Below are 224,591 nucleotides of genomic sequence, written 5' to 3'. Positions count from 1 at the left end.
GTTTCCGTGCCTTCCTTCTGCCTTGGTGGAAACCTACCTGGGAGGCCTTGTTTTGGCATCTGCTAACCGAGCTCCTCCCACCCCCTTCCTCCCAGTTAAGGGTCTTCGCTAATAACCCAGAGGTAGAGGAAGGGGGAGGGATTTCGTCCCTCGGGAAGCTGCGCAGGCCCAGCACAGTCTGAGGACGCGGTGGGGTGGCGGCCATGCTCTGTTGCCAGGGCATCTGCCTTCACTTTGGCTTATTTCACATCTCCCCAGGGCAGGGCTGGGAGAGCTGGGCCTGCTTCACATTTTGTAAATGTGGCTTCTCTGGCTCCCAGGTGACCTCTGTGGGCATCCAGGAGTTAATTCCATGGCTATTTGTTAAGGGCCTTCAGCCTTTGACAGAACCTGACAGTGAAGCCAGCCTGCCAGGCTCATGTGCTATTGGTGCCACAGGCCATTTGCACTGGCCATGTGCGAGGTACTGCCCTCTAAGCCAGGGCGCCCCTTCTGTGTCAGATGGACCCATGGTGATGTCCTCAGAGCTGCCCGTGGAGGGAAGAGACAGGGACCTGGGTCCTCTCCCTGTCCACACGAGGCAGGTCATCCTTTGGCGGGGACTCTGTTTTCCTAACTGGCAGGGACTGGAACTCCCCCTTTCCCCTCCTGTGCTGTAGATCAGTTCACAAGATAAGTCAGAGGCCTGTTACAAGTGATTACACAACTTGTCATTAAAGATACAGAACGACACCTCAGATTCATCAAGACCCTCCAAGCATTTGGTAATTTTTGTGTGAATTTATTTGTCAAGTCAAAATACACTTTATAATAGTAAACACCCTGGTGGAGGGAGGCCGGTTCCCAGTCTGGGCGGGAGCTGGAGTGTCACTGAGAGCAGGCCTGGGCTCTGCTGCTCTGACACCAAGCGGGGGAGCAGAGGGCTCCTTCGCCCTGTCTCTCTTCCTGGCAGCGCTCCAGCTTCCTGGAGCTTCCTGGTGGGGAGGAGGGTGAGGCCTCGCCGCCCCCTCAGAGGGCCCCCTGCCCCTGCCCCGGGGCTGGAGGCAAGTCTGGCCCCATTTCCCCACTGGGAACTCGGCCAGCCCAGATGTTTCCTGAATCTTCTCCCTCCACTCACCCTCCCCTCCCTTCTCGGCCCACCTCCAGCAAATTTTTCTCACCCTCCAAGCCCCTTCCTGGCCAGATTGCTTTGCCCTGGGATTCTGCCTCAGGCTGGGAGGGGCCAAGAACCTGATTCTTCCTTCCCTGCGGTTTGACATTCCTGTGTCTTCCCCACCCACCTTGGTCTGCAGACTCTGGCTCTTGGGACCGACCGGGAAGCCAACAGAGAAAACTGTCTCCATCACCCTGATGCCCCCGGACCCAGATGCGGGGAGCCAATGATGGCAGGCACAGACTGTGGGGCCGAGACAGCCGTGGGGGGGGGGGGCGGCGCCACCCGTTAGCACCGTCCACGCCTGGGACCTGCGTGGTGAGTCAGTGAGGTGCCGCAGTGGGTGGGCGAAGGGTCGCAGCAGGGGCTTTCCATGCGGGACGATGTGTGTGGGAATATGTTTTGAGTAAGAACAAACATTAACCAGCTTTTGCCCTTGTTTACAGGGCTGTGCTGGAGAGTGCAGGCCTTAGCCCTTAAGAGACCAGGTGTTTACAAATGGTGGTCAGGACTGAATCCAAACAAGATTCTTCTCCCAGGGCACGTTTGTGATGACAGCTCGAGAAATGTATGGGTTTGTCCTGGTCCATGTCTCCACCTTGCTGAATGTAGGAATAGAGGATAGTGTGGGGTTTTCTTTTTTTTTTTTCTTCTTGAGACAGGATCTCACTCTGTTACCCTGGCTGGAGTGCAGTGGCGCGATCATAGCTCACTGCAGCCTCCAACTCCTGGGCTCAAGCAATCCTCCTGCCTCAGCCTCCAGAGCAGCTGACACTGTGAGCTCGCACCACCACACCGGCTAATTTCTTTTTCTTTCTTTCTTTCTTTCTTTCTTTCTTTCTTTTTTTTTTTTTTTTGTAGTGATGGAGTTTCATTATATTGCCCAGGCTGGTCTTGAACTCCTGACCTCAAGTTATCCTCCCACCTTGGCCTCCCAAAATGTTGGGATTACAGGCGTGAGCTACTGTGCCTGGCCAATAGTATAGTTCTTAATACTTACCCTTCACTTAACCAAGAAAGGCCCCAGAGGAAGGTACTTGCCCCATAATGCCGATGTTTGTTGAGCATGTACTATCGGTAAGTCCCAGACACTGCACTGAGCCCGTCACAAGCATTGTCTCCTGTCATCCCACCCTGTGAGCAGGGGACTGGCATCCCCATTTTACAGATGAGGAAGATGAGTAACACTTGCAGAGTTACACTCAGTAAGTAAGTGGCAGCAGCTGCCCCTGCCCGGACTGTCAAAACAAACAGCACAACAGCAAACACACACTCATATTGGACACCGGCCCCCTTTCCTGGGGAACTGGATCACCTGCCTGGGTGGGCCTCAGTCTGACAACATTTCTCAACTTACTAATGCTGTTCAAATGACAGAGGACAGGGAGAGACCCTGAGGGTCTAGGACACAATCCAAAGTGGCAGCTTCAAGCAGAAAGTTCTTTGGAATGAAAGAAAAAGTTTTATTTTCTTTTTTAATTTTCTTTTGTAGTTTTGTTTGGTAAAATACAATATAAAATGTACCATCCTAACCATTTTGAGTGTACGGTTTAGTAGCATTAAGTAACTTCACATTGTCTTGCGACTGTCACCACCATGCATCTCCAGAACTCCTTCCCTCATCTCAGACGGAGCCTCAATATCCTCGCACAACATCCTACGCGGAGTATGGTGACGCCTGTAGTCCCGGCTACTCGGAGACAGAGGCAAGAGGATCACTTGAGCCCAGGACCAGGAGTTCAAGTCCAGCCTGAACAACGTAACAAGACCCCATCTCTAAAAAAATAAAGAGCAACTCCCGATTTCCCCCGGCCCCCAGCCCCTGCAACCACTATTCCACTCTGTCTCTATGAACTTGACTACTCACTCTAGGAACCTCACATGAGTGGAATGGAGCAGTATTTGTCCTTTCGTGACTGGCTTATTTCACTTAGCGTAATGTCCTCGAGGTTCATCTGTGTTGTTGTATATTTGTTTTAATATAAAAATAACCATGATACCATCATAAACCATCACCAAAAATATTCAACACCCCCCATGCACACTTCCAATCTTAAAGTTCATCAAGTTCCCAGAAGCTGAGCCGTATCTCTCCAGTGTCTCTCTGTGTCCCCAAGGTCACATGCCCTAGCGTGAGAAGCAGGGACTGCGGAGGCCTGAGCCCCCAGTTCTGGCCAATGAGTGCAGCGCTGTGGTGGCCTGACATTCAGGCCTGCACCCCAGCGTCTCCATAGCCCCAGCTTTCCACTGCCCTCTTTGTTCTCAGCCCTTGGGGCTGCCCATTCTTAGGAATTTTCAATTGTTATGTTTATTTTTGTTTAAATTAATGTAAATGTTAATTTGTTGCCTTCCTTTCAAAAATGAGACAACAGCCATGCAGGTTAGCTGGCCCAAGATCCCCCAGCCAGTGGGTGGTAGACACAAGTGCCTCCCTGGGCAGGCTGAACATGCCGCTTCCTGGGGCCCCAAACCGCAGGCCCAGGGCCCCCCTGCGATGGGATTCCAGCATGCCACCGCGGGCACCGCGGCACCGGCACGCTGATGCTGCTCATCTGAACCCCATTTGCTTGGTAGTTATGTTGCATTTAATTTCTACGGGTCTGCCATCCCTTATTTGCAATTATGAAATTCAAAAACTCTGAAAACTGAAAGTTTTCTCATAAGTTTGTCAGTAAGACCTGACATGAGCTGCTGTGAGGCCATTTAGAGTCTTGATTTATCCCCTTTAGGTGAACATTTGTATGTTCTGTTGCAGAGCTCTGTGTGTGTGTGTGTGTGTGTGTTTGCTGTTGTTTTGTTTGTTTATTTTGGTTAAACAGGGCTCCCAACCCTGCCGGGTGTATTGTATAACATGCAGTTTAGGCCAGGCGTGGTGGCTTATGCCTATAATCCCAGCACTTTGGGAGACTGAGCCGGGAAGATCCCAGGAGTCGGCAACATCGACGTCATCTCTACAAAAATAAGGAAAAATTAGCTGGGCTTGGTGCTGTGTGCCTGGAGTTCCAGCTACAGGAGGCTGAGACAAGAGGATCACTTGAGCCCAGGAGTTGGAGGCTGCAGTGAGCTATGATTGTGCCACTGCACTCCAGCCTGAGCAAGAGAGCAAGACCCTGTCTCTTAAAAAAAATGCAGTTTAGTAAATTCTAAAATCTGAAAATGCTCAATTCTGAGTTGGCTCCAAAAGATTCTGATAAGAGATTGGGACCTGGAGATATATATATATATATATATATATATATATATATATATAAAATGAGATCATAGTGGTGTAACAGCTGTAAAAGTAAAGAACTTAGACCTAGTTTTATGACTCTACGTCATTAAGCGGCATTGCACTCTAAAACATGGGGCCAAGATGACAGTCCCAGTGTTACTGAAGCTGGGGAAGCACCAGAAAAACCTGAGTTTCTTTCCCTGTCATCGAAGTCAAGCTTTGGGAGGTCTGTTCTAGAGCTGTGAGGTGCTGGCCCTCTGACTTTCTAGGTTATGTTTCCAGGTCTTTGGTGCAAGGCACGAGCTGCCTCAGTGTCTGGGCTAAGAACCATCCAGAGACCAAAGCAGCAGAGGAGAGGAGTGCCCCCGGGGTGTGGTGAGGGCGAGACCCGGGGGACAGGATTTCAAGAGCCTCAGCTGCTGGCCTCCGGGGCTACCAATGCAGGCCCCCTCCCTGACAGCCCCCCAGGGACAGCAGCAACGGAGCCTGACGTGCAGGGTCCACAAGAGAACAGGGACTTGCCCGCGCTCTGCAACCATCTGAGGCACCAACCCAGCTGCAGGACGCGGGGCCTGCTCCAGCGGCCACAGTGCCCACCCTGAGCTGTGAGGTCCAGAGATGCCCCCAGGCCTGTGCTCCCAGGCTGGCTCCACACCCACACTGACCTTAGGGGTGTCTGGGCCTCAAACCCCTCTCCCACTTGGGAAACCAGCTCCCTTAACATCTCAACCAGTGTCTCCAGAGGAGCCGGGCGCCCAGGTCCTTGGAGATGCAGTGAGCGTGTTCCCAGGTGCAGAGAGGGGCGAGATCTCTGCTGCTGGAGCTGCTGGTCAGGAGAGGTGGTCTGGACGGCCCCTTCCTTCCCTGCGTCCCGCTGCTCGCCCTCCCCAGGGCTCTGTCCTGCCTCACCCTCCTCCTGCTGCCCTTTCCCAGGGTCTGAATGGAGGCTGGGCCAGATGGGGCCCGATGTCACTGAGGGACATCCCAGGATTCCTGTCCTTTCTCTCTGGATGGCCCTCTTGTCTGCAGGAAAGGGCAGGGGTGCTATATGTCTGTCCAGGCTTTGAGGAGAAAACTCCCCTGCAAAGGGCCAAGTGGCTTATCTTATGACAGCCACTTGTTAGACACACTGAGCACTGAATTCTCGCTCTGCGGTCTTGCTTGGTGTTTCAAAGAGCTGAGTTGGACGTGGCAATGAGAGGGAAGAAGAGGACTGGGCGGCATCTGAAAGCGCAGCGTCGGGTGGAGGGCAGACTGGCACCCGGTGTTTCAACACTCAACCTCCCCTCCGTCCCCAACACGTGAATGACAGTGTGTTGGAGGGTGGGGAGAAGTGAGAGAAATAAATGTACAAATCCTCAAATATGGAGTGTTCTGTCTTCCTTTTGGATTCCAGGTGGGCTGTAGCATAGGTTCTTTTATAGTAGGAACATTTGAATATTCTGATTGTAAGACTCATTTTAGTCTAAATTAACATATACAGCATTAGAATGCAGGGACGAGCTGGTGTGCTGGTGCCCAGGCCTGGAAAAGCTGACTGTGTGTCCCTTCCCAGCCCTGCGTCCAGTGACGGACGTCACCTTGGTAGCTTGTAAACTGCCCCACTCCGCAGGGCTGCTTCTCCTCCACCAGCTCTAGACAGGTCTGTCCTCAGCTCCTGGCACAGAGTAGGCACTTAAACATTCAAGGAATGAATAAATGAATGAACAGCAACCTCCAACAAAAGAAGGAAGAAGGGAACAGCATCCTCTAAGTTCAGTTCAAGGAGAGTTCAACAAACACCGTGTGCGGGGCGTGCAGGGCGTGTGTGTTCTGGGGTAGCCCAGCTTCTGGACTTCCCATCTGGGGACACCGCCAGTCCCTGTGTCTCAGGCCCTGGCCGCCAGGCTGCAGGCGTGCTCCTCTGGGGGCTGAGTCTACAAGGACCACTCAGGGTTTCTGCTAGGGGTGGCATGGGTCAGTGTGGCCTGAAAGCGGTGGTGGCGGTAGCCCAGCATCCAGCAGGGTAGGGCCCAACCAGAACTGTTCCTGGGCCGCCACCATTGGCATTGGCAGGGCTTCCAGCCCCCTTCCGTGCCTGATTCTCCAGCTTTTCTCTCAATTCCCTGAGGTCCCGATGTCCTTCCTCTAAGCAGCGTCTATGTTTACGTCGGCTGAGTCGTCTGCTGTGGCGCACAACCAAGAACCCCACGGGTCAGTTCGGGTCCTCTGAGAAGCAGACGCCAAGGCGGGACTAGATGTGCCAGAGATCTGCGGGGGAAGAGCCGTGAAGATAACGGAGGGAGGGGATGGGGAGCCTCCCACATGTGGCCTCCCTCGTCCTGCTGCCGGAGGCTTCTCACAGGCCTGTCCTGAGGCGACCCTTCAGGCCACCACAACCTCTGGTACAGGGCACAGCCACGACAAAGATCTCTGCCCTTGCAAAGTTCACTGTTTAGAGGGAGAAAGAGACAAAATGCCAATCACTGCAGTCGTTGGAAAGTGCCAGGGCCAACGCTGGCACCGTGACAGACGGAGGCAGGCTCTGTCATGACCGACGTCAGGGAAGGGGAGCCCTGGGGTCTGCGTGTCCTCCCCGTCCCCCTGTCCCGCCTTCCGTCCCAACCCAACCACACCGACAGATCTGGCCACTCGTTTCTCAGCCTCTTCCCCACCTGCCCTCTGCGGAAACAAGATCACGGTGTAGCGAACTGAGGATACAAGTCTGAGGGAGCCTGGGTGAGGCAGAAGAAATAAACTTTTATTCAGCACCTAGTAGGAGCTTTATGGAAGCCAGTTACTCGCTACCCCCCCACCCTCCATGTGAGGCTCCAGTGAGCAAGTCGAGGCTTAAGAAGGTGACAAGCCTTGCCCAGGCTCACACGGAAGCAGAGCGGGGTTTCGGCCCAGGCCTGTCCGCCTCCCAGGGCTGCCTCCTTGTGCCACCCCAGGCACCCTGGCCCCTGAGTGGAAGGGCGTCTCCGGTGCAGCCGGTGCGTGGTATAGGACAGCGCAGAGGGGCTTTACAGTGGGAAGGAAGGTCCTGCTCTTTCCCCTCCGCCCAAGTCTTCTTCCTAAACGCTCACATGTTTGTGCATCAATTATGTGCTGGGCACCGTGCTCCCCACATCTCTGTGAAGTAGGCGGAGGAGAACGTGAGGCCCGGAGAGGAGAAGTTCTTGCCCAAGCCAGTCATTGGTGGAGCCAGGCTGCAGGGTCCACGGCTGCCCCTTAGCACTGTGTGGGGGTCTGGCCTCCCCAGCCTCTGGGTCCTCTCTGCAGCTGGGCTAAGACTTAGGAAATCATGGGTCTGGGTGTCTGCGACGAAGCAATCACAGGAAAAACAGGAACAGCTCAGGAAGGTGAACTTCCTTGGGCCACCGCTGTCCCCGCCCTGCAGCACAAGAAGCATTTTCCTCCCACTTAACAGGGGACCTTTGACCAAGCTCAGAAAAGTCCCAGCTGGTGGGGACAGGGAGTGGAGCTTTTGAATGGAAGAAATGGTGTTCCTTTTCTACAGAGGCTCTGGGTAATTCTCCTCCCCTGGCTCTGCCAAGCTTTATCTGTGCCTAAGAATTCACACAGCTCCCCGGGGGCCCCTGCCCCAGCTGCTGCTCCTCCCTCTTCATAGATAGGTAAGAAATGGGCCTGATTTAAAGTGGCTGTGGGATTTTTTTGGGTTTTGTTTTGTTTTGGCTAGTCGAGGGAAGCAGTGGGAGTGGAGAAAGAGCAAAGGAATCTGTAACTGGTTGTGATCAATTGGTTGTAAACACCACTGCCCGGACCAGCTGGTTGTGTTTTGTTTTGTTTGGTTTTTGATGTTTAAAACATTATATTTACTAAGCTTCTGGCAACAGCTATATATAACAAGACACAGCACACCAGGCCTGCCACTCAACTTGTTTATGGTAAGTTTCAGCCTCAATATGAAGCTGTTTAAAAAAAAAAAAAAAATCAAAACCCTGCTTTTTACATGCTAAATATCTTAGCAAGTCCATCGTTAAACATAGCAAGGAACTTAAAACAGTAAAGTAACGAGTTAACAAAAGCTAAACATTGCAGCCTAAACAAAATTCATACAAAAAAAGTAAAGTAATTATCACTGGTTACATAAAAATTTCCTGACTGGTTAAAACTTAACAGTATAAAACATGCATTTTAGAATCTTTAGCGATCAAGTTTAAAAAGTACCAGTGTCTATTTGAAATGATTCGTCTCCAAAGCCAAGTATAATCAAAATGTATTCAAATGACATAACACATTCTATTGCTAAAAAATATTCAGCATTATTGAAGTGGAGGTAAATCCCAGAGCTTCTGGGGCTTTCTCCGATTGACTTAAAGCAGCATATGACAGACTCCCAGGATGTCACGTAGCCCAGTAAAGGGCAAGACTGCTGGTACCCAACTCTGACCTCCCCTCAAAACACGGCTCCTGTGCCCACAAACATAGGATGTGTGAGGATCAAAGGCATCCTATTCTGCCAGCTAAGGAGATAGTGCAAACCACTCCCCCACCCTCAAATCTCCTTCCCTAGGTAAGTAAAAAATACACAAAGGGGAAAAATTAAAATACACTTATCTATAGAGTAAAAATTTTGAAATATCAATGTAATCTCTACTTCAAAAATTTTAACTAGAGTTATCTGGTCATTTCTGATTACATCTTACAGATGTACCCAGATTCAATTTCTGTTGATTTATCATTAGACATTTCTAGTCAAAAGTATTAACTTTATTCCCAAATATCTTAAGCACTAGTACAACTGTAGTGTATCATCTCCCAGAGTTACCAAGCACTGGAAGAGAAAAAATAGATGTTCAAGCAGCAGGCGGTAATTATGGAATTATTCCACACAGCGGAATCTGAGAGGCTACTGAATAGTCCAGGAATAATTCTAAAAACAAGAAAATTCATGCATTTTAGTAAATACGTTATAAGTTTCACAGTGGAAGTTTCCCTAGACATTGCACTTTCTTTTATAAGGGAATCCTGATTTTGTCTTAATGTTACAAGTCAGGACTTGAACTAGCGCCTTCTTTGTCTTCTTCCTACTGTGTTTCTTACGTTTCTTTTTCTTGTTTTTTTCTGTTGCTTTTTCTCGTTCTTCACTGCTTTTCTTCTTTCTTGCTCCTTTCTGGCTTTCATCATCTGTAAAAGGGAGACACAATATCCACACTTCAAAGGGAAGTGCCCCCTCCATATAATCTCATTCCGATAAGGACTCAGATGATAAAGGTTTAGCTTCAGGATACATCTTTCTGTTTTTTCCCCCTGAGTCCTTTAATGTCCTTTTCTTTCTCAGTTGCGTCCTTTGACTTCTTTTTCGTTTTTCAACTATCCTTACTGTCTGATTCAGTTTCCAACCTGGAGCTTTCAGATTTATGGGAACAGTTCTTCTTTCTCTGTTTTCCTTGTTTCTTGCCCTCATCTTCGGAACCTGAGGAACTGCTGGAAGAACCAGAGCTTGAAGACAGTGAGCACCTTCCAGGTTTCTGCTCTTTTTCCTTTCTGTTTTTTGGATGAGCTCGCACTTCCGCTTAACGATTTCTCCCTGTGTTTTTCTAGTTCTTTTTTCCAGTGCTCATTCATTTTTTTCTTCAAATTCAGCCAAAGCCTGGGAAACTTTTTCTTTTCTAGTGGCTCTTTCACTTCCTCCCAGGGAGGCCTTGGTCAACTCTGATAATCATGGATCGTTGGCTCTAAAGACTGGACTGGACCCCTTGATCTGGCCATTGCTATTGGTTCATATCAGTCACCGGATTGTCCCGCTTCCCCATGGTGCCCGACTGAGCAAACAGACGCTGAGGGAGACCAGGCTGGAGAGACAGCAGTAGCAGGCCCCCCACAGGTCCCTCAGCCACCTCTCCACTCCACCCCTGGCTGTGTCTTAACCAACATTTTGTCTGAGCATCACTTGCGGATCCAGAAGATGAGCTGGAGGTGGTGGTCTTTAGAGGGGCTGAGCTCCCCACTTGGCTTTTCTCTGCCGAAATGGGACCAGGCACAGGGCTGAAGACAGAAGAGCGTGGGGGAAGGGGACCAGCCTTTGTGACTTCTCCACCTCCCAAGTGTACAGGGCCAGTGCCATTTTCCTAAAGATGGGTGAATTCCAGTTTCACAAAAGGGATGGCAGACAAGGAGTGCCTTGGTTGAAAAAAATGAAGAAAACCTAGGAGAGGAAATTGAATGTATCACATTTACTGAGCCCCTACCTTGATGCCAACTAGTGCCCTGGGCTCAGGCGATTGGGATGCAGGCCTCACTCACCCTCCCACCCCCTGAAACTCACAGCTGAGTCAGGGAGATTCGCGCTGTGTGATGCACCACAGACAGGGCTAAAGACTGAGGGAGCCCATCACCTCTGCCTGGGATGATGTGGGGAAGACTTCAAAAGAAGGTGACTTTTGACCAGGGTCTTGAGGGATGAGTAGTTCAAGAGGTGGAGGAGATTGGGCCAGGGCAATCTAGGCAGTGGAAAATCTGCCTGGGAGGTGGGAAACAGCAGCATGTGTGTGGAGAAACTCAGTTGTGGCTGAAGCGTAGAATCCAGGGGCAAAAGAGGAGTGAGTGGTTGGACGTGGAGGTGTATTGTATGCAGGGTTGGCGTGCAGTGGAGGGGACACGGCACAGAACTGGAAGGGTGGGCAAGAGGAAATGGCATTGGAGAGGTGACTGGCACAGACCCAAGATAGGAAAGACAGGTGACCACAGGGTGGAGGATAAGCCAAGCCTTGGCACAGACCCAAGGGGTGGGAGGCCCCGGGCATCTCTGGTCACCACGGGGCCTCTCCGCGGGCGCACTGTCCTCCCACAGGGGATTGGGGATGGGTGGGGGGAGATGGGGCGGGGAGGAAACCAGCCAGCGGCAAGGAGAGAAAGTCCAACCTCCGCGGGCGGTCCTACCTACCTCCCGGGCCGGGGCCGGGGCCGGGGCCGGGGCGGGCACCGACGGAGCGGCCCTGCCCTCGCCGCGCGGAGCTCACGGAGACAGGTAGGCAGGCAGAGGCACCGGGAACCGGCCGGCCGGGCAGCAGGGACAGCACACCCAGGGCTTCTGCAGGAATTTGCTCCGCTTGGCCGGCGGCAGCTGCGGTGTCCCGTGTCAGAGAAAGTGGGGGGCCGGGAACAGACCCCGCCTCCAACTTCCTCCGCCTAGGTGGCGCAGGGCCCCGTCACCGCTCCGGACCGGGCCGGGGTGGGAGGTCGCGGGCGGGAAGGAAACGCCGGGAGCCGCGGGGGCTGGTGCGGAGCGGCCCGGACCCTCCCTCCGTCGGACGCCGTTCCCCGCGCGTCGCCGAGGTGCCGCGGTCTGGCTCTCCCGAGTCCAGAGCCCCCGCCGCGGCCAGCACCTGCCCCGCCACCCCGGGCCCCCAGTGCGGGACAGCACCTCTGCGCCCTCGAGGGGCGCGCCGGGCGCGTTCCGGGCTGGGGTCGCGGGGCGGACAAGGGCAGAGCCTTGCTTCAGGGGCGCACAGGGAAGGGCGTGGTGCCGGCCTCGGCGGCCCCGGAGTCTGTTGGGGACAGTGAGGGTGAGGCGCAGATCGGCTCGGTCGGCGTCCTCCCCTTCCCCGCCCCGGGTCCTGGCTGCGGGCCCCAGACGTCGCGTCCCCACCCGCCGCCTTCTGCCCGCAGACTCGGTCCCTGGGAACACGGCGTCGTGGGGGCCCACCCTGCGTGCCGCAGCCACCTGGTCCCTGCTCTTGGCCACCCGGTCCCGTAAGGCCTGCGGAGTGGCCCAGTGGTCACACCCAGGGCTGGCCTGTAGTCAGGCGCGTCGTTTGCCACCAAATGAATTGAAAAAAACTGAACTTTTCAGGCTCTCGGGACTTTGAAATTGCACATATGGGCTCCAGATTGTAGCGGTGGTGTACCAGGGGCAAGTCTAAGTAAAATTCTTCTTTCCTCCTGTCCTCCTTCGGCCTCCCTACCCCTCATTAACCCGAGGGTGTCCCCTGCTAACCCCCTTCCCCTCGCACCGTGCAGTTCCCAGAGCTGCCCCCGACAGAGCAGAGGCAGGGCCTGACAGCAGCCCCCCTCCCTCGCCCCCGCCACCCCAGGAATCATGAAAATAATGAATCACTGTGCCAAATTAACCAGTATGTACGTCATTCAATGAGCCAGGTTACATTGTGCTGAACTTGGCTTCTGCATGCTGTCTTATCCTTGTAAACTGAAGTCATTTTATACCTTAAAAAAATTAGAGAGAACGTTGGTAGAATTACAGATTTTAAAATTGAAACATACAAGACAGTACTTGTTTAATGTTTTGTGCTGAACGGCGCACACTGCCTATGTCATCACTCTGACACAGTGACATGTGCACACATGCACACATACTGCACAGGGTGTGCAGATGAGACATGCGTACACCACCCTGCACGCACACACACACACACACACACACACCCCAGACTGCACTCAGGCCTGCTGTGCACATTGTGTAGCACACATTGTGTGCATGCACATGCCAAACTCCACCCACACACTGCACACACCCTGCTTATGGAGCTGCCCTGTGCAGAAAAATGCTGGTTTGGGCTTAAAATAGGCTAACAGGTCGGCGCGGTGGTTCATGCCTGCACTTCCAGCACTTTGGGAGGCCGAGGTGGGAGGATCACTTGAGGCCAGAAGATCCAGACCAGCCTGAGCAACACCGCCAGACCCTGTCTCTTAAAAAAAAAAATTAGCAGACGTGGTGGTGCACGCCTGTAGTCCCAGCTAGTTGGGAGGCTGAGGCAGGAGGATCGCTTGAACCCAGGAGTTGGAGGTTGCTGTGAGCTGTGATGCTAGATCCACTACACTCTAGCCCGGATGACAGAAAGAGAATCCGTCTCAAAATATATATATATGTGTGTATATATATATATATATATAATTAACATTTTAAAAATATTTGAGTTTTGAAAGTGTCTTCAGAAACTTTCATCTTTTTAAGGAAAAATCTGTATTACGAGTTTTTAAACAACTGATGTAATGGCTTTTTATAAAGAAATCTCTTGCTCAATTAAAACAGTGAGTCTAATTTAGATTCTGAACTCCCAGTTTTTCAAGGACATAGAAGTATTTTTAATTGCTCTGTTTTCCTCTGGAACCCTGAAACAAGTTGTTCCTGAACTTCTGCCAGGTGCCGCCGGGCCCTGTCTGGCTCTCGCGTGTGAGCTGCACCGCCGGTGTGGGCGCCTGGTTCTCCACTACGCACCGCGCTCGCTACGGTCCCAGCGCGGGTCTCCTGGTCACCTGTGGGTCACCTTGCCCACACACCCGCGCCCGCACTCGGGACAGCTGTCGGAGCCCCGGGCTGCAGCAGCGCCGGGTGGCGCCCTGCCCCTGCCCCCGCCCCCGCCCTGGCGCCTCCCCGCGGCTCTAACCCGCTGCCTGTCCCGCAGGCGGAGATGCGGCTGCTCCTGCTCCTGCCGCTGCTGCTGGTCCCGGCGCCCGCGTCCGCGGTGAGTGCGGCCCGGCCCCGCCCCCGGGAGGACCCTTGGGGAGGCAGGGGCGAGGACGTGTGGGTCCCTGGCTGGTTGGAGCCCACCGCCTGCGGCCACATCTCAGGAGAGGGGCAATGTCGGGGAAGATGGGAAGCGAGCAGGCGAGCAGGCCTGCCTGAGCTCCTTCGGAAAGGGCTGGGACCATGAAGCCAGCGGGCCAGGTGCAGGTTTCAGGGATGGCACCGTCTCACCACCCTCCCCCTTCAGAAGGTGGTTGGTGCACTTCATGGAGGTGCAGTTAATGCTGGTCCCCCAGGTGGTCTTCCAAGGTGGAAGGACAGGTGGGGGGGCAATGCTGGGACCAACCAAGGTGCAGGGCTAAGTGGCCCATCCCACCGGACACCTGTCACCTGGAACCAATTGCAGCTTCAGAGGTGTGGGGTCCCTGTCATTTCGTGTCCCCTTGGAGTTAGCACTAGAGCAGAACTGTCCAGTAGAACCTTCTGAGATGATGGACAAGTTCTGTGTCTCTGCTGTCCAATAGGTAGCCACTAGGTCCATGTGGCTATTGAGCACTTGAAATGTGCTTCGTGCAACTGAGAAACTGAGTTTTAATTTTATTTGCCTTTAATTTAAATTTAAATAGCCACACGTGGCTAGTGGCCATCATATCAGACTGCACATTTTGGGAGGGGATAAAGGAAGCCAGCTGGTGATCAGAGTAGCTGTTTCATTAACGGGGGCCAAAGGACAGGGCTCCCTGGAGAAGGTAGCTGGGTTCTGAGGATACACAGGAAATCTTGATCGCAGGACCCGCTTTTTTTGGGGGGGAGGAAGGGTCTGAGAGCTGGGTGCTGCCCTGCTAGGTGTCTGGCAGAATAAAGGACACAGAGGTAGCCAGGCCATGTCCTGTCCCTGGAGAGCTGTCCCCAAGGAGAAACCCACAGCCCTGTCCACCCCTCTAAGAGGCAGGCAGGAAGTGAGAGAGGAAGGGTCCCTGAGAAAGGACCCAAACTGCTGCCTCTGTGGGCTCGCGGGTGGGGGTTGAGCAGGGGCCAGTGTGGGTCAGGCAGGGGTGGAGGTGGGTGCTGGGCCTGCCTCCAAGAGCCCCTCGGGTCCAACACGGGCCGCAGAGCGTTGGGTGGGCCAGAGCCAGGCTTCCTCAAGTCCTCTCCACCACCTGCCAGCTCCCCACAGTCACCTCTGTGACCCTGTGGACCTTGCTCTTAAGTGCCACACTCTGAGGTTCTCCAGTGTGTGCTGGTGCCCCAGCTGCAGGAAGGCCGAAGCCCAGGGGCAGGGGCCACTGGGACAGTGTCAAGGCCCTAGGATGAAATCCCAGAGCCACCCTGTAACAGCTGCATGACCCTGGGCAAATCACCAAGCTGTAGATTCCTCTAATTTGGGGGTAATAATGCCCACCCCAGGCTGTTGTGCAGATGAAACCAATCAAGGTTCATGAAGCACCCTGGATCCTATTAGGCCCTTTCTCCCTTAGAAACACCTGAGCAGCCTTCGCCTGCCACCTCCTACTCGCAGTGTGGGCGTCTCAGGAGGGTCTGGGCCGGGCACTCTTCTCCCCTACCCTTGACCTGTCTGGTGGAGGGGCTGTGGCCCTGCTCACAGCTCAGCTGCCTCTGTTTCTGGTTCTAGCTGGGGCAGGGTCCACAGCTGGGTCCTGAGCACCTTTTCGGGATCCCGCTAGTGCTGCCAGGGGTCGGTGTGAACAGAACGAGTGGATGACCAAAGGTGGTGGACTGCGGGTCCCCGTGCCCCAGCCTCTGCTCCTGCTCGAGGGCTCGCTGTCTCTCACACCCCCACGCACACTGGGCAGCTGATGCCCCTGGAAACTGCGGCAGGCAAGGGGGCCCCTGGGTGGCTCAGGTAGGAGTGGGAGCAGGAGTGGGTGGGGCGCTGACGGCAGCAGGGACAGGTGGGGGCAGGCCCAGGGTGGGGCTGGGCTGCACCAGCTCATTCTGCTTCACACCGTCGGGCACTTCATGGTTTGGGTAATTATAGAGAAGCAGAACGTGCCTTCTGGAGAGACAGCATGCGGTGAGTGGACAGACCCGGGCTCCTTAGGCACACGTGCTGGTGCTCTGGGCTGCTGGGCGCCTGCCTCACAGGTGTTGGGTGCAGGAAGCAAGAGGATGTTTGAGAGGGACGTGTCTTGGGCTCGGCCCTTAGGGGCCCTGTGTTCAGGCCACAAGGTGGCTCTGTGGCAGAGGCACTCCTTGTTGCCTTGGCCACGCTTTGGTCCAGCCCAGCTCTGGGAAGGGTGGATTTGGGGAGGGAGGCTCAGGCTGCAATTCAGAGGAGCCAAGACAGACATCTGAGCAGGGCTTGGGCAGAGAGGGATTAATAACCAGGCCAAGCCACAGGTGAGAGGGCAGCAGCCCTCGAGGGCCGCTTCGTGAATTCCTATAGTGTGGGGATGAGGCTTTGTGCGTATGGGGGTGGGGGGGTTGCCAGAATCCCAGCCCGGACTGCAGGGTCTCCCTGGAAATCCTCCCCACCCCCAACACTCAATATCTTCTCTTTGAAAATAAAAACTTGATCCACGTCCATTTCAGTTTAAAATTTTAGTGAGAGAACACTCTGATAATTTGGCTCACTGGTTTCAAAAGCTTGGAGATTTTGTCCCAGTTAGAACTGAAGGAAGAGATGATTTTAAAAAGTGAAAGCTAAGACCTTTGGTCTGCCTGGCCCTTTCTTCTTGATTTTGTGTGCAGTTCAGCAAGTTTAGTGCGGTTTGTTCTGCTTCAGGGTTCTGGCTTCTGTTATAAAACAAGGATAACTAGATGTTTGGTGTCAGGGGTGTTAATGAGCCTCCTTCCTCACTGAGATCCAGCGAAGTTGCTCGAGGCTCACAGTGGGAGGAAGAGCTTGCTTTTCCACGTTACCACTGAGCTCTTTCTCTAAAAAATAGGAGTGATTTTTTTCTTAGAGATTCTTATGTCCTGACACCCTAAAACAGAGTTCCCCTCCAGCAAATGGGCCATGTTTGCAGTACACTGGCTGCCTCCTGGCAAAATTGTGAAATCAAGTCTAATACCTGTCCAGTTCCTTAGGACTCATCTTAGTTCCTCAGTGTGTCATTTGATTCCCCCAAAGAGGTAGGTGGGAGCAGAGGCTCAGAGTGAGGCTGGCTTGCCATTGTGTCCACTTGTTCCTCTGTGGCTTCCTCTCTCTCTGCCTCACTTTTCTATCTTTTTTTTGAGACAGAGTCTCACCGTGTTGTCTGGGATAGAGTGCCATGGCATCAGCTCAGCCTAGCTCACAGCAACCTCAAATTCCTGGGCTCAAGCAATCCTTCTACCTCAGCCTCCCGAGTCCAGGCATGCACCACCATGCCCGGCTAATGTTTTTTCCCATATATTTTTAGTTGTCCAGCTAATTTATTTCTATTTTTAGTAGAGACGGGGTCTCGCTCTTGCTCAGGCTGGTCTCAAACTCCTGAGCTCAAACGATCCACCTGCCTCGGGCTCCCAGAGTGCTAGGATTACAGGCGTGAGCCACCGCACCCGGCCTGCCTCACTTTTCTAATTCATGCAGTGGGATCTATTGGGTTGTTCTGAGGATTAAATGAGAGAATGTGCATGCAGCGTGTGGACTTACGATGCCAGCCACAAGGTGTCGTATCTTTCTAGTGGGAAACTGTATGAGTGACGATTAAATTCCTTTTGCAGAGTCCCAAATAACAGTCCTTCAAACAAGACAGACTTGGGCCGGGCACGGTGGCTCACGCCTGTAATCCTAGCACTCTTGGGAGGCCGAGACAGGAGGATCGCTCAAGGTCAGGAGTTCGAGACCAGCCTGAGCAAGAGCAAGACCCCATCTCTGCTAAAAATAGAAACAAATGATTTGGAGAGCTAAAAATATATATATATAGAAGAAATTAGCCGGGCACGGTGGCACATGCCTATAGTCCCAGCTACTTGGGAGGCTGAGGCAGGAGGATTGCTTGAGCCCAGGAGTTTGAGGTTGCTGTGAGCTAGGCAGACGCCACAGCACTTTAGCCTGGGCAACAGAGTGAGACTCTGTCTCAAAAAAAAAAAAAAAAACAAACAAAAAAACAAACTTGATCCCTCTCCCGGGATCTTTTGTTCTGTTGTGTTTCACAAAGTCCTCCGAGCTCTAGGAGCTCTCTTTGCTTCACTATTTAAAGTGTCTATTTCCAAATTACCTCACAGTCTATAAGGCTGCTCCAACTCCAGCCATCACATCTGCTTTCCAGCCAGCTGGAGGGAATACAGGAGGAAGACGAAAACCACACATGTACATGCAAGTTATCTCTTAAGGAGACTATGAGAGGCTGTTATCCAACACTTTCAATTTACATCCCACTGATGGGAACTTAGTGATGTAGCCACAGTTGGCTGCAGAAAGTCTGGGAAATATATTTTTTATTTTGGGCAGCGAGGTACCGAACTAAGAGTCAAGTTTTCAAGGATCCTCTCACAACAGGAGAAGGGGGATGAATATTGGGGTACTCCTGGGAGTCTCTGCTGCAGATGGGCAGGAAAAGACCACACCCCATGTTGCTTCCCTCTCCTATTTTCCTTTAGCGCCCTCCCATCACTGTTAACCCCCAAATGCTCGGGCCCTCCCTCAGGTGGCCCCTGGAACTCCAGACTTTTCCCAGCTGTCTCACCCCTCTCACCCCCCAGGCCTGGCTCTCAGCTCCTTATTATAAAGCTGGCTACATTTGTAAATGAAGACGTTTTGGGGTGCCTGGCAGTGTTCCTGAATCCTAAAGGGCTGGCTCTGGAGGGAGAATCTCAGGCTCCTCGAACGGGAGGAGAGTTTTTAGGCAGAGTGCCCTCGGGGGGCACCCGGGCCCATGCTCCGAGCATGTCTTCTTCTGCAGGCTCCCCAGGCGAGGCAGCAGAGTGACACCTGGGGCCCCTGGGGCCAGTGGAGCCCCTGCAGCCGGACTTGCGGAGGGGGCATCAGCTTCCGGGAGCGCCCCTGCTACTCCCAGCGGTAGGGAGGCGTGAGGGCAGGTGCAAGGGAGGCTGGCTGCTGGGTCGCGGGGTAGGTCACACGGGCAGAACCACCGCGCAACAGATTCGCTCTGGAAGCGGCATCAGTGGAGTGCAGGAAATCAAATCATTCCCCACGTGCTTACACTGTGGACGGGAGCACGTCCCCTTCGTGTGTCCCTGAGTCTCCAGCTCCCGGTGCAGCGCCTGGCATAGGGCAGGTGCAGTAAATTGTCATGGAATTAATGACTGATCTTCAGCTGGCAATTCCTAACTCCTGTGGCTTCTCTGCCCTCAGCCTGTTTGTCAAGCGCAGATGTTCCCCATTTCAAGTGATTTACTGAGCACTTACTGGGCTGCAGAGGGGTGGGGTATGAAAGCAGGGGCAGAGCGGCTTGTTCCCGAGGACCCCGTGTGTGAGGAGAGGCCGGGTGTTATTCTAAATGCTTTATACTTATTTACTCCCTAAATCGTAGAATTTGGGTATTTGGAATATTTGCTCTTAGAGGCCACGGGCCGAGTTAGACAAACCGCAGGACAGTGAGGCTTCTCAGTCTTGCTCCTCCCAAGCACAATCATGGGGCCAGTTACACCTGCCGAAGGGGGGCTACGTGGGAGGGCACCCCCTCCTCGCCTTGCTGCCCCTCTGGCCCAGCGCCGCCCGCCAGGGAGCCCCACGGGAGCCGGGGGCTGCAGGAGAGCTCCAGGAGGGGGTGGAGGTGTTGGGTCACCGGCGGGTGCTCTGGTCCCGCAGGAGAGATGGGGGCTCCAGCTGCGTGGGCCCCGCCCGGAGCCACCGCACTTGCGGCACGGAGGTAAGGCCCCTGGGGGGACCCGCTCCCGCAGCCCCCTTCCCGTTGGCGTCCCGACCCGGAGTGGGAGCCCTCCCGGCGGGGTTGCGGGGGAGCCCCGGGCCCGGGTGGAGGCGCACCCCGCCCCCGCCTCCCGGGCTCGGACGCGGGGCGGGCACGGGGACCGGGCCTGGCTGGGGCGCGGCGCCTGGCGACGCCTCCCTCCGGCCCGCAGAGCTGCCCCGACGGCGCGCGGGACTTCCGGGGCCGAGCAGTGCGCGGAGTTCGACGGCGCGGACTTCCAGGGCCGGCGGTACCGGTGGCTGCCCTACTACGGCGGTAAGCCGTGGGGACGCGCCGTGTGGCGGACCTGCGCCCAGCCTCACAAACCGCCCCGGCGCGCGCCCACCGCAGCCCGACGCTGGTTTGTGAGGTCTTGCCGCCCTGTCTTCCTGTGCGGGTGTTTTCGCACAGAGCCATGGCGTGTCTATGCCATCGCAAGCCCGCTGTGGCTCAGCCGCCGGCCGAAGCATCCCCCGTGTGGGGCCGCGGTGGTTTGGTGCCCGCTTGGGCAAACTGGGGCCTTGATAGAGCAAGACCTCATTTCCCCAGGGTTGGTGGCCTGAGGAGACGGTCTGAGAAACTCTGAGGTGGGTGCAGGTCGTTAACTTTTAGAGAAACACAGTCCAGGAGAACACCACCAACACGCAGGGCACTAAAACATCTTAGATGAGTCAGAAGGCACCTTAGGTCAGGATAATCCTTCATATTAGTTTTCACTGCTCGCTGCAAATGCCCCCTGGAAACTCCAGGGCACTCTGGATCCTGAGATAGACCTGTGTTAAAAATCATTTAAGGGCCGGGTGAGGTGGCTCACGCCTGTAATACTAGCACTTTGGGAAGATAACTTGAGCTCAGAATTTGGAGACCAGCCTGAGCAAGAGTGAGACCCCCGTCTCTACCAAAAATAGAAAAAAATTAGCCAGGCATGGTGGTGCATGCCTGTAGTCCCAGCTGCTTGGGAGGCTGAGACAGGAGGATCACTTGAGCCCAGGAGTTGGAGGTTGCAGTGAGTTATGAAGATGCCACTGCATTCTACCCAGGGCAACAGAATAAGATCCTGTCTCAAAAAAAAAAAAAAAAAATTTAAGTATCATCCACATTCTAGAAAAATTGGAACACAGAGGAAGGTCTAAAAAGAGTGGTAGAAGTTGCCTTCCTTGTTATGGAGGTGATTACGATGCTATTTGCACTTTTGGGCTGTTTAAACAAGGAGTAGATAGATAGATAGATAGATAGATAAAAATTTAAAAAGTTACACTCGCCCTACCCTTTTCACAGGATCCCCATTAGCATTTCATTCTAGCACTTTTCACATTATTTTCTCTGTATATGTGTACATATTTCTGATTATTGCATATCACCATTTTGCATTCTGGGTTATAAGCATCTTCCCACATCATCATGATCATCATTTTTAACTGTGTAGTCCACATGTGGAGTATTCTGTTGATAATTTAAAGAGCAGCCCGTTGTTAACACTGAGCTGTTATAAGTAATGCTAAGGTAGACCTCTGTTAAGTGTATCACTTTTTCTTTTTCGTTTCTTTCTTTCTTTCTTTTTTTTTTTTTTGGAGACAGAGCCTCGCTTTTTCACCCTGGCTGGAGTGCCATGGCATCAGCCTAGCTCACAGCAACCTCAAGCTCCTGGGCTTAAGCAATCCTCCTGCCTCAGCCTCCCGAGTAGCTGGGACTACAGGCATGCGCCACCATGCCCGGCTATTTTTTTCTATGTATTTTTAGTTGTCCAGCTAATTTCTTTTTTTTTTTTTTGGTAGAGACGGGGTCTTGCTCTTGCTCAGGCTGGTCTCGAACTCCTGACCTCGAGCAATCCTCCCACCTTGGCCTCCCAGAGTGCTAGGATTATAGGCATGAGCCACTGTGCCCGGCCCACTTTTTCTTATTCTAGGATTTTCTTTTACTTGGCCCTAGAGATGCAGCAGGTTCAGGGGAACATCCTTTCTCCCCAGGATGCGGGTAGGGATCTGTGCCCCTCAGGCTGCTTCCCTGCTGCCAGGACAGGCTTTGGGCCCTGGGGAGGGGCATCGTGGACCCTTGAGATAGCAGCCTTCCCCTCTTGTCCATCCCAGCCCCAAACAAGTGTGAGCTGAACTGCATTCCCAAGGGGGAGAACTTCTACTACAAGCACAGGGAGGCCGTGGTGGACGGGACGCCCTGTGAGCCCGGCAGGCGGAACGTCTGTGTGGATGGCAGGTGCCGGGTGAGTTGTGTCCAGCACCGCCCCCCTCCTGCTGGCTGGGGACTTAGTGCAGGTGTCTCCCTGCCCAGCACCGGCGGGGCCGGGTGGCTGTCATGAACTTGATGTCTTCCCAAGTTACTGGGACACCAAGCGTAGCTCCTCGGGTGCCTTGTAGCCATCACAGGTACCCGGTGATGCCCTTACCTTTGTCCTGTGAGAACGTTAGCCCCACAGCAAGACAAGCCCTCTGGGTGGCATGTTACAGAAACCCAGCTAAAACTGACTCCGGAAAAAGCAAATGTCGAGGGATGGCTGTAGGTACTGAATGACGATGCTGGAAAATCTCTCCTTTGTGTCGGCGGCAGGGTCAGGTGTAGGCTCTTCCTGTGAGGTGCGAGGGTGGGTCCGGGCTTCTGTGCCAGCCTGACGCCTCCCAGCACCCCGTTCCTGGGAATTCCAGCAACCTGGGGTTGCCTCTGACTGGACTTGGCTTGGGGCTCACCCTGAGCTTGCCTGAACCCACATTTGGGGAGCTCCATCCACGTTCTGTGGGAGAGAGGTGGCCCCCAGAGGAAAACAGGCCATAGTTACCAGAGAAGGGGAGACAGGAGCCCAGCAGATTGTCAGCCACAGGCCCAGATCCAAGGTTTACACAGCCACCCCCAGCTTGCAACTGTGTGACGCCCGATCACCCCTGTCCTGCCTGGACCGAGCGGGCGCTGGGGTTTGGACAGACTGACTGGGGCCTGGATCCTGGTGTGTCTATGACGTCTTCTCCCGTGACTCCCGGTAGGTTGTCGGCTGTGACCACCAGCTGGACTCGTCCAAGCAGGAGGACAAGTGTCTGCAGTGTGGGGGTGACGGCATGACCTGCTTCCCCGTCACAGGCACCTTTGATGCCAATGACCTCAGCAGAGGTGGGGGTCCCCTTAGGACAGCTCCCATGAGGGTCTGTTTCCTGCCCCTTCCTTGCCTGTCTCCCCCTCTGGCCGAGGCTCTAGGCCAAGTGGCCTCGTGGCTGGCTCAGGTCCTGTCTAAAAGCCCCCTGTGGCCTCAGGGTGGAGGCCACGCTCTTCAGTTAGGACCCTTGCCCACTCGACGGTCTGACCTCTGCCACCACCTGATGCCCCTCCTGTCCCTTCCCCGCCTCATCTGCTCTGCGTGCCTGAGGCTTCCTGCCCCTCTGGCCTTCATAAAGCTGCTCCCTCTGCCAGGAACACTGTTCCCCAAGCCCGGGCCCTGCCTGTCTCCTGCTTGCCCTCCCTGGCCCCAAGACGTGCTGCCTGCACTAGCGCCCGCGGGGACAGCTCAGTACCCCCCCCCACCCGTGTCTGCCCCGTCAGGCTACAACCAGATCCTCATTGTTCCCATGGGGGCCACCAGCATCCGCATCGAGGAGGCTGCCGCCAGCAGGAATTTCCTGGGTGAGAGCCAGGGGTGGGTCCCAGTGGGTTTGGGCTGTGGGGGAGGCACACTCCCAGCCCGCCAGGTGACTGGGACCGTCTCACCCGTGCACAGCGGTAAAGAATGTTCGGGGGGAATACTACCTCAATGGGCACTGGACCATCGAGGCAGCTGGGGCCCTGCCAGTGGCCAGCACCATCCTGCAGTACGAGCGGGGCACAGAGGGGGACCTGGCCCCCGAGCGGCTGCATGCCCGGGGCCCCACCTCGGAGCCCCTGGTCATCGAGGTGAGCTGGGCTGTGGGGGAGAGCGAGCCAGTGGGTGGCCCACGGTCCCAGGAGCCACCAGGCCCTGCACACAGGCTGAGGCTGGGCAGGGGGTGTTGTGGGAGGAGGTGCCCCCAGCAGCAGCCCTCCACGAGGACCCTCCGTGGCAGCTCCTCAGCCAGGAGCCCAACCCTGGCGTGCACTACGAGTACTACCTGCCCCTGCGCACCCCTGGTCCCGGCCCCAGCTGGAGCCACGGCTCCTGGAGCGACTGCAGTGCCCAGTGTGGTGGAGGTGAGGGTGCAGACAGCTCCGGTCGGGGGGAGCGGGCCCCATGTGCCAGGTGCCACGGTCAGAGCGGGGCAGGTCACAGCCCTTATTCAGGCAGTCCTCGGGGGAGACAGACAAGTAGGTGAGAAATCTCCATGTTGTGGGGGTCACCCGGGGGAAGACCCAGGGGTCTGGGAGCTCCACGAAGGACCCCAGCCTAAGCTAGGCGAGCCGGAGTGGCTTCCCAGGGGCAGTGGCATCCCCTAGGAGACAGTACCCGCCTGGGAGTGCAGGCCAGGCCTGGAGCCAGGGCCCAGATGTCAGCAGGGCTCTGTCACTCACAGCTAAAACTCTCTGAGCCTCAGTTTTCTCATCTGCAAATTGGGGATGATTATAGCACCTGCGTCAGGGGGTCATTTGAGACTTAATTGAGATGACCTGTGGGATGTGTCCAGAATGGCACCTGGCGCAGAGAATGCGTTTGGCATTCGGTGAAAGTGGCCTCCGCGCAGGTCACCAGTCCCGCCTGGTGTTCTGCGCCATCGACAACGAGGCCTACCCCGACCACATGTGCCAGCGCCAGCCGCGGCCGGCTGACCGCCGTTCCTGCAACCTTCACCCGTGCCCGCAGACCAAGCGGTGAGGCCTCACCAGCCCGTCCACCCCGGGAGGCCCAGGAACTTGGGTGGGAAGGGAAGAACAAAGAGGGCAGGTGGCCCAGGGCTCCCCCTAGCTGTGGCCGGGGTTGGGGGTGGCAGCTGTCACTGGGGGTGGCAGTGAAGGGCCTGAGCATGAGGTCTAGGGTGCTGTTCTCTCCGTGTGCCCACAAAGTACTCAGAACGTCCAGGCTGGCGGCAGGGGTGTCAGGGAAGGTAGCAGAGGTCCCTGTCTGTCCCAGCCTGTGGGAGGCTTGGCTGGGCAGGTGCCGAGGGTGGGCCAGTCTCAGGCCAAGGGCCTGTTGGCATTGGCAATGCCTTTGTTCGTGCACAAAGGACCTCTTACCTGCACCGGCCCGGAGCGTGGCGCCTTGCCGGGGCCCGGCGTGTGTGTGGGACCAGGTAATCTGCGGGCCACGGGCTCCCCTCAGGGCTGGTGCAGTTCTGTCCCCCGCTGGGCCTCGGTGGCAGCTGGCCTCACGGGATGGTGGCGGGCTTGGCTTTGCACGGCATGGCGGGGCCTGCCACCTCCTCCGGGGCCTTACACCTGGCGCGGGGCAGGGCTGCTCCACACACGGGTGAGCACAGCCCCTCAGGGGATCCCCTGGCTAAGGCCAGACCCAGAGGGAATGGGGTCTGCCGGGGGACACAGGATGTGGTGAGAAGAAGGGGTACTCGGGCGAGGACAGCACCGTGGGGGAGCAGCTGGGCACGGTGGAGAGGATGCCAGGGAGGGCCTTGGCCTTGGCCTTGGCACAAACCTGATGTTCAGGGAACAGGCCGTGTGGGGTCCTCAGGCCACTCCTGTGTGAGGGTTGCTGCCCCTTCGGGGCTGGGCCTCACCTGATCCCCACTCCTGCCAGCTGGAGGACAGGGCCGTGGACACCCTGCTCGGCCTCCTGCGGGGGCGGCTCCCAGTCCCGCTCTGTCTACTGCATCTTGTCCAGTGGGGACAGCATCCAGGAGGCCGCTGAGGAGGCCGAGTGTGCTGGCCTGCCCGGGAAGCCCCCTGCCACGCGGGCTTGCAACCTGCAGCGCTGCGCGGCCTGGAGCCCAGGGCCGTGGGGAGAGGTGAGGCTGCTGGCATGGACGGGCCGGGGCTTTGTCCTCTGCTATGGAAACTGAGATCCTGGGGGGCCAAGTGACCGACCAGGTTGTCTTGGAAGCTATGGCCAAGGCTGGGACCAGAAGCAGGTACCTGCACCCTGGCCTTGGGTACTTTCTCCTCCAGGATCCCAGGGCAGGGCGGGAAGGAGCTGGGTGTGTTGTTTGGGGCCAGCGAGGGGCCGGCAGTGTCTGGGGCTGCTAGTTGGTGTAACTATGTATGTGCAAGCTACAAACGAGGGGACGTCGAGAACGCACCTCTGCCTGTTGTTGGCAGCTGTGGTTCAGGCTGTGTGACCTCAGGGGAGTGACTCAGCCTCTCTGGGCCTGGGAGGAGGTCTTGGGCTGTAGCGTGGTGTTCACCTCCATGCAGGGGCTCCTCTGGGTGGAGGCGAGCTCTTGCTGACAGCCTGGTCCTTGCAGTGTTCTGTCAGCTGCGGTGCTGGCGTCCGAAGGCGGAGTGTCACTTGCAGAGGTGATGAGGGGTCTCTGCTCCATGCCACGGCATGCCCCTTGGAGGAGCAGCCTCCCCTCACTGAGCCCTGCATGCATGAGGACTGTCCCCTCCTCGCTGGCCAGGCCTGGCTTGTCGGCGCTTGGGGTCTGGTGAGTGCCCCCCGGGCCTGCTGCCCAGCGCTGGGTCCTTGGGTCTCACATGCACCCGTCCTTGGATCTGACACGCGTCACTGGGCACATTCCCCTTCCTCTCTCCACGTGGGCACCCCCAAGCCCAGGCTCAGGGTCTCTCTCTCTCTCTCTCTCCCACCTGCGGGCCTCAGTGCTCCAAGAGCTGCAGCTCGGGCACTCGGAGGAGACAGGTCGTCTGTGCCATCGGGCCGCCCGGGCACTGTGGGAGCCTGCAGCACTTGAAGCCCGCGGAGATGGAGCCCTGCAACACGCAGCCCTGCCACCTGCCCCAGGGTAAGGACAGAAGGGGCAGGGAGGAGCCTGGCCCCACCTCTCTCCCACTCACTGCCAACCTCTAGCGAGTGTTCCCTGCTGCGGCCATGCCTGTGCCTGGCCAGCTGCTGGGACCAGCGCTCCCCTCATCTCCACCCACGGACACCTCTGCCAGCCAGAAAGTCCAGCTTGTGTGCAACCTTGCGAGCCAGCCCCGTTTCTTCCACTCAGAAGTGGCATCTTCCCCATGGCCCCACCTCTCACAGCGTGTTGTCATTTCTGTGTCACTTGGATTGTATACGGCTTGTTAGACCTACTAGCTAGGCACTTGAGGGCTGGGTCCCTGATGTCCTTATTTCTCTTTGTGCTCCCTGCAGAACTTGCCTGGCACGGGTAGGTACTCAGGAAATGTTTGTTGAGTGGCTGCATGCGGAGGGAGAAAGGTGGTCCAGGAAGGATTGTGCTCGCACGCTGCTTCTGCCTCGGTCTCCCCCACCCCTTATCCCCATCCTAGTGGGAAAGGAGGCCTCCCAGGCATGAGGACCTGCAGGAGAATGGGGAGGGAGGCTGCCTCTTTGCTTGGTGTGAGCATGGGACGTTGAGGAAGGGCACAGGGTGTGCCCGGGCTGGGGCTGCCGCAGGGCTGGCCTTCTGAGACTGCAGAGAGGCGTGTCTGGCCTTGATGTGTTAGTGAGGGGGGGATCCTGTGAGCTATAGGGACCCTGAGAGTGAGGGGAGGGCAGGATTCGAGGGGAGGCACGTGGCAGGGTGGCAAAGAGCCAGTGGCCTTGGAGTCAGCAGCAGACTGGGTTCAGATGCACTCCACTGCTGACCGGTTGTGTGGCCATAGAGGTGCCTCTCCTGTCTGATCCTCAGCTTGCCTATCCATACGATGAGTTATTAATAAAAAGAGTAACTGTCAGCTGGGCATGTTGTCTCACACCTGTAATCCTAGCACTCTGGGAGGCCGAGGTGGGAGGATTGCTTGAGGTCAGGAGTTTGAGACCAACCTAGGCAAGAGTGAGACCCTGTTTCTACTAAATATAGAAAAATTAGCCGGGTGTGGTGGCGCATGCCTGTAGGCCCAGCTACTCAGGGGGCTGAGGCAGGAGGATCGCTTGAGCCCAAGAGTTTGAGGTTGCTGTGAGCTGTGTTAATGCCACTGAAGTCCAGCTGGGGTGAGAGAGCAAGACCCTGTCTCAAAAAAAAAAAAGAAAGTGACTTTCTAGGTGTGTGGAGTAGAGTGACTTTCTGAGCACATGGAGCACACAGGGAGAACGCAAGGTGTGGACAGTAGTGGTGGTGAGGCTGTGCAGGGAAGCTCCGCGCAGGGACTCCCTGGCGGCTGCCTCGGCCAGGCCTCACACTCACCAGCAGGACGATCCCTGGACTCCGGGGTCCCACTCTGGGCAGGGCTGCTCTGCTCCCCAGGGCCCTGGATGCCTGCCTGGAAGGTGGTCCTGAGCCTGCCCCAGGGACGGGTAGATTCACGTAGAAAAGAGGGAAAAGAAAAGAGCTTCAGGCCAGGCTGAGTTGTAAAAGCAAAAAGTTTTATCACTATTCTTTTTTTTTTTTCTGATCAGCAAAACGTATTCTTTCTAACATATCTATTTTCCCCTTTTTAATTGATATGTAATAATTACACATGTTTATGGGGGTATATGTGATATTTGATACATGCATAGAATGTGTAATGATCACATCAGGGTAAAATTTAGGATAACCATCACTTTAGACATTTATCATTTCTGTGTTGGGATTATTTCAACTCCTCAAGCTATTTTGAAATACACAATATATTGTTAACTATAGCGGCCCTACTATGCTATCGAACATGAGAACTCATTCCTGTCTAACTACATGTTTGTACCCATTAACCAACCTCTCTCCATCTTCCCCCGACCCCCTGCCAGGCTCTGATAACCACTATTCCACTCTCTACCCATGAGTTCCACTTTTCTACCTCCCACATGTGGGTGATGAGTGAGAACATGCAGTATGTGTCTTTCTGTTCCTGGCTTATTAACATAATGACCTCCAGTTCCATGCATGCTGCTGCACATGACAGGATTTCATTCTTTTTAATGGCTGAATAGTATTCCGTTGTGAACAGACACCACGTTTTCCTTATGCATTCATCCACTGACGGATACTTACGTTGGTTCCATGTCTTGGCTATCGTGCATAGGGCTGCAGTAAACGTGCAGCTGCAGGCATCCCTTTGATTTCCTTTCCTTTGGAGGAATATCCAATAGTAGGATTGCTGGATATATGGTAGGGCTGCTTGTAGTTTCTTTGAGAAACCGCCATACTGTTTTCCATAATGACACTCCTAATTGACATTCCCATGAACCGTGTATGGAAGTTCTCTTTTCCTCTGTATCCTCGCCAGCATTTGTTTGTCTTTTTGATAATAGCCATTCTAACTGGGGCAAGAGGGTATCTCACTGTGGTTTTGATTTGCATTTCCCTGATGATTAGTGAGGTTGAACATTTTTTCACATACCTGTTGGCCATTTGTATGTCTTCTTTTGAGAAACGACTATTCATGTCCTTTGCCCACTTTTTTTTTTTTTAAGCGACAGTTTAGAGATAGGCTCTGGCTCTGTTGCCCAGGCTGGAGTGCAGTGGTGTGATCGTAGCTCCCCAAAACCTTGAACTTGGCTCGATGGATCGTCCCTCTTTAGCCTCCTGAGTAGCTGGGAATACAGACATGTGCCATCATGCCTGGATAATTTTTTAATTTTTTTTATCGAGACAGGGCCTCGCTCTGTTGCTCAGTCTGGTTGCAAACTCCTGGTCTCGGGCAATCCTCTCACCTTGGCTTCCAAACATGCTAGGATTATGAGCATGAACCACTGTGCCTGGCCCTTTGCCTACTTTTTAATGGGATTATTTGTGTTTCTGCTGTTGTTTGAGTTCTTTGCATATCCTAGATACTAGTTTTTGTTTCTAATTTTATTTGGGTCTTTTCTCTTTTTTTTTTTTTCTTGGTCTGTTTATCAATTTTTAAAAAATCTTTTCCATAAACCAACCAGGGCAGGCCTGTCCTCAGGCCCCTTAATGGTATATGGGTGACAGTGGTCCCTGGATGGTATATGTGGGTGCTCCTGGCAGTGGCTGCTGTTCTTGTAGTTATAAAAGTAATGTATGCTCATTGTGGAAAATTTGGAGAAATTATAAGAGTAGTATATAGAGAAATATTAAAATTGGCCTTAATCCTATCCATGTGTGAGAGTAATCTTTAGTGTATTTCCCTGTAACATGCATGTATCTGTATTTGTTTCCTCCCCTTAATGCTATTCCATGTGTGAGCATCTTCTGGCCTCATTTCTAGGAGTTCCATCAAAGTCCAAGACTGGGTGATAATTTAGAATATAGGTGGTTTTCAGTGTTTTGGGTGCTGTCACTAATGCCGTAGTGTGTGCTGGTGTGTGCCCGGGGGAAGGCAGGGGTCGGTGGGGGAAGGGTCTGATGAGGAGGCCAGCTTGAGGGATCGGTGGCTGAGTGACACCCCACTCTGTCATCTTCTCCCTCCGTCTTCTAGACTCTGGAGCAGTGCTTTCCCATATAAGTAGAATTCAAGTCATGCCTGTCACTTCAAATTTTTTAGAGCCACATTTAAAAAGTAAAAAGAAACAGGTGAATTTATATTTAAGAATATAGGCTGGTGCAGCAGCTCATGCCAGTAATCCTAGCACTTTGGGAGGTCAAGGCAGGAGGATCACTTGAGCCCAGGAGTTTGAGAGAGCCTGGGAAACGTAGTGAGACCCCCATCTCTACAAAAAAATAAAAATAAAAAAATTAGCCGGGCATGGTGGCATGTACCTGTAGTCCCAGCTACTCGGGAGGCTGAGGTGGGAGGATCACTTGAGCCCAGTAGTTTGAGGTTGCTGAGAGCTATGGTCACACCACTGCACTCCAGCGGGACTACAGAGTGAGACCCTGTCTCTCCCTCCACACAAAAAGAATATATTTAACCCAATATGAATATCTTCACGTAATCAGTATAAAAATTATTGGTGAGATATTTTATATTCTCTTACAAGATTTTTAGAAACGAAATCTTTGAAATCCCACGCATAGTTTACACCTACAGCACATCTCATTTCAGGTTCTAACTTTTCACTGGAATATTGATCTGTATTTAGATTTCATAAAACTTACAATAGAAAAAGTAGAATTACATACCCAAGTTATTCCAAACATACTTGAATGTTTTCCAGTAAACAAATCAAGTATCAGTTTCAAAATTTAAAATTATTAACAATTAATTAAAATGTGAAACTCAGTTGCTCAGTGCTCCAGCCACACTCAGTGGCTCTGAGACCAGCAGGGGCCCCCAGGACTGCCCTCAGCCCCGGGTGTACGCAGCAGAACCAGGAGGGAAGCCCATTGAGGGTGATGCTCTTAGGCTTGGGGCAGAGGCTGGAGGGATTCAGACTAAATTTATCCAATAGGCCCAGGGGAGCCATTGACAGTTTTGGAGCTAGAGAGTGACACTATGAAAGCTATTTAGGAGGACAAACGTGGCCCACGCCCGAGGGTCAGACTGAAGAGGCAGGGGCCTGTGGGAGCAGATTGTAGGACCTCAAGCCTAGCGAGGGGTGGAAATGGAGGGGCCCGCTATGAGGGTGTGCGGGGAGGGGTCCTGGACTCCCCCTGAAACCTGAAGAAATGGAAGAGAGGGGTCATACGAGGTGGTGGAGCCAGATGGCGGGACAGGCTCGGCAGAGGTGCTTTGCGCTAGACGTGACAGGGACGGCAGGCAGAAATGGCGAAGCTGGGGACTGAACGCAGGGCCAGGGGAATGCGGGCTCGTCTGTGGGAGATGACAGATCTGGGAAGAGTCCGAATCGCCCCTGTTCCACGTGTTGGCCCCTGTTAAGAAATAAAATGAAGATTTCACCACATATCTTTTGAAGTCTTGAGCCCTTGATTATTATTTTTAATATTTCTGAGGACTGGCAAGATGTAGGCCATCTGGGAATAGAATAGTCACTTATTGTATTCTTCATAACTTGTATGAATCAAGTATCATCATAGTAATATGCTTATTGTGGAAAATTTGGAAGACATTAACAGATAGAAGGAAAGGATGCCCCCTTCCCCTGAAGCACTCAGAAACTTTTGCTATGAGCATTTTAGGGCGTGTCCTGAAAGTTTTCTCTACGTATCATTTGAAAAAAAAATCCTATTCTAATTTTCTCTACTCGGTTTTCTACATTTTTTTTTTTTTAAATTGGCAATGAAACAGGGTGTTGCTCTGTCACCCAGGCTGGAGTGCAGTGGCACAATCATAGCTCACTGCAGCCTCCAACTCCTGGGCTCAAGGGATCCTCCTGCCTTAGCCTCCTGAGTAGCTGGGACTACAGGTGCGTGCCACCATGCCTGGCTAATTTATTTTTATATTTTGTAGAGATAGGGTCTCACTATGTTGCCCAGGCTGGTCTCAAACTCCTGGGCTCAAGCAATTCTCCCAAAGTGCTGGGATTACAGGTGTGAGCCACTGCACCCAGGCTTATTTCATTTTTTTTTTTTTTATTACAGACATCCTAGTGGGTGTGAAGTGGTATCTCATTATGGTTTTGATTTGTATTTCCCTAATGACTAATGATGTTGAATATCTTTTCATACACTTTTTGGCCATTTGTATATCTTTGGAGAAATACTTCTTTGCCTTTTTTTTTTTTTTTTTTTTTTTGAGATAGAGTCTCACTCCATTGCCCGGGCTAGAGTGCCATGGCATCTGCCTAGCTCACAGCAACCTCAAACTCCTGAACTCTAGCGATCCTACTGCCTCAGCCTCCTGAGTAGTTGGGACTACAGGCATGTGCCACCATGCCTGGCTAATTTTTTATATGTGTATTTTTAGTTGTCCAGCTAATTTCTTTCTATTTTTTAGTAGAGACGGGGTCTCGCTCTTGCTCAGGCTGGTCTCGAACTCCTGAGCTCAAATGATCCGCCCGCATTGGCCTCCCAGAGTGCTAGGATTACAGGTTCTTTGCCCATTTTTTAATTGAATTGTTTCTTTTCATCAATCCAATAAGAAATGTATATACCATTTTTTGTTTTGTGTGGCTGGGATCATAACATAGTTGCTAATTCTATACATGGTACTTCTTACTGAATGTGTAACCTTAGCATTTCCTACATGACTGTAAGACTCTTTTGAAATGTGGCCAGGCATTTTCCCTGGTGCTGTTCCGGGTTTGGGGTCCTGCGTGAGCAGTGGGGTGGGAGCACCTGGGCAGGGCTGGCCACCACTCGGGCCCATGCTCTCTCTTTCCCTCCGCGTCCCCACGGGCTGCCCGGCTCCCTGCAGAGGTCCCCAGCACACAGGACGTGCACACCCCGCCTGGCCATCCCTGGACACCTGTGAGCCTTCAGGAGCCCCCTGCCTCAGGTGAGAAGCTTGGTCACAGCCCCTACCCAGGGCCCCAGTGTCGTTGTGTCTGAGTGGATGGTGCCTGGAGGTGGAGGTCAAGGGCGGGAACAACGATGGCCAAGGGGAGAGTGGTCTGGGGAGATGAATGTGCTGCGATGTGGACGCGGATGGAGGGTGAGGAGCAGGCTGGACGCAACTTGTGTCTTCTGCTTCCTCTTCTTTCTAGACTCCAGAGGCCAGCGGTGGGCAGACCAGGAACACCCCTCAGCCCAAGGTGACTCCTGGGGAGACCGGGGTTCCCCTCTGTCATCCTCGGGCCTGGCCCCAGCTCTGCAGCAGTCCCTGCTCCAACAGCCCTCACGGTCTGGCTCGGGGCCCCATGACTGCAGACGCAGCCCCCACGGGTGCTGCCCCGATGGCCACACGGCATCTCTCGGGCCACAGTGGCAAGGCTGCCCTGTGGCCTCGTGTCAGCAGAGCAGGTGGGTGCCGGAGGCAGCTCTTCCTCCTCCCCAGGGTAGACAGGGTGGGTGGGGCTGGGCGACGGGCTCAGGAAGGGGAAGGGCGGGTCGCAGAGCTCAGGACAAGGACTGCTGGCTGGGTGTGTCCCTGGGCTGCCCTGACAGTGAGCTCTTGGGACTTGGCTTCCTCGCGCTGAGCTCCGTGATGTGCCAAGTGGAGACAAGCCCCTGCCTTCTCTGCAGAAGTCGGCCTGTCGAATCTAGCTCTGCGATCTAAACAGGCTCGGGGGACCCAGCATAGACACTGGACAAAGGCTGACCAGTCCCTAACAATCTTCCTAACAGTCCCACCCAGTCCAGCCTTGCAGAGAGGGCCTGAGCATCCCACCCCCACCACATGCCCTCCCTGTGGCTCTCCTCCTTCCCTGGCCTGCCCTGGACGCCTCTCTGGCATGTGCCCTCGGGGACTGGGGTGCTGAGGGCCTAGGCCTGTGGCCAGCAGCCTGGCAGGGATTCTCAGCTCAGCCACTTACCAACCGTGTGCTGGGTGACTTGGGGCAAGTTACTTAACCTCTCTGATTTTCTTTTTCTGAAAATGTATGATGACAACCACTGGATGGTGTTATTGTGAGGATGAGATCACAGAGTGCCTGGCACGTAGGAGGTGCTTTGATACAATCTTTTCACCTGGCTCCCAGCATGAGGTGGATGTGAAATAAATGGGCTCTTTGAACCCTCTTTTCTCCCGTCTCCCATCTGCTGCTATTCTGTAAAAACTCCCTGGGAAGCTGATGTCTGGGCAGACTCAGATGAGCTTCCCTCTTCTTGGCGTGTGGTGGGATGTGTGAGTCGAGGACCTGTCCTTTGGAGCACAGCCTCTCCTCACCGTGCCACTGTTGCTCTCCTTGGTGGCTGCTACGTATTGGTGGACGTGGGCAGAGACTCGGGCACACAAAGTGATGTGCCCTGAATGCAGGGACATGTCCTCGCCCACCCAGGTCTCCGGCTGATCAGCCCCCAGTGCAGGGAGCCCCAGAGCTCACGTCCTGGGTTCTGGAAACTCGGGCACAAGGGTCCCTGGAGGGGTGGGGGCCGGGGCCGGGTGGTGAGGGAGGCCGTGTGGTGTCTGCCTAGGTACGGGTGCTGCCCGGATGGGGTGTCTGTCGCTGAGGGGCCGCACCATGCTGGCTGCACAAGGTCTTACAGCGGAGGTGGTGACAATGTGGGGAGCAGGCCAGGGTCAAGGGCAGTGGCTTCCACAGTAAGTACCTGGCTTGTGTGTGGCGAGGGTGAGGGAGGAGGGGCAGGATTCCAGGCCTGGCCTGCTCAGTGTCACCGTGACCGCGGATCTCTGCAGCTTTAGCCTCAAAGGAAGCAGGTCCCTGCCGGCCTGGGTCATCCTCTCGAGGGCTCTGGGCTTCAAAGATGGGCCTGGGCTGGAGCTGGGGGTTGGTCCAGCATTCTCCTGGCCTCTGCTCTCCCCCGGGCTAGGGGTGTGCACCTTGGCCTTGCAGTTCTGCCCCTTCCCTCTTCCTGCCATGCTTCCCCAGGCAGCCAAGTCCCCCACCAAGAGCCAGACCCGGACTCACCTTCTCAATCCTGGGATTCCCCTCAGGTCCCCAGCCCACACCGGCCCCAGGCCCAGCAGAGCGAGCCCAGTGAGTGCCGGGGCTCCCGGTTCGGCTGTTGCTATGACCATGCGGCCTCTGCGGCAGGGCCCCTGGGGGAAGGCTGCGTGGGCCGGCCCGGCTCCGGTGAGTGCCCTGGTCAGGCCCAGAGTGGTGCCTGGTGGTTCTCACACCCAGCAGTTTGCACTTGAGGCGTCTGGCTGCTGCGGGAGTTGGGGACAGTTGCATGGGGGGGAAGCCGAGGAGGAGGAAGGCTAGTCGTCTCTGTTCCTGAGGCAGAGCCCAGGCAGGGTGGTCACTGCTGGGATGGACAGGGGCGGGGGGCCTGGCCCTAGGATGTGGGTGGGGCAGCAGGGACCATCACGGGGACCTCACAAGGCAGGCTGGGGCTGGCGGTCAGGGCTCTGCAGGAGGCTGGGCACCAGGACGGGCAGCTGCGGTCCCATCCGAGGTCAGAGAGACGAGCAGGAAACGCTGGCGGGGAGGGCGGGAGGTGGGTTCAGAGGCGTCTCCACGGGCCCAGGCAGCGCAGGGCTGGGCCCTCTCTCGGGTTGTGCAGGCAGGTCGGGCTCTGGGCTCGCCAGTGAGCTCCAGGGGTCCCGCGGCAGGGAGGGGTGGGGCCGAGGGAGCCCTGACCCTGACGGTTGTAGTTCTGTGGGTGGAGGCTGCTGTGGTCCCCACCTGGCCCCTCTGGGCAGTGGCCAGACTCCAGTGGAAGGGTCGGGGCCCCAGGGGCAGATGAGGGGTCCGGGCAGTGGCAGCCCGGGTTCTGCAAACGGGGAAGGGCCCAGCTCCTGAGGCTGAGGCGGGTTGGGTGCAGCTTTGTTGCGGGCACCTCGGTGACGTGTCTCCCGCCCCTGCCCGCAGCCTCCCCGGCGCGGTGCCTGCTGCCCAGCGCCCACGGCCCCTGCGCAGACTGGGCGGCCCGCTGGTACTTCATTGCCTCCGTGGGCCGGTGTAACCGCTTCTGGTACGGCGGCTGCCACGGCAACGCCAACAACTTCGCCTCGGAGCAGGAGTGCATGAGCAGCTGCAGTCCCGAGCCTGGCGCCTCTGGCCAGAGCACCAATGCAGGTGGTGGCGGGGGCAGTCCTGGCAGCCAGCAGGAGCCCAGCCGGCACAGGACAGGCCCCACAGACCAGAGAAAGCCCCTGCCTTCTGGTAGCCCCCGGTGGCGAGACCAGGAGCCCGGGCCAGGGACAGCCCCCCATCCCCCTGCCTTTGGAGAACAGCTGTGGGGCCGGGAGCTTGGGCCCAGGGACCCGGGACAGGGCGGGGATGCCGGACGGCCAGCGCCTCCCTCTCACGGCTCCTCCTACAGGTGAGGACCGCCACCCCCAGGTAGAGGGGATAGGGTGCCAGGCCAGGGGTGAGCCTATTGGAGCCAAAATCCTGAAGTCGCCAGACCCACCTCTACCGGCTTAACTTCTGCTTCCAGACAGCCCTGCCTGGGCCTTGCGACCTGCGTTGTCCAGACACGGGGGTGCGGGGTGGGGGGAAGCTGAGGCTCCAGGCTTGTCTGGGGTCTAATGGACATCTGTGGGTGGGGGCTCCCGGGTTCTCCGTCAGATCTTGCCAGTATACCCCAGGGCCCATCTAGCTGGAAAAGCTTACCAGCTTCGTAACCTTTGGCGAGTCACCCAGCTTCTCCAAGCCTCAGTTTCTTGACCTGTCAATGGTGACATCATCTGCCGCCCTGTATATCTCGCAGATTTGGGGCAGGTTCCCCTCGTTACTACTCTCAGGGCTGGGTCCCATTAATGAGGGACTTGGGAAGATTAAAGACAAAAGGTTTAAGTTCCCCAGGGGTCTAGTGTGTAGTTTAGTCCCTGCGTCCCCACACGAATCTGGTATGTGCTGTCCCTCCCCAGCTCCTCCTCCTGTCCCCTGGGCTAGGTGTCAACCTCGCTGCTGTTGCAAGAGCAGCTCGAGGTGGCGATGCCTGGGGTGTGAGGAGGGCGGATTCCCGAGTCCGAGGCTGCTGGAGCTTGGCCTCCCTTGTGACCCTCTGGTTCTGAGAGTACCTGTGACAGGATGGGCACCAAGCCCTCTGTCGTGGGACGTGCTACTCAGGGGCGGTCCTGGTCCTGGCACTTGTGCCAATAGGTAGCTCTTTACCTCCCACCTCTCCAGGGTTAGCTTGGCAAGCTCGGAGCCCACCCTGGTGCAGGTGGCCCGGGGGCAGTTAGTGCGGCTCCTGTGTCCAGAGGACACCTCCCCAGAACCCCAGGCTGGGTGGCAGAAAGATGGCCGGCCTATCTCCTCTGACAGGTGTGTGTGACAGCCCTGCCCCTGCCCCCCTTCCCCCCTTCCCTCCCCTCCCCCAGGGGTGTGTGTGTGTGTGTGTGTGTGTGTGTGTGTGTGTGTGAGAGACAGTCCTCCCTCCATCTGACAGGTGTGTGTGACAGCCCTTCTTTGCAGCAGCCCCCACTAGCCTCCCCTGGGATGGGAGGTGGGTGGGCACAGGAGTGCTCTGGGGGCACTACAGTCCCCTCTGGCAGGAGCACTGGGGCCCGAGGGAAGACCATTGTTACCCTCAGGAGCCCAGAGCCCACGTCTCCCCCTGACCCCACATCTCCCCCTGACCCCACGTCTCCCCGGACCTCGTTCAGGCACAAGCTGCAGTACGACGGCTCCCTGGTCATCAACCCGCTGCGGGCAGAGGATGCGGGCACCTACAGCTGTGGCAGCACCAGGCCAGGCCGTGACTCCCAGAAGATCCAGCTTCGAGTCCTGGGTCTCTGTCCCCACCCCGTCCCCTGCTGGGTTCTCACAGGCCCCAGAGCGAGAGGGACAGGATGGGGGGCCAGGGGTCGGGCTCCCCCACACTAGAGGCCTAGGGTGCTTCTTTGGGTCAACTTCCCCTGTGGCCCTCATTTCTCTGCATGTCTCTGGCTGGCCTTGCCCCATGGCCCAGCCTTCCCTCCACTCCCTTCTCCCCAGAGCTCACACCTTGCTTCTCCTGGCCTCACGGCAGGGGGTGACGTGGCCGTGCTGTCTGAGGCTGAGCTGAGGCACTTCCCTGACACCAGGGACCCAGCCCAGGGCCACAGTCCCCGGGACTCGGGCGTAGGGAGGGATGCTGGGCGCCTGGACGCTGTCCCCTCCTCACACCTGCGGCCCACAGCCAGGTAACAGTCAGCAATGCCAGCCTGCTCTCGGCCACCCGCACTGAGGGCCAGGTCGACGGGATCGGTGGGTGAGAGGAGGGGAAGGTGTGTGCTGTGACCAGGCCTTGCTGGCCCCTGCTCGGGGTCTCCTGGGGGAGCAGCTGGGAACGGTGCAGCTCCACACGGCTGGGACTTGGGACTTAGGACTTGGGACTTGGGACTCAGAACCGAGGGAGGGAGAGCACCAGGGCTGGAGGGCAGGAGAGGCTTCTTGGAGGAGGGTGTGGAGCTGGCCTTGAGGGATGGTTCCATTTACAGGGCGCGGTGCCCAGGTCAAGGAGCTAGAGGCAAATGTGCGGGATGGGGAAGTGACACATGGAGATGCTGGGTGGCGGGTGTGTCTGGCCAGCCACACGTGTGGGGAGGGAGCGTTAGGCTTTACCCCAGGTAGTTACTGATGGGGTGGGTCCTAACCGGAGCAAGGGAGTGACTTTTAGGAAGCTGAATCTTGCTGGAGGGGGGGAGGGCCCTGAGGCTGTACAGGGGTCCCCGTGAGCATGGGGGGCAGCACAAGGGTCCCTCATGCTGGGGGCTGCTTGTTCAGCAGGCTGCGTTTGGACCGGAACCAGCCAGGGGTGGTGGACGCCAGTCCAGGCCAGCGGATCCAGCTGACCTGCCGTGCTGAAGGCTTCCCGCCCCCAGCCATCGAGTGGCACAGAGATGGGCAGCCCGTCTCTTCTCCCAGGTTTATTCTGCACCCCCCCAACCGTCCCGTCCCGTCCCGTCCCATCCCGTCCCGTGGAGGCCACCAGGGAAGGGTGCTGCTAGGCCATCAGCCCTGAGCAGGGCGCCAGGGGCTCTCAAGAGATGGAGCTGCCGGGCAAGGGCTCCTCGGGCAGGTCCTGTCCAGAGCTGGTTAGTGGACAGAAGCGAGAGGCCGGCTAGAAGAGGTGACGGCTGGAGGAGGAAGTGGGGTCAGGAACACTTTGGGCTGTGATCACGACCGCTAACGTGTGCTGAGTGCACACTGAGCGTGAGGCTTGTTCTCTGTCACGTGATCTGCAAAAGAGCCCTACTGGGGTAGGTGCTATTATTTGCCCATTTTACACACGGAAGCTTAATATCACACCTGCTTATGGGCAATAGAACCAGGATTTGAGCCTACCAAATGAATGCAGCAAAAACCAGAAACCAGAGAACCTGAAATGATTTTACTGTTAGGCTTAAAAGCCAGACGTTTGCAAAGAAATTAAAGTGGCAGCAGCTGGACAGCGTAAGGGGCGTAAGACCCGCTGTACAGTGGGGACTGGAGGCCTCTCCTCCCCTCCCCCGCCCCATGCCAGGGGGGGTCTTAGGGGGAGGGAAAGCTCCCCTTGGGCTGGAGCCAACTGACTGTGCTTGGTCCCCAGACACCAGCTGCAGCCTGATGGCTCTCTGGTTATCAGCCAAGTGGCTGTGGACGATGGTGGCTTCTACACCTGTGTCGCTTTCAACGGGCAGGACCGAGACCAGCGATGGGTCCAGCTCAGAGTTCTGGGTAAGGTGGCAGTCCTGAGTGGCCTTTGAGGTCAGGTAGCGTGGGTGGGGCAGGGTCTGTGTAGCAGCTGACAGTGTCTTCTCCTTGTGCCCAGGGGAGCTGATGATCACAGGGATGCCCCCTACGCTGACAGTGCCGGAGGGCGACACGGCCAGGCTGCCGTGTGTGGTGGCAGGGGAAAGTGTGAACATCAGGTGGTCCAGGTAAAGGCTCTATTGCAGGCAACGGCTGCCCCCAGGCCCTCACACCTCAGGTGTGGGTGTCCGCCTTTCTGCCAAGGGTGTCACTGCCACCGCTGGCCCTACCGCCCTCCTTCCACTCCTGCCTCCAGGCCTGGTGCGGGGGGGTGGTGGGGGGGGAGGGCTGGGCTGTAGCACCCTCATCCCTACAGGAAGAAGCCCTGCGGGGCCACTTGCTTTCTGTTGGTTGGGCTACAACAGGGTTTCCTAACCTCACTCAGCACCATGGACATTTTGGACCAGATACGTTTTGGTTGTCGGGGCTGTGCTGTGAGTTGCAGGATGTTTAGCAGCATCCAGGGCATCGACCCACTACATGCCAGTAGTGCTCCCCCCACGTCATGGCTGTTAAAAACGTCTCCAGACATTGCTGAATCTCCCCTGGGGTTGACAACCACTGGGCTACACTCGGCTATGGGGACTTCACTGGTCTTTTACACGAGATCAGTTGCTTTTTTATTTGTCCTTTCATTCAGCAGGCAGTTCTTGCCCCCTCCCTTCCTAGAATGCGTGAGACCAGGCTAGGCGCTGGGTATCCTGGGGCCATCTGAGCCCCAGGGCACTCCCAGGTAGGAGATGGCCCAGTGTCCTAGGAGCTCCAGGTGCTGTCTGCGCAGAGTGTGAGGCTGCTTCAGGTCCTGAGAGTCAAGGAAAGGTGGACAAGGAGGTGACCTTGAATGGGTCTTACTGGCTGAGGAGGGGAAGGTGGAGGAAGCAGCAATGCTGTGCCAGAGGCGGGCCCTCAGGAGAAGATGCCAGGATGGGAACAGGCCTGAGTGCCTGAGGGGAGGTGATGCGGCCATGAGCCTGGGGAAGGAGGGTGAGTTGCTGGAGGCTTCCCAGCTGCTGTGCTCATTCCAGCCCTCTCCTGGTCGGATCCCATCCGCCCATTCACCTTGGCCTCCTCTGGATCTTCCCAGTAGCAAACATGCTCAGGACTCCCTTGTTCAAAACAAAACACAAAATAAAAAATACCTGTCTTCAGGTCTGCATGTCCCTGTAGCCCTCGCGCATATATTGTCTCCCCGTCACAGTGCGGCTGTCCTTGTTGGCTGCCTCCAACCAGTTCACCTCCCCAGTCACTTCTCTGCCCTGCAGTGGGGCCTCACGTCAGCCCCTGCTCTAAGACACTGCCCTGGCCAAGGCCACCCATTGCCTCCCTGCTCCTAACTCCACTGGACACATCTCAGTCCTTACGCGACCTGTAGTGTTCTGCTGACCCCTTGCTCCTTCCTGAAAGACCCCCCTCCCTTGGCTCCAGGAAGCCACTGTCCTCTGGTGTGCCTCAAGGTCTGTCCTCCGTTTTTGGTTTGTCCCACTCTGTGACTTCACCGTGGACAACCCTGTAGATACACCCCTTCCAGGACCATCCATGCTGATACAGCATCTGAGTCTGGACTCTCTCGAGCCCTAGACCTCAAATCTGGCACCTCCTGGTATCTCACGGGTACCCCAAGTTTGAAATGGTGGGAAATCACTATTCATCCTGACTGCTACCCTGGATCTCCCAAAGTTGGAGGGGCACCACCATCACCCAGTGACCCAAGCTAGAAACCTCGGTCATTCTTGATTTCTTCCTTTCTTCCACCTCCCCTGTCTGACCTTCACCCAAGTCCTTTTATTTTACTGCCTGTATCATCTTCCCTTTGTTTACCGTGGCAGCAGCCACTTACCTGGTGGCTCTGCTTTCAGGCTCTGCCTCTCCCACCCAACGCTGCAGTCTGCGAGCCTTTCCAAGTGCCACGTCAGTCCCTGCTTAGCTCAGACGCCCCCACTGCCCTCAGGAGCCCAGACTCCTGACCAGAGCCCCAGACCGTGCTGACTGGCTCTCCAGCCTCCCGTGTCCACTTCTTCCCTCACTTCCTTCTCCTTGCTCTGGCCTTTCTCCACGGGCCAGCTGCTGCCTGGGCGCCTCCAGTCAGGTCCCAGCCGGCTGTCCTCAGGGAAGGCTCCCCTGAATGCACCACCCCGCGCCCTGGAGGCAGGGAGTGCTTAGCGTTTCTGTCTGTTCATCCTGAAGGGCTGCTTAAATAGACCTTTGTCAATGAAAAGCCAGAGTGGAATTCCTTTGTGGCTAAGAGGCAAACTTACAAAAACTTAGATCAGTGTGCTTAGTTTGTGTGAGTTCACCTCACTTGTATTATTTTGCTTTGATAACGTTCTCCTATCTTCTTGGGGCACCTGTCCCATCTCCTTCTTGAGATGAGGGTCATCTGTTTGCCCTCAAGGGGGGGCGGCTGACTCTGGAATGGCCTTTATTTCCTCGCTGTCTCCCAGGCCTCCTGGAGCCTGAAGACCGGGGCTCTGGATGGCTCTCCCGGTGTCCTCTCCCCTCCAGGAACGGGCTGCCTGTGCAGGCTGACGGCCACCGTGTCCACCAGTCCCCAGATGGCACGCTGCTGATCCACAACTTGCGGGCCAGGGACGAGGGCTCCTACACGTGCAGCGCCTACCGGGGGAGCCAGGCAGTGAGCCAGAGCACCGAGGTGAAGGTGGTCACGCCTGGTAAGAAAGGCCTGTCTCCAGGGTGGCAAGGGCATCCCCCAGGGCATTTGCCTGTTCTCGAGGGCTGGTCACATGTTGTGGGAGTGCAGGCCTGCAGTGCCAGGGACTCTAGTTCGAATCCTGGCTCACCCTGCCAGTTCCTGGTAGTGTGACTTGGGCAAGGGCTCAACTTTCCGGAGCTTCGCTTTCTTCATGTGTGCAGTGGGCCTACTACTCCACCTGAGAGAGTTGCAGTGAGGAGGAAGGACCTCCTGGTAAGAGCTTAATAGATGTTAAGTACGGTACTGTCTTTAGACTTAACAATTTTAAGAAATATGATTGACTGGAATTTCATTATAAAACTTAAGGCAGATAGACCACAGACACCTGTCCATTCTAATCAGGGTAGCAAAAAGTGCCTTTATGGCCACTTGACCATATAACCCAGAAAGGAAAGGGCAGAGGTTGTCGTCACCATTTTACAAAGAGACAGGTATCCAGAGAGCTTAAGTGGCATTTCTACCCGTCACACAGCAAAGCAGTAGCCCAGCTGGGACTAGAACTCAGACCTTTTGACTCTCTGTATTTAATACATGTATATATGTATTTTTGCTAAACTATTATACCTGTAACTGAGTGGAATTTTACCTGCTTTATTCAGTAATTTTATGTTGTAGCCTTATATTCTTCAGCTCCTGCTTTCTGAGTTATATTTCAGCTAATCAAAATGCTATACTGTAAGAGGGATTTTTTGTACCACCAAGAAAAAAAATGTTGCCAACTAAATGACACAGTACTAAGACACCATCAGTTAAGATGCAGACCAATTTGAGAGATGTGAAAATAAGTGCATCTCAGAATTGATGAAACAGACATGGTTTAATGTTCAGACTCTCAAGAGCTCTATGTTCAAATAAGCCAGAGGGAAAGGGGAGGGGCTCTGCCTGCACCCAGCCTGCTCCGCCATGTGTCCTCCGTCCTGCCGGTTCTCACCGGCCCTGCTCCAGGGCCCTTCCCGTCGGGTCTGCCTGGACTTGCACGACGGTCAGGGCTGCAGCACAGCACCAGGAGCACCGTTAGCACTCCGAGGGCGGGGCCTGGCTGCCTCCTGTCTGCTAGACTGAGGGCAGGGACTGGGCGGTGCTGGCGGCTGAAGGTCTGGGGTTGAATATTGCTTTGTGAGTCGGACTGACACGTAGGCCTCCTTTTGTGAGTCTCCAGGGCCCAGCCCAGTGCTTGGCATCATTGGGTCTCAGATGCCTGGTGACTAAGTCAATGTCTGCATGAATGATGGTGTTACCTTGGCAAAAGTAACATACTGCAGGGACTATTTTTTACCTCGAATGTGTCCAGAAAAGTGACCTTTCCTACATAATAACCAAACTAAGACTTGAGACAAACCAGAATGCAGACTTCCTGTGAGAAAGCAAGCTGTTAAGAGGATCTGGATATTTGTTTGTGATTAGCTACAGAAGTACTATATGGGAAACCAAATTATAATCAGAAACTTGCTTGATGCCAAAGGCTGGTGGGACTCTTGCTCATCAGGCTGGAGTGGTCTCATGAGACTTGCATCCCAGCTGGGACACTCATCAGGCCATCCTCCTGCCCTCTGCTGTATGAGTGTTGCCAATTTTAGATATTTGGGGGGCACCTTTTCTGACTAGCAGTTCCCCTCCTCTCTTTATCTGTATTCATCCTACTGACTAGGCTGCAGATTTCTGCTCTCACCTTTTCATAGGGTCACACAGCATGAGGCTGCCTCTGCTTTGCCCTGCCCGTGGCTTGGTGGCATATTAGGATTAAAGTGTTAGTATCAGGGTGGGGGACATGTTCTCCTGCGAGGAGTTCTCAATCCTTTTGTCTAAAAGACTGGCAGGCCCGGCGCGGTGGCTCACGCCTGTAATCCTAGCACTCTGGGAGGCCGAGGCGGGTGGATCACTCGAGGTCAGGAGTTTGAGACCAGCCTGAGCAAGAGCGAGACCCCGTCTCTACTAAAAATAGAAAGAAATTATCTGGCCAACTAAAAAAATATATATAGAAAAAATTAGCCGGGCATGGTGGCACATGCCTGTAGTCCCAGCTACTCGGGAGGCTGAGGCAGTAGGATCGTTTAAGCCCAGGAGTTTGAGGTTGCTGTGAGCTAGGCTGACGCCGCGGCACTCACTCTAGCCCGGGCAACAAAGCGAGACTCTGTCTCAAAAAAAAAAAAAAAAAAAAGACTGGGGTGAGGAACAGAAAATACCATAGGGATCAAACACAGGCTGCCATGCACTGTGGCCCAGCCTTATTTCTCAAAGAGGGAACTATGCTACGGAGGCAACACAGCACAGCTACGTACTCAAATTTTAGCTATGGTTACTATGTGCCCTGGGTGCTGTTTTATAAGGGTTTAACGTATCTGAACTCATTTAGTTCTTAGAACATCCCTATGAAGTAGGTATTATTAATCTCCATTTTCACACACAAGGAAACAGAGGCATAGAGAGTTTAAGTAACTTTCCCAGAGTTATTCAGCTGGTAAGTGGTAGAATAAGATTGAGCCCAGGCAGTCTGGCTCCAGAGCTGGTGTGCTTATCCACTACGCTGAGCACCACTATGATTGGTCCAGGGACTGCACCAGCTCAGCTAAAGTTGATACCGAAATAAATTATAGATTTTTAAAAACAATGTATATAAATGGCTTTGCTATCTATGTTAAAATGTAGGTAGTAAGTACTCTTGTTATAGTGATAAACCATCATAGGGTCACTCACTGGTTAAGAATGGTCTTTTAGTGGTATTCTGTGAGGGAACAAGGGGAGAAGAGGAGAAAGATAAACTCCCTGGCCCCATGGGGTCTGACTTTAGGGAAAGTGCTGCTCAGGCCCAAGCCAAGCTTAGTCATCAGAGACTCTCCCAGAAAGAAGAGAGAAGTTAATAGATAAGGGCACTCCAGTCCTAAGATGAAGCAGTTGAATGAAACTCTTAAACAGGAGTTAGTTATAAGATACAGAAGCTCCTAGTAAATTCAGAGGGAGAGGTAACAAGGCTTTGTTCTCAGTATAGTATTGGAGCCACTGTTAACAAGACTTTCTCCTATTACCCTAATATGCATTGCTTTCTTTGGGGGAAGTGGGAAAATAGAAAAGATGAGGAAGGAACTAGGTGACTAAGATAAGCTGGGGATATTGAAGGCACCAAACTTTTGGGGTGGGAGGAACCCAGCAGTGAAAGGGAAAACATAACAGCTTTTGCTAACTCAAAATTTGACTTGGGGCTGATCCTACTTGCTCTTCCTTCCAATTCAGAGGCCATGGCAGTTGTTAGCAATTCAGGACTCAATAGTCGGGGTAGGGAGTTAACTTCAAGAGATGTGTAATTGTCTAGTCAATCAATATTTGGGAGTCTGGGAAGAGCTGCACTGGGCTGAGGCCACAAATAATGGGAAGATGCTGAAGTGAGGCCAAGAAACGTGTGGAAATCATAGTTTGTACATTCAGGTGTTAAAGGGTTACAGGGCAACTGGACTTTATTTTGAATCTGGCAGTTACAGTGCTGCTTTCCTTTGAAAGAAATGAAATGGCAGGTGAGAATCTTCAGTATAGAAAGGGCTTCCTCACCACTTTTTCTCTCCTCTGTTCCTCTGCAGCACCTGCCACCCAGCCCAGGGACCCCGGCAGGGAGTGCATCGACCAGCCGGAGCTGGCCAACTGTGACTTGATCCTGCAGGCCCAGCTCTGTGGCAATGAGTATTACTCCAGTTTCTGTTGTGCCAGCTGTTCCCGCTTCCAACCTCATGCTCAGCCCATCTGGCAGCAAGGATGAAGGCTAGCTCCAACCCCAGTTCCAAGAGAGTTCTTTGGGCTGGGGAGAAGAGAAGATGGACTCTTGGCCTTTCTTTGGCTGGTAAAGGGAGTTATATTCTGGAGACCCTTGCCCTTTTGAAAATCCACCCCGTGTTAGCCCCAGTAGTAGCCAGGACTGGCCTCCCTGTGTAGTAGTCAGCAGTGTTTGTGTCTCTGACATAACCACAGCCTCCCGATGAGTTGTCAAAAAAAAAAGGACTACTTTATAGCTTGCCTTTATAATTTGTTACACAGAATCAGTTCACTGCATTTTAGTTTTTAAATTCTTTTTTAGAGACTCTTGTTCTGTCACCTTGGCTGGAGTGCAGTGGCATAATCATAGCTCACTGCAGCCTCAAATTCCTGGACTCAAGCAATCCTCTTGACTCAGCCTCCTGAGTAGCTGGGACTACAGGCACGAACTACCATACCTGGCTAATTTCTTTCTATTTTTTTAGAAGAGATGGGTCTTGCTCTTGCTAAGACTGGTCTCGAACTCCTGACCTCAAGTGATCCTCCCACATCGGCCTCCCAAAACGCTGGGATTACAGGCATGAGCCACTGTGACTGGCCAGTCTACCACATTTTAAAGCAAGCTGTCGGGGCTCTCACTTGATTTAAAGCTGGGCAGGAAGGTGTGTAATGATGTCAAAGTTAACACCCGTCTTATAAGGGGAATGCCAACTCCTGTTGTGTCAGAGAAGTACTCTTTGCTAAACTAAGTCTTACCTGGGGTCAAACCGTTCATTGCTCTAGTTTCTCTCACCTTTCTACATAGTGCAACAGTCAGCTACAAATCCCGTCTGTACAAAGGATTAATAGCATAACCCTTGTTAGCAAAGTAGAATATATGTAAGGCCTTGAGTAGGGATTTGGGATGAAAGCCGCAGTTAGCACTTTTTTCTGAGGATGAAAGAGATGGAAAAGCTTACTCCAGCAGAAAGCTGGACCCTGAAGCCCTCCTGAGACCGACTTGCAAAGCTGGCTGTGAAAGTTTATCTGACACCTGTATGAAACTGACTAACCTGCATAGTGACAACGAGGAGCCCCTCTCTTAAGTAGGAATCTGAAGCAAAACATTTGCCAGCAGAGAAAAACCAAAACTATACTAACAGCATTACCAGGATGGGGATACTAATGGGAGGGGGGTGAGGGCAATGCAATAACAGGGAAGTGGTTTCAGAAATGGTATGAGTTAGAGGAAATCATTCTTCATCTCTCAGAACTTCTGATTCCTCCATGCTAAAATAAGAGGTGTGAATTAAGTCAACTTCCAACTTTCTACAAATCCTCCAGAGGACTGCCTGTATCAAAGGTTATCTTGGACACAGGAAAAGACGGGCCTTACAAGGACAAAGCACTATAAGGTGACTTTTATTACTTAACGCGCTGGCTGGAAAAGAGACGAACTGCATCATGGGTGAGTGATACTTCTTAGTCTACCTCTCATTCAAAAAAGGAACATGGGCCAGGGGTAGAGGTCTTTTTATCTTTCCATTAAGAAAATACAGAGGAGTATCACCTTTCATTTACCATGGCTGGTTTTGCTATAGAAATTGGAAAATAAGGGCCACTTTCTTGGATCCCTCCAGTTTAATTAAACCAAAATTTGGCCTACTGGCATATATATTTCAGAAGGTGAGTTTGAGGTTAGCTTGTCCTTTGCAGTTTAGTTCTAATAGAACTAGCCACAGAATATAAGATTAGCAGTGAGAGTAAAATTACTCTAGACCAGTGTTTCTCAACCCTCTTCCATACTGGGAGCTTAAAAAACTGAACCTGGGGTTCTCTGCTCCTGAAATTTGATTTTAACTGGACTGGAGTATAGGCCAAGCCATTAGGATTTTAAAAGCTTCCCAGGCAATTCTATGTAGCCCAGGTTGAGAAGCACTTGCTCCAGCCCTGGGGTGGCGCTGAGATTCTGCATTTCTAACCAGCTTCTAGGTGAAGTCCATGCTGCTGTTCCAGAGCACACCTTGAGCAGCAAGAATGTGACTTTAGAGATGCACTCAGGATCAAGCCAAACTTAAAAGTATGGGTGAAAATATGAATTTTAAGGATATTCCAGTCCTAATAAACGATTTTCTGGCCACTAAACTAGGGATCTGTAGCAGCCATAGAATGAAGAGAGAATAAGTCCAAAAAACCCCAAAGTAAATTCATTTGCTTAAAAAAAAAAAAAAAAGATGGAAAGAACAGCCCTTCATGGGCAAAAGCTTCTACCACGAACATTTATTTTTGTTAAAGCAGATTATAAATTCTCATCAGTACAAATATATATAACTTACATTTGATTGTAAGGCCAGCGTTCAAAAGTAAAAATAAGATGGGATCTCATGTTGTTACCCAAAATCAAGTGGCTGCAACTGGCAATGGGAGGTTCTGCTCACCGAAAAAGGTGGGGGTGGCATACACACAAAGCTAATAAACAAGAATCCTCATACCCACAAAACTTGTGGAAACAAAATTTAAAGGCCAAAACAAAACCCCCCAAGACCCACATTATAAACCAACACAGTAATCTGTGTTCCCTTCTGTGGTATGATTATGTCATTGTTACCTTAGTGTTAAGTAAAGGATTAACATAAAGAAATTGCAGCAATATATAAAAGATAATACATAATCTCTATAGAGCATATTTAGATTGATTCCATTAAAATAATGACATTAGAATTTCACCATAGGTTTAAAACCAGGACAATACTGCTTTCATTATTTAAAACTACAACCTAGTGACTGTATTGGGCATAAGCATGATTGCTGTTGCAATGTGTTACTTACAATGAATGATAGTAAACAAGCTAGGGATCCCGTCTGCAACTTCCAATCTTTCTTCTTTTTATTTCAATAGGCATCAATGATAAATCAATCTTATGTACAATTTCTTACAACTAACCCTTTTACCTTTGGCAAGATTACTTACAACTCATACAACTTTCTTATATTGAGAACTATTTAAAATAGTCTAAATGCATAAAAATAAAGATTTTGGCTTTTTCGATATATATATTTATAATATTTATTCTGTTACTTAAAGTGGAAGCTCAACTTCACTCCCAAAATATAGCTCTGCTGGGCAGTTGCTGATATGCCCTCCCAGGAATCCCGGGAGCACTGCCCAACCCCTCCCTTCCTTAGCCTGACATAAACCAGTCTGTTCTTGATCCCTAAGGCCAGTACTGAGAGGAGGCAGGTGAATGGCCTGAAAAACAAAAGGAGATTGTTATGCTTCCCGTTGTGTTTTATATTCTAGTAAATGTGCTTTGAATACAGATTCCTGTTCAGATATTTCTGCCTCTCTGTTGCCAGAGATTTGTAAGGGGGTGAGGGAAGATGGGGCACAGACGGCAACATTTTCTCAACTACTTTAGCCTAACTGCAAGGCAGCCTCTCTCTAGGAATGGTTTTCCCCATGTCTTTCGAAATCACCCCTTACTGTACTCTGTGCCTGGACTTGTTCCTTGGGACCTTTGGGATTAGTGAAAAAGGTACTGATCAGGAAGACAAAGTCCCCTTTGCTCCTTTGATCTCTGCCCCCTAAGTATGGACAACATCCATAAGCCATAGGGATTGCTTAAAGTTCAATTTCAAACGTCTTCTGTAAGTCACTGGAGAACGGGTTGGTAGGGGAAGGATTAGTACGCTGCTTGGACTTGCTTTCTAATGCAGCCCATTGGGCTTCAAAAGGATCCACGGGGCAGGTACCTGCAGGAACCTCTGTGTGCTTGTCTCCTGAGGCCAACCTGCCATCGTCTACACCATTGAAAGCTGCAGAACCGTTGAGGTGCTGAGCAGGAGGCTTATAGAAGGGACTGGTGGTAGTACTGCTTGTCTCATACTGAGGGAATGTCTGCTGCTTGGCCAGGCTTGGTGACTGATGGGGGTGGGCAGCCTGAGGATGGCTTGCAGTGCCAAACACATTGGCTACCATCTGAGACGGAGTGATGCCCACCACAGGCACGTTAGGGGCTGGATAGGGCATCCCGTTGGCCACAGGATAGGACTGGGCAGGGACAAAGGCTGGCTGCAGGGGTGGGACCACACCCACTGGCATAGGCTGAGAGGTGAGGAATGCATTCCCTTGGAAAGGTGGTGCTGGATGGGAGATGGCAGTAGGTGGAGGCGGCTGGAGAACTGGCTGCAAAGGAGCAGCTGAGGCCTGGGGCTGCTGAGCCCGGACGCTCTTAGACACCTCTTCTAACCATCGGTCGGCTTCAGAGGGAGTACGTCTATGACCAGCCTGGAGGAGACCTGGAGAGGCAGCACTGGAAGATTGACCCCACTCGGTCCCTGGAAACAAGATGAAGAGAGACAAAGAATCAGAGGGCCTCTTTCCTTAACCTTGATTATTTGATCCTAACATATGGAACAAGTACCCCTAATGGGACATTTTGTGGTTTTGGGAGGAAAGTCCTCTACTAGCAAACGAGAAGATTTTGTGGTAGGATGAAGAGAACCTGTCAGGCAATGATGCTGTCTCAGCCACGTTGAGATACTTTCTAGATATGGCTCAAATGCATTGAACCAAGGCAGCTGGCTGGTGTCAGAAACCCTTCCCTGTTGCAATGGCTCATCCACAGTACAGCAACTAGCTTGCACATGGCTCTCACAGGCCTGAGGTGATTCATCTTCTGCTCTAACATGGCAAAAAGAAAATAACCAGTGACCTGGCCTATCTTACTGGCAGCTCCTACCTGGCTTCCAGACATATGGGGTCTTTCTGGTGACTTTTAAAACTTTTTGGTTTTATAGTTAACAGATGTTCATTATAAAAAATACAGAAAAGCAAAAATAAAGTGCTTTTTGTAGCACTTTTTGTAGTCCTGCCATGGCAGGAGGCAGGGTCCCCTCTTCCTATAGGTATATCCACACATCACCAAATCCAGTGATGGATTCTCTGAGATGGGGCCCAGGAATCTGTGTTTTATAAAAGCTCTTTTATAAAAGTTCAGTTCCATAGTCCTAAGGACTATAAATCTAATCTTTTTTTTCCATTTCTTTAGCCATCCTGTCCTAATAGCAGCTTATTTCCAGGAGGGAACATCCTTGTCCTAAAAGGATTGCTTCCTAGTTCCCATTCAGGTAGCTGGCTGATTTTAGAACCAAGGTCACTTATCTGATCCCAGAATCCTCACCACCATCTGTGGCCACCTTACCCGAACGTGTGGCTGCAATTTCCTTGTTAGCAGCATCAGGGGCATGGGCCCAAGGGTTGGTTTCACGCACAGGCATTGCTACGGGTGAAAGAGCAGTATGGGCTGGCTTAGCAGCAAGCACATGGAAGGCTGAGTCAGTGCCATTAGCTACAATGGGAGCAGACAACATCAATGCAGTTAATTCATGCAGGGTGTACAAGTGATCCCTTGGAGTTGGGTCAGTCAGGCCAATGTATGATACTGGTGGAACAGATAAGACAGAAGAGTTGATGCTGGGATAACCATGCTCTCTTGCAGTGGATACATATACGTTTGGTCAAAGAGGGAATTAGAGGTTGTAATTAAAATGGCTGTACCAATAAAGTCAAATTATTATACTAGGACAATATGTGCACGGGGAGAAGGGAAAACGAAACCTACAAAAACAATTTCAGGCCGGGTGCAGTGGCTCATGCCTATAATTCTAGCACTCTGGGAGGCCAAGGCAGGAAGATGGCTTGAGCTCAGAAGTTCAAGACCAGCCTGAGTAAGAATGAGACCCCATCTCTACTAAAAATAGAAAAAATTAGCTAGGTGTGGTGGCATGTGCCTATAGTCCCAGCTCCTCAGGAGGCTGAGGCAGTTGGATTGCTTGAGCCCAGGAGTTTGAGGTTGCTGTGAGCTAGGCTGACGCCACGGCACTCTAGCCTGGGCAACAGAGTGAGACTCTGTCTCAAAAAAACCCCAAAAAACAAACAAAATTTCAAATTAAGTTGAACAGAGCCGTGCTTATTAGCCTTTGGCATAATTAATAAAGCATTTCCTTCTTCTATACTTCTCCAAAAGACCAAATTATGCCAGCAATAAGAATGGGTTAAATATAATGATTACTCCTTGTTTTCTTCTCAAAACTTAAAAAAATATATACATATATATATAATGATTCCTTATGTGCTAGGCACTAGGCTAATAGTATTTTATATGCATCATCTCATTTAGTTCTCTTAAAACTTCCATAAGGCTGGTATTATCCCCATATTAAAGATGAGAAATCAAACTTGATACGTGTTTTCATTTGCTTAATAAATCTGTGATTTGCTATAGAATTTCATTGCTCTGTCGAAGATTTTTTCCCTCAGTAATATTCATAACATCTCAAAGTACCTCCTATTCTTTCCTCATCTTCCTTTATTAAAATCTCTTAACCCTATTCCAGATATCTATACCAGTTTCTACTCTTTAGCTCAGCTCTCTATCATATTTAGTATGGAGCAGACAAGCACCTTCCCCTGCCCTACAATACAATTATTCCCTCTTAAGACTGGCAACCATGCCTATGGTGTTGGTACTATGTTACTCTGGCTTGTCTAAAAGACTGTCTCACCTAGAGACCAGGATCTTCTTAAAGGCAGGGAAAGGAAATTGAAATGTTCTATTCAATTTTGTACACTCAGTGCCTCGTAAACAGATAGAGTCAGTAGAATGTAATGGGTACTATATTCAAAAATACCTGAGTTTAAATGCTGGCTCTGTATGATTTGGGCAATTTACTTCTCTGAGCCTCATTTTTCTCATCTATAATACCTGCCTCATGGGGTAGTTGTGGGGATTAAATGAGACAATGCATAAGTACTTGCCACAATGTGGCAGGTACTGTGCTAAGTGCTTAATAAATTGTGCCTATTGTTATTACTGGTCTTATGTTTGTTAGATGACATGAAAAGCTATTTAGTGCATATGACTGTAAAGGTTTACTTAACAAAGTGAGAGAGCGAGAGAAAGACCCCTGGAGGAAAAGCATGTAGCAGCTTCCTCCAAAAGGAGGGGGGCACTGTCTCCAGAGCAGAACTTTCTCTGAGCCCTCTCTCAAAAGAAGTGGAGAAAGAGTAATTATAGGAGCTCTAATTCTAGAAGTTTGTAATTTAAGTTACATAAAATTTTTTTGTTGACCTCTGAGTCAATATTCACTGTTAAGTCAGTATCTCTGAAAATAACTTGTAAGTTCTTCAGTGCCACAAAGGCAAATTTGAGGACGCCGTTATAGAAGATGAAATGAACTAAACAGCCAAAAGAAGTGCTTCATTATTTATGAGCCTTCTTGTTACATGGTAGAGACTAGGCTGAGTCCAGGGCTTCTCAGCCATGGGACTACTGACATTTCAGGTGGGATAATTCTTTGTTGTAGGTGCTGTCCTATGCACTAATGGATGTTTAGCAGCATTCTTGGCCTCTAACCAGACGCCAGTAACAACATCCCTCTCCTCAACTTGTGAAACTCCAAAATGTCTCCAGGCAATGACTAACAAATTTTGCCCCCAGTTAAGAACCACTACGCTAAAGAGAGAATAAAATATGAACCAATTCTGATGACTATTGCTTTTGGAAAACTGTCTGGACACTCTGACCCTTCACAGTCAAATGGCAAGTAAAGCAGTAGGTTGGGACTATAGAAAAATCCTAATAGACTAGGATGAAAGATGGGCACATACATGCAAAATGACAAAAGCAAACATCTTAGGAAACAGGAAGGGGAACAAAGCACAAAGACATTGTTGAACAGGGAAATCAATGAATCTAAGACATTACCAGACAGGGAAATTAATGGGTCTGACCAGCTCTTGGGAAGCTCAGGATGCCAACTTACAGTTAGTGAGCTGCATACTAAATGTACTAGCTTTAAAGAGAACAGCTGAGCAAGTCAGAGGGCACCAACCTTGGAAGGTAGGAGATTGTGGTGCCACCACTGTTACTGGTTTGGTCATCGGGGCAGATGAGAAGGGGTCCTCAGAAGGGGTGCTGAAGGCATTGGTGATCTGTGAGCACAGGGAGCTGATGCTTTCTGCCTCCCCTTCTACCTCTGGCACTGCAAAGCAAACAGAAAATGGCTCCAGACAGAAAAATGGAATAATCCTAAAATATAACAGATGACACAAGCTACCATTTGATACTGTATGTGGAAGAAAAAGACTCAATTAACTGTCTGATAGGGCTACAAACGCAGCTTCAAACATTTTGCTGAGCATGATTTCACTGGCTTTTCAGATGAGAAAGTATAACTAAGGTACATCTTCTTCCTTTGCAAATCCCCAAATTTCTTTATTTCCTTTTCTTGTAACACTCTTGGGAATTTGGTGTTCTCTCTTTGTGCTAAGATGTTCAGCTAACTAGAACTTTCTAGAAGACATCTGTAACCTGTATGCCTTCCAACCTATTCCCAAGGCTGTGGTCTGAATTGAGTTCTAGAGCCAGTTAGTAATTCTGTCAGAAAAATGGGTTAAAGTCTGAGGCACCAGTGGATGCTCAGTGCTTTTCTCTGTAACAAATTGTGACAATGTCATTACTCTTTTTCTCCCAAGTCTCTAGTACCAAGTACATGGACAGTGATAACATGAAAAAGTGAACATAGGTATAGTACTCTAGAGACTTTGTTCTTAATACTGATTCTAGGATACTTTTGTATCACTGAGGAAGCTAATTATGTGTGCTGAACATTTGTTTGCTCTTCTATAAAAAGAATAGTTTTGTTCCCCATCTGCGACAGAGGGAGACTAAAACAAGGTACTTGAAGCATCTGGAGTTTCAGTTTTTATAGGAGTTGAGAGCTAAAAAGACCCTCAGTAATCATCTAGTCCAACTATTCTTTAGGCCTAGTTTCATCTGTCAAAAGAACTTAACTCTACTTTTATACCATCAGTGGGAATGCCCTATTGAGAAGAGCTGCCGCATATTCTGTTATAGCAATGGCTTGACATGTTTCAGAGGGAAGCAAAATAAGGCCCAATAAAAGCACTGACCAGATTTAACACTTTAGCTTCAGATTGTATGATGAGGATAGAGCTACAGGGGCTAGCTCAGCTGTACAGAGGCACACAAAGGCCTGTGTGGCAGCTCTGAAAGGTAATGAATATTTGTGAGCAAGCCCACTGTCTATGATGAACAACAGATTCTATACTTATACGAGAGACCTGTTTAGAGTTTGCCAACCAGCCAGAAGGACAATGAGCACTTGTCCATTTCTTCTGGTATATCTGCTAATAATTCTATTTAAAGGTATATATTTCTAAAGCCTCTTTAATTAATTCCCTGCTGGGTCCCAAATGGAAGAATAAGAATGGAAACTTGAGACCCTTGATGTCTGCAAGCAGTTTGGCTGAGAGGTAGTGGGTGCACTTACATTAGGACAAACCACAAACCTCGTGGCTCAGGCTAGAAATTCCATCAGGGCTCTGTCACCTATTTGTTGAAGAGAAATTAATAATTCACATCTCCCTCCATTGGCCTTAGTTTTCCCTCAGTGGGAAATGACACAAGATACAACTATCAACTAACCTCAGGGAAAGAGGAATGGCTAGTTTGATGGGATTACTGTCTCCACCGCAAGGTGATAATAGTGCTTTAGTGCCAGGGTACCCCAGTGAGTCAGGTAGTTGCTGCATTACCTGCATTTTTTATGGGGAAATCAGTCTTCCTCTGCATAGTGGAAGGCAACTCATTGATGCGTAGGGATAGTTGGCGTTTAAAGGGTGACATCTTCTGGCTAAGAGCAGGAAATCCTCGGAAAGAGCCTTGGCGAGCAAGCTGTTCAATCGGCGCATGCCGGCGTGGGATAGCATGAGGATTGTTCATCTCCAGAGAGGCAGTAGCATCCAAAGTGGGAGAGGTGGGAGAGGACGGGGATGGCGCAGTGTTGCCAGAGGCCACTGATGAACCAACCACTGTCTTATCTGTTTCAGCTCAAAAAAATCAAGAGAGAGGACCTTAGCAATGTCTTCAAATAATTTGAGATTACAGAGCTGACAAACTCAAAAGCTCTTTAGATCCTTTTTACCCAACTCCTTCCCAGTATTTTTTAAAAGATAGGTTAGAAGTAGGGTTCAGATCTATTTTTTGGACAGGAAAAAGGTTTAATAATCTACTATATATCACACAGTATGTCTACTAAGACAAAAATGTTAAGATTTTTTATTCTTATGCAGTGACTTATAAATTAAGACTTTAAACAAGATTTAAAAATCCCTGTTCCTATGAACTCCTAATGTGAGGTCCTTTTTGGCATCAGGGAGCAGTTTCACGGAAGACAATTTTTCCACGAACCGGGGGTAGGGGTTGGGATAGGAATGGTTTCAGGATGATTCAAGGGCATTACATTTATTGTGCAGTCAAACTTCTCTGCTAATGATCATCTATATTTGCAGCCACTCCCCAGCACTAGCATCACCAATTCAACTCCACCTCAGATCATCAGGCATTAGATTCTCAGTAAGGAGTGAGCAACCTAGATCCCTCACATGTGCAGTTTACAGTAGGGTTCATGCTCCTATGAGAATCTAATGCCACTGCTGATCTGATAGGAGGCAGAGCTTATGCAGTGATGCCAGTGATGGGGAGCAGGTGGAAATACAGATGAAGCTTCACTGGATCACCCTCCGCTCACTTCCTGCTGTGTGGCCTGGTTTCTAACAGGCCACTGACCATTACCATTCCACGGCCCTGGGGTTGGGGACTGCAGCTTTAAAGAATGGTGATTCAGGTTAGGTGTGGTAGCTCATGCCTATAACCCCAGTGCTTTGGAAGGCTGAGGTAAGAGGATTGCTTGAGTCCAGGAGTTTGAGACCAGCCTAGCCAATATAGCAAGACCCTGTCTCTATGAAAAAAAAAAAAGCCAGGTGTTGTGGTGTGTGCTTGTAGTCCCAGCTACTTGGGAAGCTGAGCAGGAAGATCACTTGAGCCCAAGAGATTGAGGCTGCTGTGAGCTATAATCATGCCCACTGCACTCCAGCAGCCTGAGCATCAAAGCAAGACCTTGTCTCTCAAAAAAAAAATGATGGTTCATGGTTTTCAGTGTTTGTTTGGTGGTGGTGGGATGAGGGGGGACTTTGGGAGCAACAGAATCTAAATAAGCTTAAGTATAAACATACACTTTTTTTTTTTTTTGAGACAGAGTCTCACTCTGTTGCCCAGGCTAGAGTGCCATGGCGTGAGCCTAGCTCACAACAACCTCAAACTCCTGGGCTCAAGCCATCCTTCTGCCTCAGCCTCCCGAGTAGCTGGGACTACAAGCATGTGCCACCACGTCCGGCTAATTTTTTCTATATATTTTTAGTTGTCCAGCTAATTTCTTTCTATTTTTAGTAGAGATGGGGTCTCACTCTTGCTCAGGCTGGTCTTGAACTCCTGAGCTCAAATGATCCGCCCACCTAGGCCTCCCAGAGTGCTAGGATTACATAAACATACACTTTTGATTAGGTGTCAAAGAATGTCATATAAAGCTGTCTTTAAATCATGGGAAATATGTATTTGTGGTTCATTTGAATAAAAGCATACAGAAGTAAAATTGTAAATTGGATTGAACCTAAATATAAAACTGTTCCCATGGGGGTACCAGTTGAGTCCCATTTTGATTATGGCAAATCTACCCCAACCCTTATGATCCTTTGTAGATCTTAGGACTCAATCTCTTTGGAGCTGCTGTGCATAGCAATGAGTATTATTTGGTGGTATTAAAGATTATGCTTTCAGCTTGAAAAACCACTAAAGCACACTGAATAATAGCTATACAGATTAAATTTTCTAGGCAAGAGCATGAATTTTCTTATTCTTTGGTTTTCTGGTGCAAATGCTTACAAGAAATGAAAAAAAGTCACTCTTAATAACTTCATTTTAAATAAAAATAGGTACACTTTTTTGGGGGCTTAAGAATTAGAGATGTTTAGGTCATTATTAGAGCAATGATATTATCTAAAATGGCTGGTTTAGAACTAAAAGGACATAGTAAAAAATTTATCAAAATTATATTAATGTCTATTAAACTGAACTGTTTTTGTGTTTCTTCTTGACTTCAACCCTAGCTATATACAAGAATGCAAAGCGTTTTCAAGCCCTATCGCTTAGTTCTAAAATATACCCAACCCAAATTTACAGACTCCTGAGTAACTTGAATGGTTGTATAGGCATTTCTGCTGTGATTCCATGTGTAGTTAAAGAAACACCTCACATTCTACAAAAATCACACACTAAAATTAACAGAGGGCTATGAGAAAAAGAGTTAGGGGCTGACCTCTCAACATCTATAGACTTTTGTGACTATAAATCACTAAACAAGGCCAGGCACAGTGGCTCACGCCTGTAATCCCAGCACTCTGGGAGGCCGAGGCGGGTGGATCGTTTGGGGTTAGAAGTTCGAGCCCAGCCTGAGCAAGAGCGAGACCCCGTCTCTACTAAAAATAGAAAGAAATTAGCTGGACAACTAAAAATATATATAGAAAAAATTAGCTGGGCATGGTGGTGCATGCCTGTAGTCCCAGCTACTCGGGAAGCTGAGGCAGTAGGATGGCTTGAGCTCACGAGTTTCAGGTTGCTGCGAGCTAGGCTGATGCCAGGGCACTCTAGCCCGGGCAACAGAGTGAGACTCTGTCTCAAAAAAAAAAAAAAAAAAAAAAAAATCACTAAACAACAGCAATAATCTAATCAAAACAGTATCACTGTTACATCTCTGCCAGCATCACAGTCAGTAGATCCTTTGCAGCCCTAAACCTTGGGACTTACGCTTCCTCCTTCAAGATGTAGGTACTTAATGGCATTTGCTTCTTATAGAGATCAGATACATCAGAATTAAAAATCTGTTTCAGGATGGAAGGGAGGGGGTAAGAGATATCTTTGCAGCTTCTTCAAATGTACTTTCAATTTTCCCAAAAAGAGTAAATTTGAAGCCATTAAACTAGCCACTCTAAAGGAAGGCACTTTTGTAAGATTTTCAGCTTTGCAGCTTTGCAGCTTCTTCAAATGTACTTTCAATTTTCCCAAAAAGAGTAAATTTGAAGCCATTAAACTAGCCACTCTAAAGGAAGGCACTTTTGTAAGATTTTCAGCTTTGTTATTAAGGTCTTTTTATATGGCTAAGGGTTCTCCTTGATTAAGAGAAAACTTGTCCCTAAAAGCTTGAAATTTTACCCTGTTGGGAAAAACTGAATTAAATAAATATACATTGTATTGGAATAGATTGTACCTTTCTTGGTATCTTGCATTTGTTTCATGATCTCCTCTCTTTCTGCTTGTTCGGTGGCTGTTGTGACACGGAATGATCCTTCTCTTGTAAAAGTGGTCCGACTAGCATCAAAAGTAGCAGTCACTCCACATTCCTTCTCCCGCTTCTGCTTACGCTCTAAACAGGCTGCAAAAGCACAGCCTACAGCATGGCTCAATCTTTCACCCTGTAGAGAGCAGAAGGTATTAAAGCTTTTTGAGAGTTATAGTACTAATAATTACATACATGCAAATAAGTCTGTTTTTACATAAGGCAAAATGTTGCGAACTCCAGCTTAAAATTAGGTTTTAATATACTTGTATGCCAAGTTAATTTAAATGAATAAATCATCTTAGGTGGTGCTTCTGATACTCCAATTATATTAACTGTTATAGGCCTTGGGTAGAGGGATCATCAGTAACCTGTGCTTTTGCGAGCAGCCATGGTGAGCTCCTTATCACTCAGGCTCCCTTTGTCACGTCATCTCTAGTCAGTAGGTTAGAAGACCCTGCTCAATCAGGGTCTTCTAAGCCTTGATGTGCAAACTTCTAGTTGCCCTTTAGGGGAAAACTGTGGAAATATTTACCAGGCATTTCTAAGAAATCACTGGAAAGGTAAGGCAAAATTCAGGAGCTTAATATATTGTTAACATGTTTAGGAAAAAAAGGTACAAACTTAAAACTTCTGATAAATAAATACAACTCCAGTGATTAAAAGAGAATCAGACAAAGGAAAACTTAGCTTTCTGTCTCCTGTTTTGAATGTTCCCCCTCTAAGCAACCCTTTCCATTTATGGCCCTCAGTGCTTTTAGGCTTTCCACTGTACCTTTCCTATCTTCTTCTAGCTCTATCCAATCCCCAGCTCTACCTCCCAACCAAATACAGGCAAAAGTGAAAGCAAGTTTTCATTCACACACTCTACTTATAAAGGAATTAAACAGATAAAACAGATTTGTGCATGGGAAAAGTGGGGGACCTACATAAACTAAACATTGCTTTATAGATACATACCCTGGATTACCCAAAATCAATTTAATAAATTCAATGGATTATTTTTAGCAGGGTTATCTGTATTTTAAACCATATCCCTAATTGTGGAATAAAAGTTAGAGATAGCATAGCAACTGTTGGCATCATTCATAGTGAGAAGAGATATTTGGGCACAGGGAGTCTTTTGTGGTGTTCTCAAAAATCACACCATGTAGGCAGCTGCTCCTATGTAGGCTCTGAACAAATAATTTCACTGGATTTTACATGCTAATATCAGATATCATAAGGACAGGTAATATTTAAAATGCTTCTTGTCCCTAAGATTTTACATGACTGTAAACTTTTTGACTGCTTATTTAAAGACAGATAGACTTAGGACTGGGCACGGTAGCCCATACCTATAATCCTGGCACCCTGGGAGGCTGAGGCAGGAGGATCGCTTGAGCTCAGGAGTTTGAGACCAGCCTGAGCAGGAGTGAGACCCCATCTCTACAAAAAAAATAGAAAAACTAGCTGGGTGTGGTGGCTCACACCTGTAGTCCCAGCTACTCAGGAGGCTGAGGCAGGAGGATCGCTTGAGTCCAGGAATTTGAGGTTGCAGTGAGCTATGATGATGCCAGTGTAGCTCTGTTATAAGGACAGAGTTATATGCCAAGGAAGCTTATTATTAATTCTCCCCCTAGGCCTAGGGCAGAAGTTTTTGAAGAGTCACCTCACCCACAACCAATAGCATCACCTGGGAACATGATGTAAGTGCAAATTCTCAAGCCCCAATCCCAGACCCACTACATGAAAATCACTGGGGGTGGGGCCCAGCAATCTATGATTTTAAAACAAGTCCTCCAGGTGATTCTGATACAGCAGAACTAATGGCCTAAGAGATTCAAACAACCTGTAGGGCCATGATTTGACAATAAAAATGGTTTTAAAATTGATATCAGGAAACTCTGGATATATTGTCTTTGTGGTTTTCTTAGGGTCTGAGAGAGAGAGAGAGAGAGAGAGAGAGAGAGAGAGAGAGAGAGAGGAAAAAAGCATAGTTTAGTTACTTCAATTCATTCAAAGTGCCTGTGTCAGACCAAGGAAGAACAGCTTAAATAATGTTAGCTACAATTTTTGGAGCAGTTAATGTGGGCCAGACCCTATGCTAAGTGTGCTTATAATCATCTGATGTAGTCTTCACAACAATTCTCTCCATCTATGTAAGTGGATACTAAGACTTAGAGAATGTTAAGCAACTTGCCCCAAATCCCACAGTAAGAACTAGAATCAGGACTGAAGCCCTGAGATCTGACTCAAAACCTGAGCTCTTAACATTTGTTTGTAGAGCTTTAAAAAATTTTGGTCAATTTTAGAGCATGGCCACCACCTCTCTTCCAGATTAAACCTTGGCAAGAGCTTAATTGAGTTGTAGCCTTCACAAATGGCTATACTGCCTATTCTGTCTGGACTTTTAAAAACTCAGACATTACATACTGTATGCTATATGTATAGGTTGAGTATCCTTTATCTGAAACGCTTGGTACCAGAAGCATTTTAGATTTTTTTTTTTTCAGATTTTAGAATATTTGTGTTATACTTACAGGTTGAGAACCCTAAATCCAAAAATCTGAAAATCTGCAATCCAAAATGTTCCAATAAGTATTTCCATTGAGTGTCATATAGGGCTCAAAAAGTTTCAGACTTTGGAGCATTTCAGATTTTTAGATTTGGGATGTTCAACCTGTAGTAAGATTATCATCATTTGAAAGACTTACCCCATGTCAGAATTTTAGGTAATTTACAAGAAGGATGAACTTATTCTCTATTTTAAAACAATAACAAGGATTCTATTATGCAACAATTTCTAGCATACTTAATTCTAACAAATTTAGTATTTCTATTTTTATAATTAGTTGAAAATATACTCCAACTCAATTCTTTCATTTATAGTAGTGTTTTTGTATCTTTTTTTTTTTTTTTTTTTTTTTTTTTTTTTTTTTTTTTTGAGACAGAGTCTCACTTTGTTGCCCGGGCTAGAGTGAGTGCCGTGGCATCAGCCTAGCTCACAGCAACCTCAGACTCCTGGGCTTAAGCGATCCTACTGCCTCAGCCTCCCGAGTAGCTGGGACTACAGGCATGAGCCACCATGCCCGGCTAATTTTTTTGTATATATATTTTTAGTTGGCCAGATAATTTCTTTCTATTTTTAGTAGAGACGGGGTCTCACTCTTGCTCAGGCTGGTCTCGAACTCCTGACCTCGAGCAATCCACCCGCCTCGGCCTCCCAGAGCTAGGATTACAGGCGTGAGCCACCGCGCCCGGCTTATAGTAGTGTTTTTGCAAATAAATTTACATCATACCTAAATGAGTTAGCAAACAAATAACATTTAAGAATCCTGAAAATATTTCCAATTATAAAAAGTTTCAGAGTTTAGCAACCACCATCACCTGAACACTTTTACTCCCTTTAATGACCTTGGATCTCAGACACTCATTTTGCTCTGTGAGTTGCAACTCACTGGGTTACACCAAGAGTGTGAACTGTTTCGACAAAAAGAATGGAAGTAGGCTAGTTTAGGCACTTCCAAGAGCAGTTGTAGCAGCATGTACTTGTTAAAAATGTATTGGAAACTGCTTTGTTAAGCAAACCCAAAAGGAGTTCAGCTAACTGAAAATACTCATGATGAAATACACGTTGTTGGACTCACCGTGTCCTTGACAGCCATGAAGCAGTGACAGATCCAGCGCCGAGTAGTGCCATCACGACATATGTAAGAGAAGGCTCTATCAAAGTTCCTATCTGGGGCACAGAAAGAAACTTTCTCTATTGTCTGGTCAACTATGAGGTCCTAGAAAATGGGAAGCACAAAGAGTGGGCTTATGAAGTTATTCAAGTTTCTCAGAATAAACACAGGATGTTCATTTCATAATACAGAATCCCTATGTCTGATGCAACTAGGCTATGGAATAGCTAGATCTGTGTCTGGTACTGAGAATTTTACTTAGGGGACATCCCAGGAGGCATTTTGCCCAGATGCTTCCCTTAACTCATCTATGAGTTTTAAAGTATATGCTTGTTGATTCTAGTTTTAGATCTCCTTCATGGCAGATTCTGTGTTCAATTTGGCAATATATGTAAATCAATACATTTAGTCCTCTTGGTTTATTTGCAAAAGTAGGCAAATGCATGATAGTCATGTTTTGACCCATTATGCAAATTAGCACTATATATACATACATATATATTACTTTTCTGTACCTTGCTTTCTTTTTTTTTTTTGAGACAGAGTCTCACTTTGTTGCCCGGGCTAGAGTGAGTGCCGTGGCATCAGCCTAGCTCACAGCAACCTCAGACTCCTGGGCTTAAGCGATCCTACTGCCTCAGCCTCCCGAGTAGCTGGGACTACAGGCATGAGCCACCATGCCCGGCTAATTTTTTTGTATATATATTTTTAGTTGGCCAGATAATTTCTTTCTATTTTTAGTAGAGACGGGGTCTCACTCTTGCTCAGGCTGGTCTCGAACTCCTGACCTCGAGTGATCCACCCGCCTCGGCCTCCCAGAGCTAGGATTACAGGCATGAGCCACCGTGCCCGGCCTCTGTACCTTGCTTTCTTTCAACTAACAATATACCCTATCCAGTGAATTTTTTATTGTAGATACTGCATTTTTTTAGGTGTGGAATTTCCATTTGGTACTTTTTCTTAGTTTCTATTCTCAGCTGAGATTTCCTATCTCTTCATTCAATGAGCATATTTTCCTTTACATCACTGAGCATAGTTATAATACCTGTTTTAAAATCCTTGTGTGCTAATTCCAACATCTGGGTCATCTAGAGTTTGGGTCCCTCTTGATTGTCATTTCTGATGACAATGAGTCAGACTTTTCTGTTTCTTTGTATGCTAAGTAATTGCACTGCACTGTAGACATTGTGAATGTTATATGTAGAGAGTCTGGATTCTATTACATTCCTTGGAAGCGTTATGTTTTTGGTTTTAGCAGAAGTTAATTCAATTATACTTAAATGGAAAATTCTATCTTCTGGACAGCAGCTCAAATATCAGTTTTTATATTATTAGTTGGGTCATTTGGAGTCTGCCTTGTACCTGCATAGTTAAGGGGTCAGAGATTTGGGCAGAATTTATATAGAGAATTTAGGGCTCCCCCTCTTTGGCATTCTCATTTCCAGGATTCTCCTTTCATTTTTGAATGGCTACTGTTACCTCGAATTCTGTCTTCTGGCTTTTCAGAGCAAAAAGACTAAGATTTTCCCACTGAAGTTTTAGCTACCCTAAATGGTACAGACTAGGGGTTGCTCTTAGACTAGAAGCTGTGAAATGATAAATCACTCAGTGCAATTTCCTTCTTCCAAGTGTCAGCTTCCCTCCAGAATCTGCCTTCTTTGGGTTATTTTCTTGTACCTTCTTAAATACGTGGGTTGTTTTGTTCAGAGTATATAGTTGTTTGCAGGAGGGTCAGTATAATAGGAGCTTAATTCAGCCATTGCTAGAAGTGAAACATACTGAAGGCACTTTTTAAAAATTGTTTTTAATTTTTTTCTTCTTTGCAATATAAATACCATTTCCTTTCACATTTGCATCTACAATTCAATCACATTTTCCATCTACAATTCCATTAATTTATTCCCTTTTCTAAGAAACCATCTTAAGTGGGAACACTATTAGAACCAAGGTAGACATGGGTGGGGACAGCAAGGCAATTTGACATAGCTTCTTGCTCAAAGGTTAAGGACTTCAAATTTTGGCTTTTGTTCCATAAAAAATTTTTGCAGAAGATCACTGCATGGTCTTATCACAAACACTGATCCCAACACTGTATTAGTCCCTGCTTATAGCTAAATATAAAGGTGGGAAGAGGGGTCCAATGGTGACAAGCCACCAATTACTATTATTCGGTGTGTAAATAACTAAATTAATGAATGCCAGTTCTGTAAGTAGCCACCAGGGGACAACATCACTTTCTAACTTTTGTAAACAACAATTACATACATAGCCTCCGAGTATAACAAATTTCATCCAAACACTAAAGAAAACTACAGAAGTTCCTAAAAATAAGCTAATTAAAATTATCACTGTTTTGAACAGTAATTAACTAATATTTAAGACTATGGCTTCTCTTGAACTTAAAAAAAGCCTTTAATGGAAGGTCAAAGGACTAAAATGCAGCTATATTTAATCACTTAAAATTTATCAGGGCTGGGCACGGTGGCTCACGCCTGTAATCCTAGCACTCTGGGAGGCCGAGGCGGGTGGATTGTTTGAGTTCAGGAGTTCAAGACCAGCCTGAGAAAGAGCGAGACCCTGTCTCTACTAAAACTAGAAAAGAAATTATACGGACAGCTAAAAACATATATATATATATATAAAACTAGCCAGGCATGGTGGCACATGCCTGTAGTCCCAGCTACTTGGGAGGCTGAGGCAGGAGGATTGCTCGAGCACAGGAGTTTGAGGTTGCTGTGAGCTAGGCTGACACCACGGCACTCTAGCCCCGGCAACAGAGTGAGACTCTGTCTCAAAAAAAAAAAAAAAAAAAAAAATTTATCAGGCAAGTTGGAACTGGAGACCATTACCCTAAGCAAAATGGAAAAACAAACACCACATGTACTCTCTAATAATTGGGAGCTAATAGATGGGCACACACAGGCACAAGTTCATTTGCAATCAAGAAGGGAGGAGAAGGGGAGGGGCAAAAACCTACTTATCAGGTACAACAAACACTATTTGGGTGATGGGTACACTAAAAGCTTCAACTTAAGCATTCTAAAAGGTATCCATGTAACAAAAACATTTGTACCCCCTTAATATTATTTTGAAATTTAAAAAAATTTATCAAGCAAGTTGCCTATCAAAACTGCTTTTTACCAGCCAAACTTTCTCCCCTTCCAGTAACAGGTGAATGTTTTTGAAAAATTATCTTCTTAAATTTTTTCCTTTTAGGTCTTGTAGGAAATTTTAATTAATGATTAAATGCACTTATATAACACCCTATGCCTTTAGGGGCAGATCTGTGCCTCTATTCTTATTTAGCCACTAAGGGCCACTTTCTCTCAAATGCAAAATGCTACCTATGATTTGAGATACTGTTTGGATTCTAAGTAAATGTTAACCAAAGAGCCATTTACTCCTAGTCCTTAAGATGTCACTTAAACTGATTTTCCATCAAAAGGAAGGTTAATTAGTTCAAACATCACTTTATAAAAATAGTGTTTTCTTAAAGAACAAGAAGAAATTTGAGATGTGGCCCATCACCTTTTTTTTCTAAATTTTAACTATGATAAAAAGATCTATCATCTTTTTTTTTTTTTTTTTTGAGACAGAGTCTCACTCTGTTGCCCGGACTAGAGTGCCATGGTGTCAGCCTAGCTCACAGCAACCTCAAACTCCTGGGCTCAAGCAATCCCCCTGCCTTAGCCTCCTGAGTAGCTGGGACTACAGGCATGTGCCACCATGCCCGGCTAATTTTTCTTTTCTGTATATTTTTAGTTGTCCAGCTAATTTCTTTCTATTTTTTTTAGTAGAGACGGGGTCTCGCTCTTGCTCAGGCTGGTCTGGAATTCCTGAGCTCAAACGAACTGCCCACCTCGGCCTCCCAGAGTACTAGGATTACAGGCATGAGCCACCGTGCCCAGCCTATCATCTTTTATATCAGATTTCTGGGGGTGAAAATTTTTTTTAACTAAACAAAAATAGAACTCTGATCTTAACATTAAATGCTAACGCTTAGTACATTAAACATGCTATGTCATGTAGAACCAAATGTTGAGAGAATTCTATTTTTCATAGGGTAAATGAGTAACTATATTGGTTTCCTTAACATTTAATAGTCTCTCAGAGGAATGTACTTTGGACAAAGGGGAAGGATATAGAGTGACTATAACAGCTTAATGGTAAAATATTTGATCATTAGAGATTTAAAAAACATATGAGCAGTCTCATTTAAGCTTATAAAAAATCTTACCTTAGTTTTTTCATCCACAACTCTGAGTCCATCTGCTGAGACCCACAAAACTGCCTTAACTGCTTTCTTTCCAGTCTTTTAAGAGAAACCAAAAAGGGAAGGAGGGGAGACAAAAATATGTATAATATTAAAAAAAAAAGTCATCTTCCACAGAAAACATTGACTTCTGTCTTCCAAAAGTCACAAGTACAGATGAAGTCCAAGTTCAGGAGGGGTGCCCAAAGCCAAATACTCAAACCAAACTGCAGAAACATTCAGGAAAAAACAAGCCAAAGCCATTATTTTAGAAACACAATGCAAAACAATAAGATAAAATTAAGTAAAGGAGAAAGGGCAGATGGAATCAAAACTAAGATATCACATTCCATAAAAGGCAAAGAATTTATAACTACATTCTTCACCCATTTAAAAACTCAAGAAAACCAAGAGTCAGAAAAATATTAAATACATAAGGAGTTACACCACAAGTAGCTTCTACACTTGTATTTAGAGCAGGATGTAACACTTAAGTCTAAATTGAGATGCTGACCATTCCACTATCCTCTGACCTCAATGTGTACAGCAGGACCCTTGGTGACCTAAAATTTTCATGTTAAAAATGCAGTAAATCGTCATTATTCTATTAACATTTTTTTGCACTTCTTGTAGAGCTCTTATCTATTAACAATCTTTCAAAAAAACATTATTTCTCTTCTCAGGATTAACATAAAATTGGTTTTTTTTTTTTTAATTCATTTTATTTTTTTTGGAGATAGGGTCTCACTATGTTGTCTAGGCTGGAGTGCTGTGGCTATGCACAAATGCGATCACAGAGCACTGCAGCCTCAAACTCTTGGGCTCAAGAAGTCCTCCTACCTCAGTCTCCCAAGTGGCTGGGACTACAGGCATGCACCACTGCACCTGGCCTTGGTTTGATTTTTAATTTGACATTAAATGTAATGCATGGAGATATTTTGGGGACATAAGAGGATTAAAACACTCTGAAAAAATAACTTCCTTATAACAAGAATTTCCTTTTTACTGGCTGAGAAAAGACTTTTGGGCATAAGAGAATCACATGAGAACAAGCTGATATATGACTTCATATATCAGTGATGGAATGTATTTTTCCTTTAAACTGATACAGGAAAATTAAACAAAAGCAGAACACAGGCTGAGAATAGGTATAAGATTATCATAAAAAGTACAGTTCAAAAAGAATCTGGTGCTAAGGTTGGAGCAGCAGCCTCTAGAATGGACAAGAATAACAGATGCTTTCTGCCATTCTCCTGTATGTTCAAGCCTAGGAATTCTTGATATGGGAGGCATGGCCTTCTTTAAATGAACCGTTATGATCCACTTGGCTTCATCATCTCCACTCCCAACACACATTTGATAAGTGCCTATAATATGCCAGCCAGTGGAAATACCGGAAGAGCTCACAGTCCATTGAAAGGTAACACTCAAATAAAACATCAATAATACAGTAATAAGTGTTATAGAAGAGCTAAGAACAAGGCACAATGATGCCAGAAAGGACGTATAATCAAATCCATTTATGGAAATGGGAAAGGGTATACAAAGGAGAAGACTGAACTGGGTCCTGAAATAATTTTTCTTGACGCCTTAGGTGGGGGTAGGGAGGCAGGGAATTAACAGAGGTAGTGAACAAGCCAGGCAGGAGAAACAGCAGTAGAGGATATGGAAGCAAATAACATGGCAAGTCTGGGGCTCTATAAATATTTCAGTATGGCTTGGTAAGTAGGCTGGGTGAGAGAAGAGCAATGAGAGACAAAGAGTAGGAAAGGCCTAGTCATGCAAGGCCTTGTATGCCTGAGGAATTTAATCTTAATTCTCTGGGTAATTAGAAGCCAAGGAAGGAATTTAAACACGATTAAACAGATTTACATTTTTAAAACAACACTGTTACAGCAGATGTATAAGGGTTGGAGAGACTGACAGGAAGCAGGAAGATCAAAGATTCTAGGTAGGAGAAAATGAGAGTTGAGCTCTCTTGGCTGAGATAGGTATGGAGATGAGAAGGTTTTAAATGGTAAATGTAAGGGAGGAGTTGAGGATTCCTCTTTGGTTCTTGGCTTGGTTAACTGAGTGAAGAGGGTACCACCAACTAAAATAAAGAACAGAACAGATGGAAAAGCAGGTTGGAGAGGGGAAGAATAGGACTTCAGCTTTAGATAAGCAAAATCTGAGAGGTCCATACAATACCCAGGTGAAGACATCCAATAGATAATTGGATATATAGGTCTGAAACTCAGAAGAGAATTCTAAGAGGGAATTTTAGAATTGGGAGACATTAATGATTGGAGTAATAAGAGGCCAAGGACACTAGAGAATACCAATCATTTAAAGGACTGGGAGAAAATGAATAAATCCTTGAAACATGAGAAAAGGAATAGCTAGAGGGACAGGAGAATGGAGAAAGAGTAGTGTCATTGAAACTAAGGGAGAAGGGTTACAAAAAGTAATGGATGGTCCAAGATGTCAAATGTTACATAGTGATCAAGTAAGCAAAAATGTGAAAAATGTCCACTGGATTAAAAAATGAAGATATGGTCAAGTGATAGAGGTTGTGATGGTTAATTTTATGTGTCAACTTTGCTAGGCTGCAGTTACCTAGAGGTGTGGTCAAACACTAGTGAAAATGTTGTTGTGAAGGTATTATGCAGACATAATTAACATTTCCAATCAATTGACTTTAGGTAAAGGAAATTAGTCTTGATAATATGAGTGGGCCTCATCCAATTAGTTGAGGGCCTCAGAGCAAAAACTGAGGTTTCCCAGGGAAGAAGAAATCCTGCCTGAGTTTCCAGCCTGTTGGCCTGCTCTACAGATTTCAGACTTGCCAGCCAGTCCCCACAACTGCATGAGTCAATTCTTAAAATAAACCTCTTTTTCACTGGATCTGTTTTTCTGGAGGTCCCTGACTGATACAGAACTGGAAGTTAGACTAGAATGGGTTTAAGAAGTAAATGAAAGGTGAGAAGAATCTACAAGTATTAAATACTCTCTTTAAAACATTTTTCTGTAAAAAGAAACAGAGCTATTATAGGACAATAGGGGACAGGCAGAGGATCCAGGGAAGTCTATAAGAATTGCGATAAATTAGCATGGTAAACTAGAAACACAATGGGCTTGGGAACAAGACAAATATGAGTCTGAATTCAGTGTTACTATACATAAGCCAAGCAGGTTATATAGCCCTCTGAACTTCCATTTCTTTATCTGTTAAATATTTGTAGGTTAAAAGGACTAGACATTATATACAGCACCTGGACTTTAAATAGGGTAACAAATAACTGGTAGGTTATCACCATGATATTAATGAACTTTTAAAAACCTCTCCCAATAGTAAAGCTTCTTGAAAGAGTGATATATACTTTCAACAAAAATGACAATAGGTGTTTATATGCTAAATGGGAAAAGCCAGTGGAACAATGAAGACTGAAGGCCCAAGAAAAAGAGAAGAATAATTTAGAAAACAAAGTCATACAGGAGGCAGGATGGGATGGGGCTACAATACAAATTTTAGACAGGAGGAGGGATGTCCCTTCCTCTAAAATGGAGGGATGGAGTGAGGCTGAATAGAGATGAAGACAGATTTGTAAAGGAGGGAGTGGCAAGTTGAGGAAATTCACTCTGGAGAACCATAAATTTATCTGTGGAGGAGATGAGAGTACCTGCTTTACTTTGCTGGGGACAGGAAGAAAGACAGACAGAGTAAAACAGTAAAGATTTGGAATAGCAGTATGGGGGTAGTAGTATGGTGACTAAGAACCAGGCTGTTGTCTGGGTTTGAATTCTGGTTCTGCAACTTACTACTACTAGTAGGACCAAGGCCAAGTTAACTTTTCTATGCTTCAGTTTCTACTGAAATTTCTATATAATGATGTTAATAATCTTGTATACCTCATAGGATTATGTGAAGATTAAATTAATTAATGTATATAAAAGGTTTATAACTAGTGTGGTCATATACTTTACTGCCCAAACTGGGACCCCTTTGAAAGTGAAAGGGGCCACTATTAAAACCCAGAAACAGGTGTTTACACTGGTGCTGTTCCAGGCAAACTGGGATAACTGTCACTCCACCAACAATAGTAACCGCCCACATTTAACCAACACTTATGTAACATTTAGTATTTTGTTGGAGGGTAAGCACCATGAGGGGCAGGATTTTTCCATCTATATTGTTCACTGCTGTATCTCTGGAGCTTGAATAATACCTGGAACAGAGGAGTTGAAGAAATATTTGTTGAAAGAATAAATTTGCTAAATATCTGCTGTAGGGAATGGGAGACAGCTGATCAGTGATATAGAAGACTGCCAAATGGCACTGACAATCCTGTGTAAGACATTTAAATTTATAGCTTTATCAATCTGCTTATGGTGTAGTTGTAGCCTGCAGTGTTCAGCATCTGAGGCAATAGATAGGACTACTTCAAGGTTAGAAGACTGGAGATAGGAAAAATAAAAGGTCAATTTAGAATGAGACTGCTCTCCAGTTAGTCACATTACAATACTCAGGGAAATATATAACATTTTCTTGGCCTAATTATGCAGTTAGAAAAACATTTGTGCTTTTTAGATATGCTTGATGACAATTTTTATAGTATTGTACTAATGTATCAGTGAGCAATTGTATTTGTCATATTTCACGGCCTCTGATTTCTCTAAAGAGGAAGAAAAAACAGATAATACAAATTCTTCTTGTATTTGTTCATACATTTGGGTACCGGTTCTTTAATGCCACTATAGTTTGCCACATTACAGTTACTTCAGTCAGATACTGGGGTACTAAAGCTCAAAGATGGCTATAGCTGAAATTAAGTCCAGGCTTCTTCTTACAAGTTCAATAGTAACAACCCTTCGGTATTATTTGTAAACTTTAGAGTCTTTCATTCTGACAATATAAACTTAGATTTCTGAGTACTTTAAGAAAAGAAGATAAATGTAATTGAGAAGACGAAAGTTTTTGCTTTTGTTTGCCCTAAAACTGTCTGCTTAAACCAGTATCTTAGGAAATCAGGTCAAAGTTAACTAATCACAGGACTGAAAAAGTATAACTCAGAGTAAGTATGAAATGATGTATGAAAGAATTTCCATACATCTTAGTGACACAATCACTTCAGAAAAAAAAAAAAAGACTATCTGCTTCAGGTACTAATAAAAAATGTATAATGGTTACATAGATGAGAGACATTAAGAATTATTTCATCACCACTGTTCCAGTACCTTCTATTTTAATAAATAATTTCAAGGTTATAGGTAGAATTCACACTGACTCAGTGTCATGAGAAACAATTACAAAATAAAGATAAAACTGCTTATTCTTCAAAGAAAGAAAATGGGTCTAATATGGGCAGAACTTTATTACCTTAGGATTTAAACTGGTGAAATCTGAGCAGAAAGATCAAGCTAACCTATAAGTGAAAAATGAAAAAAGTATAACTTTCAAGTAATCACTCTACTCACTAAATATCCAGCTCAGAATTTAAAAATTAACATCTGCCTTAAAACCTTTTATTATGGTAGATATAAACCAATATGGCAATTAAGCAGGCTTTGACATTGGAGAAAATGATAAAAGACAGTGGATCTATTACAAATTACTAAATCAGAAAACTTCTACCATAAGTAAGAGAAATATACGGGTAATCTCAACATGAAAAAAACTGGTGAAGGAACATAAAATGGTTGGAAAAATCACACAGATATAGTAACTTAAGCTCAGCACACTGTAAGATGATTTTCTCCTAAATATAAAAGCTACCCACAGTAAAAGGCAACTGAAACAACGAATTATACTTAAGAACTGCTATCTACCAACCTATCTCCAGAGTGTTTTTATTTGTTTTGTTTTGTTTTAGTAGAAACCACTTTTTAAAAATAAATTGAAAAAGGATGAAGATGACAAATTGGTGATATTGTTGGTAGGCTGAAAGATCCTTACCTTGCTCTTTCATTTTACATACTGATGTTATCCTGGGGAGAAATGAATTGAAATCGGAGGAATGAGCTTTTAAACTGTTTAAATCAGGAACTGGCAAACTTTTTCCACAAAGGGCCAGACAGCAAATATTTTAGGCTTTGTGGGACAGTCGATCTCTATTGCAACTACTCAACTCTGTCACTGTAGCACAAAAGTTGCCACGGACAATATGTAAACAAATGGGCATGGCTTTGTTCCAATAAAACTTTACTGATAAAAACAAATGCAGTAGTGAGTCATAATGTCTAGAAAGTATCACTAATTGAATCATTTTGGGAAGATAATTCATTATATTGAAATATTAGATCTGTTGGAATTGTGTCCCTGAATTCTTTTCTTTTCCTTTTTTTTTTTTATTTATATTCTATCTATTATTTTAAACTGTGACTCACATCTTTGGTGCCGTCCAACTCAAAAATTCCATAATTCCCAAAATCACTAATGAGATAAGAGCATGCAATTAATCAATATAAATAGAAGTGATATCTGGAGGCAAGATAGCTCTGCTGGGCATAAAATATATAAGAGCAAAAAGATGTTCTAAGCTAAAGTGAAGAAATGTTATAAAGACACATGGAAGCATAATTTGGCACAGCTATGAAATGTTAAGAAGCAACAGCAGCAAACAGACCAATTTGGGCAAGACGGGCAGATCAAGTCACTTTTTCCAAGCAACAGTGATTTGCAATTCTATCGTGCAAAATTCTTTCAGTTACAAACCCAAGAGGTCTTCAAAGGTACCCAATGTGTAAAGAATCACTGGTGAGTCTTTCTGTCACACCTACACACAGAGATAACCCAGTGATTACAGAGTAATAACATTAACTTGGCAACCATGATACACATGTGCCTCTTAATAAAAGAATAATAGAATTGCTTCATTTTTTTAAATCTGAGGAGAAAGGCCTTAAAGTCTATAATTTGATATTTGAATTTCTGGACAGAATGATTATAGTGAACAAATTTTGTCTTATAATTCCAAGATATAGTGAACAGTCCCCAAAGAACAAAGCAGTGAAGGGACAGAAACATAACTTTCTTCAGGATTTGAGACAGGCACTATCTCTAATGGCTGCTTCATTAAAAGAATAGTAATTTTTAATCTTGGACACTAAGGTAAACTATTCCTGCACTTTCTTAAATGAGAGGGGCATTAAATGCCCTTTAAAAGCCTTTTGGGAAAAAAATAAGGGTGGTAGTATGTCATGAACCACACAGCAAAGGAGAGATTTTTGGAGGCAATTTAGCTCTTCTTGTCTGCCAAATCACTTTAATTGGGGGGGAGAGAACACCTATGGATTATTCTAATATTAAGTTCATATTTCAAAGGTATATAACAGCTGAAACGAAAATTCCACAGGCACCTCAAATTCAACCTGTCCAAAACCAAATTCATCATATTCCTTTTCACAATGAGTGATTCCACCATCCTCTTAGTCATCTATGCCTGAAATTTGGGTCTCATCTATTTATTTCCTTCTCCACATTCCTAGATTGAGTGTGGAGCAATTCTCTCTAATCCCAAAGTTCCTGATAAGTGCTGTTCCTCCTATCTAAAATCCCTTTCTTCTCTAATTTAGTTTAACTAGAACTCATAGTTTTAAGATTTAGCTTTAGGTGTCATCTCCTCCTAGAAGCCTTCTTCACAACCTTTTACATTTATTCATTCTTTGTTTTTGTTATAGTAGCACCTGTTATTACACAATTTATTAATCATGTCTTTACCTGTCTGATTCCTCACACTACAAGGTGAACTTGAGAGCAGTACATTTATCAATCACTCATGTATTCATTCACTAACTCAAATATTTTGGGGCAGCTACTAAGGACCATAGATTATTCTAGGTGCTGAAAATTCAGCAGTGAACAAAATAGGTGAAGATCTGTCCTCAGAGAGCTTACATTTTAGTGAGGAGGAAATGAACAAACAGGTAGGTAAAATGTATGTTATAACAAACAGTCATAAGCCCTATTAGAGAAAAATAAAGCTAGGAAGAAGAATAGGGAGGGTGGTGTTTGGATTTTAAAATAGTGTTATCCGTAAATGCCTCAGTGAGAATGGGGCTTTTGAGCAAAGGGAAAGCGACGAGAAAGTGAGCCATGCATATATCTGGATGATGTGTGTTCCAAACTGAGGTTACAGCAAGTACAAAGATCCCAAAGTGGAAGCACACCTGGTGTATTTAAGGAATAGCAAGCAGGCTAGTGTGGTTAGAACTGAGGGAGCAAGAAGAGATAAGAGAGGAGATGAGACACAGGGAATTCATATACAATGGCCTACAAGGCCCAAAAGACTTTGACTTTTACTCTGAGTAGGTCAGGAAGCTACTGCAGGATCTGGGACAGTGAAACAACACAATTGGACCTCTCTTTTAAAAAGATTCCTCAGGCAGATATCTCGAGAAGAGGAGGCAGGGGACAATAATGGAAGCATGGGCAGTAGGATGCTACTGCAATGATTCAAGTGAGAGGACATGCTGGCTTGGACCAGGGTAGTAGTGGTAAAGATAGTAAGAATTGATTAGATTCTTGAACGCTGAAGCAGACAGGAACTGTCAATGGATGTAGGGTATAAGAGAAAGAGGAGACAAGGTGAAATTCAAGAATTTTGGCTGGAGCACAGGGACAGAGTTGCTGTATACTGAGATTAGGGAAGCCTAAGGGAGAGCAGTTTGGGGGAGAAGGCTCAGGAATTTGGTTTGCAACGTATTGAAGTATGAGATGTCTATCAGACATCAAAGTGGAAATGTTTAATAATGATAATGACATCTGACACTTACCTACTAAAACAGGCCATTCTGTGTACTTTGCTTATATTTATTCATCTAATCCTCACAACAATCACATGTGGTAGGTATTAGTCACAAAGCTAGTAAGTGCCTGAGCCAGGATTAAATGTCAGTAATCTATGCCCTTGACTCTTATGCTACATTGCTTCTAAGATGAAAATACCACTATGAAGTTCAGGGGAGATATCTGGAGAAATAAATTTTAAAACCATCAGCATATATGGTATTTAAAGCCATGACACTAGATGAAATCATCAAGGGAGAGTTACAGGCAGAGACTAGTCCACAGACTAAGAAGTAGGCAGTGATATAAGGGGAAAACTAGGAAAGTGTGATCCCCGAATTCCAAATAAGTAGAGTGTTTCAAGGAGTGAGAGATGGGTTATGTCAAATGCCGCTGATAGTGTAAGGTGACAGGACCACAAGAACAGTAATACAAAAGAAGAGACAAGAGCAGCTTTGGTGGACTGGTGGAGGTGGACGTGGTAAAGGTGACTAAATGGATTCAACAGAAGGGATAATAGGAACTGCAGACACCAAGAAGAAATCTTTTTAAGATGGCTTATTTTTAAGCTAATGGATGATCCACACTGGAGAAAGAAAACTGATTATGGAGGAGAAAGGGGGTAGCATTGCTCGAATTAAGTAAGAGTTGGAATAATTAGAATCTAGTGGAGGAGCAGGCCTCAGCTAGGAACACAAACAGTTCATCCCTTGAATGGGGGGAAATAGTAAATGGGCAAAGATGCAGGTAGGTGAGTAGATGTGGTGGCTGGCACAAGTGCAAGTTTTCTTCTGATTGATTCTATTTTCTCAGTAAAGTAGGAAGCTAGATCATCAGCTGAAAAAGAGAACAGAGTAAGAAATTCTGGAGATTTAAGGAAAAAAGAGGCATATGAAGAGAATAATTGGACTAAGAAAATGGAGACTATTTTGTTCATCTTTGATTATGGATAGCCTGGCACAGTCATGTTTTAGATATTAACTGTGAATTGAGGCTTGATAACCACTGGTTTGTCATGAACACAAATTTAAAAAAAAAAAAACTCTAAAGGTTGATAATTTTTTTTTTTAAATCTACATACCAGCTGATCATGTCACAGGAAAAAAAAATGAAACCAAGGATGAACAGAAATATTTTTATTACTCTTGGGATTGTGTTTTTTCTCCAGGAATTTGTTATAATGCACCTCAAAAAAAAAAAAAAAGAAACCAAAACCAAATCATAGAAGATGCATCTAATAAACTACAAGAGAAGGTAAAATTTACACAAGGAAGGGCATAGGGATTTATAAAGCAAGAAGGAAGAAAAGAGAAAAGGCAGCAGATATTCCCTCATACTTTTAAAGAATAGGATCCAGAATGAAGATAAGTAGTAAGTACAATTTGTCCTAGAGGAGAAAATTTAGGAAATCTAAAAAAGAGTGCAGATATGAATACACTAATTTAAGAGTGGAGTCATAAATACTCTTGGGAATTAGGTGAAAACAATATAACCATATTATTTTTCAACCACACATGCTCTAAAACTTAACCATTTCTAATGGTACTACTTAACAACTGCAAAAATATAAAATTTGAAAAAAATATATTTGGCAGTACATTAACAGGATCTGCTAGAACAGATATTATAATATTTTTGGTAATTTTATACAGTTAGAAGTGATTGCTACAAAGAAAAATAAATCAAAGCGACATAATAGCCCAGGGAGGAGTTCACAAACTCAAATGCCTACAGGGTTAAAGGCAGGTAACAAAGTGAGTGAAGCAAGCTGAGTCTAAGGGACAAAAAGGAGTTGCAGGGGTTGTGGTGAATAGGCAAAGGGCACAGTTGCTACTCAGCTCAAGCCACTGTCGCCACATAGAAAGCATGCTGTTTTGTCAGATGTCCTAATTCTTAAGACAGATACCCTAGTTTTTACGTGAAAGCACTCAATGTTTAAAATACTTGCAACTAATTCAAATGTACAAACTGTGTGCAAGCCACACAATCTATGTTTGTGAATACATTCACTCCTTGGGCTGTCTAGTATCCTATGCATTAGACATTTCCACAATCATTGTAATTAGGGCATACCTGAGAAAAGCAGAGGCCAATGCTTTTTGAATGAGAGAACATCAACATGGGATAGGGTGAAACAATTTTGCACCACGTTTCAGAAAACCTTGGTTTTCACGTAGTGCTGCCATTTAGTACTAGCTGGGTGACCTCTCTGATCTGTGTGTAAAATGCAGTTTCATGAACTACTCTGTCTAATTCACTGAGCTGTTGTGAATAGCAAATTAAAAAGCAGGTCAAGGCACATCATAAACTATAAAGCTCTATATAAATACAAGTTAAATGGCTTTAAAAAGGGACCTAGTAGGGTGGCCTAAGAACATTTTGTACCTCTATGTTGAGAGAGTTCCTTCATAAAATAGGAATATACATTACCTTACAATGGATTAATAACACAGCCTTGTAACAGACCCAGGTTTATCTGTTCCCTACTGCTACGGTTTTTGGAGGTACTGTTCTCATCAGCTAGTGATTCAGCAATAGGGAAATGATAGTGCTCAGGTCCAGGAGGAGACTTAGGGAAAAGAAGTAGTAGTCCTGGCCATGATTCATAAATCCAGAATCACGGATGACAATTTTTCCATCTACCTATTTTTACGAAAAAGTGTTTAATGTTAACACTTCTTGAGTATTGTTGTTCTATTTATCCTGGATCATTAAACCAAACATGATTCAAAGAATAACAAAGTTATCAAACTTTATGAGAAACTGTACTGGAATAAAAAACACCCTATCATATACTGTTCTATAAGATTCTTCATTTTAAGCTTTCATCATCAAACCACAATTACCTAGCAAACTCAACAAATCAAGTCTCTTTCACCAGACTATTTCTTGCAGGTTAGTGTGGTATTGAGTTGAATAACTTGAAAGACTTAAAAGCCTCCAAATTACAGAAAAGCTTTTCATTTAAAAGCACAATCTGGGTAAAATTATGGATGATATTTCACCCCCGTTTTCCAAACTCTTTGAATGACTTCCTGTGACGTAAAATCACCCTGCCATAAAAAATTTTTTTTCCTAGTAACATAAGAATTCTGATAGTCACATTTGTTCATGGACCCTCTTATGGGATCACTTAGCATCTTTTAAAGAAAGCCTGTGGGAATTAAACGTACTATAGGCTGAGTATCCCTAATTCGAAAATCTGAAATTCAAAATGCTCCAAAAATGTGAAACTTTTTGAGTGCCAACAATATGATGCCACAAGCGGAAAATTCCACACCTGACCTCATGTGATGGGTCACAGTTAAAACCCAGGCAAATAACACACAGTTTATTCAGCATCCCCAAGGGAAAAAAGACCTTCCCAGCTCCCTTCAGCTGTGATACTAGAGCAGTGAGCACTTAGAACAAGAAATCATGTCAGTTTATAACATCAAAGAGAGACTTCTGAGACAAAAACCATTGTTGATGAGGCAAATGACTCTGGAGAAAACACTTTAAAAAGCCATCCAGCAGAATGCCTCCTTATTCCTATAGGACCAACTTTCTGGCCCCTCAACTGCTTCTGATACTTCTTCTCACCTAAAAAAACAGAGTGTACAGTAACCTTTTAATCAAAACATAGTATTGTAACAGAAGATTGATTGGTGTTTGCTGTTGCTGTTGTTTAACACTTGATAAAGGTATTCTGGTGAGGCTACTGTGCTGCTTAGTTACCTTGAACACATTATTTTTTCACTGTATTAATGGTGTGTCATTTTTCTACTGTTAAATTCTTATGTGTGAATAAGTGTAAGAAAATGATTGCTTATCAGTAGCATATAAATTCAGACTCAGGAATGATGGTGATGCCAAAAAAACAGATCGTCCACATGGATAGCTGAGATAGTGACACCTTTGGCTTTCTGATGGTTCAATGTACACAAACTGTGTTTCATGCACAAAATTATTAAAAACATTGTTAAAAATTATCTTCAGGCGATGGGTATAAGGTGTTTATAAAACACAAATTTTGTGTTTAGACTTGGTCCTATTCCCAAGATATCTTGTATGTATACGTAAGTACTCTGAAATCTGAAAAAATCTGAAATCTAAAACACTTCTGGTCCCAAGCATTTTGGATAAGAGATACTCAGGATAAGGATACTACTTAAATCCTGTAGTAGAATGTAAATATTTCCATATAAATAAATGTTAGTTTGAACCACTGAAAAAAGACTCTCTAAAGCTTTAACTAAGAAAAAAGTAAATAGGCCAGAAATAAAATCCAAAGTTAAATTAGTGTCCTTTAAAAAGAAAGTTAGAAAGTAAAAGTGAGTTTCTAGGAAGATATTTACTAGTACCTTTTAAAGTTAAATCTTTAAAATTTCACTTAAAAATAAATAATATGAAAATGGAGTGATTGTATAACACAGTGAATAAGAGTGTAGGCTCTGGAATTGTATTATCTAAGTGCAAATCATAGCTTCTACCACTTATTATGTCTGTTATTTCACCCAGGTCATTTAATCTCTGTAAACTTCAGTTTCTTCATTGTAAAACAAGGAGAATAATAATTTCAGGGTTATTTATGGATTAAGTGAGACGATTCATAATTTTTTTTCTTAAGACATAAAAATTCTCATGCTTGAAGGTGCTGACTCGGGGAGGGGGGAGGTGGGAGGTGGGGGGTGGGGGGAGGGGATGGAGGTATGACTACATAGTGAGTGCCAGGCCGCTGTCTGGAGAATGGACACACTTGAGGCTCTGACTCAGGGGGATGGGCAGGACATGGACAATGTATATAACCTGAGCTTTTGTACCCCCATGAAGAGCTGAAAAAAAAAAAAAAAAAAGACATAAAAATTCATCGTGTAGTAAAAATGCAGTGAAAGCAGCTAACAAGCACAGTGTGACCCACTTCAACCACACTGTAGGTGATTCATGGCCTAATAAATATTGCCACCTGAGGACTGCTTCTGAACAGAGAGTGAGCTTTGTTCCCTAACACTATGTTATAACCTTTAAAAATATATACTTTTTTCTCCCCTTAGAGACAGGGTCTCATTATGTTGTCCAGACTGTACTCCCTGGGCTCAAGTGATCCTCCTGCTTCAGCCTCCCAAGTAGCTGGGACTATAAGCTCATGCCACTGTGTCCTGCTAAAATATAGTTTTAACATTATTTCTCTATAAACCAAATTAATATTTTCCACAACCTCGTCTTCATAGACAAAGCTGTTAAACTCGTCACTTGGAAGATAATTCAAATTGTATAATTGTGGTAACATGTAACTGCTTCCAGAAATTCTATTTGGAGCCAGGCGAGGTGGCATGCACCTGTAGTCCCAGCTACTTGGGAGGCTGAGGCAGGAGGATCACCTGAGCCTGGAACTTCAAGGCTGCTGTGAGCTATTGCACTCCAACCTGGGCAACAGAGCCAGACCCTGTCTCTTGAAAAGAAAAAACAGAAAAGAAAAGAATAGAAAAGAGAGAAAGAGAGAGACAGAAAGAAAAAGAAAGGACAAAGAAAGGAAAGAAAGGAAGAAATAAATTCCATTTGGGAAAGAACAATACCACAGAAAAAGTTTCCTTAACAATTATCAATTTCCTTAACAAATATAATATCTATTTATAGTGTTGTAAATGTCTATAGGATTCTTTCTAGATATGTGTTCCATATTCTAAGGACTTCTTAATTTGACTCAGACTCAAAATGTCTACTAGAAAATGTTATTTTGACATGTCGGGAAATTATGTAACTTTTCATTTCAGATTGACAGCAGTAATTGAATTAATTCATTAGATCTAAAATACTTCAAATTTGTTTACATTAATATAAAAGTGACCCAAATTAGAACAAGAAAATGTAAAAATAAGCTACAGCTAAAACATTTAATTGAGAAGGAAATGGAAATGATTTGTCCTTTAAAACAAATTTCAAAAATAACAAAACCACCAAGTAAAAAACAAATTGTGATAGGATTTTTATACTCACATAAACTTTCAGAAATTTACACTCACTCATCTAATGACAGTATTTCTCTTTTATTCTGTCTCAGTCTGAGACAGAATACTTTACTTTATAGCACTTCCCCAAAACAAAATAATAATAAATTTGGACACAAAAATGTTAGAAATATATTTACTTATAGGTATACTGCCACCCTGTATATTCTTACTTTTAAGGAGATCTGAACATTAAGAAATCATTACTTGAAAAGCATCTACATAAACAACATTCCACATATGACAGGTATTTGGTAGACTAATAATTAAGACGGATTTTTTTAGATTAGCAACTCAGGTTAAACATCATAGCAGGATCCCAAAAGGTAAGTTTACGTACTTTCATTTACTTCAGCTGAAATTTAAGTTAGATTGGAAAAAATATAATACTACTGAATGTAAAATATTTAATATTCATTTGAATTTAATATTTCTTCCCATTTCTCTGTCAATATTGGGTGCTAAGCAAAATCTAGTTGCTAAAAATACTGCTAATATGAATAGAGCTTTGAAAGATCAAATGAAATTTATTTTAATACATAGTGTTAAAGAGAAAATCCTCTTCTAACCTACTGGATTCATTTATTGGAATTTCCTAGGCATCATCAGATTTAGTATACATAGACACACAGATAATAGCATAGATAGTAACTTCCTAATTCATTAATGTCTATATACAGTCAAATCAATTCCTGTATTATAAAGAAACCAAAGCTGTACTACTTTTTAAAAATATGTCAGTGCTATACTAGGGGTGTAACTCCTTATAAAGCAAGCACAAATGTGGCATTAAACTTACTTTTCCAAAGAAGCCTTTGAAGAACTTCCTTTCCTGGAGGAACAGGGGGACAAGTCGAGCTCTATTATTGTATGGGCTAAATGTCCCAGGGTTTCACACCAATAAGCACATACAGAAGTCGGGGAAAGGGAAAAGTGGGAGAGGGGAGGGGGTGAGAGTTTAAAGAGTTATCCATACCAGGAGTGACAAGGACTAAGGAAGGGTGCACGAAAATGCAGGGAAACACACTGTATGGCCTAAGAATCCATGGAAAGAGAAGAATTCAGAACCTCTATTCATGCAGAGCAACTAGATAGTTTAGTAATCACTATATACTTTTAAAACATATTTTCCAAATTTGGCAGCAGAGAAAAGATTAGGACACACTGGTTTAGTGAGATTTGCATTTAAATTTCATAATAGTGAGCATAAAATAGAAGATTGGTTCCATATACATTTTTCAATTTAAAATCAGTAGTCAACTGTGTGAAAGTCATCAATTAAATAACCAGTTCATATTCAAATGACCACATAATCACATAAAAATGCAATATATAAAATTAAATGAGTATGCACCAAGGGTCCTTGTCATACTTTTTCTTGATGAGTTTAAGATGTCCCTTAGAGAATCCTTCATACTACCTAAGGGGAGCTTGACCATTGACTTTCCACTTACACATTAGTATCAATCTGTATAAATGGGTGTGCTGATCGATTTCACAATGCACATGGGGAAATAACAGATATGTTCTATTCCAGATACAGAATAAATTATCTATAAAGAACACAAGGCTAATGTTTAAACTGGAGCTGAGAAAACAAATTATCTTAAGAACCAAATAACATCTTTGGGCCACAACTGAAATTTAAGGAATAGGGTTTTATTTTCTTTTTAAAAGCTGTTGTTTTAAAATAAACTTGCATTGACATTTGTAAGTATATAATTCTGAAACTATCTGGATAAGAGAGGCATAGCTATATATGGTACCAGCATCAATTTTTAAGCACCATTTATGAAAACTGGCCACCATTTAAAATCTAAAGAATTTATGCAAAGTGGATGGGTTCTAACTCACCCCCAAGCTACTTTCACTTTACATTTCTTAGTTGTGGTTGAAATATAGTTTAAGCCTTTACTTTTTATAATCATCAGTTTTTAATATTGGATAAATGTCTAGGAAAAGATAATTGTACTGAAATTTGACTCTCTTAAATAATTTATAAACTCATTCAACGCTCCCAGAACCAGAAAGTTTGTTTTCCACCTAAGTTTTGAAAATCACAAGCAGCATCAAATATTTCCACAAAATATTCTGAACTTAAGCTAGAAAAAAAATAATAATCATGCCAGTCAGTCATTACAATAAGATTAAGATTATTTCTGCTGCCAAGTTTGGTGACCCTAGTTTTGTTAGACTGAGTAACCACCAGCTTTCAAGGATGCAGCCAAAGTTAGGAGATTCACCATTCTTAAGGGATGGGAAGGTGAGGGAAGGAGATCCGTTAACCTTTAATTTAGTCCCTAGAAAAGCTCTTGTTAAACATGGAGTTTTTCCTCTTTTTACAAAAGACCCCAGATGTTAATGAAAAAAGTTGACGTGCAAAATGCATAAAAAGACAGGTATTAGAGAATAATATTAATGTTCTTTTAAAAAACAATTGTTATGATTCTTTTACCTGCTAAAACAAGAACATATATTAAAACAAATATATCAAATAGTGAATAAAAAACAACATATTAGAAACTGGTAGTATAATGAAACTAGTCTAAAACCAAGACAGAGAGGGAAAGACACTTAAGAGACAATGGGAAGAAATGACCTTTTAAAATGAAGGGCATCTTGGACTAGAGTCAAACAAGGCCTTATACACATTTTACAAAATTGATTGATAGAGGACAATATTCCTCACCCTGCAACTGACTGTGCCATAAAGGCAATAAAAATGGACAATAAGCCATTTCTGTCAATTATCCTATACAATTTAAACCCCAAATTAGCTAATTAGTGAAATTATATCACAAAGCAAATGAATTGAAAATAGTAGCAACTAACTCTATGCATAGAAAGTAAAAAAGAAAAAAAATTAACATTTATGCTGTGAGGAACATATTTTTAAAACACTATCTTTTTTAGTTATGATTTTTTTTTCATTAGAGAACATCAAGTATACAGATGGTTTCCAACTGAAGTTAATCTAATTCTAAATTGTAAGAGACTACTTGGGGAAAAACACACACACACACACACAAATATACTTGCAAATTCTCTTCTTCCTCAATTCCTCATAAATTTAAAAAGCATTAGAAATGTTAAATTTTTAACTCAAAGATCATTTACATGATAGATTTAAAATCTTTTGTTCCACTACTTAACTGGAACATCTAAGCTATTTAATTTTTAAAATTTTTAAACTTTGACATTCAAACTAATTCTAAAGACAATCTATTTCTTCTTTAATCCTCTGTAGAAGAGGAAGATTTATAATCTATAAAAAACAGACAAAAATCCTCCAGAGACATAGCATTTGGCACAATATAAGTATCTGGCACAGCAAGTTGTAGATCCCCAGTGAAGTTTGTTAGATGAATGTTTGCTCAGAGAAAAAAAAAGGCAACTAGAAATTTCTGTATATAAAAATATGAAAAGATGACAAAAATCATAAATTTATGTGGACTAGTCTGACGTGAGAAGAACAACATCCTGAAGACTTCCAACTGTCTACAAGATTCTCAGTATTTATAGAAATAGAAAAGGTATTTATAGAAGGGAGAAGTTTCATTGAATATAATAAACAGGAAATTTGCCCCAGTTACCTAACATTCCAATCTCGTTTTTTTATGATACATGTTTTCCAATGCAAAACTATATATAAACTTGCTCCAAGTCTTCTAGATAGGGTCTGTCTGAAAAAATTTAAATAACTTAATGAAAAGTCCAGGAGTGGTTGATTTTCCCTCAAAGTTCAAAAGTTTAAGTATGTCCAGAAAAGCAATCATCAACATATAAAACTTTCCTTAAATCATAAAGACCATAGGGAAACAAAGATCTTTAGAGATATGCAAAAAGGTTTTGTAAACTTAAAACATTAAACATAAGATATAATTATGATGACTAAAAGATAAAATTTGCCATATACTGAAGATTGAATTGTATTCTGTATATTCATTCCAGAAATATTTTTTGAGTGACTACTGTGTGCCAGACACTGTTGCAGGCATAGATATAATTTTTAAAATGGCAATGTAGTTCCTATTTCTGGTGAATATAAAAACTCATTAAATTTTATTATCTAAATAGTCCTGTGCCTGAAATAATCATGCTTATAGTCTATTATCTTCTTGGTTTAAAAACATAAAAAGGTAAAATAAAACAAAAAAAATCCATTCAACTAAAAAATTAGAGATCTGGGATTGCATAAAATCATTGTTTTATTTATGTACTTTTTTTGTTCATTTGTATTTTATACAATATATTACTTATGTAATAAAGAGATGTTTCTAATTAAATGCTGTTTAAAAAAACCAGACAGTTAAGAGGATTAACTGTTCATTAAACAACTAAATACCATTTCTCAATATCTTCTGGGCAAACTTAACCTATCTCTACTTTTTCCTTATTTAGAGAGTGGACATGAAGCCATACTCTGAATTAAAAGATTTTGTAAAGACTCATTCCACAGTGGCTTTTTAAGTTATATAAGTTATAAGATTTGAATAATTATTTACAGTTTGTTTCAGGTCTCTTTAGTCTGTTCACTGATTTGTTGTTTTCAGTCATAAGTAATAGAGTGTTATAAAATATTCTTTAAGTAGGGCAAATAATTGCATTACTTTAAAAAAATGTTCTTAGCTATTCTTCTTCTAGATGAATTTAGAATTATTTTCTTAAAGAAGAAACTGAATTTTAATTTCTCTTTTAAACTGCTTTTGACAAAAATGGGAAATTACCTGAGACGGTGTTTAATTGGGGAATAAATTTAAGTGGACATGGCAAGAATACAAACTATAGTTTCATGTACCATAATGCATGGTTATAAGTCCCCTTAACATAAATGATGAATTGGAGAGCACAGATAAGACAAGGAAAGGCTTCAATCATTTAAAAATTTAAATGACTAAAATCTGAGGTAAAGGGTATGTGCAGATACATATATATATGCATGTATGTGTATGTGTCTATTTTAGTTTTGTTTTGTTTTTCAGTTCTTTGTATACTACAATCAGTTATTTTTCTCCTCCTTTCCTTTCTATAATAGATTCAGGCATTTATTCCAAAATAAAATCTACCTAAGTTGGCTGCTTAATTTTATGTATTTCATATTGTGGAATTACAGATAAGAGTTAATATAGAATATACCAAGAAGCAGAACATTTTTGATTACTAAGCAAATTGAGAGAAAAAGCACATATTAGTAGTCAAAGTTGTGGCAGCCCATCATACCAGCAAACCCAAAGCAACAAGTATTTAATGCTCTTTGGGGCAGGGGCATGCAAAAGCAATGCTTAAAGCTTTCGTAGCAAAATAGGGACATATTGGAGAGAAGGAAGGTTGTAAAGAGGGCTGTCAGATCTATGAAACATTCCTCCAACCTATCGAAAATCTGAAATTTAGCACTTTAATCTTTATGAATTCTGAACCCATTCTCTCCTTTTATGAAATATATAGGCATGACTTTGGATATGTTCTATGTCATAATTGGCAAAGGAAATATTATTTATCCTGGGAAAGGGCTCTCCATTCCAGTGCGCTAAAGTTTATGAACAAGGCAGTAGAAATAGATTATGTTAGAGAAATACAGAGAAAAATATTAGGGAGTAGGAGTCAAGATAATAATGATGAAGTCTCCAAGAAAGTCTCACCAGGCATCAACACAGATATCTCTAACTTTTTCCCAGAAAGCTGTTTCTTATAACAGATTTAAAATTCATAATTTATAATCCAGTTGTCACAATTAGGTTAAGATGTTAACTAACAGCTTCGTCCTGGTTTTAGAAAATTATCCTATCAAATTTCACATCACTTGTTTCACATGAGTTATAAATCAAAAATACCTTTTGGATAATGTCTGACCTAAATCAAACAGGTTTGTCTTTATAATTTATACCTCTGGATGAACAACATGAGATTCTTTTATTAGTAAGTCCACATCTTTTGCTTTAAGAGAAACACTGTTCTTAATGGATACTGGGTCACTGAAATTACTGAGCAAAATCTTTTAAGAAAATATGGACAGCATATAGATCAACACTGGCAACCATCAAATACATACAGCTTTCAATCTTTTTACAGCATCTTCACAGATGTGCATTCCTCTTGATTCATCAACTTCTACATGGCCAAGGTACTGCAGAAAGAAGAAAAAAGTTGGAGTTATTGCTATGTTTATTGAGTAGCTACTCTATGTTAAGCATTAGGTGGTAGAGAACTGAATGTAGGTTAAACATCCCAAATCTGAAAAAATCCCAAATTCAAACACTTCTGGCCCCAGGCATTTCAGATGAAAGATATTCAACCTGTATTGAAATCCCTGCACTCAAGAGACTCACAGCCACTGAAGAAGAGTTAAAATAATGTTACTTTACTTACTCTCGATGTCCTCATATGAAGATTTAGAATAATTATTTCAAAGATTTGTTATAGGTGAGTAGGTGAAAAAGTACACAGTAGTAACTAAATGTTGCCTGAATCTATTGGATCTGAAGCATAATAGCCTGTGCTAGACAGTTACTGTATGTCTACACATAAACCTCTCCTCTACACACCTCTTCTAAGGCAAAGAATATATACATACCATGAAAAAGGCCAAACAAAAATGACAGTTTTTCAAAGGCTGAAGAGATCACACACTCCTCTTACGGGGAGCGCATAAGAGCAAGGCAGGTAACTAAAACAAATTTTAAGACGGTAGTGCATCTGAGCGTTAAAAGATGTATAGAATTTGAAGAGGCAGAAATTGAGAGGTTAAAAAATTATTTTAGGCTGAGAGAATTACATAAACAAAGTTATAAATGTGGAATAAGTATATATCAGTGCTGGGGATAAGAAAACATTGCCCCAAAGCATGGTGTGTTTTAGCATACTGAGTGCTTTGAACTGCAAAAGAATCAAGATCTTTCTGACCTTTTCTTGCCCTCCTGACTTTATCATTCTTTCTCCCCTGAAGGGTAGGAAGGGGCTTTCTCTGAAGTTCCCTTGTCTATCTTAAGATAGACCCTCCAAAAATGAACTCAATTGTCATGTACTCCCCTCCCTGGGAATCTCACCAATTTGGGAAGATTAACTGTACCACAGAAAATACTATATAGGTCAGATACAAACAAACTTTGTCACAGACTATCACCCTATTCTTCTGAGGGCTGCTCTGACAACTTTTATTACCTGAAAGACTTTGTATCTGCATAACAAGACAACCTTTGTTCACCAGCCATTTCCTCTCCACAGCATCCCAGCTTGTCACCATCTCCCCATGAAAGCCCCAGGCCCCTATGCATTTATTGTAGCTCAGGATACTATAAAAACTTCAATCATCTGGCCTTCATCCAGTCTTATATTTTGTAAAACTCCCATGTACATGCACATCATAAATTTGTATGCCTTTTTTCCTGTTAATCTATCTACTGCCAGTTTATTTCACAAACCCAAAAGTCAAATGTTCAGAGGGTAGAGGGAAAGTTCTGTTCTCACCAACATCAGCAAGTATTCCTGTTAGGCTTGAATATGAGATATATGCAGCTGGGGAATGTGAGTACTGAAATAAAGAGTTTGAACCCTAGAGATAATGGAGAGCTAAAAAAGACTTTAAAAAGGTAGTAATATGATTTAAGCTGTACCTTAGTATGGGAATAATCCTGAATTAGAAAAGCAGAAGATGTCACAGGATCATGACTAGAGGGAAAAAAAAAGAAGAAAAGAAAAGCAGAAAGGATGGTGGCAATATTACAAATGCTTTCTTTCAAGAGGAAAATTAGGGTCTTGTTCCAGGTGTTAAAATATAAAACTTTAGACAAATTAAATTTAACAGTTTAACTGAGCAAGGAAAAAATGATTTGGGAATTGTGAATTATGCAGTCCTCGAAATAACAGTAGATTCAGGGAGACTCCAGCACTGTCTCATGGTCACGATTAGAGAATTTATGGACAGAAAAAGGAAAGGGACATAAAGAAAATAGATGCGAGGTACAGAAACAGCTGGATTGGTTATAGCTTGGTGTTTACCTTACTTGAATGGGGTTTGAACAGTTGGCCACCTATAAGTGGTTGAAGTATGGCCACTAGGATTATAACAGGGGGAATGGCCTGAAAAAGAGTAAAAATGTTTTCTGTCTAAAACCTCCCCCACACCTTTTGGGAATTAAAACCTGCATCCCTGCCCTAGGGTAGTGGTCCTTTGTTCTTTGTACCACAGGAGATGGCTGAAAAAAATTGTCCAGCAGAGGTCATGAGATTGTCTTAGCCTAGATTGTCTTAGTCCAAGATGGGATGAATCAGAACCATCAACTACCATCAACTATAGTTGAACAGCAGTATCCTGAAGCTGAACCTCCCGCCCCTACACTTTAAAAGCTCTGCATTTCTGTTCAGAGGCAGGAAGTTGGTACAGACGGGAGTCTGCCAACGGCCTCATTTGCTGGCAAATTAATAAACTTCTCTTTCCTTCTCCTCAAACTACTTGTCCTCGTTTTTCTGATGCAGGCTCAGGAACAAGTGCCAAGCTTTCGGTAACAGGATTGGCTGAGACCCAGCTATCTATCATTACAGAAGCATACTCCTAAAGTTACGTTTTCAGTTTGCTTACCTACTAAGTTAGGTTATGATTCATATATAAGAACTCAAGTATGTGAGTACAGAGACTTTCTCAGGCCAGATTTTAGTTTAACAGAGGTAAGATGGAGTAGACACATTATATCCCGTCCCTCCCATTGAATGAAACCATAAAACCTGGAAAGAATGCATGGAACAGCTATTTGAGCTTTCTGAAAAGTAAACAGAAAATGAATCAGAGCAGAATACCAGAATTCAAGGTATTGCTGAACTGGCATTTTCTTTAAATACCTGAAGTGAGACCTTAAATTTCCTTTTAAAAGACATTTGTTCCTTCCCCGCTCCCACTGCTTCATTTGACTAGCCTTTTTTAAAAAAAAGAGAGAGAGAGCATTTGTGAGCCTGGCACAGTGGCTCACAACTGTACTCCTAGCACTTTGAGAGGCTGAGGCAGAAGGATCACTTGAGGCCAGGAGTTTGAGGTAGCAGTGAGCTATGCTGACACCACTGCACTCTAGCCTCAGCAACAGAGCGAGACCTTGACTCAACAAAATAACAAAAAATAAAAGAGAGCATTTGTAATATTGCCCTTCTGCTTTTCTAACTCAGGACTATTCCCCTCCCTCTTTGGTACTTCCAGCCTGAATGTACCATAGCCAGAAATCCAAAAGTGAGTGCTGTGGTACAAAGAGAAATCTGGTAAAAATCAATATAGCTCTGGTTTGAAGACTAGGCAAAGGAACTCTTAACCTCAGAGAGAGGATAGGAGTCCCCCTCCCTTTTATTTACCTTTCTTTTCTTGGTTCTCTCACACCTCAGCCCCCAGGAAATCAAGTGGTTCCCGTTGTGGTGGCGGCTGCAGCAGCAGAGGTAGCAACAATGAAAACCTGCAACGTACACACCTCTAAGGGAACCTACCTGTTTAGTGGAACCTTAATTCCAGGAAGATGGGGCTGACCCTCCTTTTGCTTTTTTCCTCTCTCTCTGAATCTCCCACCATTTGATGATAGACACAAGTGAAACTCTGGGAATTCCTGGTAAAGCAGAATAACCAGAGCTCAGGTTTCTGGTTAGAGGACCAGAAAGGGAAGCTCCAGGGAACTGGAAAGTACTGAGGAAACATAGAATGGGAGGAGCTTGGAAAATACACCATGAATCGCTTATGAATTCCAGGGTTCACCCAGGAGCTACACAGCTAACAATCTGATCCTAATTAGCATACCAAAGACTTTGAGAACTAACAAAGACCACCTCCTGGTTCCCAAACTTAGAAATGAGTGACATGCACACAGGACAGATCAGAATAGCACTGTAGATCAGAATACCATTGCAAAGGCTTTGAAAACTGAATGGATATTGGAACCACAGCTCACAGAAGGTAAATTAGAACTTGCAGCCTGAGACCTAACTGGACTGGCTGCTAAAACAAAAATATAAATATTCTCCATAGGATTTAAATAAGACCCAGAGTCTCACAACTAAATATACAAATATCTAGGACACAATACAAAATTACTTGGCATATGATAAATAATGAAAATTTTAACTCATCCAGGGGAAAAACAGTCACATACATCAACACTAAGATTATACAGATGTTAGAATTATCTGATAAAGACTTTAAAGCAGCCATTACAAAAAATGTTCAAAGAAGCAATGGTGAATAGTCTTGAAACAAATGGGAAAATAGAAAATCTCAAAGAAACAGAAAATTTTAAAAACGAATCAAATGGAACATTTAAAACTGATAAATACAATAACTGAAATAAAAACACATTGGGTAGACTCAATAGGAGGATGGAGATGATAGTGGAAAAGTGTCCGTGAACTTGAAGATAGATCAGTTGAAATTAAACTTACACCTAGCATCACACATAATGGCGAGAAACTGGATGCCTTACCCCTCAGATCTAGAACAAGATAAGACTGCTCTCTCTCAGCACTCCAATACATCTGCTATTTTAAACTTCAAAATAATTACATGTATTTTGGTTTTGTAGCTCTTACATGTATGGTATAAATAAGATACCAAAAATAGTCCAGGAGTGAGCACAGGAAAAAGGAAATAACATTTACTGATTACCTACCATGTGCTAGGATCTATGCTGGGCGCTTTATATATTTTGTCTTACTGAATAACTACTCAGAAATGTATGCATGATCAACTGATTTTAAAAACTGAGGAAAGCAAATGAGGTTCAGAAATGCTGACTAACTTGCCCCAAAACACAGACACAGCTAGTACTGGAGGAGTATGATTTATATGTATGACTCTAAAGTCCAAGGGCCATCCCACTTGACTTTACCACAATTCAGGAAAACTTTCCCTAATTTCACATTCCTACAAGGAAATAAAAAAAGAAAAAAACCAACAAGTCCCTTCCACCATATTTTTTCTTCACAACTTTGTAAAATAAAAGTCATTTTATCTGGTAAATTCCTCTGGCAGGACTGATACTGTCAATAATAAGCAAACCTCTGAAAACTCAGTAAAAACATTTATAATAAATTCATAGTTATTCACACTTCTTCAATTTCTCTCAAGTTTCAGAATTCACACGTTGAAGAGAATTATTAATATGAGGCTATCTAGGAGGCTTAATGACATTTTGGAATATGGTACTGTCAAAGTTATCATTATTAGGCAAAACTAAAAAATAATTAAAAATCTACTGACTTATGTTATTTTTTTATTGTTGTTTTTTGAGACAGGGTCTCACGCTGTTGCCCAGGCTAGAGTGTAGTGGCATCATCATAGCTCACTGCAGCCTAGAACTCCTAGGCTCAAGCAATCCTTCTGCCTCAGCCTCCCAAGTAGCTGGGACTATAGGCATGCACCACCAATGCCCGGCTAATTTATTTACTTTTTGGAGAGATGGAGTCTCACTGTTGCCCAACCTGGTTTTGAACTCCCAGGCTCAAGAGATCCTCCTGCCTCAGCCTCCCAAAGTGAGAGGATGATAGGCCTTGAGCCACTATGCCCCTCCTGACTTCTGTAAATTTTTAAGTAAAACTGATTCTTAGAGATCATTCTCGTTTATATGCATATCTTATAGGGAATAGATTTATTCATTTTTTAAACATATAGTAAAATTCACTCTTTTTGATCTAGAGTTCTATGAGATTTGACAAATGCATACAGTTATGTATAACCACCACTACAATCAAGTTCAATCACCCTCAAAAATTCCTTCATGCTACCCATTTGCAGTCACCTCTTTTCCACATCCCCAGCCTTTGTAACTACTGATCTATTTTCTGATCCTATAATTTTTCCTTTTAAAGAATGTCAAATAAATGGAATCATACAGTATGAGATTTCTGGCTTCTTTCACTTAGCATAACAAATTTAAGTCATCTAAGTTGCTGAGTATATCAGCAGTTTGTTTCCTTTTATAGCTGAGTGTAGTATTTCACTGCATGCATGTATTACTATGCTTAACCAATCACCAGCTGAAGCTCATCTTGATTATTTCCAGTTTTGGTGATAATAAATAAAGCCACTATAACTATTCCTTTATAGGTTTTCATGTGAACATAAAGAGTGGAATTGCTAGGTCGCAGGGTAATTCAATGTCTGACTTTTAAGAACAGCCACACTCTTTCCCAAAGTGTCTGCACCATTTTACATTCCCACCAGCAATGTATGAGAGTTCCAGTTGCTTGGCATCCTGGCTAGCCATTGGTATTGTCAGTTTTTAAAAAAGCCATTCTAAAAGGTATGTAGTGGTATCTCTTGCAAGTTTAATTTGCATATCCCTAATGACTAATAGTACTGACCATCTATTTATGTACTTATCCACATCTTAGTTGAAGTATCTGTTTAAATTTTTGGCTATTTTAAAAAATTAAGTTATTTCTTTCATGTTGAGTTTTAAGAGTTCTTTATATACTCTGGGTTTAAGCCTTTTGTAGACATGTTTTACAAATGTTTTCTCCAAGTCTGTGGCTTCACTTTTCATTCTCTTAATAGAGAATGTCTATGGCAAAGCATAAGTTTTCATTTCAATTAGGTTAATTTTTTTTAACACACTCAAAAGAGGTTACGCTCAAAAGGTTATCTATTTGCAATCTTTGCCTAACTCAAGTTATCAGTGGTTTTTTCATTCGATTGTAAATTCCACAAAAGTAGGAAATTTGTGTGTGTTGTATTCATTCAGGTATGCCAACCACCGGTGTGTGGCATATATAACAGTGCTAAATACATATTTATTGAATAAGCGAATTCATCTGAAATTTCACCTTGAGCCTGAGATCATCAAAACTGCATTTTTTTTTTTTAAATCTTGATTTGGTCATCTATAGAATTAACTTTTTTCTCTATCTTTGAGTCATCTTTGTATTTGACAAGCACATCTTTGAAATACTCTTAAGTCACTGATAAAAGTGTTGCATAGCACTGGACATGTATAATGACTAGATATTATTACCTTTCTATCCCTTCTTTAAAACACAGATGTTGGCTGGGCACGGTGGCTCATGCCTGTAATCCTAGCACTCTGGGAGGCCGAGGTGGGTGGATCGCTCGAGGTCAGGAGTTCGAGACCAGCCTGAGCAATAGTGAGACCCCGTCTCTACTAAAAAACAGAAATTATCTGGCCAACTAAAAATATATATAGAAAAAAAAATTAGCCGGGCATGGTGGCACATGCCTGTAGTCCCAGCTGCTCGGGAGGCTGAGGCAGTAGGATAGCTTAAGCCCAGGAGTTTGAGGTTGCTGTGAGCTAGGCTGACGCCACGGCACTCACTCTAGCCCCGGCAACAGAGCAAGACTCTGTCTCAAAAAAAAAAAAAAAAAAACAACACAGATGTTGCTGCTCATTTAAACTATGCTCCAAGAGTGGCTGTTCAATCAACTACAAATTCACAAAACCCACATTATCACCTAGTGCACATTTCTCATCTACTCCACAAAGATATCAATGAGATATTTAAAAAGCCTCATTAAAAATCAAGCCGTCTCATGTCTATGACTTTAATATTCTTTGGATGTACTGGTTTAATGACTCTGTAGAAGAAAACTGAACTAATTTAGTGTGACATGTTCCCACAGTTAGTAGTCATCAATACTTTTGTTAGTGCACATAACTAACAAACTGACATTTAAAAAAGACACAGGATTTGGGTGGTATTACAAATTGATTGGTTCCAGAATTAGATTTTTACCTTTTTGAAACTCAGAACATTTCCACATCACTATTATAACATTTCTTTCATTTTGTATTATTTTTCAACGTTTAGTAACATCATCATACCCTCAAGTTTCTTTTAATACTCCCAGATAGGATCCATTCAGAATACTCTTAAAATCTTTTTCAACTATCCTAGATTTCAATTCTATCTTTAACTATTTTATCCTTCCAGTTTTACATCATCTTCCGATAGTGAAGTTAGAAACCACAGAGGGCTACAAGTATTGCTTCTTGTTATCTATTAACACTTCATGATCTGTCCCCAAATACATTCTATTACTTATTCATCTTCTTCATGTAATGTAACAAAAAACAAAAGCCTCAGCTTGTTCTGAGCTTTCATCTTCATGATGTGAATCTTAATGATTAAATTATCCTTTACTTTATCCTTAACACATTAACTGCCATGTGAATTGTATTTAACTCACGCCAGTTTTGAGCCCAGGCCCTTGTGAAGCATATGAAAACTCCATTCCCGGAAACAAATTCTGTAAGCACATCATGAGTCACATACAACTCAAGTGGTGTGCAGTGTAAAAATTAATTCTAGTGCCGCATGAGTTGCATATAACTCATGTACAGAAAACAATAAAAAATAACAAATTTTTCATTAAATTAGAAAGGATTGTTTTGTTTTCAAAGTTTTTATTCTGTTCTCGTAATAAAACACCAGGGCCTCAGGGAAAAACTTTTTTTCTAGTGTGGCAGTCAATGCGTTAATTCTATAATCCTTCTACATTCTATATATGTCCTTTTAAAAAACTGATCATATGAGATTCTATAATATGCAAATTCTAAATAGGTCAAAACCCAAAATACACAGAAATGTATTTTATATTCCAAGTATAGTGGTAAAATTAGTTGATAGCTTTTATATTGCAAAGCCTAATATCAGAATGTTTGGTTTTTAACTTCAACATTAAAATAACTTTTAGCCTATAATCCCAGCACTTTGGAGAAGCCGAGGTGGAAGGATTGCTTGAGGCCAGGAGTATGAGACCAGCCTGGGCAACACTGCAAGACTGTCCCCATGAAAAATTTAAAAAATAGCTGGGTGTGGTGGCTCATGCCTGTAGTCCTAGCTACTCAGGAGGCTGAGGCAGGAGGATCCCTTTGCTTGAGCCCAGGAGTTCAAGGCTGCAGTGAGCTATTATCGTGCCCTTGCACTCCAGCCTGGGTGACAAAGCGAGACACTGTTTCAAAAAAAATTTTTTTTTATTCTTGCTTTTCAACATTTACAGTCTTTATTTTCTTGTCCAATGGACCATCATTTCTAGACCAGTGTTGAATAATAGTGGTGTTTGTGAGCATCCTTGTCTTCCTCCTGAATTCCTTGTAAATGTTTCACCATTTATGTATGATTCTGGGATAGTTTTTCAATCATTTAAAAATTTATTATGCTGCAGCTGTAGGTGAAATTGGGGTAAAAAAAAAAAAAAGAAAAAAGATGTGCTATTCCTGTTTTGCTAAGATGATTTATCAAGATTGAATACTTAAAAAAAAATTTCTTTGCCAGATGAGCAATCTTTGCAAAATACTTTATAAAGTTTAAAAAATTAAGATGTAATTCACATCACATAAAATTAATCATTTTAAAGTAAAGAATTCACTGGTATTTAGTACACTCACAATGTTATACAACCACCACCTTTATCTGGTTAAAAACATTTTCTTGCATCAAAAGGAAAATTTATACCTATTAAGCAGTTGTCCTCATTGTCCCTCCTGCAGCCCCTGGCAACCATCAATCTGTATTCTGTCTTTATGGATTTACCTATTTTGGATATTTCACATAAAGAGAATCATACAATATGTGGTCTTTTGTGTCTGGCTTATTTTACCTAGCATACTGTTTTCATGGTTCATCCACACTGTAGTAGTACGTATGACTAGTACTTCATTGCTTCTCATAGCTGAGTAACATTCCATTGTATGTATGTACCACAATTTCTTTCTTTTGTTTTTTTTGAGACAGAGTCTCACTTTGTTGCCCGGGCTAGAGTGAGTGCCATGGTGTCAGTCTAGCTCACAGCAACCTCAAACTCCTGGGCTTAAGCGATCCTACTGCCTCAGCCTCCCGAGTAGCTGGGACTACAGGCATGCGCCATCATGCCCGGCTAATTTTTTCTATATATATTTTTAGTTGTCCAGATAATTTATTTCTATTTTTAGTAGAGACGGGGTCTCGCTCAGGCTGGTCTCGAACTCCTGACCTCGAGCGATCCACCCACCTCAGCCTCCCAGAGGGCTAGGATTACAGGCGTGAGCCACCGTGCCCGGCCTGTACCACAATTTCTTATCCATTCTTCCACTGATGGACATTTGGACTGTTTCTATCTTTTGGGTATTGTGCATATTGGTGCTGTGAACATGCATGTATGTGTATTTTTTGAGTACCTATTTTCAATTCTTTGAAGTACATAACTAGCAGTGAATTGCTAGGTCATATGGTAATTCTATGTTTTGCTTTTTGAGGAACCACCATTCTGCTTTTAACAGCAGCTGAGCCAATTTACTTTCCTACCAGAAATGTATTAAGGCTCCAATTTCACTACATCCTTGTCAACATTTGTTATTTTCTGTTTTGTTGTTTTGTTTTAAATTATAGCCATCCAAGTGGGTGTGAAGTGGTACCTCTTTGTGTTGATTTGTATTTCCCTAATGACTAATGGTGTTGAGCACCTTTTCAGGTGTTTGTTGGCCATCTGTATATCTTCTTTGGAGAAATTTCTACTCAGATCCTTTGTTCATTTTTAAATCAGGTTCTTTGTCTTTTTGTTGTTGAGTTACAAACGTTTTTTATATATTCTGGATACTAGATCCTTATCAGATATATAATTTCCACACATTTTCTCCCATTCTGTAGTTGTCTTTTCACTTTCTTCATAATGTTATTTGATGCACAGTTTTCAATTTTGATGAAGTCCAATGTATCTACTTTTTCTTTTGTTGCTTGTGCTTTTAGTGTCTTATTTAAGAATCCATTGCCACATCCAAGGTCACGAAGATTACCTCTATGCTTCCTTCTAAGAGTTTTCCCTTTAAGAGTTTTTCCTTCTATACTTAGGTTGTTGATCCATTTTGAGTTAATTTTTGTATATGGTATGAAGTAGGGGTCCAACTTCATTCTTTTGCATGTGGGAATCTAGTTGTCCCATCACCATTAGTTGAAGGGTTTATTCTTTCTCTGTTAAATGGTCTCGGTACTCTTGTCAGAAGTCAATCGGCCATTGATATATGGGTTTATTTCTGGATGACTCTCAATTCTATCACTCTATATACATCTATTCTTATGCCAATACCACAATGTTTCGATTATTATAACTTTGTGATACGTTTTAAAATTGATAAGCGCCAGTCCTCCAACTTTGCTTCCTTTTTGTAATAATGAAGTCATTTTTCTTCTTAGGCCCATCAATGTGATGAACTATATTTATCAAATTTCCAAGTATTGAACCATTTCTAGATTCTTGAATTCTTTAGTATACTTTTTGACCCCATCTGTTACTATTTTTGTGCCTACTTTTTCATGTATATTCACAAGTGGAATTCCTCTACGGTTTTCTTTTTGTTTTTGTTCTTTGGTTGTTGTATCAGGATTTTGTTAAAGCCATAAAAAATTTTGAAAACCGTCCATTGCTCCCCGTATATACTCTGATATAGTTAAATAGCATAGAAATTATTCTTTGAGGTTTGACAGAGCTGACTGGTGAAATCACCTATATCCAGGCCTTTCAGAGAGATAGTTTTAGTTTTGTTTTTTAACAGCTTTCTCTATTTTTTTTTCTGGTTAGGGGCCTATTCAACTTTTCTATTTCTACTTTAGGTAATTTTAGTATGTTTTCCTAGAATATTCATAGTTAATCTAAAATTTCAAATTTATTAGCATAAATGGCAAAGTATTCACATATCTTAATTTCTTTGGGTCTGTGGTTTGGTTGCCCCACACTCTTATCTGTAGTATTTTATATCTGGGTTTTCTTCCTTTTGCTACTACTCATTTCCACTACTATCTCTAAATTGCTTAATCTCTCTCTGTTTTCATTTTATAATAACATGAGAAAGTAGGGTTTTATGATCTCTGAGTTACCTTTAGGATCTGAGGAATGAATATAGTTTCAAAGTATTTCCAACAGGTTTCATTCTACCACTTAGCTTGATCAATTCAATTGGTCACATATGGCTATTTATGCCAGCAAAAGAAAAACAAAAGGAAGTCTTGGTGGGGCGCGGTGGCTCAAGCCTGTAATCCTAGCACTCTAGGAGGCCGAGGAGGGCAGATCTTTTGAGCTCAGGAGTTAGAGACCAGCCTGAGCAAGAGCGAGACCCCATCTCTACTAAAAAAAAAATAGAAAGAAATTAGCTGGATAACTAAAAATATATAGAAAAAAAAATTAGCAGGGCATGGTGGCGCATGCCTGTAATCCCAACTACTCAGGAAGCTGAGGCAGAAGTATCGCTTGAGCCCGAGAGTTTGAGGTTGCTGTGAGCTAGGCTGCTGCCACAGCACTCTAGCCCAGGCAAGAGAGTGAGATTCTGTCTCAAAAAAAAAAAAAAAAAAAGGAAGTCTTGGTGAAAAGAAGAGAACAACATTATCTCATAATTATCTCATATATGGACTGACTCTTAGTTGCATAATCTATTTTAGAAATGCAGAGACAAAAATCTGCCTTTTGTCCTATTAGACTAGGAGAAAAACATGCCCATTGAAAGAAACATTATTAAAGAGGTCTTCTTTCTTCTCTGAGACACTATCTCACTGAAGAACTACAGCTGATTCATGCTTTAATGGCTAAAATATGTGACACTAGGACTTCTTTTGTCCGTATGCATTTTCCAAACTCCTTCTGAGTAAGAAACTTTTATTCACAAAAATGTACTTTAGAAAAACCAGTACGTGGAATTTCATTCTTGGATGAATTAAGTCCTTTTTCTCTTTCTGAAAAAAATTATTTCAAAAATAGATTTCCCCCCTTGCTTTGGTGATGTTATCCATGAGAAGAAATGCAGAGCTCTGATGTGAGAGATTGTATAGTCAGCAGTTCCCAACATTAACAAAAAGTAACATAATAATCATTAATTTATAAGGAGTTACAGGTCGTCTTATCACATACACACACACAGCCTATGCTACATAGCAAATACAGTATGCAGATGTGCATAGCACAATATTAAAACTTGTTTTGGCTCTTTAACCAAAGAGGAGTAGTTAAATCTAATTAAAATGGGCTATTCTTTAACTATAGATTTGGAGTACAATTCCATTTTTATAAATTGTAGGTCTAAGCAGAGGCATTAAATCTAATCAGACAAGTTTAGAGCTGAAAAGAATTTAAGGGATCAAAAACCTTCACTTTACTACTTCTTTCTCTCTTTTTTTCTTCTTATTTTTTTTAGAGACAGGGTCTTACTGTGCTTCCCAGGGTGGAGTGCAATGGTGTGATCATAGCTCACTGAATCTTCAAACTGCCAGGCACAGGCAAACCTCCTGCCTCAGCCTCCCAACTAGCTAGGACTATAGGTTTGTGCCACCACACCAAGCTAATTTTTAAAGTTGTTTGCAGAGATGGGGTCTTGCTATGTTGCCCAGGCATGAGCTACCACACCTGGCCAAAAACTTTACTTTTCAAAGGTGAAATTCAAGGTGTCAAAAAAGTTAAGTGCCTTAAACTGGGTCATATAACCAGTCAATTAACAAAGCCAGGGATAGAACTCTACTCTTTTGACTTCTAGATCTATCTTCTTTCAACTACCTCATACTACCTTTCTGTTGAAGCATATCTGCAACTCTCCTATTTAAGTAGAGGTTTGTAGTTTACTGCTCTTATATACATTAACTTAATGTTATTCTTTTTTTCCCCCGCCCTCCCAACTTAATGTTATTCTTCTTAAAAAAAAAAAAACAGCAGTTGATCAGATAGATAGAGTCATTTATTTTGGTGATGTTGCTTATGAATGAATCTGGGCCTGATCTTTCTCACAGCTCAATATTTCTTTCATAAATGAAATTACCCTGTATTCCTAATTAAACTATATCACTGTTAACCAAACAGTAGATTGGGAGAGGTTTTGCTTTATAGCAATATTACAGCTAATAAATGAAGAAGGGATGACAGAATTGGAGTATCATCATTTTGCAACCCTTAATGAATTAACAAACCTAGGCAGTGATCATCAATAGTCATTTTCATCACAAAAGGGTAATCAGCTATTCTGTGCCTTCTGATAATAGTCCAAACCACTAATGAAGTATTTCTGGGGGAGAAAAAGAAAGCTAAATCTGATCAAGCCTCTAAAACTAACTATCAATTCAAAAGAAGTAGAGAAAATGGAGGAATGTGTTAAACAAAATGAGCTTTTTGGCACTCTCATCTTGCTAAGGAGAGAAAGAAGGATTAGAGTTCGGGACCTACCAGAGAATGGGCTCCTTTGAACACCCCACGCTCTCAGTTGGAACACCTGGAAAAGTATACCCTAGGAATGGAAGTAAACCAGGAGATAGAACCTTGCCAACACTATAATCCAGGCTCAATTCTATTAATACAAAACTTGACAAGGACATCAGAAGAAAGTAATCTTCATAGTCCAGTCTGTTTCAAAACACAGATGTGAAATTTCTGAACAAAATATTAGCAAACAGAATCTGGCAATATATTCAATAAACTCAACTTGATCATAAGGGTATTAATCAAACTGAATTTATTTCAGGAATATAAAAAAAATCCAATCAGTGGAATTTACCACTTCACAGAATTAAGATAAAAATCATAATCATCTCAATATATACAGAAAAAGCTTTTGATAAAATTCAGTTTCCATTCACAATTTAAAAAATATTTCTTAACCAATAATAGAAGGGAACTTGCTTAATTTGAGAAACTGTGATAAGATCGGGAATGAGGCAAGGATCCTTGTTATCACCAATTCTATTTATACTCAGCACTGTATCCCAGGTTCTGCTCAGTGCAATGATGCAAGAAAAAGAAATGAAAAGTATAAGAATTGGAATGAAAGAAATACAACTATATATTATTCACAGATTATATTACTGTATTAGTAAAAAAACCAAAAGAATTTTCAAATCAAATACTAGAATTAAAAACTGAATTTAGCAAGGTTGCTAGATATAATTTCAATATACGAAACTCACTTGTATTTCTTTAACAGCAATAAGTAGACAATTAAATTTTAAAAATACCATTTACAACAGCATCCAAATTGAATGCTTGATATCATCCTTTGTTCACAAATCTACTCTTCTACCAACAGTCTTACCCAAATTAACATATGGCAACTCTATCCTTCCAATTACTCAGACCGAAAATCTTGGAATCATTCTTAGCTTCTCTTTCTCTTAGTGACACTTTACAAATCCAATCTATTAATAAATGCTATCAGCTTTACCTACAAAATATATCCAGAATATGACCCTTTCTCACCACTTCTGCTGCTATCACTCTGATTAAGCCACACCATCTTTCATCTGGACTTTAGTAAGAGCCTCTTAATTGATCTCTCTGCTTTCACTCTTGCTCTTCTATAGCTCATTCTCTGCACAAGAGCCAGAGTGATCCTTTTAAAACATAAGACTATAATGCTAGTCTTCTGTTCGAAACTTTCTAATAGCTTCCACTGCATTCTAAATAAAAGCCAAAGTCCTTAGAACGGTCTACAGAGCCCTACATTAGTGGTTTTTCAATGGGAGTGTTTGGGAAATGTATGCAGGCATTTCTGGTAACAATGACTGGGAAAATTATTTCTAAGTAGTGAGCAAGGGGACATGGATGACAAAAATCTGGCTTCCTGTATGACATTTGTTTTTTGAGATAGGGTTTTACTCCATTGCTCAGGCTGGAATGCAGTGGCTTGATCATAACTCACTGCAGCCTTGAATTCCTGGGCTCAAGCAATTCTCCTGTCTCAGCCTCCTGAGTAGCTGAGACTATAGGCACATATCACCATGCTTGGCTAATTTTTCTATTTTTTATAGAGATGGGGTCTCCCAATGTTTCCCAGGCTGGTCTCAAATTCCTGGCCTCAAGCAATCCTCCCTCCTCAGCCACCCGAAGTGCTAGGATTACAGGTGTGAGGTAAGGGCCCAGCAGCTGTATGACATTTGAATGCCCTACTGGACATTCACATAGAATGGGTAAAAAACTCATAATTATTTTAGATTAGACCCTACTCCATTTTACACATATACACACAGAGCATTTTTTGCACAAATGCAATTGCTGTGTCAATCAAAAGAAGATTATACTTTGATAAGAATTTTTTTTTTTTTTTTTTTTTTTTGAGACAGAGTCTCACTTTGTTGCCCAGGCTAGAGTGAGTGCCGTGGCATCAGCCTAGCTCACAGCAACCTCACACTCCTGGGCTTAAGCGATCCTACTGCCTCAGCCTCCCAAGTAGCTGGGACTACAGGCATGTGCCACCATGCCCGGCTAATTTTTTTTGCTATATATATTTTTAGTTGGCCAGATAATTTCTTTCTATTTTTAGTAGAGACGGGGTCTCACTCAGGCTGGTCTCGAACTCCTGACCTCGAGTGATCCACCCGCCTCGGCCTCCCAGAGTGCTAGGATTACAGGCGTGAGCCACCGCGCCCGGCCTTTGATAAGAATTTTATCAAGAGTTGCTCACCATTTCGGAAAATAATGTCACCATTTGCAATCCTAGTGTGGTATATAGGTACCAACTCATCACATTAGTCTACATTTGCAGCTATCTCACCCACTGTGATTCTACATAAAAGTGTACTACTTTAGGTCTTCTGGTGTAGTTACGTCCAAGTATTTATACAATGGATATAATTAAAATTTTCTTTTATTTCAGTTTATATATTTAATTATATAAGCATACGTTCAGGATAGGTCTGACAGTATCGAATACTATCCTACATGATCTGGTGTCCTGCTACTTATCTGATTTCATCTCTACTTGCATCTTTTGCTCTAAACACTGGCCTCATTGCTGTGCTTTCAATATGCCAATTACTCTCCTGTCCCAGAGCCTTTGTTCTTGCTGCCCCCTCAGTCTACAATTTGCTTCCTCAGTTAACCTGAAATGCTTGCTTTCTCACTTTCCTTGAGTCTTTGCTCAAAAGACGCTTTTTCAGTGAGGGCTGCCCTAACCATCCTATTTTAAATTGTACCCCCTCATACACTCCCTTCATACTAATTCCCCTTCTTGCTCCCCCCACTTTTTTTTTTTTTTTAGAACAAGCAAAGGCTATTTACTCAGAGCTTCCTAGCAATGGGGTTGGTTTGATAGAAACTCAAGGGCAGACAGAGGAGTGGAAAAGCTTCACAGTGGAGAAAGGGAGGCTCCGGGTGTGCCCAGATAACTAAAAGCAGGGTGTCCTATGTGACTGGTTGGCGGGGGGCACATTTGGCTTTCTCTGGTTGGTCCTAAATTGGAAGCAGGGACAGAGATTAGTGAAGCTGGCAGTTATTGATCAGTTTCTGGCCATATGGAATTAATTTTACAAAAATTATTGTTTAGCTGTCTGTGTTTCTGTATTTGTACACTTGGATTCTTACTGGTAGGATTCCAGGCCCTGGCTGCCCATTTCCGCAGTTCCTTGCTACCTCCGATGTGTAAACCAGCTTTCCTACCTTGAAAACAGTACAGTATCAGGTAACATTACAAAGATAGAAACTTACTTTGGAAGGCTGGCAGTAAACCAGCAACCTCAGCACTCCATAGGCCTTAGTTTCCTCACCTGAGAAATAAATTAGGGGGATGTCCACTGATGTTCAGTGCTGCCCCTACTCCATCCCTCACCTCTGGCGGCCCACAGCACCTGGCTCAGTGGCTGTTTACCTCAGGCTGTCGCCTCCCCCAGCACCCCCACTTCGTAGCCCTAATTCCCTTCTGATATACCAGATACTTTATATATTTCTTTGTTCACTAACATCCATTAGATTGTAAGCACTGTGCAAAGATTTTGTCTGTGTTGTTCGCCATATTCTAAGTGCCTAGAACACTGCCTGGAACAAGCAGAAGTTAAGTAATTTGTTTAAGCTAATAATAACTGGCAAAGCCCAAATTCAAACTCAGTATGCTGTAGAAGTGTATACTTTTAAGCACTATTCATAATAGCCAAGATACGGAATCAACCTAAGTGTCCATCAACAAATGAATGGATAAAGAAAATGTGGTGTATATACACAATGGAATCTTATTCAGCCACAGAAAAAATGGAACCCTGTTATTTGCAACAACATGGATGGAACTGGAGGACATTATGTTAAATGAAATAAGCCAAGCACAGAAAGACGAATATCACATGTTCTCACTAATATGTGAGAACTAAAAAAAAAAAAAAAAATTGAACTCATGGAGATGACATAGAAAGATGGTTACCAGAGGCTAGGATGAGGGGGAGGAAGACAAAAAGGGGGTGGTTGTTGGGTGCAAAAACACAGTCAGATAGAAGGAATAAGATCTAGTGTTCAATAGCACAATCGGGCAACTACAGTTAACAATAATTTATTGTGTATTTCAAAATAACTAAGAGGAGAACTGGAATGTTCCTAACACAAAGAAATGATAAATGCTTGAGGTGATGGATACCCCAATTACCCTGATTTGATCATTATACATTGTATGCTTGTATAAAAATATTACATGTACCCCATAAATATGTATAACTATTATGTATCCAAAATAATTAAAAATTAAAAAAAATTTTAAAGTATATGCTTTCGGCCGGGCACAGTATACTATTAGCACTCTGGGAGGTTGAGGCAGGAGGATGGCTGAGCTCAGGAGACCAGCCTGAGCAAGAAAATGACCCCATCTCTACTAAAAATAGAAAAATTAGCCAGGCCTGGCACACACCTGTAGTCCCAGCTACTCAGGAGGTTGAGGCAAAAGGATCACTTGCGCCCAAAAGTTTGAGGTTGCTGCACCCTACCTGGGGTGATGGAGTGAGACTGTCTCAATAAATAAATAAATAAATAAAAATAACCTAAATAAAAGAGATTCCCTTACTCTGTATTTAGATGCTGATGAGTGAGGAGGGTATATATTATCCTATAATTGGGTTGCTGGATTCTGTTAATATTTTAACAAGAGCTTTGTGTTGATATTTGTAAATTAATTTAGCTGTTAGTCTCTTTTTTTGGTGTTCTCTGTCAAGTTTTAAAATACTACAGATGTTAAGAATTTATAAGCTTATAAAACAAATTTATAAAGCTTTGATAAATAGATAAAGCATAGATGTTATCTTTTTATTAAAGGTTTAGTAGTATTCCCTGTAAAATGATTTGGGACTGGTACTTATGTTAGGGGTTGGGGGATTGCCTATGTTGGGGTGGGAGGTAGGTGCCTCTTTGATATCTCATGGTATTTCTTCTATATTAATTGGTCTCTGTATTCTTAATTTCTTTTGGAGTCAGTTTTATTTATTTATATAACCCAAGAATATTATCAATTTTATCCATGTTTTCAAGTTTACTTGTAGAGTCAGTTTTAAAAATTTCAGTGTCTATGATTATTTTCCCATTTTATTTTTTATTTTGTGCATTTTTGCTTTTTTTCCTGATATATTTAGCAACTTCTAGTTGGCATAACGCTTTGCAGCAAAATATTCTGAAATCACAAATTATTAAATGTTACATAGTAGTCACCCACTGGATCAGGAACTAGCCTCTTAGAAATAAAAACATTGTAAGAGATCTCTACTTTCTGTGCCATGGCTTTACGGTTACATACAAAATAAGAAAGGCTTGTTATTAAAATGCTATCTGTTATAACTTCTAGCACAATGGCAGTCCTTATCTTAGAAAGCTGTCCCCCAAACCATCTGGCAGATAATTTAATAGAGCAAATGTTGGTCTAAGAGGTAAACACATGCAATTCTAGCATCCATATGCTCAGTTCTCCATCTGGTCTGTCCTATTTGTATATACTGGCACAATTCCTAGTAACAACTGAGTAAGTGCCTTATATTTCTAAAACAAAGGGGTAAGAAAGCCCTTCCATCTCATTTAACAGGGAGTTAAAATAATTAGGACAATTTATAAACATAACTAGTAAGTATGTATTCTGCATACAGTCCCTTAATCTCTATCCTTCCAAATTTGAAGATAATACGACCTCCAGAATTTACACAACGTAAATTTTGCATGCCATATGTTCTACATAATCCAATAATTGAGATTTTAATTGCAAGTTAAACGACTGGCTAGATAATATCAATTTATTTAACAACCAAAATTAATACCAGCATTTAAAAATGTAATGTCAGTAGACAATTACAAGTAGATTATTAGTACATTACTGTAATTGATGAAACATACTGTTTAAATCAGCAGTTCTCAAAATTTTTGGTCTCAGGATCCCATTACACGGAGGACCCCAAAGAATTTTTGTTTCCATCAGTTATAGCTACTAATACTTACTGTACTAGAAATTAAAAGTAAGAACTTTTAAAGATATTTAATTCATTTTAAAATAATGAACTCCATTGCATGGTAAATTAAATAACATATTTTTAATGAAAAATAACTATATTTTCCAAAATGAAAAAATTTAGTGAGAAAAGTGGCATTTTGTGATTTCACATTTTTGCAAATTTCTTTAATATCCTGCTTAATAGAAGAAAATTGGATTCTCATATTTGCATCTACATTCAATCTATTACAATATGTTTTGGTTGAAGTATATCAAAAAAGACTGGCCTCATATAGATGTACGATTGGAAAAGAGAATATCTCAGCACCCCTTGAAAAGGTTTTAGAGATCCCACTTTTGAGAACCACTATATTAAGTTTTGCATAGGTCATATTTCATTTGTAACATCAAAATCTCTCCTCTATTAAAAAAATTATCTGTTATACTCACAGATAAAATTGCAAGACAAGCTTTGAAGCCTACTTTGCTCTAATTAATCATTACTCTACTACTAAATTATTACACTTATATAGGTACCAGTACATTTCAACAAACCCAGCAGATATCAAATTAGTTGCAATTTCACTTGATTACTGTCTAATAACCATCTGCATTTTTATAAACTGCTCTCTCCTATTCTTTAGAGTATCCCATTGTCCTCAAAATCCAGTTCTACAACTTCTCTACTCTCTCTTCTACAGACGTCTTTATTTCCTATTTCCTTGAGAAAATATGTCTTCAAAATAGAACTCCATCAATCTCAAGCCACCAACACCATTAATTGAGGTACATTTGCACCCTATTTTCCATCTTTGCTCCTGTTAAAATAGAAGCGGCATTCTTCCTCTAGTCTAAAACTAATTCACTCCCTACATGCTCCTTTGTAAAAAACATTTAATTATGCTCAGTCATTCCCTTCTTCAAAACAAAACTCGGCACAAAACCAAACCATCAATGACCTATACATTTTAAATAAGTAAGCTTCAGGGTAGGTAAATTATATCTAACAAAACTGTTTTTAAGAAAACCACACACACATTCCTCAACCTCACATTCCCTTTGCTACTGTCTACTTTCCTTTGAAGACAAACTTTTATTTTTAAAATTTTTAACAGCTTTACTGAAGTATAAATGATATACAATAAACTGTACATATTTAAGGTCTACAATTTGCTGAGGAGAAACCATCACCACAACCAACATATAAACGTAGCCACCACCACCAAAAGTTTCCTCATGCCCCTTGTAATCTCTCCCTTCCACCCTTCTCTAACTTTACACAACCTTTTCAGACACCTTCTTGAATTAGTAATCTCTAGATTAGCTGTTTCCACCCTTATTTTGTACCCATTCACTCCTTAATCTGCATTCTATCCTCATGATTCCACTGTAAGTGCTGTCATTGTCATCAAAGTTACCAAAACTTTCAAGTTTTTAATCTAATGAGGTTTCATTTCTCACTCGATCCCTTTATAGCATTTGACCACTTTCTCATATGTTCAAACCTTGGCTTCTAAGACCACATGCTCCAGTTTTCCCTTCTACCTCTCCGGCTAGTCCTTCTTATTCTCCTTTGAACATACCTATTTCATTGTCTGTCCTCCCTTTTATGTTGGTGTTCCTCTAGGGTTTGTCCTAGGCCCTCTTCTCACTTTCCCTAGGCAATCTCACCTACCTACAACTTTAATGATAATTTATATACAGTCAATCCTCGCATCATTCAAGGATTTGGCATTTGTAAATTTGCCTACTCACTAAAATTTATTTGTAACTCCAAAATGAAAACTCATGGTACTTTCTTGGTCAGTGAGGAGCTGCATGTGCATGACCCATAGGTACCTCAAAAGGATCTCATCTTCTCTATTCCCAAACTTACTCTTCCTTAGTGAGCATCCCCACCACCCTAACTAGCTGTCTCCATGGAAAACCTTTTCATACCAAGCTCACTACTAGTTCACAATGGTTTCTAAGGCAAGGCAGGATAAGGCATCATTTGCCCAGTGATTAATACATCTGACTGAGGAAATGCCTCTACTTCTAGGCTATGAGAAAAAAATTTTCAAGTTCCAATTCTCCCATTCTACTCTGGGGGTCAGTAGTATAATATACAAGTGTATGGGTTGGGGAGAAGTGGGGTGTGGTGGAGAGGAAAGAAAGGTAAGAAAGACACAACATAGCAGAGAGAATGAATGTCTTTTTTTTTTTTTGAGACAGAGTCTTGCTCTGTTGCCCGGGCTAGAGTGCTGTGGCGTCAGCCTAGCTCACAGCAACCTAAAACTCCTGGGCTTAAGCAATCCTTTTGCCTCAGCCTCCCGAGTAGCTGGGACTACAGGCACATGCCACCATGCCTGGCTAATTTTGTCTACATATTTTTAGTTGTCCAGATAATTTCTTTCTACTTTTCAGTAGAGACGGGGTCTTACTCTTGCTCAGGTTGGTCTCAAATTCCTGACCTTGAGTGATCCTCCTGCCTCGGCCTCCCAGAGTGCTAGGATTACAGGCATGAGCCACTGCACCCAGCCACTTGACTCTCAAAAGTCTAAAATCTTTAACATGGACTACAAAACCCTGCCCTACTTTTCTCCAGGGTCATCTCATACAACTTTCTACACTATAGCTTCCCTTTACCATTCTTTCCTTCCATTACCCAGCACCTATGTGTACACACTTTCCGTAATCTTCTAATGCTCTGCCTACCTTTTCATCTAATTCATTTCCATTCAACCTTTAGATATCAGGTCAAACTTTACTTTCTCAAGGAAGCCTTACTCTGATCCTCTAGTCCAGGTCAAATTTTTCTGTTATATGCTCTTACAGAATCAGATTTCCTTTCTTAAAAGCATGTATCTAAGTTTGTAATCATATATTATTAATGCAAATATCTAATGAAAGTCTGTATCCCTCACAAGGAGACTATAAATGCCACAAGAGAAAGAACTATGTCTTTTTTGCTTATTACCAAACATGTCCCTGGGACACAGTAGCTATTCAAAAATATTTACTAAAGAGATGAATATAGATCTACCTTATTCTTTTTTAAATAACTGCAAAGAATTCCACTCAATGCATGTCATAGTTTCTTTAACCAATTCCAGAATGATGGGCATTTGTTTCCAGATTTTTGATATTACTAATAATGTTAGGATGATGACTTATGCCAGTATATTTGTAAATATACTTAAATGCAATTGTTAAATGTAAAATTGCAGGTCAAATGAAAAGTGTATTTAAAATCTTAATGGATATTTCTAAATTGGCCCCCTAATTGGCTGACATTTATACTGCAAGCAACCAACAGTGTGTAAGAGTGACCGTTTCTACATACTTAATACTCAACTTGTATATTCAAGTAAGCCAACTATTTGTGGAGGTAGGTAGTAAAGACAAAGAATGTTCATTTTTATATAAGACAGATGAGGTTTTCTTTTATATTTTAGTGTCATATTAAACATTTAAAATTAAAATATTTAAGTTTATTATTCCTATAAAAAGTTTCAGCAAATGAGTTAAGTAAATATAGCTAAGTAATCAGGAAAATGATTGCTGACTATGGAAAAATAGTATGTTTAAAAGCCATGTATTTATCTAACTAGTATATTCTACAAATGGCTTTTCCTATAATAAAGATTTTTTTCTTTCTAAAACTTTAGGCTGTATATCAGTCAATGGTACTGAGGCAATAAAAGGGAGGGAGGAAATCATAAGAATATTTCCACTTATAAGAATATATAGACAATAGAGAAAAAATTTAACATTTTATATCAAACTAAAAATTTTTTGGCTGGGCACAATGACTCATGCCTATAATCCTGGCACTTTGCGAGGTAGAGGCAGGAGGTCCATTTAAGGTCAGGAGTTTGAGACCAGCCTGAGCAACATAATGAGACCTCGTCTCTACAAAAAACAAAAATTTGCTGGGCATGGTGGTACGCACCTATAGTCCCACCTACTCAGGAGGCTGAGATAGGAGGATCACTTGAGCCTAGGAGTTTGAGGTTACAGTGAGCAATAATGACACCACTGCACTCTTGCCTGGGCAACAGAGTAAGACCCTGTTCTCAATCAATCAACAAATCAGTATTTTTCAAGATATTAACATTTTGGCCTACTTCCTTCTACTTTTTGCCCTTACACTTAATACATTCCACATTGTACTTGTATAATTATACAATTACATATTGCTTTTCACTGAATAGTATTTAATATGTACATTTCTTCCATGTCCTTAAATATGGCCCTTCTCCAGAGTCTCAGGAAGTAGTAAGAGAAAGCACCTGCACAGCATCCCCCCTTCTCGAGATCTTCACTATGTTCTTATCCTGGGTGAGCTTCCATTTTTCTGATCTAATCAAAGAAGGCATTCATTTTAATGACCTTTCTGATTAAAAGCTACAAGTTAAAAGAGAAAATTCCCTTTAACTCTTCTGATTTAAGATTTTCTAGAGCACACCAGACCTATATTTAAGAAAGCAGACTCCCACTCCCTCTGCCTTATCACTTAGTAAGCACATCCCACTGAAAATAATTTGACTACTGATAATTCAGGATCTTTAGATATTTTAAGGTTAGTATTCTCATCAGAAGTGACCTTATCTGTACTGAAGCCACATTATATACCAGAAATTCTTATTTAAATATAAAAAGAAAATCACCAATTATAATCTATTTTCCTTCTCATTTAATTCTATCATTAAAGCAGAATATGAAGGGATTAGATTTTGGAGGGTTCTCTTTTTATTGTCCTAATTAATGGGGTCTTACATACAATAGATTGTCCGTTCTTTCCACATATAGATTTATAGAAAGATCAGTTCTTACCTTAACTGGGAAGCTACATTTTCCAGTCCGAACACCTTCTTCATCTGTCTGCCACTGATGTGGACGACTGGCCTCTGGAACATAAACATCTTTCTTTCTCCTAAAACTTTGCCGTAGTTTGTTCATTTTAACTTTTACAACCTGCAGACCAAGAAATATGAGAAGAAATTATTACCTTCTCATTTTTTTTTTTTTTTTGAGACAGGGTCTTATTCTGTCACCTAAGCTGGAGTGCAGTGGCCTCATCATAGTTCACTGCATCCTCGAATTCCCGGGCTCAGGGGATTCTCCTGCATCAGCCTCCTGAGCAGTTGGAACTACAGGCTCGTGCCAACACACCTGACTAATAACTTCTCACATGTTTAAACTCTGGAATACCATACTAATAAAGAAACTAATTGTCCCAAATTAAAGGTTTTGGCTTAAAGGAAAATGAGCAATTAGTATACTTCCTCTTAGAGTAACACTAAGTTCAAACAAACAAAGTATTTTACTTTTTGAAAAGACAGCTACAATACTAGTCCTTATAAAATCCACAATAAATTCTAGTAGGATTTGAAAAAATGTTATTCTGAGAACTTTCAAGCACTTTAATTTTGATAAACCAATAAGAAATCCTCCCTGCTGATCTACCTCTCATATCCATTCCAACTCCTGAAAATGGAAATTTGTACATGTAGGCCAAACTATAGACAGCTGACAGTTTCTAAAAACTTTCATACTGGCCGGGCGCGCTGGCTCACGCCTGTAATCCTAGCACTCTGGGAGGCCAAGGCGGGTGGATTGCTCGAGGTCAGGAGTTCGAGACCAGCCTGAGCAAGAGCAAGACCCCCGTCTCTACTAAAAAAATAGAAAGAAATTATCTGGACAACTAAAAATATATAGAAAAAATTAGCCGGGCATAGTGGTGCATGGCTACTCGGGAGGCTGAGGCAGAAGAATCACTTAAGCCCAGGAGTTTGAGGTTGCTGTGAGCTAGGCTGATGCCACAGCACTCTACCCCGAGCAACAGAGCCAGACTCTGTCTCAAAAAAAAAAAAAAGCCACACTTGGTGGCACATACCTGCAGTCCTAGCTACTTGGGAGTCTGAGGTAGGAGGATTGCTTGAGCCCAGAAGTCTGAGGCTGTAGTGAGCTATGATCACACCACTATACTCCAGCCTCAGTGACAGGGTGAGACCCTGTCTCTAAAATATAAATAAAATAAAATAATATAATAAAGAAAGAAAAAAAGGCTGGGGACAGTGGCTCATGCCTGTAATCCTAGCACTCTAGGCGGCTGAGGTGGGAGGATTGCTTGAGCTCAAGAGTTCAAGTCCAGCCTAAGCAAGAGCGAGATAGATCCTTTCTCTAAGAAAAATAGAAAAAATTAACCGGACATGGGGTGTGGTGGTGTATGCCTGTAGTCCTAGCTACTTAGAAGGTTGAGGCAGGAAGGTCACTTGAGCCCAGGAGTTTGAGGGTGCATTGAGCTATGATTATGCCACTGGATTCTGGCCCAGGCAAAGCGAGACCCTGTTTCAAAAAAAAAAAAAAAAAAAGGAAAAAAAAGAAAATACATCCTTGTTATACTCTTTCATAATTTAAAATTTGTATTTGTGTATATTTTCAACACTTTAAAAATATACACAAATACAAATATAAGAAAATAAAATATACCTATATCCTTCCTCAAGTTGGCACTATCTAAAGTTATCTTGAGGAAAAAAGCCTATATGATTCATTTCTTAATTCTTTCTCTTAGCAAAGCCAACTACCCACCTAACCAGTTGGCCAAACCAGACACCTGAAAATCATTCCTGCAATCACTCTCTCTGGCCTATAACTCTACTAATTTTACCTCCTTAGTACCTCTTGAATTCATTGCCCCCATCTGATTAAAATCCTTCAACTACTCTGCCTAAAATCCTTTAATTGCTTCACATCACTTTCAAGACAAGTCCAAATTGCTTACCAAGGCAAACACAATCCTTTTTGTCTGGCATTTTGTCTGGCATGTCCCCATTCACATGCTAACTTCCAGCTACACTAAACTATTTACAGTTCTCCAAACAAGGCATGCCCTCTTTTAGAGCCTCTGTTTAGGTTCCTCCCTCTGCCTAGAAAGACATTCCTTTCCCTGTTCACCTCTGGTTAAAGTCTGCTCATCTTTAAAGAGTCAGCTCAGGAGTAAACCTCTTCAGGGAAGCTAGCCTTTTTTTTCTGACAAACCCCTACCTGACCTTGGTTAGGTCCTTCCCCTTCATATGACTCCTGTTAACGCTCTCTGCTTACTTCTATTATTGGGTTCATCAAATCTTATAGCAATTTCCTATTTCCTTAATGGTTAGCTGTACCTTATTTGTTTAAATAGTATCGCTGCATCCCAACACACTGCCTTTCATATCTGCCATACTGTAAATTTAAAGAACTGAAAGATAGTAGAGGCTATTTGCTAGGTGGCATAAGTCTAGACATACAAGACCAGAAAATCATCAGTGTTGGAAGAGATTGCAGATGTAACAGTAGCTTAACCTTCCATGGCCAAAGGAACTACTCTGACAACCTCCCCTTAAAGAAGGACATCCAACCTCTATCCAAATAGATCCAGTACAAGTTCACTTGCTCTCTAGGCAGCTATTTATTATTGTACCAGTCTGTTGCCCAATAAGAGAATAGACTGAAAGTGTTAACCAATTTGGGGTCTAAATATCTTGTCATTTTCAGTAATCAAATGGTTTGCTACCAGCATTTCTGCAAAGCGTATTACATTATCAATGAATCTCAAAAAATGACTGGAGGACTGGACACAACTCTTAGGAGGGGCTTCACAACCCTGTCACAGCTTCAAATGAACTCTATCTAATTCACAAGTGGCATGTAAAAGTTTTAGGAAAGGCTTTCAGGGTTGGAACATTTTTTAAAATCAGTGATATAATCATCATTTGGCAAAATGAAAATATGTAATTATAATATTCTGCTTTCTACTTCTTAATGAATAATTACCACTGGCCTATAAAATAATCTAGCAATTAAGATAATACTTAACACATCAAGGGAGAAATCAAACATTCTGTTTTTAAGTAATTTATATATAATGATTTTGCTTACAAAGAAAAAAAACAGAAAACATGTTAATTCATGGTAACATTTACTACTGGTTATTAACCAAGTTGAACTACTTCTTTTTTCTTTTTTTTTGAGATAGAGTCCTGCTCTGTTGCCCAGCCTAGGGTGCTGTGACATCAGCCTAGCTCACAGCAACCTCAAACTCCTCGGCTCAAGAGATCCTCCTGCCTTAGACTGCCAAGTAGCTGGGACTACAGGCGCACACCACCACGCCCCACACCCAGCTAATTTTTTTCTATTTTTGTTAGAGACGAATCTCCCTCTTGCTCAGGCTGGTCTCGAACTCCTGAGCTCAAGCACTCCTCTAGCCTCAGCCTCCCAGAGTGCTAGGATTATAGGCATGAGCCACCATGCCTGGCTAACCAAGTTGAATTTTACTCCCCAATAAAGAAGATCACATATCTTGCTTGGGAAAAGTCCTGGTTGAACACAGGTAAAGGATATATTTTCCTAAGTATAAAAGCTGAGAACAAACTTATTTTGTCCTACAAACTAACTTTAAAAAAAGAAATCTCCATTCTACTAGAATTTTCAAAGGTCACTAGATACAACTAAATTGCCAAATTCAGAAAATCTTCATAGTTCTGACTCTTCTTAACTGCTCTGTAGAATTTGACACCATGACTCCAAACCGTCTTTGTATACTTCTTTCCTCCCTGGACCTCCTCAATACTCCAGTTTATCTTCTTTACGTCTGTTTCATTTGACTGTTTTGAGGGCCTACTCTACTTTCTCCCACCCACTGAGGGTACTCCCTAAACAGTCCTTAATCTGTGTTCTCTTATTTACACTATGACTCTTGAAGAAATAATCAACACATATGTTTAAAATGTCAGGTTCAAAAAAATTTAATAATCAACACAAACTTACACGCCAAGTATGATGATTTCCCATTTGTACTTTTAGGTCTTGATCTCTTACTCAAAATTTCTCTATTTGGGTGCGTTGATACTGCCTCGAACACGTTAACTTAAATCATCACCTCTCATCTCCCATCCCTGAAGTCTTTCCCCTCTCCACTCCAATTTGTTTGGTTTAGTGAAAACTGTTTAAGAACTTAATATGCGCTGGGCCCTACTGTTAATGCTACTGGATACAGAAATTAGTAAGACAACTTCTTTGCCTTTAGCTGGCTCTCTCCCCTCAAAAAAGGTTAATTTTTGCATAATATAGTGAATGTAATAACAGCACTGTATGCGCAGTGTGCTCTGAAAGCACAGTTTAGGCTCAGGATACATTTCCTATAGGAGATATTGACCAAGTTTTAAAGGAAGAACAAAAAGTAAACATACGGGGGATAAGAGAGAAAAGATGTTTCAGATAAAGGCAACAGCATCAATAAAAGCATAGATGCAGGAAATCAAATACTAGGTAGCAATGCAATTACAGGAGTGGTAGAGATGAGGTTGGAGATTTAGGCAAGGGAAAGCCACTTAAAAGTTTTAAACCTGGGGTAGGGAACCTTTTCATGTTGGAAGGCCACACTGATTTAGCTATAATTAAATAAGGCCACATTCAAGAAACTTCAATTAGATATACTTAAAAATGTACACCGTTTTTGTAAAAATCTAATCACTATGTACTTAATAATTTTAAAAAATGAAAACTATTTGTTAATTTTAAACTAACCCTTTAATGACTTTGTGTCAGCTTTTTGTTGGAAAGCATTTGAATAGTTCATTGTAGCATGGAGGTCCATAGCTTCAGCTGATCCTCTAGATGGGCATCAGCCATTTGTGACCTTAAGGGTGTCTTGATTTGGGTCAGGTAGAAGAATGTAGATTTGCAGCAATAAGTGGTTGAAAAGCAAGAAAACATTTGGGGGGCATGTTACTGAAGGCATGGGTATTCTACTGCATTTTTCCATGTTTCAACTGGACCTTTCTTAGCATCAATGACTTTAAAATGTCATCTACTGAGAGCTCAATCAATTGCATTTGTAGTTCTTTAGGTGCCTTGGTGATATCAACTAGGTCTAAAATGCTAATTTTAATATGATGTCATGACTCTCAAAGTCAGTGAACCTTTCATTGTATTCTCCAATTAATAGGTCTATAACAGCTGCATATTCTTCAAATGATTCACCTATGTCATCCTGCTCATCAATGACCTTTGCTAACTGGCAAAAATATTCATCCAAAATTTCCTTTTGAAGAAGAAGTGTTTTGAAAAAACATAGTTCTTTTCAGAATGTTTAGATTTTTTTCTACATATCACATATAGACTTAGTTTTACCTTGCAAAGAAATATTCAAGTCATTTTGATTTGACATGATATCACACAAAAATGCTGCATTCCTATAGAAATTTTCTTGCTGACTGTGTTCTTCATAAAATTTAACTATCTGTTCTGGCAGAGATACAATTTTGGTTGTCCTGGCCATAGCCAAGGCACTTTAGAATGCATCCTGAATACTTCATTGTTCAACTTTAGCATGTTACAAAACTGAGGATGCTGTGTTGCATTTGCATGAACATAGTTAACAATACTTATAATTTGTTGCACAGTGTCACTCAAAATAGTAGCTTTAGCACAGATTTTGCTGATGTAAGATACAATGAAAAGAAATGAGAGCATCTGGATCTGTTAATACTTTTCTTTAATCTGTGCAATAAACCCTTCATGTTTTCCTGTCATGCAAGATGCACCGTCTGTACATACACTCATTAAATTTATCAAATTCAGTCCAATTTCATGACATTCATCTTGAAAGCTGTCGAAGATATCTATTCTCTGTGTTCTGTTCACAAGAGTGCCCAAAGCGAGTAACTGCAGCAAAGAAATATTCTGTTATGACCTGAATGAAGTATAAAACCTGCACCAAGTCAGTAGTATCAGTTGATTCATCCAAAGTGATTGAATAATATATATTTGCCTTTTGAAGTATTGCATTAAGTTGTTCTGTTAAGTTGAAGGGCTAATTCATGCTGCCGATCAGTTATGGTTCTCCTTAGAAGAGGCAGCTGTTTGTATTATGTTAATACTTTGAAACGTTATTGGGGTCTAAGCATCCTACAACTTCTACAATGCATTCTTTCACAATTTCCACAAAACTAAATGACTTCCCTTCTTCCCCCTCCCCCAAGTATATAGGCTACTTTATAAGTTGCTTCAGTGGCATTATTTCCAGGTCTCATTGCTGCTTGAAAGAATTGTCTTTGCTTTTGCTTTTCATCTTTTAATTTCTGCAATATAACCTTTCATGCCTCTCCCTCTAAACTTAAAATATTTGTGGTCCTTATGAGTGTTAGAATGCTGATTTAATTTCTTTAATGCTGATATTGTAATATTCACAAAGCAAGCAAATCATCTCATCTCTAGTAGAAACAAGATAATATTGCAATTCTCAATCCTCATTAAAAAATCTGTTTTCTTCCTTCAGTCTTCTCTTAGTCTTCCCTGACATGATAGGCTGTTAAGGAGACAATTAAAAAATACTGTTGAGCTGTGCAACTATTCACAAATTCCACTTCAAACAGAAACACAGTACACTGCTGTCAAAAGCTGACAACAGACTGGCATACTACACACCCACAAACTCTCGCCAACCAGCCTCATATGATAGCAGCGCCAGTCAGGCGGGGAAAGTCAGAACTAAGTCATGAGTGTAGCAGCCATTAATTTAGCCCTTATGGCTTACTAATGTCCTAATTGTGTTGGTCAATCTGGAAGGATTATTTTGTTGAAACTTACTTTATTCTTTGGTAATTTAAATATGTTCATTTTAAAAATAAAATATGAAAGATGAACAAAAATATTAATAAAAATAAAAGGATTTGTTACGTAAAATTTGGATTCAGTCAAAAGGCCTCACTTAAGGATGCAGGTTTCCCACCCTTGTTTTAAACCATTGCTGAGGCCGGGGGCAGTGGCTCACGCCTGTAATCCTAGCACTCTGGGAGGCCGAGGTGGGAAGATCGTTTGAGCTCAGGAGTTTGAGACCAGCCTGAGCAAGAGCGAGACCCCATCTCTACTAAAAATGGAAAGAAATTATATGGACGACTAAAAAAATATATATAAAAAATTAGCTGGGCATGGTGGCGCTTGCCTGTAGTCCCAGTTACTTGGGAAGCTGAGGCAGGAGGATTGCTTGAGCCCAGGAGTTTGAGGTTGCTATGAGCCAGGCTGACGCCACAGTACTCTAGCCCAGGCAACAGAGCAAGACTCTGTCTCAAAAAAAAAACAAAAAAAACAAAACATTGCTGACATGGCCAGAGTTGCAATTTAGTTAAGATTACTCTGCTGGCTGTGTGGAAAATAAATCCGAGGGAGAAAAGACTATGGACAAATTAGAAGACTTTTAAAATTGTCTAGGTAAGTTATAATGAGAGCCTAATTAGGGCAATAGTGATAGCATAGGTGGAGAAGAGGAAGGACACTGAAGAAAAGTTTAGAAGATAAGAGTAGCAGCGACAATTAAATCAACATGCTAGGAAATCATTTTTTACCCAGGATAATAAGATTGCAAACCAGTAATTAGCTTCACTGTTTGCTTCAGGAAATTTTTGCAAACTAAATTATGTGGGGAAACTGTGCATCAGGGCAGACAGTTCTCCTGACAGGATAACAAATTTAAGACCCTCTTCTTGCTTTGTCCACTAATTCTAAGTATCGTGTGATGCATTTTGCCTAATCCCAACCACTTCCCCACCTTGAAGGACCTGCCTTAAGCCACTTGAGTCATGATCTCAAAAAAACCTTATAAATACCCTTTTCTAACTTACCCCAAACTACCATCACTGTCAAAGTGGTGCTTGCCCTTGATGTCACAAATTGAATAAATTAATTGTTTAATCAACAGAATTCTCTTTGAGGGTAAAAAGCCAACAGGATTTGGTGACTAATTATGTAAGTTGAGGAAGAGGGAGAAATCCAAATATGACTCATGTTTTAGGCCTCAGCAAACAGGATGGAGAGTAAATGCTATCTAGAAAAAGATAAGCAGGGTTAAGAGGGAGATTAAAAGTGCTGGGGAAAGCATAAATTTATAAATTAATAAAATGACATTTGAGCAAAGAACTTGAAGGAGGTTAAAAAAAAAAAAAAGTGAGCCATTCCAGTAGGATGAGAATTCGAAGAAAACAAAATAACCAACGTAAACCTCTGAGGAGATGGCTGGCCTAACGTGGAGTTTTTGTTGTTTTTGTTTGTTCTTTTAGAGAAAGTCTCCCTCTATTATCCAGGCTGGCCTCTTGAACTCCTGGGTTGAAGCTATCCTCCCCCCTCAACCTCCCCTAGGACTACTGTTGTGTGCCACCGCACCCAGCTCTGGCCTAGAGTGTTTCAGGGACAGAAAAGTTAGTGTGTCCAGTGCAAAGGGAAGATGAGAGAGGTCAGGCATGGTGACTAACGCCTGTAATCCTACTACTTTGGGAGGCTGAGGCAGGAGGATCACTTGAGGCCTGGAGTTCAAGACCGGCCTGGGCAATATATCAAGACCCCAACTCTATAAAAAATTTAAAATTACCTGGGCGTGGTGGTATATGCCTGTAGTCCCAGCTACTCAGGAGGCTGAGGCAGGAAGATCACTTAAGCTCAGAATTTGAGGGTGCAGTGAGCTATGATGATGCCACTGCATTCTTACCTTGGCAACAGAGTAAGACTGTCCCACCGCCCGCCTCCCCAAGAAAAGAGTAGTAGTGGTGAAACCAGAGGTGTTTTAGAGGGCAAAGTCATATAGAGCCTTGTAGGCCAAAGGCTTTGACTTTTCCTGTGAGAGATAGATTGATATTCCCATCCAATAGCACCAATTGATGGACTGTGTATGGAAGAATTATGGAGAAGTGTCAGAAATGAACCTTGGGGTTTGCTGTTGTCATTTAAAGCTTCCACCTCATCTCCTAATACCTCCCCACATAATCCTATGAAAATTAGGTAGGAGTGCTCTTGAATCTTGTTTCCATACCAGCTCTAGAAAGTACTACTCACTGATATAATATCTGTTTTTAAATGAGGGGAAAGTTGTATTAGATTCTATTATTTATGCTAGAATTCAAGACATTAGTCTTCACCTTTATACTTGGTGAACTGAGGGGCTTGTTTATAGGGCTTCCAGGATGGGTTTGAGACTCCTGAATGCCAGAGTCAGAAATTAGACTTAAGGATTCACAAGTTGTTTTTTTTTTTTTTTTTTTTACACACAATCAAGGATAAAATTTGGATACACATCTTTGTTTCACTTTTCATCTTACTCATTAACACAACTGTTTCAAATAGGAAGTTATATTTATAATATCAATGAAAACATCAGGCCAGAGGCCAGACACCATGGCTTCACACTTGTAATCCTAGTGCTTTGGGAAGCTGAGGCCAGAAGTTTAAGACCAGCCCAGGCAACACAGGGAGACCCCCATTTCTATACTCCAAACAAGACTAGTCCAACTAGTCTAGCAAAAGAATTTCCCCCGATCTATAAACATATGTGAAAAATCATCCACCTGAGAATGAAAGACAAGCCACTAACTGGGAGAACTTATATGTCACATATATTGAACAAAATGTTAGCACCCTAATGTTTAAGGAATTTCTAAAAATCAACAAGCAAATCAAATATTGTTGAAAATAGAATAGCAATAGAAAACAGGCAAAATGTACAAGCATTTTACAAAAGAACAGAAATGGCCAATCAGCACAGGAAAAAATGCTCAACTTCATTCAAATAATCCAGAAATAACAAATCAAAACATTATATATCATTTTACATCTATCAGTTTGGCAAATATTACAGAATCAGATAAAAACATATGGAGCAATAGGCACTTTCATAGGGCTGTAAATTGGTACAACCATTTTGGAAAATAATTTGGCATAATCTAGGAAAGTTTAAGATGTACATACCCTTACAGCCCAGCAATTCTATTTTTAGGTATATACCCTAGAGAAACTCTTACATGTACATAAGAAGGTATGTACAATGTCTGTGTAGCATTGCTTATTGTCTGTAATAATAAAATAACAACACTAGAACGAACCTAAATTGACAGAAGAATTACAAAATATTCACACATTAGAATACCACACCACAGTAAAAGCAAAGATCTGACAGCTATAACCATCAACATGGATGAATCACACAAACATAATGCAAATTGCAGAAGAATATAATATATTATGATTCCTTTTTACAAACACTAACAACTAAAAGAATACTGCCTGTGTAGGAGGCACCGTTCTAAGCACATTACATAATGACTCATGAAATCCTCACAACAGCCTTATCAGGCAAATCCTATTTTATTTATTTATTTTAAAAGACAGGGTCTTACTATGTTGCCCAGGATGGACTCCAACTCCTGGGCTCAAGCAATCCTCCCAGCTGGGCACAGTGGCTCACACCTGTAATCCTAGCACTCTGGGAGACCGAGGTGGGAGGATCGGTTGAGGTTAAGAGTTTGAGATCAGCCTGAACAAGAGCGAGACCCCATCTCTACTAGAAATAGAAAAAATTAGCCAGGCAAGGTGGCATGTGCCTATACTCCCAGCTACTTGGGAGGCTGGGGCAGGAGGATCACCTGAACCCAGGAGTTTGAGGTTGCTGTGAGCTGCTAGGCTGATGCCATGACACTCTAGCCAAGGCAACAGAGCAAGACTGTCTCAAAAAAAAAAAAAAAAAGAGCAATCCTCCCATCTCAGCCTCCTGAAGAGCTAGAATTACAATCATACACTACCACACCCCCAGTTGATTCTATTTTTCATCCCCATTTCACATATGAGGAAATAGGCACAGAGAAATTAAGTAATTTGCCCAAATCACATGGTGAGTAAGTGGCAGAACCTCCTGGTGCCAGTGCTCTTAGTCCCTACATTACACTGCCTCTCAAAAATACACAACACTAAACAAGATAATATTTAGGGATATATATATACACTTAGTAAAACTATAAAGAAAGGCAAGAGAATGGTAAATGTAATTAAGGGCAGTGTTACTTCCATTTCATAATTTTAATTAGGTGGAAAGTAAATCATCTCTAATCCTTTCCGGAACTGAGGATAGAGATAGGGTGGAGAAACATAAATACAAATGCCAGAAGAGGTGGCTCAGGCCTGTAATCCCAGCACTTTGGGAGGCTGAGGTGGGAAGATCACTTAAGGTCAGGAGTTAGAGAAATATAAATACAAACACACACAAAATTATAAAACAGCTAACAAAAGGTAAAAAAAAAAAAAGTCACATATATGGGTCGTTATAAAATTTAAGTCTCATTTTTACTAAAAAGAAAGAACAAAGGTTTGAAATTTAGTCTGAACAGCCAAATATGGAATGAACTAGAAGCTTCTGAAGGGCAATTAGAGAGCTACAACTCTTAAGAATATGGAGACTTCTCTTCCTAGAGTTTTTTACCCTAAATTATGTTTGTTTGCTTTTCTTTGTTCTATAGTCACAACTATACCCCTGAACTTTAGGTTTCTCTTGTACATAAATTATAAGGAAGATTAGACAAGACAGGGATATGCTTCAGAAAATTCACTAAGAGAAAAAATAAAAACAAACAAACAAATAAAACCCAGAAAATAACCCCCTACAGCACATACTTGATATACATAAAACAGATATAAGACACACTTAGGAAACTTGACCCTGACACTTAAGATTATTTCCCTATAAGGAAAAAAAAAGACCAAGTCGCCAACATGTTAAATTATTCACTCTAATTTTTACAACAGTAGTTGGTTCCAAATGTAACAATGCATATAAACTAAAATACAAAACCATGGGCATCATTGTGAATATATGGGGGAAAAAAAATAGCACATTCACAAATTTCCTTAAATTAGCTAAACGTTCTTTTCTCAGGAGACTAATCTCAGGTGTTAAATTCCAAAGTTAGCACTAAAAGCAAAAATCATATAAATTCAAAATTATATTCAGAACACCTCATATCATCCATAAAGTATAGTACTGTATTATCTTGCAATAAATCCAACACAAATAGGGATTTTTTTCTAGTATGGAATAGTGTGCTGTTTTCAACTAAAGACAGTTAAAGTAGCTGGTTTATGGTTAGCTGTTGTGAGAAAAATATCTCACTAGAACCACACAACATGCTAATGCTAAGGGAGGCACAAAAACACTGTACATCAAAAACTCATTAAGTAGAACTGCAGAAAGAATCATCTATACTGCTTTAAATTGTTTTAAATTCTCACTTTTGTTTTACTATTCTCTGAATAAATGAAGTTGAATGGGAATATATACAATTTTGTTGTATTCTTAGTCATACTTCTATTCCAGAATTTCACAGGGAAAGTTACAAGAAAGCAAAATACGCATTAACTGTCCACCTGCCAAAAACAAAACAAAAAATTGATCACTGGCTAAAATATAAGCCAAATTAAAGTAAAATATTGTACATAAGTATAAAGTATTTTCTTTCTTTGATTTCTACTATTTCTTATGATGTGGAGCTTGTTTTCAAGATTTATGGTGAAGAAAAAAACGCTTTTATTTGCTCAAGCTAAGTAAGTGGAAAAAATGTAAGGAACTCAAGACTTCCAGCATCGACAAAGGACTTAGACGTAGGTTATCTAGTCAATCCCCTACTTCATCAATAAATCCTAAGAATTCTGGATTATATTAGATAATGGTCTAAACTGGAATAATTTGCCTAACAGGAAACAATTTATAACTTATTAAATTGCAGGAGTTTGAGACTAGCCTGAGCAACATAGCAACTCTGTATATTAAAAAAAAAAAAATTTAGCTGGGCATGGTGGCGTGTGCCTGTAAGCCCCAGCTACTTGGAAGGCTGAGGCAGGAAGATCGCTTGAGCCCAGAAATTCAAGGCTGCAGTGAACTAGGATTGCGCCACTGCACTCCAGCCTGGGTGAAGAGAGAGATCCTGTCTCTAAAAAAAAGTTATATCATTGTCTCAGTGTTCCACTTAGGCACTGATCCAAATAAACAGCAACAAAGCACAACTTTATCATACACAGCTTAATAAGTATATCCAATATTCAACTTATAGGACTAATAAAATTCATTTTAAAATTCATAGCTTTCTGATACAAGTTAACTTATAGATTCATGGCCAGGTAGCTAGAACAAAGGCTTGGTATTTTTGGTTTGTTTTTTTTTAAAACCTACTTCTCAAAGGAAACATTCAGCTCCTGTGTAAACCTAGGTTTCAGTAAATTTGCAATTTATGTTTCAGTTCAACTTTTTTTTAAATAGGCTGCCTATGTTAGGGAACCCTTAGTACTATACTGCCTTATTTCAGAAAACTCTGCCATCTATAGCATTTTCAAAGAAAAAATTTTAACAAATTATGCTAATTTTTTAATAGCTAAACTAAAAATTACTTTGCTTCATCAGCTATCAGACCAGAGATTTAAAAACAACAAATTAAGTCTTGGTTGCCCTAAAGATTGGTATTTGAGAATAGAACACTGTCACAGTTTGAATGTGGCAGTTCCCTAGCCACATACTCCTCAGCCCTAATTACCATTTAAATCATGTGTTCTCAACCAGGGGCTCATGTACCCCACAGGTTCTTCAGATTCAGCAACCCCTTAAGATTATGTACAAATTGGAACGTATATGTGTCTGTGCACTTTATGGAGCCAGGTTCTTCAACTTTCATCAGAATCTTAAAGGATTCTGTAACCACCAAAAATATAAGAACCACTGACTTAACAGTATTCCACAATTTTTATCTGACTTTAATCTGAGGTTTCTGCCTTATGAATTTTCATCTTCCCACTTATCTTGTCCACAAAATTCCTTCTTTTGTTTTGATACATGGTTTTCCTGTTCATCTTTAAAGATAATGGCAAGTTAGAGCTTCATAAAATGAGAAAGGACCCTGTCTACTTAAAACTGCAAAGGTAGTTTCAAAAGTTGAAATATATATTTAAGAAGCATTTTTTGAAAAAAGCCATCTTTTCTGAGAACTTTTTCTTGTCTTTACAAAACTAATTTTATACTATAATTGGTCATTTGGCTTTCAATTGAGAAAACAACTGGTGAACTGAATCTGTGATTTGGCAATACTTAACTTTTAAGACACGTTAAGACTTCCCGTATAAAAATACATATAGTCATCACCCTGAACCCCAGGAACACACATACACACAGACTGACTTCATTAGGATGGTAATACTTCAAGGATTAAACCTTTACTTACAGAACAAAATGAGTTTGCTTTGATATGGCAAGGACTGATTTAGCAAGGAACATCTTGATGAAAAAGGGCAGAATTGCTGAGAATGCTAGCCTACTTTTTACACTGACTTTTTTCCTCTAAGCATCTGTCAAGTGTGGGATGAGGAAAAAGGTGCTGGAATCTGGAGAGGCAGACGAGAATAAAAATATATTTGATTCCAAGAATTGGGCTGGGGAGATGGGGGAGAGAAGAGAAAAAGAAATGCCAGTGGAAAAATTACAGAAAAAAATTATAGAAATAAAAAGCTGTTAAAACCAGCTCTGCTCCCCTTTACTGACAAATGACTTGGCTAAATTATCTACACATATCACCTCTTCAATACTTCAGTCCTCTCTAATCTTATTTCTCCCTTTCCCTTACACCCCTCTCCTCTTTTCCAAACCATCAATAAAAGATTTCTAAAATATAGCTCTTATTTGTCCACTGCTTATCATTTCCACTACCAGAAGAACCATGGTCCAAGATAACTTCATCTCTTATCTGGACTAGTATAAGCCACCAATTAGTGTTTATTTTTATTCCTCTCTTGTCCTTCTCTGATCAACTGTGTACAACACTGTAATCTTTAAAAACGTAAAATGGATCATGGCACCGCTTAATAGTTCCATGGGTTTCCAATGCATCTTCAAATGAAATCCAAACTCTCATCATTCATTGAGTCAGTATGGCATAATTCACGCTGCTCAAGAAGTGCTTGGAACAGTGCCCAGAACATCACAAATGTCCAGTAAATGTAAGCATATCAGAGTATGGCCCTTGCCTGTCTCTCTTATCTTGAGGTGGCATTCTTCTGATTAACTTTTTATGATCTTTTCAGCTAACTGAAAGTTTGTTCCCTCTTTAGGCCTGTTGTTTGCCTCTCCCTGAAATACTTTTTCTCCCAGACCCTTTAAGTACTTCTGTCTCCCATTCATACCTCAATTCTCAAGCTCATTGATGAGGCCTTCTTTTTTCACTAAGAATCATACCCTATATTTCTTATTATACTACTCTTTTCATTTCCTTCACAGTGCTTTTTATTTTGTAATTACTTTTTAATTTATTTCATTGGTTAAACTCTTCCTTCAACATCAGATGCCTCAGAATCCATTCAATAAATTTTCTAACTTGCTAAAGGTAGGAAACACTGATTTCTGTTCTTTCTATCCAAAATAATCTTAATTAACGTAAGTATTAATCTCATTTCATAAGTAGCTGAAAAATTGGTCACTAATATAAATATTGGTCTGTGCTATGATTCATTATACCTACACACTTCCTTTAATTGTTAAATAACATCCTGTATTTAACAAAGTATTGTGCTAGATACTAGAAGAAGAAGAATCAAGATGAAAAAATTTTATTTTAAAATAATTTCATTAAGACTTTAAGGTCTTGAATGATGTAAACACAGAATAAAAAAGACCGAAAGAGGATATTTCAAATAGGGGATGGGGTAGGGTGAAAAGCCATGCTATGTATGTAAAAATATATATTTCATAGAGCTAAGATACCATTGACTCCAAGATATACCTTTATGTTCCACTAAGAAAGAAAAATGCTGCCCAAATTGTTAATTAATTGTTCATTAATTATGAAATATCATCAATAGTAAGGTGTATCCCAATGGGAAATATTTCCCAGTTCCAGTCACAGAATAGGTGTGAGGGAAAGAAGAAAAGAAGGGAGAAGAGAAGGAAGAAAAGGGGGAGGAGGAGAGTTAGGAGAAGAAAGCAAAAGAAAATTACCACTCTATTATTAATACTAAATCAGTCTTCCAAGAACCTCAAAGTCTCAGTGACATGGAATATTGATTATTCATTAAAGTTTGTTATCAGGAAGGGGAGAATAGACCACTGAAAACAGTGGCCTGTTTTTTTATTGTTTCTATTTGCCTGTATACCTTTGCTTACCCTTTTAGTTTTAGCTTTTCTAAATCATTTTGTTTTATGCATGTCTCTTGTTTATAGCACATAATTAAGTCTTGCTTTGTAATCTAAATTTAAAATCTTGGTTTTTTTAAGAAAGGTGAGTTAAGTATAACAAAAAGATAAATCTTATAAGGTCCACATACTTTAAAACTTAAAAATCGTACTTCTAAATGACTTGAGGATCACAGGTCTTGGCTTAAAGTGATAATCATAATGGAAAATTTAAATTTTTAAATATATAATTAATAATAATGAAAAAATTCCATTTCAAAACTCATGAGCTACTTTTAACACATTAACTGCCTTGTGAGTTGTATTTAACTCATGCTAATTTTGAGCTCGGGACCTCGTGAAGCATATGAAGACTCCATTCTCTCAAACAAATTCAGTATGTCGTGAGTTACATATAACTCAAGTGGGGTACAGTGTAAAAATGGATTCTAGCGCCAAGTGAGTTGCATATAACTCGTGCATAGAAAACGATAAAAAATAACAAATTTTTCATTGAATTAAAAAAGATCGTTTTGTTTTCAAAGTTTTTATTGTATTTTCGTAATAGAACACCATAGCCCCATGGGAAAAATCTTTTTTTCTAGTGTGACAATGTGTTAAATCTATAGCTTCAAATGCTTATATTAAAAAGTAAGGCTAATAACTGATGAGTTAAGCACCTGTCTTATAGAATCATAAAAGGAAAAACCACAGAAATTAAAAGAAAATAAAATACCACTTCCAATAACATATTAGGCTAGATTATTCAACCAAGTTTCTTGCTGAAAACAACTGGAAGTGATGGATAAAATTTTTTTCCAAAAAATCTTAAAAGCACTGAAAAGCTGACAAGATGGTAAAACAATTACCAGACCAAAATTCATGAGAAAGCAGAAGCCCAAAGAGATAAGATCATAGGCCTGTTCCTGAGCATAATGAAACTGCTTTTATCCTGTAGATCTTTACCTAACTCACAAACTTGAGCTTCAGTTTTGATGGTCTCCTGAGAAAAAAGAGAAGCAGAGTTCAGGGCCCACCCAACATGGAAAATCTAACAAGAGACTCCTTTCTCTATAAAGTTGGGACCCCCCCTAGCAAAAGGTTTCATCCTATCCACACACCTTATCCGCAACGGACTACAAGGAAATGTCTTCCTATTGCAGAACATAACAACCATTCCTAAGAGGTTGTAAATACAAGCAGGCTCACACACATATCTGCAAACCAAATTCACTCCATTTGGTGGTCCAAAATACCTTAAAGGATGAATTTAAAGTGTAAACAAACTGTAGTACCTTGAAGAAATTACAAGAAACAAGCAAATCTCTTGAAGCAATATATGTGCATCTTGGGTCTCAAAGAATAGCCACAATTTTTTTTTCCAGGAAAAACAAGCAGTTCATAGACAAAATCTCACACAGGATGAATAAAAAGAAATCCACACCTAGGCATAGCACATAAAACTTCAGAAAACCAAAAAACAAAGAGCTCAAAGAGAATAGCAACTACAGGTTAAAAAGACAGATTCACTCAGAGAACTATTAGATAGCTGATTTATCAACAGCAACAATGCAAACCAAAAGAGAGTGGAATTATTTTTTTCAAGGGCAAAAAAAAAAAAAAAACTAAAACAAAAAAACCCTGCCAAACCATAATTCTTTATCTGATATCTACCAAGAATTAGGGTGATAAAGCTACTTTCAAATAAAGAGTTCACTACAGAAAATTTTACTAATGAGAACTCTAAAGAAAAAAAATCTTAAGAAAGAGATCTATATGAAAAAAATCTGGGATACCAAGAGGAATCAGGAGAACACAAAAGTTGGAAATGACATCAAATTTAGAAGCTCATGGTTATCATTTTCTGCCACGTAGACTGAAGAGCAGAAAAGCCAGTAGACAGAAAGTGAAAAAGAAGCAGATAGGGGTCTCAGCAGCTCGGGCAGCGGGAGCGACGGCAGCGGCTAGGCAGCCCAGCTTCGCGAAGGCTCTCGGCGCGCCGCGGCCCGCAGGCACCCGGCACGCGCCCTCCCCGCCGCCAAGATGCCCAAGAGAAAGGTCAGCTCAGCCGAAGGCGCGGTGAAGGAAGAGCCCAAGAGGAGATCTGCGCGGCTGTCAGCTAAACCTGCTCCTGCAAAAGTGGAAACGAAGCCCAAAAAGGCAGCAGCAAAGGATAAATCTTGAGACAAAAAAGTGCAACCAAAAGGGAAAAGGGGAGCAAAGGGAAAACAGGCTGAAGTGGCTAACCAAGAAACTAAAGAAGATTTACCTGCAGAAAATGGAGAAACTAAAACTGAGGAGAGTCCAGCCTCTGATGAAGCAGGAGAGAAAGAAGCCAAGTCTGATTAATATCATATACCATGTCTTTTTTTTTTTTTTTTTTGAGACAGAGTCTCACTTTGTTACCCGGGCTAGAGTGAGTGCCGTGGCATCAGCCTAGCTCACAGCAACCTCAAACTCCTGGGCTTAAGCGATCCTACTGCCTCAGCCTCCCGAGTAGCTGGGACTACAGGCATGAGCCACCATGCCCGGCTAATTTTTTTGTATATATATTTTTAGTTGGCCAGATAATTTCTTTCTATTTTTAGTAGAGACGAGGTCTCACTCTTGCTCAGGCTGGTCTCGAACTCCTGACCTCGAGCGATCCACTCACCTCGGCCTCCCAGAGCTAGGATTACAGGCGTGAGCCACCGCGCCCGGCCACATATACCATGTCTTATCAGTGGTCCCTGTCTCCCTTCTTGTACAATCCAGAGGAATATTTTTATCAACTATTTTGTAAATGCAAGTTTCTTAGTAGCTCTAGAAACATTTTTAAGAAGGAGGGAATCCCACCTCATCCCATTTTTTAAGTGTAAATGCTTTTTTTTAAGAGGTGAAATCATTCACTGGTTGTTTATTTTTTGGTACAACCAGAAAATAGTGTGGGATATTGAATTATGGGAGGCTTTGACTGGCTTGGGTGTCAGCTTAACATTCCATAGATGGGGGTTAGTTTTTATATCCTATAATATAAAGCATACTAAATGGCAATATGGAGTCCCAGGCCTGCATTTAATGTCTTGAACATTTTAAATTACTTCTATTCCCATGTTGTTTTTTAGTAGACTTGTTTCCTAAAGAAAACCACTCCTTGATCATGGCTGTCTCTGTCAGAATTGCGTATACTCTGTAACATCTTTGGTCGTGGTGGTCCTGTTTTCCTAATAACTTTGTTAATGTGCTGTGAAGGATTGAAAATTTGAGTATGTAGTATATATGATAATAAATTGTGAATTGGTGGGACTTATGTAACAGTTTATCAACATTTGAAGATAACTGGTACTTGATATCTTCTTAAGGAAAATTTGCCTCCAAATTTTAAGCTGGAAAGTCACTGGAATAACTTTTAAAAAGAATTAAATGGCTTTTTAGATTTTCGGTACGTATGTTAAGAATTGTGTACAAATTGAAATGTCTGTACTGATCCTCAACACAACCAATAAAATCTCAATTGCAAAAGAAAAAAAAAAAGAAAAGAAAAGAAAAAGAAGCAGATGCATAAAGAAAAGAGGAAGAGGCAAGGTCTGAGTAGCATAAGCCCCTGGTTCCAGCTGTTCCTGAGGCCTAATGAAATCCTGTCCTTGGGAATTGGGAAATCTTCAGTGTCCTTATATTAAACTCTGCTTTTCACTTAAAAAATGTAAAAAAAGAAAAAGGAAAAGGCCAGAAATTAATTAAATAGAAAACATACAATAGAGAAAATCAAAATAAGCACTGGTTCTTTGAAAAGGCTAAGAAAATATATAAATCGTCTAGCAAGATTGATGAGGAAAAAAAGAGAAAAGGAACAAAAAATATTAGGAATTTTTAAAAAGAGAAATACTTAGCAGAAATTAAAAAGATAATAAAAATGCTTTCATGCCACACACACACACACACATATATATATATAAAAATAAAAACAGAGTCTCTCCCTCTTGCTCAGGCTGGTCTCCAACTTCTGACCTCAAATGATCCTCCCGCCTCAGCCTCCCAGAGTGCTAGGATTACAGGCGTGAGCCACCATGCCTGGCCACTTGTGGAAAATATTAATACTTCAAAAACTCAAAATGGATAAATTCCTAAAAAAAAAAAAATGCTCTAAAAACTGATCTAGTTAGAAACACAATTCTAAATAAAACAAGTTAGAAAAATGAATACATACCTCCTCAAAATATTAACCCCACCACCCAAAAAAATTACCAAGCCTAGACAGTTGAACAGAAGTTCAACCAAACTTACAAAAAAGATCATTTTGGGTCTTATAAAATCCCCTTAGGGGGAAAAAAGGATTAGTTCCCAACTCATTATTTGAGGCTGGCATAATCTGGATACTGGATATCAAAACCAAATACAGACAAGAAATAAAAATTATGGGCCAATTTCACTATGAACATAGATGCAAAAAGTTTAAGCAAAATATTAATAAACCAAATTCAACTGTATATTTTAAAAAACAGCCCATCATTCCAGCAATGCATGGGTAATTGAACATTAGAAGATCTATAAATGTCATTCACATTAACAGAATAAAGGAGGAAAACTATATGATCATCTTGGCACATGCAGAAAACACACTTGATAAAATTCTATACTCATTCTTCAAACACAAAGATATCTTTGACGACTAGTAACAGAAATGTCATTAACCTATGGAGTATCCACCAAAAATCTATAGCAAATATTATTCTTAATAGTGAAACAAAATAAGCACTTCCTTTAAAAATTAAGTGCAACATAAGGATGCCTATAATTAACATTTGAATTGAATATAGTACTGGAAGTCCTAACTAGCACAGTTAACACAAGAAAAAGAAATAAAAGGTCTAAGCACAGGAAAGACACAATTTTCACACAGTAGCTTAGCTGACCATATAGAAAACTAAAATCATCCATAGATAAATTATTAGAATAATTTAGGAACGTGGCTGAACATAGATCTATATACAAAAAGAAACAAATAAAGCTTAAAATGGAAAGGAAAAAAAGAGGAAAATATACCATTTATAATAGTAACAAAAAATAAGGTATCTCATTTTTCTTTATGGAAAAAAAAGACAAAAACTCCACTGAAAGACATTTTAAAATACCTAAATAACTAGAAAGATATACTATGATCGAGGATAGAAAGGCTCAATACCATAAAATAAAGGAAATAGGCTGGGCATGGAAATAGGCTGGCTCACACTTGTAATCCTAGCACTTTGGGAGGCTAGGCAAGAGGATTGTTTAAGGCCAGGAGTTCAAGATCAGCCTGAGCAACACAGTGACATTCTGTCTCTATAAAACATAGAAAAATTAGCTGGGCATGGTGGCACATGCTTGTAGTCCTACCTACTCAGGAGGCTGAGGCAAGAGGATTGCTTAAGCCCAGGAGTTTGAGGTTGCAGTGAGCTATGATGATGCCACTGCACTCTACCCCAGGGTAACAGAGTGAGACCCTGTCTCAATTAAAAAAAAAATACACACACACACATAAATAAATAAAATAAAGAAATAAATCAGGACCCGGAAGCAGCCCCCGGCGTCGGGGCGGGAGCGACGGGCGCGGATGAGGCGAGGCCCGCGGGCGCAGCTGTTGCCGGGCTATGGCGGGACGGCGCTCAAGAGGCTGATGGCCGAGTACAAACAATTAACACTGAATCCTCCGGAAGGAATTGTGGCAGGCCCCATGAATGAAGAGAATTTTTTTGAATGGGAGGCATTGATCATGGGCCCAGAAGACACCTGTTTTGAGTTTGGTGTTTTTCCTGCCATTCTGAGTTTCCCACTTGATTACCCATTAAGTCCCCCAAAGATGAGGTTCACCTGTGAGATGTTTCATCCCAACATCTACCCCGACGGGAGAGTCTGCATCTCCATCCTGCACGCTCCGGGCGACGACCCCATGGGCTACGAGAGCAGCGCCGAGCGGTGGAGCCCAGTGCAGAGCGTGGAAAAGATCCTGCTGTCGGTGGTGAGCATGCTGGCAGAGCCCAACGATGAGAGCGGCGCCAACGTGGACGCTTCCAAAATGTGGCGGGATGACCGGGAGCAGTTTTACAAGATTGCCAAGCAGATCGTGCAGAAGTCTCTGGGGCTCTAGACCTCGCCTCAGCGCATGCGCACAGACGTGTGCTCTGCACATGCGTGTGAACACACACCACCAACAGCTCAGTGTTCTGGGGAACACTCAGTGACAGTGATACTCTGTGCTGGCACCAAAAAGGCAGACTTGCAAGAACCATGGCATTTTTTTTTTCCTCACCCCAAACAGGCTTCTCTTCTGAAGTTATGATTTACGTAGAATATTGGCAGCTTTCTGCAGTTTAAAGTATTCCTCGCAAGGCGGTTCAGGTAGACTGTCAAAGCTGTCATCGCTACCTCTCCCAGCTGAAGCACCGGCAGACCCAGCTGTTCCCGGCTTCCTGTGGGTGCCCCTTCCTGGGGTGGGGGGCTGTATGTGCCAGACGTCCCGGGATGGCGGCACCAACAGTGCTCCTGAGGACGGGCCCTGCAGCTGGCGCACGGGAGGGAGCGACGCTCCGCGTGGCCATCCTGGTGCTTTCTGCACCACGAGCTTGGCTCCTCCTTCCCGATCTCATGTTTTACAAGCAGATGTTTTTTCATAATCTGGTCACATCTTTTACATTTGTTGAGTATTATAAACCATCACACTTAGAAATACTTTCAGGAAATACTTGTTAAAAATTAATTAACGGATTCATAGGAAATGGGGTACACAGAAAGGAAGTTTACTGCAGGCCACGCAGACGGTCAGACTGACAGCTTCCTCCTGCTCACGTCCACCAGAGAGTCTCGGGTAGGGCTCAGTTCCGAGTGCGCTGGGGCAGGGGCCGCGGAGCCTTAGAGTGTTAGTGAAAGTTTCTTCTGGGTCTGCAGTTTTTCTTTCCTAGTTTAAAAACTGAGAAGCTCTAGGACTTTGTAACATTGTGGTTGCGCTGGGAATTTAAGTGTTGGCACAAGTCATTCTTGGCAACTTGAAGTCAGGAGGGACCCTCCCATTTCTTAGCTCAGAGGAGTGCCTTATCCCCCACGACCGGTGCTCGTGGACGTGGCCTGTGGGGCGCCCGGCCCCAGGCTGGAGACAGCACTTTCCCGTGATTTACGAAGTTGATTTGGTTCCGACGTTCTCTAGCATGGTTAGCTGAGCGGCACAGCGCCGGGAGGTCACGTCACAAGCAATAACAGATCTGTGGCATGCAGAATCTAATACTTGGCCTGTTTCAGACAGGTTCAATTTAAATAGGAATTTCTATTTTTGAAATAAGGGATAGTCTATGAGGCATACAATAGATTTTACTTTGCATATTCCTTCCCCCTTCTCTTTCACGATGGATCCAGTGTTCGTCGACCGAAACCTCACCCTTGGTGCCAAGGTGTTGGCAGTTTCTGGTTGAAGCAGCTCCATGTCCGCTTCTGTGGATGCTGGATTCTTCCTTCTCAGAAGAGAGTCATTTAAAATTTGAAATGCAGTATAAGAACGTGTATTTGGAAGGGGTTGGGGAAGGGCGGTATTGTACCTAAATAGTATTTGCAGGCAAATGAGATGGGGTCCTCTCCAGAGAGAAGAAAGTGGTTTGTGTGAGCAGCTGGGCGGTGGGCGTGGGGCCCACGCCAGGCAGGCCCAGAGGGGCACGTGATTACCTGTAGGTTCCATGAGATGTGGGAGGGAGGAGAGGCAGTCTCTTTACAAAACAAAGTATTTTTATTGATTTGTATTTATTAAATTAAAAAATCCCATAGTGTCCCTATTCTGTGGTGGAATTTAATTACTATGTTAAAAATAAAGTTATATATTTCCCCCCCCCTCAAAAAAAAAAGAAAGAAAGAAATCAAATGCCCATATAGATTAAAAGCCATAGAGATCTTGGGCTCATATATAAGGCAGGTCCCATTCTTTAAATAATAGCTTTTGAATTTTTATATAACTTGACTCAAATTGTTTTCCATTCGTGGATATTTCTACAATTGATATAAACTTATTATTAAAAATTAATCACAGGCCGGGCACTCTGGGAGGCCGAGGCGGGTGGATCGCTTGAGGTCAGGAGTTCGAGACTAGCCTGAACAACAGCGAGACTCCATCTCTACTAAAAATAGAAAGAAGTTATCTGGCCAACTAAAATATATATAGAAAAAATTAGCCAGGCATGGTGGCACATGCCTGTAGTCCCAGCTACCTGGGAGGCTGAGGCAGTAGGATCGCTTAAGCCCAGGAGTTTGAGGTTGCTGTGAGCTAGGCTGACGCCACGGCACTCACTCTAGCCAGGGCAACAAAGCGACACTCTGTCTCAAAAAAAAAAAAAAAAAAAAATTAATCACAGGTATTTTACTCTAATTAAATTGTAGTAATAGTTTAGGATTCTCACAGCTGCGATAAACAAGTATGAGAAAAGAGCACATTATCAGTACATGGTTGAGTTCTAGTTGAATGTGCTGTGGTCCCACTGATTTAAAGGTCAGTGTACACATTCACCATAGTGTAATTCTGATAACCACTCCTGCAAGAATTGAAATGTTGCCAACATTTTACGTACTACATAAGGTTTTGGTTCTTGGTAATTACCTGTCAACGTTGCCAAAACACCATCTCCTTAAAAGCCACCTGAAAATGTAGACTTTTATTCTGAATACAAATGGCACTCTCAAGGGGAAAACAAACAAACCACATTCATAATACAATGATCTTAATAGGATCAAAGGATATTTCTATGGGTCTATGTATGGTCCTTACAGATATATGACCCTTGTACATGTGAGCTGTATGAGCAGTTGCCCAATTTGCTTTATCATAGATCTGAATTTGATCAAATGAGATTTTCTTTAGGTCTAACTTATTCAAGTTTAACTTTGGTTTATATAAGTTTTGTGGTACTCTACATTGCTGTCTAAACTTTGCTTTATCCAAATTTCCTAAGAGAGAATTAGAAATTATGATCATTTGCTTTATTTCTAGATGATAATACTAATAGTTAATATTTACCGAATGCTTACCATATGCCAGGCACTGTAATAAGTGCACTGTAATAAGCTTTGTACATATTAAATCATTTAATCTTCACAACAACCCTGTCAGGTATATAATACTACTATCATCATTTTGCAGATAAGAAAACTGAGGTACAGAAAAGTTAAGTAACTTTCCGATGTCACACAACAAGTAAGTGAAGAAGTTTAAGGATTCATACCCAGGTAGTCTGTCTCCAGAGCCCAGACCCTTAATTACCATGGTATACTGCCTTTCACAATATTTAAAAGATACATGAAATTATTAAGAAGGACAAAAAAAAACTCAGCAGCAAAAAAATTATCAGTAAGAGTTAAATAACAGTTAAGCAATATCAATACCAATATAAGTTATGATAAGTTGATACTTCACAGCTATTTCAGTTTCATAGTTATGATTAAGAGTTTTGAAGTTGGACAGACCTGGCTCTGAATCTTGGCTGTGGCCCTTACAAGCTGTGTGATTTTGGACAAGTTTCGTAACTTCACCAAGCCTCAGTTTCCTCATCTGTAAAATGAGAATAATAAACATCTCACAAAGTTGTTGTCAGTAACATAATTATTGCTGCATTACACTGATATGGTAATGCCAAACAAAACACAGTTACTCAAAATAAAAGGACAAGGAGGCTTTCAATTTTCGCCTATAAAATAAGACTTTAGGCTGGGCACAGTGGCTCACGCCTGTAATCCTAGCACTCTGGGAGGCCGAGGTGGGAGGATTGCTCGAGGTCAGGAGTTCGAGACCAGCTTGAGCAAGAGCAAGACCCCTGTCTCTACTAAAAACAGAAAGAAATTATCTGGACAACTAAAATATAAATATATATGTTAGCCAGGCATGGTGGCGCATGCCTGCAGTCCCAGCTACTTGGGAGGCTGAGGCAGGAGGATAGCTTGAGCCCAGGAGTTTGAGGTTGCTGTGAGCTAGGCTGATGCCACGGCACTCTAGCCCTGGCAACAGAGCGAGCCTCTGCCTAAAAATAAAAACAAAAACAAAAAAGACTTTATTATAATGATATAACAAAGATGATCACTCCAAGTCACTGCAGCAATTGCTAGATCTACACACTAATGTAGAACCGCAATCTTCTCTAATACATGACAAATAATTCTCCTAGATAAAAGCCAAATACCTAGAGGTAAATTATGGGATCTCTGAAATAAAATATTGTGTATATATATATAAAGAAAGACACAAATAGATAAGACATTGTTATTTACTGAGAACAACTCCCACAAATCCCATTCCACGCATATCCCTTCTAAGACCAGTAAGTGGTATTCAAGAGGCCCAAAACAGGAAGAGCTGTGCCAAGAAGAATTGATTCATGGCACTGGTAGGAAGGAATTTTTATAAGAGAAAAGCAGAAAGAAAAATCTGGGTGCAGTGGCTCATGCTTGTAATCCTACCACTTTGGGAGGCTGAGGCAAGAGCATTTCTTGAGACCACAAGTTTTTAGACCAGCCTGAGCAACATAACAACCCCATCTCTACAAAAAATAAAATAAAATATTAGCAGGGTGTGGTGGTACACACCTATAGCTACTTGGGAGGCTGAAGCAGGAGGATCACTTGAGCCCAGGAGTTTGAGGTTGCAATGATGACACCACTGCACTATAGCCTGGAGAACAGAGCAAGACCTTATCTCAAAAAAAAAAAAAAAAAGAAAAGAAAAAAGAAAGAAAAGAAAGAAATAGATACATTGTCAAAGCAGGGTGGAAAATGGGCCCAGAGGTCACTGGAATACAAAGGAAACTTATTTAAAACAATCTCGAGTACCTCCATGTTTTTTTTTTTTTAAAGACAGGGTCTCACTCTGTTCCCCACTGGAGTGCAGTGGCACGATCATAGCTCACTGTAGCCTCCAATTCCTGGGCTCAAGCAATCCTCTTGCCTCAGTCTTTCAAGTAGCTAGTACTACAGGTATGTGTCATCACACCCAGCTAACTTTTTATTTATTTTTATTCTTTGTAGAGACACAGTGTCGCTATGTTGCCTAGGCTGATCTCCATCTCCTGGCCTCAAGCAATCCTCCTACCTTGGCCTCCCAAAATGCTGGGATTACAGGTATGAGCCAGGTGCCCAGCCCAGTATCTCCACATTTAATTCCACAATCATATCTATATCTCCATTGTCACATAAACTAAAAAAAAATTCTACTCATTTTCTTAGAGCAAGTAGTAGTTTATGCAAAGTGTTAAAAAATCATTTGGCCTGGAATTTGTTTTTTGTTTTCTGTATTTCTATCTGTCCCCCCTCAAAAATGTGGGTAAAAGGGTAAATATTACACAATTACATTTATAGAACTGGGATTTAGTTTTCAAAAATGAAAAGTTGTCACAGAGTATCTATTCAGCTATATATTAAAGAGTTCTGATTTACGGATAAAATTACACAAGGAAAATTAAGCTATGAACAGGTATTCAAGGTTGGAAACAAAACAATTCTTCATACACAAGTGAGATTGACAGTAAAAAAAAAACAAGAAAAAAAGAAACAAGGCAATTCAGATAAAATATTTATAGAGCACCTACTTTGTACAATAAAACCACAATACTCAATATAAGGAGGGGTATATAATCTCTAAACTCTACATGCTCATAATCAAGAAAAGGAATATAAAAAGACTATGTGATGGAACACTGCAAATGCTTTAAGAGAGGCACAAATTGCTGTGTCTTAAGAGGGGGATGAGATCACCGAGTCAGTGAGAAAAGACTTCGTGGAAGATGTAGCAATTGAAAAGCTGAATTCTAACAACCCTAACTTCTGAATATAAAAACAATTTAAACTAAAAAGCTTTCTTTTGGTTATTATAGAGGTGAACATTGCCTCTCAGTTACTATTAAAATGGAAGGTGGATAATAAAAATGTACTAAATAAATCTAAAACAACATTTTCAAATGGAATTTGACAAATAATAGCCATTATCTTCAATTGCCTTTTTCCTCAAATCTTGTACTAGCTTAGAATTTTACACTAAGAAACTTGAAAAAACAAAGATTTGAAATACCTGAGGCTATTCACTCATTCACTTATTAATACTTTACAAACTTTTAAAAGAGAACTAAAAAAGTACAATTGGACACAAAATTTATCTCCAAAAATAAAGGTAACAAGTAGCAAAGGGATGTGAAATGAGTTACACAGAGCTGGCTAATAAAAGAAAGGAAGCCTAATTGTTTGTCCACATCTGTTCTCACCTCCAAAAGAGGACTTTATCTCATGGATCTTTAACAGATTTACATAAGACACAAAAATCTCTTAAAAAACATTTTATTAAAGTATAAGACATGTAGAAAGAAGCAAACTGTATAGCTCAATTAGTTTTCACAAAGAAACACACTTATGTAACTAGCACCCAGAGAAAAAATAGAACATTAGTAGCACCCTAGAAGCCCCCTCTATACTTCCTCTTTTAGTTGCAACCCCTTTCTCCCTACCAAAGATACCACTATCTTAGGAGTTTCCACTATGACAGTTTCTGCAATAGGGAAGATAAAAAATTGGACAAGTGAATAGGTATCACACAAGTTGATCAGTTGAAATGGATCATAATCTTTGACAAAAAAATGGATACTATATGGCAATTGAAAGTGATCTGATCAATGGTTAGATATTGGTGAAGTTCCAATTATTTGCGGTTTTTTGTTTGTTTGTTTTGAGACAGTCTCACTCTGTTGCCTGGAGTGCCGTTGCATCAGCCTAGTTCACAGCAACCTCAAACTCCTGGGCTCAAGCAATCCTACTGTCTCAGCCTCTCGAGTAGCTGGGATTACAAGCATGTGCCACCATGCCTGGCTAATTTTTTCTATATATTTTTAGGTGTCCAGATAATTTCTTTCTATTTTTTTTTTTTTTTTTTAAGTAGAGACGGGGTCTGGCTCTTGCTCAGGCTGGTCTCGAACTCCTGAGCTCCAAGAGTCCACCCGCCTCGGCCTCCCAGAGTGCTAGGATTACAGGTGTGAGCCATCGTGCCCGGCCCAATTATTTGTTAAAACCATCATTGCAAACAAAAATCGTTCTGGTAACTGTAGGTATTCTGCAAAATGGGTATTCCATTACTGCCTTTTAACCCAGGTAAAACTAACAGTAGCATCTTATTGTCAAGAAGTTGAAATTATGTCATCAAAAATTAATCTAGGCCAGGTGCGGCGGCTCACACCTGTAATCCTAGCACTCTGGGAGGCCGAGGCAGGAGGATTGCTTGAGGTCAGGAGTTTGAGACCAGCATGAGCAACAGTAAGACCCCTGTCTCTACTAAAAATAGAAAAAATTAGCCGGGCGTGGTGGCATGCTCCTGTAGTCCCAGCTACTTGAGAGGCTGAGGCAGGAGGATTGCCTGAGCCTAGGAGTTTGAGGTTGCTATGAGCTAGGTTAATGCCATGGCACTCTAGCCCAGGTGACAGAGCAAGACTCTGTCTCAAAACAACAACAAAAACTAAAAGCATCTCTTCATGGGTTAGCAGACAGGGACCTATAATTTTCCATGCCACAGGCATCACAAACCACCATAGCCAAGTTAACTGAATTGGGCTAAGAAATTTTGCCACATTCATCATAATCACTGGACCTTTCTTCAACAGATTACTACCTTGTCACTTGGTACTCTTTCTAAGAAACCACATTCCCCAATTGAGAAGTAATAATTGGAAGATTTGAATAAATTTTAACAATGCAGAATTTTTTTAAAAAATTCCAAGTACTATCAGTTATTTACATTTTGTGCAATTTGTTTTATCAGTCTCTCTTTCTCACACATTCTTTTCTGAACTATGTGAGAGTAAGCTGCAGACAATGTACCATTGTAGCCCTAAATATTTTCATATATTCTCCTAGGAACAAGAACATTTGCTTAGATAACCACAGTATAGCTAAGCAAATCAACATTGTATTAATGTTAAACTTATTACCATATAATTATAATCCATATTCCAATGTCATCAATTGCCTTAAATAGTCCTTTAAAGCTACTACGTCCTCTGTCCAGAATCTAATTCAGGATCATGCATTGCATTTAATCGACAGCCTTCTTTTAAAAATCCTACACTATCATCTCAATCATGTCATTGCACTCCTATCTGGGCAACAGAGTAAGACTCTGTCTCGGGGTGAGGTGGGGAGCAAGAATCTCATCATCTGAAACAGTTCCTCAGTCTTTCTATGGCTTTTACAACTGATATTTTTAAAAAATACAGACCAGTTATTTTGTAGAACATCTCTCAGTTCAGGTGTGTCTGATGGTCTCTCATGCTTAAACTCAGGCTATGCATTTTGGGTAGTCACAAAGTCATGTTTCCTCCTTCTCACTGTATCATATTAGAAACCACAAGATGCTAGTTGGTTCCATTATCAGTAATGCTAACTATGATCGCTTGATTAAGGTGACATCTGCCAAGTTTCTCCACTATAAAGTTACTGGTTTTTTCTTTGTAATAAGTAAGTATTTTGTAAGGAATTATCTTGAGTGAATATCATGTTCCTCAACAAACTTTCACCCAATAGTTTTGGTTCCCACAAACAATTCTTTGTGAATCAAGTACTATGAACTGTTCCCAACTGGTCTTTCTCTAATTCCAACAGTTCTACATCAAAGCTAGAATACACATACATACACATATTTCTATGTGAGAAATACATAAATGTATACATGTATATATGTGTATTTCTCTATATAAATAGATATTAAAAACTGTGAGTTTATCACCTTGAATTCAAATCTAACATCACAGCACTCATCATTCTAGCCTTCTCTTCTCCATATATACAACTCCCTTCTCCAACAATGGAAAAACCTGTCTCCCATTATCCTCAATACACTTACTCATTTGTTCAGTCCTAGAACTGACAGAAAATTGCTACTTCATATCACTACAAAAAAAAATCACCCTACAAACTAGGGTTTGCTATTGTTTATAGTTCTGTTTATCTTGAGTTTGAGAGTATACTATGCCCAAAATTTATTTATCTTTCCTTGTTCAGTGTATTTATTTATTTATTTATGAGACAGAGTCTCACTGTGTTGCCTGGGCTAGAGTGAGTGCCGTGGCGTCAGCCTAGCTCACAGCAACCTCAAACTCCTGGGCTTAAGTGATCCTACTGCCTCAGCCTCCCAAGTAGCTGGGACTACAGGCATGCGCCACCATGCCCGGCTAATTTTTTCTATATATAGTTTTAGTTGGCCAGATCATTTCTTTCTATTTTTTAGTAGAGACAGGGTCTCACTCTTGCTCAGGCTGGTCTCGAACTCCTGACCTCGAGCGATCCACCCGCCTCGGCCTCCCAGAGTGCTAGGATTACAGGCGTGAGCCACTGTGCCCGGCCTGTTCAGTGTATTTATGGTAGTCATTTGAAATACAGTTAGGGTCATTTTTTTCTGTTTATATTTTATTTCAGGATTTTATCCCCATGTTCATTGATTTTATTTTCTTATTCTGTTGCTTATAGGTATCTAAAACATTAGCATGGCAATGTTCTCTGATATTCTAAATTGATGTCACAGCATTGCTGCCAGAATTCTCTCTCTTCCAGACATTGCAATAGAGGTTTATAGTTTAGGAAGTACATTTCCCATCAGAAATGAGCCTTTCTGTAGCCACTGCATATATCTACCATTACCCCACCCAGCCCCAGCTGTTTTCTGGGAATTATTGTCTTTGGATGATATAGAAAGAAGGATAAAATGAAATGGGTGAACCCTATTCCTCCAATCTCATAGATCCTTACTTGTAAGGTAGCTTCAAACTGTGTTCCTTAGAGACATAACACAAGGTGCAAAGGCAGGACCCAGTGGGTAGAACAGTAGGTTCCTGCCTTGTCTTCAATTAAAGCTGCTATGCTTTTATTGGTATAATATATGGAACTTCAGCCTAAGATTTTGTTCACTCACCTCAGTCAACAAATATTTACTGAGTGTCTAATGCAGTGCCAGGCACTATTGTAGGTGCTTGGGATACCTTAGTGAACAAAGCCTTCCCGGGACTTACATTCTAGTTGCACAGGAGACAAGCCATACACATAATTATATAGTTAGTTAAAAGATTAAACCTATGGGAAAAAAATTGAACACGATAAAGGGGTTTAGAAGCATCAGGGTCAGGGAGAAGGAACACAGTTTGCAGTATTAGGGTGTTCAGGCTAGGACTCAATGAGAAAAGAAAGCTTCCTTTTGTATAAATACTTATTTAGGTTCACTGGGATAGAAGAATAGCTGCCCAGTTCTCCAGTTGGTGCTAACTCTGTGTCTACAGGTCCAGGGACAGGCCATCAGAAAAAAAAACACAAGGCATTTTCTTTCCTTCTTTCAGAGAATCTCATGCCAAAATCTGGGAATGGTTTGGTTAGTTTTCTTCAGTTCAGATCCTTCTACTTTATAAGTAATTGAATATTTTTCCTAGATTCTGTTGAAGAGTTTTCCATCAATCTCAATTTCAAAAATTTAAATTTTTATTTTCCTTCAAACTATTATAGTGGAAAACTGGTATGGGCAACATCAGGATTATTAACCAAACACTTTTTTTTAGACCTTTAAACTATATTAACTTTTATCCTATCCAAATAACACTATCATTCCCTTGAGTTTACAATCAATAAAAGACTAAGATATCTAATCTTTCTCAGTGTTTATAAATCATATCACTCAAATCCTAAATAACTGAGTTTGTTTTAACCCAAGTGTATAACGTTATAATAATCACAGGTAACGTTTTATCATCCCTTACTATTTGCCAGCTATTATTTTAAGAGGGTTATATGTATTACTTCTTTTATATTTCACAACAATCCCGATTTTATAGACAAAAAAACTGAGACATGAAGAGGTTAAATAACTTGATCAAGGTTACATAGTTTCTAAGTGGCAGAAATGGAATTAAAACCCCAGATAATGTGTGCCATTAACTATGTATATTAAACTGATTCTAAAAATATCTTTTTTTTTTTTTTTTTTGAGACAGAGTCTCACTGTGTTGTCTGGGCTAGAGTGAGTGCCGTGGCGTCAGCCTAGCTCACAGCAACCTCAAACTCCTGGGCTTAAGTGATCCTACTGCCTCAGCCTCCCGAGTAGCTGGGACTACAGGCATGCGCCACCATGCCCGGCTAATTTTTTCTATATATATTTTTAGTTGGCCATATAATTTCTTTCTATTTTTTTTAGTAGAGACGGGGTCTCACTCTTGCTCAGGCTGGTCTCGAACTCCTGACCTCTGAGCGATCCACCCGCCTCGGCCTCCCAGAGTGCTAGGATTACAGGCGTGAGCCATCGCGCCCGGCCTAAAAATATCTTTACATAATGCATATTAAATTCTGTCTTGTTAGATTTAGCCAATCCAGCCTATAGAAGAAAAAAATTAGACTTCAACTCTATCATATAACATATATGCTATTTTTCAAAGTTTTAACTGAATATTTGATCAGCATGCCATGAAAGGGTCCAACTAAGCTATTAATAAAAAATGTAGCCAGGCACACTGGCCCATTCCTGTAATCTCAGCACATACAGAGGCCAAGACAGGAGGATCACTTGAGGCCATGGGTCAAGATCAGCATGGACAACATAGTGAGACCCCATCTCTACAGAAAAATTTAAAAATTAGCCAGGCACAGTGACAAGTGCCTGTGGTATCAGCTATTTGGGAGGATAAAGGAGGAGGGTCACTCCAGCCCAGGAGTTCAAGGATGAGGGAAGCTATGATTGGGCCACTGCACTCCAGCCTGGGTGGCAAAGCGAGACCCTGCCTCTTAAATAAAAAATGTGACCAGAAATATTAACAAATTGAATCCAACAATGTATAAAAAGAATTATACACCACAACTAAGTCCAATTTATCTCAAGTATGCCAGGCTGGTCCAACATTTGAAAATCAATTAATGTAACACATCAACAGGTTAAAAAAACAAAAATCACATGAGCATATGAACAAATGCAGGAAAAACCTTTGACAAAATCTAATATCCATACATAATTAAAAACTCTCAACAGAGTCAGACACGGTGGCACATGCCTATAATCCTGGCTACTCAGGAGGCTGAGGCAGGATGATCACTTAAGCCCAGGAGTTTGAGACCAGCCTGGGCAACATAACGAGATCCTATCTTTATTTTTAAAAAGGAAAGAAAAAAAAAAAAAGAACAAAACCTCTCAACAAACTAAGAATAGAGGGGAACTTCCTCAACTTGATAAAGAACGTCTAGGAAACCTACGGTTAACATCACACTTAATGAGGCAAAACTAGAAGCCTTCCTGTTAAGATCAAGAACAATATGAAGGCCGGGCGTGGTGGCTCACGCCTGTAATCCTAGCACTCTGGGAGGCTGAGGCGGGTGGATCGCTCGAGGTCAGGAGTTCAAGACCAGCCTGAGCAAGAGGGAGACTCTGTTTCTACTAAAAATAGAAAGAAATTAGCTGGACAACTAAAAATATATAGAAAAAATTAGCCAGGCATGGTGGCGCATGCTTGTAGTCCCAGCTACTCGGGAGGCTGAGGCAGGAGGATCGCTTAAGCCCAGGAGTTTGAGGTTGCTATGAGCTAGGCTGATGCCACGGCACTCACTATAGCCGGGGCAACAGAGCGAGACTCTGTCTCAAAAATAAATAAATAAAATAAAATAAAATAAATAATTTTTTTAAAAAAAGAAAAGAAATATAAGAAGAACTAAATAAATAGATATTTCATGGTCATACATAGGAAGATTCAGCATTATCAAGATGTCAGTTCTTTCCAATTTGATCTACAGATCAAAATCTCAGCACGTTATTCTGTGGGTACTGACAAACTCATTCTAAAGTTTATATGGAGTGGCAAAAGACCCAGAATAGCCAGCTCAGTATTGAAGGAGAAAGTTAGAGGACTGATGCTACCCAACTTCAAGACTTACTATAAAGCTACAGTAATCAATAGAGTATTGGCAAAAGAATAGACAAATAGGTCAACGGAACAGATCAGAGAGCCCAGAAAAAGACCCACATAAATGTAGTCAACTGGAAACAGGTGCAGTGACACAAGCCTATAATCCCAGCTACTCAAGAGGCTGAGGCGGGAGGACTGCTTGAGTCCAGCTATTCAAGGCTACAGTACACTATGATCACATCTGTGACTAGCCACTGTAGTCCAGCCTGGGCAATATAGCAAGACCCTGCCTCTATTAAAAAAAATATGTATATATATATAGTCAACTGATCTGATCTTTGGCAAAGGAGCAAAGCCAATAAAATGGAGAAAAAATAGTCTTTTTCAACAATTGGTGCTGGAACAACTGTCACAACCCATTAGAATGATCAAAATCCAAAACACTGACAACACCAAATGCTCCAAGGAGTTCCAGCAACAGAAATTCTTATTCACTGCTGGTGGGAATGCAAGATGGTATAGCCATTTTGAAAAACAGTTTGGTAGTTTCTTATAAAACTAAACATACTCTTTCCATACAATCCAACAATTAAGCTTGCTGGTATTTACCCAAGTGAGTTGAAAACTTACTATGCCCACACAAAAACCTGCACACATTTGGGGATTTTGTTTGTTTTTTGAGAAAGGGTCTCACTAGCCAGGGCTAGAGTCCAGAGCTCACTATAGCCTCGAACTCCTGGGCTCAAGCAATCCTCCTGCCTCAGCCTCCCAAGCAGCTGGGACTAAAGGCACACACTACCACAACTGGCTAATTTTTTTAAGTTTTTCTGGAGATGTAGTCTCAAACTCCTGGTCTTGGCCTCCCAAAGTGCTGGGATTACAGGAGTGAGCCACCATTCCTGGCCACAGAGTTGTTTATAGCAGCTTTATTCATAATTTCCAAAATTTGGAAGTAACCAAGATGTCCTTCAGTAGATGAATCAATAAACTGTGGTACATTCAGAAAACGGAATATTATTCAGTCCTAAAAAGGAATGAGGCTTCAAGCCATGAAAAGACATGGACAAACCTTCAATGCATGTCATTTAGTAAAAAAAGCCAATCCGGGCTGGGCGCGGTGGCTCACGCCTGTAATCATAGCCCTCTGGGAGGCCGAGGCGGGTGGATTGCTCGAGGTCAGGAGTTCGAGACCAGCCTGGGTGAGACCCTGTCTCTACTAAAAACAGAAAGAAATTATGTGGACAACTAAGAATATATATAGAAAAAATTAGCCGGGCATGGTGGTGCATGCCTGTAGTCCCAGCTACTCGGAGGCTGAGGCAGTAGGATCGCTTAAGCCCAGGAGTTTGAGGTTGCTGTGAGCTAGGCTGACGCCACGGCACTCACTCTAGCCCGGGCAACAAAGTGAGACTCTGTCTCAAAAACAAACAAACAAACAAACAAACAAACAAAAAGCCAATCCGAAAAGGCTGCATACTGTATGATTCCAACTATATGACATTCTGGGAAAGGCAAAACTATGGAGACAGTAAAAGGATCAGTAGTTGCCAGGGGAAAGAGGGAAGGATAAAAAGGCAGAGCATAGAGCATTTTTAGGGCAGTGAAATCACTCTGTATGATATTATAATGATAGCTCACATCATTACATATTTGTCCAAACTCATAAAATGTACAACACCAAGCGTTAACCCTGCTTTAGACTATGGACTTTGGATAATAATGATGTGTGCTGGAAGTTGACAGTGGGGAGGTTGTGCATATATGGGAGCAGAAGGAATATGGAAACTCTCTATACTTTCTGCTCAATTTTGTTGTGAACCTAAAACTGCTCTTAAAAATAAAGTCTATTTTTTAAAAATTGTGACCAGATCCAACGAAGAGGTTAGAATGACTTCTCTCTAGGATCAAGGGGCAATAGAACCATATATGTTTGCCGTTTATGTATGGCATTTTACCCAGTCACTAACTCATCTTCCTGAACCATCAAGCAACTCACATTTCTAAATCTTATTCAATAACATGTCTCAAAAACCCAGTATTTTCTCCTCCTTTATCAGACAAAAGCATCTAAGTGTTGTCTTTTAATTTAGTTTTAGAATGATCTTTTCAAATGGACTTTGTAAAAAAAATTGTGATTTGAACCAGAAAACATACGTTCATGCATTCAACAAATTATGTATTGAGAACCAATTATAACACAGGTACTTTTTTAGACTATAGAGATATGGCAGAGAATGAAACAAAGCCTCTACCCTCACAAATGCTAGGATTCTGGGCATATCATAAGTGTGGGCGTTCTATTTGGGGAGACTGTCAAAATAAGAAAGAAACAACTGTAAAGGGAGCAGGGTGGATAGGAGGAGGCTCTTTTAAATAAAGTGTTAAGGGAAGACTTTACTCATTAGGTTATATTGAAGCGGACAGACCTAAAGGTAGTGAATTGTAAGAGGGCAAGCCCAAGGAGATAGGTGGGAGAGAGCATTCCAGATGGATAGAATAGCAAGTGCACAGGTCCTGAGGTATTATAGAAATATGTTCAGTGTTTTAGAAAAATAGCAAGGAGATGTGGCTACAACTGACTAAGTGAGGGGAGGGTTGGAAATGAGGTCAGAAAGAAAGCCAAATGTTTCATAATGTTTCAGATGCCACTGGAAGTACTTGGGCTTCTATTCCTAATAACATAAAAGCCACTGGAGGGTTCTGAGCAGAGGAATAATGACATTTAATGACACACACACATTTTTTTTTTTTTTTTTGAGACAAGAGTTTCACTCTGTCACCCAGCACCCAGGCTAGAGTACAGTGGCATCGTCATACCTCATCCAATCTTAAACTCCTGGACTCAAGCGATCCTCCTGCCTCAGTAACTGAGACTACACGCACACAACACTACGCCCAGCTAATTTTTCTGTTTTTTGTAGAGATGGGGTCTCCCTCTTCCTCAGGCTGGTCTTGAACTCGACCTCAAGTGATCCTCCCATCTCAGCCTCCTAAAGCACTAGGATTATAGGTGTGAGCCACCATGCCCAGCCAAGATCTATATTTTTAAAGGATCACTTTGGCTATTGTATTGTAAACAGATCATAAAGCAGGGAACCAGTTGGGAAGCTATTAAATTAATTCACAAGAGACGTGTTAGTGGCTTGGATCAGAGTGACAACAGTGGAGATGTATGAGAGACGGTCTATTTTCTGTTTGTGCCCCCAACTCCAGTATAGACCACATCTAAGCGCAGCTGTAACAGAAATCACCAAATGAACAAGTTTATAATTATCCACAGTCATTTTCCAAGACCACTGCAAATGGTAGGATTCTGGATTTATCTTAAGGGTGGAATGGACACGATTTTGTTAATGAAGTGGATGTACTGAGTGAGAGAAAGTGAAGAGTGAAAGAGGCTAAGATTGCTGGTTGGAGCAATCAGAAGGATGGAGTTCCCATTTACTGAGATGCAGAAGACAGAAGGAGGAGCAGGCTGAAGGGGACAAATCTAAAGTTTGGTTGTTAAGCTTGATAAATGTGCAGGTTTATGAATGAGATAGTTATATGTCAATCTCATTTTTATATGATTAGCTCCTATCTAAGACACATGTTACCTTCATCATCAAACAGTCCTAATCCCCAAGTCTGAATGTAATATCTCCTCCCTCTAAATCACCACTTTTTTCACTCATATCATTTATTACCTTTTACCATGTATTGTAACTATTGGTATATGCCATGATCCCATGAACTTAGGTACCTTGAGAGTAGAGTTTATGGTTTATAGATGTACGATAATAGTAATAAGGCCCCCCATTGATTAAGTACATTTGTCAATTAGCTCATTTAATCCTTCTACTAGCACTTGTATTGTTATTATTTAACAGATAAGAAAATTCAGGTTCAGAGCTATTAAATAACTGATCCAAAGTTACACAGTTAATGAGCAGGCTAACATTTAAACTCAGGTTTGTGTGAATCCAAAGCTAATGTTCCCCACGTCTTTAATTAACTTCAGAACCTAATTTAGAACCTTGTCCACAAAAGGCAACTAATACATTTGTATTGTTCAGAAAACAATAATAGTAGATTGTGTGCAAAACCGGCCATGATAATTCCTCCCATTCCTTATGCACACTCCTTTATATTGTGACATTGCTACTCCTCCTATAAGAGATGGAATCTATTTCTCAATCCCTTCAATTTGAGCTTGGTCATATGACTTGCTTTGACCAATGTAATGTTAGAAAATGTGATACAGCAGAGACTGGAAAAGCATTTGCACATTGAGGTTTGTCCTCTCTTGCTACTTTTAGAACCCTGAAACCATCAGGTAAATGAAACTGCCTGCTGGAGAGGCCACGTGGAGAACAAACTCTCTCACTACTACCCTGGGCAAAAGCCTGCCAACCAACAAACATATGAGTGGGGCTATTCTACATCATTTGGCCCTAGCCAAACCTCCAGCAGATCATAGAAGACAAACTGCCAATCCATGGACTCATGAGCTATTAAACAATTTATAGTAGCCCCCCTTACCCATGGGAGATACATTCTAAGACCTCCAGTGCATGCCTGAAACCAAGGACAGTACCAAACCCTACACACACTGTTGTTTACCATACACATCTATGATAAATCTAATTTATAAGTTAAGCAGAGTAAGAGATTAACAATAACTAATACTAAAATAGAATAATTATAGCAATATACTATAATAAAATGTAGATGAATGTGGTCTCTCTCAAAATATCTCACTGTACTATATTCACCCTTCTTGTGATGATATGAGATGTTAAAGGGGCCTAGATGATAAAGTGACGAGATAAAGTGAGGTAAATGATCTAGGTAGGCATTCTGACATACTGTCAGACGACTACTGACCTTGAACACAAGCACTTTGATACCTCCACAGTCAATCTGATAACCAAGATGGCTAAATAACTAAGTGACTAACAGGTAAGTAGTGTAAATGGCACAGATATGCTGGACAAAGGGATAATTCATGTCCCAGGTGGGACAGAGCTAGATGGCACAAGATTCCATCACACTACTCAGAATGGCACACAATTTAAAACCTATCAATTTTAAAATTTGTTTATTTACAACTTCCTATTTAATAATTTCAGACTGCAGTTGACCTAGGGTAACTGAAAACATGGAAAGCAAAATCAAGGATAAGGGGGTTCTACTATATTTTAAGCCACTAAGCTTTTTATGCAGCAAAAGCTAACTGGTAACAGAACTAATATGTGTAAGTAGATCAGTGGTTCTCAAGCAGGGTCTATTTTAGTCCCCAGGGAATAACTGGCACTGTCTGGAGACATTTTTGGTTGTCAAGACTGGATGGATTTTACCAGCATCTAGTGGGTACAGGTCAGGGATGCCGCTAAACATTCTACAAGGACAGCCCTCCACAACAAGGAATTATCTGACCCAAGATGTCAACAGTCCCAAGGTTGAGAAACCCTGAAGTAATAAAGCATGACAGAAATGGCAGCCTTTAGAACAGTCCTACCCAACAGAACTTTCTGCAATAATGAAAATATTCTGTATTTCTGCTATCAAATATGGTAGCCACTAGCTAGTGAGCACTTGAAGTGTGGCTAGTTTGACTAAGGAACTAGAGTTTTAATTTTATTCAATTTTAATTAATTTAAATCTGAATAGTCACATGTAGCTAGTGGCTTCTGTATCAAATGGCAAAGCTCTAAAAATTTAGATGCTAGTGACATTAAGAGTAAGTGAAAAATATTAATAAGTTGGATAACAATGGAAGAGATGAATTTGGTAAAGTTAAGGCCATGGTCACTTGCTACAAATAAGTATTCCAATTGGCTTTTGTTTCAATATCTATAAATTCTGAAATATTGTACACTGATAAAATCCTGACTGACTTCCTTAACTAGTGGGCTTTTCTAGATTATTACCATGAAAATCCTAGAAATCTCCTATGCTTTCTTTTTTTAAGCTTAAAGTGATTTAAGAAGAACTGTTGTAAGCCGGGCACAGTAGCACACATCTGTAGTCCCAGCTACTTGGGACTTGAGGCAGGAGGATCACTTGAGCCCAGGAGTTTGGGACTATCGTATGCTACGATTGCATCTGTGAAAAACCACTGCACTCCAGCTTAGACTGTTTAAAAAAAGAAGAAGAACTGCTGTATTTTAGAGGCCTTCGAATTGCACCAAACATACAGCTTTTAATCAAATAGGCTGCAATTAAATATTCATTTACTGCTTTATTTACTCCCTCGCAGCAGTTAAATATCCCTTCTCGTTATTTTCTCTACCTCTATCCAGCTACCACCAGAGAAGGAAAAAGTTGAGCCAATGCTGCTACAACACCACAGATTTTTTTTAAACTGTCAGCATTAACTAGGTCAGTTTTCTGCTCTAGTGGGTGTTTTGGCAATGGGTTCTCTTACTGAAATACAGTGACTGCTCTGCCTGGTAAGCACATACCACAAAGAAAAAAGACTGAATAACTCTCCCTCAGGCTGTCTGCTCTCTATAAGAAAATCCCTTAGTCTTAACTGAATACTCCCAGGAAGTTCTAACAGGAAAACAAAAGCAACAGAAATAAAGAAAATTCCAATTCAAAATTTGTTCTATATAGTGAAGTCTAAAGATTTTAAAGGCCCTCAGTATCTAGCAACCCACAAAAATTTTGCTAAGAATTTGATATGTGTTCAGCTGAATTTTAATCACAGAGACTGGAATAAAGCAAAGGAAAAATAATAAAAGACAATCTATCAGGTGTTATGTTAAGAATTCTAACAGAAGAAACCTTATCACTAAAACGAAAATTCTGAGGCTAGGCATGGCAGATCACATCTGTAATCCAGGAGTTCAAGACCATCTTGGGCAACATAGCCAGATACTGTCTCTTTTAAAAAATTTAAAAATGGGCCAAGCATGGTGGCTAGCACCTATAGTCCCAGTTACTTGAGAGGCTGAGGCAGGAGGATCACTTGATCCTAGGAGCTGGAGGCTGCAGCGAGCTATGATCATGCCACTGTACTCCAGCCTAGGCAAGACAGTGAGACTCTGTCACTAAAAAACAAATAAAATAAAACCTCTTTCTTTTAAGATATAATTTCCTTGTGAGGAAATACTTTTTAAACTTAAAAGAAGGTTAGAAATCAATTAAAACTTTTAATGATTGTATTATAGCAGAAAGCAAATTTGGTGGAAGTTTAGAATAAAATATTTATATAGAAAAAAGTTACTGTAATTTCTTTTCTTTTCTTTTTTTTTTGAGACAGGGTCTCGCTCTGTAGCCCAGGCTAGAGTGCACTGGTGTCATCATAGCTCACTGCAACCTCAAACTCCTGAGAGTTCAAACAATCTTCCTGCCTCAGCCTCCCGACTAGCTGGAACTAGAGGCACACGCTACCATACCCAGCTAATTTTTCTATTTTTTGTAAAGGCAGGTCTCACTCTTGCTCAGGCTGGTCTAAAACTCCTAGCCTCAAGTGATCAGCCGGCCTTGGCCTCCCAAAGTGCTAGGATTATAGGCATGAGCCACAATGTTGGGCCTGTAATTTATTTTAAATATCAGTGTTGTCTGTCTATTGTGGGTCTTAGAACTCAGTTTTACATTTTTAATCATTTATAAATCAAATATTAAAGAAATTTTTCAAAAATGTTTCCTTTTTTTTTCCCATCTATTCATGGGGTACAGGTGCAATTTTGCTGCATTGATATAATATACTGTGGTGAAGTCAGGGCCTTCAGTGCGTACATCACTGAAACAAAGCACATTGTACCTACCAAGCAACCTCCCATCCACCTACCTCTCACCCATCCCCACCCCTCCAAGTTTCTCTTGTCCATCATTCTACACTCTGCTTCCATGTGTCCACATTATTTAGCTCTCACTTACAAGTAAGAACATGCAGTATTTGTCTTTCAGTGTCTGAGTTGTTTCACTTAAGATAATGGCCTCCAGTTCCATCCATGTTGCAAAGGACATGATTTCATTCTTTTTTTTTTATAGCTGAACAGTATTTCACTGTGTACATAAACCACATTTTTAAAGAAGAAACTTGACAGGTACAATTCAAGTAGCTAATTTATTTCATATCAGGTAAGTTTCTGTGGGGGTAAGATTAATATCCCCTATTAAGAATCATGGTTCAAATGAAAGAAAGGTTGAAACAACTATATTTACTAGATTTGCTTTCCAGAAAAATACAAAAATTCTGACAAATCCTAGAAGAAAATAGAAGTCTTGCAAGCAAGATCATTAACTGATATGTTACAGACTAACACATCTAATCTCACTAGGAATAAATTACATGAAAAAATAATGCATTGTGACCAATACTCACATTGCTATAAAGCATGTCAACATTCACTTTCCCACATTGTACTCACTGTTAGAAACAAATTTATAGAAATACAGAAAATTCCAGATATACTATAAATTCCAGAAAAAAAGCAAGAAATGCACTCATGTTCATCTTTACTTAAGAACTAAAATAAATGCATTGCTAGACTTCTTATTTTCTTAAAGGAGTTTCTCTCAGCCAAGAAGCTAGCCACTCTCTTCTTCACTGCCAGATGCTAAAAGTAGAAAAAATCTAATTTAAATGAGTAAAAAAATCTTACATCTGAATCTCAAAATATACAACTGCTACACAGAAAAAAATTTCCCATCATCTTGACCAATTAACAAGTTTCCAATCTTATTATATTCTGATTTTGAATGTATGTACTCCTTGACAAAATGTCATAAAGTTAGCTGACTATGGTAACGAACTGAAATAGAAACAGATCACTTTCAAGACCAACAAAACCACTAAGAGATATAAGAGATTTTTTTTCTTTAATGCATAAAGCACTTGAACATGATAGCTAATTTGCTACATGGCCTGTATACCTTCTACCCATTATTTCAATTCTAACTCAGTTCCCAGAATTTAGTTTTAGTCTAAAAAGTCCCAATATGACTAGGACACCTTGGTGAACTCTGGAATCATCAAGGAGCCAGTAAGCTAAATATAAATAGACCACTAACCAGGCACGGTGGCTGACACGTGTGATCCTAGCACTCTGGGAGGCCAAGGAGGGAGGATTGCTTGAGCTCAGGAGTTCGAGATCAGTCTGGGCAAGAGCGAGACCCCATCCCTACTAAAAATAGAAATAAATTAGCTGGACAACTAAAAATACATAGAAAAAATTAGCTGGGCATGGTGGCACATGCCTGTAGTCCCAGCTACTCGGGAGGCTGAGGTAGAAGGATTGCTTGAGCCCAGGAGTTTGAGGTTGCTGTGAGCTAGGCTGATGCCATGGCACTCACTCTAGCCTGGGCAACAGAGTGAGACTCTGTCTCAAAAAAAAAAAAAAGAAAGAAAAATTAGCTCGGTGTCATGGCCTGCACCTGTAGTCCTAGCTACTCAGGAGGCCTAGGCAGGAGGATTGCTTGAGCACAGTAGCTTGAGGCTGCAGTGAGCTATGATGATGCCATTGCACTCTACTCAGAGCAACAGTGAAAACCTGTCTCAAAAAAAAAAAAAAGTACCCATAACATAACACGTTATGAAAACACAACACGTAAAGAGCTTTTTAAAAAAAAAGGTGGCGGCGGGAGGTGGGGGGTGAGGACAAAGACAGAAGAAATATAAATCCATAATAGAAATATCTGGTCTAATCATCCTATGTCTAGGAGATATACTAAGGATATAACACAAAAACACAACAGTGAATGTAAAAGAATGTGCACTATAGTACCATTTATAATAAAAATTGTAAGCTTAAATATCAAAAAGATGGGGACTAGTTGGATAGACTATGATACATCTAAACCATGGCATACAATGTAGCTTTTAAAATTATTAAGTGCAAGACAAGCCCCTCCTTCAAGAGCATATTAGAATATTGGAATAGAGGGCAAATGTAGTTTGCAAAAACATTCCAAAGTTATCATTGCTTTGATTTGCTTTTAGAAACAGTAATTAATTTATTTAAAATTTTATTAAGCATGAAAGTAAAATGAGATTTTTGTGTTTACCAAAGGAATTCTTAATGTTATCTAATCAAACATCAAAGATCCAATCCTTCTTTGAAGCCTTCCCCAATTCTCTAAAGTGAAGTCAAATGTTCCCTCCACTGTTCCCCAAATCACTTTTTAGATATCTTTGTTATAGGAGTCATTATCCTACTGTCTTTCTTCTTTACAAGGCTGAATTCCTTGAGGACAAAAACTAGGTCTTAAGTTTTTGTACTCTTGATACTTAGAACAGTTTCCTGCACACAGTAGGCCCTCAATATAATGTCTGTTGAATACATACATTCACACTCTGCTTTTCTGCCCACCTACCAGGGGCAACTTTTTAAACCTCTCTCAGCCTTGGTTTTCTTCTAAGCAACAATGGGGATACAAAATCATGACCTATTTCCTAGGATTGTGTGAGGAATTAAACCACCATGCAAAAATATATTTAGTCTGACTGATATATAAATGCCATTCAAAAAATGCTATTTTGCTTTAATTTTTTCCTGAGAACAGCGCATCATAAAAAATTGGAGAAAGGAAAAAAAAATTTATTTTTTTTAAAATTAGAGAAACATATCTCCCTAAAAAACTAAAATGCTCGAACTGAATTGTTTAGACAATAATCTTGCAGAAATTTAATTTGTTTTTGAGATGGGGTCTCGCTATGTTGCCCAGTCTGGTCTTGAATTCCCAGGCTCAAGCAGTCCTCCCGTCTCATCCTACTCAGTAGCTAGGATTACAAGCATGCACTATGGTGCCTGGCTTAAATTTTTAAAAAATCATTTCCAGCTGTGCTTGTCAGGGAAGGTACTAAAACCATGAATGACTCTTAATAGTGAAGACTCCTTCCCTCTCCTATTTCAGACAGCTGTGAGCATCCATAATGTAGGTCAGTGGTTCTCATGCTTTAGCATACATAAGAACCACCTGGAAGGTTTCCTAATGCACAGATTGTTGGGCCTCACCCTCAAGGTTTCTAATATCATAGGTCTGGGGTGAGGTCCCAGCATTTGTATTATTAACAAGTTCCCAGATGTGCACACTTTGAAAACCATTTATTGAAAACCATGTATAATAGTTATTCAGCAATCAAGTGGTACCAAAATGGGAAAGGGGGGGAGTTGGTGTAGTTTTTTGTAATTGTATTCAATGTTCTAAGAGATGAAAGGGCTACTATTTTCAAGAGGAGAGTTGGGTTCTACCCAAGTACTTTATTACAAAATAATCCTAGAAGAATGTTGTAGATCTGCCTAGCAATTCTGCTGGGGAACCACTCTTACCCCATTTTGTGTATATATGGAGGAATAGGTACAGAAGACATTAAATGACCCAAGCAAGTCCAAAGTCTTCCCCAGGAATTTTTTTCTGACTCTTATGGGTAAATATTAACTTGCTTCCTGTGGGATTGCAACTATAAAACCAATGTGAACTGGTACTGCTTGAAGCCATCCTCTTTGACTTCATAAAGAAAGTCACTTAGGAGAAGGCCAAAAGACAAAGAAAAACAGAGCTGAGAAATAAGGGATCAAAGTCATTCGAGCCCCTAAATCTGTGCTGTCAGATATGACTGGATTATTCAATTATGTGAGCTGATAACTCTTTTTCCCCCTTAAACTGGATTTCTGTCCCCTGCAACTCTAAGTGTCCTAACTAAAACTATGGAGAGTAGAATGGTTGGAAAAGATGAAAAGACTCTAATAACACCCCTTTGTCTATAATACTTGAAAGGGAAATAGCAAATCTTCAGATAAGATGACATTTTGGCTGTAGACTGCAATCTGAAAGAAGCTACCATATTTGAGAGTTTCTTGGAAACTGATTTTATGGCTAGAATTGTGACCAAAGTCCTTTTCACAAGCTTACAAGTAAATTTCAATGGATACCTCAGGAAATTAGACAGCTGTGCCTTAGTCCAGTGGTCCCCAACCTTTTTGGCACCAGGGAGCAATCTCATGGAAGACAATTTTTCCACACCCAGGGGCAGGGGGTATGGTTTTGGGATGATTCAAGCACATTACATTTATTGTGCAGTCAAACCTCTCTGCTAATGATAATCTGCATTTGCAGCCACTCCCCAGCACTAGCATCACTACTTCAACTCCACCTCAGATAATAAGGCATTGCATTCTCATAAGGAGCACGCAACCTAGATCCCTCGCATGAGCAGTTTACAGCAGGGTTCGAGCTCCTGTGAGAATTTAATGCTGCCAATGATCTGTCGGGAGGCAGAGCTTATGCGGTGATGCCAGCGATGGGGAGCAGCTGTAAATACAGATGAAGCTTCGCTCACTCGCCCTCCGCTCACCTGCTGCTGTGAGGCCCGGTTCCTAACAGGCCACTGACCAATACTGGTCCACAGCCAGGGGTTGGGGGCAGCAGCCTTAGTCAATATCTAACCTGACTGAACAATATTAGCTATAGTTCACAGTGAGCACAGATCTCTAAGTCTAGCCACACAGTGTTACATAATTATTTGGACTATAATATCAATAATTTGCAATTGACTCCTCCATTCACTGATTAAATCCTTATTACATAAGTGGGGAAGTGTTTATGAAGTTCCAAAACTGTAGATAAAGTTTAATAGACATGTGCATTTCTCTGGGAAGAGGAGTCATTGCTTATATCCAATTCTGAAAGGAGGAGAGTCCCAAAAATGGCATAAGGAGAGACCTGTGAAGAATACTTAACATTAAGAAGTTGAAAGGGACCGGGCACAGTGGCTCACGCCTGTAATCCCAGCACTCTGGGAGGCCGAGGCAGGTAGATTGTTTGAGCTCAGGAGTTCGAGACCAGCCTGCGCAAGAGCGAAACCCCATCTCTACTAAAAGATAGAAAGAAATTAGCTGGACAACTAAAAATATACAGAAAAAATTAGCCAGGCATGGTGGCGCGTGCCTCTAGTCCCAGCTACTCGAGAGGCTGAGGCAGAAGGATTGCTTCAGCCCAGGAGTTGGAGGTTGCTGTGAGCTAGGCTGACGCCATGGCACTCTAGCCTACGCAACAGAATGAGACTCTGCCTCAAAAAAAAAAAAAGAAGTTGTTGAAAGGAATGTATCAATTACTAAGTGCCAATGTGAACTGTGCCATGTACATTACATATTACATTGCATTTAATCCTGATAATAATCTTGTGAGATGGTTATTAGCAGCTCAATTTTGCCAGTGAGAGAACTAAGGCTGCAGTCCTCAACCTCCAAGCTGTAGACTGGGACCAGCCTGCAGCCTGCTAGGGACCAGGCTGCAGAGCTCTGTGGCCCTCCTACTGCCCCATCTGTGGAAAAATTGTCTTCCTTGAAACTTAGGAACCCAGGGAGCTACACAGCAGAAGGCGAGCGGCTGCCCAGCGAGTGAAGCTTCATCTGTATTTACAGCTGCTCCCCATTGGCTTGTATCACCACCTGAACTCTATGCCACCTCCGCACCCCACCTCCCCAATCCACCTCCACCTCCGTGGAAAAACTGTCTTCCATGAAACTGGTCCCTGGTGCCAAAAACGTTGGGAACCACTGAACTAAGGCACAGAGAAACTGAGTGACTGGACTAAGGTTAGGCAGCTAGCTATTCAAGCTACCACACTGTTATGGAAGAGTCATAAAGATGAGTCATAAAAAAATAAGGGGAGGCTAAGCATGGTGGCTCATGCTTATAATACCAGCAGTCTGGGAGGCCAAGGCAGGAGTATTGCTTGAGTTCAGGAGTTTGAGACCAGCCTGGGCAATATAGCAAGACCCCATCTCTACTAGAAAAATAACATAAATTGTTGAGTGTAGTGGCAAGCACCTGCAGTCCCAGCTACTCAAGAGCTGAGGCAAGAGGATCACTTGGGGTGTTCGAGGCTACAGTGAGCTCCAATCATGCTGCTGCACTCCAGCCTGGGCAATAGAGATATCCTGTCTCAAAAAAATAAAAATAAAAATAAGGGAATTGTCATCTCAACTGTAATGTTCGAACCATTTCTTTCAGAGCAGTAACTCTGAGAATTAGTTATTCAGGTCAAGAACATAAACTTTGGAAATAGCAGTAAGAACAAAACTATGGAATGCTTAACTAAATAAAATGATTTTTGAGGCTGTATAAATCTGGAAGCTTGGCAATTTGGCAGACTCTACTAATGCCATCATAAAATTAACAGTTTGAGTCCAAAGCACTCGTTTAGTAAAAAAGTTGATAAAGGTTGAAATAAAGGCCAGTCTTAGTGTTTGCAATTGCTCTTTTGATTTAAAAAAGTGTAAAATCAAAAACCATGAGGTCTCAATAATCAGTGACAATGAAATATGGCAAACCTGCCTAAATTATCCTTTTTGCAAGTAGCAAATTCTGGCTCCTAATCCAATAAAAGTCTTTAAAGTAAAAGTACTTTCAGTTTATTGTCTAGACAAGCCAAGGAGAGTTACAAGTCTTTGTCTGGATCTTTTTCCCTACTTCTAATAGGGAATCACCCTTAGTAGCAACTTTCACAGCAGCAGGTCTTAATACGTTTTTTGTATTTAATCTGATCTTTTTAAATTTAATTTTTAAATTAATTTTATTAATGTGTAGCCAACAAATAAAACTTTATATATATTTATGGTGTATGTGATATTTTGCTATATGTATACATTGTGAAATGGTTAAATCAAGGTAATTAATATATCCATTACCTCACATACTTATTTTTTGTTATAAGAACATTTAAGATCTACTGTCTTAGCAATTTTCAAATATACCTTATTATTAACTATAGTCACCACGTAGTACAATAGATCTCCAGAACTTACTCATCCTAACTGAAACTTTGTGCCCTTTGAGCAACATCTCCTTATTTTTTTTTTTTTTTTTTTTTTTGAGACAGAGTCTCACTTTGTTGCCCGGGCTAGAGTGAGTGCCGTGGCATCAGCCTAGCTCACAGCAACCTCAGACTCCTGGGCTTAAGCGATCCTACTGCCTCAGCCTCCCGAGTAGCTGGGACTACAGGCATGAGCCACCATGCCCGGCTAATTTTTTTTGTTTATATATTTTTAGTTGGCCAGATAATTTCTTTCTATTTTTTTAGTAGAGACGGGGTCTCACTCTTGCTCAGGCTGGTCTCGAACTCCTGACCTCGAGCGATCCACCCGCCTCGGCCTCCCAGAGCTAGGATTACAGGCGTGAGCCACCGCGCCCGGCCAACATCTCCTTATTTTCTCCCCTTCCTCCCCAGCCCCGGGCAACCACCATTCCATTCTCTACTTCTATGAGTTTAACTTTTTAAGTTTCCACATATAAGTGAGATCATGAAGTGTATTTGTCTTTCTGTGCTTGGCTTATTTCACTTAACATAATGTCCTCCAGGTTTACCCATCATTTTGTAAATGATGGGTAAACCTTCTTTTTAAAGGTTAAATAGAATTCCACTACATATGTGTGTGTATTTGTATGTACACATACATATACTACATTTTCTTTATCCATTCATCTCTCAATGAACACTTAGGTCGATTCTGTATCTTGGCTATTGTGAATAGACGCTACCACAAATCTCAATATATTTTAAAGTGATGTTTCAGAATGATGTTAACATGTCAGAGATAAGGAATGAAGCATAGTCTAATTCACACAGGAATTTAAAGTAGGTACCACAGGTATTGCTACACATGCTAAGTATTCTGCAGGCAAAGCACAGTTTTTCCTGTGTCTCAGTTGTCCTCTTTCTCAAAATGTAAATAACATTAAAATACTTTATTATTGAAGGCAATACAGGTGAACTGAGTTCTAGAATGGCTAAATGGATACAGATATAGCTGAAAGAGAAGTAAAATTCTTAACATAGCTATTTTCCTCCATATACGGGGAAAAGCCTAAAATGGAGTTGATGTAGACTTCAGGTGAGAATGGAAACTAGCACAGCCTTTTTAGAATATGATTTTGCAATGTGCATCTAAGGACTTTAAAATGAACATATATGTAGAAATGTATCATACAGAAATCATAAAACCGATCAGCTATTTATGGTACATCTATACCTGTGATTTTCAAACTTTAGCATGCATCATAACCAGCTGAAGGGTTTATTAAGACCACAGACTGCTGGGCCCCAATACCAGATTTTGATTCAAGTAGGTCTCGGTGGAGGCTAAGAATCTGCATTTCTGACAAATTCACAGCTAACACTGACATTACTGGCCTAAGGACCACACTGAGAATGACTTATCTATACAATGGACTTCTAGAAAGACAGTGAGTATTGATAAACCGGCTTGGGGCAAATTTCACCAGGGAGGAGGAAGTCCTGATTTATAGCATTTGCCAATTTCAGTGATGTAACTAATCCTACCATGGCAAATATCAAGCTACCACTGATTTGGGCTTACATAATTCCTTAATTATTGCCTCCAGTGAGCCAGTGCTAGCTGGCTCAAGCACATCACCTAGAAAAACATCTAAAAAGACATAAGGCAAAAAAATGGTAGTTAAGCAGTTATCTTTGGCTAAAAGAATTATGGGAATTTTATTTTTTTATGGTTTTCTATATTTTCTTGTTTTATGAGCATTCCCACTTTTATAATATAAAGCAATTAAAATTTTGAAAAGTAAAATGAAGTCATCAATTTACATTAAGTTTAGCAGCCCTTCTAGACAAGACACTGATATTTAAACGTAAGACTAAGTCTACTCTTGCACTATCCTTCTATGCTAACCTGGCCTTGCCAAAGTGAAAAAAACAAGGATATCAAGCCCAACTGAGAAATCTTTGAACATTAGCCCTGGAACATCAAAGGCTAGATGTCTTTTTATAAAATGAAGCGTTAACAGCTGCCCTAGAATCCAAGCGGAAAATAGCCTAAGACAGCCTGCAACTTGCTAGAAAATCCAGTTTCGCAAAGGGAGCATGAGCATAATCCCGCTAGCTTGGCCACATCAAAATGTAGGCTTGATTAAGAGTTCACTAAAGTATTGTTAATTAGAGAAAAACCAAAAATTGTATAAATGTTCCACAACAGAAGCTTAAATAACTTAAATCCACAAAATGGAATATGTACCTATTACATGGTGATATAGAAAAAATTCTAACAACATGGGGGAGTAGTCATAAATTATTGTGAAAGGAAAAATGTAAGTTATAAAATTATGTATATGATCCCATGAATAAATACATATAATGTGTATGTGTATATGAATGTGTGTATGTGTGTATATATTTAAAAACCAGAAGAATATAGCCAATGTTAACAGCAATTATCTCTGGATTGGAGTATTACAGATGACTTTTTTATATTTTCAAAAATATCTACAACAAATATGTATTACTTGAGTACTTTTTTCAGTTAATAAGCAGGGGAAATCCAATTGGTAACAAATAAAAGATGCCCAACTGCACTCTCAATCACTGAAATGTAAATTAAAACAAAATACTACTTTACACCCATTAGATTAGCCAGGCTAAACCAATGGATAAGACCAAATATTGGTGAGTATTTAAGGAAACCAGAACCCTAATACACTGCTGGTGGGAGCATAAACTGGTTAGTCATTCTGGAAAACAATCTGGTAATATTTAATGAAATTAAGTACATGTATGTACCACAAGTCAGAAATTCCTTTCCTCAACATATACCACAGAGAAACCTTTGTACAAGTCGACAGGGGATATATAAGAATGTTCATAGCAGTACTATTTGTGTTAGCAGTTTTCAAGGCACACCCAAGTATCTATTTATTATTAAAGAAATGCATAAGTAAAATATAGAAATGTATATACAATGGAGCATTATACAATAGTCAGTTGTAAACTAGATATACAAATACAGTATGTTTAAATCTTGGACAGTGTTGATCAAAAAAATAACTGAGATTCAGAGCACAATACCACTATACAGATTAAAAACAGTATGAATATATTTAAAAAATAAACACATATCTATATTAAACTGACTAAATACAGTATCTCTGTTTCTCTCTGTATCTCTGCATCCATGAATTCAACCAACCTCATTTTGAAAATATTCCAGGGGAAAAAAACCTGCATCTGTACTGAACATGTACAGATCTTTTTTTTCCAGTAATTATTCCGTAAACAATAAAGGACAACAATAATTTTACATATCATTTACATTGTATTAAGTATTATAAGTAATCTACAGATGATTTAAAGAATACAGGAGGATGTGAGTAGGTTATATGCAAATACTACACCATTTTATATCAGGGCCTTCAACATCTAAGAATTTTGGTATCTGCAGGAGTTCCTGGAATTTATCCCTCCAGATACCAAGGGATGACTGTATATTATTATTATTATTAGCTTTTGGGGTTTTTTTGACAGAATCTCACTCTGTCACCTGGGCTAGAGTGCTGTGGTGTCAGCCTAGCTCATAGCAATCTCAAACTTCTGGGCTCAAGCAATCCTTCTGCCTCAGCCTCCCCAGTGGCTGGGACTACAGGCACGCAGTTAATTTTTAACTTAACTACACTCAGTGAATTTTTTCTATTTTTAGTAGAGATGGGGTCTCACTGTTGCTCAGGTGGTCTTGAACTCCTGACCTTGAGCAATCCTCCCACCTAGGCCTCCCAGAGTGCTAGGATTATAGCTGTGAGCCATCACACCCAGCCCTGATGACTATATATTAAAATGTACTAGATTGGGGATATACGAGAGAGAAGAAAAAAATTTAAAAAAAAGGAGGATGCCACAAAAACTTGAGCATGGATATTTATAGTAGCTTTATTCAGAATTGCCAAAACTTGAAAGCTACCAAGATGTCCTTCAGTAGTTGAATGGATAAACTGTGCTACATCCAGACAATGGATTATTCAGAGTTTAAAAGAAATGAACTATCAAGCCATGAAAAGACATGAAAGAACTTTAAATGCATGTTACTGAGTGAAAGAAGCCAATTCTGAGAAGGCTACATATTGTATGATTCCAACTATATGACATTATGGAAAAGGCAAAACTATGGAAACAGTAAAGGGATCAGTGGTTGCCAGGAGTTAGGAGAAAAGAATAAATAAGCAGAGCAGAGGATTTTTAGGGTAGTAAAACTACTCTACATGATACAATGGTGGATGCATGTCATTACACATTTGTCAAAATCAACGGAATATATAACACCAAGAGTGAACCCTAAAAAAAAAAGAGTGAACCCTAATGTAAACCATGAACTTTGGGTGATAATGATGTGTCGATGTAGGTTCATTGATTTATAACAAATGTACCTATGATATATTTGGTCTTCCCCTTTCCTGTCACACACCTCCTAAAACCCTTGGAATCACAGGAGTGATAAGAGTGCCTTTCATATGCTAATGAGATCACTGGTGGCTGGAGTTACCTAGATAGTTTCAGAATAGGGGTTTGGTCAAGACCAAGGCATAATTAGAGGATTGGGACTTTCAATCCCAGCCCCCAACCTCCAGGGAGGGGAGAAGGGCTAAGGGGTAAGTTGACTACCAATGACCAAAGATTTAATCAATCATGTGCATGTAATGTGGCCTCCATAAAAAATCCAAAAGAACAGAATTTGGGGCCGGGCACCGTGGCTCATGCCTGTAATCCTAGCACTCTGGAAGGCTGAGGTAGGAGGATTGTTTGAGCTCCGAAGTTCAAGATCAGCCTTAGCAAGAGTGAGACCCTGTCTCTACTAAAAATGGCAAAAATTAGCTGGGCGTCGTGGCACACTCCTGTAGTCCCAGTTACTCAGGAGGCTGAGGCAGGAGAATTGCTTGAGCCCAAGAGTTTGAGCTTCAGCCCAGGAGTCTGAGGTTTCTGTGAGCTAGGCTGACACCATGGTACTCTAGGCCCAGGCAACAGAGCGAGACTCTGTCTCAAAAAAAAAAAACAAAAAAACAGGATTTGAAGAGCTTCCAGATAGATGAACACATGGAGGTTCCTAGAGGGTAGTGCATCTAGAGAAGGTAGGGAGCTCCGTGCCCCTTCCCATATACCATGCCCTATGCATCTCTTCCATCTGGCTGTTCATCTGTATCCTTTGTAATATCCTTTATAATAAACCAGTAAATAGAAGTGAAGTGTTTCTCCGAGTTCTGTGAGCTACTCTAGCAAACTAACTTAAGGAGGGGCTTTGGGAACCCTGGTTTATAGCTGAATAGTCAGAACATAGGCTACAACCTTGTACTTACAATTGGCATCTGAAGTGGGGGACAGCCCTCAACTTGTGGAATCTGATGCTATCTTCAGGTAAATAGTGTCAGCATTGAGTTAAATTATAGGACACCCAGTTGGTATCTACTCAATTAACTAGTTGCTGGTGCAGAAAAATCCCTGCACATTTTGGTCACCAGAGGTGCTGTGTTGTATTGAGTTTGTGTTGGTTTGGTTTTTCCCATATCTCTTGTAGTATCATTCTGGTAGGTACTGTTGATAGTGGGAAAGGCTCTGGGTTTATGGGAGCATCGGGTATATGGAAATTCCCTGTACTTTCTGCTCAATTTTGCTATGAACCTAAAACTGCTCTAAAATAAGTAAGTCTTACAACAACAACAACAAAAACACCAAGAAGACTGGTACACGTTATCAACTATGATTAAAGGGCTATAAACAGAAAAGAAGTACAGATCTGGAAGGTTAGTGGTAAAAGCACTAGAGGACATCCATTATGTACAATGGAAACCACTAACAAAATATCTGAAATTTAAAATTTAAAAATCATGGCGGAAAGAGACCTCATAATTCATATCTAGTGTCTAGTTTCTAAAGCTATTTTTCTTGAACAGATGAAAAATTTCACTGCTAATCAACAATATCCTTCTTCTCACAAATAAATTTCTAAAGTAAATTCAATGATTGATTCCATATCTGTTATATGGATCTGAAAATACAGAAATAAGAACTTAAAATAGCAGGAGCAGATGCCTTTTACTGAGAGTCTTTAAAGTGCTACTCTATACATGTACAATCTCTAATCCTTCTAACAACCCTGAGAAATAAACACTATATTAATAAATTATCTCAGAGAGAAACTGATTTGCCTAAGACCACACAGGTGTGTAGTAGAAACAGGAATCAAATCAAATGTGTTCACTATAAAGTCTATATAATCTTCCACTCTACCACAATGTTCACCTACCAAACAATTATAATGACAGTATCTTCCATAGCAGCACCTCGAATGCGGCTGGCACCGTATTAGATACTTTACATAAAGTATCTCCTTCATACCCTAGAAATCATACATTATTTACCCCATTACACAGATGAGGAAATGGAGGCTTATAAGTTCAATAACTTGCCCAAGATCCCAAAATTCAAGCTAAGTTTCACCTTGCATTATCGAAAGCTTATATTCACAACTAAATTTAAAATTAATTTTACTATTTTTCATGCTTTTGTTCTTCACAGTACCCAGTAAAATGTTATTATGTAATTATAAGGCACCTATGTGCTAAATATCACACTGAAGGAAAATGAACACAATTTTGAAGTTAAATGAATGCAATCAGATGTTGTGACAGATACTATTAACTGGCTACTTGAAAAGCCATTCCTGAATCCTTCCTTCTTCCTTGCCTCTTGCTACAGAGGCCAAAATGTTAAAACACCTAGCAGTGACCGTATGATAAAATTTTGGTCCCTGAGACATTAGAAATGACTTGCTGGAAGCACTTATAAGAAAGTTTTTGCTTGGCATGGTCCTTTTGACTTCTTCCAGCAGCTACCTTAGAACCATAAAGGCCATGAACATCACAAAGACATGGGCCCCAACAATGTTGCGTCACTGAAGCAAAATGAGCAACTTCCTAGTTCCAGACTTAGGTAAGAAAGAAAAACAAATCTTTGTCTAAGCCTTGTCAGGTTTTCAATTGCTTACAGCTTGATACAATCATTATACATCACCATATCAGAAACTCTGCCACAATTTTAACCGTAAGCAATTCCTTGACTAATAATTAAAAACAAAGTCACATGCTAGTCCTAAATTAGTCTGACAAGTTTACAATCTCCTGATAAGGACTATTCTAATGAGTATCTGCTCAGAGAGCTATGATAAGACTGAGCTGAGGGAAGAATGAGAGACAAGAATACAGAATCAGGAAGCTCCCTGGGCTCTAAATTGCACACACGGTAAGAGTCCAGACTCTCAAAATAATCATCAAGAGTATATATCATCAGGAGGGCCACCTCCTTGAACAATAATATAAGCCTTCAAGAGATAATGTACTTCAAAACAAAAGCCCTGGAACATTAAGACTCCTCTCCAAAAAAAGTTCTTAGGTATGATAATGGTATTGGGATTATAGAGAAAAATAGTTTGCATTTATTAAATGTTTATTAAAATATAATGTCCTTTTTCTTAGAAGATGCATACTAAATTATTTAAGGGTGAATTACCATGATGTGTGCAACTTACTTCCAAGTGGTTGATACAGAAAAGAATACATGCATATTAGAATATATATACATGTATATATACATATATAAATATATATAAAAGTAGGTGGGGGAAAACATGAGAAAGTATTGACTTATCAGTAGGGGATATACAGATGTTCAACATACGTCTTTCAATATTCTTATACATTTGAAATATTCTATAATAAAAAGTTAGCATTAATGTTAATTTCCTGGTTTTGGTAACTGGGTAAAGGGCACACAGGACTTCTTTGCCCTCTTTTTATAATTTCTTGTGAATCTAAAATTATTTCAAAATAAAAAGTTAAGACAAAAATGTTGGGAAGATTTCCAGTCGGTAAGATGCAATAAATACACTTCCCTTTATCTTCCACTGAACTAAACTGGGACAGAATGCATGAACAGTTATTTGAAGCTCTAAAATGTAAATATCACAAATGGATCCAGGAAGAACACAAGAATTCCAAGTATCCCCAAACCAGCTCTGAGTTTACCATTTTTTTCCCCTCTAGCATCCCCCAGCCAAAACTCAACATAACCCAAAGCCCAGAAGTGAGTACTATGATGCAGGCAGAGAGAGAAACAGGACCCTCTAGCTCTGGCTCAAGGCCAGAAAAGGGAACTCCTAAAGCTCAGACAAAGCAAAGCAAGTCCCTTGGGTATTTTTTTACTTTCCTTTCTCTCCATACTCTCAAATCCCAATCCACTGCATCCATGATGGGGGCAATAGTAACAGCAAGAGAATTTGGGGATGAAAAGCCTCCAGGAGCAAAAATTCTGAGGGAAGGGAAGGGAAGAGAATCAATCAATCTTTCTTTTTTTTTTCTTTCTCTACTTCCCTCTTCTCTCTCTGTCTCTCTCAGAAAGTGACCCTATAAAGTTGTTTATGAACTCCTGGGCTCACCCTCAATCTGTGTAGGTATGGATCTGATACTAATTAGCATAACATAAACTTCAAAAACTGAGATAAGTAGTCCTCCACCCACATTGCAGACTGACCACTGGGTGGAACACTTGTGGAACAGATCTGAACAGCACTGCCAAAGCTCTGAACGCTGAATTTACATAGAACCACAACCCACAGAAAGTTAAAATAAAAATATCAACATTCTTCATAGAATATAGAGAAAACACAGAATCTCATTGCATAATACTTAAAATGTCTAGGATACAAACCAAAATTACTTGGTACAAGAAGAACCACAAAAATCTTAATTTGTGGGAAAATATTACACCAATGAAGAAATGGACATAGATATTGGAATTATCTGACAAGTACTTTGAAGCAGCTACTGTAAAAATGCTCAAATGAACAACAAACACTCTTAAAATAATTTTTTTTTTTTTTTAGTAGGGATAGGAGTCTTGCTCTTGTTCAGGCTGGCCTCAAACTTGTGACCTCAAGTGATCCTCCCGCCTTGGCCTCCCAGAGTGCTAGGATTACAGGCGTGAGCCACCGTGCCCGGTCTTAAAATAAATATTAAAATAGAAATTACCAGCCAAGAAATAGGAGACATAAAGAAAAGCCAAACAAATTTTAGAATTGAAAAATACAATAACCAAAATAAAACTTGTGGAAAATTTTTTGATGCCCTTCAAATTAAAATATTCCCTCCCCTCTCCCACCTCTCTTCCTATATTAATTGTAAAAAACAAAAAAAACAAAACTACTTAAATACGTCCAGTCTTAAAAAAAGAAAAGAAGGAATGAAAAGAATTCAGAAACCATTCATACCTCTAATGAACAAGGGGACACCTACCATTCTTCCTCATCTTTAACCAACCACTCTACATAGAATGACCTCTTTTTAGACTACTACCTAATCTTCAGGACACAGCTCAAACACCATACCCTTGTTTATGAAAAAAGTCAGACAGAACATTTCTCACCTATGAATTCAAGAAGTACCACAATTAATACACTGCCTTTTTTCTATAATTAGTTATTTACAAATTCAATTCCCCCTGTTGGATTTAAAATTCTTTAAGAGTGTGACATTTGGCTCTCATCTCTTATCTACCTCAATATCTTACACTAAGTTGGTTAATACGAATATGTTGAACTGAACTTTAACTATTAAAAGATCTTTAAAACAAAGTGCAATAAAAAACTAACTTAGGGAACTGGGTACATTGGCTCATACCTATAATCCCAGTGCTCTGGGAGGAAAGAGGATCACTTGAGGCCAGTAGATCAAGACCATCCTATGCAATACCCTGTTTCTAGTAACACCAAAAAAAAAAAAAAAGCCAAGTGTAGTGGCACACATCTGTAGTCTAGTCCCAGCTACTCTGGAGGCTGAGGCAGGAGAATCACTTGAGCCCAGGAGGTCAAGGTTACAATAATATAGTGAGCTAAGATTTCGCCACTGCACTCCAGCCTGAGTAACAGAGTGAGACCTCATCTCTTTAAAGAAAGAAAAAAAAAAGAACTTAGAGCTACATCAAAATTTTCAGTCATTTTCTGTGCTTATTAATTATGTTATGAGTTAAAATCTATACAAATAAGTCATTTTTCCCAAAAAAGGAAGTAACTAAAGTAAATAAAGAGGATAATCTCTTAGTCCCTTTTTTCATATACAAAGTTTCCTTTAAAAGGGAAAAAGAATAATGTCAAAATTTAGTTTCCCATAGTGTTTTACAGGCAAATATAACACAAGAAAACTTAGATATAACTTGTTAGGATAAAACAATTAAAACTGATCCTTTATACTGGGATTAACCTGAAGTTGAAATAATTGCCTTCAACTTTAAACACACAGCTGTGATGTTATCAATTATTGTCTGCCTAAAACTTTCTCATATATATACAACAATGCCATACTATACAACAAGCATACAGGCCAGGCACGGTGGCTCACACCTGTAATCCTAAAACTCTGGGAGGCCGAGGCGGGAGGATTGCTTGAGCTCAGGAGTTCGAGACCAACCTGAGCAAGAGCAAGAACCCCATCTCTACTAAAAATAGAAAAAATTAGCTGGGCGTGATGGTGCGTGCCTATAGTCCCAGCTACTCGGGATGCTGAGGCAGGAGAATTGCTTGAAGCTAGGATTTGGAGTTTGTAGTGAGCTACGATGATGCCACTGCACTCTACCCAAGGCAAGAGAGTGAGAAAAAAATGAAACAAAAACCCAAGCATATAAGATGACTATAAAAATCCATCTTCCCTTCTGCTCTCTCAGAAGTCCAAGTTAACATCTATCCCTTGGGCTAAAAAATACAGACAGTTATTACAACTAAAAGATACTCAAAACAGTACTATGGGCAGTAGTAAGAACACACTCAACCTTTGGAATAAAACAACTTTAGACTTCAATTCTCATTCTTGCCTTCAAAGTCATTTAACCAATCTTGACTTCAGTTTCTTCATTTGTAAAACCACCTACCTCATAAGGATTAAATAAGAAAATATATAAATGGCCTAACATAGCATCTAGTACAAAATAAATGCACAGTAAACAGCAGTTGGTATTATTAATATCATTAAGAGAACCCAGTGTTATCACTGGTAGGACCGCTTAGAGAAAGTTCTTTTTCAGCTCCTTCAACTCTAGTTGTCTGCTTGCTCTACATAGGATTTCTGCATCATTTATTCTGTTTACGAATTAAAATCTTAAACTCCCAAAATGGCTCAATCCCAAAAACCTTCTTTCTGCATTCCTGGGGTCAAACTATCAGCAGGCTTTAAAAGAACCTTATAAAGAAACAACTCCAAGAGTATTTCTAATAGCATAGAAGTCTTAGCATATCACATGACTGCCCTCAAGCCTTTCCTTGCCTGTTCCTTTCAAAACAAATTAATGCCCTTTTAAAAAACAAAACAAAACAAAATGACTCAATCTCATACTAGGTATTGTGGCATCACATTAAAAAAAATAGTGAGGCAAGACTTTCCTTAGAACAATGGGTTGGGGGAGCTGTTTCTAAATGCTCCAAAAAAAAGTTAACAATTCTGAATCTAACAAGGAATTATATAAATCGTGATCATCTCTGGATGCAGAAAAATTACATCAAGGGTTAGAAGAGTAACAAAGTACATATTAAAAAACTTTAACCTACCCTATATTGTCTTTCAAATATATTTTAATTAAGCAAGCAAATAATGTACCAGGATTTCACACATTATCCCATTGAATCTTAACAACTATAAAGGTAATTGTTATGTTCTATATGCTCTATGTTCTCCCTATTTTACGGATGAGGAAACAGAGGCTTAGAATTTTAAGTACACTTTCCAAGGTCTCAGTGCTCAGTGAGCAACAGAGTTGGCATTTAAACACTATTCTAGGTAAAGGGGATATAGTTCTGACAAGGGGACAAAAATCCCTACTCTCGTGGAAATAATTACTTTTACAATAATTATGTATGTTTTTATAATCAGGGAAAAATGTTAAACATTTTAAAAATATTTGATAAAGTGAAAAGCCATTCCCTACTTTAATTTCTTAGTAAATGCAGATTTTCAAGTACTGATTTTTCTCAAATTGGAACATATACACATTTCTAAATTTCATTGAACTACAGTCGGGAGGAAAACTGGTTAATAAATCAAACCTCACTGTTGGTTATCAATATTACTGTTAACAACAAAAAGTAACACTTATATGTTCCAAGCACTGTGCTAAAGCTTTTAGATGTATTTTCATGTAATCCTCAGAACCACGCAAATAATTGTTTTAATAAGGTTATTATACTTCCAAAAATTTTATTCATTATTTCTTAACATAGATGCCAAATTTCAGGCAGGTAACTGTTTTGAGAACCCATGGCTCAACATGAACTAAAACACAGCAACAGCTACTGAAAAACTCCTACTTCTGAAGTCTTTTCTTATCAGTAATCATTTTTACTCATCCAAGAAATATTTGCTTGATACTTTTTCTGTATAAGTCACAATACAAACAAAATATGGAAAATAGCAGGAACATACCTTCAACAAGCTTGCAGCATTAAACAAATACAAAAAGTAGGATATATACTAGAAGGAATAAATCACTACAAATAAAATATCCTACAGGATTACTAGGACAAACTTATAGCAAGGAGAAAAACATCTAGGGAGGAAGTAGTGTTCAAATCAGAAAGAAGCATGGAAACTAGGATAGGAGGACTTGGGTTACAATACTGACTTCAGGGCCTGGGCACGGTGGCTCACGCCTGTAATCCTAGCACTCTGGGAGGCCAAGACAGGAGGATCACTTGAGTTCAGGAGTTCAAGACCAGCCTCAGCGAGACCCTGTCTCTATAAAAAATAGTAAAATTAGCTGGGTGTGGTGGTGCAGGCCTGTAGTCCCCATTACCCGGGAGGCTGAAGCAGAAAGATCACTTGAGTCCAGGAGTTTTAGGTTGCAGTGAGCTATGATGATACTACTGCACTCTAGCTGGGGCAACAGAGTGAGACTCTGTCTCAAAAAAAAAAAAAAAGAAAGAAAGAAAAGAATAGCATATCAAATTCTTACTGGACTGGTACACCATAATTTCTTGCAATTTTCCTCTTTTCCATATATTACACACATTATTTATATTATCTTAAAAGTAATACAAACTGTGGCAGAACAGTAGATTCCATCCCACATGTTCTTCTTACAATGTGATGTTGACACTACTCCCTTCAAGTAGTGCGGTCTATGTCCATTCCCCTCTTTGGAACCAGGGTGGATCCTCATAACTATTAATATCTCAACCAATAGAATAGAGCACAGTAATACTATGTGACTTCCAAAGCTAAGTCACATATGCTATGCACCTTCACCTTCCTCTCTTGGGATGCTCTCTCTTGGAATCCAGCCACCGTGCTGGGAGGAAGCCAAGCAGCCACAAGGAGAAGTCACGTGAAGGTGTTCTGGCCAAGAGCCCAGGCTGAGGTTCCAGCCAACATTAACCACCAAACACGTGAGCCACTGAGTCACCCTCACCCTTCTAGCCATGTCACCTCATGCCACATGTTAACAGGCAAGCATCCCCACCAAGTAAACCTTGCTCAAATTGCAGATACATGAGCAAAATAAATGACTTATGTTTTAAGCCTCTAAGTTTGAGGTAGTTTGTTACACAACAATAGATAACTGTAACACAATCTCATAAATACTGTTTGGACAAGAGAAAGAAAAAAAATTAATTACTCTAAGTTTGACCACTGTCAATATATTGACATATATTTTACAATTAAGAAAATATTTTGCCCCACCCACCTAAGATTCCAAATGTTTTTTTTACCAGGATAAAGGATTATATTTTTAAAGGCAATCAACTATTTGCATTTACTAGAAACAGAAAGAAAGACTGTTAGCAGTTAGCATTGCCTCAGGTATCTCTTTCACTTACCTGTCCTAAGTGAGGTTTCTGAAGACTGCTGGCCCACCAATATTCCAATCTATGGATATGTATCAAGATCTTGGGTTGCAACAGCAGCAGGCACTCTTCCCTGGAAGCTGCTTAAGCTCCAAATCTGAAATTTTCAAGGAAAGAAAATCCTAAATACGAACAACTTTCAATCGCTTATTAATTCCATCTCTGTAGTTGAGTGAGGACTAAAGTTGATTAAGATATATGGAAGTGGCTGGGCATGGTAGCTCATGCCTCTAGTCCCAGCTACTCGGGAGGCTGAGGCAGGAGGATCACTTGAGCCCAGGAGGAGTTCAAGGTTGCTGTGAGCTATGCTAACACTATGGCACTCTAGCCTGGGCAACAGAGCGAGACTGTCTCAAAAACAAACAAAAAGATACATGGAAGTGAATGCACAGGTTTCTCTAAAAATAGAGCTGGACAAGGTAGATTCAGGTTCCAGCTCTACTTTTTTAAGAGCTGTATGATCTTAGGTAAGTCATAAATTCTCTGTGCCTAAGTCTGATCATGTGATATTGAGGGAACAGAATCAAAATTTAGGGCTGAGAGTCAAAATACCTGGGTTCTAAACTTCTGGGTTATCATTCTGCCTTGCTGTAATAACTTTGATATCTCTGGGCTCAATTTTGTCATCTCTGAAAGGAGAGGGTTGAATGAAATAGTGGCTCCTGAAATATTATTATAATCCTTAAACAAGTGCCAGCCATGATCAAAAAAATGTGTGTAAAGTTACCAATTGTGCTTACTGTGAGATGTCCTTCCTACTCTTTTGATGCTAAAACAGTTTCTTTTATGAGATGATGTGATAGCAGCAGTTTTTTAAATATGCCACAGAGTGAAAACAAAAAACTTGTAACCCTATGTCAGCAATCTAAAATTCTTTTTAGAAATTCTAGTATCTGGGCCAGGCGCGGTGGCTCACGCCTGTAATCCTAGCACTCTGGGAGGCTGAGGCGGGCGGATTGTTTGAGCTCAAGGAGTTCGAGACCAGCCTGAGCAAGAGCAAGACCCTGTCTCTACTAGAAATAGAAAGAAATTATATGGACAGCTAAAAAAAATATATATATATATATAAAAATTAGTTGGGCATGGTGGCGCATGCCTGTAGTCCCAGCTACTCGGAAGGCTGAGGCAGGAGAATCGTTTGAGCCCAGGAGTTTGAGGTTGCTGTGAGCTAGGCTGACGCCATGGCACTCTAGCCCGAGCAACAGAGTGAGACTCTGTCTCAAAAAAAAAAAAAAAAGAAAGAAAGAAAAAATAATTGAACGGATTAATGAATTGTTTCTCTATTTTTTAAAGAATTAAAGTTATAGTAGCTGAAAGTAAAAATCCTTAGGATTTTTATTCAAAATCATTTCAAGTGTGTATTTTAAGTACCCACATCTGTCATACTGAAATCTGAATATGTATGCCTGTTTCAAAAAGCAAAATAAGGAGGGAGGGAAGGGGGAGGGGGGAAAAAAGCAAGATAAATTCACCATAGACAATGCAATAGTGGTGTTCCTGAATAAGACAAGCAGCAGCTTACACTAAATAGGCACTTATTATTTGTCAAAAGCTCTTCTATGGATTATCCCATCTAATTTTGACTATAAATATTTTCATTTAATAACTAGGAAAATTGAGGCACAGATAAGTAACTTCCAAGATCACAAAATTACTAAATGGTGGGGCTAGAATAAAATAATAATAATAAAATAAATCAGGCTGCCTGACTCTGGAGCTTGCTTTTTTATTTTTTAACTAAATAACTTTATTTTTAAATGTCAGATTTTACCAGAACTGAGAATATTTGCTCTTAATGATTCTTTAAAAAAAAAAGAGGTCCTTATTATATGTGCCAAACACAAATATATGATACAGTCCCCGTCCTGAAACCAATGTGGTGTTATAATATTAAGTAGTCACACCTGAATCTTACTGTTTTAAATTTAATTATCTCAATGTTAGGTTTATCTGTAATTTCTTTTTCACTTACTCTTAATTCCAGGTATTACTACCTTGAATTTTCAGAGTATACAAGAAAGGCTTATACAGTCTCAGAAGAAAAATTAGTTAAAAACTAGGAGGAATCAGAAACTTGTTTGAGCCAGGCATGGTCGTTCATGTCCATAATCCAAGCTACTTAAGAGACTGAGACAGGAGGATTGCTTGAGCCCAGGAGTTCGAGACTATAGCATGCTGTGATCACGCCACTGTACTCCAGCCTGGGCAACAGAGCAAGACCCTGGCTCAAAACAAAAACAAAAAAATGAAAACAACCCACATAGAATAAGAATAGCTGTATTTCATTTTTTCTGGATGCTCTAACAAAACAATTACAGACGTCATTTGCAAAATGTATTTTTAGCCAACAATGTGTTTCACTTCATTTCTTCATTGGCCTGATTCTTGAACAGACTAATGCTTCTGATGTTTAACTTCCAGTTTTAACAGTTGTGTTAAAAGAGAACCAAATACCAACAAAACACAGAGAAGTAACAGGTATTATAAATGCTTTTCAGATATGCAAGAAACCACACTGTCACACTAGCAAAAACAACCGACAAGCATTTGACCAAAATGAACACTGAAGGAGCCAATATAATTAAAGCAACATTTAGATTTCTTCCATGATTATACTTTACATTCTTCCATGATTACATTTCACATCTCTGCCTCCATAACAGCATGATAAACTAAGTCTCCTTACTGTCTTGTAACTAGTATATTTTCAAGGAAACCAATATTCTAATGACATTAGTTAAGGAGCCATAATAAATTATGGATGTTAGTAATCACACACTGTTTTGAGATTAGAGAAGGCTAGCTGTTATATTAAACAGGAAATATGAAAAGGGATTATTTCTAAAATATTAATAGTACCATAAAGGAAAAAAAATCTAAATTTCTAAAAACATACTTGGAAACACTGGCACTGTGAATTCACAGAACCCAACTAAATAAAAGGCTGTAGGTTCAAAGATTTTGTTTGCCAAATTTTCCCCTATGGATAAATGTTCAATATCCACTGTGACGTTTTATACCGCCTCCAAGATTAAGAGTCTTTTGCTAATTTTATGAAGATAAATGAACAACCAGATTGCTTACACTCTAGATAACTGCCACTTGGGAAAGAGATCAGAGAAAAGCAATTTAAGCACAACATTTAAGCTTTACTTAGACCTGGAAAACAAGGAAATGTGACAAACTCCACACAGAATGTGCCTATGGAAAAAATTACATTATCTAGTTGGGGGTGAGGTGGGGACCACAGCACATATTCTTTCTTTTTTACTAGAATCACTGTATCAGTTAGACTAAACATAAAGGGCAGGGTGGAGGTAACCTTCCCAATTATAAATTAAGTCGTACTGGTCAACACTTAATTCTTACGAATTCTGTTTATCTGACTAGATATGTACTTTTCTCATACCTGAAAATCTTCATCTCTTTCACCTCCAAGATCTATCTTGCCAGCCCCAGTACCTTTTCAAAGGTTTTAGACCCATCCACTACCCAACCTCAATTCTGGATGCTAGTAAAAAAACAGGTGTTAGCCGGGCATGATAGCCCATGCCTGTAATCCTAGCACTGTGGGAGGCTGAGGCAGGAGGATCACTTCAGGTCAGGAATTCGAGACCAGCCTGAGCAAGAGCAAGATCCCCCACCCACCCCATCTCTACTAAAAGTAGAAAGAAATTAACCAGGCAACTAATAATATAAAAAATTAGCCGGGCATAGTGGTGCACACCTGTAGTCCCAGCTACTCGGGAGGCTGAGGCAGGAGGATCACTTGAGCCCAGGCGTTTGAGGTTGCTATGAGCTAAGCTGACGCTATAGCACTCTAGCTCAGGCAACAGAGCAAGACTCTGTCTCAAAGGAAAAAAAAGGTGTTGATCACCTCCTTAATATCCCCTTCGTATATAATAATTTCACTTCACCAAGGCCAAGCCAGTGCTTCATGGCTCAAAAAAACTCTTTCAAAATAAGAACAGGATATACTTCTTTTCTATTAATTACATACTAATTCCTTGCTACTCAAAGTGTGGTTCACAGACCACTAGCATTGCATCACCTGTAAGCTTGTTAGAAATGCAGAATCTTGGTCCTGCCCTTACAGCAGTCCCCAACCTTTTTGGTACCAGGGACTGGTTACATGGAAGACAATTTGCCCACAGCTGGAGGTGGGGGGAAGGTGGAGCTCAGGCAGTGATGCTAGCTATGGGAAGGGGAGGGGAGCAGCTGTAAACACAGATGAAGCTTCCCCTGCCACTCACCTCTTGCTGTGCACCGCCCGTGCCCCTTCCTAAGTTTCATGGAAGACAATTTTTCCATGGGGGTGATGGGGTGGTATGGCAGAGCTCTGTGGCCCAGTCTCTAACAGGCCACAGACCGGTAAAAGGTTGGGGACTGCAGCTACCCTAGACCTACTGAATCAGAATCAGGATTTTAACAAAATCCTCAGATGATTCATACACATAGAAAATTTTAAGAGGCACTGTGCTAGTTTACTCATTCAGTGTCCCCTTCCTCCTTCTTTATAGTTTTTCATTTCCAATGAAGAACCTCATTTCCAATGGCATATAAGGGACCAGATCTTTTTTCTTTAGAGTATATTAAGACCCACCAAAATAAAGCAGGAATCTTCATTTTATTTTACTGTTTTTGAGAAATAGTCTCACTCTATTGCCTGGGTTAGAGTGCAGTGGTGTCATCATAGCTCACTGCAACCTCAAATTCCTGGCCACCATGTCCAGCTAATTTTCTTATTTTTTTGTAAAGTCTCCCTATGTTGCCCAGACTGGTCTTGAACTCCTGGCCTCAAGCGATATTCCCACCTTGGCCTCCTACAGTGCTAGGATTATAGATGTGAACCACCACACCCAGCCCAGGGAATTTTTAAGTAAGATTACACAGTGTCTTCACAACTTTCTTTTCATAGAAGATCATAAACTCTATGAAGCCAGGAACTTCACTGTATCCTGAAGACTAAAACAGTGCCAGGCAAATATTTGTAGAGGGAACAAAACAGATAGCAGATGATCTCTGAGAGTCCTCCAACTGTTAAATCTTTGGCTCTTCCATCTGCTATGTAAGTAAAATTCTATCTAGGGAAACGGAAGCTAAAATATGAGATCACCTAAATTTACAAAATGTAAGATAAGCTATTTTAAATGAGTTGATCAAGGTCACAAGGCAGGTTCACTATTAAGTTCATAAAGCTAACTACATTTTTATCATATCATTATTTCATTATCACACAGACCAAATGACAATACTTCTTCCACATATACACTATCATCCAGCTAGCAAACTCAACTGTTCAAGAGAGTCGTGCACTCAGAGCTTAAGGAAGCCTAAACTGTACTCTGCTGAAAAGAACGTGTACATAAATATTAAAGATTATATGGTATGATTAACTTCTTCAAAATCAGAATAACTGTTTTCAATTCTTACCTAGCTCAAGTCAAAACAGGTGAAAGAAACAAAAGGAAAAGAAAAGAATAAAAGCATAGAAAAGGAGAAAAGACACACTACTAACCAGATATAGCAACAAGATGGAGAAAAGGAGAGAACAGATTAGAACAGAAAAGGAGTAACAAGGTTCTCAGGAATGTGTTTAGGGACTAGAAAAGGCAAAGGCAGCTAATAACCACAGAAATACCAATTGAAGCAGCAACTACTTCAATAACCTCTAATTAAGACACATAATGCAAGAAATTTCCAGAGCACGCATATTCTCGACTATCTCATGGTGTTAGTGTATCAGTTCTCCAATCTACCATATTACCATAAATTAACAAGGAACAAGGAAATAACATCCCTAACCCTTAGAGATCAATAAAAAGCAAATTAGGTTGAATATATGTACTTTGTTTTCTATGGTAAATATTGGTTTAAAAGAATTTTCATCAATCTCTATGAAGATTTTCACTTAAAAAATTGGTTAAGGCCAGGCATAGGGGCTCACGCCTGTAATCCCAGCACTTAGGAAAGCTGAGGTAGGAGGATTGCTTAAGGCCAGGGGTTCCAGACCAGCCTAAGCAGCATAGAACTTAGCCGGGAGTGGTGGCTGTCACCTGTAGTCCCAGCTACTTGGGAAGCTGAGGTAGGAAGATTCCTGCTTGAGCCCAGGAATTTGAGATTGCAGCAAGCTATGACGACACCATTGCACTCTCACCTGGGCAACAGAGCAAAAAAACCAGATTCTGTCTCCAAAAAAAGAAAAAAAAAAGAGTTTTGATTCTTTACCTACCTTATACACCTCGTTTTCCCGAATGAAAAAGATTAATAAATTTGACTATAAAAATGTAAAACATCACATTACAAAGGCATTATGAAAAAACTTAAGAAACAAATGACATATTGGGAGAATATTTAAAACATAAAACAAAGATTTAATATCCTTAATGTATAAAGAGCTCTTACTAAGTGTTAAGAAAAAGGAATGGGCAGAAATACACGAACATGCCACTGACAAAGGAAGAAATAAAATCAAAAACACAAGATGTTCAACTTCACTCGTAACCAAAGAGATGCAAATAAATATATCAAACTGACAAATACTAAAAAGATCAGTAAAGTCTAATGTTGTATAAGGTGTGGGGAACCTGGCACTCCTACTTGTTATTATTGGGTCTGTATCCAATAATGGTTTATCAGTATAAAAGCTTTTTAGAAAAAAAAAAAAAATCACACCTCAAAATATGCCCATCCTTTGACCCAATAGTTCCACTTCTAGAAAATTTAACCTAAATAAATAAGACTGCAAATATGTATGTATAGAGGAGCCACTAAATATAGCTGGTACATAGTAGGTGATCAATAAATATATGATGGATAAATGAATCACAGTATTATTTATAATAGCAAAAACTGTTAGCAAGAAAAATGTCTACAAACCATGGCTTATCCATTCATTGAAATCCTATACAGCCACTAAAAATGATGAAATTAGATCTACAATTATTGACTAAAAATACATTTATAACATAAAAAAGTAAAAAAAAAAAGAGTACACCAATGTTTAAGGCAGCATTATTCATAATAACCAAAATATGAAAACCACCCAAGTGTTTCATTGACAGATGAATAGCTAAACAAAATGTAGTATATACATACAATGGAATATTAGCCTTTAAAAAGAATGAAATTCTGAAACTGGCTACAACATGCATGAACTTTGAAGGCATTATGCTAAGTGAAATAAGCCAGACACAAAAGGACAAATATTGTACAATTCCATGTATATGAGATATCCAGAGTAGTTAGAATCACAGACAAAAAAGAGAATGTGTTTTCATGGGCTGGGGAGGAGGGGGGAAAGGGTAGTTATTGTTTAATAGGTACAGAGTTTCAATTTGTAAAGATAACGTTCTGGAGATGTACGGTAGTGATGGCTGCAAAATAATGTGAAATGTACTGAATGCTGCTGAACTATGCACTTAAAAATAGTTAAAATGGTAACTTTTATGTTATATCTACTTTACCACAATAAAAAACAAAATAGGGCAAATCATATCACAACTTCTAGACTGGGATGAACATTTTGTTTATTATTTTTGAGTCCTACGTTGATTAAAAATGAGAGTTTTTAAAAATAAAACATTACCTTGATTATTCCTGTTCCTAGTCCCCATTATTCAGCACCCCAACAAAAATAGTACCAAGTGTAAATATTCTCCCTTGAAGTTGAAAGCACAGCTATGTAAGTTGTTTGTATACTAATAATTAAACCCTGCATGAGGGTTAAAATGTATAGCTTCTATACCTAAATTTACAATGACTTAAGATTAGGCCGGGCGCGGTGGCTCACGCCTGTAATCCTAGCACTCTGGGAGGCCGAGGTGGGTGGATCGCTCAAGGTCAGGAATTCGAGACCAGCCTGAGCAAGAGCGAGACCCTGTCTCTACTAAAAATAGAAAGAAATTATATGGCCAACTAAAAATCTATATAGAAAAAAATCAGCTGGGCATAGTGGCACATGTCTGTAGTCCCAGCTTCTCGGGAGGCTGAGGCAGTAGGATCACTTAAGCCGAGGAGTCTGAGGTTGCTGTGAGCTAGGGTGACGCCAGGGCACTCATTCTAGCCTGGGCAACAAAGCAAGACTCTGCCTCAAAAAAAAAAAAAAGAGGATACAATGACTTAAGATTAAAGTCAAATAAATTCCTATGTAAATTTTCTTCTCTTCAGCAAAAATTTCAAGTTATCTAGTATGAGGAAGAAGAATTGAAAAAGTGAAGTTACAGGATATATCTGAATACTTACATCAGAAAGTCAAGAGAAAACTGAATAAACTATTGAGATTTGAGCCTTAGAGAATACACAGTTTATGGCCAAAAGGGGAGCTAAGTCTGAGATCAAACTAAACACAAGAACTGAAAGCCCGAATCAATCTCATCCTGCTCCTTAACATCCTCAGAGAATTGTGTGACTCTGACATAACTCAAAGTATACAGTTAGGGCACACCTAGGAATTCACTCAATGAAGCAACAGGATGTACTCAAGCAGAATCCAAATTTAGTCCTGGTTGAAACTTTATTGATCTCAAGAACCAGATGTTTCCAGGTGTGGGATCAGTGCTCCTGCTTAGCCAGGTACTCACCCCAAGAGATGCTGTCCTCTAACACAATCTATAACCAGAGGAAACCCAGGTCAATATACTCACTCTCCAAAGGAAACCAAGACAGTTATCTTCAACTGTGAAAATGAACTTTGAAATCATTTAGAAGATCATAATCCCGGCCGGGCGCGGTGGCTCACGCCTGTAATCCTAGCACTCTAGGAGGCCGAGGTGGGTGGATTGCTCAAGGTCAGGAGTTCGAGACCAGCCTGAGCAAGAGCGAGACCCCGTCCCTACTAAAAATAGAAAGAAATTATATGGGCAACTAAAAATCTATATAGAAAAAAAAAATTAGCCGGGCATAGTGGCACATGCCTGTAGTCCCAGCTACTCGGGAGGCTGAGGCAGTAGGATCGCTTAAGCCCAGAAGGCTGTGAGCTAGGCTGACGCCACGGCACTCATTCTAGCCTGGGCAACAAAGCGAGACTCTGTCTCAAAAAAAAAAAAAAAGATCATAATCGGCATTTAGAGAGAACCAGAATTGAAAAGATGAGTGCATCACATGTACATGGGTGAATACTGATTCACATTTTTCTTTTAGCTGTCTGTGTGTAGACTGGGAAATCACCATCAAAAATGTTTAAAATTCATTGTTATAGAGAAACTCTTGTACGTGTGTACCTGAACACATAAGCAAGAATATGTTTGTAACAGCAACAAAATGGGAAAAAATAAACATCCATCTTTAGGAGAAGGGATAAAGTATAAAGTAGTCATAAAATTAATACAAATATCTGAGAAAATGAACCACAGTTACACACATCAATATGGATAAATCTTAAAAACATAATGTTGATTAGAACAAAGCAAATAAGCATACATATTATATAGAGAGAGACAGAACATGGTTCCATTTTTATAGTTTAAAAAAAAACAACAAAACTAAATAATGTAGTGTTGAAACACATACAAATGTGGTAACCTTGAAAGAAAAGGAAGGAATGATAAACAAAACCAAAACAAAATTCTGAATAGATTTACCTCTGGTGAACAGACAGCTGAATGGAAATCAGGAAAAATATACCAACCATATGGATAATGTTCTATTTCTTAAGCTGAGTGGCAGGTTCACAGGTATTGGTTTTATTATATGCTTCTTTACTTACATATGAAGTACAATATTCTTTTCTATGCATCAAAAACTTCATAACAGCAAGGGAAAACAGGACGGAAAGGGAGAGGAGGAAGAGAGGGAGGGAAAGGAAATGGAAGAAGAAGGGAGGGAGAATAGACATCTATAACATAGGTCAACATGGATCTCCTATCTCTTCCTGAAAAGGCAACATGAACTTTCGTATAAATATAGCCTCCTTCTTGAAACCCCACTGTTTTAGTCCATTTGTGTTGCTATAAAGGAATATCTAATGCTGAGTAATTTATAAAGAAAAGAGGTTTATTTGCCTTATGGTTCTGCAAGCTATACAAGTGTGGCACCAGCATCTGCTTCTAGTGAGGGCTTCAGGCTGCTTCCATTCACAACAGAAGACGAAGGGAAGCCAGTGTGTACAGACATCACGTGGTGAGAAAGGAGGCAAGAGAGGGAAGGGACATGCCAGGCTCTTTTTAACAACGAGCACTCACAGGAACTAATACACTGAGAATTCACTCACTACTTCAAGAATGGCACCAAACCATTCATGACGAATCTGCCTCCATGACCCAAACACCTCCCATTAGGCCCCACCTCCAACACTGGGGTTCAAATTTCAACATGAGGTTTATGGGAGGACAAACATCCAAACTACAGTACTTACTAAAACAAGTTTAATTTTCTTTCAAGGGCATAAACCTGAAATAAACTACAAGTAGAAAACCCATCTATCCTCAGTTTTTAAAAATTAATAATACCTAGTATCAGAGAAAGAAAAGAAAAGTAACTTTTTTTTTTTTTTTTTTTATACAGAGTGTCGCTTTTGTTGCCCTGGCTAGAGTGAGTGCTGTGGCGTCAGCCTAGCTCACAGCAACCTCAAACTCCTGGGCTTAAGCGATCCTACTGCCTCAGCCTCCCGAGTAGCTGGGACTACAGGAATGTGCCACTATGTCCGGCTAATTTTTTCTATATATATTTTAGTTGGCCAGATAATTTCTTTCTATTTTTAGTAGAGACGGGGTCTCACTGTTGCTCAGGCTGGTCTCGAACTCCTGACCTTGAGCGATCCACCCGCCTCGGCCTCCCAGAGTACTAGGATTACAGGTGTGAGCCACCGAGCCCGGCCAGAAAGTAACTTTTAATAAAATATTTTAATATGCAAATGCTCAGGTATAACTATCCTAGAATTCGTATTAAGGAAATAGACACTTACACCTATATACCAAATCACCATGCATGTGACAGCTACAAATGTGTAGACTGAGACAAATTAAGTTGAACAGACAAATCGGATACCACAAGGGGCAATGCCACTGTAATAGATAGGATTTTCCAAAACAGTGAACAACTCTTAGTAAAGTTCTGAACAAAACAAAGTACAACTTGCTTTAGGTTTACTCAGTAGTTGCATTCCTGGGAAATCCAGTGTCTACTAAAACCATGAAAAAAAAAACCACTTTGCATTTAAATGTAAAACAGAATTAGGATAAGTATAAACAGCTTTTTGACCTACAAGGTTTGGAGAAATGTTAAAAAATCATGCAGAACTGTCTCATACCTTGTGGGATATCTGGCATTCTTGGCTCTTGCTCATTGAATGCCACAAAGCTGCACCCACCCCACTCTAATCATCGTGGCAACCACAAGTGTATTCTCAAACGTCCAAACACGTCATAGCAGCAGTACTGTCCCCATTAAGAATGAGATCCGGCCGGGCGCGGTGGTTCACGCCTGTAATCCTAGCACTCTGGGAGGCCAAGGCGGGTGGATCGCTCAAGGTCAGGAGTTCGAGACCAGTCTGAGCAAGAGTGAGACCCCATCTCTACCAAAAATAGAAAGAAATGATTTGGACAGCTAAAAATCTATATATAAAAAATTAGCTGGGCATGGTGGCACATGCCTGTAGTCCCAGCTACTCAGGAGGCTGAAGCAGGAGGACTGCTGGAGCCCAGGAGTTGGAGGTTGCTATGAGCTACGCTGATGCCACGGCACTCTAGCCCAGGCAACAGAGTGAGACTCTGTCTCAAAAAAAAAAAAAAAAAAAAATTAGCTGGGCACATCTGTAGTCCCAACTACTCAGGAGGCTAAAGTGGGAGGATCACTTTAGCCCAAGAGTTTGAGGTTACAGTGACTTATGATTGCCACTGCACTCTAGACTGGGTGACAGAACAAGCCCCTTGTCTCAAAAAAGAAAACTTTATAAAATTTGGCTTGGCCAGATGCAGTGGCTCACACCTGTAATCCTAGCACTCTGGGAGGCTGAGGCGGGAGGATCGCTTGAGGTCAGGAGTTCCAGACAAGCCTGAGCAAGAGTGAAATCCTGTCTCTACTAAAAATAGAAAAATTAGCCAGGTGTGGTGGAGCGCACCTGTAGTCCCAGCTACTCGGGAGGCTGAGGCAGGAGGATCACTTGAGCCCAGGAGTTTGAGGTTGCTATGAGCTAGGCTGACACCATGGCACTCTAGCCCAGGTGACAGAGCGAGAATCCGTCATAAACTAAACTAAATAAAAAAATAAAATGAAATCTTGGCTTAACCAAAGTGCCTCTAATGTAATCACTTCTATTGGTCCTCTCAGAAACATTTACCTGGGCCAGGCACAGTGGCTCATGCCTGTAATCCTAGCACTCTGGGAGGCCGAGGCAGGAGGATCGCTTGAGGTCAGGAGTTCAAGAACAGCCTGAGCAAGAGCGAGACTCCGTCTCTACTAAAAATAGAAAGAAATGATCTGGACAGCTAAAAATATACAGAAAACATTAGCTGGGCATGGTGGCACGTGCCTGTAGTCACAGCTACTGGGGAGGCTGAGGCAGAAGGTTTGCTTGAGCCCAGGAGTTTGAGGTTGCTGTGAGCTAGGCTGATGCCACGGCACTCTAGCCTGGGCAACAGAGCAAGACTCTGTCTCAAAAAAAAAGAAAAAAGAAAGAAACATTTACCTGATGTTCACCTTTACCTGAGAATGAATACATTATGGGATTGCACATTGAAACAGTTATTATGCATGACTGATAGATTACCTTCAAATTCTAAATAGTATTGTGCCATGCTTCTTTCTCAATAAAACACTATCATGGTTTCTAACACCTATATGCATACAGCAGCCTACAATATAAGACAAAAATAAAAACAAAGGCATACTCAAGGCTTGATGTAAGAGGAAAAAGGAAGCAGTATGTCTTATTGTTTCAGCTGAAGAAATAAGGAAGTAGGATTATTTATCAGAAAGCACAATCTTCATGGACACATCTCTAAAGGGCACAATAATATACTCAGGCTTTCCTAAAAAAATAGTAGTAGACAATGCTCTACAAGACTCATCTCTCCACTAATTCAAACCCAAAAATCCAGAAAGAAAGAATAATTTAATTGACATTTCTGATTTTTTTTTTTTTTTTTTTTTTTTGAGACAGAATCTCACTCTGTTGCCCGGGCTAGAGTGCCGTGGCATCAGCCTAACTAACAGCAACCTCAAACTCCTGGGCTCAAGCAATCCTTCTGCCTCAGCTTCCCAAGTAGCTGGGACTGCAGGCATGTGCCACCACGCCTGGCTAAGTTTTTTCTATACATATAATTTTAGCTGTCCAGATCATTTCTTTCTATTTTTAGTAGAGACGGAGTCTCGCTCTTGCTCAGGCTGGTCTCAAACTCCTGACCCTGAGCGATCCTCCCGCCTCAGCCTCCCAGAGTGCTAGGATTACAGGCGTGAGCCACCACGTCTGGCCAACATTTCTGATTTTTAAAGGAAAACTTTCTTCAAAAAAAAAGTATGCTTCTGAGTTCATGAGTAAAGTTTAACTAGAATGAGGACTTTAGGAGTTATGATATGCAAACATATTAGTCATAATCTACACACAGAAGCTGGAAGTTCATCCTGTAATATTTTATCACTCCTTTCTGTTCCTCTTTCCCCCAGAGGATCTTTATCTCTGTCAGAACTACAGTTGCCTAAGCCAACACCCCTACCCCAAGCACCACCTTATTTCCTCCAGTGTGTACACTGTTATATTCTTTTTTCCCCCAACTTAAAATTTATTCTGCTACAACTTCCATAATGATGTTTCTATGACATCTACCCATATTAAACTGACTTCTTTGATTAGTAGCTAATGGAAAGTATATGCAATAGAGCTTAAAGGAATATCAATTACCTGAGTATTTCTAAAGAGTTACTAAGTACAAAGAATAAAGCACTCTAACACTGTATTATATTGAACAAATTTGCAATTCATTATTAAAAAACTTTAATTCAATCGTTCAATGGCCAGGCACAGTGGTCCCAGCACTTTAGGAGACTGAGGCAGAAGGATCACTTGAGGCTAGGAGTTCAAGGCCACTCTGGGCAACATAATGAGACCGTGTCTGCACAAAAGACAAGAAAAATTAGCTGGATGTGGTGGCATGTGCCTGGAGTCCTAGCTATTCGGAAGGCTGAAGTAGGAGGATCGCTTGAGCCCAACAGTTAGAGGCTACAGTCAATTATGATTGCGCCACTGCACTCCAGCCTCGGTGACAGAGCAAGACCCTGTCTCTCCATAAACAAATTTTTAAAAACTCTCCAATTTCCACTTCAAGGTTACTAGGATATAGATTAAAAATGAATTTAAATGTCTCACTCAAATGCCTCAAACCATGCCATAATTCCTAGACACCTTTGCAGAAATTTTGAATATTGATTGACAACTGTTTTGGGATCCCTGTATAGCTAACTATCTAAACACCAACAAGAATTACAGGATTCACTTGAAAATATAATAGCTATAATATATATAGCACCTACTATATGTTAGGCAGAATTCTTCTAAAAATTTATATATATATGTGTGTGTATAATCTCATGTCATCAATACAAAGAAACACTAAGAGACAGGGGCTGCAATTCTAATTTTAAAGTGAAAAACTGGCTTTGAAAGATTAAAGAGGCTTCATGTCAAAACGGTACAGTAAATTCGCCCAAATAACAATTATATATATTATTTATATTTAATATAATATAGATGCATCAAATATAAATAATGCATAGCTGGCTTAAAAGTAATATAAATATCTCTCAGGCAGTGATAAGGAATACAAATGCAAAGTGGTAGGCAGGGTTGAAGCTATCAGCCTACTGGACTCCTGATCCACAAGCAGGCAGTGGCAGCTGAGAATTGGTTTCTTTGGGGAACAGAGACTAAAAGTGCTCTATATAAGACAGAGAACCTATCAGAGCTAGGGCAGGGGTAGGGCCACCTTACTTATAAAGAAGGCTGAAAACAATTTGCCAATTTTACCTGGGGCTATGGCTTATAGGAAATTACTCTAGGGGGGCTGCAGGATACAGCACAACTTCAACACCAAGAAAGAAACCAAGCTACCTGCTAGCTCTATGACTAGATCTGCAACATTCACAATACCTCTGAGCAGCAGGAACTCTAAGCCTGGTTCTAAAACTGGGGTACAGAGGCAAATATAAAATACTACATAAGGAAAAGTGAACACAGAGGGACAGTGAAAGTTAGCTGAGTCTCAAGAATAGAAGACAAGTAAAGCTGCTGTTATATCCTGAATGACATTCCATTCTTCATTTCCTGAATGTATGACTATTAAGACTGCTTCCAGTGTTTCCTCACATCCTTCAGTACTTACAAAATAAACCCTCATCACTTAAGGAAACCAGAAAGTCCCTAACATGCTTAAACTTTTTTCTACCTTACCAACAAACTAACAATTGTGATAATCTGAAAAGATTATTTTAAAAAATGCAATAAAGTTACAAAAACCTATTTCTAACTGGTAGCTTTTAAAAAATACAAAAATAAACATCCACCAGCCTGGGCAACATAGCAAGACTCCGTCTCTACAAAAAATTTAAAAATTAGCTGGGTATGGTCGCGCACACCTGCAGTCCTAGCTAGTCTCAATCGCTTGAGTCCAGGGCTTCAAGACTGCAGTGAGCTATGATAAAGCCACTATACTCTAGCCTGGGTGAAGGAACAAGACCCCATCTCAAAAAAAAAAAAAAAAATCAGATTTCCCACAGTTAAAGACAAATGACTTCATAACTAAAGTAGTTGACGAGGCCTAAACAAACTTTAAGTGATACGGAATCTCTCAAATTTAGCCTTCCTATTATCAAAACTAGACACAGGACTTTCCTCCTACTAGGAAGGGAGTGGTTTCCAGTTTTAGGGTGACACAATTGAAAAGTTCTAAAAGGAATTAAAAATAGCCTTGAGAGAATAACTTGAAATAAAAAGTGTGTTTTAGTAAAATAGTAAATAGTAAAAAATTTAGCATCAAATTAATAATCAATCACTTAAATTCTAGACCCCCCCTCTGCCACTAACTAGCTATTTCACTTTAGATAATCTACTCAGGCTTCAGGTTCTTTATCTATAAAAAAAGGACATTTTCTGAGGTCTTTTGGGCTCTTGTAACATTGTAACATTCTATTAAACATATGATAGGAATGTTTGCTAAGTGTAAACATATTCAGCATTTACATAGTGTTTTTAAGAGCTTCAAAAAACTTTACCACTGCTAATAATGCCTGTCGACCACTCTCTCTTCCCTAAAAAAGTCACATAAATAGAATCTTAAAACATTTTCTGAGATATTTCCAAAACAATTTTAATATGGTAATATATGCAAGAATTTTAATTGAGGTATCATTTATATATACTGAAATTCATCCTTTTTAGTATATACTTGTGAGTTTCAAAATACATAGCCACATAACCACCACCATAATCAAGATAAAGAAAAGATACAGAAGACACATATCACCTGAAAAAATTCCCTCATGCCCTTTGTAGTCAATCCTTGGCAACCACTAGTCAGTTTTCTGTCCCTATAGTTTTACCTGTTCCAAATATCATAAAAATAGAATTACACAGGATGTAGCCTTTTGAGTCTGGCTTCTTTGACTTAGCATAATTCATTTGATATCCATCAGTGTTGGTGCACGCACTGCCAAATAGTATTCCATTGTATGGCTACACCAAAGTTTATCAATTCATCAATTGAAGTACATTTCCATTATTTCCAGTTTTTGGCAATTATGACATTAGCATATAGGTTTTCATGTGACTATAAGTTTTCATTTCACTTGAGTAAATAGCTAGAAGTGAAACTGTTGGGTTATTATGGTAAGCGTATGTTTAACTGTTTTCCAAAGAGGCCATACCAACAACTAATAAGAATTTTTTGGGCCAGGCACAGTGACTCATGCCTGTAATCCTAGCATTCTGGGAGGCCGAGGCAGGAGGATCGCTTGAGCTCAGGAGTTTGAGACAATTCTCAGCAAGAGCAAGACCCGTCTCTACTAAAAATAGAAAAAATTAGCTGGGTGCAGTGGTGCATGCCTGTAGTCCCACCTACTGGGGAGGTTGAGGCAGGAGGATCAATTGAGCCCAAGAGTTTGAGGTTGCAGTGAGCTACGCTGACGCCACTGCACTCTAGTCCAGGTGACAGAGTGAGACTGTCTCAAAAAAAGAAAAAAAAAAAGAATTTTTCAATGTTTTTAAGTAAAAACAAGTTTAGATCTTATGTCACAAATTTTATAGAAAGATCCTAAGTAGATCCAGATATTTATCAGATGAAATTATTTTCCTGTGTCCTATTTATAGAAAGCAGATGTTAACAAAGGAAGTTGATGTGATAAATAGTTGCATTTATCAAAGAGTTTTTAATAGACTTTAAAATATGTCATGTTTGAAATCACACTCATAAACCCAAACTCTGTACAAGCGTGTGTGTTTCAATTAGAAAGTAGGATTAAACTGTCTATTCAGATTAGTAGATTCCAAGTGTTTAAGTCTGTACAAAATAGGTATTCTCTTCATTTTTGATGTAAATGAGAAGGAAGCAGAGAGAAGACAGATATAGTAAAAGGTTTGATCCTTCCAACTCACTTGTTCAACTGGGACTTCGGAAATAATTCTTAGTTCTTAATGAGACCATCAATTTATTAATATGAAAACAACCTCTACTTTCTCCCTATCCATTTCCTGGTTTCATTTTCTTGTTTACCTAAATTAGATTTCACAGTTCATCAATATAATCACTCCTATTACTCAAATCAATGCCTTCCATGTCTCTCCCCTTCACTCTTTACCGGCAAAACTGCAGCCAACCTTCTCCACTAATGTAATGGAGAATATTGTAGAAAATTGAAAATCCAGACAAACTGGTTATTGTCATAAATTCACAATCAAAATCTCAACCACAGCAATACTACTATACAAGCTCCCTGCAGTGATACCTTTTCTTCAGTCCTTAAACATCTCAGCCCTCCTCTCCATTCCTCCCACCCCTTTTAAGACACTTAAGAAAATAGTAGTAGGTACGATGTACATTATTTGGGTGAGGGGTACACTAAAAACCCAGACCTCACCAATATACAATATACACATGTAACAAAACTGCACTTGTACCCCCTAAATATATTGAAATAAAAAAAAGAAAATAGTAGCTCCCCATTCTTTCTTTAACCAAATCTGTAAGTCACCCCCCCAGCTGAACCAATCATCTCCTTCTCCCCTCTTTTAAAATAAACATCTCTGATTATGATCAAAGGTCCCTCCAAAGGTTGCTTTTTGCAGTCTATCACTTAAAGATTTCCTTCCTCAGCCTGAGCAAGAGCAAGACTCCCTCTCTACAAAAAATAGAAAAATTAGCCAGGCACGGTGATGAGAGCTTATTGTCCCTGCTACTCAGGAGGCTGAGGCAGGAGAATCGCTTGAGCCCAGGAGTTTGAGGTGGCAGTGAGCTATGACAATGCCACTGCACTCCAGCCCAGACAACAGAGCAAGATCCTGTCTCAAAAGAAAAAAAAAGATTTCCTTCCTTCCATAATCCACTCTCTTGTACCAATGATCTTTCCTCCTCCATAAGATCATTCCCATTATCATGCAAATATGTACCATTATTTCCCATATTTGTATTTTGAAAAAATAACCCATCAATCTCCACACTCAGCTATGCTCCACCTCCTCCCCATTTCTCAGTTCCCCTGTATAGCCACACTCCTCAAAAAAGTATCAGCTTTCATAGTCTCCAATTCCTACCCTTCCATTCAACCAGCTCCAAACTAGTCCAGCTCTACAAGTTCATTGAAATTGCCCCTTAAACAGACTTTAAACAGATGACATACTTAAAGGGATAAATGAACAAAGTTTAATGGAGAGACTGTTTACAAAGGTGTGGGCAGGATTAAGGGAACCAACAAGAGATGGAATAGCAGGTGGGGATTAGAAATCAGGAAGCTGTTACCTCCCCAACGTTATCATTTGGATGTCTCTTGGAAATTAACAGATCCGAAACAATAGTTCCCATTCTTTAAAAAAAAAATGCTCTTTTCTAAGACCTGCTTCATCTCAATAAATACCAAGCCAAAAATGTAGGAATAACTCTTGACTGCTTTGAGTCCTTTTTGTCCTTCATATCTAATTCATTAGTAAATCTTGAAAATTCTACCACTAACATTTATCTTAAACACATCAATTCTATTTCTACTTCCGTAACCCTTCTAAATTGCTGTTTTCCTTCTTGCTCCCTTAAAATCTAATAATCATCAGATAGCAGCCAAAATGACCTTTAAAAATACAAATATTTATATTATTCCCTACTTAAAATTCTTCAATAGAATCCCATTACATTTAGAATAAAATCCAAATCCTTTAGAGCAACCAGTAAGACACTGCATGCTCTGGCCTCTTTATACCTATCTAACCTCATTAAAAGCTACTCTTCCTCACCTACACCAAGCTCTAGCTTTCTCAAAAATTCAGGCTCTTTCCCACTTTAGAGTTTTCCCACAAGCAGGAAATGCACTACCTCTAGTTTTCTGTGCAGCAGCTCCTTCTAATCCTTCATACCAATTTAAATGTCAATGCTAAGTGTGGCCTTCACCAACAAACAAGATCAAAACTGGTTCCCTTTTTGTCTACCAGTGAGATGTTTAAAACACACACACACACACACACACACACACACACACACACACACACACACACACACCTGGTTCCCCTCTTATTCTCTCATCATAGCATACTATTCACCATATTTATTGCATATTCTTAAATGGTCATTTTCTTCTATATTTACTTGTTTATCTTCTTATTGTGTGTCTCTTTCCATTGTACTATAAACTCCATGAAGGCAGAGATTATTAAATGGATTCAATTAAAATACCACTGAGGACCCACCACATGTAAGGAACTGTGATAGGCAACTGTGGGAGTAGCAAAGAGAAGTCAAAGTAATGAGGATCCTGTTCCCACTATATACATAATCTATTTAGGGAGATAACTGCATACTTAACTGTAATGCAAAGTAGACAATATACCACATAATATTGGTACAAAGTACTATGGAATCAAAAGAGAAAGAGATAAAATGTGGAGCGAGTGATGAATAAGAAAGCCCTCATGTCTGGGCCCAGTGGCTCACGCCTGTAATCCTAGCACTCTGAGAGGCCAAGGTAGGAGGATTGCTTGAGATCAGGAGTTTGAGACCAGCCTGAGCAAGAGCAAGACCCCATCCCTACTAAAAATAGAAAAATTAGCCGGGCCTCATGGCATGCACCTGTAGTCCCAGCTATTAATACTTGGGAGAGGCTGAGGCAGGAGGATCGCTTGAGCCCAGAAGTCTGAGGTTGCAGTGATTTATGATGACACCACTGCACTTAACCCAGGGCGACAGATCAGACTCTGCCTCAAAAAAATTTTTTTAAATAAAAAAAAATTTTAAAAAGAGAAAGCCCTCATGGAAGAAAAAGGAGGTTCTACTATGTCTTAGAAGGATAGCAAAGAAAAAGCATTCAAAGCAGACCAAATACACTTAATAAAAAGACATAAAAAGGAAAAGTAAACAGCACATAAGGAGAAGAGGTTAAAAAAATCAATATAGCCAGGTGTGGTGGCTCACACCTATAATCCCAGCACTTTGGGAGGCCAAGGCAGGAGGATGACTTGAGGCCAGGAGTTTGAGACTGACCTGGACAACACAGTGAGACCTTGTCTCCACAAAAAAATTTAAAAATTAGCCAGGCAGGGTGGTGCACACCTGTAGTCCTAGCTAATTCGGAGGCTGAGGTAGGAGGATCGTTTGAGCCCAGGAGTTCAAGGCTGCAGTGAGCTATGATCACACCAGCTCACTCCAGCCTGGTGACAGAGTGGGGCCTTGTCTCTTAGAAAAACAAAAAACACCTAAATCAAGATCAATGTAGCTGGAGTTTGGTTTCTGAGCTGAGTAAAGTAAAAAAAAAAAAAAAAAAAATGTAGCTGGAGCATGGAGGAACTGTAAAGTCCTGCTGTGTCGTGTTTGAAAAGATTAGTTAGGAAATAGGAAACAAAATTTTCAGTGAGGGTGATATAAAGTCAACCTCACCAAACATAAAATGAAAGTATTTAAGTAAAATGATAGCTAATGTCCTTTCTAGGTCTGAATTTCAAATGCTGGCACTCACATAGACAACTAGTTTTAAAGTAAAAGGTGTTCATTAAAAGCATGTTTCATCAATCTCATGTGGAATTTATTACGACTTTTAAGGTAGTTTTAAACTACCTGTCTAAGCAACAATTTTAAAACATACTTACTCTTTCTAAAATTTTTACCCAAAGTGGGGAAGGGAAAGAGAAGAGGGTAAGATACCAAGATATTCAGTATTACATCCTGTCCAAATTCCGGAGTAATTTAACTAAACACTTTCAAAAGGAAAAGCCAAGTATTTTAGTAGCACTCTCAAAAGCTGAGTCATAATTTCACTGATAATAACTTGTAGCACTTTGTCATTCATAGTCTTTATAGAGTGTAACTGGCTGTTTTCATTGTATTTGTTCAATAAGAATGTATTGATTACTGGCCGTAGTGGCTCACATCTGTAATCCCAGCATTTGGGAGGCCGAGCAGGAGGATCCCTTTAGCCCAGAAGCTTGAGGTTGCAGTGAGCTATGATGGCACCACTGCACTCCAGCCTGGGCAATAGAGCAAGATTATCTCAAAGAAAAAGAAGAAGAAGAAACAAGAACCTAGAGAAATTAAGACGTTTAGCCAAATCATAGAAAGTGTAGCAGCACAGGAATTAAATTCATGTCTCATGATTTATTTATAAATTTACGTTCACTCATTCGGTATATACATAAACCCTTCTCATTCACCTCAACTTTTTTTTAACTCACCCATGATAGCAACAATTACACAAAATCAGGCCAGGTGAGGTGGCTCACACCCATAATCCTAGCACTCTAAGAGGCCGAGGCGGGAGGATTCCTTTAGGTCAGGAGTTTGAGACCAGCCTGAGCAAGAGCGAGACCCCATCTCTACTAAAAATAGAAAAAATTAGCTGGGTGTGGTGGTGCATATCTGTAGTCCCAGCTACTCTGGAGGTTGAGGCAGGAGGATCGCTTGAGCCCAGGAGTTTGAGGTTGCTGTGAGCTAGGCTGATGCCTTGGCACTCTATCCCAGGCAACAGACAAGACTCTGTCTTAAACAAACAAACAAACAAACAAAAAAACAATTTCACCAAATCAGAAGTTGGGGAAGCCACAAAATGTATGGTGAAGAAAACAGCCCATAAATACTTTCATTTCCTGAAATGCCTAGGCCCTTTTTCAAGGAAATTGGCCTAAAATTCTAGCTCTCTCCTGGAAGATTAATCTTATCTAAACCCAAATTAATGATAAAGAATAGTTCCATGGTTTCATAACATTCTAATGTCAACATCATAGATAACTATGAATATCAAGTATTTAGGTAGTGCTATATTATTATTATTTTTTTTTTTTTTTGAGACAGAGTCTTGCTCTGTTGCCCGGGCTACAGTGCCGTGGCGTCAGCCTAGCTCACAGCAACCTCAAACTCCTGGGCTCAAGCAATCCTCCTGCCTCAGCCTCCCAAGTAGCTGGGACTACAAGCATGCGCCACCATGCCCGGCTCATTTTTCTATATACATTTTTCACTGTCCATATAATTTCTTTCTATTTTTAGTAGAGACGGGGGTCTCGCTCTTGCTCAGGCTGGTCTCGAACTCCTGAGCTCAAACAATCCGCCCACCTCAGCCTCTCCGAGTGCTAGGATTAGTGCTATATTATTAATATTAAACCCAATTATAAGGTCCAACATTTTTTCATCGACTTCATCAACTTTGTATCTCACTCAGTGTATTCCCAGAGGATATTAACTTTAGACATTTTCATTTGGAGATTCTCACAAAGACCAATTAAATGAACGCTGCTGAAAACTGTCCAAAAGTAGTTGTTTCAATTCTAAGATTCAATTAAGGTATAGAGAGAAATAATTTATCTTCTCTAGGAAAGCAATCTCACGTTACTAAGGTTGTCCATCATCTATTAATTCAGATAAAACTTTACTTCCATACATTACCTTTGGGCTACATAACAGGAGCATTGGTAGTAAAGAGAAAGACTGAGAAAGAGCCTCTTTGCTAACAGAGGCCAATTTAAACTTGGGCCACCAGTATCACATAATTACATGCTCTATAAAGAATGTAAAACCGACTACATTTAATTTAATCACCTTTCCAATGAAAATTAACAGTCTGAGCTCCAGAGCCAAACTACCTAGGTTTAAATCCCAATTCTACCACCTACTTACTCTATCATATTGGGCAAACTGTTTACCTTCTGTGCCTCAGATTCCTTACCTGGAAGATAAGGATTATTAATAATACCTACTCACATAGGAATTATCATGAGGACTGTATTAGGTAGTGCATGTAAAGCACTTGGAACAATTCCTGAAATATAGCATTAGGGGCTGCTAGTATTAGTAGTATTTCTATTATCTCATGCCCTACTAGACTATCAGTTCGAATGTGTGACTCAAATACACAATAGTTTCCTAAGCAGATCCTGTCATTCATTTGTTCATTCATTTATTTATTTATGAATTTACTTACTTACTTATTTATTTATTTAGAAAGGTGGTCTTGCTTTTGCCTGGGCTACAGTGCAGTGGCATAATCAAGCTCACAACAACTCCAAACTCCTGGGTTCAAGCAATCATCCTGCCTCAGCCTCCCAAGTAGCTAGGACTACAGGAGTATACCACAACACCTCAGTTCATTTTTCTATTTTTTTTTGTAGAGACAAGGGCCTCACCATGTTGCTCAGGCTGGTCTTGAACTCCTATGTTCAAGTGATACTCCCACCTCAGCTTCCCAGAGCGCTGGGATTACAGGCATGAGCCACTGAGCCTGGTCTTGAGGGATTTTTAAATTGGTGCTTTTAAGAAAAAAATAAATCACAACGTGTTTTGTGTTTTGTTTTGTTTTGACAGAGTCTGGATCTGTCCTCCAGGCTGCCCTGCAGTGGCATCATCATAGCTCACTGCAACCTCAAACTCCTAGGCTCAAGTGATCTTCCTGCCTCAGCCTTCCAAGTAGCTGGACTATAGGAATGGGCCACTATGCCCAGCTAATTTTCTATTTTTTTGTAGACACAGAGTGATGCTCTTGCTCAGGCTGGTCTAAAACTCCTGGACTCAAGCAATCCTCCAACCTCGGCCTCTCAGAGTGCTAGGATTACAGGGCACAGCAACCACACAATCAGAAGGTCTTAAGTGATACTCCTATGGAAACTCTTAAATGTATTTCCATATGTATATATTTTTTAATCATGATTGATCCATATTCATCCTAACTAAAGTGATCTCTCCAGAAATTACTCATGCATAAAAAGAAGGCAGGCTTAAAATGACTACTGTGATAGAAACAGGGCCTTAAGGAGATATAACCTGGACTTGAGGTAAACTGAATACTGTACTTAACAAACTATGCTTTATTTATTTATTTATTTATTTATTTATTTTTTTGAGACAGGGTCTCACTCTGTTGCCCAGGCTAGAGTGCTGTGGCGTCAAGCTCACAGCAACCTCAAACTCCTGGGCTTAAGCAATCCTTCTGCCTCAGCCTCCCAAGTAGCTGGGACTACAGGCATGCATCACCATGCCTGGCTAATTTTTTTCTATATATATAATTTTAGCTGTCCAGATCATTTCCTTCTATTTTTTAGTAGAGACGGGGTCTCGCTCTTGCCCAGGCTGGTCTTGAACTCCTGACCTCGAGCGAACCTCCTGCCTTGGCCAACCAGAGTGCTAGGATTACAGGCGTGAGCCACCACGCCTGGCCCAAATTATGGTTTAGAACTTGCAATTTTCTACTGATTATGATTTCCTCAATTAAGATAACATGTATAAAACAAAAAAAGGAATACTACTCAGCAATAAAAACAATTACTGATATATATAATAATATGGATAAATCTCAAAAACATGTTAAGCAAAAGAAGCCAGATAAAAAGAGTACATATGGTGTAATTCCATTTATATGAACTCCAAGCATAGACAAAATCAGAAAGCAGGTTGAGGAGAGGGAGGGCAAAACTAATTTGAAACAGACATGAAACAACTTACTGCTGATCATTGGTATAGATTAAGTCACAGCTCTGAATATTATCCATCCTAGATTCCACATAAGAATCAGGGGTCACCCAAAAGAAAAATGGATAAAGAACAGAAACAAGGAACTTCACTGAAAGGAAATATTTAAAAGTTAATGATCATATTTTAAATCTTCCACTAGTGGTCAAATAAATGCAAATTTCAGAAACCAGTTACTTAGTTGGGCGTGGTGGTATGCACTGATAGTCCCAGTTACCTGAGAGGCTGAGGCAGGTGGATTGCTTGAGCCCAGGCGTTTGAGGTTGCAGTGAGCTATGATGATGCCACGGCACTCTAGTCCAGGCAACAGAGCAAGATGAAAGAAAGAAAAGAAAAGAAAGAAAGAAAGAAAGAAAAGAAAAGAAAAGAAAAGAAAAGAAACCAGTTACCATTAATATTTTCTCCCTATACAATTAGATTGTTTTTTCTTTAATACAGATGAGTCCAGGTTGGTCTAGAAATCCTGGCCTTAACCAATCTTCCCTCCTCGGCCTCCCACAGTGCTGGGACTTCAGGCATGAGCCACCGCATCCAGCCAAATTAGCAAATATTTTTAAATAATAACACTGCTGGTAAAGCTGTGTATCTCAATCTCATATGTTACTAATGAGAATGTAAACTGGTATAACCTTTCTAGATAACAATTGTGCAATGTTCTGCTCTCGAGAGCCCTAGAAATGTTTTTGTTTTTTGGGGGTTTTTTTTGAGACAGAGTCTCACTCTGTTGCCCGGGCTAGAGTGCCATGGCGTCAGCCTAGCTCACAGCAACCTCCAACTCCTGGGCTTGAGCAATCCTCCTGCCTCAGCCTTCCAGGTAGCTGGGACTATAGGCATGTGCCACCATGCCTGGCTAATTTTTTCTAAATATATATTTTTAGCTGTCCATATAATTTCTTTCTATTTTTAGTAGAGACGGGGTCTCGCTCTTGCGCAGGCTGGTCTCAAAATCCTGAGCTCAAACAATCCGCCTGCCTCAGCCTCCCAGAGTGCTAGGATTACAGGCGTGAGCCACCGCGCCCGGCCCCTAGAAATGTTCACACACTTTGAGACTTGATAATTCCACTTATAGGAATCTATTCTGAAAATATAGAAATATAGACAAAGATCTATATTTAGCAATATTCACTGAAGTTTTATTTATAATAATTGGAAATTAATAAACAATGTAGGGCTGGGGTACATGCCTGTAGTCCTAGCAACTTGGGAGGCTGACGTAGGAGGATAGCTTGAGCTCAGAGGCTTGAGGTTGCAGTGTGCTTTGGTGACATCACTGCACTGTAGCCCAAGCAACAGAGACCCTGTCTCAAAAAACATAATAAACAATCTAAATGTGAACACTATGAAAACTGGTTCCATAAATGATGATTATATCCATTAATGGAATATCCTTCAGTTGTTGTAAAATGTTTTCAAATAATAATGGTATTAAAACAAATATATTTTTAGGCCGGGCGCAGTGGCTCACGCCTGTAATCCTAGCACTCTGGGAGGCCGAGGCGGGAGGATCACTCGAGGTCAGGAGTTCGAGACCAGCCTGAGCAAGGGCGAGACCCCGTCTCTACTAAAAATAGAAAGAAATGACCTGGACAGCTAAAAATATATATAGAAAAAAAATTAGCTGGGCATGATGGCACATGCCTGTAGTTCCAGCGACTCGGGAGGCTGAGGCAGGAGGATTGCTTAAGCCCAGGAGTTTGAGGTTGCTGTGAGCTAGGCTAACGCCATGGCACTCTAGCCCGGGCAACAGAGCAAGACTCTGTCTCAAAAAAAAAAAAAAATATTTTTAAAAAGCAGCTTCCAAAATTATGTATATAGTAAAAATATACATGAGGAAAAAATAAAGAGACAATAAATGTTGATAGATTTAAAAAATGAATTAGGGGATATCATAATAGAAACTATAATTATATTTCACAAGTGTCTGGGCTTCATCATAAGAACACAACTGTGTGCTCACTTTGGCAGCACCTATACTAAAATTGAAATGATACAGACATTAGCATGAACCCTGTTCAAGGATGACACTATTAATAAATTAAAAATTAAAACATTAAAAATTTCAAAAAAAGAACACAAGTGATACCCCTTACTAGATCTGGGGCAAGGGGCACAAGGGACCAAAAAAATAACAATATTCATCAAAATAACAAACCACTAGTATTATTTCAGATATGAATATTCAACTTATCAAATGAAGTCAAAGTCCTTGAGGGTATCCTACCTAACACATCTATAATGAAGAAAAAGTTACAGAATTCAGTTTAATGCAAATATATACCAGCCATATTTAATTTAAACTAGAGAAAATTATTAGATAATTTAGTGATTTTCCACAGGACTGAGCTCAGCTCTTTTACAAAGCAACAAAAGAAGAGAGGAAAGGCACCGCCAGAAGTCAAGCCAGCAACCTGATTTCCCAGGAAATTAGTTCTTACTTGGCAAAGTACGGCCTCTAAAGAAGCAAAACTCTGCAAAGAAAGATGAGACACATAAAACTCAAATACTCTGTAAAAAAATGTATGTCTTTTCCCTTTGCTCTTAAGATCTCCAAAAGAGGCCGGGCGCGGTGGCTCACGCCTGTATTCCTAGCACTCTGGGAGGCCAAGGCGGGTGGATCGCTCGAGGTCAGGAGTTCGAGACCAGCCTGAGCAAGAGTGAGACCCCGTCTCTACTAAAACATAGAAAGAAATTATCTGGCCAACTAAAAAAATATACAGAAAAAATTAGCCGGGCATGGTGGCGCATGCCTGTAGTCCCAGCTACTCGGGAGGCTGAGGCAGCAGGATCGCTTAAGCCCAGGAGTTTGAGGTTGCTGTGAGCTAGGCTGACGCCACAGCACTCACTCTAGCCCGGGCAACAGAGCGAGACTCTGTCTCAAAAAAAAAAAAAAAAAAAGTCTCCGAAAGAGAATAATTAACACCTAATAAAAACATAAAGAAAAAATTGAAAGCCCAATTTAGAATTAAGTTTTCTATAAACAAAGAAGTTTCTTTCTTTCAAAATGCTAAATCTTACAAGTTGTAAGCTTATATTGCTATTATTCTTAAAATTAAAAGAAAAGAAATTAAAGAAATAATATCATGCCATTTCTAACTTTCAATTATTAATAGGATTATGTGGAAAAGTAAACTTTAATATCAATTATAGTAATTATGGACTTTAAATGTATTAAGGTTAATAAAAACACTCATAACTTTTCCATAATGTTTTTAGTCATCACTGTAGAACATTTCCTTGAATTTCCAAATTAAAAAATTAAGCTTTAGTATTTGATCTTCCTTCAGAAAAAGGCTATGTGTAATAATCCAAAAGAAGAGTCTTCTTACAATAAAAAGGGTGACAGGATAGACGAATTAAAGAGGGGGAGGAAGAGAGAGAAAGGAACAGGTTATAACAGAAGCTTTTCTTCCATTAAGTCACATGTTTAAATCAAAGGCCTGACCCTGATTTCCATTAAATGATCCAGCACTGAAGCTTCTGTAGAACTAATGATAGAAGGTTGCCCAGTAGGCAGAGAAATGGCAGTCAAGCATAAGGTAATGCAAGGATGAAATTATACAACCTGTAAACTTAAATCAGCAGGTTCATTTATAACCTAGTCTTGAAATTCTAAACTGCTTCCCTCAGTAATATGACCCCAACTGTCACACTAGACCAAAAGATCAACAAATTGCTACTTGGAAAAATTATAATAATAACAAAGCAGAGAAATTTTTTTAAACTTTGTAATAAACCAATACACAAAAAGTAAAGGTCTCGACAAATGGTGCTGGATAACTGGGTGTCCATATGCAGAAGAATTAAGTTGGGCTCCTTCCCCACACCACACACAAAAATTGCCTCAAAATGGATCATAGACTTAAATGTAAAATAATTCATGACCTTGGATGAGGCAATGATTTCTCAGATATTATACCAAAAGTACAAACAAACAAAACAACTATATCAAAATGAAAATTTTTGTGCTTCAAAGGACAAAAGAAAGTGAAAGCCCACAACATGGGAGAAATATTTACAAATCATTTCTGATAAGGGGCTTTTATCCAGAATATATAAAGAAAATTTTATATCTTATAATTCAATAAAAACAACCCAATTTTTTAAATGGGCAAAGGATCTAAATAAACATTTCTTCAAAGAAGATATACAAATGACCAAAAAGCATATGAAAAGATTCTCAACATCATTAGCCACCAGGGAAATGCAAATCAAAACCACAATGAATTTCTACTTCACATCCACTAGTATAGCTCAAATAAAAAAATCAGAGATGCAGTGCCTCTAGTCCCAGCTACTTAGGAGGCTGAGGTGGGAGGATCACTTGAGCCCAGGAGTTCCAGGCAGCAGTAAGCTATGATTGCACCACTGCACTCCAGTCTTCCTGGGCAACAGAGCAAGACCCTGTCTCTAAAAAAAATAAAAATAAAAAACAGAGACAATAAAAAATGTTGCTAAGGATGTAGAGAAAGAACCCTCATTGCTTGTGGGAATGTAAAATGGTATAGCTGCTTTATAAAACCTCAGAAGAGTTACCATATGACCAGGAAATTCCACTACTAGGTACATACCCAAAATAAATGTAAACATTTGTCCACATAAAAACTTGTAAATGAATGTTCATATCAGCTTTATTTGAATAGCCAAAAACTGGAAATAATCCAATGTCTATCAGCAGACGAAGTTTTAAAAATTGTGGCCTGACAGGGAAGAGTGCTGGCAGAGGCCACGCTGCTTCCCCGGCTGGGCCTTTGGCTGGCTGTGTGGGCCTACATTTACTACTCCAGGGAGACGGAGAGGGAGGTAAGCCAATCCCCTGGGAGACCTTGCTGCTGCCCACCCAGGCTGGGCTGGCCCCACCCCCACCCCCGGAGGCCCAGGCAGCCGCTGCCTCCCCTTGCTCGTCACTCTGTTCTCAATGCCTCCTGACCAGCTGCTGAGGACTGGATGTAGGGCTGAGTTCTGTCTTGTTGTGTTGCCATTTTGGTTTGGGAGGCTGGAAAAACACTCTAGGAGTGGTTACAGAGACTCTGGGGTCAGGAGAGAGCAGGAAGTCCTCGAGTTCACCTGGGGACGTTGGGCATTGGAGGAGGGCAGGAGTCATGCTACTTCTGGTTGGCTGCAGATGCTGCAAGCCCAGCCAGTCCCCTTCTAGGTCTCGGGAGAGTTTAAGGAGCCTGCTGACTCCAGGTCCTGTCACTTGCTTTTCATCCATCCTTGTTGCAATGCCATCTTCAGTTTTACTTAGTGAAGTGTTTGTTCGGTGAGGGGCTGGAGAGAGGGAGCTCAGCACCTCCTGCCCTGCTCACACTAATGTTTACAGACCTGCACTTAGCCTAGCACCCAGGGCCCTGCCTCTCCCTGCTGCTGCACTGACACTATCCATAGGCCACAGGACCACTTGGGATTGCAGGCTACACTCAAAAGACACTCCCACCAGCCTCTCTCTCCCTCTTCTACTTGCTGGAATGAACAGGCTGGTTGCTGGCTGGATTCTCTGAAACAGGAGGTACAATCACTCTTTGCCAGAGGCCCCGAGCAAAGGAGGGTATTTGAGATCTAGTACCCTTAGGACTGGAGAAAACTGCAATTAACCAAGTTTGCCTTTGCCACTCTAGCTGACCAGAGGACTAGGTTGCAGAGGTGGGACAGCCTCCTCTGGGCTGATCTTGTGCCATTCTTGACTTTGGGCCTGTTTGGTTAGGGAGGGAGAGGGCCAGACACTGATGGGCCCAGGCCTGGCTCCTCAGAGTGGTCCAAAGCCCTTCAGCCCAGACCATGCAAAGCTGGGGCCAGCCTATCTTCACCGGCACTCTCACCTGTGACACCAAGACCCACCCTAATCCCAGACCCCAGGCAGTATTCTCTCCTACACCATCCTGTGACCAAAGGCCCCTGCCAGATGTGGGCCAAAGCAGCAGGTGTGTGTGAAAGCACTATGGCGCCCCACGGACTGCATAACCAGCTCACCTCCCTTGTCTTAGCTCAATCCTGTCCCTTGCACAGCCTCACAGAAACCATGTTGCCTGGTGGGCCCCACTATACTGAAATACAGTTGTTCCGATAGACGGAAAAAAAAAAAAGATAAAAAAATTATAATATATCCATATAATGGAATACTACTCAGCAAGAAAAAAGAATGAATTATTGATACACAAAACAACATGGATAAACCTCAAATTAATTAGAGTGAAAGAAGCCAGATACCCTTTCTCAAAAATGAATATATACTACATGATTCTATTTATATAAAATTCTAGAAAATGCAAAGTAACCTATAATGACAGACAGCAGATCAGGGGTTGCCTCTGGGAGTGGAAAGGGAGAGATGGATTACTAAGAGGCACATGGAAACTTTTGGAGTGATGATTACATTCCTTACCTTAGTTGTAATGTATACATGTGTAAAAACTCATACTGTACACTTTAGTATGTGCAGTTGCACTGTATGTCAATTATACTGGAATAAAGCTGTCAAAAATATGCATATGCCATGATGGGCAAAGAAAAGTATACTAGTTTTTCTTACCCAAACATGCCATTTCAAAAACAAGTGGAAAAAGCAAGCTGAGAGCTTTAAAGCATGATAAAAGTCAAAATATTTAACTCACCCCCATATGGTAATAGCTGAATTTTCAGCATCTACTGATGGTGCAAATAGTCAAAAAACAAACAAAAGCTACTCTAAATTCAGTGTAGCCTTTAAAATAAAGATTTTTTTAAAGTATATATACATATATGTTTAGAACATAATACTTAGTCTACACATATTTGATGAACATAATAGATTTGAGAACTCTTAGACTAACTGCATTTCACCCAAACGCAAAGATTTGAAGGTAACAAATTGAGAACTATCGATAAAGATATTCAATGCCAAGGAGATTCAATACAGTACTTAAACAGTAGCTTAAATAAAATAGAGGTCAAACCTAACGAAAATTTTATCTAATAGGTTCCATAACTATACTTCTTTTTTTTTTTTTTCTGGCTTCCTCATCTGTACATGGCTATACTTCATAATCCTAAAGAATTTAGAGTTTAGCTGTAACACTGCTAACCTGGGTGTAGATAATTAAGAATTTACTATGACTAAAAGGCAAAAATATAGCAGAATTAAAATAAAGATTCAAGTTTTTCCACAGATGCACTAGACTGAAAATATGACAAAGCCAAGAATTTGAGATTCCTTTTCATGTCTAAATGAAGTTTAAGTTTCACAGTACAATTTAATTTAAAAGACTTTTATGATGCATATAAAAATGATTTTACCTCCTATCTGCTTCATTAAAAATGCTGGATCCTTACAAGAACAGCTAACATTTACTGAGCATTTACATGAGCTAAGCACTGTGTTAAATTGTTTAACTTTACATGGATTATCTCATATAATCCTCAAAGTGATTTATTTTGCAGATGACAAAACTGAAGCTAAGAGAGTTAACTTGCCTAAGGAAGTAAAGCTGAATTCAAACTCAGGAATAGTTGTTTATTTTACCATACCATCTCCTTTAGTTGATGTCACAAACTGCTAGCCCCCAATCATTCATCAGTACATTTATGTACATCAGAGGATAGCAAAAAAAAAAAAAAAAAAGTTATGACCGCAAAAAAATTTACTTTTGAAGAAATGAAATCTAATATCACAAAATAACTTTTTAAAAAATCCTCACTATGACAAACTACTAAACTGTACGGTTTCTAAAATTAGTCTAGAATATTACTGAAAGATACTAAGAAATGAGCAGCATTGATGTAACAAGTTAATGTTAACATTTTTAGAAATGACCAGTCATGTAAATGATCATTTACAGTTCATTTTCTTGCCTTACATTTTCTTGCTATGTTTTCAGTATAGCATTTGGGACTGCTGTCCTTGCAAGAGTAAGGAAGACTTGGCTATTATAGAAATATTCCTTCATACTACCAAAAATAAATAATTTTCAAAAATAAGAATGAATCAACTCTTTAAAATAATCATTCAAAAATTATTGTGGGCCGGGCGCGGTGGCTCACGCCTGTAATCCTAGCACTCTGGGAGGCCGAGGCGGGTGGATTGCTCGAGGTCAGGAGTTCGAGACCAGCCTGAGCAAGAGCGAGACCCCGTCTCTACTAAAAATAGAAACAAATTATCTGGCCAACTAAAATATATATATATAGAAAAAATTAGCCGGGCATGGTGGCGCATGCCTGTAGTCCCAGCTACTCGGGAGGCTGAGGCAGTAGGATCGCTTAAGCCCAGGAGTTTGAGGTTGCTGTGAGCAAGGCTGACGCCATGGCACTCACTCTAGCCCGGGCAACACAGCGAGACTCTGTCTCAAAAAAAAAAAAATTATTGTGGGCTGGGAGCGGTGGCTCACGCCTGTAATCCTAGCACTCTGGGAGGCCAAGGCAGGCGGATTGTTTGAGCTCAGGAGTTCAAGACCAGCCTGAGCAAGAGCGAGACCCCCGTCTCTACTAAAAATAGAAAGAAATTATATGGACAGTTAAAAATATATAGAAAAATGAGCGGGGCATGGTGGCGCATGGCTGTAGTCCCAGCTACTCGGGAGGCTGAGGCAGTTGGATTGCTTGAGCCCAGGAGTTTGAGGTTGCTGTGAGCTAGGCTGACGCCATGGCACTCTAGCCCAGGCAACAGAGTGAGCCTCTGTCTCAAAACAAAAACAAAAACAAAAACAAAAAAATTATTGTGCCTGTAGTCTCTCTCAACTACTCAGGAAATTGAGGTGGGAGGGCTGCTCGAGGACAAGAGCTCAGGACCAGCCTGGGCAATATAGCAAGACCCTGTCTCTAAAAAGAAAAAAAAAAATTATATCATGGATGAGATTTAAAGCCCATTACATCATAAATGTGATGGGAATTATATGCCTGCTTTTGTCAGCAATGACTTAACAGATAATATAGCTTTTAACAGCTTTCTACAAATACAGAAAGATTTTTCTTTCACCTTTGACCAAATCCTTAACTAAGGAAGGAAGAAGGTAAAGGGCTTAAGTTCTGAAATAAATCTACTTCTACTTTGAATTGTGAAGAGAAATGTATTACCTCCAGGGAAAAATAAACTGATCCTATCTGGCATTCAGAATTAATTTAAAGTCATTAATAATATCATTAAACAAAAAGCATTCAATAAAAGCAATGATTTTACTAATAAAATCAGTAAATAATATAATGTTAAATTGTTTTTTCTAGTAGTAGGGTAAGTGGTTTCCACTGTTGACAAAAACTCATGCATATTTGGTAGAGGATCAGGTACAGTCAGCCCTCATTATCCGTGGGGTATTTGTTCCACGAGTCCTTGAATAGGAAAATCCTTGGATACTCGAGCCCAGTTCCTTACAAAAAAATCAAGTAGTAGAGTCGGCCTTCTGTATCCATTCATTCATTCTTTTTTTTTTTTTTTTAAAACAGAGTCTCACTTTGCTGTCCAGGCTAGAGTGAGTGCCGTGGCGTCAGCCTAGCTCACAGCAACCTCAAACTCCTGGGCTCAAGCGATCCTACTGCCTCAGCCTCCTGAGTAGCTGGGACTATAGGCATGCGCCACCATGCCTGGCTAATTTTTTCTATATATACTTTTAGTTGTCCAGATAATTTATTTCTATTTTTTTAGTAGAGACGGGGTCTCACTCAGGCTGGTCTCGAACTCCTGACCTCGAGCGATCCACCCGCCTTGGCCTCCCAGAGTGCTAGGATTACAGGCGTGAGCCACCGCGCCCAGCCCCATTCATTCTTCATCCATGGATTCAACCAATCTTATATCAAAAATATTTGGAAAAAAAAATGGATAATTATACTGAACATATAAAGACTTTTTATTCCTTGTCATTATTCCTTAAACAGTACAGTATAACAACTATTTACCACACTAAACCAACCACAAAAACAAACTAGAGTAGTAAATGTTTAAAATACATGTAAAGTTTTAAAATCAACTCTGGTTTTCCTAACTGCCACATTGTGGAATATATCTGGAATATTAGCCCATCCTAGAAAGAGAAGTCTATAATAGATCTAATGTTGTTACAATTATCAATAATTAACAATTACCATGTGTTGAGTGCCCACTATGGGCAAGATACTATACAAAATGCTTTTCTTTTTTTTTTTTTTTTTTTTTTTTTTTTTTTTTTTTTTGAGACAGAGTCTCACTTTGTTGCCCGGGCTAGAGTGAGTGCCGTGGCATCAGCCTAGCTCACAGCAACCTCAGACTCCTGGGCTTAAGCGATCCTACTGCCTCAGCCTCCCAAGTAGCTGGGACTACAGGCATGAGCCACCATGCCCGGCTAATTTTTTTGTATATATATTTTTAGTTGGCCAGATAATTTCTTTCTATTTTTGGTAGAGACGGGGTCTCACTCTTGCTCAGGCTGGTCTCGAACTCCTGACCTCGAGCGATCCACCCGCCTCGGCCTCCCAGAGCTAGGATTACAGGCGTGAGCCACCGCGCCCGGCCCAAAATGCTTTTCATGTATTTCTCACCATTACCCTGATGAGGAGGATAGCATAAGCTCCATGTTATGGATGACAAAACTGAACATAAGAAACATTTAATAAACTGCCCAATTAGTAAATTAACAATAGAGTCAAGATTCAAATACATGGTCATATAACTATATAACTTAGAGCTGAGCATGGTGCATGTCCGTAATCTTAGCACTTTGGGAGGCTGAGGCAGGACAACTGCTTGAGGCCAGGAGTTTGAGCCCAGCCTGAGCAACATAGTGAGAGTCTGTTTCTACAAAATAATTAAAAAATCAGCCAACCGTGGTGGCCCACACCTGTAGTTCTAGATACTTGGGAGGCTGAGGCAGGAGGATAGCTTGAGTGGAAGAGTTTGAGGTTGCAGTGAGCTATGATCAGGCCATTGTACCCCAGTCTGGGCAACAGAACAAGACCCTGTCTCAAGAAAAATAAACAAATATCAAGTTGACTGATGAAAAGCCAAACAAATAAACAAATAGGATTTTGTCCCATTTTATCATGCCTCCTCTGGACACAAATGATGCCTTTTCCAATTTCATAATATAGCAGTTATAAGTATACTTCTGTCGTCAGCAGGCTACTCTATGGTTCTGTGATCCTAGTTTGAAAAATATTTTATCTTTTTTTCTTTTTTAATTTTAAAATGAGATGGTATCTCACTATGTTGTCCAGGCTGGTCTCGAACTCCTGGGTTCAAATGATCCTCCTGCCTCAGCCTCTCAAGTAGCTGGGATAACAGGCACGTACCACCACGTCTGGCAAAAATGTTTATTTTGATTAAAGAATACAGGGAGCTAAAATTCCTTATAACAAATTGGTTATATTAAAAGAAATTAACCTGGGTACAGTGGCTCACTGGTGTAGCCACTGGGTGCAGTGGCTACAAGGTGTGAGAGGCTGAGACCAGAAGATCATTTGAGGCCAGGAGTTCGAGACCAGCCTTAGCAATACAGTGAGACCCTATCTCTACAAAAATTAGAAAAATTAGCCAGACATGGTGGCCTATGCCTGTAGTCCCAGCTACTCAGGAGGCTGAGGCAGGAGGATCACTTGAGCCCAGGAGTGAGCTATGATGACGCCACTGCACTCTAGCATGGGCAACAGAGCAAGACCTTGTCTCTCTCTAAAAAAAAAAAAAAAAAAGAAAAAGAAAAAAGAGGAATTAAATATATAAACCTTCATAAATTATCCATATGATACAATTGAAATGTACCTGGGATGTACATAGGTATAGCTGACCAGAATGAAAGTAACCAACTTTTACTTTTCCAAGGCCAAAGGTAAATCAATCTTAAAGTTATAAACTTAAGCCAGGCCCTGTGGCAAGTACCTGTAGTCCCAGCTACTCAGGAGGCTGAGGCAGGAGGATCTCTTGAGCCCAAGAGTATGAGGCCAGCCTAGGCAACATAGAGAGATTCCCATCTCAAAAATACAAAAAAAAAAAAAAAAGTCATGAATTTAGCCGATTTCTGTGTTCCTGGCTTCCTCAACTCTACCTTTATTCAGAGACAAGCAGTGTTCTATAGCTTTTCCCTCTTCTTCCCTAATTAAACTGGAAAAATCTGATAATAATCATTTTCAGAATTAATTATATATAACTTAATATAACCAAGTTACCATAATCAAGATTTTGCTATCTAATCAGAATTCAAGACTTTGATCCTGGTTAAAAGAATGTAAAGTATCAGCAAACAAGTGGGGAGAAATAAGGGTTTTGATGAGTAGAAGGGGAAGTCATTGAACATTACTTACTAATACAGCAGCCCCTTGGTTAAGATGACTAGGGGGTCTCCTCCTAATCCCATACTCCACTGGAGAGGACAAGTGGAAAGGGTTGGTCTAGTTAAGGTTGCTGGGGACCTATTCCCAAGAAGTAAGTATCAAGCCTTCTTCTAAATCCACATGGTCTTTCCCAGGCTCTCATCCTCTAGGACTAGCAATTCTCAGTCTGTTTACTTGCATTCTGACATACTTTCTTGAGTGGAAGAAAACAAAGGAAGAGTTAAAACAAGCAGCAGGAATTGCAGAAAAAGAAGTCTTTCTCCATGAGAGAATGTTGCAAATAGAATCATCCTCCTTTACATATGTCACTCCTGGAAAACTGCCAAGAACCACTCACTCCTCTAGACATACTCCCTACAGATCCTCCAGACTCCTCCTTAAGCACATGTCAGTAATCTCCTCATTCTCCCTTAGTTGTTATCCTTCTTTTGCCTCAAGATTTCCAAGTGCATATTTTATATTCTTCAAAATACATGGCAATATTGTACCTAGTATTTAATGACATACTATTCATCATTACCTGTGTCTCATATCTGAATAGTCATTCTAAAGTCTTATATAATATTTCCACCTGTTATATTACTAAAAAAATTTTCTTTGCAACTAGAGGATTTATCATAATGTCAAGATTAAAAAATAATACTGCACCAAAAGGAAAAAAAAACATTAAAAAATAAGATAGGAAGAAATTTTTTTTTAATTTAAGAAGTACCTTGTTTCATTTCTCCCTAGCCCTATCAAGGAAACATAAGTCAGAATTCATAAATTGGCAGAATTCTGGGCTGGACACAGTGGCTCATTCCTGTAATCTCAGTGCTTTGAGAGGCTAAGGAAGAAGGATTGCTTGAGCTTAGGAGTTCAAGGCTGCAGTAAGCTATGATGGCACCACTGCACTCCAAGGGCAAGGGAAGGTGGGGGGAATAGGACAGGAGAGAGGAGGGGGAGAAAGAAAGAGACAGAGGAAGCAGGAAGGAAGAAAGGGAAAGAAAGAAAGAAGTTGGCAGAATTCAAGATCTATTCTGCAGAAATCAAAACCTATTAAACATGGTAAATGTGTTTTGGCATGTTCAAAACAAAATGTAGCTTTTCAAGTATATTTTAAAGTACTTTTCTTAAAGGTGATAAGTTTACTAAGGGACCTTTTCTGATAAAGGAATTCTTAAAAAAAAACTAAAAACCAGATACAGAAATGTTGTACTTTTACCTAACATTTCCATTAGGATTTATTGTACAGGTAGTTGGAGGGCAGGAAGCAGAAAAAGCAGATCAGAAGCTATTATAAAAAAGAAGACTTCCCTGAAATAGAAAATAAACTTAATTAACTAGTGTTAATTGAACTTCCACTTTTTAAAATCACTTACCTGAATAAACTTTGATATGTAAAATTGAGTCTCACTAGCACAGCACTCAGTTTCTTTGGTATTTAAAAACCGCCATTTATTCAACTACAGATTAACAAATCCCACTGTAAAATGATCTGGGCAATCAAAGCTATTCATAGATAAGTATGATTAATAAATCAACTGAATAAAGTCCATTTATTAAAAGCAAGTAAGTAATCAAACTGCTCACTGTTCAGTTATGAAGAATGAACTTTTATATTTTCCTACACTCAATTAAGATTTTACATTCTTCCTTCATTTTGTGTAGAACTGAATGATCTTCATGAATGTATAATGACTTAAAGAACCACCATTGTCCCAGCACTTTGGGAAGCCAAGGTGGGAGGATCACTTGAGGCCAGAAATTGGAGACCAGCCTGGACAATATAGTGAGACCCTGTCTCTACAAAAAAATTTAAAAATTAGCTGGGTGTGGTAGTCCGTTCCTGTAGTCCTAGCTACTGGGGGGCTGAGGTGGGAAGGTAGTAAGCTATTATCATGCCACTGCACTGTAGCCTGGGCAACAGAGACCCTGTCTCTTAAAAAAAAAAGAAAAGAAAAAAGAAAAAACAAGGAATCAAAAAGCTTTCATCCTGGCTGGGTGCAGTGGCTCATGCCTGTGATCCTAGCACTCTCAGAGGCAGAGGTGGGTGGATCATTTGAGCTCAGGAGTTCTAGCCCAGCCTGAGCAAGAGCGAGACCCTGTCTCTACTAAAAATAGAAAGAAATAAGCCAAACAACTAAAATATATATAGAAAAATTAGCTGGGCATGGTGGCACATGCCTGGAGTCCCAGCTATTCAGGAGGCTAAGGCAGAAGGATCACCTGAGCCCAGGAGTTTGAGGTTCCTGTGAGCTAGGCTGACAACAGGGCACTCTAGCCCCGGGAACAGAGTGAGACTCTGTCTCAAAAAAAAAAAAAAAAAAAAGCTTTCATCCTTGAAACTTTTTGTACCAGAAAAAATTAATAAATTCGCTTTGTGAAAAGACTGCTTCTGCTTTTGAACCCAAATATGCAATGATCATATGTTTTGCAGTCTTCCAAACAAAAATTTAAAAGAAATTTAAAAAATCTGAAATAAAACTAAAAATTATTTTTGAGAGAGAAAAAATAATCCAAACATCCTGGTGCAAAGCTACACCAACAGTTTCTTCACAATTTCATAAAACATTAATGAAAGGGTTACATAATCCCCTGGATTAAAGATTTTAAAGAGAGCAATGATCTCTCAGTTTTCAATACTGCTTTCTCTGTTCTTATATCCATAAACAGATCTAAATCAATTCCTCCCAAACCATCTAGCTTTCAATAGAAGAAAAATCAAACCAACAGCAGCACAAAACATACGTATACACACACACACACACACACACACACTCTCTCTCTCTGTCTCTTAATGTAGCTTTAAATAAGTATTGTAGATTACATTTAGGTTCCTCAAACAACAATTTACAACATATACCACATCCAGTTTATTCTCACGGGAGAAAATCATCAAAACAAAAGTTCCTGCTTAATAAATGATTTACTTCGTAGTTAAGCCTTATCCCAGGTGCATTTTGTTGTCAAGTATTATCACTATTTCTTTTCTCTACCTAGAAATTGTAGATCCAGTTCCCTTAAAAATGTATTTATATGTTTTATATTAATATAAGACCAAGAAATACTTTTGCTGTCTAAAAAGGAAATACCTTTTCACTTTTCTTTTTTGAAAGGTTTCTTATTTTGTTTTTGCTCATTTTCTATACATCAAATGTTTTCAAGCCAGTCTGTTTCAGTGTTAGTTGTTTACTGTCAATATATCTGCGTATACTTAGGTTTTTTACAGTGGTTAAGAAGAAAAGAAAGAAAAGTGAACAAGAGGACACAAGTGAAACAAAAGTGGACCACATCTGAAAAACACCACTCAATTTCTCTGTCTCAAATTCCCATAAGTCCCCATGCCAAAGATTCTCAATATCCAAAAAAGTTCCACAGTGTCAGATGCATAACACAATACTTGACAAGACAAACACAGGGGAAGACAAATCAGAAACTGAAGAAATTTAATGGAATTTTAATTGGAATTTAATCACCACCTGAATTAATTTACTGGAATGTATCACCATAAAAAGAAGAAAAATAAATAAATAATAAAATCAATCCTTAGATACTGGAGGGGTTGCTTCTGTTGCAATGAATGGCTGAAAACAGTTTTTCAAACTTTTTTGACTGTAAAAATCCATTTTACATTGTGACCTACTATATACATGTATGAGAAAAATTTCCCAAAATAATACTTTTCTTTACCAAGTGCAAAGCTAGTTAATTCTGTTCTATATTTTATTTTCAATGCTGGCGGTAACCCATAACATTAATTTTATAAATCAGTAATAAATCATGATCCATACTTGGAAAAACATAGGCTTTAAAAAGGGGTCTCCTCTACAATAGAATCTTTGCAATTTGCCTCTACCTGTCTCATTAGCAGGATGGACAGGTATTTTAAAGTTGCTACATTATTACTGTTTTCATTAACCCAAATATGGTCCCTGACCAACATAACCATCACTTGAGACAAATACAAATTCTAGGGTCCCACCTCAGGCCTACTGAAACAGAAACCCCCAGGTGGGGCCTAACAATCTATACTTTACCAAGCCCTCCAGGTGATTCTGATGCAAGATAATGTTTGAGAACCATCGCATTAAAGAACTCAGGTCTTTATCCTCTATTTTACAATCCAGTACACAGTGATTACTATGTCACAGTCACTATTCTAAAAGCTCTACAAATATTAGCTCATTAGGAAAAAAAAAAAACCTATGAAAGTAGGAACGATTACTATCCCTATTATACAGATGAGGAAACTGCACAGAGAGGTTGTCCAAGCTAAGTGGAATTCAAACTTCTATTCTTTTTCATTTTTTTCTCTTCTTTTTTTAGAATCTTAAACCCAGCTTAAAGTATAAGAGAATTCAAACTTATTTTCAATTCAGCAGGGAAAGCCTATCTCCTCTTCATGACTATTTTTTCTGATCAAGTTCCCAGTTCTACTCGTTTAGTTCAGCTACTCCTCCCCTTTACCCTAATTGCCCACTCTGTCAATGAACTTATTTCCTAATATTATTGCCATCATCTTCAAACAAATTTCTTTTCTAAAACACTGGAATACAAGTCACTTTACCTTGCTTTTAGGACCTTATCGCTGGTCCTAGATGGCATCTTAGTATTAATTACAAAGCTGAAGTTTCTTCTATTTCTGAAGACCTCTGAAGCAATTAGTGGCTCCGTCGTTAATTTCTCATAACTACCGTCCTTGCCAGTTTCCACAGGACCAATCCTCTCTCCCCAGAAACTTTCTCGTTCCCTCACCGTATCTACGATTCCCTTCCTAAAAGGGTTATGTCTCCCCTCTCACCCTTGCCCACCTCCGTCCCATTTTGCTCGACTCCTCTCCAACTAAGGGAACTTCCACTGCCTGCGGGACCCTCACCCCACTCTCAAACCCGAGCTACTCCTTGAGGACTTTTTTCCTGGTCCCCCGGGGATCCTCAGACCAGATCAGCTAAGGGGGGCAGGGCGCTCAGGTTCCCCCCCCCCAAGCCAAGGTCTCCACCGGTCCGACCCTCCAAACACCAGCCGCTCCTCGTCTCCCTAGGAGCCCTCCTCCCGTGGACAACCGCCCTTCTCAGGAGTGTCCCCACCCCCTTCCAAGCCTTTCCTCAGACGCCCCTACTCGAGCCAAGGCTGCTCCCTGTCACCCTGGACCCCGGCCGCCCTCGGTCTTCCCACCTCCCTCCTCTCTCGGACCAGGGCCACTCCCAGTTTCCCCCGCCAGCCCGCTCTCTCCACACCGGCCGCTTCCGAGCTTCCCGGGTTCCCCTTCTCCCTGGCACCCAAGCTAGCCTGGGTAGTCCCGAGTCACCCTGCCCTCCGACCAGGTCGCTCCAGGTCAGCCCCTCTCTGGTACCCCGGCCGCTTCCGTCTCCTCAGGGACCTATCCCCTCACGCCCCGGCCGCCAGTCAGTGCCCCAGACCTGAGCAGCTGGACGTCCCAAGGGACCACCCGGCCTGACCCGCGTGGGTCCGGCCCCAGCTTAGCTTCCCCGCGCGAACTCCGCCACCACAAGCGGGGCCATTCTCCCACCAGCCCAGCCAGAGCGAACTCGCCGCCGCCGCCGCCGCCCCCGCCCCGGCCCCGGCCCCGACCCGGCCCGCAGTCCAGGCCCCCTTCCTCTGGCCTCCGCCTCCGGAGTGCTGAGCTGGAGTTTCCGGCCCGCGACGGCCCTCAGATCTCAGGCTCGTGTTACCGGCACTCACCTGCCGCTGCCCCCGACCAACTCCACCGCCACTGCCTCTACCTTCGGCCGCCAGTGGCCACCAGGCGCCACCACCTCCCCCATGACAACAGGCCCACCCCGTTTCATACTTCTAACCTATCCATTGGCTAGTGGGGCGGCATCTGTCTGCTATGATTGGCTTAGTTTACCCGCCCGTCATCGCGTCTTTACCGCCCCTTTTCTTGGACCCAGTATGCACCCCCGCCCGGACCTGGAGCGCCCTAGACGAAGCTTTAGTTCCAATTGGTTGGTGGTTGGGCAGTTCGAAGTTATGATAGGCTGCCGAAAGTGTCTGTTAATTTAACTGGCAAGGGATATGACGGCCAGGGTTGGTTCAAGCTTGTGCACAGTTTGGTTGCGCAGTAGAAAGAAAAGGAGGAGCCGAGAGACTCTCACATCCGAGCTTACCGGAGAAGGGTTAACTCTTTGTTGTAGAGTTCAGTCTGTAAACTTTTCCACTTCTGCAGCTCCCTACAAGGAGAAACTTATCATCGCTAGCTTACTCATAGAGATAGTAGTTGCAAAACACCAACATCAGAGATTGTGTTTAAGTAGTGTTTCTAACCCCTGGGGAGAAAAGTATCATACAGATAAAAATTTCCCCTTCTTTTCTTGAAGTCCCAATGCACCCAATTTCCTTGAATTTCTTTCCAGGAAGTTACCATGCTAAAAAGCAAAGCGCAACCGTTGATTTAACAGAAATCAGTCAACTTCAGTTGCAATTATAAACATTGTCAAAAATACTGAAGTGGCATGTTGAGAGTTCTCCAGCTTGCAGACCCACTCCTGGCTGGCTCCTGTCAAGTGACCAGGCAGCCATTAGCAAGTTTGGACGAAGTAGGCCACATTTTACCCTTGTGATACCCTGGAAATGAGAATCCGCCCCCCTCCCCCCACTTAGTTTTTATGTTCGGCAATTCTTAAATAGCCCTACTAGCTGTGTGTCAGATGCTTTAAAAGCTTCTTCCCCCCCCCCCCCCCCCCCCCCCCGCTCCCCCCAACCTCTCCTCTTCCTAGCAGTCTAAATTAGGGCCATTGAATGAAGTGCCGGGTTTTTTCTCACTTGGCACAATGCACAAGAATAAATGATTGCATTTTTTATTCATTTGGGTACAAATCACAGTAGGCATTTTTGAGAAATCTGGTGTTGCTATAAAAACTCTTGTGCTCCTAGAAATATATTCGTCATTAGCTTTTTGCTTTTCTTTTCTCTTTCTACCCACTTTCCCTAATCCTAAATAACAAAATGTTGGCCTGATTACTCCTTCAATTTCTAAATCCGATTTAAATGTACCTTCCTCACAACTCCACTTATAATATACAAACCCATGGACCATGAAATATAACACTTAGGCATTGGTTAAGACAGGTCAAGGAGGCATTCCCCCTTATAAGCACTACTTTATGGTTGGAAACTTCCTATGAGACCAAGAACCTAAGCTTTGGAAATTTTGTATTTTGCCCGTTACTTCTTTCTACTCTTTGTCCCATATCTCTTCTACTTACAAACCTCCTGTTCTTTGCAGAGCAAGTTGCAAGGAGTTTAAAAACTGTATGGTTTATTATCCAGAAAAATATTGTCTATTTTCTAGACTATATTTTTAGTCAAATTTAAATAAACTACATACTTCCATCACCAAACTAAGCAGAAATTATTCCTCCAGTAACTATACATAACAATAAAGTGTCTTTTCCTAGTTATTTTCCGGAACTTTCCTCCCCCTCTTCTCATCCTCACCTTCCAATTTAGAAATAACCTCCCATTCAATTCAATGACTCACAAAAAGCCTGTAAAAGGAAAGTGGAAAAACCAAAATAACTTCAGAGATGTCTGAATCATTCAGTTGATGGAAAGATCAGACATTGACCATGATAAGATGGAAGCCAAGACATAAGGCAAGCCCAAGTTAATATCCCATAACAAATGAAGTAACATGCAAATGTGAAGGTGCCCCAATGAGAAGGAAACATCAGTATGTCCTATTACACAGTCTTTTAATATACCACCAGCAGCTTTCTTCTCTTTAGCCTTGGCAGTGTGCTGTACCACCAATTTTAGAGCAAGTTAGAAGACAATTAATGTCCTGGCAGATAGGAAACAATAATGTCATAGGAGGGCATGACCATTATTATGGTACTTTGTGTAATAATGGCTTTTGCACAGCCATAGTGACTAGGTGCCATAGAGAACATAGAATTAGGCCAGCCTCACTAAGAGGACTTGCTATCTAAGTTTAGGAATGCAATGAAATTACTACCACAAAACTAGGTGGAAAATTGTCACAAAGGTCAGCTATTCATTTTATTTCGTACACTAAAAAGAAATGTATTCATAAATGCTTAAGATCATACATGCATACACACTTCTATCACTCCTATTCTTTGTGAAAAATCAGTTAAGAAAGGAAATGTAAAATAAACATGTACAACCCAGTAAGAAGAGGGAGAACCTTAACGAAGGAAGGCTTTAAAGAACATACTTTGAACTAACAGAAGGCTATTGTGTTATCAAAGATTGTGCAGTACTGGAGGGGTTATTGCTTGTACCCTACATTTTGCTTTTATGTGCACAAGGTAACCCTATAATGTAATTACTCCATCCAGCTTCTCTTTTCTTTCTTGCATTTTGTGTCTCTCCACCATTCTCAGGGCTCCCTCTTAGAAAGCAAGAAAGCTGGAGTCGGGAAGTCTGTAGCTTTGTGTTGCATGGCTGGCTGTGGAAGTGGTGTAGATGGTATCTGTTCAGAGCCACTTGAGCAAGACTAGGATGGCAGGTATATTAAGGGCAAAAATAGCACTTATAAATCCCAATTAAGTAGAAGATGGAGGACTCAGTGTGATGTCCCAATACCTGAGGAGTGATATGGTATGCCTTGGGCTTTCCTGTATACTAATGCTACTGTTTCTCCTGCTCTCTTTTCATAATGTCACTTTTCAAGGGAGCAGAATCCAAGTCTCCTTTCATTTCCCTTTTAGTCTAGAGGGGCAATCGCATGAGGGAAAGACTCTATTTTTTGTTTTTGCATTTTTTCCCCCCTTGGATTCTACACACAATTCCAATTCCAACAGGATTAGAGAAACAAACAACTGGTGGAGAAGAAAATTGCTCAAATAGCAGACAAGGGCCAGAGCTGCCTGCCACTAGCAGTTGGAGGCAAGCCAAAATACTTGATAAGAGGTGGTTTCCTGTGTTAGGGATCCCTGAGGGTGGAGGGTGGCAGGGATGAAGGGATTAGGGAGGGAAGAGGGAAGGGGAGAATCAGGAGAGAAGGGGTGGAGGAGAGGAGAGAAGGGAGGGGACAGAGAAAAAGTAAGGAAACCTGGAGTCAATAAGCCCAATCAGAGTGCCCAGCCAAGCTTAGAGCTATGCCTCACCCCTCACCCCCCACCCTATGTGGACTTTACACCAGGTTGCATAATTGCACCAGTAAAGTGCAGCCTCTGCCACTGGTTAAAAGGGAAAGTTTGCCAGGGTTCCAGCCTATGGGACTGTTCTACGGCCACCTGGAAGTCCTCCCTGAGCTCATAGCCTGCTGCTCTGGCAGAGGGGCAAAGCTGACAAGGAAGAACAGATTTCATGCACCCAGCCAAGGAGAATATCCTCATTGGATATCGTAAAGGTGACCACTGGCAAAAGCTCTAGCTGAACAAAGGGAGACTCTGGAAGATTTTTTTCCAGTCTCAACCTGGGGGGCTTTCTTTATAGGACAGTGTTAAGCTGCTTTCCATGCTGGAACAAGGCAGTATGGTTTCAAAGTTCAAGGCTCTGTTTTATGCATAGGAAGAAGAAACAAAAATCAATGGAAGGGGGTGTTCTCTGGGGCAGAACCATTTGCTTTCTAATTCCAGGGCTCATGTAATTTTTAAATACCACACTATGCCTTCCCATTATTAAATGCATTCATTTTCATCCTCAAGAAACGTGTATGACTCCTTCCACCCACCTTCATATTATAGGTAAGATGCCTTGAGTATTTGTAAACGGGATGAGTTATAGCTCTCAGCTCTGTCATTGTGCTATTAATGGAGCTCCTGGTTACTATCACCAGATCTATGGGTGGACCAGCCATTCTTCTACAGCAGGGAGTGGGCCTGCTCAAAGCACTTAGCCATGTAAACTTTTGTCCATCCCTGTTTTATGTGCACACAAAGAGTTTCCTGGAAACATGGCTATACTCCAAAGATTTCAGAGAGTAGAATGCCTTCTAGAAATTCCAGTGTCCCAATCACTTGGAACCTTATAAGGAAGTATACTTGAACTCAGGTGCTTAAACCTAATGTGTTCCAAAAATTCTGGTTCTGCCATTTACTAACTCTGTGACCTTTGGGAAACTTTATTCATCTCCCTAAGCTTCAGTTTCTTCATCTACAAAATGGGATAGGTATTAGCTATTGTGTGCTGCATAACAAATCACCCCAAAACTTAATAGCTTAAAACAACATTTATCATCTCACAGTTTCTGTGGGTCAGAAATCTTGGTGCAGCTCAGCTGGGTCCTCCAGCTCTGAGATTCTCACAAGACCACACAGTCATCTCAAGCACAGTTGGGAAAGTTTTGCTTTCTAACTCACTCGCATGGTTGTTGGCAGGATTTACTTCCGCACAGGCTTTAGACTAAGGCCTTGGTTCCTTAGGAACTGTTGGCCAGGGACCTCCCTCAATGCATTGTTTTGTGGGTCTTGTCATCTCACAACATGGCATCTCACAACATGGCAGCATACTTCATCAGAGTGCGCAAGCAAGAGGGCAAGAGAGAGTGCTAGCAAGACGGAAGGCACAGTCTTTTGTATCCCAGTCACAGAAGTGACATCTCATCACTTTTGCCACATTCTGTCAGAAGTAAGTCATTAGGTCCAGC

General features: G+C 41.6%; 3 protein-coding genes, 1 long non-coding RNA gene, 1 other non-coding gene and 2 pseudogenes across 17 annotated transcripts; 5 read left to right on the top strand and 2 right to left on the bottom strand.

Annotated features, from left to right (window-relative positions):
• Window positions 1–9,060: 9,060 nt before the first annotated feature.
• On the bottom strand, window positions 9,061–10,211 carry LOC123647131 (annotated as a pseudogene).
• A 1,087-nt stretch (window positions 10,212–11,298) lies between these two features.
• On the top strand, window positions 11,299–46,354 carry PAPLN (papilin, proteoglycan like sulfated glycoprotein). Its single transcript, XM_045564249.1, is given in 28 exon segments — window positions 11,299–11,340; window positions 13,736–13,795; window positions 18,648–18,763; window positions 19,517–19,577; window positions 19,789–19,818; window positions 19,820–19,892; window positions 21,704–21,834; window positions 22,607–22,730; window positions 23,157–23,237; window positions 23,332–23,504; window positions 23,654–23,777; window positions 24,266–24,392; window positions 25,273–25,480; window positions 25,937–26,119; window positions 26,293–26,434; window positions 32,739–32,819; window positions 33,028–33,283; window positions 34,397–34,523; window positions 34,878–35,016; window positions 35,758–36,211; window positions 37,024–37,161; window positions 37,503–37,627; window positions 37,868–38,021; window positions 38,608–38,745; window positions 39,410–39,537; window positions 39,632–39,740; window positions 42,115–42,281; window positions 45,892–46,354. Coding segments are annotated over 27 exon segments (3,819 nt in total). The 5' UTR covers window positions 11,299–11,340; window positions 13,736–13,741; the 3' UTR covers window positions 46,068–46,354.
• A 232-nt stretch (window positions 46,355–46,586) lies between these two features.
• Window positions 46,587–48,272, top strand: LOC123647126. The gene is made up of 2 exons (XR_006738142.1): window positions 46,587–46,722; window positions 47,311–48,272. It is a non-coding gene; the product is annotated as an uncharacterized LOC123647126 (long non-coding RNA).
• A 32-nt stretch (window positions 48,273–48,304) lies between these two features.
• NUMB (NUMB endocytic adaptor protein) lies at window positions 48,305–219,838 on the bottom strand. Of its 12 annotated transcripts, XM_045564261.1 has the most exons (12): window positions 219,713–219,838; window positions 176,610–176,733; window positions 112,921–113,061; window positions 88,017–88,091; window positions 82,767–82,799; window positions 67,199–67,273; window positions 62,926–63,066; window positions 59,228–59,432; window positions 55,662–55,955; window positions 53,936–54,085; window positions 51,244–51,390; window positions 48,305–50,377 (listed from the first exon to the last, which is right to left on the bottom strand). In XM_045564261.1, exons 3-12 carry the CDS (start codon window positions 113,044–113,046, stop codon window positions 49,662–49,664), a joined length of 1,962 nt encoding a protein of 653 aa, XP_045420217.1. In that variant the 5' UTR covers window positions 113,047–113,061; window positions 176,610–176,733; window positions 219,713–219,838; the 3' UTR covers window positions 48,305–49,661. The 12 variants fall into 12 exon arrangements, with proteins under 12 accessions (XP_045420217.1, XP_045420262.1, XP_045420228.1 ...); XM_045564306.1 differs by lacking the exon at window positions 51,244–51,390 and having other exon boundaries at window positions 219,713–219,825; XM_045564272.1 differs by lacking the exon at window positions 82,767–82,799 and having other exon boundaries at window positions 219,713–219,825.
• On the top strand, window positions 131,023–132,376 carry LOC123647118 (annotated as a pseudogene). The gene is made up of 2 exons (XR_006738138.1): window positions 131,023–131,444; window positions 131,796–132,376. The product of XR_006738138.1 is annotated as a non-histone chromosomal protein HMG-14-like (transcript).
• LOC123647112 (ubiquitin-conjugating enzyme E2 G2-like) lies at window positions 134,626–135,217 on the top strand. Its single transcript, XM_045564340.1, has one exon. The coding sequence runs from the start codon at window positions 134,664–134,666 to the stop codon at window positions 135,195–135,197; it is 534 nt and encodes a 177-aa protein (XP_045420296.1). The 5' UTR covers window positions 134,626–134,663; the 3' UTR covers window positions 135,198–135,217.
• On the top strand, window positions 203,716–203,820 carry LOC123631204. The gene has a single exon (XR_006733068.1). It is a non-coding gene; the product is annotated as a U6 spliceosomal RNA (small nuclear RNA).
• Window positions 219,839–224,591: the final 4,753 nt, after the last annotated feature.

The sequence above is a fragment of the Lemur catta genome, chromosome 1 (genome assembly GCF_020740605.2).
Source record: "Lemur catta isolate mLemCat1 chromosome 1, mLemCat1.pri, whole genome shotgun sequence".
Lineage (NCBI taxonomy): Eukaryota > Metazoa > Chordata > Mammalia > Primates > Lemuridae > Lemur > Lemur catta.
This window is presented reverse-complemented; position numbering and strand designations above follow the sequence as displayed.

Bases quoted from the DNA above. Each gene is read 5' to 3' on its own strand.
- NUMB (XM_045564261.1), bottom strand. From the start codon at position 113,046: ATGAACAAACTACGGCAAAGTTTTAGGAGAAAGAAAGATGTTTATGTT. The intron at 67,274-82,766 runs GTAAGTTTAATG...TTCTCTTAAAAG, and splicing joins TCAAAGGCTTCTTTGGAAAA to ACTGGAAAGAAAGCAGTTAA. The intron at 59,433-62,925 runs GTGAGTCCAACA...TGCTCTCTACAG, and splicing joins TCATGGCTGTCAAGGACACG to GGTGAAAGATTGAGCCATGC.
- LOC123647112 (XM_045564340.1), top strand. From the start codon at position 134,664: ATGAGGCGAGGCCCGCGGGCGCAGCTGTTGCCGGGCTATGGCGGGACG.